This window comes from Rissa tridactyla, chromosome 8, assembly GCF_028500815.1.
Source record: "Rissa tridactyla isolate bRisTri1 chromosome 8, bRisTri1.patW.cur.20221130, whole genome shotgun sequence".
NCBI lineage: Eukaryota > Metazoa > Chordata > Aves > Charadriiformes > Laridae > Rissa > Rissa tridactyla.
Window position 1 is genome coordinate 37,124,881 of NC_071473.1, and position 281,189 is coordinate 37,406,069.

General features: G+C 39.9%; 3 protein-coding genes and 1 long non-coding RNA gene across 9 annotated transcripts; 3 read left to right on the forward strand and 1 right to left on the reverse strand.

Moving 5' to 3' along the window:
* The first annotated feature begins 16,049 nt into the window (after positions 1-16,049).
* Positions 16,050-140,609, forward strand: TGFBR3 (transforming growth factor beta receptor 3). 3 transcript variants are annotated; one of them, XM_054211370.1, is made up of 17 exons: positions 16,050-16,226; positions 30,993-31,168; positions 67,156-67,340; positions 88,459-88,596; positions 102,028-102,211; positions 107,899-108,067; positions 110,421-110,568; positions 115,221-115,410; positions 116,677-116,999; positions 117,879-118,028; positions 119,811-119,942; positions 120,195-120,362; positions 123,087-123,386; positions 124,230-124,350; positions 128,430-128,471; positions 130,553-130,660; positions 136,737-140,609. In XM_054211370.1, the coding sequence occupies exons 2-17, from the start codon at positions 31,108-31,110 to the stop codon at positions 136,853-136,855; spliced, it is 2,538 nt and encodes an 845-aa protein (XP_054067345.1). In that variant the 5' UTR covers positions 16,050-16,226; positions 30,993-31,107; the 3' UTR covers positions 136,856-140,609. The 3 variants fall into 3 exon arrangements, with proteins under 3 accessions (XP_054067345.1, XP_054067343.1, XP_054067344.1); XM_054211368.1 differs by having other exon boundaries at positions 16,051-16,226; positions 116,674-116,999; XM_054211369.1 differs by lacking the exon at positions 16,050-16,226 and adding an exon at positions 17,013-17,036 and having other exon boundaries at positions 116,674-116,999.
* A 50,748-nt stretch (positions 140,610-191,357) lies between these two features.
* Positions 191,358-211,261, reverse strand: CDC7 (cell division cycle 7). 4 transcript variants are annotated; one of them, XM_054212646.1, is made up of 12 exons: positions 211,205-211,261; positions 208,036-208,141; positions 204,326-204,409; positions 202,541-202,676; positions 201,800-201,893; positions 201,575-201,717; positions 199,614-199,863; positions 198,928-199,023; positions 197,933-198,111; positions 196,282-196,364; positions 193,574-193,723; positions 191,358-192,551 (listed from the first exon to the last, which is right to left on the reverse strand). In XM_054212646.1, exons 2-12 carry the CDS (start codon positions 208,130-208,132, stop codon positions 192,178-192,180), a joined length of 1,686 nt encoding a protein of 561 aa, XP_054068621.1. In that variant the 5' UTR covers positions 208,133-208,141; positions 211,205-211,261; the 3' UTR covers positions 191,358-192,177. The 4 variants fall into 4 exon arrangements, with proteins under 4 accessions (XP_054068621.1, XP_054068618.1, XP_054068620.1 ...); XM_054212643.1 differs by having other exon boundaries at positions 204,326-204,412; XM_054212645.1 differs by lacking the exon at positions 211,205-211,261 and adding an exon at positions 210,734-210,939 and having other exon boundaries at positions 204,326-204,412.
* Positions 198,962-209,826, forward strand: LOC128914088 (uncharacterized). The gene is made up of 4 exons (XR_008468179.1): positions 198,962-199,139; positions 200,170-200,321; positions 202,290-202,370; positions 207,932-209,826. It is a non-coding gene; the product is annotated as an uncharacterized LOC128914088 (long non-coding RNA).
* Positions 211,262-237,173: 25,912 nt separating the features above from the next.
* HFM1 (helicase for meiosis 1) lies at positions 237,174-278,110 on the forward strand. Its single transcript, XM_054212647.1, has 39 exons — positions 237,174-237,239; positions 239,591-239,689; positions 240,081-240,202; positions 241,662-241,983; positions 242,749-243,014; positions 244,377-244,424; positions 246,191-246,261; positions 248,399-248,531; positions 250,910-251,061; positions 251,406-251,483; positions 251,623-251,784; positions 252,226-252,426; positions 252,510-252,598; positions 253,499-253,542; positions 253,634-253,735; positions 255,862-256,007; positions 257,445-257,539; positions 258,338-258,471; positions 259,373-259,420; positions 262,142-262,222; positions 262,812-262,903; positions 263,716-263,822; positions 263,913-263,960; positions 264,178-264,275; positions 264,362-264,493; positions 267,375-267,460; positions 268,399-268,482; positions 269,535-269,692; positions 270,398-270,501; positions 271,999-272,154; positions 272,583-272,678; positions 273,055-273,173; positions 274,025-274,107; positions 274,284-274,393; positions 275,884-275,982; positions 276,448-276,508; positions 276,757-276,862; positions 277,259-277,416; positions 277,689-278,110. Exons 2-39 carry the CDS (start codon positions 239,619-239,621, stop codon positions 277,753-277,755), a joined length of 4,329 nt encoding a protein of 1,442 aa, XP_054068622.1. The 5' UTR covers positions 237,174-237,239; positions 239,591-239,618; the 3' UTR covers positions 277,756-278,110.
* Positions 278,111-281,189: the final 3,079 nt, after the last annotated feature.

The following is a 281,189-nucleotide window of genomic DNA, read 5'->3' on the forward strand; positions in this document are numbered from 1 at the left end:
GTAGAATGAGGTCCTCATAGTGCCTTGGTACCTACAAGTTTTAGGAGGAATTTGTGTATGTTCAAAGAGGGCAGTTTCCTAGGTTGTACCACGTAAGAGGAGTACAGCTCAGCCTCCTATGTTGCACTAGCTTGTAGAAGCACCAAGCATTAAAAACTACTACTGCAGTTTTGGAAACTTAAATGTAGCTCAGATACCTCAGGTTCATAGGCTGTGCTGGCTCCCATGTAGCTGGTGAGGAGCAGGAGCTTCAATTCTTGCTGCCAGAAGGTCTGTGCCACTCCAGATGAGGGCAGATACACCTTGGCATAGTCTGCTTAGGACTGGGGAAAGGAAGTATTGGGCCACCTTCTTCTAACCTACACCGCAGGGGTCTGTGAGACTCCAGGTGTGCCTTTTCTTTCCTTATCTGCTCCCGGTTCAGCAAATCTTGGTGACAGACACAGCTGATGGTTCCAGGCACACTCTAGCGTCTTTTGGCTGGAAAAATGCTGATTGGCATCCTAATGAAAATCTAATTGATGCAATCAAACTGTCTCTTGTTGATCCTGAAGTACATGTGGTGACAAATGTCTTCTGTGGTGACACACACTGTAAACAATTTATTTTCATGTGTAAAGGAAATATGTCACCTCCAATGTGCCCTTGCTTTACATCAAAGATACATTGTTAAGAGTTTGATAATAAGAACCAGTATGAAGATCAAATGTTGATTTTAATTTATACAAATAATTTCTGTTAAACAGCTTCCATGAATGAGACCATTGGAAATTTAAGCCTTGGAAGTGTTTTATTGTAAATGAAGCATTCAGCATTTACTGAAGTATTTACTGCTGAAATATGATTAATTATATATTATGCTATTTACTGTGAAAGCTGGGTGCACTTAAACATAGAATCATAGGGTTGGAAGGGACCTCTGGAGATCATCTAGTCCAACCCCCCTGCCAGAGCAGGGTCACCTAGAGCAGGTTGCACAGAAACGCGTCCAGGTAGGTTTTGAATGTCTCCAGACTGGAGACTCCACCACCTCTCTGGGCAGCCTGTTCCAGTGCTCTGCCACCCTCAAAGTAAAGAAGTTCCTCCTCATGTTTAGGTGGAACTTCCAATGCTCAAGTTTGGGCCCATTACCTCTTGTCCTGTCACTGGGCACCCCTGAAAAGAGCCTGGCCCCATCCTCCTGACACCCATCCTTTAAGTATTTATAAGTGTTGATAAGATCCCCCCTCAGCCGTCTTCTTTCCAGACTGAAGAGACCCAAATCCCTCAGCCTTTCTTCATAAGAGAGAAATTCCAGTCCCCTAATCATCTTGGTAGCTCTCTGCTGTACCCTCTCCAGCAGTTCCCTGTCCTTCTTGAACCGGGGAGCCCAGAACTGGACACAGTACTCCAGGTGCGGCCTCACCAAGGCAGAGGAGAGGGGGAGGATGACCTCCCTCGACCTGCTGGCCACACTCTTCTTGATGCACCCCAGGATGCCATTGGCCTTCTTGGCCACGAGGGCACATTGCTGCCTCATGGTCATCCTGTTGTCCACCAGGACTCCCAGGTCTCTTTCCACTGAGCTGCTCTCCAGCAGGTCAGCCCCAACCTGTACTGGTGCATGGGGTTATTCCTCCCCAGGTGCAGCACCCTACACTTGCCCTTGTTGAATTTCATAAGGTTCCTCTCTGCCCAACTCTCCAGCCTGTCCAGGTCTCTCTGTATGGCAGCAAAGCCTTCCGGTGTGTCAGCCACCCCCCCCAGCTTTGTGTCATTGGCAAACTTGCTGAGGGTGCACTCTATCCCCTCATCCAGGTCATTGATGAATATATTGAAGAGGACTGGACCCAGTACTGACCCCTGGGGAACACCACTCATCACTGACCTCCAACTAGACTCTGTGCCCCTAATCACTACCCTCTGGGCTCTGTCTTTCAACCAGTTATCTATCCATCCCACTGTCCATTCATCTAACCCACTCTTCCTAAGCTTCCCTATGAGGATGCTGTGGGAGACCGTGTCGAACGCCTTGCTTAAGTCAAGGTAGACCACATCTACTGCCCTCCCCTCATCTATCTATCCTGTCATACTATCACAGAAGGCTATCAGATTAGTCAGACATGATTTCCCCTTGATGAATCCATGTTGAGTACTTCTGATAGCTTTCTTTTCCTCCACATGCCTTGAGATGACGCCCTAGATAAACTCTCCTAGATATATATGAGCTGCCCAACTTGGATGCTTTTTGATTCTCTTTTTGGCAGTGGATTTCATATATTCTAAGTGAAAACTCCAATCTTTTCTCATTTCTCTTGCATGTCTAAATTCAAATATCTCTCTTATAATGCTGGGTGTGGTTTTACTTGCTTTATCATTGGCTTTTCCGATAGTTTTGTAGTAGTGATTTGGAACCTAAATAGTAGAGACATCCCATCTCTAAAGTAATGATAAAATCATAAGAAAAACTGAGTGTGATACTACAACATTAGGCCTCTTTTACGCCCTTCGCCCCTCCCTGCCCCCAGGGCTGACGTTGGCTGAGCCACAACTAGTTTAGTTGAGAAATTTGTTTACAGTCTTATGCAAGGGACTTTTATTCTGCATATGTTCTAAATAAGAGCTTTGGACTAAAAGGAAGATCCTAGAAGGTTACTCTCACATCTGTAAGTCGTTATTGGAAGTTACATTCCTGGTCTAAGGATCTCTCCAACCCTCCCCTCCTTCCCTTCTCCCAGATCTCTGCTGGAAAAAAAACCAGCCGCTGTATGCTTGAAGAAACTGGTTCTGATATCTCTTGTAGTAGCTATGCAGATAATCCTTATGGTAGAAATCCGACCTCTCTCCTATGTATCAACAATGGCTTAACTACATGACAATTACTGCGATAATAGAAAAAAAGCCCTAACTTTTGGGAGAGCAAATTGTCTGGTGTACATATGTCTAAATGCTAAAGTTCACTGGGTCTTTAATCTGAAGTGGCCTGATTCAGCCACTCTAACTTGTGTTAAATAAGGTGTGAATTTTCCCAATAAGCAGAGCTAACAGGACTGGGGCCTCAGCTGAGTAATGCAGTATTCTACAAGGAACAAAATCCACCATCCTACAAAATATTATGTACTTTTTTCTTTGCTTATTTTGGCCTGCGTTTCATCTTTGTTTGAGTCTTGGTCTTTGGCTAGTATTTGTTTGCTTGTACCACTAGGAGATTGAACTCACGTAATCTGAAATAGTGAGGGGTTCCAACTTGCATCTCTCCAGGCAGATGACCTCATTGCGGCTTCAGTCAACACAACTGAGACACTCAAGCAATTTAATTAACTCTGAGGGGACCAACTTATTGACTTATTGGTAAACACATCAGTAATTGGTTGAACTGGGGCTTGACGAAGATGTGTGTTACGGATAAAGTTTCATAAAAACTTCACTGGCAAAGGTGGGTAAGATGATACCCTAAATCAGAGTACCAGAATAATCCATGCACTGTTCTGGCATGCAGAACAAACATAAGTTAATAATAAAAGTAGTAACGTAAAACGTCTTTGTAAAAGTTGGTTTGGGGTTTTTTTGTTGGTTTTTTTTTTTTGACATGTAGTATGCAGAAAAGGGAGAGAACAATGTAATTAGATATTATAATGAAAATGTTTTGTGAAATTCCACAAATTAGCTGACAGTTTTTGTAAGCTCTTTTGTCAGATCCATAAATCAGATTAAATTGTTTTTTGCTATTTTTTTAAATTCAAAGGAAAAGTATTTAAGTTTAATCTGACCAGTTTTAGTGTATGCAGAAAACGTGTGGTAGGTAAGTGTGAAAGACGTGCAGACAATTTGTATGTGCGATTGATTGCTTATCTCTTCATACGTGCTAACTTTAAAATCAAAGCGCTAGCATGTTTCTACAGTATATAGTTGATCAAAATATAATTAAAAAATTACAAATAATTCTGAAAGTTTTCAAAATAATGCTTGTTCTTTTGAGCACGTTACAAGGACTGTAAGAAAGCAGAAAAAGGGGTGAACTAAAAAAAAGATTGCTCACATTTACACAGCTAAATTAACAGTGGGCTTGTATAACCCTTTCCTTTCTAGTGTGTGTTAAGCCCCATGTGCAATATTTGTATTTGTTGGCAGATGGAAGATGGGAGCAGAGGGAGGTGTTTCTCATTTAAATGGATCTGCTTTCTTTTTTTTTAATAATAACCAAGAAATAATGTATCCTTTTACTGTGCTTGGCTATATGTACTTTGTTACTTAAAATTGTCCTGAGCGTATTAATAGTATAGCACAGCATTCAAATAATATCATTTGTGGTGGGTGTGGGAGTGAAGACCTCGTAGTTGGGTTTGGGAATATCCACCATGGGAAATCTCTTATGAAATAACTGTTACTACGCGCAGTGTGGTCCATTCCAAATGCTAACCATTTACTCGTCAGATATTTTTCATGAGCCTTGCAGATAAGACATCTCTGTGGGGATTGATTTAGCTGTGTTCAGAAAACTAAGCTTTCACCAGAGATGGGGAAATCACCCCACCTTTCTTTCAGTTTGGTGGTAGAATATTAACGAGGGGAGCATTAGTCTCTGGAGCTTCCCCCCACCCTTTAACACATCAGATTCATATTAGCAATATTTATTATCTAGAAGGATGACTCAGTGTCAGCTGTTTTCAATTTTTACTTATAGCACCCTGGAGAAAAATGTATATCTAAGCAACAATTTACATTTTCATTTCTATATTTTATTGCAGTGGGGCTGGTCACAATACCATAGTAACAGTTGCTTTGCAGATTTGCTTTTGACAGCATTTGATTCTTTGCCATAGTGGATGGAGGTGGTTAATAGGTTTGCTTGTGGTAAGAACTGGTAAACCTGCAATTCTGAATAATTAAGGGCTATTATTTTGTTGAAAGAATTTAAGCAGGAAACATTTGTCTTTATTTAAAGAAAGCCAAATATTTACAAAATTCAGCGCATTATTTTGCTTCAAGACTTGCTTCATACATAATGTGTTTGCATATTATGTTCAACAGCATCTGCAATGTGTAAAGACAATTTTACAACTTCTACAGCTGTTCACCACATGTGTGACCGCATGGGGAAAACAAGTATGAGCTAAGAATGCTTCCCAACTTATGCCCCTATGAGAGATGTATATGGTTACAGTAAAAAATGTACATATAGGTGGTGTTAATAAAATGCTAATAGTTACCAAGGATTAAGTTTTGAGTAGTACAACAAACCTGTATTTCAAAAACTACATGTAGAACAAGAAAATTCAACTAAACTGCTGAATATGTTGGTTTGAACTTTTTTTTTACCCACAGAAATTCAACAAATACGCAAAACCCAACATGGGCTTTATTTTTACTACTTAGGATAGGAATTACTCTCTAACATTAACTGTATTTCTTGTAATTAGGAAAGAGAGCAGCCCAGTCAGGTGTTTTGTCTGTCTTTTGCTACCTTGACCTAACAGATGCTAATTTAGCCTTTCTGCTGGATGGATGGTTTCATTTGTTGCCATCACACTTTTTTGCATAAAAGGTGAAAGAAAGTATGTTGCATCAGAGAAACTACTCTTGGTTTTCCTTAAGGAAAAAAACAAAAAAAAGTAAGTGTTCTCATACCTATGCTAAATAACTCTCTTTTATCATGAATGTCTGTGGGATTTATTCTGCAGCTGTTAAGAAATTACCTTTGTAATCTCTTCTGCATTAAAGACAATTTGCTACCTTTTATATTTCTAAAACTGAAACTTTGGACCCAGAGAATTCAGCTGCTTTCTCTTCAGGGATCTGCATTCCATCCCATACAATGAAATAGGACTGTGGTTCAATATTTTTACCTTGAAGAAGTAAAAGCATTTAAGAAATAAAGCACAAGACAGTATCTCCTCTGGTATACCTGCCTCGCACATACATGTATGGATATGTGAGGTTCAATACCTGCCTCACACATACATGTATGGATGTGTGAGGTTCAAAGTGTGATGTAAGAGTCATTTGTGTTTTGTTTGAGAGGAGAAAGAGGACTGGGGAGAAGGATTCTACAATCCCTTCATGGACAGTCAGTGAAGTTCTCCCTAGCAGAGGGACAGTACAAAGCCTGGACACCACATGGAGTCAAAATAGGAATAAAGAAGGGCAGAGCAGTACATAAAAGCTGTTTCTCTACATTGCCATAGATTTCAACCGTTAGAAGCAGAGATCTAAAAATGTTTTGTGAATTTGAATTCACTTTGAGTGTGAACATCTCAGAATAGCGCCAGATGCATCTATTTGGCAGGCAGCAAGTGTTAGTGCTGTCAGTGCCCTGTAGTATCTTGTCTGTAAGTTTCTCTGGCCCATGTGGATCCCCATACAGCAGTCAGACTAAAATCGTGTCCTTTGAGGTATTTGGGATATGCCTGCTTCAGCATTTTATGTTGGAACAGGAGCAGGCTTTGGAAATGAACCTCCTGGTCATTCCCACATCGGGGTTTGGTTCGTAAGATGGTTTGCAGTCTCAGAGTACACAAATAGAATTCCTCCTCGGTGAAATTAAACTGTGACCCAGGACCTAACTTGCACCAACAACTAATGGACGTGCAGTCCACACTGGAATTGGTTGGAAATAACTCCCATAAACTGTGTGTAGTGTAGACATCAGAACCTCAACACATTCTGTTTTGTTCTGTTGACCCCTTCCTATTGTACTCTGCTAGTTGTTAATGGAGAGATATCCACAGTCTGATCATTAACATGTCTTGCTCTTTTTTTTAAAAAAAAAAGATTATGCGAATCTGTTCCTGTACCTTCTATTCCTTCTGGAATTAATTACTGTTCATTAACAAAGTGGTTGGTCTATTTCATGGGAGAAACAGGATGAGACAGATGGAGGCCAGCCAATGTTCTTTAGCATGAGGCCTTTCTCACCCTCATAGTGATAGTTTTGTGGCTCATGCATTAGGAACAATTTTCAATGTAATTAACTATTCTTCTTCTGTGGCCTCTTGATATCAAAATATCTTGACGTCTAAATATATAGATATCTGAGTAACATGAAAAAATGTGTTCTCCTTATCTGTGAGATAACACAGAGCTCTCTGGTTTATAGATTTTTCCGGTCTGTCTGTGTGTGCTTGGATGTATTGGTATATTTTCTAGAGTAGGTAAATGTTATTCTTCCATGTTTTAAAAAGAGTATGCTGTGTAGAAATGGTTTGTAGGTTTTTTTTCTTTCCCTGCCCCCCCCAAGAGCAATTGAATGAAACAAATGAAGTATCAAAAAGAATATGCAAGCCCATAATGCTTCTTTCGTAGTAATTTTGGTTTCTTACACCCTATGCAAGTTGACTTTTTTTAGGTACATTTTGGCTAGTTCAGAAAAGCATCAAATTTTCAGTATGAGTTTTGAAACCTCCTGCAGATCTATATTGCTATGGTGGATGCCTACCATACCAGCCTATAAATACTTCAGAAAAAAGATTTTCGTGCAGATGGAACTCCCAGTCCTTGAGATAAAATTAATCCTTAAGGCAACAGCAAAACTGAAAAGACCTGAATAGCAAATTTACTGGATACATAAAATTATGATCTCTCTCTGCTAAAAGTATAACTTGCTTTTGATTTTTTCTTTTTCTCCATGGTTTTTGACACCACTGAGTGTGGAATTTTGTTGTCTGCCTGATATACTTCAGATGGTTCAACAGATGCACAGCTCACACATGGTGAGTGTAAGCAACCTGCTTTGTACAAAACGTTCTTGGCCCTGTGATATAGCAGGGCCTGGGTTACCCCTGCTTTTAAGCAATTTCCCCTTGATAACATTGGGGGCACTGGCTCTGACGTACTTAGTTTGCTGATGTCCTTCAGCTCATTATCGCTTTCATATTTGTTCTGTGGAACAAATAATTCAGAAATACATAAAATTCTTGTTAAATTGTGCAAGGCAGAGAATGTTGGTGGGTTACAAGAAGCAGCTGTGAGAATTACCAAGACTTGTTCTTGGGCCCTTAGTGAGGAATATTAATGAAAATACAGCTAGTTGAATATACTCTGGACTGCTTGTGAACTGGTATTTCATATTTTTTGTCTTTGGATCTGTGCTATGATTGGTGTTGTTGGTCAGTTTGTTTCAAGGTGCTTTCAGCTGCTTTCAACTTATCTGTGTGGACTTCTATGTTGAAAGATTGTCTTTCTCCACAAGCCCTGTTCTCACTACTGCAATCAAGAGGCCCAAGAATTGGAAAGACCAATCTTTTCTCTCAAGGTTTGGTAAAGGAACAGATAGGAGGTTGGGTTGGTTTTCCTCCTCTCTCTCTTTTCTCAAGACCTCTCTTGATCTTTTGTGTATATGTGAAGGAAAAAGAAACTTGCATTTGGCTTTTTTAATGTGTGAATGGCAAGAAAGAATGGATTTTGATAGCAATTCACACACGTCTACACTAAATAATTGGCATTTTATGAATCTATGTGTGACATGAAAGTCATCTTGCAGCAAATTATGTGTCAAATTTAAGTGTAAACTATTTAAACATTATATGTATGCACTTGTCTTACATCTCCACTCAGACTCAATGAAGGACAGTTAGGACTGATAGGTCACATTCCCTGGCACGTGTTACTGCAACTCCAAGGACGATTAACTAACGTGGGAAAAACAAACAAATATCCAACATAAGGCATTAATCAGTAGCAGTCTAAAGCAAAATAAGGAATGTAACATATTACAGATCACTTGGAGGGATGAAGTTGAGATCTAACGCTTGTAAAAAGACTCTAATTCTTACACATATACACGAAGACAAAAGAGTATGTCCTCTGAAATATTTAACGCTGCACAGTATATGTGAAGGAAAAACTTTTACATTAATTTATGATGCTAGGTAGATCTAAATGGAAAGTCACATAGTGAAGTACAAAATTAAGCATTTTTGCACATTTCTTTTGTAGTAGTATTGCTAATTTATGTTACAAAACAAAAATAGAAGTGTGTTTTCCAGGAGCAGTTCTGAACCTGGCACAGAGCAGCAGCGCAGAATTCCTTCCTCGAACTTTTGGAGTTCAAACAAGAAATAAATTGCAACCTGGGCAATACATTTACTCCGGTGATTCCCAAATCCAGAAATTTTGCCACAGGTTGGTATTTAAGTTCATAGGGCTAGTAGGATTAAATGGGTGACTTCTCCTTGCAGGGGAGCAATTTTGGAAACAAACTGTATACTAAAGATAAACTCATTTTATGGTTCCTTTATCACTTTAAAATGTGATTGCCTAAATCAGACTCCAAAAATATCATACTGTTTCACCTAATAAACATCTCATGACCTCCTCATCCTCAAGCCCCTTTGCAAACAGACTGATAACAAACCGATAACTTTATTTAATAAAATAAGGACTTAAAACTTCTGGGTTTTGGTTGGCTGGGTTGGGTTTTTTTTATGGGTTTGTTTTTGTTTTTTGTGTTTTTGTTACTTGACATGAAATTTTCTAATTTCTCTGGGATTTATAGCTAGATTCTAAACATCTAGCCAATTTATTTTGGGGCAGAAATAAAGCTTAAGCAGTCTTGTTTCAGGCATTTTTACTGTTCTGGATGAAATTTACTTTATGAAAGATAATGACTATGTATCTAGCTGCTTGATTTCTGGCTCTGCCTAATCTGTGAGGCAGGCTGTACTTGAATCTCCTTCCATTTCTGTGTCATGACCCAGTGGATCGTGTCCTTGCAATCAAATCAGATTGGGAAAGGATGAAAAAGAGAAAAACAAATCAACAGAAGATCAAAAGGACTAAAAGAAAACATCCAAGCCACATAACTGATACAGTGTGTTAAACTTCAATGCTCAGTTACTTTGTCTTGCATTCCTTTGTTTCACTTACCTTAGCTAATTGAAGTTGTTAACTCTCTATGCGGCAGCTTTGTCTTAATGTTTTTCAGTAAAACGTTTGGCACCCTGTGGATATTATATAAATAATAAAGTAATTAGGCCATTGTATACATGAGAAGATTTTAGCCTGTGATATTTACATCTTGGCTGCAAAGAATTCCACCCATAATATGGTCTTGAAACCACAAGCATATGCAGTATAAAGTTCAAAACAGAATACAGCAGTTTGGGACCCGATCCTGCAAACCACATGTGCAATTGTAGTCATATGTATAATTCCATATTTTAAGTATTAACAAGGGTGAATATGAGTTGTTTAAGATGTGGGCTTGAATCTGAAAGCACGTGTATATGTTATTTATTAAATAATTTTTTATATGACTAAGCTCTGTGTGTATTATGATCAAACGCAAAAAGAATTGTCCAGAACTGAAGAGTTTAAAGTCACCTATTGACTTCTGCCTATTTGATTAGATTTTGGATTGGGCTTTAAACAGACAACATGCAATATGAGAAATGGGATCCAGCCAGAAAGAAGTGATTGAGCAGTGAAGGTATGCTAGTTTCACATTTTTCTTGTTTGATCTTTTGTTGATTTTTCCCGTCTCTCATACAATCTCTCTTTCTTTCCTCCCTCTTGTGGTCTGTTGTGTTTGCACTTGTTAGGTTGAGGGCCTATAAACATCTTATCAGAAAAATGTTGGAAGGAGGGTAAGGGGCATATCAGAGTCAGTAAAAGAGGAGTGCTGGGTATAGGGGAGCCTGTGCAAGGCATGCAGGTAAGAATGGGAGGCACAAGGGGATGGTTAGACATGCTGGACGGGTTTTAGTCTTTTTCCTTCCCTTTTTTAACCTGAAATCTTTAAGAAGGTGTTATTTGAGTTGGATATGTAGCATCAGTTTTGAGTTCAAAACCTATGATAGTTTTTAGGATTGGGTTGTATGTGACTTGTCTGTGTTTGGAATTATTCCAGATTTGCTGCTGCACTTGAAATTCATTCTCTGCCTTAATCCAAAGTAACTTTCAAGTGTAGACAGGCCTAACAGTTCAACGCTAACACGTACTTACCTTTGGCAAAAGTTTTAGGTGTTCAAGGAATGCAGGATCATTCAGTAAGGAATGTAGAATTTTACCTCATTAGTTTGTATTAATGAGTTATTTCCTAAGAAGCCTTTAATGGCTTAATTTTATTGACATATTAAAGGTTGTAGGGGTAGAGTCACATAACTAGCGATGGAGTTACTGCAGCATAACAACCCATACCTAGCCAGCAACCTATGGTTAAGGCTTTTAGACCTTTCCTTTCCCTGCCTCCAGCTGCACAGTGAAACATTTCAGCTTAAATCACAAAGTTAATTTTAAGTAATGGCATTTTACCTCAGAGGGGGGCAGAACGGGTGACCAGGGCAATAACTGCACTCATCTGAACACACTCCTTGTGCTTGGCCCCAATTCCAAACCAGTCTTATGCACAAGATACTCCTGCAGGATGCCTATTCATCCATTTCTTTTTGAAATTTCGTGAATTAGGGTATTTATTATTTTCTGGACTTTCAAAACTGCCAACGCTTACCATTTCAAAAGCATGGCTGCTGGTCTGTTTTCTGGATCCAGGGTTACAGAACCTGTGTTTACTTAATGTAGAACATGATCTATAAATTTAAAAGCAAACAGTCAAATAGTTCTTAGAACAGTGTGATCCTTCCTATCTTTGATTTTTTTTTTTTTTTTAATGCTATAGTGGCTGGGACAATCTTTTAGCCTTGAAAAGATTCTAGATACTGTGTGAAGTAAGAGAGAGTTTTGTGAGAATTAGCCCTTATTAATGTCTGAGAATAATTTCTGTGATTTGAAATACTTTATGACAAGAAAACATTTTCGTACTGAGTTGCTCATTTGTGGAAGTCTGTGCTTTCAGGATTAGAATCTCCAAGTCAATTTGAGAATAAACATTTTGTACAGCTATTGTACCCTCCATTTCTTTTGGTGGGTGAAGTACTTTTAGATAGTGCTATAAATAGGCAAGTGATCATCAGATGCCTACATCCTGCAGCAACTATTTAAAGCCCACTTGTACTTGTGGCAGTGGATTCATCATAAGACTATGTTCATTAGCAGGAACTATATTCAATGCCATACCAACTACAGCACGTAGTCCCTAGTTCCATGTTTGGTCCCAAGGCCCCAGTCTAGTGTCATTACAGAAGGCAGAGAGGATTTTGTGTTTCTTGAAACTGCGGAAATTACGCAGGCAAAAATGTTTTTAGTATGGTAAGGTTTGGATAACAAGTGAACTCTAATTCTGTTGTTAAACTCCAATGTATTAAAAAATGTCAGTTTATGTGAAATTTGATTTCACAAGAAGCTGAATGCTGTGGCTTTGGTTCAATAAATCAGCATTGGTTAACTATAAATAACACTCCATGATTTTCAGTAGTGTCTGCTTAAAATTACGTACTTGGAGTTACTTGTTGAATGAGTGGTAAATGTGTTAAGCTGAGCTCCTTGATGGATACTCAGTGTGTCGGGCACTCAAGAACCTAGCTGATGCCAAGGCTGTTTGGCTCTTGTAAACCCAGAGTAACATGGGATCTGTCTGTTCCTTATGACAGAGTGTGATGTGAAGACCTTTGGCTTAGGGCTGATGAAGGCTGGTACATGTATGCCACTTATTATTGTAAAGACCTAAAATAATATGAAGAAAGGCTTAGAGAGTTGGGATTGTTCAGCCTGGAGAAGAGAAGGCTCTGGGGAGCCTCTGTGGCCTTTCAATACTTAAGGGGGCCTACGGGAAAGATGGGGGCAAACTTTTTATCAGGGCCTGCTGCGATAGGACAAGGGGTAATGGCTTTAAACTCAAAGAGGGAAGATTTAGACTAGATATAAGGAAGAAAATATTTACCATGAGGGTGGTGAAACACTGGAGCAGGTTGCCCAGAGAGGTGGTAGATGCCCCATCCCTGGAACCATTCAAGGTCAGGTTGGATGGGGCTCTGAGCAACCTGATCTGGTTCAGGATTTCCCTGCTCATTGCAGGGAGGTTGGTCCAGATGACCTTTAAAGCTCTCTTCCAACCCAGACTGTTCTGTGATTCTATGAATATAAAATTGTATCCAAATTAATAAGCCCTGTCCCTGGGAAGGATTAGTTAGTTCAGGTTGGATGCCATTTTAACGGATTGATACTGCTTCTGGCTTGGGTGATGTGAACTCAGGTGTCTCTTCAGTGCAGGTTACAGCTTTATGACCATCGTGTGAAGTTAGTGCCCGAAGCTGGCCCTTAATTTTGTGTGAGTAGTCAATGAGTAGCTGTTAACACAGAAGTTTCCCTGCTGAATTTCATGGGCCTGTGCAAATAAAAGCGTTGGTGCAAATGACTCAGAATTGATGCTAAAAAAAAATTTTAAAAAAGGAAAGGAGGAAAAAAAAGAAATTAAAACTGCCGAGTGATGTTAAGAGTTTTAACTTGGTGCATAGTTTTTAAGGTAAGAATTGACATTCACTTAGGCTTAATTATGTAGCACTGTGAAAACCTCTAAACCTCTTGCAAAAGTGAACTGTCACAGCTTTCATACAGCTTAGTGAGGATAATACAGTACATTGCTGGATTGGGCCAATGCCTGCTAAGTGAAATAATCCTGCCCTGGACAAGAAGTTAATCAGTAGATTAGCAAATACTTAAAAAGTAAGTAAAAATGTAAATTATGTATATAATTGTTTTCCACAGCTGCAAAGATTGAACACTACAGCTAAGATTACAGGAATTTTCTTTGGTTTTAATAAGAAATTAGGTGTTTTCTGTTTATTCTGCCATTAAATGTAAAAAAAACCAACAAACCAAACCTAAAAAAAAAATGCCAGAGACAACTGTATGTTAATATGTTCCTGGGCGAGCCAACCCATGCACCTAATTGTACCTTCATGAAGCAATTTTTCACATCTTCAGTCCTTGAACTTCATATACATTAGCTTTCATCTGATTTACATATTAGTTCATAACTAAAAATCAACGTTGAGCGTGTCTTGGAAAGTCTTGAACTTTTTCAGACACCAGAGGAAGCAGTGTAAATTCTGTACTATGATTGAGGATGCTCAGTCCCTAACAGAGTTGTCTCCAAGGTCAAGAATTAGTTCTTAACCAACATCAGTGAAAAGGGTGAGAATAATTTAGCTGGAGTCAGACCTGTGTACAAAGAATTTGATTCTACCAAGACTTGTGCACACATCTGACTTCACACACTTGAAACAGCTCTCATGGCTGCCTATTTGAGTGAACCTAATCTGTTTAATTTAATCTTTGTGGGATTGGGACCTAAATGAGTATTAAAAATAAAAATAATTGGTTTGCTTAAGTTTCGATCCCATTTTTAATCAGCGGTCTGGAATTTCAGCTAGCGGAAATATAGTAGACACACAATATGCATTGAAATACATACGTTGCATTTAGTGCTGTAGAATATTAATTTTCTTCTTTGTTGAAGGGACTTCCCCCACCTCCACATCTCTCTTGCAAAGATTCTGCATCCTACATATAGACTGAGAGTGATAGGAGAGGAGTATGTCATGCTCCAACATGCACAACTTTTCAAACACTAAAAATAAATCAAAAGTTGTGTAAGTGGGTTTAGGCTGCCAATGAGCAGCCTGAACTTGTATCTTTCTTGTTTCTGCAGGTTTTATAAGCCTGTTCACTGAAATATTTAATGTAGAATAAATGCTTATTATAGCAATCTTTGATTCACTTGCTAGAGGTCTCATATACAGATAATGTAGAAGTTTTGAGGCCTAGTCTTTGGGGGGGCTCAGCACTTCCTGAGACCCCACCGTTTCCTGATGTATGGTACATGCAGCAGAACGGTGTGAGTCAGACTCCTCCAAATCGGCAGAGATCAAAATTAAGTCTAAGTTAAGTTAAGTGACTTGTTCTAGGATGCAAACCGGCATTTGAAGAGTGGCTGAATTGTGTCTGAACTCTCCTAAAGTGCCTTTTGGGTAGATGTACGAACCCAGCACTGATGAATCAGGGACAAACGGCCGGATTGTTAACAAAGTCAAAGAGAACTATAAAAAAATTCACACACACACATGCCCCCAGTAAGAAAGCCGATTAAACTAGTATAATCTTGTTGAAACAATCTGAAACTCCAGTGCATTTCTCTGTATCTCTGCATGGTGTCCATGCCTATACAGGAATATTTGCTTATTTGGATAATAACAGGATTAGGGCTCAGTTTTGTGAGAGGGGTTTTACTGTATTCATGTTTGCAAAGTGCAAGCAGTGCCGAGTTCCCATGACTTTTAAAGTAGATAATAGGTAATGAGAAGTAGAGCGGCACAAACCGGACCTCGTAGTCTTAAGAAACCAGTTCTCCGCTCTTCCCTGCTGGAGGAGGAAATCACTGGGGAGCCGGGCTGCGGGTGGACCCCACGATGCGGGTCCCTAAGAACGGCTCAGCCCGCACGGTCCTTCGCTCCGCGTGGCGCCCCGCGGGGCTCATTGTGACGTCGGCTGGTGGCCGATTCTGGCGTGCCCCCGACGGCAGGGCGCCGGGCTGGCTGCGCGGGGGCGACCCCCGGCCTCGCCCCCTCCCCGCTCTCCGGTAGGAGCGGACACGGGCTCCGCGGGGAGGGGGGGGCTGCACCCCGGCATCGCATGGGGGCTGCGGGCGTACCTCATACCGTATCTCTTGTCCCCGATGGGGACCCACGCTCGGCACCCGATGGGACGCACAAGCCCAAACTAAACTAATTGACGCGGGCTGCCAGCTGCTCAACGTCTTTTTTGTTTTAACGCGGGTAACGTAAACCTGTGGCTGACGAAGGCCGTGGGGCAAGTGCCGCTGGCCGGGGCTGCCCTGCGCGGGGTCCATCGCCGTTGTGCCCCGGGTCACAGATGGGGTTTGACCCCCGCCATGCCCCCCGGCTGCCGCGGGGAGCCGCCGCTCCGTGTTTGTTACCGGGACGACATTCCCGCTTCCCCCCGCCTCGCCGGCCGGGCCGGAGCTCAGGTGTGGGCCGGGGGCGCGCTCGGCGGCGGCGGGCACGGGGGGCGGAGGCGTCCGTCCGTCCGTCCGTCAGTCACGGCGGCGTCCCCGCCCCGCGCCCAATGGCGGCGCGGCCCCGCCCGCTCCGCTCCGCCCCGCCGTGTGCGCCGCGCCATGGGGTTACTGGCGGGCTGGGGGCCGGGCGGCGGCGCGCCTCCTCCTCCCGCGCACAGCCGGCCGGGCAGCAGTGGCCGGCACTGGGCGGCCTCGGTGAGGGCTGTCCTCCCGTCCCGTCCCCTCCCGGCCGGCCGGCGCCGCGGTGCCCATGGCGTAGCCGCCCCGCTGCGCGCCTGCCCCTCCCGGGACGCGGCGTGAAGGGACCCGTTGCCAGGTAGGTGCGGCGGCCGCGACCCCCCGCCCCGTCGGGCTGGGCTGAGGCGGTGGGTGCCCCGCGGGGATGCGCCGGCCGTCGGGGCGGTCGTCCCGCGACATGTCACCCTGCGCGGGGCAGAGCAGGGACGGCAGCGGGCGGCGGGAGGGTCCCGGGGGGGTCGCCGGCCTCCGCGGAGCTGCCGGGCTGAGAGGTGCGGGACGTGCGAGGGGCTGGGACGGGCAGCGTCCACGCGTGGGCGGTGAGGGGCTTGAAGCTGCCGCCGGTGCGGACCATGCGGGCTCCGTGGGAGAGTTAAGCGGAGAGCCGTGGGGTGGGCTCCTGGCGAGGGAAAGCTACAGGTGTCCCAGCGAAAATCATTTGGGTCAGGCTGGCTGGGACGTGCTGGGCAAGTTACTGGCACCGAGCGAATCCTTCACAGATACGAACCCCACCGTGCGTATCGGGGTCATGGTACCCTTAATGAGGCCAGCTGGGAACCTAGTAATGTACCAGCAGAGTGTAAATTTCAGTGTATGTCGGAATAATATAAAGGCCAGTATCGTGTCACTTTGGTACAATTTCATTGAGGAGTTGTTGACCGGTGGGATTTACCGTTGCATATTTTGCAGGGGATGTATTGTAGTCAATTCACTGCAGCCTTCTGAGCACATCACTCCTAGCAATAACAATAAGAGGCCGTTAAACTTAGATGTAAATGAAGTAACTTTTTCAACTTTCCCTGGTTTCAGATGCACTTGTAATTTAAAAGTTATCGTCAATGGTATGGGAAATGATACTTCTTGTCTTTTTCAAAAGAAAAGACTTCAGGTATTGCTGCATGTGTGGTTATGCCTGTTACGCTTGCTGTGGATGTAACCAGATGTAAATCTACTTATCGCAGTTCTACTAAGCTGTAGCTGTTATAACTGAATTGCTATTATTTATTATTTTCTTCTCAAATGCATGATCATCATCACAGTTCAATTTTGACAGAACCCTCTTCATAGGGTTTGTAACCTATTAGAGAGAGACTTGGATGAATGAGTGCCATGATTTTGTTCTAAGAAAGAAATTTACCTGGTTGTGTCTGTGTTTATACCAAGCTAAGTATTTATTTACTTTTTTTTTTTGGATGAGGCCCCCTTCTGGGAAGAAGGCACAAAGTGAGAGAGCCACCTGCTTTTTGGTGGTTTGTTGGACCAATTAGGTTTGGGTTACAGTGAGCCCTGTTGCTATTGTAGTTGCATACGCAGAAGACTTTAAAACTACACGTGTAAATACTACTTCTTCCAAAGACAAAATCTATTCATGTATCACTTCTTGCCGGGAATACTTTATTTCCCTTACAGTCTGCGTTTTTAACATGAATGCCAGGGACAATGTGAGTTGGTAGCTGGGTTTTAATTAGGACTGCACAGGTGTCCTGTCAAAGTATGTCCAATGAGAGTGTTAGCAAAATGTGAATGGAAGATACTTATTCATTTGAAGAGCTCCAGTTTAACCCCTGAAGGCTCACAGGGCTTGAATTCTAGCTGGGATGGAGCAGCTCTCGCTAGGACGGAGACCTCGGCTGACACCAGCTGCTGCAGCTGCTGCTCAGCGTTCCTGGCTGGCTGGGGGAGGAAGGGAGGGACGGGCGTTGGAGGGGGGGCAGGTTGTTGGCTTCCTTCAGTGAAGAGTCCTTTACTCTGAAACTTGCTTCCCCCAATTGTTTGCTATAGTCCAACCTTGTGAAGTTTAAAGTGACACTTCAAATTTTTCTCCTCTAGCATGCTTTCCCTCCCTGGGGAGGTCTTGTTTGGTCATTGATTTTGATGCATGTTTTGTGCGTCCAGAGCCTTATCTAGTCAGAGTATGTAACTGATACCTTCCACGGGTGTGATTCCTTTTAAAAATCAATCTTCAACTTTTATTCTCTGGTATGCAAACCATCTTTTATATACCCCAGCATCTTGATGCCTACCTCTAGGAACAGCGTTTTGAAGTTAATTGCTAAACCAGCAGGGGGAACACAAAACTTTCTATCTCTGAATTCTCTCTTCCTACTGCAGTTGCAATTTGCTAAAACCTCGGGCCTATACATTTGATAGTATTTCTTTAGAAGATGAATGTCAATTTACTTGCTCTAGGAGGCACGTCTCTCACTCTTCTGAATGGAATTTCTGTCGTAGCCAGAAGTGAACTTGAAAAAACATTAGAGGTTTATTTAAGTGAAGTATCTCTTTGAAGACGTTTGGGATGAATTAATTAAACCCAAGAAATGATATTTTGAGTAATCCCCTAAAGTTCTAGATAATGAGGTAGACAAAATATTTTCACAGTAAAAATATTACTGTATCACGTTTATGATTGTCTATAGAAATCTTGAGAACTAAAGTTGAGTTGCAAAAAAGTTGTATTCTCACAAGAAACTATTCCTAGTATTTAGGGTTTCCATAAGAGAGAATATTTTTAGATATTCTCTTAGGTTTTAAGAAGTCATTACTAGCTTATTTTTGTAAAGGTCAACTGACGCTCCCAGCATGGATCAATTATGATTTTTCTTTTTGATTTGTATTGGCGTAACAATTGATTACGTCTTTTGTGCTGGGAATGCTGAATGCAAAGGCTGCTGCCCAAGAAGGTTATCTGGATTACTTACGTTGATCCATATTGCTTTCTAGCCTGTGAAGTCTGATGCAGCCAAATGGCAAATACTTAAGGTATGGGTATACAAACAGATTGCTGAACGCTAAGTGAAGATGGGAATTTGCAGCATGTCAGCTATTCCCTGGTAAGAGCCAGGGAACGGGCTCTTACCCTGCAGTAAATATGAGAGATCTTTCACTGATGGTGGGTAAAAACATGCCTGGGAACGTTTGCCGTGGACTAGCCAGTCTGCGACTTATGAGTGATAACAATTGTGTATTCTCTCAGCCTTAGGTCTTGGAACGAGTGGAGACAAAATATAGTTCAATTGAAATTAACAGTTCTAGATCAGGTTTAAAGGAAGCGATGTAAGCTCTTCTGGTTCTGCAATGGCACTGACCACGTACCGAGGTGTTAAATGAATATGAATTTTCTTCCCCCATTGTTTCAGTGACCTGGTATGCACATATTCCAGTGGCCACGCATTCTTCTGTAAGAGCGTTACCTGGTGTTGCCTGATGCTGAAGGTACAAAAAGATGCATGGGAAATTCCATTGACGATCACCCTCGTCCATTATTTTTGTGGAATCACAAAACTTTCTCCCTTGTATGGTTCTCTGAGATGCTGAAGTACATAGTTTGTAAAGTCAAAGTGAGATTTCTGTTATAATGTTATTTGAAAATACTGCTAAAATTTTGCCTAATTTGTCTTAAAATTCTTTTATTTGATATCTCCAATAATATCCTGTTAACATTTAAGATATGAATTACCATGTCTTGGGCAATTTATTTAGATCTCGGAAAATACCGTGTGGGATACAGATTGCAATATCTCTGCAATCAAATTACTTTTGATCTAGTTCTACAAAATATTTGTGTATTATAAATAGGCACTGCTTCTATAGCAGTAACATTTGTGGTGATTAACAGCGGTGTGCTAGTTTCTAGCTGCTTCATGAATAGAAGCATGTTTTGCCATAAAAAACGTACTAGTGAAGAAGTAGTGCAATTGGAATTGCTTTATCCATAACTGTGGATTCGCATTTTTATGTGCTGGCAGTCATCCAATAGAGCAGCATTTCTTGCTCTCTTGCAGCAACAATTAACTCTATGGTAGCCAAAATGAAACAGATTTACACATCTCTGGAAATCACTGAAAGAGGGACTTTTATTTCCAGTCTGGCAAAATAGATTTTTTTTTAAAAAGAACATCCTTTATGACCTTGAGTATCTAAATAGTCAGATTTGTCAAGTTCAGCAGAGAACATTTTATATATTGCATTGAAAGTGTTATATTGTTGAATTGTACTCCTTACAAATAATTATGACTGGCAAAATATGCTAGTTTATGATGTATTTATAATGAAGTAAAAGAATTTATTGAGGAAAATGTGAAAATCATTATTTCATATTCATTCTGTGAATAGTACTTTAAAATGAGCTATATCTGTTTATCATTATCAAATTTAATTCCATTGTATTTAGCACTTCTCTTCAATAGTTTGTCTAATTTCAATACATTAGTTGGCCAAGTTCAGCTTTTTTTTATAATTTTTTCTTCCTGTTGCAACATGTTCTAAGACTTTAGGAGTCAGCTGGAAAAGGCCCCTCTTTTAAATAAGTTTAGTTGTGACCTTGCAGGAGACCTATTTAGATTGCAGGAGAAGAGCTTATCTAGAGGTCGTGGGTCTGAAACAGGTTAATTATAGAGCTAATGTGTATAGGTTGTTTTTCTGCAGAGAAGGCAATAGGGGTTGTGGTACATAAGGGAATGTTAACGATTCTGAAAAAGAATGGCAATTCACTTATACCCTGACTTCCTCTGTAAGCATAGGCATTTTCTGTTGGAAATCAGTGTAGGTTCATTGTGCGAGTCAGGGACAATAAAAAAATCCCCAAGCATCCAGTGAGCTTACTGTGTAGTATAGATCTGCTGAATACGTGTATTTCTTTGCCAAGAAGCTGGAGGTGGATTGAAGACTGCTATGTCCTCTTTTGTCTTATATTTATAGAAGTAATTTATTAGACTATTGCAGGATTTGACACAGTGTGACTGAGAGCTATGGTAGTATTTTATCACCAAACCAACACTTTGACAATTATTTGGGTGAAGCAAAATTGTGGTTTGATTTACAAAACAGCTGTTGTGGTATTTGAAAAGATGGGCTTTTTCTTCATTAAGGCTATTATGTTAATGGACGAGGTCACTCCTCCAATATGTACAGCTCGTGTTATGTGAAGGATTAGTTCCTCCCTCCAGTGTTTAAAATGACCAGTGTTTCTGAATACTTGTAGATCGGTTATTTGGTTCACTCCAGTGATGAGGTGCGGTGATTTCATTCTGGCATACAAATTATTTATATGAATATAGGGATTTATTGTGGCCTTCCATCTTCCTAAACTTACCCTCAAACTTACCTTTTTACAGTCTTCATGTATACGTTTAATACAAAATAATGAAAGAGAGGAAATTATATACGGTAAAAATTATACGTGAGAATATCCACATTCTGAGTGGAACATGCCAGTGATGTGTATCTTGATTGAAACAAATCCTCATCGCAGTGCTTATAAATGATAACTTTTTCATGAAAGAAGTTTTGCCTCGACCTGAACTGTTTCTCTGCCCAACAAATTAAATTACACTGGTTATTTGGCAGACGATTAGGGAGAGGGTAGATTACTCCTACACAAAGGGAAGCTCCTTTTGACTCATTCTTTTAACTGTGTAGCACTTTTAAGGTCTTCCCTATTTGTGTGGGAGAAGTTTCCTGTCTTACAGATGTGCATCTGAAAATTTAGTGGCTAGCAGCTAACTTTTGATAAACGTGTTTATCTTGTGTTCTTGTTTAGCAACCTGAAGAAATGATCTATTAGTCTACGTGCTTTCTAGAGTATGCCTTAATTTAGAGAGTAAAATTCAATACAACTCTATTTTCTCCAAAACGTGGTTTTTATAATGCATGCGCTTATCTTTATAGTACCTTGTAGTTAATATTTTAACCTGTTAATTTACATCTTGTAGTATCTTACGGCCAGTGGTAGTGGGGAGGGCTGACTTGTATCCCCTCATCCAAATCCCCTGTAGTGGGAAACGCTGGTTTTCAATCCAGTTCAATTTGCGGACCACCTCCCCCGACTCCTGCCCTCGCCAAAGAGGACTGCATCCTTATATAGTGAATTTATGCTTAGTGCCGTAGTCTTGCTTTTCATTATTACTCCTTGTGGGTTTCTCACCATTAACCCAGAGAATTTTGTGTATTTGTAGGCCATGGTTTCAAAAACACTTTTCTAAATGTATAGAGGTCATTTCAAGATTTTTAAATCCAACAGAGATTGATTTAGTTTTTTTCCTGGTAGGAAGGTTTCGGGTAGAATATTTCTAGATACAATTCTAAGGTTTTGCAGTTTAGTCTTGAAAAAATAACAGTGTCAAGCATTCATTGACAGAATAATTTGCTGAAATCTTTTACCCTGAGTGGAAGAGGCCTTGCCGAGTTGTTGGTAACTTTCCACCCTGCTGTGTCTCCCGCTCCACAAGGAGATGCCTTCCCTAGGGTTATATCTGTCTTGATAGGTACATTAGAGCTGTTATCTGTTTAGTTTAGGTGTGCAATTAGAAACTGAGCCAAGTAAAACTTAAGATAAATGACATTTGTGTGAGGTTGTTGGCTGCTACTGTGTTTGTGAAGAGTAAGATAGTCCAGTGCCAGGAAACCTATTCTGTTTCCAATTAGAAACCATAAAAAAAATAATTAGGCCAAAGAAGTTTAACTATGAGGAGGAAAGGCTGTAGAGATTTGTTTCATGAATTTATGATCATCTTCAGCCTGAAGATTCCTATGCACTAGAAATCTTTTTGTTTCAGGGCAAAGTTTTCAGAAGCAGCAAGTCCTATTTAAGAAATATGAGCCTGGTTCCTGTTAGTTGTGTTGAGATATTACTGGTTGAGTTTGTTTGGAATCTGAGTTTTATTTAAGTGTAGATTTGACACTCACAGATTTCTTGGGCTGCTGTGAAAAAGTTAACCCAATCTTTATGTTTGTACATTTGTAGAACTCTCCGCCTTTTTCCTTCTTCTGCTACCTGAATGTTCATCTGGAAGATGGCATATAATTGTGCCACTGGTATTCCCTGGTAAGAACAGTGAGATTTTTTTCATCCATCTTCCAACTAGAAGACGGAAGCAGAACTGCTGAAAGTAGTGTTGTCCTTCTAGGTAGATCTTATGGGGGGGCTGCTGTGGCCGTGTTGAGGTGCTGTTATGACTCTCTTGCTTGTGAAAGAATAGAGTAACTGCGAGTTGCACAGAAAATATGTGGCTGAAGCTGGTACTGGACTGCAGATTGCTTGAGCCATTATAGCATAAGAACTGTACAGCATCCCAACACCGTGTTTCCTCCACTGCCTTTAGAGATGCTCTCATGTAGGGTGTCCCCGAGGGTTCTATGTTAAAGTAGAAAAGTTCTGATTCGGTACTGAAGTTACAGGCAGGGTGTTGGTCCTGTTAAACTCTGTCTTCAGTGCCACGTGCACTCCTTTTTGTAGAGATTTGGTAACCTCTAGGAATTTCTGCTGTTGTCAAAAAGGAATCTGTTCCAGTCCCCTTCTTGTGGAAGAGTCTTGTGTACTCTTTCCACTAAAAGACTCCTGAATGCACTTCCTTCCCGTCCACCTATTGAAACCCTCCTACATCCTGATCCTGTACAAGGCTATTCTCTTGTTTACGCTTGGTAAGCAAAACCTTGCCCCGTAGCCCGTAAAGATTCAGCTGCATACCTCCTTGTGTTTGGGGGAAGGGAAGTCCTGGGAACATACAACAGAATGAATTTTATCGTGTTTTTGTAAACTGTCTCTTGCTTTTGTGCTATATTGCGCAATGATTATTCAGCTGAAACTTCCACAGTGTCTGGTGTCTTGACTTTATTTTTCTGATCTAAACTCACAGCAGTTCAAGTCAGGTGATTTAAAAAAGTGTTGGGAAGCTTAAGGGAATGTTGGTTATGAAATGATACTGGGAATAGATACCCTCATCCAAACCGGAGCTTCATGCCAGCTGTTGGCAAAATAGGTACCAGGTAACAAAACCAACCGCAGTAAACCGTTATTAAAAAGGTGGAATGGTTTCACATCTCTTATGGACTCACTTGTGTATATTTTGTGGCTTCCTGTAATTTGGCAGGCTACATTGTAATACGTTAATAAGAAAATAAATAAACAAAATGTAAAACAAAAGTCGCATGGAATAGAGGGGCACAATTGCTAAATGGCATGAAACATCTTCCCTTGGCACTTGTCCAGTTCCCATAGCCTTTAACTGTGACTTGTTGAAATGTCCCATTACAAGCACAGCAGCATGTGAACTGCAGGACATCAGAGTTACTTTTTCCCTGGGCTTTTGATATGTCAAGATTTTTAGTTTTATTACTATTCATATATTCCCTGAAAACGAAACCACTTTGTTGTTTCTAAAACAGAGTCTGTCCCCTTAATAGTTTATGAATAAGTTACTGTTTCGAGTTCTGAATGGTGGAACTTCATGTATATGCCTTAGACACAGGCATTAAAAAAAATCCATACAAATTTTCAACCCCACATTAATATTTGCTAACCCTATTAGTCAGCTTTCTGACCTGTATGTGTGCAAATCACGCAGAATTGACAGAGGATAAATGTCATCTAATAAAAAAGAAATCTGCAAAATACATATTTAATAGGGCTAGGGTTATAAACAAACTCTCTCGAAAACTGTTCTATTCCTAAGTTTATAGAACTGCTCATGTAGTTAACCATTTGTGATTTTTTTTCTTACTGAGCTTGGATATACTGGATGACAAATGAGTGCCTTTTTTTCTTATGCATGGGATGCATGTATTCATTGCATTCGCATAGGGAACCAACGAATAGGAGGAAAACTGGTTAAATAAGTTAAATGGTTGCCATGCGTAAAACAAACAAACAAAAAGTGAAAAAGCTTTGGCTGTGAAGGCCTTCTTGGATGGCCTAGAAACTTGAGTTCACGTTGCTATGGCAAAACAACACAAAGGGACAGATCCTGCTGGCTTCGCTCAAGTGTCCCCATTCACTTTGGTGGGACTTGTAATGTGACTTAGAGGAAGATGATTTCTGGCTCGCTTTGGTAGAGAAGTGTTTGTTAGTGTTGTAGAGAGCTGCGCAACCTCTGGCACCATGCATGGAAAGAGGAGGGAATTACCAGCATCCATGTCGATAAGGAGGAGAGGAAGTGGAAGTTATTCTTCAGGCAGTAAAGGAAAAGGTTAGACAACGAGGAGGATAGAGTTAAGGCAAGGGAAGAACTTGTATGGGAAAGGTAGGTGGTGATTAAAGAAACAGATGGTGAGTATTGGGGAAAAGGCTTAAGGAAACAGAAATAAAAGAGGAAAATAAAGCAATAAGAACTCAATTCAGCAGTAAATGTGGCAAAGTCCTGTGCTGTAGAAGCCTTTAATGGGAAACAGAGACACCCCCGTGGCTGTGGCCACCTGCAGGCATGTATATTGCTAGGTTGGACTGTGTAGAGCAGCTTTGAAAAAGTAGGCAAAAATAAATTTGCCAGGAGAAGAAAAGTGGGTAAAAATTCAAGCTTAGGAGACCACTGATCTCAAGAAGAGTAATATATAATAGGTATTTTGCTAGAGGTACAGTGAGTAGAAAGGTACTCAAAGGTGTTCTGAAGACAGAGCTCAATGCTAGGGCTTATATTCAGTCATTTTCATTTTACTTCAAGGACTTTAAAGCAGAGTCCTGTCCCCTTTTGGGAGAGCAGTAAGCAGGCGTGGGGATGGATGCCTTTCTGCTGGTGACAGAACAGCGCAGAATGCTGATGTCTCAGGAACAAGTCATCCATAGACCACAGAGACTTCTGTCATGGGAGCTCCTGTCAGCGAGGGCTGGGAAATCCTTAGGGTAAAGGTGGTTTTTTTTAAAAGTAAGCAGCATGCTTCTAACTTCTGAATTCTGTGGTCATGTTGTAGTATTAAAGGTGATACTTAATTCAAAGGATAGCTTTAAAAAAATCCACAAAAGACTGGGATTCTGAGGAAGACAAGTAGCAGATTTTTACAAAGAAGAAACATTTCAGTTAATGAAAGCTTCAGTAGTGTACTGAAGTGATCTGTGTTTTGTGCTTACTGCTGCTGCCTCTAACAAAGTCAGATTTTTTTAAATACCATCGAGTTGAGCGTTTGTTGTCATCTAGCTTGGAGTAGCAATGAGATCTGTCCTTCTGTGGCTGGCCATGCTCACAGGCTGGTCGGCGCGTCCCAGTGTCCTCCAAAAGCCTCCTATTTTTCACTGGTTTCTAGCTAAGCTTTATGCATTAAAATTCTCATGGACATTAGAGGCTCCTACTTTAAACCAAATTAAAACCTTGTACCTTCCTCCTCTTCTTATCCTTGTGTACTTCAAAATGTGTTTTCCCCCCTTCCGCTCCCCAAGTCTTCTTTCAAACCTAATAAAATCGAGTAGTAGTAAGATCCTTCCTGATGTTCCCAGTAGTGCTCCTTCCTGATTGCATCTGCAGAATTATACTTCTCAACAAAACAGGCTCTTTTGTGCTTTTTAGACCTTCACTTTTATCAGGACTAGTGGCCTTTATGACAACAAACGTCAGTGAAAATGACCCCAGCAGGCCGTGCCTCTTAGTGTGCAATGGCTCTGGCTGCAGACACTCTCTTTTGCCAGCCTTTCTTGCAGCCTGTAGTAGTATAAAGCACTGGCCTGAAAACAGTATGTTTAGTAAACCCAAAGCTCTCATGTCATCTTCTCTTCCTCATTAGGATTTGATGGTTATACTTTTAATATGCCCTTTTGTGACCTCAGTTACAAAAATAGCTACCCAGATATACCCCAAAGGAAAAGATGATTCTCTTGGAAATTTCTTTTGAATCTCAAATTGACTAGCAGTTTTGTTTACTTCTTGGATAAATAGTTTAGGTTCCAATCCCTTTGCACAGCTTTTTTCTTATTTCAAAGGAAGTGTCTCTGTATTCTGTGGGCTGCCTCAACTTTTCCTAGTTTTCAGGTTTCACATGTTCTTCTAGTGACAGCAGGTTTCACACTGAAGCAAAATCTGGCATGTTTTGCACCACAGATGAACTTTTCTCACCTACTTTCTTATTCGTTTCTCTTTGGTACTGTCAGATAATAGCAGCTTCATAGCTGACTTCCATCACAGTTGAGGATGAACAGGTTTTCCAGAATACTGACAAACTGCCTGCTTAATGGGTTTATTCTTAAATGAATTGTTAGTAGCATTTTTGCCTGTGATTTCTGACTTGAATTGCTGCTGTATAGCCGGCAGTCTGGATATCATCCATCCCAACTTCCCAAAAGTCACTGTCAGTTTGTCACCTTTTCACATTATCTTTCATTTGCCCTCCTTTTTAAATTTGTGAACGCTTATCTTCAATCAAGTGAGCCCTTTCTTTAGAAGGATCTTCCTAATTTTCATTTAAGTCTCTGTTATTCACCCTTCACAAGCTGGCAGAGTTGGAGTAGAAGCCTAGGGCTTTTGGATCGCATACTGCATGCTCCGGGTTATATGAGTTATACCTTGTAAATGTTATCGGTCAGTGGGTTGTGCTAGGAATCAAATCATTTTAGTTTTTACATACAGATGCAAATGTATATGTATTCTCTCTCCCTTTTAAACCATCTCTCCCAAATCGAAGTCGAATTAAAACTTGGCCTTTTAACGTACCTAGGGGGGCGGCATGGAATGGGATTCTCAGCCGCTCTCAGCAGCATCACTGTACCTCCAGTTCTTTCCATGTGCTCCCTATTTTGCATGACTGTGTGCCTTATAAAAATGTCACGGAAGAATGAGAGGTTTGTGCTGATGGACGAGTGATCTAAGTAATGTATTTTCCTACTTAGTGTATTACTGAGTGTTTGTGCTGTAGCTGCTCTTTTTCTGGTTTCTCTTTTGTTCATTGCCCATTTCCACATACGGTATCTTGCAGGACATTACGATGGTCTGTTACAGCTAACACTGGCTAGAAACCTCATGATTTTGCTGTATTTGATCACTTTTCTTTATGGCAGCATTTAAAAATTGAGTTAGCAACCAAATACTCTCCCTGAGTAGATTTAGATTTCTTTTCATCTAGAGAAATAGCAACAAATGATTCCAGCTAATGTTTGACTTCCCAAATGATGTTCAATATCTGTCATAAATTCCTTATGGCTTGCTGTTTTGGCATTAAACCTGTTTGATTTGGATTTCCATGTTCAAAAACTTCTGTGTTAAAGGATTGTCCAACGCTCTTGTCAGCAATTTATTATTTCTGCTTAATAAAGGTTGGCCATAATTTACCACAAAGCTCAGTATCCCTCATGGATTTGAGGGTTTAGCTATATAACCTTACACTCTTGGGGGACATGAGAGATATCTAGGAACTCATTGAATGCTTCCAGTAGGTTCAGGATGAATAATTTTTACAAGCCTTGTAAATTGCCCAAGGAACCCATCATTTTCTGAGGTTTTTCTGTTTTGAGCTGTCTGTAGCATTGGTTTTGTGTGTGTCTTAATGCTTTTCCAGAACTTTTATTTCTTGAAGATGAACTCATCTTCTACAAAATGTCACGGAATAAAACTTGAGGTAAATCATGCTTGTTTGGGATTTTAGGGTGGACCGTTGCAGCTTTATGAGTCTGTGTTGCTTGTCTTGCTATTAACGATAGAACTTCACTGCAGTGTCTTGTTTCCTCAGTGGTGTTGTGTGGCAGTGTTGCAGTCTCACCTCATGTTTTTTTAAATGTATTGATCCCAGCAAGCAGTGGAAAGAATAGTTGGTGCCAGAGGACCTGTAAGTAATAAAACATTCAACTTCAGTAACAGTGATACATTTTTAAGATGGAATAAGCAAAATAATACAGAACTGATGATGTTGAATGATGCATAAGTAGGTATTTATTTCTCGAAACATTTTTTTCCTCTTAGATTAATTAATATTTATTCCTAAATTCAGGACCAGTTTTAAAAAGGACAATGTGTGGAAGAGAACAAAAATGCTGTTTGGGTTTGGTGGGTTTTTTTTGTTTTTTTTTTTTTTTTTGCGGCTAAGGCTATTTTGAACGTCCCAGGATATTAATTTTTGAGGTCAAGGTTTTAGGTTAGTAGGACTAAGTATTTTCACAGATACTGCCAGTCTCATATAATTTAATTCTGATGCAAAAGAATTTCCAGTTTGGGATATCTAATCATACATTAATCATACATAACTTTGTGAATAGCAGATGCCCAGATCTTGTTTGCACTGTACAAAGTGATAAGCGTACCTCTTCCAAGGCAAGAGTTACCTCCTTTTCCCCAGATTGAGTGCTAGTAGGTAGAAGATAAAGATTACTAGGTAGCATTACTGGAGTCACTACTCCCTAGGGGTTTCCTTCATTGACTACTGGTGTCTGACAATGTTTCTAAGGCACTGGAAGGGAGGCCATGAGGAGTTACAGGGGGAAGAACCAGTTACAGAGTTTTACAGAGTTTCAACCTAAAATATCCTGTGTCAAAAGCAAACGGGAAACAAAAGCAAACGTGCTTCTTACATGGGAAGCTGAGCTTGAAAGTCACCTGCATGAAACCCCAGGTTGTGATTGATCTCCAGCGCATTCCTCGCCCCTGCCGCGTTTCTGTCCCGCAGGAGTGGGGTGTCTGGGTGCTCCTGGCCACCACAGGGGTGGGACCTGGTGGCACCTGGGGCACCGCCGGGACCGCTCAGAGGAGCTGGGCGCTGAGGGAAGGATCTGCTGGAGGCCGTAGTTCTGGCCTTGGCCACCAACAGCCCTTTCTTGGTGGGTGGCTGCAGCTCCCCCCCGCACAGGGCGGTGCTGTCACTGCCTGACAACCCGCGGAGAAATTCTGCAAAGGAGTTTCTGGTGTTTTCCTCGTAGCCGTAGGAGTGCTGTCAGCAGGTATTTTGGAGTGCTGGTGTACGTGCAGGTTTCCCTTGTGCAGACTTTTGGCCGTGCACAGCATGGCACAGGCTGCACAACAGAAACAGAACCTTTTGTGTAACCACCTTTTGTCTGACTTTGTACTTCATTCCGTTTTAGTGTCAGCAAGAACCTTTTAAATGGTATTCATGTTGTCCTGGTGTAGATTTTGGTCCTGACTCAGCATTTGCTATCACTTAGCCCTGTGATGGTTGTTTGCAATTGCTGGCATTGCTTTGTGATGAACGTTAGTGGTTCACCTTCTGCTCCTGAAGGCTGGTAGTGAAGTAAAGTAGATAAGATTTTTATTTGATTGAATACGATACCGGCTTTCTGGTTCCTTACCTGCTTGGTCTGTAGTCTCATTCTAGACATCTGGATGATTGAGAGTAGATTTAAAAAACAAAACAAAACAAAACAAAAAAAACCTCAACAAAACACCAGTCCCCACCCCAAAAAAAAAAAAAAAGTGGAAAAGGATATTGTGCATCTAGTGTTTCCCCTCAGAAATCTGCAGCATGCATTCTGGGGGCAGAATTTTTAATGTTTTTAATGCCTGCAGGCGTCAGTTGTATCGTCATTTATTTGTATAGTACGTTTAAGTTGTTTTACTGACCTGGTATATTGTGTCTTGAAATCTCTTAAAATAAAGATTCTGAACAGCTTTATATTTATATTTAGTGTCAAGTGGCCTTAAAATGTTTTCAAAATTTGTGATACTGAGAAATGATGACTTAAATTTATTGTTCTACCCGTAAACCAGCTAAAGCACATGTGAAACACTTTCTCCATGGGATAGTAAAGGTAGCAGCAGATAAATAAACAAACAAATGTTTATATATCCCAGAGAAAGTCTGAATACTTAAAGTAAACATGTCTGAGGCTACGAGTACCATTGGCAGGCTTCAGCAGGACTTCAGTATGAGTTGATAGAAAGGACTCTGGGATTTCACTTCCAAGCAGATCACAACTTGCACAATGTGTAATAGGAAAGAGCAACAGCTGCAAAGAAGTGCTGAAATACAGGGGGGAAGGGGACTAAGCGGTCAGTACCTTGTGTATCTGGCAATATAAAATCCACTCCTCTAGTAGTCCTTTAAGAAAGAATTCTGTTTCTCTTGCTACAAGAGAGATAATTTTAAATGTCCAGTAACATTTCTGTAAGTTGTATTAAAACTGTACTTTTACTTCTTTCTGTAGGCAATTAAAAGTCTGGAAGATTTGATTTCAAAACATACCACAAATTTCAAAGGAAGCAAATCTACATGAAGAGCTACAAAGGGAGTTGATTTGAGAAGATACAGCGCTTGCAAAAATGTCTTCAAGTTGTGTGACTTCAGTGTTTGCTTTGATGATTTCGTGCTTTGCAGCTGCAGGTAGGTGGCATTATGTAAATCATACACTCAGTGTAACTTATTGTATATATTCAGAATTATTGATCAAAAATACTTTTTCATGCTGGAAAAATGTAGGTCAGCTAAACTTTATATTTACGACTAGGTTTTATATAAAGCTATTGTGATCATAACTGCTCATATGGTGATCTGAGAAACAATGCTGTTCCTATAGGAGTGTTTTCTTGCACCTATATTCCCCCTTAAAAGTCATTAAAGAACTGCAGTGGTAATGTAAATTATTTTGGTAATTTCTTTATTTTAAAGAAAGGCAATTGCATGGTGCATATATATTATAAAAGGGAAGGTTGCTATGGAAGCCTTTGGGAATGGAAGCAGGGTAGCTCTGCCGGCGTGATGCTGAGGCCAAACTATTAGCTCTGTCAAGAGGCTGGATTTATTACCCCGGGTGCAGGGTTGTGCTGGGGAAGCTGAGGTAGGGTCTCTCTACAGGTGGGCTGAAAGGGTGTACCACCTCGGCTCAGTGCTGCCTTCGAGGTCTATAATCTGAAATTAAGGCCTGATTATTTTTAGTTCATACAAAGAAATTTCTGACAGAATCCTATAAAGCTTCCTAACAGGTCACCGATTCCATCCATCCTTCCTGCCCTGTTGGGATAAATCTCACCTCGGTCATTCCTGACAGCTGTCTAATCTGTTTTAAAGTTGTCAGTGGTGATGGTCAGTGTTACTGGAGATCTCACAGGTTAGGAAGATGCATTGCCATTTATGGGGATTGTTCCTACCCCATGTGTTGTCCTAGATAGGGATTTTTAAAACAGCGTGTTGCAATAACTTGTGACTGGGAAAGGAAAGATCTGTAGAGTTCAAGTACCTAGCTTATATTGTAGTTTCTTCAAGTGCTGAAGTGATTCTTCTCGGTATGTTTGTTTGTCAAAGTTCTTCCTGTGGTTGCAAGGGGAAGCCTCTTATGTGTCCAGCCTGCATACAGCGCGGGTCGTTGGAGGAGAGGCCAAGTGGATATACAGTCAGTCAAAATGAGGTAGTGGGAAAAGTGGACAGATGGCCTGCTTAAATCTGAGATGTCCTCACCGTGGAAAAGATGACCAGCTTTGGAAGAGACAGGGCTGAGCAATTAAATGTGTTACAATTTGGCTTCTTTTCATCGTCAGCACGGAAAATTGTGTTGTTTCAAGCCCTCAAGCCTTGTGGGACTATCTCTTGGGTTGACCTTCTGAAGGCATCTATCCAGCATTAGTAACTTTGATTATTTAATAGTACATGATGCTAACATTTTGCAATAGCTTCATTACAGATGAACTTTCAGCAATACAGGGTGTGTCTGAGTGTGTCTGTGGCTTGAGCTGAGGATATGAAATGCTGGTCTTGGCTGAGAAGAGCGATTACTTGGAGCGAATCCAAATCACTATACATGTGTAAAAATCTACTTTAAAAGCAAGTGCCAGTGCAGAAAATAAAAACTGTTTTAATTGATCACAACCACAATTCCATTTTGCTGCTGAGGAGACTGCTTGCCTAAGAAGTCAGTTTACCTCTTAACGCTGGCTTTTATTAAAACCCACTCATTTAAAAGTGTTATCAAACATAGTACTACTATTAGAAAGTTATTCAGCGTTCAGAAACCTTAGCATGTCTGTCCTGAAGTTTATTGTGGTTTTTTGGTTTTACTCCCCAATTCTGTGTTTTCCTCTGGCAGCTATTCTTGTAACAAACTCTTAGAGAGCGCTCTGGCCTTGGATTTGATCAGATGCTTTATTCATAAGTAGAGTCATAGAATTATTTTGGCTGGAAGGGACCTCTGGAAGTCTAGTCCAGCCCCCTGCTCAGAGCAGGGCTAACTTCAAAGTTATTTCTTTCTTGGAGACCGATTCTTCCCACTATGTGCATGGGAAGAAGATAGCTGAAGGGAGTAGAAAGGGTCACAGTTCATTAGGGGAGGTGAGGAAGCACTATCGTTGTGGTTTCTACCTGTGCCTATCCTGTGGGGTTTGATTTTCTTCCACGCTTTTTATTTTTGCAATAAGTTCTTAATGAGAACAACTAGTTAATGTCCTTTACAGAGTATCATGAGTACAGTAAGATAAGAGCAATAAAGAACTGATGGACTCTGATGAAGGAGAGAGAGATTGAGAGATCTCCAGCAGATATAATTACAACTGAGAAAGGACGGCTCTCTGAAGGTTATTTAGATAGAGCTTTTGCAACGTTTTTCTGTTAGTAGTCACCGAGTCCTGTTAACCCAAACAATTATGCTTTAAATGCAGGGAGTTTGTGGCTCTAGGTGGAATACAGGTGGGAGCAAGCAATGTGTTCTAGTCGTGTGCAGAAGAAGCTGTGGCAGATGCCCATGAGCTATTGTCAACGTGATGGCCAGGGTACCGCAGGCTTGGCTCTTAATTGCCAGTGTACAGAACCCGCGCTTTTTCAGGCATGAACCATTAACATACTAATATAAATAAAACTGAGGAGTATAAATAAAACTAAGATGTATAAATAAAATCCCGGCGTGCCTGTGGTGAGGCCTGGGGGAGGCAGGGGGCAGCATGCCACCTCCCTAGGGTGTTGATTTTTATATAGAGAGCCTTTTTCCAGCTTACTCTTTGTTTCTGAAGTAGTGAGGCTGCTGCAGGAGAGCACACCTTTCTTTTGTTTGCCAGTCCCACACTGACACTCCTATTATTGTCTAAGTTTTGTTGCTAACTTTCCAATATCTTCATCATTGTTATCCCTTCAGATACAGGTGATGTTCTAGACAGAATCTGTGGGTTTTGTTTGTTGGTTTTTTTTTTCTTTCCATTTTTGCTTTTTAGGGAACTAATGTGTTAAATATATCTCAAAAAAAAAAAAAAATCTGAGTTAGATGACATGATGCAGAGATGCATATTCAAACCTGAGCCACAAAACTGCATGTTTTTCATCCTAATAGCTTAAAGAATATATCTCACTAACTTTGCATTGAAAATAGTCTGTATAAATATTCAAAGAATACTTGTCTTTTTCTCTGCCTCCTCTTACAGCTTGGATGTTTGTAGCTAGATGCTTATGTGAATCTGTTTTACTTTTAGCCTTGTACGTGGATTTCTTGTAAGCTCATATTTACACAGCTTCAATTGTGCAGAAAAATACTGCAAGGAAAACCTTGATTACTGTGAGATTTTTCTTTCCCATGGAAAGTCCAAGGCGGGATGGAGAGGAGAACTGCTGGCAAGCTACCTGCCTGTCTGAAGGAAATATGTTTTTGAAGTGGGCTTAAACTAAGGTCTGGCAACCTGCAGTAGGAACTCCGCACAAACACTCAGAACTGCACATGTTACAGCCTTGGATAACCTCATAAGCAAGTCTGGCTTTGTAGTCTTGGGAGCAAAAATATTTTGTCCTAATGTGGCTTAAATCAAAGGCTGAAACATATTTAGTTTACTTGCTTGCAAATTTGTGCAGTTGGGTGCATGATGTATCTCTTGATAAAATGTCTTAGAGGGCAGCTGAAACACATACCTGGCCTAGACCCTGGAGCCAAACCTTCAACAAGATAGGTTCTTCCATGAAGGAATGGCAAATTTTTTTAAACTTCTTTTTTTTCCCTTTTTCTTTCCTGCCTTATTGTTCAGCTGGATAGGAGGGTGATATAGCCTGCAGATCTGCACTGGTCAGGGCTCTCATTCCAGCCTTCTGGGGTAGATCCTCCAGTGGTGCAAATCGTTCCTGCTGCTGACAAAGCAGTGCAGCCGTGGCATCTGACACCAACCAGAATTTGCCCATGCAACTATGTTCTGTCTTGCTCAACCCCCCTGGTATTTGGTGTTGCCTCTGCTTGCTTTGTAGACACCTTTCATCTTGTGACAGTGTTTCATAGGTGTCCTCAGGCTGATGGAGAGACTCTAAGAATTGGACACCTTGAAGATTTTACCCATTTTCTGTAATACTGAGCTTAATGGTTTATCTGCTGACATTAGGTCTGTCTTTATGGTTTTCTTTCAACAGCTCTTTATTCCCTGATTCTCTACTGTATTGTTATCCTAGTTTGTTTGTTTTTTATTTTCTTGCTACATACTTGTTCTTATAAGTAATCTTAGGTTGTTCAGAGCACGTGTGCTTCATTTTCAATAAGGCTGTTTGCTTGTAAGCTAATGTATCTTTTGGATCTGTGCCCCCAGATATGCTGGTGATGGGTGCCATGTTAATAAGCGTAACAACAGGAAGAAACAGGCCTTGTCATGACAGCTTTTTTTTTTTTTTAAAAAGAGGAACTTCCCCTGACCTTGAACACTGTGTTTCCAAAAGCAATATAGGATCCTTCAAAGTATAATAGAAAGTCCTTCCACTGGAAAGTGAAGGATGTGATCTTAAAAAAAAAAAATAATGCTGGGAGTCACTCACACAAATTTCCTTCCGTTTTAAACAGTGTTCTCTGGGTATTTCCCAGGTGTAATTAAATTGTAAGTTTTATTTTTCCTCAAAATATTTGTTCCCAGAGGTGTGGGGGTTTTTGTTTGTTTGCATTGTGGTTAGAAGATGAGAACAAAGGGACAGAGGTTCGTTGGCTCTTGAATTATTAGGACTGAAGTAAAGCACAGACTGCTTGCAACTTTTGAATGGATAGAGGTTTCGCTCTCCACCTCCCTTTTCCTTCAGTTGTTTCTCATCATCAGCCAACTTCTGCCTCCCTTGAAAAACCACCTGGTCCTATCCCTTCATGGTCTGGATAGTCAGTCTTCTGGAGGATGATTAACTAGTACTGGGAGCATCTAAAGACTCGAGAGCTCAGAGAAGAGTTAGAGGAGCATAGGGCTGGTCTGTGTACTGTGCTTTGCTTGTCTTGTATCTGTGCCGCTGCCATGCTTTGGGTCGGAAAGGCTGGGAGCCCTGCAGTAGTGGCTGTGAGGGAATGGCTGTGCTCTTTTTGTGAGAGCCTATCATGCTCTCAGTTCTGAGAACTACTAATTAGGAACCAATGACTAGCTTTTAAAGGTGTAAATTGTTCTAAATATTTTTTTCCATCCCTTCAGCACCCTGGTGGTGAAGCATCTTAATGTCAGATGTTCATCTGATAGGGAATCAAATGATGAATTCCTAACTTCATGTCAGTAAGTTTGGTGAGATTAGCTTTGGGAAGCCAAAATATACATAAAAAATTGGTAGCTAATCTTAATTTCGCACAAAAAGAAGTAATACCTTTCAAGCAGTAAATGATGCTTTTAAGCGAGCAATTTAAATACAAAGATGGAAGCTAGACTAAATCTAAACTAATGTTTCTTCAGCACTGCTGTTTGGTGATCTGTTCCTATGTAAATTAGGTTTTTAACCTGGTCTTCTGTCTGTTTTTCAACCAGCTCAATTGAGTCAGATTCTGTGCCATTTCTGTGTGGTTTATGCATGAACATTATTCTTGTATTCCAAAACCACACAAAAAATCTGAAGAATTTTGAGTGCCAGGATACAGAGAAAGGTTATGTATTTTAGAAGAGGTAATTGTATTAGAGACTTGGAATGGCTTGAACTCAGCAGACTGCGTTCCTCCTGTATCAGCAAGGCTCTGAAGCTAAAACCAGTTGAATTTGGGCAGAGTTTTGCACCCATGTGGAGTAGTAGGATTGTGGGTTGTGGGTCCTGATTCAGCAAAACAACTGATCCTATATCTAAGTGCTTTGCTCAACCAGAGCTTTTATCCGTAAACATGAAAGTCTGGTTCTTTGATTAAAACTGACTCTGGATGACACCAAAGGAATTCCCAGAAATCTCAAGCCCATAATGCAGTGCTTGAATTGTATGGATGCAGGCAAATGGCAGCATTACCGAGTGTCTCTGGAGGGGAGTACTCACCTGATGAAAAGTAGTTTTGTGGAAAATTTTATGGCATGGAATGGTGAATGGCATTAATCCTTGTCTTTCTAAGGAAATTTATTGAAGTTTTTTTTAAAGAGAACTTTGTCTTTAACAAGTTCTAAGCACCACGTAATTTTTTTATAAATACTGTGCTAAAAATAATTCCTTTGTTTTCTGAAGGGAATTGGGATTTGGGATTTTGCTTGTAGATCTTTTAATATCCTTTCTGTACTGTAGGCCCTTATTAACTCTTTCTTACCGTCTCCGTTTGTCATTTATTATAAAAATAACAAATCCTTGATCTCTTTAATTAATAAACAAGTCAAAAGGGCTTATTTAGTTAACTGAAGATGGTATTTTTGTCTTGCCTAATGTCAAGAAGACAAGAAGTTTTCTGAACTCAAGGGTCTATGAGAGTAAAGTGGTAGGTACTGTGGGACATACCTAAAAATTTGTCTTCTAGCTAATATGTACTTGCCCTTTAATTTTTTTCTGTTTTAAAATTATTCTGCCATCAAAACGGCCTCAGCTGTTGATATGCTGAACCTGCTTACCTTGCCTCTACAGAGTGATAACTTTGTTTCGTGCTTGCTTGTTTCCTTTGCTGCAAGATAATATAAATTCTGTCATTTGGACTAAGCAGGGCCCGTGCGAGCATCAAACAGCACAGTTTGATCTGTCACCACTGGAAGAATTAGGCTCCAAGGCTCTAGCACCCTGAGCTCGGCATTCCCGAATGAGATTCTGGGATGTCTCAACAAGAAACGGAGCATCTGCTGTTACAAAAACAGTTGTTACTTTCACATGAAAAACGTATTGAGTTTCTGCAAGTCTTCTTTTATAAGCTTTTTCTGCTGAAATACATCTGCACGAATCAACCCTATTGTTTTACTACTGGTTTTGTTATAGTGTACAGAGAATATAGGGACCAGATATATTTCTTTTCAAAGAAGTGAAATAATTTCATCCTCTGTAGCTAATGACAATAAAAGGAGCTGAATTCCCTCAGGCTGTAAGTCACAGGAGAGATGAATTTGGAGTGAAAAAAATACATATTTAGCACAAAGATTCTGTGCCATCTTTCATTACCTGAAGGCATTGAGTTGGATTCCTCTTTGGTGTAAACTTGTTTTAAGTCAATGGAATTTCACAAAGGATAAATTTTGACCCCAGGTGACAAAAGGAAAGGTCTTTAATAATTCCATAAAGTGCAGCTGCTTCAAGCATGGTATGCTTTTCTTCATATTTGTAAGTGTACTTTATGAAAAGATGGAGCTATTGTTCCCTTATTTGGCAGCTACGACACTGTGAGACTTACTAATAGGCAGTTAATAAAAAAGGGATTTTACCTGTCAGAGATGGAAAGAACTAAATTGAAAATGTCATTACTGTCATTATTGGAAGCAGTGCATAGAAGATGTAACAAATAAAGGAATTCAGGATTAGGTGATGGAAACATTTGTAAGGTTTGTTGCTGTTTTACCTCTTCTGGAACAGGTTGGGTGTTTTGGTCTTGCTTTTTTTTTGTTCTTGTTTTGTTTTTAATTTTTTAATGAATTTAGTTTACTTAACGCTTGCAGCCAAGAGTGGCTGAAGAATTGATTTCTGTGGTTATCTTCACTTCTTGTCCTCTTTTCTTTTTCTTCACTTCCTAAATCACCAAACTTGCTTTGTGTCTGGAAAGGACAGTTGATGCAATTTATTTGGGAATAAATAAAATTTTCCTTTACATTAGTAATTTCCATTTAAATGGAGCAGTAAAACATATGTCCTACTAGAGATTCTCCTCAAGCTATTTTGATTCAAGCTACTAAGTCAAGCTGACGTCTTTTGCTTCACAAGACTGTGGGCCTTTCATTAATGTGTAGAAATTGGAGGGGGGTAAATGGCCACTTAGCAGCACAATGTCACGGTGGTTCCTTAGGCTCTGGTAATGGTAGGAAGGTGAGTAAAGGCAAAAAGGTTATTTAAAAATGTAGGTATAGCTGAAGTAGCTTAACATAGTTCAGTTTGTATACTGGGGGTTGCTTTAAGGAAATCTGTAGAAGACGAGAAACTTCCAGTGATGGCCACTCATGGTGTGTGTGTATTTAGTCCAAATGGGCGATTCCTGGTTACTCTTGGAAAACATCTGCTCTGAAGCCTAAAACCTCTGTGTGGCTCTGCTGGGCGGGTGCGCTGCTTGCTCTGCTGTGTCTGAGGACCGCGGTGGGATCTTCTCCTGCCCCCTGACTGACATGCACTTCTCATACAGCCAACACACAGCTGCCCTGTGTGACTCGATGTGTGTATGTTCATCCTGGGTGGTGACTAAATGTAAGTAACTGTCTCTGAAGGGCCCTTGGGAGAGGGTGAAGTGAGTTACGGGCCATCAGAATGATTCTTCCCAGCTGTGGCCTGTCCTCGACCATGAGCAGGGTCTCCTGGAGAAAAGCGCAGTGATGGCTCGGCTGCCGGCTGGATCAATTATTTTTGTGGAGTCCCTGTGGCCTGATGACCACAGGTGTATTAAATGCATAGGACTAACCTATGAGTCTCAGTTTTTGCCTGAAAGATGAAAGACGCATATCTGGATTAGTGACTTTCTCTGTGATCTCGAAACAAGTTATTTCATCTCTCAGTCTTGGTCTCTTGATGTGTAAAACAGTTGCATTCTGCCCCATCATCTTCCATGCAGGATTGTTTGAAGGGCTAACATAATAGCTTTAAAGTACTTGGATCACATCGGTGCTAACTGCTGTTATCTCGTTAATTCTTCAAAAGCCCCTCCCTGCCCTTTTTTGGAGGCATGAAAACGGCAAAGGTTTTATTTAAAGGTCTGACAGACTTTTTGCCTGTCTTGCTTGTGTTTAGACTAATGGATGCTGAACTGCAGAAGTTCTTTGTGATCTCAGGTAAGGAACAAGCTGGTTGAAGTTTTAGTAAGTCATAAATTAGTTATGATGTCCTTAGGAGTGTCTTAACTGATGGAGCTGCTTCTCTTTTCTCTTTTTTTCTCCTGTCATGCCAACCCTTAATTTTAAAAAAATAAAAATAAAATGGCTATTTTTACAGGAAGTAGAACCAGTCATACTTGGAGCAAGGGGGTGGGAAATATGAGACTTACTCTTACTTTGCTGTAGGCAAAAGGATTTTCAGGTGAAATGTAACTCTTGCATCATTAGAAGAAAACCTTCAACAGCAGGTAGGACTATGTTACATCCCATGCATAGTTTGGTCAACATGTTGGAAGTTTAATATGTGGCTTCAATTTCTCCCACTAGGGCAGACTTCATCTTCGGAGATGATTTGTTCAACTATGTAATTCGTAGAAGTTGCCAGTTTTCTGTATTTTCTGCTTTGAAATGTTAGATCAGTCTGGCCAAATTTCCTTTTATAGCACTAATGAATTCAAAGCAGTAATTAATTGTTCTATGGGATATTTTCACCTCCAAGCTGAAAAAGTAATGGGTATTTGAGAAAACTGGCAAGAAAACTGTTCAGAGATTACCCTGGATATTACTTGCCTCAGTTGCTTTTTGGAGCCGGGCCAGTTGTAGTTGTTTTTCTTGCTGCAATAGTGCTCGTGGCCATATTGTTCACTGTATTCACTTTCACTCTCCCAGCGCTAATGTTTGATCTCGGTGATAACATATATCGTCACAGATGGAAGGAAGAGAGCTAAAATATGTATCTTAGGAAGGACTCCTTGAGGTTTTTTAAAAGATTACAATTGTCCAAACTGTAACATCTAGGCAAATGCTTCTCTGACTTTAGTCATAGTTTCTGTAACAGGAAAAAAAAAAAATCATGTACCTAAAAAGCTCAGACTAATGATTGCTTCGTGCCAGTAACAGAAAAATAAAAGCAATCATGAAAAAGACCCTGTTCTGTTGCTTATGAATTCCCTTGAAATCTCTGTTCTCTTTTAATTTTTGAAATTAGCAAAGCTATTTTTTTTAAGCAATTTGCACAAAGCTAAACAATATTTAAGACTCTCTGTGATGGCTGATTTTGAATAAAAGAATTTTAAAAACTAAAGTTACTTAATTCTAGGTCTCTGTTATGTTTACTGGATCTCAAAAGTACATTTGCAGCAAGAAGTCTGTAAGTCAGCTCTTACGAATACCAGACTGAACTTCAACTTCATTGATATGATTCAGGAGAAAAGAATTCTAATGAAACAGTTCTGAGTATTGAGCTGCTTAATGGCGGTGTTAAAATCTTCCTGTATGTGGACAAAACCTACCCAGCTAACTCTTCTGTTTGTTTGAACATCACACAAGCACTACACAAAAGTATTCAGCAAGAAAATAATTGTCTAAGACATTTCAAGTAAAGGTTGCTAACAAAGAACTCTTTTTTTTTTTTTTTTTTTTCCCCTCCCTTTTTTTTCCCCCTACCTCGAGGAGTCCCAGAATGTAGCTTCCCTCTTTCTCCAGAGAAATAATAATGCGCTTAAGATGGTTTTATAGGTCAAGTATTCATGTAATCTGTCTGTGATTTGACAAGATTGCTCAAGGAAAAAGTAGAGTGAAATTGGGATTTATTAGGGAGAATTTCTGAGCAACGAATCAATGCTTTTTTGGCCTACTGGACTGGATTAATTTAATTGGAGCAATAAACATTCTTGGTTGTTAGTTGACTGAACTAATTAAGTTGATTCAGTTCTGATACCTGTGTTGTCTCCTTGTTCCAACTGCGTTCAATAAATTTTTGAGAGGAGCAATACTCTGTTCCAGTAGAAGAAATACGATTTTTCTCTAGTGCTCCTTGGTGTCAGTCTGTGCATGCTTCTGTCCCAGTGCTCCCTGGAGGGGTCCCTTGCTGGAATCCTTCTCTAGGGATTCAGTTTGCTGTGTCGCAGGCTACAAGCCCCTGCAACTGGAAAGGTTTCATGTTTGGCCCGCAACTTTCTGCACAGAGTTCACTACATCTTCTGTCCTTTAATCCCATTCTAAGCCAGTCAGTAGGTGTCTGATCCTGATATGGCCTTATAACATTTCGTCTCTAGGACAATTTTATGGCAGAAGTTTTAGGGCACTGCAGCACAGCTTCTTCTTCCTTAGTGAAATTAGTCCTAGGGTTCATGTTCTGAAGTGGTAACAATACAGTTCATAGAATCACAGAATGGTTAGAGTTGGAAGGGACCTTAAAGGCCATCTAGTTCCAACCCCCCTGCCATGGGCAGGGACACCTCCCACTAGACCAGGTTACTCAAAGCCCCATCCAGCCTGGCCTTGAACACTTCCAGGGATGGGGCATCCATAGCTTTTCTGGGCAACCTGTTCCAGTGCCTCACCACCCCCACCGTAAAGAATTTCTTCCTAAAATCTAATTGAAACTTTCCCTCTTTCATTTTAAAACTGTTACCCCTCATCGTATTGCTCTACTCCCTGATAAAGAGTCCCTCCACATCTTTCTTGTAGGTACCGGAAGGCTGCTATAAGGTCTCCCTGGAGCCTTCTCTTCTCCAGGCTGAACAATCCCCAACTCCCGCAGCCTGTCTTCGTAGGAGAGGTGCTCCAGCCCTCTCATCTTCATGGCCCTCCTCTGGACTCTTTCCAACAGGTCCATGTCCTCCTTATGTTGGGTGCCCCAGAGCTGGACACAGTACTTCAGGTGGGGTCTCACGAGAGTGGAGCAGCGGGGCAGAATCACTTCTCTCAACAAGTTGTCCTGGTCTGAAGTCTTTTGATATTCCTTCTCCGTTTGTGGTACATGGGTTTGTTTCTTTTTTCTTCCTATCTGCTTCTTGTAAGGTCCTCCACGCTATTTTGTTAAATAGGCCATCACTGGTATGGTTAGAGAGAGATTTGGTGGGAACCTGCTGTGCAAGGGCTGCAGTGCCAATGAAGGGACTTGCGCTATTACTCACTTCCAGTGGGACCCTGCACTGAGTGTGCTGCTCTCTGTTCCCCTCTTTCCTTGGGGGTACGTTCTTCTTCCTGTGTCTAATGCCTCACTGTAACTGTCTGTATCCAAGATGTGTATTGGTATGTTTTCTTAGTTAGGGTGATCTCATCGCTAATGAGTATTTGATGCCTTTGCAATGCTCCTAATATACACAGAGAACAGCTGGCACAGAGTTCTTATACAACCATCCTTGTAATCTCCTGGATAGTCTGAAAGAACACTTAAATACAACAGTGCAGTTACACTGAAAGCTTTTAGTATAAGTGTATTTTTTTCATGCAATGGCTTAACAATGTATTGTGGGTTATATGTGGGGTCTCTCTGTGCATTTACGGTGAATGAAAACTGCAGTCAACTGTCCTAGGTGGTTAACTAAACTGTTAATGTTTGTGTTAAAAGCCGTTAAAGAACTGGTGAATGAGAGTACACCTCTGTGCTTTATTTCTGAATATATTTGATCTGTTACTGTAGCCTTGTTATCCAGAGGAAAGGGGGTTTGTGCTCAACAAGAACTTTGTTCTTCTTTTCCAGCCAAGCTTGTGGCACTGGAAGTAGGGCTGAGAGTAGTGGGACTGTTGAACTGCTCTGCCTTGTTCTCTTTTACTATGAGTCAGGTCTGTGTTGACCTTGAGGAAGGGTGCCTATTTATTCAGTTGTTTATATCCCATCAGAAAATGTTGGTACCACTCTTCAGTTGATGAGTAGGGGGGGCTTTTTTAAAGAAGGGATACAGTCAGGTTTAGGCTTAACCAAATAACTTCCCTTGCAGTGTAATGTTAAGACTGCCTCTGCGTTGTACGGCCAGTAAATTATCACAAATCTCATGAGATGTTAGTAAAATAATGGGTGTTAACTTCATTGAGGGGAACGGAAGTTTAACTGCTGGTCCACTGATAGGAAGAACAAGTTTCACCCTGGCTCCTGCGTGCCTACGTGAGAGCTTCTGAAGTCCTAGAAGAGCGGTTAGTTTTCCCTGTACCTTCGTGATGGCTAGAGCAAACACAGGGACTCTTGAAGGTGGGTGGCAGCAGTAGCGGAGCCTCCCTTTTTTGCAGCAGCTCACGTTTGTACTAGATCAAAAATGAATTTCCTCTTACAGAAGTAGTGTATCGAAGTATTGTTCAAGTATTTTGAGTAACTTGATCTGTCGTTCACCTGGTGGCAGTTAGACATCAACCACGAAGTAAAACATGTCCTGTCAGAATTGGAGCATATGGTAAAAGAACGATTTGATTTACTGGCATAGCTACACCTCCTTACCCAGAAATACGCAAAAAGCTGACAAAAACACTTTTTTGTTCATGTAACTGATGTAACTGTACCCATGAGATGGGTTCGCCAACTCAGCAGAGTTTCCAACAGTGATATGCAATACATCGTGGAAAGGAAATGCACCATTGTACAATGCAATGTTGAAACTTGCGTGCTTTTCCTATTAAAATTGTTAAATAAATGAGAGGCAGCAGCCCTTGTCAGGACACTGAGCTGGAACCCTTCACACTCAGTGCGTTATGCTACAGTGCTAGCAAGTGAAAGCCTGAACCATCTGGGCTTATCTAAACCCTACCAAACAATATGAAAAAAACCTTAGTGACTTAACCAGGCCCTGTATTGGGTTCTTTGTCTGCTTGGCTTTTTTGTTTGTATTAAAATGCCATTTATTCAATACTCAACACTTGGGAGCCGGGAAAGACAGTCCCTAGCTCTTGTTTTTTCCTCAAAATCAAAACCTGATGTTACCCCCTAATTATGGATACATTGAAATTGGTCATTTGAATGTTATTTTCTCCTACAACAGTAACAGTAATAATAAAAAAAAAATCAATCTAGGTATGTGAAATGCATAGCAGCGGCCACCTTCAGACTGTTATAAATTCCAGCAAAACATTTTACTGTATGAACTGCCACCACCAAGTGCTGACTCAATGATAGCTTTTACGTGTACCTCTAATGTTTAGCAGGAAGAGATATTACTCATTTTATTTTAATGCCCTTTCTGGGGGACTGTTTCAAAGCTTGCAGAGCGTGTACAAGGCCCCACAGACTGTTGACTCCACTGCAAAGTTATTTTACATCTAGTAAGTTCCAGGATATTGTGACTGTTTTCTAAATAACACTATCCTTTACTGATTGTACTTGAAAACAAAGTTATGCTGTTCTAAGTGTTGCCAAGTCACTTTGAAAGTCTCTCACTGTAAGGTTTCTCACTGTTCACCCTGAATGTAGGGCTGGGCCATTGGTTTGTCTTTTTGTTGGAAGGGAAAAGCTCGCTGAGGTATCTGTTTCCAGTTAAGTCATGTGGCAAGAAAGCTGCTCTGATCTTGCAGCATGAACATCCTCACATCCTCAGGGTTTTACATTTAGTTAATATTTTGTGGTCAGTTTTTACAGAATCTACCTGCTTGCTTCTCTCTCTCTTTTTTATTTTTCTTTTTTTTTTTCTTCCTCCCTTAAGTGCTGTTTGTTTGACTGTTCAAGAAGGAGCATCTAGAGTTTTTGTGTACTGGAAAAGACACTGAGTTTTACTCCATCGCTGTAATTTGGGTTCCCTGTGTGAGTCCCTGCCATCCGTAGTGTCAAGGGGGCTCTTGCCTTGTTCAGGCAAGCCCTTAAACAGGAGTTGAACCCTTGCCATACAGGGAGATGGATTTCAGCAGCCGTGGGGTCTCTGCAAGGGAAGTACTTCAGATGTGCGTGTGAACACTTTATATTTTTGTGAAACCTGAATCGGCTCTGAGGTTCCCTGAGACTTTTTTCCGGGCAGCAGTGATACTAAGACACATGCCTTATAAAGGCTATGTTAGCATTGGGCACAAATGACTTATTTCCTGAGTTAAAACTCCTTTCCCCAACTTCCCTTTAAAAAAAAAAAGACAAAAGTCAATAAAAGATTATTTGAGGAGAAGAGCCATTGTGATTTCATATGGAGGCCATCTCAGTTCTGCTTTTATATCTGATGCTCGCCTGGGAGTATACGCTGTACTCGTGTCCTGGGCTTGAATTGTTTTCAGCTTATTAATAGTTTTGAAAATGCGTTTAACAGTTAACTGCCAATGTGCATGCTCTTTTTGGTTACAGCTAACGAGCAGCTGGTCAGTACATTAACAAAACGTGGACTTGGTTAACTCTTGTAGAACCACAAACTGCATTTCTTCACATGCCCTTGTCAGAACTATATAGGGAGAAATCCAGTAGGATAAAAAAAAAAGGCACATGCTTAATAAGGGAAGACATGAGCAGAAGGAAGTCAAGGAGGAGAAAATATTTTTGTATTTTGGAAGGGAAGAAGGGGTGCAATGAGTAGGGAGTGAGTTTTCTCCTCTATAGAAAGAAGATGGATGAGCATTTAGTAACAAACTCCTTAAGCAAAACTTTACCTCAAGGGAAATGGAAGGAGAGACGTTAGTTACTAGTTCATTTAAGAGCTCTGTCTGATAATGCAGATAACCTTTTGAGAGATATTTCATAAGTGAGCAATTTTACTTGTTCGTTGAGAATGATTTTGTTTTGATGTGGGGTTTGTTTTAATTTCTGGTGGAGGTCTGGAGGGCAGAGAAAGAACCTCAAGGGCTGCTAGTTAGTAAGTGTTTTATTTTACAGTTGAATTTATATTCTTTTATGGTTACTTTAACAGTTTTGAAAATCTCATTACTGGGCTCGTTCTGTCAAAATTTACATTGTAGGTAATGGAAATCACGCCTGTCCAGTGATGAGCCTTTCTCTTTTCAATGAAGAAGAGGCGCAAGTATAGGGTATATACGGCCAAATCTTTTTACATGTGGCTGCCATCTGCGTGAGCTAAATTACTCCCTATGAATCAGGCATACAATATGCATGCTCTCTGTTCTGTATAAAGATCTGCTCCCAAGTTGTTTAGAGTCATCCTTTCTCACTCTCCATTTAGTCCTTTCTCTGGCAGATCTCCCATGGACCTCATCTGGATTCTTGCCTGATTAAGGACTAAGAGCTTGACCCCGTGAGATAATAAAAAACCAGCACCCCCACAAGAATCTACAGATTTCAATGGGAGTTGAAGGCGGTATGTGCTGCTAAAGTGTTCAGCATGTATGCTGGGTTTAAGGTAATGATTTCAGGACTTGGCTGTGTTACAGTATACATACTTGCTGGCCCTAACTTGATTAAGCTGCAAGTATATTACCGTGATTTGAATCCTCTATGGAAAGGAAAACACATGGTCTCTCTGCGGATTTTGTGGCTTATTTAGAATGAATTTTCATTTTCTAAATGTGTATTTTGAGATGTTCCTCAGCAGAAAATTCCAGTTTATTGGTACTCATATTCTTTTGGAGCTGTTTTCCTTTGGGAAGTGGAGGCCGTGAAATTGTAAGATCTAGGAAGGGTTGTAACTTTGACTCTCATTGCACACAGCCTTCCAAAATGATTCACCGTTTCCTTAAAAGAGTCCAGTATCTCCAAGTTTTTGTTAAAAACAAAGAAACACAAAGCTAATTATCACATCCCGGAAGAAAACACATTACTGAATTAGGCCATATAATGAGATAATGAGCACAGTTGGGTAGTGACCTTCACACAATCCCCAGATTAGCTTTTAATTAAAAAAAAAAGGTAAGCGTATAACGCAGTTTAACTTGCAAGTAATTTCTGACACGAAAAAATTTGTTCATTAAAGTTGTAATACAGTTTATAGGTTTCTCTCTGAATGCTACTGTGCCTAGGCATAAGGAGGAGCCTGAAACTCAATGTGAAGGCATAAACCTTCAAAGACAAAAGTTTCTTGAGTTGAAGGCTACAGTATGGCTACAGGATGTCTAGCAAGAAAATCACTTTGTATTGAAAAGCAAACCACAAACATAGGTAGTATTTGTTGAAAATGTAGATATATTTTTCACCTAAAGAACTAGGCAGCTTTTTGGAGGTAAAGGTCTTTTGGTCTTTTCAAGACTGGCATTTCTTTTTTTATAGAAACATTTTTTGGTGCATATCATGCCCCCCCTCTCTCCCCCTCGTAATTGGCTTCATACAAGACTCATGGGGCTGGGTTGCAGTGTGATTGCACGCGTGGTAGTATCTGGTCAAACAAGATAACACTTGTGTATTAAAACACGTCAGGCTTGTTATCTTCCTGCAACATGGACTTCTGTTGTGATGACCTAGTGACGTGTGGTGTTTATGCAGAGAGGAACAGCCGAGCTTGGATGCTTTTAAGTCAAGCAGAATGGATATCCTTTTGCAAAGGCCCAAGAGATGCCTGCCCCAAAGAGATGATCATGGGGAAAAAAGTCTGAAACAACGACTGACAAAGTGTTCTTGAACATGCAGCAGGGTGTGCAAGATGATGATATCAAACAATAAATTTGTTTATTTGTTTATTTGTTTATTTGTTTTACATTTAACTTTTATTGTAGAGGCTTAAGGAAGTAAATATGGGGTCTGTCTGCAAAGAGAAGTGAGATGCTGTGAAAAGAAAGAGTAGAAGGCAAAGACCGTGAAGGAAAGAATTGAAGGAAAGAAAGCATAATTTCTATTACCAAATCTGTTTCGTACAGTTCATGGATATTGCTGATACATGGGGGAGAGCAGGAAGGAGGAGGCATCAGGGCTTCCCCCTCACTTGTAAATGCCTTTATCTGGCTTCAGCTGGGACGTCCTCTGTGTTCCCCAGACCCTGTGGAAAGGAGCTGGCAGGGTGCAGTGCCTGGAAGGGGAGGGAGCCGGAGCCTCTGTGCCCTGCTTCTCTTGGAAATTGACACAAAATGATTTTCCTGGTCCCAGTTTTCCTTAAATAATTCCAAGATTTTAATTTCAGTAGATTTTGTGAGTCTTTGTCCTTTCCCATTTATGGCTGACATTGTGCTTCGTGGCTGGGCTAGTATGTTCAGGGGAAGGGAAGATGAGGCAGGGCATGGGACGTACACTGTACAGTGGCATTCTGGCCAGGTGTTGTATGGTTACATACTTACGCTGTCAGTGTCTCTTCCATTAAGTGTGTTTAACAATATGCCTTTTTTTTTTTTTTTACAGAAGATGTGAATGACAGTTAAGTGGTGTTTTTTCATGTAAAGTATTCAAGGAGAACATGCTGTCTTAGGTAAATAGGGTTAATTTGAAGTCTCTTTTAAAAGCCACCAAGTTATTTGCCTAAGGACAAGCTCCCTTTTTCAACTGCTGAATTTCTTTTGCCCTATAAATTAGTGGTAGTAATGTTAACAGGTTATAAAAGGGGAAAATATAGCCATGGAGTCACGTTAGTGCAATCTTAAGTGCTAAACTGCCCTTTAAATGATAGTTACATATTTAGGAAACCTGCATCGGTTTTGCTGAATGCAAGCATTTCAAAGTCTCAGATCCTCGACTCCTTGCAAATATTCTGAAAAATATTTGTCTAGGCTTATAGATGGACCTGGCATTTCTGGTTTAGGTCATCTTGCTTGGAGATAACTCCACTGTGATGATGGCAACACTGGGCTGAGGTGGAATGGCCTGTGGACTAGGGGGGGGTTGGTGGGTTGTTTTTCACGCTTCAGTATCAGCTTAACAGCTGAGTTTAATATGTAACATCCCACTTTAAACAGAGCCTGTTTTCAGAGTGTGGTGTAAGCGCTGAGCTTGTTAATGTTCACGTATTGTTTCTGTTGCTTCTGGTCAGCCTTTTTGCATGGAGGTTCAAAACAGGGATTTCTTAGGCCACTTGATCTCTGCACTTGTATTCCACTCATCCTGTTGAGTCAGCCTTATTAAGAGGACAAAGTTCACTGTCTTCCAGTTTTGGGAGGAAAAAAACAGAGACGGTTTCTGCTTTTCATAGCTATAATCCAAAAGCAGCTGTCTTGAAGAGCAGATCTATTTATTTAATTGTCTGAATATTGACAGTTTCATAGAAGCAGCAGATGAGGAAAAAACATGCACTTGGTCTGGACAGATATTGTGCCCAAACAAATCTCTGCATTGATGAGAAGATGTTTTGGTTTTTAGTTTGGTGTTTTGTTTTGGTTTTTTAAAAAAGCTTTTTTTATGGTTAAAGACCATGGATACATCTGTTTAGATGGTTTCAGAGCTGGTCTGAATCAGAGATGCTTTGCCTCCGCTAGAAAGCTTTCTTCTCCTTTGAGGCAACAAACTGTGTATTAAGTCATCCTGCATAATAAAAACCAACAGTGGAAAGGGTTTTGAATTTTGTCCGATTCTGTGTTGATCTGACAAATGGTTGCTCCTCTTTATTCTGGAAAAAGTTCAGTGAAAAAGTTATTCAGAACTTTTATACAGATATAAACAGGGTCTTTAGATTTTTTTGGGGGATACACTTCCATCTTCCTTCTCTTTCTGTCTTCAGAATGCTTATATTTGGATTTTAACAAAACGTCTTCACAAAGCTATTAGATACCAAAGTGGATAATGTTTGAGCATATTCACATTATCATCTTTCAAATACCCGTATCTCATGCTGGTCCTACTGAAGTTGGTGGCAAAATCTAGGTTCTAAGAAGGTTCTGATATTTTAGCAAATCACCCCCATTCATTAGTTATGTAGGGGAAGCTGTGTGTGGTGTGATAGTTATTTTAGGCCTTCAGATAGTACGGTGGTCTTCCGAGGTGAATGTGTAGAGAAACTGACTGCAAGATAAGAGATGTACAATAGTTTTCGAGTCTGTAGCATCTCGTAAGCTTATATTCTGTACCATAAAAAGATGCTGTAACAGTAACCTGGGATAATATAAGAATCTGTAAACCAGAGTTTACTCAGGATCTGTTTACTCAGTAAGTAAAACTTTCTGGTTCTCATTTGCAGCTTTGTTTTTTTAATAGCATTTCTCCCCCTTTCCACCTCCCCTGAAAGCTAGAGGTAGGTCTAACTTGGACTGAGAGCTGATCTGGTGAAAGCATTTCACAGCTCCTTCAGTCTCCTTGTAAAATGATTCTGTCTGGGTAAAAAGCATTAGGTTAATTCAACAAGAGTCAGTAGCTCTGCAGTATCTGAAGGACTGTGCCATGGGATCCTAAATATGTAAATGAATCGAGACTACAGTGTATCCATTTAATAAATTCTTAAAACGATTCAAACTTCAGACTTCTCCCATATGAGCTCTCATACTGCTACTTCTAAGATGATCTTTGCAGTGTAGCTGTAAATGCGGTTTCCAGGAGCTTAACACAGAAGGTGAAGATGATGAGGAGGAATGTGCTGAAATGTGATTTGGCTCCCACTTAGAAAGGAGGCAGCCCCAGCCTTGCCTTCCATCTGAAGTATTAATAGTGGGCTTACAGGAATGCTGGTTAGGGAAGCAATTTTAAGAGACCTTGTGTCTCTTAATGTCTGTCATTGTAAATGGTGACTTTAGTAATGCTGAGGAAAGTAAATGAAATCGCTTCAGGAAATATGCTTTTATGTTCAAAAAAAGTCTCCTGCGTGCTCTTGCAAAGTGGAACAAATACCTTTATATGACTAGTGTGATTGATTGTTCTCATTTCCACCGATGATTTTTTTTTTTTTTTTTTTTTTTGTCAACATATAGGTCAAATAGCTTTGGAGAATATGTGTGCTTGTGTGTGTATATATATTTATTTACACACACACACATCTATACATAGAACTTGGAGAAGTATTGCATGAAGCCTTTTTGGTAATCAGAGCGGTTGCTAAGCTGTGATTATTTGTGTTCTCCACCACGGAAAGATTTAGTCAAAGTGAAAAATGCATGAGGGGCTTTTGAAAGTGCTAGTTTGTGTCACTGTTGTGCCGGTCATGGACTAGAAGGAAAATGTATTTGCACAGTCCGCTCGTTTTCTAGAATCATCAGTATCTCTTTCTAGGAAGGTCTTTTTGCATTCAGTCTGTGGTTTCTTGAGCGCAGTCAAGTCTGATGGCTGCCTGCTGCCCACGGTGGGGACAGGGGGGCAGGTTACCCTGCTGCCCTTGGTGGGAGCCAGCCTAGGTGCTCCTCAAGCCTTCCTCCCTGCCATTCCGTGCACCAAAGACCAACAGAAACCTGCTTAGTCTCTTTATTGGTAGGTGAGTTTCCTGTCATGTTAGTGAGTTGAATCAGCTCCTGAGGAAAGCAGGTTTGATGAGCATCAAAATAGGCATAAGGTAGCTGGGAAGTGTTGGTGGGAAGGAGAATAGAGGTGGAGGGAATGAGACACCCTGGTTTTGGCTGCGGTAAGATGTTGGATGACTCACCCTGTCTCGTAAACCTGCAGCATTGGGTTTCAGTGGTTTTTCATTCCTCTACCTGTAGAATTCGCTGTGTATGTGTAGGTCTGTCAAAGCTGCCCACCCATGAGAGACTTTCTTGTTCGAGTCCATCCCCGTGGCACCATGCGGATGGCACAGCGCCCCATGGGCATGAAGCAGAGCCATGCCCTAGATGCCAAGCATTTGGCACCCCTCCGGTGCCTGGGGCCTGTCCTGCACCTGGGCTGGTGCTGCCTGCCAGGCTTCAAAGAATCTCCTGGCACCAAGTCACAGGGCCCAGCTGCTACTGTGGCTTGGGGCTTCACCCTAGCGCACGGCCAAACTGCTGCATGTCCCTACTCCTCTGCTCGTGCCGTCCTCTGGTGTAAGGACTCCCATCTCCGGGGTGTGAAGCGGTGTCGCAATTTCTGCAGACAGGGTTTAACTTATTCTAGTGGCTGTCCTCTGATTTTTTCACCTCAGAGGATGGTCTACTCTAATAGACTAAGTTTTTTTGAATCTCAAGTACAAATTGAGAGTAGATATAAAGGAGGTAGATTGTAATTGTACAGTATGTGCAAAATTTTCACTATTAAAATTGTGTGGGGGGCATCCTTTGAGAAGTTTTCTTATGTTTGGGGGTTTTTGTGTGCTTTTGAATACACGGAGCCAAGTCCTTTCTGGTTGCTGGCTTTAGGAATGGTCGGTTTTGCTGAACTACATGAGCCATCATGGCTACAGTCAGTCAGCCAACACTGACGGTGCTTAGATGGCTTAAAAACAATGACTGTGGGGATTCGCTTGCAATGGTAAACTGCATGGGTAATGCCTCTTCCCGTGATAACTTAAAGACAGTTTGTATCTCTGCTGTAACGATCCGTCTGTTTTAAACAGAAAATGCATCTGAAAGCTTCAGTAGCCCTTGCTTTTTTATTTTGGCAATTATTTGCCTGCCTTGAGGGGTAAAGTCATTTTGTAGTTGAATTTGTCACATGGCAGGGATTTGAATATTTGGTAATAAGTATTTTAAATAATGTTTTAAAGGTCCTAGCACGTGGACTTTAGAAGACTCTTTTTTTTTGTCTTGTTATACAATATGTCATTTGACACTGTTTATAAAACATAGGCAGATGCCTGTGGATCTGTATTAACATATTATATAAGCTTATTATTTAGCTTGAGGTACTCAGGTCTATATGGGATTTATAATATAATGTATATGTTTACCAAGAAGCTTGAAAACTAACATCATAAATGATTTCTTATTATTTTAAACAAAAATGTTATAATGGGAGAGATTTTTGAGAAATAATTGGCATATATGGAAATAGTGAATATAAACACTTCTAAAAGCCTAAATTAGGTCAGCTGCTCACGTTACTCTAGAGTGTGTCTGCATGTATTTTCTTTGCTCCCCAAGTTTTTCCTGTGTGTTTGGATTTTTGGTATACTATTACTTTAAATGAAATAGAGGGGAAATTTTGAGACAGAATAAAGATTGACTTTGGGTGATTGTTTTGTGTTTAAGTAAAAAGCAGGGGGAAAGGTACTCAAGTAAAATTTTTTCAAGCTACGTTATTGAAAAACCTGATGGCAGGTGGGATGCGCTGTATTTGGGCTGTCCGTGGCCTGCTAGACATTGCGCTAATTTCTGTCCCTTTGCTTAACACCAAGTGCTCTCCAAATATTTTTATCTGCTTAATCGGTGAAACTTTTTTTTATTTTTGGTGCTGACTGAAGGCTGTTGTGATTGATTTCTGTTCATAGTGACTCAGAAGTGTGGGGATTTTTTGTCTTCTGCAGTAATACTTAGGTGCGTAGTCAACCCTCAGATTTTTGCAAGGACTGCCATGCATCTTATCCATCAACTTTTTAACTTAATCTGGTTTACAGAAAACGTGGTTACACAGAGCACTTAGCCATCAGTGACCTGTGGACCACAGTTCTAGGACCAGCGATCTGCTGTTTATGGCCCTTGTTGGAGATTCAGCTGTGGCTTGAGCTATCTCCAGCATCAGCCCAGTCCAGCCAACTTGTCTGATGTACCTTGATGAACTTGGACAAACATTTGCCAGTATTTAGCTTTATGGCTTTCAACTGGGGGAGTGTGGACACTATTCCCCTGTGCAAGGGGATGCCGTCCCTGAGTTCAGGAGAGATCACGGACTTCATAAGCATTCCTCAGCACTGGGGCCAACCTGGTGTTTCCTCCTCTCCTTTAGGCACAGAACTTTGAACGATTTTGGGCACAGGGTCTTTCCTAGTTAAAAGCGAATGGGATAATAAATTTCACAAGTCTGAAGAGAAAACCCATAGCAAGGCGTATTCCAGAATTGACTTCCTTGCAGATCCTACAACAGAGGCTGAACAGAGTTGGTTAACTGAGTGGGGGCTGCACAGTACAGTGCAGTATTTTTTGGCTTTTTTTACTTTCTTATTTTGTATAATTTTTTTTACATTTTTCAAGACAAAACCGAAACTTTAAATGTTTTGGGGAGGGAAGATTTATTTTGCTTAAGCACTTGACACGGATCAGTTCTCAAGGTTTGTACAGTGAGACGTTTAGTGGTAGTGAACTCATCCTTAAAGGGTCAGTTACAGGAATTCAGCCTTCAATTGAACTTGTAATCTTGTTATTTTTAATTAGGAAAGGGCTGGTACTCTTTTGCTTATGGAGCTATCTTCCCCCAAGACTGTTTCCTTCCCTTTGGCTTTTGCTGCTTCTGTGGTCCGCTGCGTTTGATGGGACTGAGCCGAGCAGTTGCCAACTGCTGCAACTGGAAGCCCGAGTAACAGAGCCTCATTTCTTCATTTTATGAAGAAGCCTGTCCACTGATGAGCACTTTCAGTCTCTTTGCAGCTGAGGAGGTGGGAAAGGCAGCCCCAGCGTGTCCCGGGCTGGCTGGCAGCATGCGAATCATGCGTTTCAAAGCCGCCACCCTTGTTCCAACTCCGCGGCCAGCGGTGTGTTTATCAGATCGTCCTGACATTCAGCACTGAGCAAATGTTCCCTTTTTTAGTATAAAGTGATGTTCCTGACCTGCTAGCTGAGATTAGGGAGGGGAAGGCTTATTAAATTTCATGCTTGAGTGAAGCACCTATACATCAGCACAGAAGGGCTTCTGACAGGCAAAACCAAAGCAGGGGGTAAAGAACCCAAACCAAAAAGCCCTCTCCATCTGCTTTTCACTGACTGCCTGGTGTTGCAAGCAGGGTCCATGTGGTTCAGGACTGGCCAGGGATTAGAGGTGGTGGCTGCTAGCCTGCTCTTCAGACATGCGTGGTGAGTCTCCCATGTGCCCCCGGCATAGTAGTGAAGTTAAAGCAGAAGAAGATTGCGTGCAAGTTGCTGTTGAGCTGAAAGCTGCACCGTCTGGTACTCTGCATCTCTGTGTCTGTCAAAACCAAGATATTTTTGAAAGGAAATCACCTCTCTTTCCAGATGTGCATGCATCCATATGTACCAACATCCAAAATTAATTATTTCCTCTCTGAAGACTGAAGAGTGACCTGCCAATAATCCAATTGACAGATAAAAGCAAGACATCTTACTGAAAAGAAGAGCTCTTTGTTTGTAGGTGCAGTGAATGACAAGTGCTGGTGAAGCTGAGCGGACTACATAGGAACAGTTTAATGGAATAATAAGGGTTGGACAGAAAACAAATTACAAGGAAACTTAGGAGAGTTGTGGAAAGGAAGCGCATAGAGGAAAAAAAAGGCAGAGACAGAGCCCCTGTAAGTTCAACGTTTCTATCTATATGAAGAAAAGGAACCAATTTGGGACTGAATAAAATAAATAAAAAAGAAAACTTTGACTACACTTCTGTTTTGGAGCTTGGATGACCTATCAAAAATGATGCTAATGTTATGAATTAAAGGAAAATCTGTTAATGGTTTGTAGGAGCCTGTAATACTGTAATTGTTTAGAAATGTTTGTGGAGTATCTAATGGTTTCACTGACAGCGATTATAAAATTTTCTAAATTGCAAGAGTAGCTATCAAATCTGTGGTTGGTACGCACCCTGAATCAGTTAACATGAGGCACCTTTAATATCTCCTGATCTCCTTGAGGTTGCTCTCATTGGCTGTGAGATGAGACTGTGGATATCAACTCTTTCCACTGCATGGTAGTGCCCCTGGGACAACCAATATGGCACCATGTGGTTTTGGGCAAAAGATGGCTGTGTATGTAGGTCCAGTTGGAAGTCAGTGGGGATCAGGCATGTGACAGCTACTTGTGTTTCTGAAAAACTGCCATAGGATTTTCTTATTTTTAAATGAGGAGGATATGAGGAGCGATTGAAGGAGCTGGGACTGTTTAGTTTGAGGAAGAGGAGGCTGAGGGGAGACCTCATCGCTCTCTACAACTACTTGAAAGGCCATTGTAGAGAGGTTGGTGCTGGTCTCTTCTCACAGGTAGTTAGCGATAGAACAAGAGGGAATGGCTTCAAGCTGCAGCAGGGTAGGTTTAGGCTGGACATTAGGAAAAAATTCTTCACAGAAAGAGTGGTCAGGCACTGGAATAGGCTGCCCAGGGAGGTGGTGGAGTCACCATCCCTGGATGTGTTTAAGAGTCCTTTAGATGTGGCGTTAAGGGATATGGTGTAAGGGAGAACTTTGTAGAGTGGAGTTGACGGTTGGACTCGATGATCCCAAGGGTCTTTTCCAACCTAAATGATTCTATGATTCTAAATAATTCTGAACTGAATTTTAAGAAAGAAAGAAAAAAAAAACCAACAACAAAATCCACCTAAACCAAAATTCCTATCCCTGCTCCCAATCTAGTGACTATGTTCTATAATCTTACTATTACTGTGCATTGTGGTACCTTTATCTCTACCTATTGAGGCTGCCTGAGATGGGATACCAATGCTTTCTGTGTTGGTTCGAAAATCATTAGAACTTGTAGCAGCACTTTCAAGAGCACCCATGAGTATGCAAAGAACTGAAGTGTACGTTTGCAATTTAAATAGGTAACATTTTGTTGAGAGAGAGAGAGACTCAGAAGACTTGTTTTCTTAGATATGCACAGGCTGCTGAGGTCTGATCTGTGTTTACACGTGTGTTTTTGTGCACGCTCTTTGATGATGCATGAATTCCTGTGCGGCTGATCGTGAAAGTAAGTATGGTTCTCTCTCTTCGCCTCCTGAAACTGATTTTATGAAGTCTGGAATTTCCTTCTCTGTCATCTCTAATTTACTCATTTTCAGGAGTACAGTAACAGCAGTAGTGTGGGTAGGATGGTCTGAGGAGTTTCAATACTGATTTGTTAAAAATACAATGGTTTTGAAACCCGTTTTAGTTATTTTTGCTCTAAGCAGGCATTTAATTTTTTAGGCTTTTTTTTTCCCTTTTGGCCCCAATACGGAGCTCTCATGAAACCAAGCAGAATGCTTCCTGTGTTGTCTGATAAAAAGTGCACTTCCATTCATTGTTTCCATGCAACTTCCTATCCTTTCTACCGTAAAGAGGGATAAATCAGAGACAATTTATGGGCTATCTCTGGGGAAAAGAGACTTTCACAACAAAAAGCTTGAATATTGTTTGGAATAATGAACAAGGAATGTTAGGAACAGTTTGTGTTTGTTCATTTCTTCCTCTTTGTGCAAGGCTACTTTATCCATTAACGGTGGTGAAAACTGAATGCTACCTTTGGTTCTTCCATTATGGCTGTTAAGGCACGACAATTACTTGCGTTTTAGGTACTGCTAATTATCGGAAATAATTCTTTTACAGTCTTCATACAAGTTTGTGGTGGAAGTCAGGCATTTCTGAAATACAGCCATGTCCTGGGGGGAAGCCCTCAGTCTGAGTAATGTTGGCCACTGTTTAAAAAAGGATAGGTGCTCCATGGGACCTGAGATTTAGGCAAGAGGATCACCTACATTTGAATTTTAGACCAATGGTTGGAAACTTCTGTTTTCTACTATTTGGGATAACAACAGGAAAAACTCAGCAACCCTTTCTGAAACGTTGGTGGACGACTTTGTTTTCTTTGGCATGGAAAACAAAAGTTGTGCTTTCTGGGTTTATTTAAATGAAAGTCAACACGTTAATGCTGTTCTGTTTATACAGATTAAAAAGATGCTCTTATGCTTGTAGAGTGTTTTCCAAATACCCACTTGGGAGAAGGGATGGGGAGGGTGGGGGAGAGGGCGAGTGCACATGTATGGATGAGTGTGCACGTTTAGCCATGGAAAAATACTGGAGAAGAGTTCCTGTAAGCAGCATTTTGCTGCAGACCTCAAGGGCAGGTAGGGCTCTGACAGTACTTTTGGTCAGAAAGAAGTGCAGCAGAGGTTACATAAAATGTAGCTCTGTGGAACAGTACATCTGCTTTGAAAGACTTCTTTGTTTTCCAGGTACAGATGTTTGTTTTCTAAGATTATGCCTCATGCATAACGATGTCTTAAAATTGTGCTGAGCGGATGTTAAACCAAACAGGTTTTTCATTCATTGCCTTTTCTGTTTTATTAGCTTAATAGGTGTATAAACAAGACAGCTGGAGCTTCTTTTGTTAAACAAGATACTAACTGACTGACACTGCCTAGCTTTGCCTTGCTTGCTTAGGTATCGAAATGAGTTTTGCTGTATAATGAAAGAATGTGACTTTCTTATTTACATTTTTTCATAAAATGGATGGTGCAGGTATAATTAATAATTTCCAAGTAACAGTACATTGCTACAGAAGTTGAGTTTTATTTGATGGTTAATTTTTTCCAATTGAATTTGCATCAATTTTGCATCCTGATAAGGACAGAACATCAGTAGAAACTTATTCTTTAAGAAAGCAGAAGAAAGCATTTGTGCTTTCAAAATGTAATTTGAATTTTATCCCACATGGAAAAAAAAATGAGATGTGTGCAGGCAACACTTGAGGTTAGATCATCTCTGCTAAACAGATGAGATAAACCTCGTGCTTGTACCAATAGCTAGGAGCAGTGGGAATGGGTATTTTGCAACACATCCTCTACAGAGGCATAAACGGTTATTTTGTTTAGAAGGAGAAACCGGCAGCGGGAGTTTGTACCAAACATAACAGCAATCCAAAAAAGGTCTGGGGCATGTCATCCATAGGTCTGAATGATTCCCAGTGGGCAGGCAGGAGATGCTAGGTAGACTTTAGTATGCATAACAAATGTCTAAAAAGACTGCAGAAAATAAATGATCAAAAAACATTGCAGATTAAATGTAATCTAACATATTGAAACATCTGAATAGTTTGGCGCAGGCGTGGAATAGGTTCTGGGCAGAGTTGATGATAATGGAATGGGAATTCATGGGGGTTGATAGCTGGGGATCGAGAGCACATAGAGCAAGGGTCTGATTCCACGTAGCATTAATAGTAGAAACCAGCGTAAAGGAGAAGTATGTAGGTTAATGCGTAGTTCCAGAGGACAGGGGTGGGGTTTTTTTCCTTGGAGAAAGGGGGAAGGAGCAGGGATGGTGTCATGGAGTTGCTGAAGATTAGTGGGCTTTGAGCACTGGAATGGGGAACCTCTGCTGTGTTTTTGCATAAGCACATGTTTTTAGTTAGGACAGCTTGTGTGTTTTAACTCCTTCTACAACCAAGTCTTGCCATCTGTACTGAATATTGCTTGAGGATGTATATTTTCCTTCTTCTTAGTTTAAGTTTTATAGCTCGCTCATTTCTAATAGATATATGTGGAGTCTGAGATTTTGGGTGTTTTGTTTGTTTGGCTTGATCTGTTTTTTTAAAATAGCCAAAATCAGTCCACATCCAAGAATCCTTTCCCCTGTAATTTTAAACCTCTCTTCCTTGCCCCTGTGGTAATTCAGCCAAAAGTAGTTCCACCATGAAGAATACTCTTTTCTTGCTGACAAGAAGCCTGTGCTAGATGTGGCGGTAAAGGAACTCCCTGAAAACTAAGGGTATGAAGGGAAACGTACCCAGCTCCATGTACAACAGCTATGCTGTGTTTATGTTTTCAGTACAATGCTTCTGTCTCCTTTTTGTCATGTGCTCCCACTTGCTTTTCTTTACATATTGTTTTCTCATGGACTGTTTTGCTCCTTCTGTCCATTTCTGCCAAAGCCCTAAAATGCGTTCAAGGGCTTCCATGAACATTTACTCAATTTCAGTCCTGCTCTGATTGGAGTTGACAAGGGCTCTGCTGTCTGCTCTTCCTTCTGCTAAAGTAGAATCTGCTCTAAATTCATTGATGCCGGCCAGTGATTGTGGCGCAGTGATTGAACAATCTCTTAATCAGAGTTATTCAACAAATGTGGAAAATGTCTGCTTTTAAAAAGTTTTAAAACACTTTTCCTGGGGGAACTCCTAGTTTATGTAAATAGTCTTATTGAAGGGAGATATCTGCTGCATTTCAACGCAGTCCATAGTTGCATGAGGAAAAGCTTGTAAGACCTAATATGTAGTAGCAATAGTAAAATAAGGACATAATTTAGTGTTGGGACATATTATAAAAATGCCTAACTTTGGGGCTTTTTCCTGGTATCAGGAAAGCACATAAAAATGATAGAGAGGAGAGAATATCCAAATTAGAACAAAATTTATTTAATACTGTAAGGTTATTTCTTTTTTCTTATTCCCCAGCCCTTTTCTTCTTCCCCTTAAACCTTTTATTACAATATTGAGCATATCCTATGTAAATGCTAGTTTTTGAAACTTAGGGTGAAATTACTAGGTGCACCAGTGTAAATAAAAACTAACTAAAAAAAAAACAACCCCCATGCTTTAAAATTTATTTCTTTAACATTAAAGTATCCGGGAATTTTTTGTCAGAGCAAATCTACCACTGTTGTTACTCCCATGCATTTCTGAGTAAGTACTAAAGCAGAAAAGTGATACTGAAACACACCAAGGTTTTGTTTGTCACTTAATTTCTCCCTCCTCCTTACCAAAATCACAGCAGCTGAGCAGTAGTATCATCCAGCATTGTGTCCTGTGTTTCATCAGAGTTGGAACTGCTGCCATGAGCTGTATAGAACAAGAGAACCGTAACGCTCCCCTCCCCAGCCCAACAGCGTGGAAGACACAAAAATGAACCAGCAGTAGATATATACAAATATAAAATGCTTTGGACAATAATCTTCTACTTTAGTCTTCCTACTGGCCAGTATTAAGATCCAATGTACAAATCTTCCTTTCAGTATCTTGCTTCTCTCCCCTGCATCTTCCTTATGGTGGTCACACTTATTCAGAGAGGAAAATTGCGTAATCTGGGAAGAGTCTTGGGCAGTCCGGCTCCTTGTTGTTGGTGTTCGTGGTGGAAATGCTTCTCCTTTTCTATGAGGTGAAATGCTGCAGTTTCCTCTATGCCACAGCCTCTCATCACAAGGCAGCTGTGATATTTCCTACCATCTCGTCTTTTCCATCTCTCAGAACTTAAGGCTGCTTGCCAGAATTGACTGATCCTGAGCACTCAAGTGCTTGCTTAGGAGTGTGAAGCTGTTTTTTTCATGATCATCTGTAGCAAAAGCTGCTCTTTGAATTAATGGTGAAGGTTGTCCATTATCTTCTACACCATTTGAATCACCAGGAATTTGTCTTCCCAGGTGGCCATCTGTGAAGGGGTGTGCAGGAGGGAATTTAGTAATCGTTGTTACAGAGCCACCCATACTAATTAGTAACGACTTACAGTTTCTCTTTGAGTGGCAGGCATCACTTCTCTCTGTAGATTCTTCTTTGCTTCAATTCTTGAGTATAGGGTTTTTTTTTGGTATAAATTCTTTGGTGAGAAACCCTTTATAAGAAGTTTGTGTAGATGGTAACAATTTCTCCATGTGGAGCAGTGGCCCTTCACCCATGTGCTTGTATCTTTAGAAGTGAGTGGTGAATGTTGTAGGAAGAGGTTATTACTAAGTCTGCTCAAGTGCTCCACAGTGGATCTTAAGCTTTTCAGTTTAAGAGAAAATGGCTTCCCCTCCTGTTGTTTTACAGAACCCTACTGTCATTCAAAAGTAGGTTTCAGGATCCTGTCTCTTTTCTTCCTTCTTGTTCCAGTCATCATTGTCACTAGCTGATGAAACAAATGCCCTTAAATTAACCTTCTCCAAAAGAACTTCCGTGAAAGTCTGCCATTTGGGCATAATGAAGTTTCTGCTTGGATAGTCAGCCTCCTCTAAGACTTGCTTTTGAGTGTATAAAGTGATGAATTCTAGCAGGATCTGAAGTAATTTATATTACTTTGTACCTGACAGCACAGAGATCCCTGGTGTTCCTCAAGTCTGGGTTTTGAATTTTTGTCTTTATGTATAATGACTAGATTTGTGTCATTTCCTTATTCAAAAATCAATTAGAATAAATCTGCCCTCCTTCCTAGGAGTGTTATATCCCATTGGTGTGGCTTGTATCCTCTGGCGTAGCGTATGGGAACCATGCTAATGTGCCGTGGAGCCCCCAGCACAGATTCACGCAATTTGCAGGAGCTGGTCACAATTTTCAGCTGACAACACTGTAGAAATCTCCATGGAAATACAACAGAAAGTATATTAGCCTTTACTATTTGAATAAAATCCATCACAGTTATGAGTTGGTCTTGGGTTGTTGTATTAACCCCCTTAGTGTCGTACTTCCATTTACAGCTGAACACATGTTACTCATTAGTAGCATGGATGATATGGGAAACAAGAATGTTGAAATGTGTTGAATATGTTCCAGATGTTAGTATTAAACAAGGCTGGGTCTGCATTAAGATTTCCTTTAAAATATTCTTATTAATTGGAAGTGGAAAATAATGCAATACTAAACGATTCTCTAGAATTCTAAATTCACTAAACATTTGCCGTCGTAAAACACATATGTAATAACCTGCGTTCCATCTTCAAAAGGCTTTGCAGGCATTAAGCAACTAAAATTTGATTGTGGTAAGAGCCAGGATTTACTAACAAGGTTAAATGGATTCATGGTCCACAGTTAGACAAAAGCCCAAGGATGGCTGTGCGTGCGCAGCGACCTGCTCAGCAGAGAAGGGACTAAAGGCTCGTAGCTGCACTAGGATGTATAAACTGGAAGATACTTTTGACTCTTTAAGTGCCAGTTTCATGGGGATGAGATCCAAGAGAGTATCTGTATGTGCTGGAAGCTGATGAGGCAATCTTGATGCGTTAATTGGATGAACTGGCCCTTAAGCAGTGATGACAGTGAATTTTGGCAGGGTGTCGGTGTTGCTGATGCAGGGGAGGTTGGCAGGAACGGGGTGTGGGGCTTGGGGGGGGAAGCTGGTGAGCCTGGTCCTGGCGTTTGTGCAGGGCAGAGCTCCGGAACAGTACAGCCCAGGCAGGATGAGGCTGTGGTGTCATGTTGGCTTTCAAACTCAAACAGGTGGCGCAGAGGTGATAAACTATCAGATTAGTAGTGTCACAGAAAGGACTTTCTGTTTAGTTTTTTTTGAGTGGTAAATATGCACTTTGTGGGATTTAGGGAAGTAACTAGCTTTCCAGTCAGAGGAAGGTGGCAGGAGGGATGGAAGATAAGCGGGAGGGGTCTGTGAGGGAGCCAAGAAAGGCGAGCACAGAGGATCTGGAAAGAGGAGAGACCTCTCACTGCTCCCATCGGAGCGACAGTGCCTCGGAGTGGCACCTTCCTCTCTCCGACTGGGACAGATCTGCAGGTGTGGTAGGAAGTGCTGGAAAGAAATGTTAATGAATGTTTAGCGAATAGCTCAGGCGGTGCTGGGGTGCATGCAGGGTAAGAGTAGACTAAAATACAGCATAAATGGAGAGAAGGTGGCAGAAAGAACTGTCTTGTGCCACGTACAGGCTGAGCATCAGTGGACTTTGTGACCTAGAAGTAAGTTTTCCTTTCACTTGGCAGTAGCTCCAGACATGCAGGCATACGCTGGGCATGGCACTACGCCCACTTCAGTGGTCAGGCAAATATGCGGATTTCAGTGCATGAAAATGCACGGGTATTGGTACTGCCAGCGCAATTAAGAGAAGTAATGTTCAGGAGAGTCTTGAGTTCCTAGGAAGGGTAGTATGGGCCTGGGACACAGCTATACAGCACCTATGTGAAACTCTGGCAAAAATGCCACATCTGGAATAATCCATCTGTTATTTACCCCACCACCGTGTGTGGGCAGTCTTACAGCATATGTGGTCTGACTTGCAGCAGAGCCACCCTCCAGTAGATACCCTGATCTTCCGTTCAAATTTCAAGGGCTATATCTCAGTCAGTCATGGATGTTGGTCTGAAAGCATCTCTACCGGATGCAGTAACTCCCCCAAAACCTTGGTTTCTTACACTGAGCAGCTCAGAACAACTCTGTGCACCCCTTCCTTCAAAACAGAGCTGATAGAGTGGTGTGCCCCAGGCTCGTGGGGCACAAACCAGCGCGTGTCTGGATGCCACGCAGCTGTACTGGTGTAAGAGCAGACCTACACCAGTAAGCCCTGCTTAAGAAGCCCTGCTTGAGACTGGTGCAGGCAAGCAGGCTTGCTGCCAGCAGTGTGATGGGGTTTTGGCAGGAGATGCGGCCCATGTTAGCTGGGATGGCGGGCAGGCAGGGCAGGCATGCCTCCGTCTGCCCTTCACTGTACAGATAACCTCAGCTGCCCGTGGTTATCCAGGATGGGAACTTCGGCTCCCTCTGGGCGTATTTCCATCTTGTATGTTGGGCAGAACAGAGGGCCCTGAGAGAAGGGCTTTCTTCATGTGCGCTCGAGGTGCCAGTGAGGGAGGCAGTTACAGACAGCCTGAACATACCAGTCACTGTTGTCTTTGTGTGGATGAGTCCTTGTAGGAAGTGAAGGGAAAATCCAGGTGTCTTCTCCTCTAATGTGGCAAATATGTACAGTATAAAGACCAGAAGAAGGCTGGAAAGGGGGACTGGTAGATGTACTGCATGGAAACGGGTGTTCACAAGGGAATCCATCCATCTGCTGGGAGGAAGGTATTAGCTCTTTCTCCTGAACCTTTACTAAGGAAAGCACATGTTTTTGTCAGCAACTCTATTTCTGTCTTGTTTGGAGTCTTGCACCTTGAGGCACTGGAACAGGTTGCCCAGGGAAGTTGTGGATGGCCCATCCCTGGAAGTTTTCAAGGCCAGGCTGGATGGGGCTTTGAGCAACCTGCTCTAGTGGGAGGTGTCCCTGCCCATGGCAGGGGGGCTGGAACTAGATAATCTTTAAGGTCCCTTCCAACACAAACCATTCTATGAGTCTGAGTCAGCTCCATTCAGGTCTGCAAGAAACAATTCAACGAAGGTGCTTCTTGGCTCTCAGTTTGTTCCCCAGCCCAAGAATTGCTTGTGGAGTTTAGAAATGCTTTTTGTGCAGGTTGTATAAGGCGGTCTGCTGCAGGACTTGCACATCAGTGGCTGGGCTAATTGATTAGTTAAGTTCTCTGATCTGCACTTGTACATCAGGAAAATGAGGCCTCTGTGCTCGTTGTGTTATTGTTACAAATTCTAAATATTTCTTCAACCGTTACAGAGGGCAACTTTTTCATAGATAATTTTTTTTTTAAACTGTCATTGCTTGGAGTGGTCCCATTTTCCATGTGAATTCTTAAAAAGGAATTGATAAAAAAAGACCGCCAAATAAACCTCAAATCCTCCAAGCTGGTGGTCAGTGCTTCTACCAAGCTCCTCAATTAGAGAGCAGAAAGTTTGTTTATCCTCTGTACCACAGGCACAGGCATGCGTTAATTTATGCCTTGAGCATTGCCTTTAACAAATACTGCTGTTCTGTGGGAGCTGGCGGGGTATGTGCTATGCACCGGTGGGTTTCAGGAGTGGTCCCTTTGGCAGGACAAGGCACGCACGGCCCCAGGCACTGCGGAAATCTCCCTGTGCTCGGGGGCTTTGCTTTTTCCAGATAAAGCCTGTTTTAAGATGGGCTCTCTGACTTCTACATGGCCAGCTGCTAACTGTATCTTGGGTGAACTGTTTTTAACCAGCAAAGTGTAGGTCATTGCTTATATAATTAAACATATGTGTACACCAAAGTCAAATGAACTCTAGTGCTACAAGAGTAGACTTCACAAGACCAGACAGAGCTCTGCCATTTGATCAGTTGAGGATTTTCTTTCATTTTGAACTCTTTTCGAAAAAAGCATTTTACTTCAGTTGCAGATGGACGCTATCTGGGAAAAAAAAAAAATCATACTCCTAGCTTATATTTTTCTCTTATGCCTTGCAGCCTCTGAACCGACTGGTTCGTGTGAGTCTGATTCTTATCTGAGTGACTTTGGTGCAAATTAGGGGTTAAGTCAATTGACATTCTCCTGTGACCTTCTGAATCAAAACCATACTGTATCTGTTATGGTCGGGGATGGGTTTGAGCCATTTTGGAAAAGCAGGGCTGCTTTTCATAAATATTTGTCTTGCTTTAGTTTCCTGAGATATAGTTTAAATGTAAACTGCTCTGTATGTTTCGGCTTTTGTGCTATCTTGCTACATCACATCACGCTGTCTCACGTACTATATAAGAGTATGGCACTACATCATGCTGTGGTGATTATTTGAAAGGGCGTACACTCTGTTTTGGACTAGATAGCTGTTATCAGTGTAGATAATTGCTGTCAGACACAAAATAGACTCAGTAAACAAACATTTCATTTTATCATGTGACAGCTGCCTGCTGTTTTGTACAATGTATTTGAACGACGTTCACTATAAATCAGCGCTGCTTCAAAAGCAACAAATCCAACTCACCCAAATCCTTCCTGATGTAATTACTTTATACTAGAGATTAACTTTCCATTGTTGTATATACATGGTTGCATTTTTCAATGCTAGGAGATAACAATGTTTGACATAAACAAATAATTCATATCTAAGATGAACCAGTTCCTCCTACCACTACTTTGTTTTTTTTCCTTTGGGTTTTTTTTGGGGGGCTTTTTTTCTCTTTTATCCTTCATTTCCTCCCTGGTAAAGACAAGACTACCTTCAGTTTTGGAATTCATACTTTAAATTTAGACTTTCAGAGAGAAATGAACGAACGAGTTAGCATATTTAGGAGAACTTAAAAGAGCAACAGAAATAAATGTCTTTGTGGATAATGAACATGAAGCCTGTGTTTGTGTTCCTGTGGGTTTTGTGACCAAAAGGATGATCATTATTTGACAGGTGTAATCTATGTATTGCTTTTTTTTCTCCAAATGATGTGCATCTCTTGTCTTCCTCTGCAGGTCCTGTGCCTAGGAGTGAATGTGTCTTATTGCCTGTTAACAGTTCGCACCCAGTCCATGCCTTACTGGAGAGTTTTACAGTCTTATCTGGCTGTGCAAGCCGAGGCACCACAGGCCTGCCGCAGGAGGTGCACGTCCTCAATCTCAGAAATCCCGAGGAGGGTCTTGGCCATCATGAAAGAGAGGTAAAGGTGAAATTGCTTTTCGTCCAGATGCCTGGCTACAAGTGTGTCTGAAAATGGGATTGTTCTACATTAATGTCCTGAATAAAGTTATTTCTGAATTGTGACCAGAAAGACTACAAAGAAGCAAGTGCAATTGGTGTGGATACTGTCCACCAATGCTTTGCGTGTCACATGAGTAAACTGCTTCCATAGCCAGCCACTCTCCATCGCCTTTCACAACCATGAAGTATACTTTAAAAAGGTGGCGGGGTGGGCAAAGGAAATAAGAAACAGATTTAGATCTACAAGAGGCCTTTACAGAATTGGCTGTCTTCAAAAGCAGATCATTTACCTAAATGTGTTGTAAATTAACATGAATACCTTTGGATCCCTGCCATGACCGCTATAAACAAATATTTAAGTTCAGATTCTTTTACCCCTGTAATACATCCTGAACGCTTCACTGAGGGGGGACTGCTGTACGGAAAGCAAGTGTTGCTGACTATGGTAGTACTTAGGTACAGTCCAATTACTTATTTATGTGCGTTGCACTCGGAGGGCCTGGCAAGAACTTGAGCTGCTCTGAAAGCAACAGCACAAGAAGAAAATTTTTGATGTTAAGTTGTGCAGTACTGTTGTTTACTCTCAAACACATCAAAACACAGTGCCGAAGTGAAAAGAAAACATTGAATGCCATGACAGCTGAGCTTCTTAGTTCATGTTCTTACAGTATTAAACACACAAATCCTTAGTACTGTGTCCTGTGAGAGCAACATGCATGTACACAATTAGCAGCATTTGTAATGAGAGAACAAAGATGATGATCTAGTAGGCGGAAGCTTAGAAAAAGAGGGTCTAAATCTGTGGTGAAAGAACTTTTAAGTGGAGTCTTTTATAGTGATTTAAATTAAGGCAGATAGTCTTGGCCATAATCAAAGCCTTTCCACTGACTTCAATAGCAGCCTTGTTGGGTTTGTGGTGTGTTCATCTCAATGTGTATTGTATGCATCCATGAAACTTCGGCTGTTGTGTTCATTTTCAGTATATACACTGTCTGAAATGACTAGTGTATGATGAAAAGGTTATTCACTGTTTTTTCAGTAGGCATCTTATTGGCTGCCCTTAATCAAAAAAGTGAAGTCTTCTTCAGTTCAGCTGTCACAAAATGAGCAGAAAAATTACACTTTTTTTTTTCTGTGGGGCTGGGAATGAGGAATAGAGTTTTTTTGTTTGTTTGTTTTGTTGGTGTGTTTTTTTTTTTTTTAAAGCCTTCTATAGTTTGTCAGGCACAAGGTTATCAGGCTGATGAGTACACTGTGTATGCCTGAAAAAAGTGTAGGTACAATCAGTTCTCTGGGCATGAAAACCAAATTGTAGTTGAAATCTCTTTTTCTTCTTTTTTTTTTCTTTTCTTTTGGTGTAATATAGTTTTCTTATGAAAACTAAGCCTTATGTGATTCTGCTGTGATTCTCATCACCCAGCAACCTTTAAATCCATTGACAAGACACAGACGAATTTGTTATGACGGGTAGATCTCAAGAGGTAATCACAACTTTTGATGGAAGTGGACAGAAGAGTGCCCTCGTTGTGGGGACGTGGTATAGCGGGAACTTGTAACTTCTTAGTTACTAAAGTGTTCCAGGGGGTGGGATGAAGCAGGCTACAGCTGGATCTTGTACCTTCTGAGAGACCCGAATGAATCAACTGCAAAGCGCACATTTGCATAAAACCAAATTTCCCTCTGGTTCGATGCTTCTACCACTAATTGTGTAACAGTGCAGCTTCTGCACTGTTGTGTGTGCACACACAACATGAGCTACAGTCACGCATGCACAAGGTTGCAGGCTGTGCCACTACTGTCTAATCGTCTTGACAGAATGATTGAAGATTTAAATATTGGGCTTTGAATAAAAATAGTTGCTGTCTAGCAGAAAGAGTCTGGTTGTGCCTCCTCTAACGTGCTTACGGTAAGAAAGCAGTTTGCCCCAAGCTGTCTTTTCTGTGTACTTCTGCGGTATACAAAAGGGTAGGGCACAGAACGTATTTCACAATTTGTAGCCCTTCTCCCATCTCCCAGTCAGTTTCCAGTCTCAGCCATGGAGATGGCTGCGCTAAAAAAGCACAGGAAGCTGGAGCAAGGCTTGCTGGCGACTGTGTCGAGCAAAAGAGTGTAAACAACTTGGAAAGATAGGATTTCACTTATAGGATCAGACTCGGAAAACAAAGCAGAGCAAATGTTATCTTTTCCATTATCGTGAAAACCAAGTGGCCTTTTGTCTTAAAAGTAGAATGTACCCATCACCTCAAGTTACTTCAGTTTGATTTACCAGCTGAGGTATTTCCTGTTGCCTGCAAATGCTGATAGCAAAGGTAGAGATTTGTTTGTCATACAGTATTTCCAGTATACTCCAGAATAAAACCAGTATTTTTGTTTGACAGTACGTTAGCTAGATTCAGCAGCCTTGAAAGCATGTTTAAAATAAATCACGCATTCATTCAGAGGTTGGCTGAAGCTCTCATGACATGGAATGCAAGATCTGAAAATCTTTGAGTGAAGACTTGCTTTGGGGGAGGAGGTCGGGTTTTGTTTTGTTTTTAACCTGCCCTGTGCTGGATGCCGCTAAATTACACATTCCTTACTTGCTGGGAGGAGTGTAAACTTCCCCTAGCAAATTCCTTGGAGAGCTCATGCATTAAACATACTTGTGCAGTTATCCTGGTTCTCATAAATATGCAACATACATGTATGCATTAATTTAACTTATTTTGACACTTGTGTAGAATATACAGACAGCAAGCATTTGCAAATTTAAACATAGGAGGGGTGGCTGATGTGGGGGGAGGGCACGGCAGGCGCATGTGTTCATCCTGTAACACACACAGGCTTTTCTGTAAAGATTAGTATGGTTTGGGTGCTTTTTGTTCCTTGTAAACAGGGAAAAAAATAGGTGGACTGGAAATGTATGGGATTATGTATTCTGAACAAACTTTGCAAAACTAAATCAGTAATTTAGCACTTTCAGGTTAAGTCTGAAATCTCGTAAATGTAAGGTCATATCGTAAAATGCTGTAATCGCATCTGTGATCTTCAAGGAATTTGTTTGTATTTTACTTCGTTAATCCCTGTTGGGGTGACATCTCCTTTGTTGAGACTGTGAAGACGCTTTCTTCAAGTAAGAACCCCAAAAGTTTCAATCTTTTTCAGGTATTTCTTAGAAATTTCTTCTATTACAATTCATATTGGCCATGCTTTATCATAGGAAATAGAATACGGGTGCATGTAATAGCCACAAGTGTTTATATTGAACTTGGCATGAAAAATGCAAGCCTTTTTTGTTTGTTTTATTTGATCAAATATTCCTGGGGAAGTGAGTGGATGTGTGCATTTCTGTACTGATCTGGGTCTCAGCTGAAAGCCAGGAACTACCGAACACTTACAATAAGTTTCTCTTCAGTTTTGGGTATCTTCACTGCTTCACTTTACCAGATTTTAGAAAGGAGGTACTTGCTTTCTCATGAAGCTGCTTCTTCTGTTATGAGAAAGAATTGTTGTTTGTGGTGGCACTTGGGAACTCTAGAGATTTGCACCAGAAAAATGTGTATAAAAAAAAATGTAAAAATTGTTTTTAGATGAAAGTCACTCCTTAGGTATATTAGCAAGTCCTAAATTAATGGAGGATTCTTTTATTATACCTGTCAGTTGAATTTCCCTGAGCTGCTTCAGGCACTCAGCCACCATTGAAATAGCTGAAGGGGGAGCAAGGGCATATGAAATTAATCTCATGTGAGTACTTAAGATTGAATACATGTGAATACATGTAATCAGAGTTCCTGGCAATGGATTCACTATTGTTTTCGTTGACATCCTCATCCTCAATAGCTTTAAGATGTTATGCCTGATACAGATGTTTGACATGTGTTATGTGAAATGAAAGCAGGAAAATCAAGGACTCATCTTTATTTTTACAATTTTGAGTAATGCCACTGAGGCCGTAATAGTTCGTCAGGCTTTTTCCCCGCTGTTTAATCAGTGTTACTTGGCAACAATTTCACAATAAAAAATATTTTCCTTTGAGAGCAAACCTGTTACTAACATGCCTGCTAGTTCCCGTGGAGCAGCCTAATTATAATTGCTAGTGATGTATCTTGGGTTCCTGAGCCAACCTACCTAAAAGTCATAAAATAATGGGAAAAATTACTTAAATCCAATATTTAAGTACTTTGTGAAGAGATCCTCTACGTTGTAAAAATGGGACCAGGAAAGAATCTAAAACAGTCACTTGATAATGTACTTCTACATCCTGATCTTTGCAGTACATCCTGAATTTGGGATGATTCTTCCGTGTCACAATGGTTTTGTACTTTAGGACTATGAAGATCTGGACAATGAAGGTGATGAAAACCTGATTCACTGTTATTTCCCAGTGTGTTCATTTTAACCGTTCTCAAACGTTTACCACCACAACAGCCTTCCCCAAGGCTATGCCAGGGAAAAATGTTTTGTTTCATGCTCAGGCATCCAGGGGTCTGGGAACAGCCTTGAGATACAGCTGTGATAAAGGGGCCACTTTCTGAGCGTGGTTTAAACATGCTGATCTGCTGCACCAGAGCCATGGTCAGAGGGGACCTGCAGGTCCTGTGCCGACAGCAGGCAGGAAGGGGATTCAAGGTTTGTTATTTGGCGGCTGGAGTTAGTGAGGGTTTTGTTACCTAGTTGTTTGTTTGATTACATTTTGTTTATTTCTTCCTCTAAAAGTGCATTTATTAAAACAAGTTTCCATTTAGTACCAATCAAATGTCCACTAAGGCTGTTTTCTGAGACTTTAGGATTTCACGTATAGTGGAAATAAGGTCAGCTTCTTTTTCTGTTGTGGCCTTTTAGTGCTGAGCTCAGTGTCAGCTTGACCAAGTGCTCTAAAACTGGTAAGACAGACTAGTTTGATTTCAATTTTTGAAGCACCCTGCATCTTGGGCTTAATAATCCAAATTAAAATAATTGGATCATTATCCTATGCAGTCCTAAACTCTTACAAAAATAAGAGGCTCAAGAATAAAGAGTTCGTTACTTCTGTGAGATTAAACTTCTGAGTAAGACCACAGACTTCGCTAACGTTAATATTGGATCTGTGCACTGCCAAATCACTTGGCTGTACAAATTTGATGTTTCTGGTGAGCTGACCAGAATACGTGGCACAGGGTCAGGCTGGGAAATAAAAGACATGTTGCTTGGTTTGCCAGGCTGCATTGCATCTGCCCTCTGCTTGTTTGCTGCGGTACGGTGGGAAGCCTAGGCTGCTGCACTCGGGCATGTTTGGTACTGCTGGTAGGCCAAAGGCCTTTGTTTTGCAGAAAAATGGTAGCTGCTTTAGAATAAGCCTTCAAAGATAAAACAAAGCACCATGCCTGTGCCTCTGCCAAGGTAGAGACCAGATCTGAACGTTGCGAAGATATCTTGCTGTTCTGCCTCTCCACTTTCTGACCACCTCTGCTTGGCAGCAGTAATGGATGTCTAACTACAACAGCAGACTCACAAGTGGCACTTTTTTGAACCAGGAGTGGCACGAACTACGTATAGTGAGACGGCTTGAGAGCGGAATGGTGCAGGCTGCTGTGTTGCTGTCCAGTCTGTCTGGGGATGGAGAGGAGATGGAAGCAGTGGAGATGCTTAGTCTTTCTGGGGATGGAGAAGTCTGAGGTGAGACTTCAGATGAGAGGACCAGTAACTTGGTGGCCAAGGATCTCATTTCAAATGTGAGAAGGTAAACCTTAAAAAGAAGACTACAATGTGGGAAAGGTCTGGTGAAAGTCTGGGCTGATCTCATCCAGTTTCATGGGTCAACCAACAAGAAAGTGTCTTTCGGGAGATTGTCACTTGGAGCTTGACACTCTGAATTGTGTAGCCAGCCAGTTCAGTATTGGGAGTTGACAGACACCAGAGTAGTTTGGGGAGTGCCTTCTGCCACTTGGGAGGTTCTTGCCCCATGTTCCTGTGCTTGACTTTAGAGTTTTGCTGCGGCCATGGATGCCATGCTTTCCTCACACCAGCTTCCCCAGCTTCAGTGGGGCTGTAGATCTTTCCTGGTCTGACATTACCAAGAAGAGGTATTTACTTTTGTAGTGCATATTTTTGTGGGCCACTGTGGACATTTTAAAATACTGTCACTGGGTCTGGATGGGTATGTAATATTCAGATTTTCCACAACGCTTGGTTGGCTTCAACCTCATACATGCAGGCCAGCTCTCCTGTTACGCTGAGCCCATCAAGATGAACCTGATGCCATCTCTTTAAAAAACCAAACAAACTAACGGCCACACCAGCCTCCATTTCTTGAAGAGCTTGATCGCTTTCACCCTGTTACTGCTTGTTCCTTGATGGTCTGTGTCTCTAAGTCATTCAGAGACAGCGTTATAAGTCCAACCAGAACAGGACCTACAGAGTAGCAGCAGAAAATGAGTCTGGCCACCTGCAAACGTCTCTGTCAGGCTTAAGGTTGACTGCTACTTTTTATCATAATCTTTTTTCACAGTGTTTTGCACACCACTTGTAAGAGCAAGGGAAAGGGCCCACATCAGAAAACCAAGAATGGGAAGCCCAGATGAATTACTACTTCCAGCGGTGCTCCGTGCCAGTGAGGTCTCAGAGTCAAGTTGTGAGCGACGCCGTGGCAGATGTACTCCAGGAACACCCTGTATTTGTTGCTTGGAAAGCAGTAGTTCCTCATCACATGGATCTTTTGACCCTGGGTATTTTCCAAAGCCTGCCCGCAGCCTGTGGTAGCTCCACTGGCTCACCAGGGTGGTTTCACAGACTGCTGTCATTCCTGTCCCCACAGCCCCGTCCAAGAGCCCTGTCCAGGCTGCTGGACCATTGAACTGAGCGCGAAGTGAAGCATACAACAGACCTTATAAAACCTTAAAGATACTGACAGCGTGCTCCGCAGAAATTGTAATCGTTCAATGTCTTTCTCGGCTCATGCCATGTCTACTGAAAGCTGCAACTCCCATGCAGCTAGTCCACTAAAATGACACTGATGTCCTAATTGCCTTGACTGATGGACACTGCATTGCCATGTCTTTAAAACACAAAGAAACCAACAGCCACCCCAACCTCCATTGCTTAAAGGGCCCTCACAACTCTTTTCCCCCTCTTTTCTTTGTTAGCACTTTGAAGCATCAGCACTTGCATAAAATCCAGTCTTTTTTAATGTGGCTTTTTCATCTTGTTTGCTCTGGACTGCAGTCTTTGTGGGTTGTTTTCAGCCAGCTCAGGATTTGCTGGTCATTGGATTTGGCAATCGTTCCAAGTTCTGCCCACCAGAACTGCCAGAGGAAGTCATGTGTCTGCCAGAAGAGCCTGTTTGTGCAGAGCCTGCTGTCCTGCAGGAGCAGGGCTTGATATGCATCTACCCTTAAAGAGGCAGCAGTGACTTCTCATGACTTGGAAAGTGATGTGCAAACCCCCGGTATTTTCCGTTTTTAGAAATGGGACTGTTGGCTGTGTGCAGAAAGCGAGACCTGCTCTCGGTGTCTGAAGCCATGCCAAGGCCCACCACAGAAGGCTAAAGGGTTCAAAAGGAAAAAAATGTCAGAATGACTTTCCTGATTGCTTAAATTTTTCAGTTTTGCTGACTGCTATTTAAAATTACCTGTTGGAAGCTGAAAATTGGACTCTCTTGTTTTCCTCTGCCGCGAGTGCCTGCAAGTGCTGATGTGCTGTTGCAGGATAATAGAGAGAATGGGGCAGCTGTTGCCATGGTCTTTACTAGATGGACTCTTCTTCCTCCCTCTCTGTCGCTCTTGTGTGTGTAAGCACACTGCGTACATGCTCTCACACGTTCTTTCAGGCAGATGCATGTGTTTTGAGTTTGATCATAAACTGTGATTCACATTCTTGGTCTCCAGTTCCCTCCTCAAAGCTTCTATCTGACATGTCTTGGAGTATTTATAAATTACTGCTTTGTCTATAGTTACTTTCCCCAAGAAAAGATAATTAAGGAAGTGATTACATTTCCAGGAGTCCGTTTATATCGCAAACTCAATGGGCAGGTTCCAGTCTAGCTTCGGGCTCGTGTGTGTGTGTGTGAAATGCTGGAGCAACACTTGTCATGAGTAGTTGTGTTTATGTTGTTCTCTGGAGTGTCTGTTTGAACCCAAAACTGGAATTAATGAAGTCGTTCTCCTGCAACCTCCTAGCATCAGGAAAAATTTCCAGTATAAATTGTGTGGAGCTTGCTGTGCTTGACAGCTGTGCTCCTGTATCAGCTGAAAACATAAAACCTTGCAGTGGCAAGATATGAGAAGATAAAGAAATGCTTTAATTGTGTTTTTTTTTTTATGTAGATCATGCTTTTGATAACACTTGTATACTCAAGTTTGTGTTTCCCTAGAAGAGTCTCTTACTTTCCCTGTGAAACATAAACAGAGTACTTCTACAGTAGCAAAACTTGTTATTTAGAGGAGAAGATGCAAAAATAGCACCACCATGAGGTGCAAGCATCTGAAACTTAAATTGCTTGAAAAAGTTTGAAGGAATTATAGTTAATTTATAGCTGATAGTGTCTCTCTAACAATTGCTATGGCAATTTATAATGGAGAAATATTTTTATTATGATTTAAGCTCATGCCAGATGTGATAAACATGATGGTGGCAGTAAGTAGTGTCTCCAGGTGAGAGGTAACAGTTTGTGATGACCCAATTCTCATCAGAAGGAAAAGTATTAATATCTGTCACCTTTCCGGAGATAACTGGCATTCTCTAACCCTGAAGAATGGTTGAAGTCTGGCTCGCATTTCTGTCATCACCCAAGGAGGCAGAGTTTTCATTTCTTCTGCACAGACACAATCTGCTAGTGCATGCCAATACGTAAGTGAAGTTTTAAGGCCTGTTGAGAAATGTGACTCCGTATGACCTTAGTTTTGCAGAAAAGCACAGTGTCACTTGCTTTGTAGATATCTTTTTCAGAATGGACCATTTGAACATGCCTTCTTTCCTCCATTAATTTAGTTTCAAGTGATACTTGCAATGAGGTAAACTAGACACTGAAAATGCACCTGAAGCTACATGGAAAAATATTGCACGCCAGGGGCAGCAGTCCGTTCTTACACTGTTAGCTGGAAGGCAAGACAGTATTTTCTTCAGTAAATCTGTTTTCAAACAAGAATCAGCAGGACAGTACTGATAAGTGCATGGAATGGCATCATTGTGCAAGAAAATACTTGCATGACAGCCTCAGTCGTGCCTACGGTCAAGCCTACAGCCTTCTGTAGGATTTTGTCAGTTCTCATGGCGTTGATTCTGCAAGCGTATACGGATATAAGTAGTCTTATTCACGTGGGTAGGCCTAATTAAATAGAAAATTTGGTTCCTTAGGGGTTTGGTGTTTTTTTTTTTTCCCATGTAGTCAGTATCATAAATTCATTCTTTGAAATATTCCCAAAATACTGTTCTGATTGTACAGCGAGTAAAAGTTCTGATTTTTATTTTTTTTTTTGAAGTTTGAAAATAGAAAAAAATTGGGAAGAATGAAGACCTGCCCGAGGGGAGCAGAGAGACAATGTATTGGTTACAGTTACTTTTAATCTTCTGAAAGCAGCTTCCTTTGTATTTAATTTCTAATACCATTTGTGAGCATATGTATAACAGACACACACTTGCACCAGCTCTTACCCAGGCTGGTGGGTTGCTGACAATAAAGTAAACAAAACTGTTTCCTAAATCTGGTGTTGCTGCTTAGGTTTTCATTTTTTTTATGACTCATGCACACACGCTGTTCTTTATCCTGGCTCAGAAAGCAAGAATTTAGTTTTACATGTCCAATAAAAATGTGAACTCCACATTTTACACTTCCCAATGTGACTGTGCCTCTCTAAAAGACACCTGTAGAATGATGTTTCTTTTTTCCAGTCATCTGGATCTATGTGTGGTCTGGCTGCAAAACCTTTGAGGAGCAAATTCCAAATGGCGTTACCCTTTGTCCTGCAGCCTTTCCATCATCTATTTCATGTTTGTTTGTATTGTTTCTTGCTATGTGAAGGCCCATTGTCTCAGCCTCTTCCCCTTCCACACCTGCAGCTTTTGAAACAGTGGAAAGTAGGGTGTTCATCTGTTCAGGATTTGCCCTGAGATTTGGAAGTTCTGTATTGAGATTCCAGTTTTGCCATGATGTTCGTATGACCCCGTGGGCTGCGTTACATCTGTGTGGTGTTCTGCAGTTGAGATGAGCTATGAACTTGCTGCGTCTGCTGTCAGAGCCTGGTCGAGACAAGATAGTGCTAACGCTGATCTCTGAGCCCACAGATAGCATTGTACTGAGCTCTGACTAACGAGACCTGTTGAGAGGCAAGATGTATCAGTCCTGTAGCAGTACATTAATGCCGCTATGTAATTTCTGGTTGGGTGGCAAGCACCTAACTTGTTGAAAATATAGGCAGCGGAAACTTGTATACCTGGAAAAGCCTGGGTAGATTTGCTCAGAACGTCCCAAATGGACTTCAGGAAAATGGTCCTGGGAGAACTTTGTCGTGTGTCTTTTATCTGTCAGTTTAAGAAGCATTTTCTTTGGGACCGGAGCTGCTTCTTAGGATGTACTCGTATGTCCTCCAACATAGTAGTGATCCCCACCCCCACCCCGCCTTTGTTTCTTCAGGGCTTTGGGCACTATGTTAGTGCAAAACCACAACTAGTTAAGGGATGGGAGAAGGGAAGAGGATTATAAAATTAAACTTAATTTGCAGCCCAGATGATTCCCCAAAGGAAAGCTTAGTTCTGCAGTATATGTACAAGTGCAGAATAGAATATTGTCTGGGAAGATGTTTCCTTTTCACGTGGGTATTCTACCTTAATTGTTAAAGTAAAACTTAAAGTCTGATGTGGTACCGTTTTGTGAATAGGCCGCTTGATGACAGTAGGGGAGATGCCGTACTTACGGCTTACAGGAATGGATCCTGTGCCCTTAAACAGATCTAAAGCCAACAAGAAATTTTCCCACAAAATGTATAAAAGGAGGACTTTCCCCTTAGGATTCATTCTACGGCATGTGAACAGTATTGATATCTACTGATTTATGTAAAGCTGAGCGAAACATCGTGGTTTTAGGTCTCAAGTGCTGGGAAGCCCGACTGCTCTGTGGAAGGGCAGATGGCACAAATGGTTTCACTTAATCTCTGGGAGCCTGGGTGTCTAGCTCGGGTCACAGGAGGAATGGGTGACGTGGTCCCAGCCCTGCACTGGTGGGCAGGGGGTTTCCATTGAAGGAAGCCTGGGGCTGGTCGCTGTGGGCAGCCCTCGCTCTGCCGGTGCCCAGGGACGGGGTAACATGTGAAGATTAGATTTGGTTGGCAGAGCTGAGCAGAGATGCTTGCGCAGAGACTGCTTTCTTTGATGCAGCTGGAAGTTTTTGAAAAATCTCATTTTTCAGGCAAACTCTGGTTCTCTAAACTATATAAAGCATGAGATAACACTGAAGACATAAAAACCAAATTGAAATATATAGGGAAAGGGAAAGCTGTATCTTGTATTATTCAATTCAGGTAAACAAAGACGAAGTAGGCAGTTTACACGGGTGTATGTTCTCTACATAAAATTTCTCAGTAAACTCTTTGGGTTATACTTTTAAGATCATTGTCGCAGAAGTAGCTCTATCAGTGTAATTACACTTATGCTAATACAGTTATTACCCTTTGTGCTCTAAAATAGCTCTCCTAAGTTTTTTTCACTTTTCTCATTCTTGCACTGTGAAAGTAATACTGCTTTCTAGTGCAAATAGGACTTCAATAACTGTCCTGTCCCTTTGCCAAATTATTTGTATCAGGAATAGCTTTGGTCCTAATTTTTTTATTACCTAGGTATTTGCATAAATGATTAGCTTCTAACATAACGTGATCACATTTGGCAGCTCCAGCTTAAAATAGCAACTTTGGAACATTAGAAATTAACTGGCTACATTTTTGTCTGAAGATAAATTATGTGACTGAGCTGTGGGCAGAAATAGTCCAACATTTTCATGACGTTCGAAGCACTCTTTTGTAACGTCGTCTTGTGTCAGAACTTTCTGACGCTGTGCAAGCTGTGGTGGTTTCTCAACGGGCACTTCAGTCACTGCATTCCCCATAAAAACTTACCAGCACGGTCGCCTGCTCTTGCAGTTTTGAGGAGAAAGTATGTGCAGTAAAACATCAGTTATGAACCAGATACAAACGACAGTGCTGCCAGGTACTGAGCAGTATGTTTAGTGCCGTACAGCATGCCGCTGTACGATACTGTACTCGTCTTACAAGTGATGTATTTGATAATGTTACAGTGCTAAATTTTACTCATAATTTGCCTTTTTTAATTTGTTGTCTGGTGCAGCTGAACTAAGAATCCACATGAGGAGATCTAAACGTGCTGTCATTCCATCCTGTTACATATGGATCCTCAGCTTGGTCATTTAATATTTAGGGCTAGAAAGGTACCAGAACTTAGACTGGAGGCAGAACTACAGATAATATTTGAATATGCTGCAAGCTCTTAGGCTTTTGTTCTAATGGGCTCTCTTTGATCAGTCTGTCAGATACAGCTACCTTGTCAGTGGATGGACAGGTCACTCTTCAGCTGGTTCTGAAGGTTAAACTTAGATCTTTGTTAAAGTCAGTATGTCCATTTGAGTGCATGGCTTTGCTCTGAGCGTAACATGTGCCAAGTGCAGGGGCCACGTCCATCCCCACTGAGGGCAAAGGGAGCTTTACTTAGTTCTCCCCTTGAACACACACCTTGGGGCTGCCATTTCTCCTCTGAATTATTAATAATGCATCTTCATGTTAAAGCGTCCTTCTGGGAACGTCATGCATACTTCAGAATAGTTTGTTAGTGGATGTTGGAACACGCATGTGGTACAGGAATTGAATGTCTTGATTTGTAAACTCTTTGGGGCAGGAACTGTCTGTGTCTAACACAGCACACCCTGACCTTTAGCCCCTGTTGCAGGACAAACAGAAAAAAGAAAAAAAAAAAAAAAAAGGCCGGGAGATTCCAAACACCTTTTGGTCAGAGGTTTCTGACAGTACTTCTTAATGAAGAGAGGGCAATGGGCTGTAGATCGTAGTTGGGTAGTCCTTATCAACCTTTCTGTTCTCTTGCCTTCTTTTTGATGGAGCCTAGTTTTCCAGTCTGGGTGGTAGATCATAAGGGTCAGCAGATTGTGCAATAGTATTCTTTTTTTATAAGGTAATGTATGGGACCACAACAGTCTCTGGCTTAATGCCAGTAGCTTCAGTGGAATTATGCCAGTGGTGAATCTTTCCCATGATTTTCGCAGTTGAGCTATAACTGCTGTTTAGTCAATCTGATTCTCTCTGTGGAGCGTGGGTGAGAAGGTCCAGGCAACGCCAATCCACTTGCGACCGTACATTTAGGATAAAATACACAAAAGGTTGATTTTTAGAATTAGAGTGTTACCTGAGCCTTGGAAATAAACTCCTCCAAGCACCTAGTAAATGCTACCACACAGCCACCAGGCGCTCAGACCTGTTCCCTGAGGACTGAGGGAAAGAAGGGAAAGGGTTTTCCCTCCCCCCGTGTGGCTCCTGCATCGCAGCCCCCCTGCCCCCTCCTGCCAGAGCAGGGCCCTGCTCCAGCAGCGTCCTTTAGCGCTGCCTGGCAGAGAGAAGAAAGCATGGTCCGTCTCTGGCAAGGGCTGCGAGGATGGCATAGCTTCGAGTTCTGCAGGAGAAAAAGTAACTGTGTGTGGGTATGAGTGCTTGTTTTTAATGGCTTTGCAGCTTTCCTGGAGATATTTATTTCTCTGATGCTGTTCTGAAGATCTTCTGTCTCATTGCTGGGGTGAGTTTTCAAAAAAAAAAAAAAAATAGGTGTTTGCCCTGAATGAGTAAGAGAGTCTGCCTTGGAGAACCTTCCCAGAAGGGAAGTGGTGGGGTCTCACGTGCTGATAGGAGCTTGCTTATAAAATCGTTTGATTTAAGAGTGCGAATATTACCTTCAAGCAGTAACACCATGTGAACATATTTTGAATTTCTTGGAAAAATCAGCAAACTCTCTCTCAAAAACTCTTGGCTCCTGAAAGCTGGACATTGCGATCTACTCTAGCTGGCTTGGTATCAAATCTGTAACACAATATTCAATGAGCATAGCAAAAATACAAGGGGGGACGGGGAGGAGAAGTGTTCCATTTTGAATTCACAGTCCTTGCCTAAAGAATATACTTTTTCTTTACTGTCATCTTTAAAAAAAAAAAAAAAAAAAAGGACAAAACCCCCAAAAAACCTGGAGATCCTTCCCAAACCAATTGATAAACGCATTTGAAAAGCAGTGCAGTACTAGGTCCCACAACTTGAGGTGGATTCATGGATTAATCCTTGACTGAATTCTTTTGTAGCTAATGTATTGACATTATATTTTTCAAGTGAATTTCAGTTGAAATTCTAAACCTCTTATATTGGATAATATACACTAATGAACTGTAAAGATAAGTTTGTTCATATTAGTTTCTTTGACTGTTGCAATATCAGAATAATTCATGTCCTATAAATATTATATTAACAAAGAGAGTGAAAATACTTGTAGAGGGCAGCGATAGGTATACATTTTCAAATTTCTGTTCTAAATTTTGCTTGCTTTGTACTAATTAAATTAATCTTTGCAGCTGAGTAATGAGTTAAGGTGTCATAAATCCATCTTTAGTGCATCACTTGGAAGTCAGAAAATCTGTTTATATGATCTGAGAGTTAAAGTTCATTTTTTCTGTTCTCTTTTGGAGAACAGCTGTCCTAGCCTGGGCAGTGTAATTCAATACAACACAGCGTATTCTGTCCTGGTTTGTTAGCACAAATTCGTAATGGCTGTTTTGGAAAATGTGCTATGAATTTATCTAAAGGCCTTCACACTGGAATAGCTAATTCAACCTTACAAATCCTTGGCACTTGACTTTCATCTTTTTAGAACAAAACACAGAGTCTGTGATTTGGTGCCTTGAAGTCAGCAAAACAAAATGGTACTTTAACAGCAGTGTTTACTTTGATCAGTTTTCAGCATTTGTGCCCTTGCCTTTCACGTTGTACAAATTGCTTTACCAGAGTAACGGGGCAGGAGCCCGTAGACTGTTTTTGTAGTTGGTTTCTGTGGTGATACTCAGCCTTCCATGAAACTCTGATCTCTGGGGACAGAGAAGCCTCTGCAGCCGCCTTAACCTTGCTGCTGCTAGAGACCTTAAAGGAACTCTTTGCAGACTCTGCAGACAGCAGTGGCCAGCAGGAATACATGCAAATATAGTTGGCTAAGTAATGCCAGCCTAAGTTTGATAGGCATGGCACCTATGAAATGTAGTATCTTTATTTTATTTTTTTACTGTCGTTGTAACATGTATTGAAAAATCCATTCGAGCGAATGATGCCGTGAAATGCCAAAGTTAAGACTCGGAACTTCTCTGTGGTTGCAGTTATATGCCTTGTTGCTGGTGTGCTTTTAAACAATTAATTTGTAGGGTTTGTTGTAAGATTTTTAGAATAGCTTTAATCTTAGATTTTCACCTATGACCAAGTTGTCGTATTCCTCACAAGTTAGTCATGTATTATTTGGAGGAAGCGTGTGCCAAAGGAGGCCGTGAAGGGCAGACGTGAGTCAGGAAGAGGAGCTTGCTCTGACAAACAGCTGCTGAAGCTGAGAGGGCCATTGCTGAGACACGTGTCCAGAAGGTCTGGCCTAACCATTGATTGCACAATGTGGCTGCGCAGCAGCTCAGTGATCAAACGAGCCCTTCACTGGGAGCGAGGGATGTGTTGGACCACATCGACTTATTTTCCTCTATTGCCGTTATGCTGCTGTCTGCTTGGTTAATGTGCTGTCTGTTAATATGGTTTTAAAATAACATGGGCAGAGCAATAGCAGCCGCTTTTTAAATGGACTAGGTGACCTAAAAGTGCTTTAGTCCATTTAATGATTTCTGGTTTAATTTTCTTTTGGTCTTGTTTGACCAAACTGCTCATAGAGCTGTCTGAGACGCAGAAGACTTTGACTGAGATAGTACGGTGCTGAGAAGTACAAAATGTGCATATTTTTATAAGCTGCTTTGAGCCTGTAAGAAGGGATGGGGACTTTCTCTTTTTAGATACCTTATGTGAGTTGTTTTGGTTTTTTTTTAAAAAAAGTTTATATGGGAGTTTCAGAAAAATAATGAATTTTACCACAGAGTTCAGTGAGTTCAGAATTTCACACCATGTCATCATATCTAGCTGTACTGTGCTGAACATGTGTAGCACTGGTTTCTGTTGGGGTTTCTGGGAAATGCTTCACCTAAATATTTAAGAATATGGATTCTGCCAGTGAAAATACAAAAATGAAGGGAGATTTTCTAGTTAGCGCTTCTGCTGTTAATTAGAAACATTCTGTTTGGTGGTTTGAAGTCGTCCAGTACCTTTCTGTTAATTTGTGGAGTGTTTAGAAGGTGCTGTGAGCTGTCTAGACATTTGAGAAAGGATATGCCTTGAAGAGCTCACGGGCTAAGATGAGACAGAAAGGTGACTTGGGGAAGGGGAACACCATTTAAGAATCAGCCAATATATGATTTAACTAGAGCCACAGTTGGAGGCACTGTAGCAGAAATTACTTTTTGGTGAGAGATATTACTGTAGAGAGCAGGGATGAGGATCTTCCACTGCAGTGCTGCGGTTGGAGATAGGCATGCCAGAAGTTAGCAGAGGGGCAAGAAGGTGGGAGTGTGGGTATGACAGCAGAAAGCTTAACAGCGCAGAGCTAAAGAGTGTGGCGGTTCCATGCTGGAGGTGCTGGTACAGCTGAAGCTTGGGACTTGTGCTTGTGTCAACGTCATAAGCTTGCAACACCTTAGAGTCCTGTTAAGCCTTTCAGTCTCTAGAGCGGGAGTGGAAGAGGCATTTGGGTACCTCTGTTGCATGGTTAAGTCCAGGATGCCACAGTTCAAACCGCTGCCTTCCACACAGAAACACCTCTGACCTCGCTGGTGGGGTGTTTCGACCATGCTTACCTTACTTGGGCCAAAAATACTGTGTGATAGCCCACCAGCTGCTGTCGCGCAAGGTGAAATCCATATGCTTGGCAGATAGGTTGTTGGCAAAAAGCTCTTGAATGCTACTAACTCCCCAGCAGTTTGCTTGAAATTTTTTCTAAGGACCAGGAAAAAATCTCTCATAATAGATACCACTGTTGTGTATCACCAAGCACAGACGATGCTGGGGGCAATCATAAATACTAGGGGAGGATGTAGTTACACCAGGAGGAGACTGTTAATTTTGTACGACTTCTCAGTGGGAACGGTCACGCTCAGGCTAGGCTACCCAGCTGCTCCTCAGCAGGGCTAGCTCTGAAGCAAAAATGAATTATGAAAAACACAGTGACCAGGCTGGTCCTGAGCAGGTGCTGAGCAGCTCAGGGGTTGTTTTTTTTTTTTTTTAATCTGGAAAAACAAGCTGGTGCTGAGGACTCCATTATGCCAAGGAATATATATGCCAAGAGGCTGCTGCAGAAGCATGCTCACGTTAACTATATTCTTTCTCAAGTTTAGGACTAGGAATATGAATCCCACATTATGTGTTTTTTTGCTGTCTTACTTATGAGCAAACGGAGGAGTGCAATAATGCAAAATTACATTTATTATGAAAATTTTCATGGGAACACTTAACTTACGAAAAATTAATTGATTTTGTGTTGAAGTCCTGGAGTTTTGCTTAAGGATCAGTCTGCACTTTTCAGGCACAAATGTAGGAAAATTCCATTATGTGATATAATTTATCCTCCAATTCCAGCCAAAGGCAAGGATAGATATATCACCACTTCTGAATACAGCTCAAACTTTGTTGATTATTTCCATACGTGTATGGAAATAATCGTATGTGTGTATATTATATACATACTTAATTTCCAAAGCCTAAAGGAATAGCAACTATGAAATCTGATAGTAGGTCCAGTTGCAAAGAGTCTCTGATTTTCTCACTAAGGTAGTGTGATTGCTCTGTGTGCTCTTTCATGTGACCAAACCAAGAGGCAGAAATCTTCATGAAGTCTAAAACATCTGTCTGGTCTGATAGATGTTGGCTTTGAATAAACTTGCCTGAGATCAGTTGAAACAGAGATACTTCTCCATTTCCTTATTACCCAAAGGACTTGGCCTAGCTATTTCTGAGATGAAGTTTTCAGTGTGTTGTATTTCTTGTATCATTTCTGGTTTTAATAAATACCAGAGGTTTTAAATAGCAAAAATTTAAAAAATTTCTAATAGGAGCCTCTCCTTTGCATTGATTTGATATTCTAATAAAAACACCACCAGGGTGCAAGTCCAAGCTGAGTGCCCTGCTTGGCCAGTGTGAGAGGGTTGTTTTTCTATTCTTGGTTATTTAAGTACATAAACCTATATTATAGCTTGTTTTATCAATATTTACATTAGTCTTTACTTTCTTTGGGATCAGAAGAAATCAGTTATCATTGGGTGTGAAAATGTGGCTATGGATGCATATAAGGGTGGATGTGTTTAGTATTTCCTCAGTTTAGTGGAGTAAATTTTCTCTTTGACACTTTGATGGTTAGAGAGTTTAAAATTGAATGTACTTTATGCCATCTGGAGCTGAAAAAATATCAGAATAAAATTTGCACTCATATTTGCCAGATCAGGACTGTGAAAGATATACCTGGGCTACTTTGGTAAACTTAGATTACAGCATTTTTATTGCTTTGTAAGAAAACGTAACCCCAGAACAAGGTGATTATATTTAATAGTTTAAACAGCTTATTACTAATTAGCTGTGATTACAGCTGAAAACCCACAAGAATTAATGAAAGCTTTTTAATAGCCGTGAATTTAATAGCAGTTCTAAACACCTTTTTCTTTCCACTTTTGCCTCTCAATTTCTAGACAGAACAACAAAGAGGGAGCCTTGTAAAACAAGTAACTCTATCTTCTCTCTTATTTTCACCTAACAATTATTTTGGCTTTATAGCCTGATACCCTAAAGCAGTTTTTATAGCTAAGATCGTGACTGTTTGGCATTGGAAGTCTCTGTCATCCTGTTAGCATTCAAAGTGCTAACACCCTGCAGTTTCTTAAAAGGAGGTATTTTATTCTACTGAGGCAGAAAATGGAGAGAAATTCAGTCCCTGGGAGACATGGTAATCTATGGTACTTAATGTTTTCTTTTGGAAATGCATAAATACAAGCAGACCTCCTGGTGGGAGAGGCCAAGCAGTGGTAAAGGTGAAGGTGGCGGCCTTTGGGTGGGAGATGTCGGTGCCCAGCCTTCCTGCGGGCAGAGCGAGCGCTGCCCCTGCTGCTGAAGAGAAGACCTGCTCCTTCTTTTAAAGCAGTTCCGTCTTTAGTACAAATACGGAATTATTCTTTTAATACCAGTTTTCCAACAAGTTTTAATCAAGCATAAGAAAGATGAAGATATGGATGTTCTCGGTGCCCCCAGAGGTGTGCCTGTGGGGTTTGACATCTCTTTCTCTGTGGGGGCTGGAGGTGTGTTCATTCAGTGGATTTTAAGAATCTAGTAAATTCTGCTTACTGATTGGCCTGGTAAGTAACACAGCTAGTTGTTTGCCAGCTTTTCCTAAATTCTTAAGTAGACAAAAAAGGTGTCTCTGCTGTCTTCCAGGTGTCTCTCAGCCCTGAGACCTAGGTTTGACTTTCACTTTGCAGCGATGGTGAACTTTTCACTTTGGGTGGGGAGGAAAAAATAAAGAAAATAACTAAAAAAAAAAAGCTAACTTTTTCTTTTGGAAAGATTTTCAACAGTAATGGGTACCTAATATTCAGTTTGATCTCTAGCTTTCATATAGTTAGTTTGCCAGATGAGTCTGCATTTACTTTAATGGTAAACTAACTGATGCTTACTCCTATATAAGAATAATGCAATAAACTATACTTAGAAGATTTCATGTCTCAGATTTCCTTTCAAATTCTCTAGGAGGAGACAAAATTCATTCTGAATTACCTGTATGCGCATTTCTGTGTGCCACCACTCAAATGAGTGGTTGTGTTCATGTTTGCTCTCTCTATACGTTTTCTAGAAAGAGCTGTGATTCTGTGTCAGGGAACCCACCTGCCGCCCACTGTTGAGAGACATAGGCTTGCCTTGCTTAGTCACAGAAGCACAGAATGTCTCGAGTGGGAAGGGACCCATCAGGATCATAAAGTCCCGACTCCCTGCTCCTCACAGGACCACCGAAAACTAAACCACGTCACTAAGAGCACTGTCCAGATGCTCCTTGAACTTCCATGCTAAAACTTTTTCCTTATAGAGCAGGATGAACTATCAAGACAAATGATGACTGCTTAAAAAGCTTATAAGATACTGTAAAAACACTGTGATTTCAGTTACAAGTTGTCTATGTGCTAAAAACTGACAGGCTATTCTCTGTTGTGCATTTGGTTAGAGTTTTGCCCCTCATCAGGCCCTTTCTAGAAGGGCAGCACTGGGATGTGAGGAGCTGGGCAGGAGGGTCTTCCAGCGACCAGACTTCTTAAAAATCACCTGTAACGGGTTGCGTCAATTCTGTGATGTCCACTTTCTTGGGATCATTTTCCCCATGTATCCTTTTAGTGCCTGAAGACAGACATTTTCTTTCCCTAGTGTATGTTAAAATTTCTGAAGGAATTCCTTCCATAAACTAGTGTAGTGCTTGCTTGTGTTTCTGGATTCGTTCCTCCTGTTTTTTGTTTGTTCAGTTTTATTTGTTTTGTAGGTTAGATTTATGCCCTAATAGCATCAGCAGATGAAGTTTGTACTCTAAGCCAGCTTTGTAGGTTACATCTAGAAACCAGAAATCAGGGTTTGCTTTGCAATTCTTTTTATCTCCTTGTTCTCCAACTCTCAGCTTAGTGGTTTGACCTTTTGCATAAGCTATTTTTCATCAGCGTTTGCCAAAGTTTTCTTAAACACTTTAGCAGTGCTTTGCAAGCATAGAGCGCAAACATTAACTGTTTCATTCTTTATATTATCTGTGCTCTGTTGACTGATTTTTTTGGAAGTAGATTAGTCTATAATCTTGGGTCAAGAGGTCTGAGTGCTAGAAGCCATAATATATGTAAAAATGACCTTCGATTCATTGTTTCAAATTCTGCTTTGGTTTTGAAACTTATAAGAGGGGTATTCATGTATTTCTGTGTTTCTCTGCAGGTCACGTTACACTTGAATCCGATTTCATCAGTGCATATTCACCAGAAGCCTCTGGTGTTTGTGCTCAACTCTCCTTTGCCTCTGGTCTGGAAGCTAAAAACAGAAAGACTGGCACCTGGAATCCAAAGAGTTTTCTTTGTAAGTATACACAGTCGTCTGGCCTGCTCTGTATCATAGCTTCTTGTCGCACAAGACAGAGTTAATGACATTCATTTGGAAAGTTTTTAAACATACATTAAAAAAACCAACAAGTTAACAGGAGGTCAAGTTTCAGCGTGTGGCTCTGGGGAATGGTTAGGTGGCAGGGCAAAGCAGTTTGGAAAAAGTACCCAATTACTTTTTATGTGAATTCAAGGAAAAGAAACCCAAACTGCTTTTTCAGAATCTGCATATCACGTAGTTATTAACACTAGCAACCATTCCAGTTCAAAAAGCTGGGACGTTGTAAGAGATTGCCAGTCCTGAATAGAAGTTTAATAGTACCCTAATGCAAAAAGCCTCAAAGCAATGGGAAATGTTATGGGTGGATGCTAGTTGTGTGGTCTCTGACCAAAACAAAAATCTGTATGTGTTGAGCTCAATATGTACAATTACGGTTTATGTCTCTAATGAAGCTTGGTCTATTGAAATGACCGAGCTAAGCCCAGAATGAAGTCATTTTTATTTCTCAGAAAGACTGGAGCACTGCTTATAATGTAGGATCCAAATATTACCTAGTATTTGTAAATCATGTCCTTGGAGTTTGCCAGGACATTCAAGTTTGCTATTTGTAGTGAAACGGACAAGTTGTTTGGATTAAATTTTTAATGCGTGACATCATGTCTAATCATGAGTCGTCTTTATTAAAGTTGCAGCTTTTACTATATTCAACTCTAATTGCAGAACTAAACTTGATTATTTTTAGCTGTATCCTTATAGGGTTTAATTTTACTCCTCCAGCACAGCTGACAGTGGTAGGCAAGACTGCTGCTGCAGCACCAGGTGGGTACTTAATGGTGTCACCGTGCATCAGCAGGAGGAGGGGATGGACAATGTTGCTGCACTGATGCACAGTGAAGGGATGCTGCGCTCTCAGTTGAGCTGATATGGTGGTGACACCGTTACGCGCACCAAGAGTCCTATCATTTGTTGGACACCAAAAGTTTTCTAGGATTGTTTTTCTTTTTCCTGTCATCAGTTTACAAGAGTAGGAGTACCCTTGATATTTTGAACTTTGAAGGACTCCATCCTGTTTCCAGTGCAATGTGTTACTGACTGGTGCAAATAACATGGGCTTGTTTGTATTCTAAGGTATTCACAATCTTGGGTTTTCTCATTGCTGTGTTGGAGACTCTTAACTGTTACCTTCTGTTGACCATTCTTGGTCTTTACTGCAACCAGTACAATTCAGGTCTGCTCAGAAAATGACGGAGGAAGAAAATGATGAGCAACAACAGTATGATAAGATTCCTCACTCCTCCCGGGGCCAAAAGAAACAGCATCTTCCATCAGTTAGTTTAATCTTGGACATACTTTCAGTTTAGTTTTGATCTTCTCCTACAATTATTACATCATCACTCGCATTCCATATCAGCTAGTTTGTGTTCAGCTATCTCTTCGCTTCTTTTCCTCCTCCTCCAGGCTTTTCCCTCTCCCCTCACCTTGCCTCTGGGAGCGAAGAGGCGCTCTGCCGAGAGCCATCCATTTCCACTCAGCAGGCTGCGCCGGTGTTCAGACTGTGATCATGCTGGGCTTGCTTGGCTTGGCTCAGCAGGGCTTCAGCAGGCTGCACTAAGGCATAGGAACAACAGGAATGTGCCTAAGGCCTCAGCTGCCAAAACTGTATGATTAGCTAAGTGTTTGCTTCAGAAAACTGTTTCAAGCTCTCCTGGTTACAAAAACAGGCTTGAAAATGTGAGCAGCAGCAGTCATGATTCATGCCAAACAAGAAGTTGTCTGACCTCAGGAGCTGCCTCAGCACAGGTGCTGCAGGAAGGGGTGGTCTGTCTCTCAGGTGGGGCAGGATTGCCTGGCAGATGCTACAGGTTCAGTTCTCCATTGGTGGGACTCAAATACCTCCTGTCAGTACTCCAGCCTCTCTTAGGCTCTGCTGGTCACAGTACGGGCTGACAGTGGTGGTGCCTCATGCCATCCCCACGCACACGCCTGTGGCGCTGGGGTAACACTGCTCCCCATAAGCTCTGCAGATACAAGAACTTGCCTTTCCATTGTGAGCAGTGAACTAGCTCTCAGTGTTGACCCATCCCTAATCATGTTTAAACATCTGAACAGCTCTCCATAATAATTGGGGATCTCTTCAAGTGCCGTATAATTTATGTATTCTTCCTTCCATTGCGTTAAGCTTTCTATTTTTCTTTTCTGTAAAGCACTTTAAGAATGAGATTGCAGAACAGAGCACACCAGGGACGTGCACGATCCACTGTTGCCTCTCCCAGTTTAGTCCCTGAAGTCCCTCTCACTCCAGAATCTCATTCTGTGTGTTCTGTAAGGCAATATTTTTGCTGCAAACACAAGCTAACCTCTGTCTCTTATCAGGGGCTCATCAGCCTTCCCACTTTCCATGTACCATTTTCTCGGTAGCTAGTGTAGCTTGGGATGATAGGCCTCGAGGTTATAGGCTAAACAGTTTAAACTGTAGTGATCATCCATTGCTTTTCCACAGTTCACTCTGCTCACAAGGAGAAATGCATTGTTTTTCCAAAAGCTTTCTGAAAAAAGAGCACAGAATCATGCAGCACAGAAAACATAGGAAATACTGAGTAAGTCCTACCAGCACCTGTAGGCAAATGCAATACGACAAAAAGAAATTGAGGGGCTGTAGTTTTGCAGCAGAGCTGTTCGCCTGCTTTGGGCCATGCCAGTTTGCAATCCCCGGGACTGCCTCTGGAGCCTGTCCCTTTGCAGAATCCATTCTTGTTTCAGGTGAGTTGTGGGGCAGAGGGACATACTGCTTCTACTCTAGCAGGGGAGAGGCTCCCTGCCTCTTTGCTAGAGCCGTCAGTAAGTTTTAGAGAATTGAGCCTAGGAGTGTAAATCACAGCTCCAAGGGATGCGTAGTGCAGAGCGTGCTTCCTTGGCCCTGGTTTGAAAATACTTGGCTTATCCATGTACTTCTGCTGCTCTGTCTTGTCCATTCTCCTTAAATGCATAGCCAAGCCAGAAAACAGAGTATTTTGAATCATAAAAGATTTCAAATTTAAAAAAAAACTTTTTAATGCCCATCATTTCTATGCTTAAAACAGAAATCTGTGTCATGCATACCATAGGAGTGTCATAACTATTGTGTCTGTCTCTGTGGAAGCATCAAGCAGGATAATTGTTGACTTTCCAGCTTCTCCTTCAGACTTTTCAAACAAAATGTCATTCACACTTTTGTTAATATACTGTATGTAAAGTGTGAATTGCGCAATTTCATTGATTGATCCCTAGTTAGAAAGATAAGTAGTATAAAGAAGTTTAAACGGCAACTTCTGGGACTTACTGCTGATAAAGACAACACCCCTAAAGCCAAGTCGAAGTTTGTAGTTAAAGGATCATGTAACCATTAGTGAAGTCCTAGCTGTTTATTTCTTTTTATTACTAGCTATTATTTTTTTCCTGTAAAGCATCATAATAAAGTTATTAAACTGTTACAGGGAAGTGTGTTTGAATAAGTAAATAAAAAGAAAGAACCTTCGATCTTCTAATTTGTAATTTTTAACAAAGATGACGACTCCAGGATGTGAGCAGACAATGAATCAGAGCACTCTGTAAAGTGCTGTTAGTACCATTGTACAGGTCGAGAAACTAAGGCACACTGAGCTTAAGTGATGCTTATATTGGAGCAGAGGGTAGAGTCAGAGCTGTATGTTCTCACTGTCCTTATTAGGAAGATGGTCTGCTACCTTTGCTCTGTGAATTAATTAATTGAATTTCCACTAAAGCTAAGCCACCCCAGATTGCTTTATTTAAAGGAAAGGATGAAAAGATTTAATGCTTGTGTCAGCACATATCCAGAAGACCAGGAAACTACTGTGCTACTGAATTGGGCTGGAGTTTAAGTTCTTATTGTATAATTCAAGCTTTTGGATTTTTGCCTTGGACCTGGTCCTCCATTAGGCAGAAGTTTAAGATGAATGGGGGAGACAATCCAGCCTTTGGGTGTATGGTTATAGTATAGAGAGAAGTACAAAATACCTTCTTGATAAACATTTTTCAGTATAAAATTGTAAATTTGATGTATGCATGTGGTTTTGCACTTATTTTTATCATGTGATGCATATAGCTTCAGTCAGCACAGTGACTTGTCACACGCTTTATCTTCATGGAGGCAGCTCACAGTTTCACAAAATGGTTACTGGTGGCTAAACCTCGCAGTGGAATAAATTATCATTAAAAATTAAATAGCATGACCCAACAAAACCAAAGGTTGTGTTCTGTTAATATCAGGATTTTTTTAATGTCATGTTTTGAAGACTTTTTTCCAAACCCATGGCAGTGAATGGAAGCACAGTGATGCTTATGGAGTGACAGTACTTTGGAGGAAGCCATCTGAGATGGGGCAGGGATGCTAAAGGGAGTTGCTGTTTACTGGTCTGTTGCCTTACTGTATTGTCATTTTGCTTCTCAGGGCATCCTTCCCCATCTGTGAACCTGAGAGAACACTAGTGAATAGTCTTAAGAAAAAATTTTAGCAACTTGATAAAAACCTGACATAAATTTCTACGTGTGTTAGAGAAAAGTGAATATATGGTGACTGCATAGTGTGGTGTTAACAACACATTTGGCATAGACAGGATTATTTTCATACTCTACATGAGTTTATGTAGATATAGATATATCTTGATGGGTTAAGTAGGTGGTGCTGGGAAAATTATTGTGATTTTAGAAAAGTAAGTCTTGAGTTTATTCTCATCGTGTTAAAAATAAATACACCTAAGTATCATGACCTTTCAATCTGAAAATACATGGGATGGGTTAGTACATGAACTCTGCCTGACCTAAGTAAATGAAAATCACCACTTTGATTACTGATGTGTCTAGTCATATTAATCTGATTGGATATTTTCACATGTCACAAAAATACAACAGTTTGGGAATGGACATTTTTGGTTCAAATGTTCCTGGGCTGGACCATCGGCCCCCTTCATCCCCAGATCAGAAGGCCCTCTTCATCCCCACCCCTCGGAAGAGCAGTGCATGGGTGGGACGGTCTGCTCAGTTCAGCAAGGGGAGTACTTAGCATCTGTGCTAAATATTTCTTTTTCCTCAGGAGGAAATAAATGCCAAAATTACATCAGAAAGGGGGAGTGGGAGAGGAAGTTGAAGGCCATCTTCACCAGTGATTGAACTGGTTAGATTATGGTATCGCAATTTTACATAACCTAGGCAACACCTGTAGAAAATGCTTTCACCTGGAATCCCGTTACAGGTCAGTCTTGCAGAAAAGCCTTGCCAGACCTCTCCCACCATCCCACTTCAAATTTTCATATAACAAAATAATTTCCTCCCTTTCCATCAAGTCATTATTTCTCTCCTTCCCTAAAAGCAGCTTATTGCAATCTTGTCTTGGCAGAAACCCAGAAGTTTTATGAAACTGCCCAGAAAGAGGGTTTTATAGGTGCTACTCAGCAAGTGAATTTTTTCTTTAGATTTGGTGGCTTTCTCAATTGCTTTTATAGCCTAGGAGTGTCTTTACTGGGCAAGTGAAAGTAGTGAGAATTAAATCAATGAAAGAATGGACCCAATCCTTTGTGATTTCCTGGCAGAAATCACTGTTAGAATAGATCAAAAAAACCTGAAATATCTAAATAAGTGATTTTAATATAGTATTTAATTTTAGATGTGATGCCTCAGCTCTTTCTCTGAGTTAGTTATTCAGGCAATTGAATACCTAAGAGTTACAGATGAGAAAGCACTTATGCAAGCAAATAACCTTACTCACAAGAAGCCCTTTAATAGGACTGAATGTGTGTTTTAAGTTAGTAAAATGGAGGAAGCAACAGCAGTAATGATAAATACAAAACTAGATCACATGATTGTGGCCTCAGATTTGAAAAGAAAAGCTTTAAAGAACTGATCGAATGAAGAGTTTAATTATTAGTCATTTATGTATTTCTAAGAAGAAAAAAAGCCATGTTCTTATTACTTCAGCCAATAGCTGGTTTATTCCTTTCAGTTCATGAAAATATGGTTCACATATTTTGGGTCTCTGCCACCAAACCACAGGCTGTTCTATGGTTTGCACTAGATTTTGGATGACTGACAAGACTCACTGAAAAACAAGTGCTATTTGTTTTCCTGTGCCTAGTATTTGACGGGAAATCAGGAGGCTAAATTTCCAATCACTGGTTAAACAGACCCAGATGTGAATAGAGTGCTCTGCTAGGAGAAGAGTGAGGAAGGATAGGAAATGCATGACTAGTGATAAATTTGGTATAAATAGTGACCTTTCACTATTCAAAGTAAAAGCTGTAGATTTTCAGTGTTGTGTAACAGTGTGAAGAGGAATTTAAAAGGACGTTTACGTTTCTGTAGAATCCTGGGTTTGTTTTTTTTGTAAATCTTTATCGTTCTTCTACTCAGGAGCTGGAAATAATCCTGTAGTTGCCCTTTTACACTTGGCAGAGTTCATATTCCCCCTTCCCCTCCCCACACCATTTCCTTGCCTTTTGAAAGAATGTGAAAATAACTTTAAGTATCTAATTAAAAGCAGTGTTTAGTAAACAGTGACTCTTATTATGCTTTTCACAATAGTAAATTTCCCTGAAGATTTTGTCTTGTGGCCTGATTCAACCCCCTGCAAAATCCTGCTTTTCTAAAGGCTATACAACTGGTTTGCTCCCAGAAATATCAGGGGGGTTTCAGGTTACGTATGGTGGTTCTTCATGCATCCTTGGCAATAGAGTGAAAGGATTTTGTCAGAAGTACAAATGGCAGAAAATGACAGGGTGGTAAATACATGTTTGAAAGTGATGCCTTGTCTGCATTCAGTAAAAGGAGTTTGAGTACAGTAACCCTAGTAAGGCATCTTTAAATATCCAGGTAGGGGTTTTTTTTCATTCAAAGCTTGCTTCATGAAGGCGTTACAGAAGAGAAGTGATATTTTTGGGTTAGGAAGCAAGATATAGTACATGAAGCAAATGTGCAGTGTATAGTAAGAAACGTCTATATGTGGTAGTGTGATGTCCCAAAACAGGGAAATTTTATGTATGTAGATGTCCTCTGCTTTTACTGTAAGCACTTTGGTTTGGGCAGAAATATTTCAAAAACACCAACTTGCCAGTAAATTTCAGAGGAAGCAAGGCGGATCAATATGCCTTGGTTTCTCCTTTTGCGGGATGTTCAAATCCTGCATTTTTTTGGAGATTGATTTGCTAAGAGTATCACATAGTTCAGACCACATCTCCTCCTGTCCAGGTGATTTAAGCCATCTTTCAAAACTCAGGCTTTATTGCTTGGTGTTTCTTTCAGATTCAAGAGCCAGGCTGTCTTCACGGGTCACAGCTCCAACCAAAACTTTGTGTTGAGAGTGCGGATGGGCCACGCCTGGAGGCAGTTGCCTCTTGGATCTGATGCTGGTCTTTCTTGTTGCTGCCACTGACTGATCCTGAGTGCTCCTCCTTCTCACAGCCCCTCTAGGGGCCCAGACCCATCACTTTCAGAGCAAAGGAGACTGATAGTTAGGAAGACCCAGGCTTTAAGTTAAACCAGGCTGCGAGAGAAAGGAAGGAAATAACATCCTGGCATTTAGAGGCCGAGGTGTGCTGCCAGACCCATCTTGCAGGAGCCTGAAGGGCCTGGAACAGGTGTCTGTGATAGTCTTTTCTCTTTTGTGTGGTCACGGCTCCTTCCCTTCTCTGCTTGCTTCAGTAAACAGGGGGTTTAGCTACTAGTGGAAGTTTACAAAAGCAGGCAACGGATTTTGGCAGACTACTGGTGTTAGTGATATGGAGATAATAAATCACAACAGGTTGTGTTACTGAGTCATCGATTCCAGTGGAAACTATAGCTGCAGTTGCGTAGATCTGCTTTAATTCTCCCCTTCTTTTCTTCCACTAAATTGAATCTAACTTGAAACAGAATCCCTGGAAAGGCTTCTGCTACCTTATTTTCTTCAGATCAAACGATTGTTATGTTGAGTCTATTAAGATGTTGTTAGATTAATGTGAGATGAGTAGACAATTACCTGTGTGCAATTAATAAACCCCTGCTGAGCCCTAAACTTTGGGAGCAGATCTCCCCTTTACATGGATTTTTTTTTTTCCTTTTTATCATTCTAGTAACTGTTCCACAGGGGTTCTGAAAGTTACACTTGCTTTGACTCAGTTTCAGCTTTGATGGAAAATCCCAGGATCTTCTTTTTAGATACATAAAGATGTGCAAAAGTCTGATCCCACAAGATTCTGCTTTCATCCCAAGAAAGTGTTGAGCAGCCCTAATTCGTATCGAGATCTTTGGTAGTTGGCAAACTGAGCATTTCCTGGGAAGTAGAATTAAAATCTAAAACGTAATTAAGATAATGTGGCTTCTTTCGTACGCTTGTTTTCAAAAATGTGAAAATTGAAAGTGGAAATTTGTGATGACTCTAAGTGGTCTTGAGAACACTAAACTGAAAATGAAAAATTTTACTACTGCCTGAAAGCAGAGCACCTCTGTGGCTGGAGCCACAAGGACTGTACAGAGCTGATAGATGATTCACACCTGTTGCGTGTCATTTCAAAAGCAGCATGTTTCCTAGTCACTTGCCAAAGAGAATTGTTCTCTTGGCGATTACAGTGTGTTTTATGTGGATTTATGAACAACAAAGGATATATTTTTGAGTTTCCAAATACCTGCTATTTCTCCATCCATGGCTTTACTTTTCCTCTGCTAAGGCCACAAAAGCACATCAAAGTACATTATCAAAAAGCACCAGCTGAGTCTGAGCCCCATGTGGGCTGCTCTGAAAGGCGGTTCAAGTTTTTGAATTTTATTCTGAGCAGATTTACTCCTCTCCTACACGTTCAGCCACAGGTCTGATACCGTGTAGCTCGGATAAAAATATGAAGGATGCTGCTTTTCTTCTGCTAGTATATTTGCCTCGGTCTTGGCTTTTTGGGTGGCTTTGTTGGTCACTTGTGCTGGAGTAGTGATGAGTAGCTGTTGCTGTCAGGAGAGGGACTGGTTCATGCTGTGTAGCTGTGGACGCTTAACTTTGTATTCTGGGTCATCTCCCAAAGGTGCCTACCTCTCTCTCAAGGCCAAATTATGAACTTGCTTCCTACTTGTGAGTTCTGAATTATAACTACGCTAAATACTTAAAATGTCATAAAGCAAACAAAATAAATATCCCTATTGGATCAGGTTCAAAGAGGGAAAAAAAAAAGGCAATAAACATTTAAAAGGAGAGAAGGAAATAGGTAAAATAAGAAACAGAAGACGCTATTTTGAGTGTGTGCAGTGTTCATGCTCACCAGTGTATATATTTGGGCTGGTTCTGAGAGTTGTTCTTTCTGGGGAATAGTAACTTACGCCATTTGGCACTTCTGCCAGGTATCTGATGTCCTCAACTACCATGGCAGCCTTGCAAGGGCAGTTTTTGTAAGACTGGAAAGTTTTCTTAAGGGACATATAAAGGCGGTTTTTTTTCTTTCAACATGAGGGGTATATGTTTCCTTGCCTCTGTAGAGTGCAAAGAAAATTACAATCCCTATTTCCCACAACAGTCAGCAGGGTAATAGTGTGTGTAATCAAAATATATTCCTAAACAGGTTTTGTTCGTTGGCAGAATACTCAGCTTTTGGTAGCGAATTTTCAAAATACTGTACTTGATCCTCATTTCCTCCAACTGCAGAAGAGCCCTTTGAACCGCGGTCCTGGCTGTGGTTAGTGGCCGTGGCCAGTATCTCTTGGTCTTGCAAACTGATTTTCCATGTCAGGCTTGGAAGTGTCCTCATTTAGCCTCAGAAACGTGACAGGGCATGTAGGTGAACTCAGCAGCGGGGGATGTTTCTGTTACAGTCACTTTTAATGTCCTCACAACAACAGGAAGAAATAGAGCTGGGGCACTTTTTCCACCCTGCAACCTCTGAAAGTAACCACTGAAGGAGATGAAGTGAGGAGATAAAAATGTAAGTGGCAGCAGTTTCTTAATCACCCAGCCGGCTGCGTAATGAGTGCTCAGATAAAAATCGTTGATATATTCCCAAATATTTAAAATATTCTTTAGTTTTAATGCCCTGGCTTATCCTAAGTATGTTAGAGAGAGCTTCTTTTGGTTTGTTCTGAAGAGTAAGTAGTTAATGTTCAAGGCAGGTGTTGAAACAGTGACGGTTGCCTTTTTTGGAAGAGTCTGTTGAATTCTTTCCAGAAAAAATAACGTGCTTGGCTCACTTAACCTTGCCTTAGGTCCATGTAGTAAAAATCCCAACATTGGCAGGCACAACAGAACTCTGCACTCCTTTCTAAAACCTGGTAGTGGAACCAGCATTTCAAATAGACTTTAGTATGTCATTAAAAAAATAAGTTATGATAAGCTTCATGTTTATTTAAAGCTGTTTACTGTATGATCGTTTAGCGAGGATGTTTGTGCCAGACTTTTTAGTTGTTCTGCTCTCTGTCTGTCTGTTCCTCCCTAGTAGGACTTAGTAACTTCGGGGTTCATTGATAGGATCTGTCTCGCAGGAAGACATTTGTCATGCCGCAGGATGATGCAGAAGGTTTTCAAGTTTTAATTAGTAATAAGTGGAAAACCAAGTGTATTCTGAGGAAGAAAGTTGCTGTGTTAGCAGACATTTAAATATTTCAAATATCAAGTCAAAAATACAGTGAAAATGCATTATGGCAAGCTGATGCACTTCTTTGGTCGGTATTTAGAAGGAATAATATTTTTCTCTCATGCTTTCCTCAAATGTCTTAAAAGATTACATTGACGTTTCTTTACTCTAATACTGACCGTAAAAAAAATAGGAGAAACGTTGTGTAAATGAAAAGCAATTTCTGTACTTGTTGGATAAACCGTAGTATTTTAGAGGTAGTTAAGGACGTTTGTTCCTGAGAGCGGAATGCCAGCATCTATTCAATATCCCTGCAAAATAGTAACTGGTAAAGTCCTTAAATCTTGCCATTTTTATGCACAGGAGATTTTTCTAGTTAGGACAGGGCACTACAAAGATGTCCCACATGTCTTGGATAGAAAGGACAGCGTGGTGAAGAGGCACTCTGTACGCGATCCCTGCAAGGCCTGTCTTGTGCTATGTCAGTGTCATCCTACAAGACTGTGCACACGATAAAATTCAGTGTGTTAGGAGCATTATAGAGGTGCCCCATAAAACCAGTCCATGGTGTAGCTCCTTCTAAGCAGCGGAAATACAAAGTGAATGCTATTTGCTAAATATGTTTTAAAGATAACCGTGGGGCTCTCCTTTCCTAGTTTTGTAGAATTGGGGGCAGTGGATTTCCTCTAACGGCAGAGTTTGCTTTCTTATTTGAGAAGTATGAGAGAATTGGGAGAATATAGAGTATTCTGTGTTACACTGAATAGAGACGTTCTTCATTTAAAGGAAATGTTTTATGGTAGTCATATTAAAAACAACAAATAAGGAAGATCGTTCGGAATTGAAACAGATGTTAGTTTAAACTTTGAAAACTACTCTGGCAAAAGGATTCCTGAGCTGGTTTTTGTGACGGGTCTGGTCAAATCGAAGTCTGAATTACACGGGCCTTCTTGTACAGGAGAGTAAGTGATGTATGCATAATAACGCAATAGCTGGAGGCACAGGGAAGAACTCTGAAATTCTTTCAGTGTGCCACAGGGTGTAATTTATGTGTCTACTTGAACAAATATTTGTAGGTGCTAAACAAACTGATATATAATGTCATGAAATAGTGTTGGCAACAATAGCTCCAGGGAAGGTAATAGTTGGTTGCCATTAGTTAATTTCTGTAATTGGAACCTGACTTCAGATAATCTCTGTTAAATAATTGCTATTCATGTATTTTGTTGTTTAAAAGGTTAGAGAGATACTTACAACCATTATTCTGTTATAACATGTAAATAATACTCAGGACAGGTTAGAAATTGTTGTGATGTGTTTTTCACTCTTCCAATCATCATCATTAGTAGTTTTGGATTTTCAGTTGGAGAAAAAAAAAAAATACTTTTGTTCCACCAAAGAAATCTGGGTTAGTAGAAGGACAGGGAAAAGAAAGGGGGAGGAGAACAGCAGAGTAAGTCACACTTCTTCATGGGCTGCTCTGGAGACAGCACAAGAAAATGGCACTTCTTTCCTGAAGCCTTGTCTACTGCAGCAGCCTGGAAGCAGGGGCTGTGTGTTTTATCTGGGCAAGCACTGCTTACGTACTACTGCAGGGAATATGTCCGAAGAAATCTTCACTGATGCGTTCAAACCTGAAGGCTTTTCATCTTGCTGTGTTTTCTCACCCAAGCACGTGTTATTATTGACTTGATGTTTTAGGTATTAGTGGAAGTGTGCATGGAAGGACTAGCCCAGGTAGGGCATGCAGGCCCCGGTCCTCAAGCAGCTTGAAGGGAGAGACAGTGAAGGGTTATGGCTCCTGAGGTTGGGCAGATGAAGGAATGCTCTTCTTTCACCACTCGCTATAGGGACCTCTTGAGAGCTGGTAAATGTTCTGGAAGTGCTGGCCACATCCTTCTGCAGGGACAAGAGAGCCAAAAAGTTGCGGTTGGGGTGATCTTGCTTTGCAGTAAATCTGGAATGACTTGTTTATCTGTCAAGACCAACGCAAGTTGAAGCAGGTCCCAATCTGAAAGAGAGTCTGATCCTGTGCCCTCTTCTTTTCTTGAATGATGCTATTGCCACTCTGCTGAAGTTGTATTTGGAAATCTTAGGCTTTTCCACAGAACCTGTTACACTTCTACTTACTTGTTTTTACATTTTGACTATTTTAAACAACATTTTAGTTTTTGCAGTCTACCTGAGTTCACATAACCTATTTATAAGGATTTTTCTGAAGATGCATAATTCATCTCTTTCATGTGTTTGACTAAAGAATTTGCCCACTTCATGTAAATAAAGCAACAGTAAATATCTGCCCTTTCTCTTAGCCTTTCTCTTTTGTTTCTCTGTTGGCCTTTATCTGTCACTGAGCTTGGACTCATGTTCTTTCTGTTTTGGGAGTTACTTCAGCAGTTCACAGTTTTATGGAGCTTTAGATCCTTCTCTCTCTTCAGTTCCTCAGATCATCTGATTCTTTCTCTCTCCTTTCTTAGTTTTCCTCTTGTCTTACAGCCCTCCCCTCGCCCCCACCGTTCAGCTGCCCTTGCAGCACTGTCAGACCACTTCTGCAGCAGTAAGAACAACTTCGTAGAGTGGCTCAGAACCCTTCGTTAGTCAGTTGCCATGTGGACCCCAGCTGGGCTGATGGTTACTTCATTTTCTAAAAACACCTCTGAAAAAGGAATCATTATGCAGACATTAAAACACGTGAAGTTCAGGCATTGTTGGAAATAAGTCTCACTCGCCTTCAGTAAATGCATTTGGGTGTGACAGATTACATTGCTTAAACATGCTGCCTGTCTGTGTGAATAAATGTACCACAATAAAAATATGTTTTTATTCCCATCAGGTGTCTTTAGGTTCCGTTGTTCAGTTTGAGAAAGGAAATTTCTCGTTGTCAGCAGAAACAGAAGAAAAGCTTTTTCCTGAGAAGAACGAACATCTGCTACAGTGGGCCCAGAAGGAATATGGAGCAGTAACATCTTTCACTGAACTCAAAATATCAAGAAACATCTATATTAAAGTAGGAGAAGGTAAAACAAAACAAACCCAACAAAATTGATAGGCACTTCTAGATGGTGAGAAGTCTTGCTGTAGTATTTTTTATTTTACTTTAAACTTTAAACATACCTCTCATTTTCCAAGAGGTGTGATATAAAAGGAGGAGGCAGAGAAATAAGACCAGGTCTAAAGACCAGACCTTGGATTTAGGCAACTCTTAATGGATTCTGGTGCCTTAATTTTATGCTCATAAATGTGGATGCAATTGGCCAGAATCTTACAGGAGTCAAAGCTTCACCTTTTAAAAGGAATAAACTACTCATGGTAATTGTTTGGTTGTCTTCATCTAAAGGACTGAAGTAGAGAACCTGAGGTAGGGGGTAATTTCTAGAAAGACCTGAGTTATATTTTTTCAGTATTTGCTTGTATAAGGATCCAGACTACTTTGGGCAAAGAATTAGTGCTTTCTTCACCAACGTAAGTTGCCTCAGTCTGATGTCCTTGTGCATTTTCATCTCAAGGAGCAAGATTTCGTGTCCCCGTGAGCCGCATGCCAAATTCATCAGGTGGCCTAGGAGGTGGGAGAGGACTCCAGCTCCTCAGGGATTTCACAGGCCCGCATTAGGGTGGCGTTTGGGCTTTTAGCTCTGTAGCTGAGCAATGTTGGAGCAGACTAACAATATGAGCTTCTGCAGCACCTTCTGGCTTGTGCTTTCCCTCAGCTGGCTGCTGGTCACATAGCATGTCTTCTGCAGCGGAGTTCCACCTGAGCTGGTCATGAACCATGGATAACACAAGAGCTAAGGCTCTTCTCTTCACTATATTCTTGGAGCAAGGCAGTTGGTTCAGGAGTCTTTATGCCCTAATTATCTCTGTTCAAGTTAATTTTCTGGAAAATAGAATGTATAGTTAGTAAAAGGAACTTTGCAGGGAGAGCAGACTTTCCTCAATTGTGCAGGAAGGTTGGGGGTGAAATTTTTCTTTTTCGCAGGTATGGGATGTTTTAAGCTGTCAGTGTTCTTTACCTGATGGCCTGCAATTCACTGGTTTTTTTTGTTTTTTGAAGATGTCATCCAAGTTCAGGCTAAAGCAAACATCCAGATTTAGGCTAAACCAAAAGCGAGAATAAAGGCTGGTAAAAGTCAACTGGAACTGATTTGCATTGCAGGTAGTAGTCCAGGTATTTTGAAACTAATTGTTGTCTCTCAAGAAGTTCAGTGATGGGAAAAGTAGAAATTAATAGAATATTTTATCAATATCCAAGGAGTACTGGTGGGCTCAGCATTTAGTAGCACTAGCAGCCTAATTTAGTAGTACTTCAGCAATGTTTCTAGAGAAACTCCTGCATAGCTGAACTAGTTGGCTACAAAAAAACCCACCCAAAACCTTCTGTGGAGAAAACGTTCTTTCCTAACCACCTGTATCTGATCATTTGATTTCCTAAAGCATGAGGCTTGCCCCCCAAAATCGGAACATGCCTGTGTTGGTTTTATCCAAAGCCTGCCAAATTTGTACAGGATTCCCCTGCGTGATTTTTGTTCTACTTGGCATCAGTCTTGGGTTTTAATGCCAGAAAATCATTCAGAAATATATTTATTAGCTTATTAAAGTGCTCTTGGAACGTATACATGGGAGTAGTGGTCTCCGCGTTGCAGAGATGAACATTTAATTAGATATGTCAAAAAACAGATAAAATTCTGTTTGGTGATTTGCACGTCTCCAGTCAAACGAAGCAGCTAAATAGGAGAGCTTTGCATCATCTTTAGAATGTGTTAAAACACAATTTAATTAGGAGTGAGTACACAAAATGGAGCTTGGCAGGCGACCAAAATAGACAGTTTCTGAGAAGGCTCCTACAAACCAGCTCAGCTGTAACTGAGTTTGATTTAAATTCTTGGCAGAAGAGTGAGTATGTGTGGGGGTTATGCATGTGTTCAGGGGTGGGGAGAGGGTCAGTTCTTGAACTGCAGCAGTCGTGCGAGGAGTTCTATGGAAACCACGTGGGACGTGGACCTGGTCTGCTTCTCTGCAGAGTGAATGATGGAATCCCTGGATTCCACAAACCACAGTGTATGCCGATGGACATTTCAGGCTTTTCATACAAATCTCACACTCCTCAAGTGCTTTAGTCGGATGCCCTCAGTTGCCAGTCTGTGAATCAGAGCTAGTATTGCTGATAATGCATTGGTGGTCATGTGAAGTAGTTCCTTTCTATGTGACCAATACAGAATTTAATGGCAGTATTCATGTAATTGTCTATGTTAAAGCTTCATGCAAGTTAGAAAAATATGAAACTGGAAGATGTAACATTTTAGAAGTCGAGGCTGTAGCTGAATACAGCATGCAGAAAATGCAAGCCAGAGAAAAGATCTGAAAAGGGGTGATCTTTCATAGAATAAAACTGTTTCTGACGCCATGGGTCTCTGAAATCACTTTTGAAGCTGCAAATGAAAGGCAGCTGAGCGAGCTAGCAAACTGGGTCAGGGCCAAGTGCATCCCAGTCCTCTCGATTCGGAAGAGCGGCCGATCAGATAGAGCAGGGATGGTGAGCACAGTGAGAACTTACAGGGGCCAGAATGAGGGTTTGGAGGAAGGGGGCACAAGAAGTGGGGTTCTCGTTCTTGCTCTGATTTGTGTAGTGAAGGAGACGGCAAAGTGATTGCCGTGATAATCACTGTCAGATTCTAGAAAGCTGGCCTGCTCATGGTGAAAGTGATCTTAGTACACGTTTTTCAGCAGAAGTCAGTTTAATTCCTTCATGCTTCAATAAGATAGGATTGTACAAGTCAGGAAGATTTAGCAGTTAGCTAAATGTTACCTAATGCATCCAGTGCCACCAGTGTAAATCCAGGGCAGATGTGCTAGCCTGGAGGGAGCCTAATTTCAACACATTTCTTAGCTAAATAAGAAAAAAAAATAAAACAGTAGTCAACCATAACAATAACTCGGCTGGAAAATGTACAGTCTGTTTACAGACAGTAACACTGTGCTCCTGTCCTGACAGAAGCTGGAGCTTCAGTCCTGACTGAATTTGTGGCCCGTACACACTGGTGCACGTACCCTGCACACTGGGCTTGCTTGGTTTTATTCCTTGTGCGTGCTTCTGTTGTGTTAGGCTTTAGCTATGCGTCCTGCTGGGGGTGAGTACCGCTGAGAGCTTCCACCCTCCCTCCAGAGACCGCTGCAGCCCTTTTCCTGCTCGCGTTTCTACCCTGCCATTAAATGTCAGTCAAGGTTCTGATCTCCATTGTGCTATGGGCTAGTATACTGCAAAATACACATGAAAAAGCCCCGCCATCAGAGTGGCTGAGGAAAATCCCAAGCGCCTCGCTTATCCCCCGGCTCAGTCTTTGAAAAGCAAAGCTCTGCTTGGATGGCATTTTTATTGCTGAAGCGAACTGCTGCTGCCCAGGGCGCCTGTCCTGGAGAGCGACACCTGGTTAACGGCGCTCATCTTCACAAAAAAACCTCGTGATTTTAAGCTGGGATACTCAACTTTTATCCAGTTTAGCCAAGAGCCTGTGAGTGACGCCTAATTTGTGCAGAATAGAGCAGACGGTGTCTGTCCTCGTCTGTAAAATGGAGGTGCTGCCCACAGAAACTACAGATCCCAGTGTGCAATCCTCCTCCATGCGAGCAGCCTGGCACCAGCCGGAGGGGAAGGCGGCTGCCAGATGCTTCGCACAGCACAACCTCGTGTCTGATTCCATATTGGGAGTCTGTGGAGATTGGAGAGGCACAGGGTCCATAAGATGACTGTTTGCTGGCTGGTTTAGCAAGGTTTTTAATTGATTGCAGGCACCTGCAGTCCCTTTCCAAAGTAAGTAGACAGCCCTGAAACTAAAAAAGAAAAGAAAAAAAGAAGGAAAGAAAGATTAAATGGATCCCCTTTTCTCTTCCAGCCCAGATCTTGGTAACTGGCGCGGGTGAGAGTAAATACATTTTGTTGAAGGAGGGAGGTAAATCTGTACATCAGGTAGCCAGTGACAGAGTTAAAGTTTGGTGCACAGGAAAAGCGTGCTATCGAGCGGAGGCCCAGGCTGGGGAGCCTCTGTGCTGGTGGCAGCCGGAGCAGCCGTTCTTGAGAGCTCCAGAGACGTTTAATGGAAGTGCCAGGAGCAGGAACCAAGTTCTTTGCGATGGCAAACGATAGCATGTGTGGTAATTATCCACACACTACTCACAGGCTGTTATTTTACGGCTTGAATTGTGTTGTACGGCAGCAGAGAAGCAAATACCTAGTATCTCTGTCTGTGTGTGTATGTGTATATATATAAATTCAAGCTCAGCGTAGACCATTTGGGATCATTTTCCATTCTCTGCTGTTGTGGGAGGAGCTGGCAGAGCTGCAGCTGCGTTCAAGGCTGATCTGGCAGAGCACATACCAGATGTTAGAGGAGCACTTTGCTTGGGCAGTATGAATACTTATAGCCTCATACAGCTTTCATAGATTCTGTAGGGAAGATGTCAAGGTTAACATTCAAAGGCTACTTTGTGTAGGATCAGGAGAAGAAACTCCCCTAATTGTTTCTGCAGCGGCTGGGGTCACAGGAGTCTGGTCTCCCTGCGGAGTTGTGTACCACACGCAGATGCACTTCAGGGGTGACATTTCAGCTCTCGTTTAGGGAGCAAATGCTAACAGTGGTCTCAGCTCAGCTTTTAAGAGTTCGTCCACAGTTTTGCATTCATAATCCATTATATTTGATTTTTTTTTCTTTTTTCTGTCTTGCTACTGACCTTAATAGGAAAGCCGCCTTTGTAAAGCAAAGGTCAAAGAGCCAGCCATTTGGAATTATATTCTTACAGGACTTTGTGTCTTTGAACATGATACTTAGTCCTTCTGTGTATTATGACAATTCATATATAAAGCTATCTCAGAAATACAATCTATTCCTATTTTTCAGTGGAAATATTGCTTCTTGGCATACAGCAATGTAGGCTGTGCATAAGAACGTCATACCAAGTGACTAGTTTTTATGTTTTGCATTGTATGCTAGTTAATGCTTGTGATCAGCTAGGCAGTTAAAACCAAACAAAGAGATTGAATATCTACTCTAGAATTTCTTCATTTCAGTTATGGATATTGTGGTCAGGCTTCCTTAACATCAACAACTGATTTCATCCTTTTCTTGCTATATTCAGTTTTCTGTGCTCAAGAGAACTGCAGTATTTCTGGACAACACTGACTAAAAAATATATAGAAGAATATATTGAGTAAGGAAATGGAAAATACTTTCTGTAGTCTCTTAAGTATGCTAGGTTTATAATAAAAGGAATAAAACATTTCTAAAGGGAGAAAGAATTGATCACAGAAGTTTTCTATCAGTTAATTTCAAAAGAAAGAAATCTTTTTTTTAAAGATGCAAGGAACAAGTTAAATGTATTTTATTCCTTTTGAAAAATGCTCACATATTTTGCTTCAGTATTGTTTTCAGATTTCTTTGTAGGGATTTTTCTTTTATTAAATATTTAAATCTGTGAACGGTTTCTGTTTTACATCAGAGATGTGGTGTGTTGTTGCAACAGTGATCTCCCTTTAAATATTATGTTGATTTGTCATAAGTGCTTATGATAGGTAATAGATATACCTTTTAGCCTAAAGACCTATATCATAAAACATAGTGCCACACTGAAGTAGACAGTACATACATGCATGTAAGCTGATAACTATGTGTAAGGGTGTATGTATTCTTTTTTTTTTTTTTTTTTCCTCTTCCAGATCAAGTTTTTCCTCCCTCGTGCAACATAAAAAAGAACTTTCTATCTTTAAATTACCTTGCGGGATATCTACAACCAAAAACAGCAGAGGGGTGCCTTATGTCTAACTTAGTCCAAGAAAGAGAAGTTCATATCATTGAACTAATCACTCCAAATTCCAATCCATACAGGTAAAGTATTGTCTAAATAGACTAAATCTGCTTGAAATCACAGCTAAAGATTTCACCTGTCTATTGAAAATGAACTGAAAGTAGCCATTTCATCCTTATGAGAAGAGCTTGGACCTTAGTACTTTGCCTTAAATAGAAATCAATTCTTCAGTGTGTAAAGATCTTGGATTCTGCTTCACGATCCCAGGATTTTTCTGGACAAGACTGCAAAAAACGTTTTTTGCGGACTGTATCCTGCCCCTCTTCTTGCTCAATCAATCGCATTTTTCCAAGAATAAGGTGAATAACAGAATATGAATAAGGGCAGCATCTGACGGACAGGGTTTAAGATGGGTACACTGTAGGAGGATGTGAGAGAGAGGTTAAAAGTAATCTTGACCTGTCACAGGTAGGGATGACTGGCAGCAAGGCCTAGGGCAGTGGCTCCCAAACAGTGCTCCAGAGGTTGCAAGTGATCTCCAGTCCACGGTAATTGTTCCACAGTTGGTCTGCAGAATCATAACAGTATTTTCTGTCAAGTTTCCAGTTGAGTTTAAGGGATAGTCTGACAATTGCGAGAAACGTTAAGGGTTGACAGTGGTCCCCTGACCAAAAAAGTTTCTAACTAGTGGTTAGGGAAAACTACTTAACTCTCTGTAGATGTTACGAGGATTATCTAAATTGTCAAAGGTACCTTGGAAGATAAGACGTTTAAAACATTGATCCTTTGCTGGTTTCTCCTAGGTCTTAGTGGGAGCACGTGGATGGCATTTGCTTTAGATAGTCATACCTGGAAAAGCTCTTCATAAGTGCCGAGTATGGTTGCTAGAACAAAAATTTGCTATGAAACTTAGATGGTTTTCCCTTTTGCAAGAAGTACAATTTCATGAGAGATAAGGTAGACTTAAAATCCAGTCTGCATACTGCAGACACTGGATATCCAGCATTGTCCAGTCGTGCTCCTCCTGCAGTTACATTTGAGCACATCCCATCCCTAATGAGGAAATCACACAGGGAGACAGAGGTGGGAGGGGAGGGGTCTTTGCAAGAAGAGTAATGATCTCATTGCAAGATGGTGAATCCAGAGCCTGAGACTATTCTTGCCTACCAACCTTGGGAGAGTAAGGAAGCTCTGAGATGTAGTGGAAGCGCAGTAGGTAAGTGCAAATGATCTGCCTCTGTGTGGAGAGAGTTGCAGCCCCATCCTGAACAGAGCTGTTCTTTAGCATCAGCATCGTCCCAAGTCCCTTGCAGAGTTACGCAATGACAGCCCCATCTCCAAGCCCTCTGGACTTTTGGCTTTGGCTGGTAGTAGATAGGAATTTGTTTTTCAGATGATAACACTGCAAAATGTTTAAATGTTTTGTTATTAAAAGTAAAAAAGTAATAAGTTAAATTCCTCTTGCTTCGTTCTTAGTGTTATGTATTATCCACAGCTATCTTTACAAAGTTTATATCCACAAAGAAACATAGAGAAGCTGAGCTGGGCATGTGTAAAACTGCAGGAGGGGAAACGGAAGTCCCAAGATACACTAAGTCTCAGTGCAGAATATTAGTTGAAACCTGTTACTTGGGGATGGGCACGTTCTTGTGACATGTGGCCCCATAAGATGATCTGGAAGTAAAGGGTTTTCTGTTGAAACCACTTTTTTTGCACGATGAGATGTTATTGATGGGTACAAAGCCATTTGCTCTACTTATTTTACTGAGATCTTGAAAATCTGGATAGTGTTCATCTATTTTCCAGCAAGGAGTAGGCTGAACATCTGTTTTCTTTTCTTTTCTTTTTAAAGTAAGTATTTATCCAGAAGTATTGGAAACTGAATACATGGCTTAATTCCTCAACACACGCAAGATCCTATGCAAAGTAATTTCCACAATTTAACTACCGAGGCAGAGACACTCCCCAATATAGTATTTATGCATTTTTTTGGTATTAACCTGCTTAATTTGTCTGTTTGCCTTTTTAAAGGTATTATTTTGAGCTTTAATACAGTTATAGCCAGAGGAAACTGAAACAGCAATATTTAGACGCTGTCGCACTGAAATAAGAAAACAATATTTACTTTATAAAGCAAATTGCTAGTCATATAACTAACCTGCTCTAAGTAATAGTTGAAATGAACATCATGCTACTTGTAAACAAGAGACAAAAGTATTATTTGTCTAAAAAGTATTTGTTTCTATTGTTATGCAAAATCATTTAAGCGTATGAGGAATAACAATCTGTTTTGCACATGTTGTGTTGCCTGGGATAATCTCCAGCATTTTAATCAGCTGGCCAGACAGTGGAAACATGATGGATTGGAAGAAGGTTGATAGCTGAAAATTTCTGGCATTCTGGTCTAACTTTCTCTCTATTTTCCACATGCAGTGCTTTCCAGGTGGATATAATTGTTGACATTAAACCATCTCAACCAGGCGCCAAACTTGTCAGAGACGTCGTACTTATCCTCAAGTGTAAAAAGTCTGTCAATTGGGTTATCAAGTCGCATGATGTCCAGGGAAAGCTGGAAGTGATTGTAAGTTAAGGCACCTTTGTTTTTTTGCTGCAACAGTATGGAATCCATTTAAATGTGATACAGTGCTAGATCATATTGATTTCTGAATGTTTTCTCTCTTAGCTGCTTTTTTAATTATTACTGCCTTCCAAGGAGTAAATACAGAAACTATATATTTTTTTCTCATTAACTTTTAATATATGGGCTATTAAACTGACCAGCACATCACAGAAGCCAAGCCAGGTGGTTAGTGCAAGGATTTAGGGTCTATGTCTTTTCGACTTCTGTTGAAGAACCCTAAACACCCGGTTGGATGTTCATCTCCCTTTTTGCTCTTACTTTGGTGAGTGGATCTACAGGTTCATCTCAGAAGTTGGAAAGATGCCTATGAGTGCAGAATGGATAATCCTCGATATGCGACACACACCCATGTCCCTTTACAAGTGAAAAATTTCTTACTCCTTCCACTTGTGGTTGTAGTACTCTGTAGCCCTCTTCCCTGCCAGTACTTCTGTCCCCAGCAAGTGTTTGGTCACCTCTCCTCGGACTGCAAATAATAAGTTTTTAAAAAATTAAACCCAGGATCTCTAAAGCTGAACTTCTGAAACTATACTTACACATAATTGAAGGTTCTGATTCAGAATGATTTTTTTTTTTTGTACAGGCTTTCTTGCTCAGCGGCATTTCTACTAAGAAAATGTGTTTTCCCTTGCTCTGAAATAAAGAAATAAATAAAATTGGACTGATCTTGCAGCCGATAAATGTGTGGCCTATTTCTGTCTTAAGCGATCAGTTAGGAGCATGTTGTACAGTTGAACCAAATGTTTGCTCAGGACCACCCAGTGGCCTCCTGATTAACAATTTTGCAGTAACTCAGATATATTTTCAAACTCCAGCTATCTGTCTTTATAAGAATCTTACTCTGCTTAGTAGCTTTCTCCTTTTAATGTGTGCAAGGGCAATTCTGATAGGATCCAAAGGATGCTTGATCTAAATCTTCTAAGAGGACAGATTGGTAGGCAGGATTTCATGCTAGATTTTGAGAGTAAGGGAAATAAAAGGAAACAAATTATGTTACCTTTTGATCCCTGATACATCTTTATCTTACGGATAGGAAAGGATGTTCTGGTCATTCTATGGGTCCTAAATAATCAACCCTTAAAGAGGAAGGTCAAGGTTAGTTGCCCAGGATTACTGCACTTGTGAGCAGAAGGGCAAAAACCAATGCTTGACTTGAAAGTTTCATTCTGGGTTATTACATAAAATTCACCACTCTATATTTAGGCCTATATGGGTCTGCTTGCAGAGGGCAGAGAATTGTGGATTAGTTCACTTCATGCTTTGAGATAGTTAAAGTACCATATTTCATATCCATGAAGCTACCTCTTTATGGATGATGAATTTTCAAGGAGAGGAATTCTAGAGGATTTTAAAGTGTCTCAAGTACTGCACTTGAGTATAGAAAAGCAAGGCTGCTATTCTTTTTAAAGTTCTTTATTAATTATTGAAAGTTATAAGTAAAAAGTGTAAGTGAAAATTCTTTCTGTAACGAGGGGTGGAAGGTAACATTTTATTTAGACTAACAAAAAGAGAAAGTAATACTATATATGGAAACTTCAGTATATAAAAGACTTTGTATATTTATGTTAGGATTTGTGAGTAACTGTTTGCTATATTGCTTCATTTATATAGATGCTTAATTTTCTGAATGTGTGTTTGTTCCCCTTTATTTAGAGGGGAGTGTGGGAGGGAACTAAACACCTCCGTGTCATTAAAAAGCCTGTACATCCAGTATTTAGGATCTGTTCATATCTCTATTAAGCTGAAGGCCGTCTTTCCAAGCCCAAATTTAGACAATGCATAAAAACATTACTAAACAATTAGGTAATGTTTCACAATGTTCTTTTTATTAGTTGAATCAGTTCCATGCACTTCAATTTTCCTAACTTCTTGCCCTCAGTACGAATCAGAATTGTCTTGAGGGGATTGGCAAACCGAGAGGGAAAGGTTAGCGCTAAGCTGCCTCAAACCCAGGACTGTGAGTTATTAAGGTCTAAGTTCATAGACAAAAAATGAAAAAGGCTTTTTAGGTCATCTAGCTCATCTCCCAGCTTGCTGTGTTTCTTGAAACTCTGAAATAGAATGGACACAAAACCAAGTTAAAATGGGAATAGTTTAGGTAAAGTAATTGCACATAATTCACACGCACCACTTTCCTCCCAGGCTGTGTTTAACCCCTGTGTGCAGTCTGTCCTTACATCAGCTCCCGTGCGGTGCTCGTGTGTTTCTGTGCTTGTGGACTATCTGGTCCTTTGGGTTCGGTGTCCTTTTACAAAGCTGTGGGTTCCCCAGTGGAAGAAGAAGCCAAACTGCAGAAAGAAAATAAATGTGTTGAGGGGCAAAGAGCGAGAGAGGTGAAATGCACAGAACAACCCTGCGAGTGTTTCAAAAGCTTGGAGGGGCTGTTCTTCACATGAGAACAACTGCCCACCGGTTTCTGAAATGGTCTCTCTCTGTTCGGAGTAGGTTAGTGGGTGGCTCTGATTGCCTGGTTTCATACACTGCGAGTGACGGTGTTGGCAGGGCAGGCAAATGAAGGAAGGTCTGTCTATTCCTGCAAGCCTTTATGCTCGGTTTTGTTTCATTGAGGCGATGCAGGACTGAACATTTAGAGGCTCAGCGTGGAGTGGAGAGGCATAAACAAGCCCTGGAAATGGTCAGGTGCCAGCTAGGACAGTAAAATTCTGAGATAATATTTGTTCAGCTGCCTCCTCATGACAAAAAAGAAAAGGAAAGCAGAGAGGGAGATCCAGCAAAGTTGGGATAGAATAATAGTTCCAACCAGTCAAAGCTGTGTGGTAATACGAAAATGTGTGATAAATCATGACCAGATTTGTATCTGTTGAAGAATAAAAGATTATTTGATCCAAAACAGTAATTAGGCACTAAAATTTAGGATACCTATTGCTTCCTTTTTGTTTCTTATCTTCAGTGGCCTTTGCTAGTTGTTGGTAATTGTACTGGTAACAGTATCCTCAAACCAAGACACTCTGCAACTAAAATTCCCTCTAACTTCGGTTTTGAAGCTGTGAGTGTTTAAAGGATGCAGGACTGGGTCATTAGGAAGAAATGAGGGAGGGAGCTAAAAGTAAACCGTGCCATTCCGGTGGGACTGACGGACGTCCTGAGCTGTATTCACTGGTTCGTTCAAAAGCTCCGTTTCTGAGGTCAGGTACAGAGGTGCAACCGAGCTCTGTGATGTTGGGCAGCAGGTCCCTATGACCACTGCCTAAAAGCAATCTGGGCAAAAGATATCAGTACAGTCAGTCTTTTGACATTCTAGAGTGAAAGACAATTAAGATTTGTTCACGTTGAGGGAAACCAATGGGGTCTTAAAATAAATAAATGCAGCCTATATGATGAAAGTAATCAGGCGTGGAAATAAACGTGTTTGCTGTAGAGCATTCAATAGTATCATCTGCATATAGAAAATGCATTTAATCACACTGCGGGAATCATTGAGAAGTGGGTGGTCGTGCCTTTCCTGCCGTGTGTATGTTCAGCTTGTTCTGTAGTCATTGACGTGATTGTTGTAGTGATAATGGTAATGTTGTGCATGTAAAAATAAATATGTGTCTATTTAGCTTTGTGTGAATACATGTTTAAGTTTAAGATGCCAAGCACTTAAAAGCAAGTTAAAGTGTAATACCAGTGAATATTTTCTAACTGCCCCTCTAACAGCTAGACATGTTTGTTATATTCTTTTGACTTGCCCATTTGGACAACAAAATTTGAAATTTTGCAAAACGTTTACAGTAAAGCGAAAGCTAACTGACTGTGTGACTCATCTGTATTCCATGGCCAACTTTGACGAACCGTTATTTGTAAATTATTTAATAATAAGACGAAGAGGTCGGCAAGTGCATTTATGAGTTTGCTGTATTGATGTGTTTGTGTAAAACTGCTTTTGTAAATTGAATTTTAAATTCTATTTGTGTGCAGAAAATAAATGTTATCTTTTAAGTAGTTTGGCCTTGCATAAATGTACACGCTCTCACTTATCGCTTTATTAAACATTTAATTGAGTCCTGTTTAACATACTCAGCGTTTTGCAGGAGGCACACAATGTTTCTAGTATGACGCGCATTCAGAGAGGCACAGATTGTCCTCGGTGCTAGCTGACTTTAAAGCATAAAGGTGTCAGCTCTACTTCATGAGCATGCTGTGTTTTGCCTTTTTCAGTAATGCTCATTTGAACCAAGGTTTCCCCATATGTAGCTTAAGAAGTGCTCTAATCAAAGAAATTAAGGGGACATTTGGAAAATCAGTTGTCATCTTGAGTTCACCTCACCTCAGAAGTCATTTAAACTCAGTTTTGAAGCAAATATGGCATTATACAAATGGCTGTAAATATGTCCGTGTCTCGCTTAGGGATTAACAGTTTCTGACTACTTTGATTTATTGTACTCCAGGCAGAGGCCAGGGGGAAGGGGGGGCTTTTCTCCATGTGTGCAGCAGTTCTGTGGCTAAGGTGGCAGAGTTTGGTTTATTTCCCAGGTGTTCTCAGTTTGCTGTTATTTAATAGAGTAAAAAACATGTTCAGTCACTGTCACTATTCCATTTTAAGTATCCTTAAATGGTAAATCATGAACCAAGTTCTTCTTTGTTTGCAGACATCAAATAGTATTGGTTTTGGAAAGGAAACGGAACGATCCATGACTATGAGTAAATCAGTAATACCTGACATTCCCTCATCGCATGAGAGTTTGATCAAGTGGGCTTATGAGCATAACTATAGTCCAGTTACTTCCTACACAAAAGCTCCTGTTGCTAACAGATTTCATCTGCAGCTTGAAGATACAGGTAAGCTTGAAAGATGGACTTTTAGCATATAGAAAAAAATATATCTTGTATTTCCAGGAATATGATGGCTTGAAAGGTGCTTTCTCAGTTCTGAAGCTTTTTTGTGGGGGCTTGCACTACTTTCACTGCTCATCATCAAGAATTCTAGTAATATCTATGAATGCTGGTTAAAAAAAATAATCTGTGGCTTTTTGATGAGAAAAGTCCAGGCAAATTGTGTTATTTCCTGCAATGTTGGTGGAATTAAATGGTTATAGTTTATCCAACTCACAGGCCGTTATAGCTGACCATGCTCAGCGTTCACTGGAAGAGACTTCAGCAACTGAATAGCTCGTTAGTTAATAAATCCAGCATGGATTAATTTATTTTTTTCTTTCCCCAAAGTATCGGCATAATGTTTCCTTGAGAAAATTAAATAAACTTTTAAATTGTTTACAGACGAAACTGGCTTACCAAAAAATCTGAGCAAATGGAATAAATACAACTGTTAAAAAAAAAAAAAATCTAATTATTTGGCTGAAGTCTAAATGTACTCTGCTGATGTAAAGATATCTGGGTCCATTGAAGCTAGTGGTGTTGCATCTGCTTTTTCACTAATTCTGAATTTCAATCAATGAAAATATTGTTTAGCTGTTTTGATAAAGCTTATGTTCACATTAATTTTATCAATTGCACTCTCATGGGTTACAGATAATTATCTGCTTGGGCCAGATGTTGAGATTTCTGTCCTGAGCAGTCGTGTGTACGAGCCAGGAGATAGTGTTCTCATTTACTCCCAACAAAGTTAACTCTTGTTTAACTTCACTCTGGTTATGTCAGTAGCTCCACAACAGCGGAGTGACTGAGTTCATGATAGGGCAGGTAATGGCAGAATTTCACCCAATGATTTGTACTTAGGCTATTTCAGCAGCATTAAAATAGTGTATTTGCTGAATGGGATGTTTTTTTACCTCTGTGGTTGCCTTTTGCATTTAATAGGCCCACTCCTCAAGGCTCATTTTCAACTCTTAGTGAGGCAGATATATAGCAGGGACTAAATATACCAAGATTAGATACCTCGGTAACAACTAAAGCCTTAGTGGAGGAGCTGTGGCTAGTTACCTGAAAAGTACAAAGATGCTGGTCTGGATGTCCTTCAAGAGCTTCCTTTCTGGATAATACTCTTTTTTTGTATGAAAATGATTAGTTCTGAAGACTTTTATGAAAATTATTGAATAACCTAATGTTCTTTCTCCCCCCCCGCCTTGCTTTTTTTTTTTTTAGAAGAGATGAATGATGAAGAAGACCATTCCCTTCCTCCAGAGCTGACAGAATTGCTCGGTGCAAACCCACTGCCTGCCCCAAAGAATCCTGCGTTAAGTGATGGCCTGACTTTTCCTTTTCACATTAACAGAGGAAGGCATGACACAGTGGGAGAAGGAATCTTCCCATCTAGGGATTCAGTGGATACATTAATAAATCATGACTTTGAGCATTCCCTCTCGAAACACAAAGAACCGGAAGAGGTTCAGGGCAGTGCTGGTGTAGCCCTGTCAATAAAGTGCGATGAGAAAGTCATGACAGTAGCTGTAGAAAAAGACTCTCTGCAGGTTGGTGTGATCTCTTATTCTCAAATTTGGGCAGTCCATTTTGTTTCATAGAATCATAGAATTATTTGGGTTGGAAAACACCTTTAAGATCATTGAGTCCAACTGTAAACCTAACGCTGCCAAGTCCACCAATAACCATGTTCGGAAGTGCGACATCTATGTGTCTTCTAAATACCTCCAGGAATGGTGACTCAGCCACTTCCCTGGGTAGCTTGTTCCAATGCTTGATAACCTCTTCAGTGAAAAAATTTTTCCTATTTGTATTTCAATCAAAAAAAAAACATTTTAAGATCTACAGGCATCACCACCCAGCTCCCCAAAAAAATAGTTTGGTGAGGAAACTTTACTGTAGATATTCCTTGCTATAACTTAGGGTCATGTTTCCTCCTCCCAACAATATGATAGTTTGTAGAGGGATTCCTGATGAAAGTTTTGCAGGGTTGGTTCTGTCAAAAAATTACTGTGCTCGACCATCAGTCTGAGTTTTTAATCTCCAAAGTACAAAGAAGCTGCTTTTGATAGCTGTGTGAGACTTGAATAGATCTCTTTACCATCTACCAGCTGACAGGTTGCTTGTGTCCATTTGCATTGTGGAAAGGAGCCTGATACAGACAGCATTTTTAGCTCATTTCAGACTAAACAGAGTCAGCATTATTAATCAGCAGATTAATAATGAACCTGTTGTTTTCTTTGTTCCATGTTACATTTATTCCCTGTCTGTCATGTATAACAGCATTTTGAGAGTGACCTTCCCTGGATGTCCGTACAATGAACTTCACTTCCTCCTCTCAGCAGTCATGAGCAGTATTCTGAGCTGCACTTTAAGCAAGAGCCTGACACAATTGTGTTTCAGCCACTCACAAAACGCCTTTGTTTCAGGCTAGCGGCTACACAAGGACAGAACTCTCGCTGCTGGATCACTCTTGCAAAGCCAGGATGAATGGTACCCATTTCATTTTGGAGTCTTTGCTGAACAAATGTGGGACTCGGACAGCATATATCTTCAACAAGATTGTTTATTTTAACTCTGTGAGTATTTTACAAAGAGGAGCCTTTGCGCTGCACATCATAGGGGTACAAGGAAGCCATTGTAGTTAGCTTTAGTCTTAGCAAAAAGGGGGCATCCTGATCTTTTCCTGTCTAGCTCAAACCTCGTTGCAGCTACAGGCCCTGTATTCAAGCAGGTATGAAGGCTGCACATTCAGTGTGCTTCTGTGGAGAGATAGTATCCCAAAGGAAAAAGGAGGAGTTGGAGTTAAATACTTTTATAAAACTGCATGGCTGCACTTTGGGGACCATCTGTACCAATCTCGGAGAAGTTGTACCAGCTTTCGCTATGCAGCTTTGATGTACTGGTACATAAGCAGTGCTACGTAGCTGTAAGGAGGAATAGGAATGAAGGTTTGTGATTGCACAAAGCAATACCATTTAATTCATATGCTGAATTATTTTAAGTGAACTTTCTTTTTTCCAAAATTGTGTGTGAAAAAGGCTTTCAAAATGTGAGGAAAAGACATTATCTGTTCATGCTTCTCTCTTATAATTTGGATTCATATTTGCTATCAGTTGATATATGTGATGAAGGGACTCCAAGTATTTGTATATGAGTGATGATGCTAAGGAGCCCACTTAGGTTCTAAGCGACTGTTTCCAGACTGGCTCAGCTTATGAGCTTGAGTACAGTGCAGCTAATCTGGGTTGGAAGGTAATGACACGTTTCTCTTGCTGGAGCTTTCCAGTACAGAGAAGTAACCCTGGCAAATGATGGAAAGCCTGTGGTCCAACCCAAACACAGCTAAAGCAATCTGATCTGACCTTGCCTGGGTAAAACCGTTCTATACTGGCAAGTCTGTAGCACCTAACTTTAGAAACAGTCCCAAACCAAGGCTGTGGATAGAAACATCTCCAAACTACAGAACTGCACGTGTGTGGAGCTAAATACTGTCATTGTCCCTATATTCTATTATGGCTCGAACTAAAATGGATATTTGCCTCCTCTCCATCGTATCTTTTAATAGTCTTGGCTACTCACTTAAATTCCAAATCATGTATGGTATATCTCAGAATGTGGGAATGTTTCTCCTAAAAAATAAACCCCATGCAGTGGAGTCTCAAAGAGTGTATATGTCACTTCTTAGCAGTTGCTCTATGTCCAAGAAAACAAAGATGAAGTCCTGGAAGGGAGGGAGCTAGCTGAGGAGCTGCAGGGCATACAGAAGCAGAGCGTAGAATATTGGAAACCAAAACCAGGAATTTTCAGTTGAAGAAATGGAGAAGTGTGCAGAGGAGGGAAAAAAAAAAAGCAGTAGAAATTCAGAGCAAAACAACAGAAAAATGAAGAAAGGGACATCGTGGTTTTGGGTGTACATTTCTGAAAAAAATATGCAAATGACAGAAGAGAAAATCCATTAATGACCCTAATACTTTCAGTGATTTTCTGTGAGCGCATTAAGGAAAACTGCAAGTTGCAAAAAAATCACTTTAGAAACTGGTTTCTTTTTCCAGTGTTGGTTATAGAAATACTACAAATAGAATGGAAATGCTAGGGTTCTCATTCAGACACCAGCACCCAGACTGGTGTCTTTACTGGCTCTGAATTCTGGAAAAAAACTAAGGGGCATTCTCTAAATATAACCTACATGTCTTACATGCACAGCACAAAGCTGTTTAAGACGTGTTTTCACCGTCTGCTTAGCTGGTGCGCTTCTTCTGGCCTTTGCATTGTTCTGGAGAGAGGAGAAAATAATAACCATGACGAGAGAATGCTCAGTTATCACCTAATTTTATGCGTTTGCGATACCTTTTGTGCAGATTGTCATTCAGCTGTCATCGCCAGCTGAAAGCAGCGGCTTTGATGATGATGACATGGAATCAGGTGATAATGGATTTCCAGGGGATGCTGATGAGGGAGAAGTTGCTTTCTCGAGCTGGCCTGAAATAGCGGTATGTTACTCTCGGGTTTGCACCTGACAATAGAGAAATGCCTATTGTAATAGGAACTCTTCATAAATTACACTAATTCTATAGCAATTAATTTGTCTTTTAACACATTTCTCTCACTTCTATTTCTTGTGGCCCTGTGGAGGATTTGCACTAAGTTGATGGGATGTGGGTGGGCACTCCAAATTCGTCCTTAACCAGCCGCCACTCCCAACTCAGAATGTATTTGTATTGTTTGAGTTTTTTTCATTTCAGTTTAATTGCACGCTGCACCAGCCAGAGGATGACAGAGGCATGTTCTGGCCTCCTGAGCCACACATCACCAATGTGACCTTCAACATGGAGCTGTACAAAACAGACCTGTTCCTCGCTCCCTCCCAGGGACTCTTCTCTGTTGCTGAGAATGGGCCAATATATGTAGAGGTAACAAACTGAAAAAAGCTTTCAAACTAACGGAAATATTTTGCAAGGCCGTGCAGCAGAGCCAGATCTGTTCTCATCAGTTGAAAGGTCTCATTGTGCAGTTGCTTTAGCCAGACAGGTAGGTGCTTTGGTGGCTGCAGAGAACAGAAACCATGGGGTAAGAATCAGGACAATGTTTTGGGTCAAAACGAAAGGATTCCTGCAAAATAAATGAATTTAACTACAAGGTAAATTGGTCATTCTTGCCAAATCTGCTTTTCTCTGCAGAACTTAAAGGTGGTCTCTGAGCTCTTGCTCTGAACTGGCATTTCCTGATGAAGACTTCAGGGCCTATTTTATTGAGTAATGTGGCTGAACCTCATCTGAAAGATGCAGACATGCAAAAAATTATTACAAGTGTCTGTTTTCCATATGCTAGTGTTCTCGGGTTACACAGTTAATATAGATTCTGATCTCTCTGTGATCCACTTAGACCAGTTACATTCCTTTTGAATGCTATCACACAAGATCCAACAACTTTAGATAAATAAGACCAGCAAAGACAACAGCCAGGTACCCTTGTCTTCAGATGCATTTTGGACCTGGTAATATTTCCAGGTGTTGCGAAGTTGCTTGTGAAATCTGGGGAATTTCAAACCAATTCAGTCAGTGTTTCTAAAGGTAGTCACGTGACCAGATTTTTGCGTTTTTTAAATAAAGGTATGGATTAATAAATACAACATTGGCAATGAAGTAGTATCACTAGTTTATAGATGAGCGAATCACGAGTGGTGAGCTAGGGGCTTGTAAGACCAGGAAAATGAATATATTGACCGAAGCAGTGCTGTTCCATGTTTCTCCGGCCCAAATTAGTTCCTCTTTGTTGAGCCCATGCCGCACATGGTAAGTGTAGTGGCCCATTTGAGATTGGTGCAGTTTTCTTCATTGTTTCAGTGTGCTGTGTCTCTTCCTCATTCTCTACCCGGTGAAAAGTACTTGAGACAATTGAAGCAAAAAGAAAGCGTGTCACCCTCAGTTAAGAATACGTTTATAAAGGACACGTTATTTTTTTCATTTGGATAAAACTGTCTGCTTCCTTCAGCGATCTGGGATGAATCCCCCGGCTGTGAGCTCTTTGAATTTGTCTGGTTCTGGAGCTGGAACTGTTTATTCAGACAGATGTTCTGATTTCTTCATCACCTGTCCTGGCAGAAGCCTTTTTTTTCTGTTTCTCCTTCTTGCACAGTGGAAAATCTGTATCTGTTTTGAACTTCTATGACTCCCTTTTTAGCTGACACAGATTTTTTTCAGATTTTTTTCATTTTTGTTTCTGTTTTGCTTTTGTTATTAATAAGTATATTTTTGTTTTTTGGTCCATAAATTGCTTAGGTCATAATCTGTAAGAACTCGATACCTCCCTTTTCCTTCTCTGCTAAAAATGTTTTTTGTGTTTGAATCTTTTGGCTTTTTTCCTTTGTTTCTCTACTGTCGTTTTCTTATCATATTTTGGTCTCCTTTTCCTCTTAGTTCTCTTCTTTCCTTGAGATATCATTCATCCTTTTATTTTCCTGATGGTATTTCATGATACTGTAGTATGCCTGTCCTCCGTGCCATAATCTCTTTTTTAACTAGTTTACACCATCAGCTTGTTTATCTGTCAGTATCTGTGGCTTGACTTTCATTCATCCGTCCTTATTTCTGTTCTTTTTAGAAGATGGTCGTTCTTGCTTAGATGCTACAGCACATCCCTTCATCTCTAATTTGATTGCTGCTCACATAAGGGAGAGAAAAAATGAGAAGTGCCTTTATTCACTGCACAACTTACAGCATCCAAAAATTTCTGTATAGAGCACAGGAAAATTTGGCAGGGTCTTCCTTAAATATACATGCAGCACGTAAGGATTAAATACACATTTAAGGCACATTTCTTCTAAGAACGAAATTATTTCTTGTGGAACTGTTTTCATCAGGCAGTGTTAATGGTTAGGCACATCACTTCTGTTGTTTATTAAGAGCAACATGCTTCATTTGTTACAAATTCCATTTACATTTTTTTTCCTAATTATTCTGTAGAATTTGTTGTCTGCATTCCAGTCCAGCTGAACAACATCAGGGCCCAGGAAGTTTGCAGTCTTCATTATTTTTCATAAAAGAATATGAATTTCAGACTTACAGTAAACTAAATGGATCATTTCACAAGAAATTAGGGCTTTTTAGGAGCCTCCCCCACCCCCCCAGTTCAGGAATGCCACCCACACGTCAGACCATGACCTCTTTTCTGCCTCTGCATTCCTCTCCTGGCTGGGGGTGTTTCTCTGTTGTGTCTGTTGCTTTTTTTTTTCCTTTTTCATTAAAGTTTCAAAGAGATACAATGAGGTGGAATTAATAATTGACTTCCATACAGCTTTATTATAGTCTGTGTGTCTAAGGAAAGCAGTGCCATCTGAGGTGGCATTCGCAGTCATTAACTACGTGTCTGATCTGGACTGGGTTTTTCTGCTGCTTTCGGAAAGATAAGGGATTGCTGTATTTATGCACGGTTTTGCTATTAAACAGCTGCTGGTCTTGAAACCAAAGATTTTCTGTCTCTCACTTTGACAGTCTACCCGTAACATTTAGCCTTCAAAATAGTTCAGATTGGAAGTGGCACTGGAAAACTGCTTAAAAAACTGTTGATAATGTTAATGAAATGTGAACTAAAAATGTCATTTCTGAGATCTCACCATCTCTCTCTTTTTACTGCAGGTGTCCGTGACTAAAGCTGACAGATCCTTGGGCTTTGCCATTCAAACATGCTTTGTTTCCCCGTTTTCAAATCCAGATAGAATGTCTGACTACACCATTATAGAAAACATTTGTCCTAAAGATGAATCTGTTAAATTCTACAGCATTGAGAAGGTGAACTTTCCAATACCACATGCACAGAAGGACAAAAAAAGATTTAGCTTTGTGTTTAAACCAATGTTCAACATCTCACTGCTATTTCTTCACTGCGAGTTGACTTTGTGTACAAATAAAGACAAAGATACTCAAGGACTGCCAAAGGTCAGTAATTTATTAAAGTCTAAACTTCTGATTTAGGTGAAAATAAGATATTTTTTTCATCTGAACTTTGAAGTGAATAAACTGTTTTCTATGGAATTGATGTGATGAACACGATATTTCTAGGCTCAAGATTTTAATAGATAAGAGTTATGATGCTATGCATTTTGACTGCATAATGTTACAGTTACTGTTTACATTTCATTAGGTGGTTACGTGGCATAAATAGAAATTGCTTTTTATTACGCAAGTGGTTCAGATTTATCTTTGCTATCAATATCCAAACCACAAACAACATTAGCTTTCGTTTCCAAAGACATGCGTAATATCAGATAACTGATTGTTACAAAAGAGAATTACCAGATTTTGCTTTATAACTAATGGAAATGGCTGTAAATTAGTTTTTAAAGAATGTGTTCTAAGAATTTGGAATTTATTTTTACTTTGGGGTTTATGCACATCCCCCTTAAAATGTGGGGTTTTTTAAAGATGATTTGTTATTGTTGATCAGCATATGTGTTGGTGGCCACAGTTTTGGCTGTCAGATTTTTAGAAAACATTTATCCTAAGATCAAATAGTTACTATTACTGAATTTCAATAGTAACACCTCTTAAAGGTTAGGGGATCCTTAATGAAGGCAAATGTTGTGTCCTGAAGCACAGCTAAGAATTATCTTTGCCAGTACATTACACAGGGGTTGTTTGGAGGTATTCTTCTCTTTTTTCAGTAGATAATATTTACCAAAATATTTACCAAAAACTGATAATGAGGAAACTGTGCAGCTGGCACAGCTGTCCTGGCAGGCAAGTGACTCTGGCCTCACACACTGTTTTTTCCACCTGCAGTGCATCCCTCCTGATGAAGCTTGCACCTCTCTCAATGTGGATATGATCTTGGCCATGATGCACAACAAGAAAACCTTCACCAAGCCCCTTGTGGTAATAACACATGAAGGAAAAACAGAAGGTATGAAAATGAGCTTGAACTGTTTAATAAAGCCATATATATTATATTGTGTAACATACAACTGCTTGAAATCAGGGAGTACTCCAAGCTTGTGGCATTGTATAATCTTGTGGCGATACTGTGTTTGTAAGGTATTATTTGTTTAAACATTTCCCTGGCAGCAATCATCACGGCAGTTCATTGCCATTTTTTAACTGTCTTTATTCGTCTCTGGACATGTGGTTTTGCCAGGAATACTGTACTACACAACAATATGGGTTTCAGAAGTATGAATATAGCAGTAGCTCTTCCAGCAACTTCTTGTTGCCCAGAGATCAAAGGCAGTGCTCTGCTCTCTGCTGTATCATTTCTTTCTTGTGCTTGTATATATATATTTAGGAATTTCTTGTAGATATATATATTTAGGAATTGCTTGTAGATGTATATTTAGGAATAACAACAATGGAATTACAAAGTCTTGAAGACGCTAAAGCCTGATAAGTTTGTAAAGAAATGGGGTGGCCACCGGAGAGATGCTCATTAGGCTGTAAAACTATTAAGAGCAAAAGATGAGCTGCACAAACGTATTTTAGCTCCGCGCTGGTGGGGCTTGTTTGATTATGTAATCTTTATGGAAAAAAGCCATGAGTGTGGCTAGTAACTGGTTGAAGGAGTTCGAAAGACTGAAGAGCGTTACGAGATAATGCCGAACGGCATGATGAGACTGTACTCTAGCCGAAGAACATGCCCCGTGAGTGATGGGAAATAAGAACTGTTTTCACAGTTTCACTTAATTTGAAAGTTCTCAGTGAATCCCTCTGACAACAGCATCAGTCATGTTTTGATGCATTCATAGAAGAAAATATATATGTGCACTATTTTTTCTTTTTGTATTAGCACGGGAGTTTAATCAGAAGCTTTGGTGGCTTCACGTGCACATCAAAATCTTCCAGTTGTGTCCAAAGGCTGTTTGACCTTTGGAATGCTTTTGAGGGAGCGTCAAAAGGATGGGGATCAGAAGTCCATTAACCTTTGTTGTACAGTGAGTGCTTTTTAGTCTTCAAACAATTTAAAGTACAATACAGCATTTCTAGGGAACATAAGCAACAACTGTTTCTGTTGAATTATGCAAGTCAGGTCATGGTTGGGTTTTTTTTACAAATTTATTAATACAGATCAAATCCACTATGATCTAAAGGCAAGTATTTGATGTGTCAAAGTGGTACATTTAAAGCTGTGCTTTGGACATAATTCTGGGCTTTTTCTTTTTGCAAAGCTCTTATTTTACTTTTTTTTTCCAGTGGTTATTCTATTGTGAATGAGTAAATCCTGGAACTGAAGTTCAGTTTTCAATAGACAGACTCGTACTCTGAGCTCTCTTGCCCTTCCGATGTGTGGAGCATTGTGCGCAGCTCCCATCTTGGGCTCCACTCAGAATGTTGTCTTTGTCAGAGGCACAAGGTCTTAGTGTGCAAAGATGAGCTAAATTTATAAAGATTAGTTACAAGACAACAGTGTGATAGAGTATTTTGTTGCATTGTGAGTGATTTAGTCTAATTGTGGGATGTTTGGTGGAAATCTCCCCAGTGTATCACAGCTTTCAGGCATAATACAAAGTGGTGCATGAACAACGTAGCTTTGTTGGTATGCAGTTGTTCTGCAAGGAATCTAGCAACCCCTTTTTAAAAGCCAGATGCCATTGTTGGCCAATACGTGAACCTAAGATACGAGGAGAAATTATATTGCATTACTGAAAAGGAGAATTTGCATCTCAGAGGTGGCGTTCTTCATTTTCTTTCATGTGAGCAGGCCAGCTTTCATTGTTGTAAAGCATATTGCATGAGTTACTGCCATTGGATCTGCTCCCCAAGCTAAACGTAGAAGTCACGCCCTTGACACTTCAAAAGTCAGAACACACTGGTCATTGCAAAAGTGTCACTTTTTTTTCTTCAGGTGTAAGCTTATGACTGTCATTGACTGTAACAGAAATCACAACTGTGTATCTAAATGAGAATAACTCTTCCTCCCCTCCTAATTTTATTAGTTATTTACAAGCTCAGTTGCTTACATTATTGCAGTAGATGCCAGTGGAAATGTCTGAAACCTAACTTCAAGCCACATTCTTTACCTTTGCATTCCTGCATTTCACACACGTGCTCTCCCCCACTTCAGTGAAAGGCATATGGATGGCCATTTAAATGCTAGAAAATACTTTTTCTTCTGTCTCATTGCTTAGATTTTTGCTAAGTGTGGAAACTTTATATTATTACTTCTACAGCAAAAGGAAATAAGGTCATAGAATGGAGGTCAAGTGAGCAGCTAACGAGTGCTGCTATCATGATAATTTCTAAAGGCTGGCTGCTGATGTTTTTAAATTAGATGCTTTTCCTGGACCTCAAGGATTCGCACTGCTTCTGTGTTGCTTTGAGCAAACCACATTAAAATACATGTAAGAACTGGAGGAGTGGGGAGAATTGATAATGGACTACACAGCCTATCATTAATTAGCAGACTTTATATTCTCTGTAGAGAAGCCAATGACAGAATAAGCATGGAAAATTCATTCTCCTCTCAGCTCAGAAGGCATTTTATTGGCAGTTGGGATATGCTAGTGGAGTGTTTGGACAATCTGATAGTGCCCTTACCCATGTTTGTACTGTTCAGTGCTCCTTGGTTTCAGTCCAGCCCTCCTCACAAATCTTGCATTCAGTTATGCTTTTGCTGTTAAGTGCGCCTGACGACTTTCCAGCTTATTTGTGCATGCACACACCCCCCCCACCTCTCTCTGCTCTCACCTGTTTCCTACTACTGTTCCACCTGTTTCCTGCCATCCTGCCAAGAGTGACCTGGAAGAGATACTGATGTGTTAGAACAAGTAACAATAATGCATTTTTAAGAAGAAAATGCTTTTTTGGATATTGTAGGCACGTGTGTCTCAGAGCATAATGATCTTGTAGGATATTGCTGGCAGTTTAGTTCTGCCATTTGGGTTTTAAGAAGTTAGAGGCTGTAGTCTTGGTTTAAGAATACTTTAAATAAAGATATTTATTTTCCATGTTTTTGAGTCACTATGTTTACATAGCAATTAAACTTTGTTTTTCAGTTGCTAAAGATGCAAAAACAAGTATTGGGGCACCGTCTTGTCAAATCCTTTTATAGCTGTTGCACTGAACATACTCAGATAGGCCAGAATTGAAATGAGATCCCCAGGTTACTGGGCAATCCAGAAGCAAACTGCAGCTAACCAAACAGGTCCTCAGCTCTGAAGCCAGAATCTCTGGCTCTTCTGCTTGAGGTGACATTTTTGGAGAAAGATAAGAGAAGCCAGTGAAGCAAAAGAAGGGAAAATTCTTTGGTTTTTAACATGTGTTTACTTGTGTCTTTCTGTTACATGCTGATAATGATGATGATATTTGATATACTTGCCAAGAATAATAGCTTTGATAGAATAGCTGTGATCTTTTATTTCCTATATATAATTAAAAAAACAAAACAAAAAAACCACACAACTTCCAAGACAGAATACCAAGGAGGACTTAGGAAAATGTTTGAATCAACACATATTCATGCAATTTGGACAAAGCAGGGTGTATCATGCCATAACACTGACTTATCTTTAGAGGTGATGGTCAGTGCTTGGTGGGTTTTTTGGGTTTGGGGGGTTTTTTTTGTGATTTAGCACGCTGGTATCTCATGTTTGTGATTAACGAGTAGTCAGATGAATGTAATAACCTTAAACCAGCCTTTGCAATCTGTGCTCTTGAAGAGCACCACATAGGGATAACCAGAATCACCACAGGTCAGACCTGGTGGCATCTTGGGTGGGAAAGGTTGCAGTGCACTTGCCAGCAAAATGTACGTTGCATGAGCTATACTGCAGGTATGTTCCTCCGAGGAATGATTAATATATGAATAGAATTTTTCTGAGCTGAGCAAGATTACTGAATTTGGAATGGTTTTCCTGAAGTTCCTGGGTTGTAAGAATTACAATTAACATCTTTCTGTCAGGTCAGATCCTCAAGTTTGCGTGCATAGTTTGTAGGCTGTGTGTGGAACTCTGCCTGATTAATGTTTTGTGGTTTTGGTTTTGTTTTTTTTAGATTTAGATCCTTCCCTTCCAAAACCAAATGTGAGACAGCCACGTAAGTAACTCTTGAACCAATCTCTGTTAAGCCTTAAAATGTTTGTCTAGAAATTATTAGATCAATGAAGAAAATTATCCTCAAGTTTTCTGTGTGTGTGTGTGAAATTCTGGGACAGAACAGAATTCTGGCTGTATTGCTTATTGAGAGATTCCCATCAGCATTTAGAGAGAAGGGCTGTGACCTTTTGCACATGTGAAAATCAAATTTGGGAAAACACCATTGAGAGTCTCAGCCTTAGCAAGTTCAGTTGCGGGGGGAGGTGTGTGTTTGTATTATTTCCCCCTCCTTGGCTGAGGCCACTGCTTCTCCGTACCAGGGTCTCAGCAGCAATGCCATCTTAGGGAGCTGCTGTGTCCTACTCCATGCCTCACTCCTACCCTGCACTGCAGCTGGCCACATCCAGCCATCTGGCACCAGCACTTACAGGTCGTGCAGTAGATGAGATCACTGACTTGAGACGGAGTAACTTCTTTTGTTTTTTCTGTTGTCTTGGTGTAGTGAATTAACCAGGGTCACTTACTGACCCACGAAGGGAAGACAAAGAGAGAAGCGGCACTAGAAGACAATAATAAACAGGAAGATGAAGATGATTTGTAGCCAAAACCAAGTATGAATGGAGAAAAGGGAAGATTAGAAGAGGAAGTGCAAAGAAGCGTTTTTTCCTCTGCTCCTGTCCCTATGTCTTTGGGACTAAATTTGCTCAGAATAGCAAGGGGAATAAGAAGTTATCCTTCTGCCACTTCAGCTTCCATATGACTTTCTCCTTTCCCCTGAGTTTCCTCCTAAGAGGAGAGGACATTGCCTGGTGCCTTGTGGAAAAAATAGTTGAGTTTAGGAGAGTCTTTTCTGTTTGCATTTAAAATGACCAGAGGCGACCAAAGGAATCAGAAATAGTCTCGTAGAAGAAAGAAGAGAAAAACCTTCTAAGCCACTGTCTGTCAGGTGTTGCATATACAAACTTGATCGCTGGCACCCCGAAATGGGTCCTGAAGACCCTTGCCAACAGGGGCTGCTGGAGAAGACATTTGTCAAAAGGGGAATGGCCCTGAGGATCTCAGGAGCTGTTGGGCTGGGGGATGTCCATAGGGACATCTGCTGGTTGCAGGAACGTGTAAAGTGAGGGTGTTGGTTGCATTCTGAGAACTGAAAATCCACTGAAGGATGCTACTGAGAAGATCCAGTCAGTTCATTTCCTGGCCAGCTTAGTCAGTAAAATGTTATTCACTGGCCTAAGCCATTTTGTGCACTGGGAGACATTAAAAATACTGAAACTAGAAATCAATTTTGTAAGAAACAGCTTCCCGAAATGATTGCTTATTATTTTATAGTCAGTCCAAAAGGACTGATTATTATTTTCTGAAGTATTTCTAATCACCAAAAATCACAAAAGCTGAAAGTTTCTCTGTTTGCATGGTTTAACACTGGGGGGCAACACATATGGAACCAGATGCTGTGGTTCCTGCAAAAGGGCCTCTCCCCTCAAAAGTGATTTGCGTGTGTGTGTGGTTCTATTTTTGTGTTCTGGAATTAATTTCAGTTATTGAAAGCATTGCCAAATGTGAAAAACAATTGTTTCTATTTATGTTTTCGCTGACTTTTTGCTGGCATTTCTTCCCTCTTTACAGCAGTTCCGTTCTCCACCTAGATTTCAGACTGAACTTGCAGGAGATGTAGGGGAAAGTTTGCTTGAATGTTAGGGTATTTAAATGAAAAGCACTTTTTGCCAAAAATCTCAGCCTTTTTAAAACACATTTTTAAGCTAAATGGATATTTAATTGCAAGCGAGTTATTAACAGCCAACCGAAAGTGCTTAATTTTTGCAACGTTTTCCAGATTTGGGTGTGCTGAGCTGGGGTTTTGCTTTGTGATGTGGAACAGTTGGTTGGACTGAAGCCAGTCTCTGAAAGCATCACTTTTATTTCCTTGATGCAAATCTGCTAGTCCGTTCCTTAAAATGGTGGTTAATTAACTATGAATTTTTAAAAAAACTCTTCCATGAAAGTGTAAGGGTGAATTTTTGCAAAACACTGTTTGCTACTGAAAATAAAAAGTCCTTGTTATGTGTGTTTAACTTGTAGCTGTGTTCTACGGTCTGGACACGCTGACTGTGGTGGGCATTGCCTTTGCAGCGTTTGTGATTGGAGCCCTGCTAACAGGAGCACTCTGGTTTATCTACTCTCACACGGGTAAGTATGAGGGCTCTTACAGACCTCAGTGCAGATCATGCTGCAGGAAACGTGGTGAACTCTTGCAAGGTGGGAGGAAAGGGGAGGGGGGCCGGCAATGGCTATCCGGGACTTTCTTTCCTGCTCTCTGTTCTTATTAGGGTGTTTTCCAGCAACTCCTCCCTTGAGCCTGTTGGTGCGTATCAGCAGATTGATACCCACCCTTCCCTGAAGGGAGGTGTTACGTGTTATGAACATGATTTAAAATTTACTAAAATAATTTTAAACGCGAATCTTGAAAACTCACCTGGGACATGAGTAAAACTGACTATTCCTGGCTTGTGCATTATCATTAGTAGCATCTCTGTATTTCAAATTTAGTTAATATTTCAGTTAATGGATCCCTTTTGCTTCCCATACTCCTTTTTTTCAGAATTTTTTGCAGTTACTAAATTAGGCTGATGTGACTGGGAATGTGATGTGATCAGCACAAGGAGTGGTCCAAATAGCTAAGAGAATGCTGTATTTACATAGACATACTCGGAATATAACTAGACTTGGAAATGTTTCTTGGGCCTTGATTGCATAGAATTTTTGCCCTAATTATTTATTCCTCCGTTCTTCAACTGTTACATTAAATTGGAAGAATCCGTGTGTAATCTCAATAGCGTCCAACCAAATTACCAGGAATGTGCTTAAATTGGTGCAACTTTTATGCATAGATAGGTTTTTAGTATTTCCTCAGAATTTTTTTCCATACTAAACTAACTTAGCAGAAATATAATACTGTATTGGAAGAGGAGGGAGTTTTGGGAGCTTTTTGTTGCACATAATCTGCAAGGTGGTACAAAGACTGGACACTGATCGGGCCTTGATTTTCAGCCTCTGACCTTATCTGCTATGGATTACGGAGTATCTCAGGATCGCTACAGCGTTTCTGGACTCCAGCTACTTCCACTTTTGACCTCGCCAGACCCTGCTAGGATCTCTGGGAGGTGGGGAGAATGTGAGGTCAATTACTCCAAACCTGTGCAGCTCTGGAGCACTGGGATTCTCCCGTAACCCGCTGCAGGGTTCTTTCAGTGTCTAAAACCTCATGGAAGCTGTTTAGGAGTGAGAATCCGGCCCTGTCAGGTCAGAGCTTCTGTAAATATGACCCAGGAGCTTATGTTAATTTGGAAAAAAAAACTGTGGGTTTTTTTCCAGTTGGCAGTACAAATTTGTGTAAGCAGTTTAATACTTCTCAATGCATCAGCTGTATATGAAGCTTGTTTGGAATTGAGGCAAATGTGGAAAATTTAAAGGTTGTGCTAATATGTATAAATAGTATAATTCTGCCGCATATACTACTGAAACATTGTGAAAGAAAAGTAAGTGCAATTTCAATGAGTAAATGTGTAAGTTGAGAAGATAATTTCCAAATAGGTAGCCTTTATTCACAAAAAATTGAAACAATTGATAAATTAATATCGTTGGTCCTGCATTTGTGGATGTTCAATCTCTGTTCATACACAGAACCATCTAGAGATGCATGTTGTGTGTCAGCAGTCAAGGAACACTGGGAAGCCAACATGATAAATCCTTCAGCAACAATAGGACTTGGACCAATCCCATTAAAAGAATTATATTAACAAAGTGCATCAGTCATAGTGACCGTGTACAAGTAGTGGAGGGGGCAGCTGCTCTGGCTCTGTAGTTGAGAGATGAAAATAACTGGAAGAAAAGGCCAGACAAGAAGTAAAAAAGGAGAAGAAAACGAAGGGGACATTGTATCTCATCAGATCAGAGAATCACAGAAACGAAAAACAATATCTGTGAAGTAATCTGGTTCAGATTTTCAAAGGATTGTGAAAGTGAACCTGTGTTCCTGTGCACATGACTTTTCTGTGCATAACGTCTTGTATCTACAAAGCACAATTTGCGGCACAGTGCAGTGAAGGCTCTGGCAGGGACAGCCTCTTAGAAGATGACTGCTGTGGCAGACAAGATAATCCAGCTGCAGTGGAAACATTTTAGAGCTGGCTGCAGACTTTTATTTAAAAAAAGGAGGGGGGAAAAAAAGATAATCTAAATTTCATCTACAGAGTGACTGTCTTTTGCCATTAGAGAATTCATGCACTGCTGAATTGTGTTCTGAAATCGCACCATTTGTTGCAAGTAGCCCTGGGTTTCTAACACATGATTTAGACCAAAGGTTGGAAAATATGAGTTCATTCTAAAACTGTGTTTTGGTGATATTCCGAGCACGGACAAAAGCTACTGCTGGTGAAGAATGTGCTTTAAAATGCTCTAGATTGTCTGCAACAGTTCAGCATGGAGTACAGATGTCCTAAGATACACAGGCAGTAGAGGAAGAGAGGAAGGGGGAAGCTAGGATTATGGCAATGGAGGAGCAGTTCTAGCTGACTTTTCTGCAAAGGACTCCATACTTTTGATCCTTTCTCCAGTTGGTTAAAGGACGTGAAAGGTGGCTGAAAGCTTTCCATAGCGGTGTTGGTTCTGCCCAGAGAGGACCCAATAACAAAGGGAAGGTAGCAGAGATTTGCCACAATTTGCCCAATTTACCTGGGAGGCTCATGAAGAAGCAAAAATCTTGTGGTATAGACGGATGCAGAAACCCTTCAAAATTTAACGATGTAAATACCTGCCAGTGAAACATCTGCCTTAATAGGGATAATTGACTGTGTTTAGGAAGGGACATGCACAAGTCTCATTAGTTAATGAGGCTGCTAAACCAAGTAAAATGAATGCTGTGTTACAGAGAATATCAGTTGCTTCATTCACTTAGAAAGCGTGCTTTCCTTCTTCTCCAGGCAGTGTTGGAAGTTAACAGGATAAAATGTTCCAAAATCTGAGAAGTTAAAAGCGTCCCTCCTCCCCCACTTCTCCCTTTTTTATGGGATCTGATTTAAAATAAACTGACATAGCAACCAATTATATTTGGCAAATGGAGATAGAAAAGCAAACATTCAGACTTCCTGGACAGGGAGTACAACTGGCAGCTTTCCTAAGTGTGAATAATAAAGAGCATGCTGTTGCATTCAGATGGGTAAAAGCTTGTTTACTGTCAATAGATGAGACATGTCCAATTCGAGCAGTTCTGGTTCGGTAACATGAGATGCATGAAGCTGTTTACATGAGAGAGACAGATGGGGAATGCCTCTTCAGTGATAATTTACATTTCTCTACATCCTTTTCATGAATATTCTTAAAAATAATTTGCTACAGATTAGCTAGGTGTTGAGGAAATAAAACGTAGGAAAAATCAGCCAGTCCAAATGTAGCTGCTAGTCTGTGTTCATAATGTCACTGTGATTTGGATTTTTTTTCGTTCAGGACATAGAGACTTTGTTATAGTCCCACAGGAGATTGTGGTGTATCAGAGTTGGTCGTGCTCTAGAAATGAGGTGCTGCAGAGGCAACTGAATTACAGCAGGGGGAAGGGGGGTCCCATCCCAAACCGAAGGGAAGGTGCCTCCGAAGATGCTTTCCAGAGGAGCCGGGAGGAGTGGAGCAAGCTGTTGGGCTCGCACGGGGACTCCGGCACTGCGCCTGCCACTTCGCCATAAAATAAAAACAGCATGTGTTTAGCTTATAAGTGAATTTATGGTTAAACGCGTACAGATTGTATTGCCGTGCTGAGGCTGACGCAGAGCTGTGTGCAGTCATGTGGTTTGTGAGACGGGTGACAGCCGAGCTGGAAGGAGGGCGGCCGGGGGCCCGGCCAGGGGAGCGGGGCGGCCACCGTGGCTTCTCCGGGCCCTGTCGCGGGCCGGGCGCCACCGGCTTGCTGTTTGCTGATGTTTGTGTTCCTGTGTTTTGCTTTAATGAAAGGGAGTTTGCTTATCACTGCCTTTATAAATATCTCCTGTAGTAGAAAAGGAAGGAAGACTTGTACACAAACAACTGGAGGAGAAGGGAGCAAGTCGGGAGGGGAAAACATCCAAACAAGGCTTATGAAAGCTTTTACAGCACCATGACACAGACATTGATTTTTATACAGTTTATTCTGATGGGCTGCAAAGCTGTTTCCAGTGCAAGTTAGAGCTGAAGCACATTTTGTTTGCAGATGGCTGGGGGTAGATTCTGACCTGCTGCGTGTGAGCAGAAATCTGCCGCTCGTGGATGAGTTGTGCAGTAGATGAGTTGCACAGTGATTTCTTACGCTGGGAAAAAGAGAGTCAAAATCTGCTCACAAGAGTAAATGCTGGACTTAGTGCTGAATTCAAGAGTGAGATCCTGACCCTCTTTTTAAACGTTTCATTGGCCTCCTGGGTGATGTGGTTTAGTGGTTTAGTTTGTTGTTTTTCTGTCCTGTCCCATCCTTTCGTTCCTCCCCATTCCTAAAGCAGTGGGGTGTAAGGCAAGATCTGTGCGTTGTGGGGCCTTATGTGCACTTAGAGCTGCAGCGTGAGCTAGCAGCAAACCCGCTGGTTTCTATTACAAAGAGCACTTGCAGCCTCTGCTGTGAGAAATCCTCAGACCTCCCTTGTTTGCAGCAGACCTCTGAATACTGAGCAGCCTGCAGAAGGACATTTTCTGGCCCGAGACAGAAAGTGTTAAAGGCACACTTCCTCTCCGGCCGCATTCCGGAGGAGCTCCGGGCTCTGGCAGCTGGGCAGCAGCACACGGGGCATGGGGATGTGCCAGAGCAGCTCCTGTGGGAGGAAGCTGGCTCGTCCCAGCTCTGTAACCCTCTGGATGCAGGCTGTGCCTCTGGCTTTCAACCTGTCACCGAAGCAATCACTGGGGAGCAGGAGCACTACCAAATCCTGAGCAGGGAAGAAAAATTGGACTCTGCAGACCTGGTTCGTGGTGTCAGGTTTCGGATAACTTAGGGCAATGTGAAGCAGGAGATCTGCATTGCTATAAACTCATGAGGCAGGAGATGTTACCAGCCTTTGATTTTTCCCAGTTGTTCCTGCCCATGATCCGGCAAAACATTTCCGTCTTGCTGCTTTGCTGGGAAAGCAGCCGTGCCGGTGCTGGCTGCCACCGTTGGTCTGCTGCTCAAGCAGCAGCACTCTGTCCGTGTCTCTGTCCTGAGACCACGGTTTCACATCCTGAGAGATGTGCTCAAGGGAGGGGACAGCTACAGTGCACGATATATAAACTTAGTCTTGCCATCTGTTTTGAAGAGGCTATTTTTTAATATTACTAAGGTTGCAGATTGGAGCACAGTAACTTAAAAAATGCATCAGTTACGGTTTCCTACATGGCCTCATTATGATCTTTTGGGCATTCACATAACGGTGCGATTTTTACTTCCGTGCTAGTTGAGAGCTGGATTTTTTCCATAGCATCCCAGCCACAGGTGCAGAAGGCGTGTGAGGAGAGCAGGCAAATCTAAATTCTATGAGGAGCCATAAATCTGGCTTTAACTCCTAGTGCTTGATTTGGCAATCCAAAAAACAAAGGGCTTTTAATTTATCATCAGTAAACAATTAACAAGAAACGGTGAGACTTGTTCCCACTACAGGTGCTGTACATACATAGGTACAGTGCTGTACATACTGTGGTAGCTATAGGGGAGCTTCCTGCATGTTATATTCGGAGTAAATCAAGTAAAGCTTGCAAGGTAGCCTGTTGTTTTTCTACACAAAGAAAACTGGCCATATCTCAGGATATGTGGTATCCAGCTGACTGAGGAACATTGTCTTCAGCTCTGCTTTTAGTAAATATGCTGCTCTATAAACTGGCATTAAAACGAAAGCCTACATTTCATTGGCCTTTTTCCATGAAACAGCAAAGCTGTAAAGTGGTCCGAGTCATCTAATGGGGACCCATTTGAGTGACAGCTGACAACAGATGGACAGTGTCTGTCTTGGCAGTTTCCATCAGCTGCTTTTAAAACGCTTAAGAAAACAGCAGTGTTATTTTCCCCATGTGCATAGCAATGCCAAGGTGCCAAAGTGCAGTCACATTTTCAACAGTACTGTTTGAGGTCTGTCACCCAAGATATTCATTGCATGGAAATACAAACCAGCAGAAGAGGAAGATTGGGAAGGAACGGATGATTAATTTTTTTTTTCTATGACAACTAACACTTTCAATTTCCCTTCTCCCAACCCCCCTTTTTCTCTCCCCTTTCCCCCAGGGGAAACAGCGGGAAGGCAGCAGGTCCCTACATCCCCACCAGCCTCGGAGAACAGCAGTGCAGCGCACAGCATTGGCAGCACGCAGAGCACCCCCTGTTCCAGCAGCAGTGCCACCTAACCGTGGGGGGAACGCGCCTGGGGAGCAGCATGGCAGTGCAGAGAGGTTCAAAGGACTGTGTGTGGACACCAGCTTTTGAAAGTTAGAAGGACTGGTTTGGTTGCTTTTGTAAAAAAAAAAAAAAAAAAAAAATGAGGAGAGATTTTTCTACAGGAAAAAACAAAACTAAAAAAAGACTGATTTTCTTTTGGGGAAGCCACTGTGTGTGTGAGTGTGTATATGTGCACACAATGCATGGGTAAACACAGCCTGTTGGATCTTCTATAGCATGTTTTGCTACATGTGACAAAGCTACTAATGTTACAGTACTGCAACCTGTTCTAGGGGTCCGTGGACCCTCAATGTGAAATCTATGCCAGTTTGGAAAAATGCTGCTTTGTCTATACGACTTTTTTCTTTCCCTAAACCTTCTCATTGACACAAGGTATTCATTAAGGGAATTCAACAAGATAAGCAGAGCAAAGATGATCTTAGGTCAAAGGATTTCTGTTTGTCTAAGCAAGAAAGCCTCAAGGTCAGATCCCTTTGGTTAATAACATTTTATTACTTCAGCTATGTTTAGCCACTTTTGAGTAAACTTTTTTTTGTTGTTGTTGTTAAGCTTATAGCTACAGCATCTCATTTGCTTTCCTGCTGTGTTTGCAGCTTCAGGTTTATTCCAGGTATTTTTGTTTTAATATGCATTGATTTGCTAATTGGAGAAGAGCACACTCTAACATTCCCTTTCTTGTTCTCTGGGCCAAAGCTCTTAATAAGAGATTTTTTTAAAATCTACTATACCAAATAAAGGCACACACAAACCTTAAGACAAATAATGTTCTTGTGCACTAACATAGATGTGTGTGTACCTTTTAATGGCAATGCCTTTATGCAAATAGACGTATACTGAAGTATACAGAGCCTAACTTGCCACTTTAACAATTGGGAAATTAGATCAGTGTTCCTTCCATACAAAAAATAAATAATGCATTTTTACATATATATGTATATATATATAAAAAAATAGCAAACAACTGTCTCTTCAGTTTACAATAGGTAGCTCAAGGAGATAAAAAAGGTGGTTTGGTTCTAATCTTTCAGCTAGGCCAAATTCCCTTTGAAATAAGAGATGGTTTTGAGGGCACAAAGAGTGTACAGTAGAGCCTATTGTTTGTGCAGAATACTGCCTGTCAAAATGAAGCTCTTTGCTTAAGACAGTTGCAGAGTTGTTTGTGTCAAACTGTTCCATGGACACTGCAGTTTGATAGTCCCAAAGAAGTGTCAGAATATGGAAATGGTAGAAAGGTACTAATTTTCACAGTATTTTTTTAGTGTTATTGCCATATCTTGACCTTCAAATCAATGCCAAATGAAAAGAAAAAAGACACTTTTGATGTGTAATTGTTTGACTGTTATGTTGCCACTTTGTAATTGTAATGTGTTCTACTGATCCTTCTCCTTTGAGGAAGAATCAACATTGTTTTCCTCTAAAAACGAGATGAGTAACTTTCATTAATTTTAGTGAAGGTTTCGTATGTTCTGCAAGAGGAGAAGGGAATTCATTACACTAGAGTGATAGTCTGCTCTGAAGTCTGAGCTGCAGATTTCTTGTGCTGATTCTACACTTGTGCCTTGCTGATGCCAGGATGGTCAAAGTGCAAGATATGCAATAGATTTAAGTGCCCAGGATCAGGTGGAATATTACTCACTTTAAATCCAATCTGTTACTAATCCTGCAAACATCTATGCGTGTGAGTAACTGCACGCCTCATCCTTGCTAGTACAAGCACATGTTCAACTCTACACGTTATGGCTATTCTCAGAGTCCATGGAGATAGTCGGTGTATAGAGTTACACCTGTGAAAAGTGTTTTCTGTTATCAGGCCAATGAGTAGCCCTGATAACGTTGACAGGATTGTCACGTAAGCGTAGTTATCCCCATGCGTAAGGGTATGCAGGATTGGCTCTGTTACGAGGTGTCGGGAGGATGAATGTGCTACCTGTGTGGTTGAAAAGAAAGCGCTTTGCCTAACCTTCAGCAGAATGTATTGTATAAGCATATTCTATGTGTAAAGTCTTTAAGGATGTCTTCAAAGAAGACTAGAGTCTTTAAGTTCAATCATAGCTATATTTTACTACATTAAATTTCTGTATAAAGATATATTTAAATGTTTTAGATAAATGTAAGTTACTCTATATGAAATGTTTAATTTCAATTACTGTGAAATTGACATATTTTGTAAATTCTTTTCCCGGTTTTAACCCTTTCCTTCCTCAAATTTTTTATTAAGTAGTTTCTCATAGGAAGTATTAGATTTGGTTGTTGGGGTGGACAGGTTGAAAACTTTTATGTAAAATAGATAATTGTATATTTTTGAGAGAAACATGCTGCATTATCAATGTTTTTTATCAAAAATTTACTCTAATTTTAAAATAATTTACAGATTTATATTTACTGTTGGATAAACCAAAAATATATAAAGATCAAAGATTCGATTTGTTGGCTTGTATTTGAAATACAGTTTAAATTAACTGAACTTGGTGGACTCAGCTATTTAATTCAGAAATTTTAATCAATCTGAATGAATTCTCTGTTGGAGTTTACCAAAATTACTTAGCAGATGGAGCAGCCATTTCTGCTTCAACAGAGAGAGAGAGAGAGAGAGAGAGCTAAACCCGGGCATTGCCAGTTAATAGCGTTATTACAAAAATTTATAGTACTTTCCAGTGGCCGTTAAGCTGCCTGCAGTTCAGAGTACTGATACGCCTATAAGCTCTACTTTTATAGCAGCCATTTGTCTTTACTGCAAGTTTCTGTGCGTGGTGTGGCAAGCTCCTCAACGCGTAACTGCAAAGCCACTGGCTCCCACCTCTGTCAAACCTGGTCTCACCACGCTGGACTTCACGTGGCAGATGCCCGCAGGGTGTGGAAGGCCAGCGAGACGCTCCTGTCCCAACGGAGGGCTTTAAAGCAGGGCTTCGGGAGGGACGGACTCAGTGGTAAATTTCAGCGTGATGGAATCGACTGCGAAGGAACTTCTTATCGAAGAATGGGAGGATTGGGCTTAAAAGGGACACCTTCTGTCTGTAAAAGCTATTAGTAATGTACTTAAACTCCAAAGTAGACTGTTCGTTGTGTCCTGCATTGTCTAATCACTAACTCTAACCTTTTACAGCATTTGGCTTTGGACATTACTATATTCATGTTTCAAGAAGTCAGATCTTTCTGTGTTAGGCTATTTTTGTAGCATTTTCCACATGGAAACGGATTTTGCAAAATGTCTGTAGATGTTGATGATTGTAACCTTCCCTCTGCCCTTTTCTAACCATTTCTCTCCTATATGTACCATTCTTTCTGTTACGTATATCTACCTCATGCTTCACAAGGAGACTGTACTGTTGGTTGTGCTGGCAGCCCTTCACGTGAGGTGACTGTTGTACCCTGTTGTTGTTTGTCATTCATGGGGATGTTCATAGTGTTATCGGATCTTCGCTGCCATATTCCTACCAGTTCCAAACACAATATTCTCACCTTCAAATAAATAAGTACATTTCTTTAAGATCCAAATGCCAGAATTTTTTTTTATATATCAAAGAATGGGAGAAATGTACATGCTAATACCTGTGGCCAGTCTGAACACCCCATTTGTATTTCATATTGCATTCAGTATTTCAGAGACTTGTGGAAATGCATAGTTGTACAGTTTTTATAACCACAGTGTCATGTCATCGTAGTCTCTTGTGCATAATAAAGTATATATCGATTTATTAATAACTGATGCCGTGATTCATTTATTTGAAGTTGTACAGAGCCAACGGCAGTAGATCAGGTTCTGTCTTACTGCCGTGTCCCCATCTGTAAGCTTCAGTGGGAATCATGTGTGTTAAGGCAGGACTTGACTTTGTGTGGCCAACTTGATTTTCTCCTTTTCTGTGTGCTTTTATGCATTGGCGTGGGTTGGTTTCTCGGTATCGTGACATCTTGCAGAAACCAGTAGATCTATTTAGTTCAGTGCTGCTGTTCTTCACTCTAATTTGAAGTCCAAAGCTCTGATCCTGCAGGCGTTTAGTTGTTGTATGTCAAGAGACAGCCTCAGTCCCATCCTGCACAAGGCCTGGCTTGAGCACAGTCAAGCCTAAGGGTGTGCTGTTGGTCCTCCAGCTGAAGCAGCAGAGCTCCCTCTTTGATTGCTCCCTGCAGAGCAAGTACACCGGAGACACGTGAGCAAGGCCGAGATGTGTTTTCATTACTTGAAGGGTCTTCCTGTGCTAGAGCAGATAGCTTGGCCATGGATCAGCAGGGCAAGGATTTGGGTGTTTACTATCCTGCTTATTGCTTTGTTTCCTGTGTTTCCTGTGCAAAATATTCTTTATGGGCACTCTGGGGGAGCCAGCGTCAGTGGTATTTCCCTGGCTTGTTCAAAGGTTGTGGTTATTGACTCAGAAAGTAGAGTTCCCTAAGAAAGGCATCTAAAATGTTTAATGATCATTTCTAAACATCAGGATTCCTTCAGTAGAGAAAAGGCTAGTAATTAGAAGCAATTGTAAGCTTACAGGTTGCCTGTGACTTACAACTCACAGAGGTGCAATAGATTTATTGCTTCATAACAACCATACTTCAGTTCTGCATTAAGATAATTTTTTCCTTTAGAAATGATCTCCGTAGAGCTGACTCTCAGCATAAAGATACTGGAGCTGTTCTTCACCTTCACCTTAAAGATTTGTATTTTGACTGGAACGCGGTGCAAAAGTATGATCAGTGTCACATATGAGGATTTAATTTTAAAATGCAATTATTAACCAATAAATTGTGATATATTTCATGAGTATTTGTAAACACCAAAAGTAAGAGTCTTACCGTATTACAGCGTAAGCATCGATGTTGTGCATGTTTGTTTCTGCCAGGCATTCATGAGTAAAGCAAACATTTTGGAAAGTCAAAAAAATACCAAGTGCCAGTTTCAGGAAAAACACAGTCCAGAGCTCTTCTATTTTAAACAGAATTAAATTTATCACAGCGTATCCAAGACAATATAAAAGGAAAAGGAGCCAATATTTTGATACATTTTCACAGCTGTCACATTGTAATTGTAAAGCAGATATTTATGAGGCTGGAAGTCTGTTTGCAGCTTGGTTTTTGTACTGTATTCCCAGATCTCCGGCCCTAGACCTGGCCTTGTGAACCTGTGTGCATTTACACGGTTTGAATTCTTTGCATAAGAAAGATCAAATTACCTCACTTCACCTACCCAAAGAAGGTTACGGCTTAAATTACATTTTTATAGAGTCTCATTTGCTAGAAGCCTTCAGGGACTTGCTGCGGCGCGTCCAGAAGATGATGTGCGCTGCGGTGGCTCCAGACCTGCTGCGCAGCCTGGCATTTAGTTCTGTGCTGCGATGCAGTTTTACTGTGTTTAGGAAAAGTATAAAGAGGAGTTGCTTTACAGATAGTTGAAGAAGAAAAGCAGCACAAAAGTGTTACTCTTGCACTTTTTTTTTAAAATGACAGATTTTTTTCCATCCCATTATTTTGGCACGTATATCTGAAGAATTGGTTAAAAAATATTTGGGTGGAGTCTCTTTTTCGCTCTGCTGTTACTGCTGCTTGTAAACTGCCAGCTCTAGTAAAGAACACACTGTACTGACAAAAAATTAAATCGGTATTTAAAAAATCAGAATATTGAGTGTTAAGCAGAGAAAGCTGATGGTATTTAAAGAGGCTTTAAGTGGTTCAGCAAACTCATTCTCTGTTTTGTCAGCCATGTAAATTTTTTATGGCATGCCTGCTAAAATCAAAGTGCGATCCCTGCGAGCAAGTGTGGTGTTCCCAGTTCTCTAAGCATTTAACTCCCAGACTTGCTTTGTAAATAGGGTGAAAGGATCAAAAAGTTCTCAGTCTGTCCTTTCGTGCAAGCAGGCGTATCCCATGGGGTTGTAAGAGCTTGGGATGTAGGGAAAGTCTATGCGCAGTATTTTTATTAGTCTGTGATCCTAAAAGTGATTAGTAACATTAGCTGTTAAGAATGGAAAATAAAATAAACAGGAAGATTTAAGAGGACCATACATGCAGGGTATTTGCAGCAGGAATATTTAGGTTTTCCACAAAATTTTGGAGTGCAAAAACATGACATAGAAAATTTAAATCACTAAAACGAAACTGTAAAATAACATGAAGGAAGCACTTAGAAAGTGTCTGGAAATGGGAGGCTGAAGACTCGTGCCACGCTTCAGCCTGAAAGGAGCCGGAGCTGGCGGCCTTCCAGGGCCACCTCACACTGACTGTGGTGGCCACCTACCCCCGGCGTGTGGAGGGACTTGGGGGTGGGACATGGTCACCAAGGACTCATGCTTACAGAGTTTTAGGTATCAGCAACCCAAGCAGGATTATCATCGAAAAGACTTGCGATATTAACTTTGGGGCCTAATAAAGGGCCTATCCTTGTGATAGGCCCTTTATTAACAGGCTTTTTCAGACAAATGAGGTTTTTGTGTAAGCTAAGCAGTTCTCTCTGGGTTTTACTTCAGGAAGAAGGGCCATGGAACACAAAAGGCCCCAGTGAGGAGTCACTAAATGCAATGACAAACTGCAGTGGTGACATTTGGGAGGGTTAGTTGGCGCCTGTTCACGTTGTGAGGAGGAGAACAGGTAACGCGCTAGTCCTGCCCTCTGGGGAACTCCTCCGCTGCTAAAAAACCATGCTCAGGGGTTAGAAATAAAAATCTCCATTGTGAATGAGAGCAAATGTCTGACTTTCACCATTGGGGAGGAGCTGGGGGGCAGAGGGATGGCCCCACCATGGGTCAGGCTGAGGCCCGTGGCTCACGCAGGCTCAAAATGGCAGCGTGGGGCTCGGCACTGTCCCAGGAGGGTTTTGGGGGGAGATTGGTCAAAGGGAGATGGGGGACAGCTGGGAGGTGCATGGCAGCGTTCAGCAATGGCTCCTCATGGCATTCAGGCGTAGATATGAAAGGGGACAGCCATGACAGTCTGTATGCCCAGTGGGAGCATGCAAGTTGAAAGGTGGAGCTGTTGTGAACCTTTCTTGACAAAATAAAATATCGCTGTTGCAGAAAGATGCATGTGGATTTTGATGGGGAGGGAGAGTGGCTCATGTTTTTGGCCTGATAGTTAAATTGCCACCTAACAGAAGCACCATGGGGGGAGCGATGAGGGCCCCTGCGCCCTCAGGGACAACGGACGGCTCTGTACCATGTCTCTGCGTGCAGGTGGCATCTGCGCCCTGTGGGGCTCTGGTCACCCAACAGACCTGCCCTCAGTCTTCTGTTTTAAGTCGAAAGAGACCCAAAGGTGGGGTTTGTATCCCAGTCCTCCAACAAAACGTTTCAAACCCTCTCTTTGAGCCACAAAACATGCTCGTCAGGCAGCTCCCGTATGCCCGGCAGCACAGAAAAAGCAGATTATTGCAAGTGCAAGATGATGGTGTTGAAGATGTGGAAGATGGTCAGCAGAGAGAGACAGGAGCAGGTACAGGATGACAAACACCTATATAAATAAGAAGGTGAGGCTGTATTTTTATATTACATAGACTTAAGCTGGCAGTGCCCTCAGTCTGATGATGTGGGGAGACGATGTTACTAATTAAGGATGGAAAAAGGAAGGAATGAAAGTTAGATCAAGGCTGTGATTGTGAGCATTGTAGCATGAGAAACAGTGTGTGCTGGTTTTGTCTGAGGAGGGTTGAGGGATGATTACACTGGAAAATGTGTACCCCGCTGACACGCTTTGTACCATTACAAAGCCAGAGTAAGTACACCCATGTTTTTACTGGCAGTGCTTAGTTAATTTTTCTGTGACTTCCTTCAAATGTGTGTCCCTGAAATGAGTCATGTTTTACTAAGATGTTAGACAACAAGGGTCTGTCATAAACGAAGAGGCTTTTGCTGGGATGGCTGCCTAGCCCTTCTCCTGTCCCTGTGGGCCATCGAATGCAGAGGATGGTCTGCTCTGCAGACAAGGAGCAATTTCTTCTGCTCGAACTGTACCTGTCGCCTGCATCATGGGATAACCTACTGAGGAGGCCATAATTATGTTAGGAACTTCAGAAATCTGTCTCTGGCAAGGCGTTGTGTACAGTTAATTGTAACTGCTCTTGTAAGCTTTCATTTATGGCATTGCTTTTTCATTCAAAGGTGAAAAACAAAAAGCTTAAATAAAAATTTACATCATAGGCTAAGAATACAAGATGTTGAAAGTCAGACCTCATACTTCTAGAGTGCATACTTCTTAGACAATATCTGGTAAACAACTGTGAACCAAGAACAAATTTTCTGTTCTCTCTTTTAGAAGCTGTAAGAGATCTTAATTACTGTGTTTATTTGAGTAATGACAAATAGTATGGTTACATGGACCCCAGCTACATTTTTATGGCTTTCCTGTGCTTTTATTGAGCAAAGACAAAACTGTGATACCAAAAAGCTAGGTAGTCATGCATTCATGTTTTTAAATATAAATGCGCACGTATAAACAAACACACATCATTCTGTTTAGTAGTGGAAGAACACGAGAAGGGAAAGTGCCAATGCATGTCTTAGAGGATAAATGCACGTGCACGTGAATAGTGCAGAAAGCATCTAGAGCATGCAAGCCAGTGCTCCTGCGAACAAGCTTTTTACATCTGGAAGATACGACTCAATTGTGCTCTCTTTCAAACTCTTAAAGGTCTGTGTTCCCTTTGCTTAGTTCAGGCAATTAGGGGAGCCATGTGCTTCCTGTATTGTCACTGGAGGCAGGCAGTCCCTGAGGCTAACTCAGCACACCCTGCCTGTGTCCTGTATGGGCACTGGGGAGCAATTCCGTTCCTAACTGAACACCTGCAGTTGGCCGGGATGAATCTGGGTGTCCGTCTTCTCTAGACGGCGTTGTTCAGGCTGGGGAGCAGTTCTTACAGAAATCATGTAATTGAATGGAAACCAACTTATAAATTCTCAGAGCTTATGTGTGCTGGTGGTGCCAGTGTAGAAATACGATGATGTAAATTTATTTTGACACAATCAATGAAGGTAACAGCTACATGGAAGGAGGCTAGAGGAGATCAGGGTCACTGCCATGCAGGTATGTAGCTTCTGTTTCTAGGTGGGGTAACTCAAGTGTTGCCTCCTGCTTACAAACCTTTAAGAAGATTTTTCACAGTATTGAAAGAAACCAATGTGTGTGTAAAACTGGAGGCACCTGCCAGCATCGAGGCTCAGTGCCACATCTGAAGGAAAAAAGAGTTTATTGTTATTTGGAGTCCATATTTCATTTCTAGAACAAACTAAAGGCCAGGTTCTCAGCTGGTATAAATCTGCTCCTTTGACTTCACTCAAATTCTATCTGTTTACACCAGCAGAGCATCTCTCAAGTGTATAAGCTGTTCTTTAGCACTGAATAACAGAAATATAATCTGGCAAGCAGCCAGTTTGAACAGCTGCCAGTGCACTTCAGATCCAAAGATGATTAGTTGAACCCCAGCTTTTCCCTCCTTCTTTAGACTTTTATTGAAAACAGGACCTATTCCCTAGTCTCTCAAGTCATACTTGCAACTTCAGTTCAGCACACTACCCACTTTCTCCAAACATCTGAATTCCGCTCTGCAGCTGTAAAGCCTTTTTCCTCAACTCTAATCAGCATTAAAAGCTCTTATTTCCAAACGAAGTTCTGACAACCGCGGTGCTGGTCCTTCTGTTTGCATTTAAGTCAAGAAGGCTCACATTTCAAATCAGTCAGTGCAAAATGCCATACGTATTTTTTAAAAAAGTATGTGTTCCAAAGAGGGTGTGCAAGGTAGCAATGCACTAGAGCTATTCTGCTTTCAATGAATTTGTGTAAGTTTTACTATAAAAACCCCTCAAAGAAGGTTGAAGCAGGTGTTCTGGGCAGCGCACATTCAAACATATGGATAATGTGTTCATTAGTCACAGAGATACTCTACCGCAAAGCCCACAGGCTCTATCTGACACTGCAAAGCCCTTGGTGGTTCTGTACCTGATCACAGCACACAGGTAGGACAACACCTGAGATCTCTTCAGTCTCGGAGTGGTTGTGGGCTTGCCCAGACAAGTACACCATGATATACTTGACATGTTGTCTTTCAGGGGCAACGTCAGTCTCATAAATGGAGAGAAACGCTGCTGATGAGCAGAGGACTGGGCCGTGTTTCCCAGGTGCTGGCACTTCTGAACTTGTGAAGCCAAACAGCTTCCAGCCTGCCGATGGGCTTGCTGCTGACAAGGGTGAAGGCCATCAGTGGGCCACTGCTGCACTTGTGTCTCTTTTCTAAGCAACACTTGGTTAGGCTTCCAGGAAAATGCTAGCATTAGTCATACGTGAATCAGCTGTAACTATCCCACCCATTATAAGCCCTGTTTCCAGATGTTTTTAACTGGCAACTACTTTAAAGCTTGTCCATGTTCTGGCCAGGACTGGGCTAGTTAGCACTGCATGTGTTGAAGCCCACTTACTAGTGAGGCTTGAAAAACGTTTAATTGATCTGAATTTTCAGGAGGGTTTATTTCTCCTTTTCCCTTGAGCTCGTTGCCATTCCTGCATTGAGTGCTGCCCCTTCACACCTCTGAGCATACTTTTTGGACAAAACAAGCACATCCCTACCTTGACATTTTTGGCCTTGTCTTCTGGAAGTGAGTTTGTAAGTTAGGTGACCTCACTGGAGACAAAGAAGTAGCATGTGGCATTTGAGCTCTTCAGCATTAAAGAAATATTTCCAGAAAACAGACTGCAAATAACACATAAACTGCAGCTTGCATTCAGGGCTCATCAAATGCCTTGAAATAGCAACCAAAATAGTAAAATCACACACTGCTCTTAGACAAGTAGTAGGTAGTGAAAAAAAAGCTATATGGGATAAATATGTTGATTGTGTCAAACTCTTTGGGCAAGATTTTAAGTTTGTGGAAAAAAGTTACTGTCCAGCCCTATAAATACAGACAAGTGAAGCTGTTGCACAGTGCTAAAATAAATTTTTAAGGAATTAGAGTAGTTCTTTTATCAGTCATCAAATTTGAGGAAACCACTCTTCATGTACCGCGGGCCATGCTTTCAACATACCCTGTGATTCATCATCCAGGACTAAGATATTTCAGGGATACTCTGTGAACTTCTCATCTTTCCTAGGACAGACTTCCATAGAAGTGCACACTACATGACCCCTGACAAAAGGCTTATACAACGTGTGATTCAAACTGAGACTTGATCAAGTCTTTCATGGGAAGTCTTGCATTTTTCCTGAAACTTTGCTTTATTATCCCAAAGACTTCTAGTGCTAAAATTAAGCCTATTTTAAACTGCTTTACTGAATTACCTCACACAACTTTATGCCTCTGGCTGTGAACTCAGACACGTACTGGCAGCCAGCTGAGGAAATGTCACACCTTTGTTTTATTCTTCTAACGTCCTTGATAACTTCATGTGGATGTCACCGGGATAGTAAAAACATGCTCATGGAAGGGTTGCCCATTTCTTTTTTCTTGAGGAAGGTTAGTTGATCAAAGCTAGCATATAAATCTTGCAAAAACATCATGTTTCACTCTCCATAACACAGTAACAAGAATCTTTCATTGGTGATGCTAATTAAGAAAAACATTTCTCCATGGCAGTGGTTTTCCTTTGATGTTCCTATCAGGCCAATGCAAACAGGCAAATGCCAGAGAGCTGAAGATGTATTGCTGACTAGTATGTCAGTAGTATCTAATACTGCGGGGCTGTTTTCTAATCAAGGCACGTGGGGGTTTGTGTATAAATTTTTGGAGTTCTAGTGCAAATTTCTCACGTAAATCTCTCTCCTGTAGACCTGTTGAACAATTGGCTTTTTACTGTTGGTGTCTGTTTATGTATCTTCCTCCTCTCATAATTTGAGTTTGGTTTGCAATAAAAGCAGCTTGTGCTTATTTCCTTTCTTTTTAAATCCTGATAGGGACAAATAGGTCTTATCAGCCTTTTTTTTGTTAGTTTTTGTTATTTCTGCATATTCTGGGTACTGCAATACTGTGGAATTAGCTTTAGAATGAAAGGTTAACATTGTAAATTAGACACAAAAAATAGCTATTTAGGTCACTTTGCCTGCATGTCTGAGACATATGGAGGTTTGATGTAGATTTTGTAGCAGAGAATTAGTTCTGATTTCTGTGACACAACTCCTGATTTCTACCTGAGTAAGTCAGGTTCTGGTACCCAGACACAGGAAACTCAGAGCAGATCTCGATAGGTCTAAATCCAGGGGATTGGGAACATATTATTATATTGCTTGAGATTTATACAATCTACTTTAAGCCCTTTGGGGACAGCTCTTATCTGCTCTGTTTCATTTAGGCATCAGTTCTGAAGAATGACGTTCCCCAGCCAAAATGCCACTCAAGGCAGATAACCCTGTACTTCCTATGGAGCGACGTAAACCACTCTGCAGGGCACAGAGCAGTGCAGAACCCAGCTCTGACAGTAACCCTGCCAAGCCATTTAACTTTCTCTGCCTCACTTTTCTTTCACATGAGGCTTTCACATCCACTTTAGCACATTAAAGATGACGCATGTCTGAGAGCTGACATTCGAGGGGGGAGGTCTCTGTTCTACTTTAACTATTTCAGCAATCTGCAGTAAAACGTGAAAGGTTAAAACACTTTGCTGTGTTTTCTAACTTTTCTTGCTGAAAGGCATATTTTGCCAGGTGCAAAAAGATATAGTCCTTCACTATATTTTTAAGGCATTACATCAAGAAAATTCCTCTAATTTTTTTTAAGTGCGGATTTCTTGTTCCTATTGTTAATTTGTTTTCCCTATGCTATCTGCAAAGGTAAAACAGTGAAATACTGTTTCCTACTGCAGATAACGCCATGAATTAGAAATAAATGAGGCAATTCTATCACTAACAACAGATATGTCCATGAAGAAGTGGAACTCGAGAGCTCATATTTTATAGGCACAATCCCTTTATTGACAAAGTTGACTTTTTTATTAAATACTGTTCACTTGTAAATGCATAAGCTACATTAAAGGATAGTACGTAGGATTTAAGAGGCTGTTCTTCCTCTTTTCTGCTCCCAGTTATCATCCGGTGTGTTTACAGCATGGCGCATCTGTCACAATATGTATAATTTGTGGAAGAGTGAATCTGCATGAGTGTTAAATGCCAGGCTGTGAACTAAACACTCCAGGAATGGGAGGCATCATGAAGGGAATCATGTGGTGGGGAAACATAGTTGTCCAGGGTAAACTTGAAACAACCGTGTTTTGTTGACTCAATGTTTCAAAACTGATTTCATGTTCTGAGATTACTTTGGCTCTGGGAGATGAATACCATGCCCTGTGTTATTTAATAAGCTTTTCACTCTTGTAGAAGAATGTTCTGTAGATGATGGACGTAGAAAATATCCCAGCTTAATATTTATTAAGTTGATTTGTAGGTCAAGAGAACTAGTCTAATAATCATCATAGATGATTAAAGGATGTTGAAATACACTGGATCCCGCACTTCCACCGAAGCTAGTTTATTTTAAAATCCCTCATACTGAAAGGATGAATGTTGTATCACGGCCGGGTGAATCACACCATCCAGTGAGGCATTCGGTACAAAGCACCCTCCTATTTAGAGACCTGTGTGACCGCAGCCGGCGCCTCTGGTGTGGCCAAGGGTCAGAACCGCTCTTCCCAGCTCCCAGGCTGAGGCTGACCACCAGGTTCGGAGCTGGGATACCTCGCTCTGATCCTAACCTCTCTCTGCTCTGTAATTTGGATAAACAGTTTTCTTTTTTTGTCCCCCTGTTTTCTTTGCCCAGGCTTTGTCTGCAGGAAGTCTGAGCGTTTGGCAGTAAAATCTGCCTTTCCCTTTGCGGAGCTTTGCTAGGAACAGGGGGTACTCTGACCCCTTGGGATTTGTTGGACTCCTGCCCACCATCCCCTGCTGCTGTGACAGGCTGGACTGTCCGGCAGCAACCTTATTGCTCCTGCTCTGGGACATCTTCCTCCGTCTCTAGCCAGACATATCCAACCCATGGAAAGGGCTCCCTCCATAGGCTCTCTTCTCCATTTTGAATTCTTCTCACTGTGCACTCCACTCAGACTGGAGAGCAAGCGTACCCAAATAAACAAGCGTACTTAACAGTGAAAAAGCCACTGAAATTAGTGTGAGAACTTGGAAGAAGTGGCAACGGGCAGCTCAAACTGTTACGGAGATTTCTCGGAAATGCAGATTGCTTTTTGAGACATTAATTTTGTGTGAAATGATTAGTGTACGCTGGGTGCGTTATGGAGGCGACTCACTCGTTGCATGGGTGCGCCGGGGGGGAGTCAAAGAGGAACAAGAGAATTTGGCTGCATCCCTGCAAAAAGCTTTGAGTTTTCTTTACTAAACTCTCTGAGGGATTCCTCTCTCAACTTTTCAGAGAAATCCTCTCATGCTATTATCAGTCTAAGGATGATTTTACTTGCAGAGGAAGACATTTTCCCATCTGCGCAGCCAGCTTGGAATAAGGGTTACAAGGGACATGAGTAAACAGCAAAGGAAGGAGAGGTGGAAAACAAAAGAAAGATTAATTAAAATCAGAACTTCCAATATATTGCAATTTATGGTTGTTTGGGGTTGTATAAATACTCTGCTACAATGTAGTCATCCAGATAGTATCCTAACAGAAATCCATTTAGTCAGTTAAATCAATAGACACAAGAGTATGGTTCATGTTTTTTTTACTTAACTCTCCCATGCTGAGAATGCACTAACGTTCATGTTTCTACTAAAGTATCTATTTACATGGAATATTATATTAATAAATCTTACTTTACTTTTTGATCATGGCAATAAAAACCTATTGCCCCCCAAAATTTGCTGTGCACAGCAACCTTTACTCAGAGATAGGACTGTCTCCAGGGAGGAGAGCACTTTACCTCATTTGAATTGTGACTTAGGTGGAATAGGATTACATAAAAGCATTCTAATGCTTCTCCTTCCTCATCAGGTGGGCTCGTTGAATTGACTTGAGGTTTTGGTGCCAAAAGTAACGTTTTGTTTTTGATTGACTTAAATTAGATTTCTCCTATGTGCCTTCTGTTGCTGTTACAGCCAGCACAACTGAGCACAGCTTATTTCCCCAGCTCTGCAGGAGGGTTTGTTAAGTGAACATCAGGGGGTCAACTGCCTACACCTGCCACCACCCAGGGGCGTGGGCTGTGGGTGTCCCAGGTGGGGCTGTTGCCTGGGGACTATTGCCTGGTCTGGAGTGCGGGGGGAAGGAATTGATTGCATTTGGTGTTGGAGCCTGCTCTGAGCTTGCTAGACAAAGGTAAGATAGCTTGAAAAAAATAGCGTGTTGGCTTTTTATTTTTGAAACAAGGTCTTTGAACCTAAAATAGAGGTACAGTGAATATGAATCTTACAGTGATTTTGCATGTGAATGTAAAGTTATCCAATGGTAGGGAGGGGAAATGAGCCCTTGAAATGCATTTATTCAACTTTTGTCAGAAATAATGTATTAAAGTTGATTTGAAAGACTGTGGATGGATTTTGCAAATGCTGAAATGGAGGGATTGCTTTAGCTAACATATGGAAAATATTTGTCGACCTTACACAATGGTGATATATAAGAGTAAACAGAATGTCAGATAAGCATTGCATTCCTTTATTTTCACTTAAGACTCAGGAAAAAATATATGCCTCTGCTAGCAGGGAGAGAGGAATGGCTCAGTGTTTGAGAGCAAACTGATCTGGGGAAAAATGTGCATGTTAAGCAAAGTGAAACATCAGTTTTAAAATCCTTAATAAGTTCAAATGTCAGGATATCTCCTCTGAGGTCTGTGCAAAAACTGGTTTTTGTGGAGTAGGAGCTTGGCCTATGATTCAATTTTCCATCCGCTTCCATTTAACTTGTAACTGAAAAGGAAAACATCACAATGACTTCCATTCTGCTCACTGTGGCATGGGAGGGTGGGGGGATGTCTGTGCAGGCTGGGGGGCGGGGGGCAAGACCAGCCTTAACTCTGCCAGCTGTTAGTTAAGGCTGCCAGCCAGTGAGTTAAGGCTGCTCTTCCTTTCCTCAGCCACCCAAGTAATACCAAAGGATTTCGCATGGAAGCAAGCTTCTGGGAGACTTGAAAGCAGTAGGGTCTCGCTGTGTGGCAGCTCAGCCAGAGGGAGCAGACCATGGTATGCATCACTAGCAGTGCCTCTGGCTCCTGCCCCTCATAGCTGTGAGCTGAAGGCAAGGCTTGGGTACTGAACTCGTCTTCCCAGAGCTGAGACCAGCTGCTTGGGCTTAGGTGTGGTTCCATTTTCCTGTGGTTTTATACTATTTCAGTGTTTGTATTAATGCACAAATCTCTATTTTCCCGCTCCCGAAGCTCCTAGGGATTCCCTGGGAGCATTGCAGTGGAACAGCGCTGTGCTCTAGCGTCTGAGCAGTGACCGGGGCCCAAGCATCCTGGGGTCATTGCCCAGGAGGAGAAAGGCAGGAGCACGCTGACAGCCCGAATGGGATACAGCACAGCTGGTGCTGACCATGCTCTGCCTTCCAGCAGCCAAAGCGATTCCAACAGGCTTACAAATGTGCACTCGAGTTACCAGAGTTTTGCTGTAGATTTATTAGTATGGAGCAGGGTTCTATACACATGGTTTCTCATCCACCTCAAGTGGCAGGAGGCTGAACTGGTGATTATTATTTTTTAATTTTTTTTATTTGAAGGCATAAAAGATAGTTGGCTTTCTAACAGAGGCGATGTTGCTAATATGTAGGAAATTCAATACATTGCTAACTCAGTGAGGAAAAAATGCAACTTTGAACAAGTGTGTTACTAAACTAAGAAATGTTGGCTTGTGTAAAATACTGGTGGTTTGAAACAATGAGACTTAAAAATGTTGCTGACCTAAGGATTTTCTTTTACTGTTGTTTCTTTTGGATATGCTTAATTGTTTATCTAAGCAACCCTGGTCATTGAATGAGGTTTCAAGAGAAAAGGTAAATAGAGGAAAGAAATTAATACAGGCAAATACAAATAGCTTCTGCTGTAACAACTACACTTCCTTCATTTTTGCAACTCTCAAACTATACTAAAATGTATTTATTCAGTCAACTTTTCCATGTTTCTAAAAAGGGCAAGATCGAGACTACTGATCCATACAGAAATGCTTAGGAAGTACCTAAGATTTGTTAGTTTTGGCACAGGCCTGCAAAGGCAGTCTAATGTCATCATGTTTGAAAAAGGAGGACAGTGGCAAAGGGTGATTCAAGTGCAGCATAAACTTGGTTAATTTACAACATGATCTTGGTTTTAATAAAGGCCAGGGGAATTGGTACAGAGTGCTGGCAGAAAGTCTGAGGCAAAATCAGATTTAGCTGTAGATACCAATATGGAAGCGTAGCCAATAATTGCCATTGCTACATTTATTTATTGCTGCTTAAGCTTTTTAAGATGACTAAATCTGTATGTTGGGGTTTTCTTGTTTTTTCTTGTTTTGTGGGGGTTTTTGGTGTTGGTTGGATTTTTGTTTTGTTTTGTTTTTTAAAGGCCAGTCTGTAACTGTGTCTGAAGTACTTTTTATATGACTGTGGTGTCTTGATCTGCTTTAGGTTCCACTAACAAACATGCACCAGATCACTTGCTGCTCAGTGCTCACTCACGTCAGTGCTGGGTCCAAAAAGAACCAGCTGTGAATGCATCTGAGCTGTCTGATACAGCTCCAAGTCTGGAAAAACTAATTCCTCCCTCTCTATGCAGACAGTGTTGTGCAATGGCCTGAGCTCACTAAATACTTCTGTTGAACAATGGAAAGTGACTTAGGTATGGCATCTGCTTTAATGGCAAGTGACTTGTTGAGGCAATACATGTTTGGGTTTGTTTTGTTTTGGGGTTTCTTTCCTTTTTTTTTTTTTTTTTTTGCAACCTATGCTCTTTTCTTACCAACTACTGTTTTTATGTTGATGGAGTTACAAGACCTTGGTACAACCATGCCATCTTGGCCACTATTTCTGTACTATTTTGCCTGTTAACCAGACATTGCTTTATGGCGGACCTCCAGGAATCAGGTTAATTCTATCCCTGCTGTACACGCAAAACCAGTGTTACGGAGTTTCTGGTTTCTGCTTACAAACTGCTTTGAGGAAATGTTTTATAAGACAGATTTCCTAAAGATGTTAAATGGTACCATGAACTAAGGTGCCTAATTATTAAACCATATGGAAAATCAAATGATAAAGCAAGAAAAACAACCTGGGCACGTTGGTATGTGGTATTGTAATGTTTCCTGCAAGTGGTGAGCTTGGCTAGCAAGATTTCTATCGTCATCCCTTTCCTGTTCTAGCCCCTATATCCCTTGGCTCTGTAGTGTTCTTGCAGGTGTTGTTTGTTGCAAAACACATCTAACCCCCAAGGAATCTTCACGACTACTTCTCAACATACAATGTGCTGTTTGTTCCAACTGATCTCTATTTCTGCTATTGGAGTTAGAAGTTTAACATAGTTTTTCTTCAAGAGGTTTTTGCCAGCTGCCTTAGTTATTTTCGTGTTTACAGGTCTGCAGTTGTCGCAAGCATTAACAGTATTGTTTGTTCCCTTTCCTTCTGCAAGTAGTCTGATGTTACACAGAAACACCATCTCACCCACTTTCCTATTTTAGGACTCCAGCAAGCATTGTAGCATTCCTAGGCTGTTTCTTCTCTGGAGCCCTACTCCAGCATCAAAGACAAGGGTCCAAAATGAGGGCTGGTGGATAGAAGCAGTTAATGCGTTCAAGTAGTACAGCATTAATATTTGTGCTTTAACTCCATAAAATATTAATGCTAAGACAAGAAAACAGCCACAAATACAGTTTACAACAGCACTGTGCTTACAGCTTGCAATGCTAGCAGGCTGCAAGCTGGTCTATCTTTGTAAGCAAATGGATATTATAGTTTCTCATCTCCTTTCCAGGTAGTCAAGATGGGGAAATACAGCCTATACTCAGGGCCAGGATAATGTGCTCCAGAGTTGGTGGAACTGCCCTGAGATTAGCAAGGACCACAGGCTCACAGCTGGGGACTAGCTTGCGTTTGACAAAACTAATTAATAAAGTGAAAAAGATCAGTAAGAATCAGGTCTTGAAAAAACTCCAGTGATCTTGGGCATTGTGGCTAAGACGAAGCCCAGAGTTACGGGCAGGGTAAGAACTGAAAAAAGTCAGGGGCTCCAGGTAGTGTAGAGTCAAAACGTGGCTACCAACAAAGGAAGGGTCGGCTGCATGACGACTTTGTTCTTGACAATATAGGGAATGACTGGTGGATGTGGAAAAAGGTTCGGTCTATTTCTAGTATTATACTTGAGTTTAGGGTTATCAGAGAGACAAAACCCAGGCAAACACTAACCCAAACCTGAACCTTAATCCCGGTTGTGAGATGAGTCCTAACCCATGACCCCCAGTTACGGCCCAGAGGAATAAGATGCCAGGGATCAAATGTTTGCACAGCACACCCTTCCCTTTGGCAGATGTTAGGTGCCCCACTCCACCTGGTGCTCCTAACCCTAGGAGTTCTTACTTACCCTAATACTAATCCCAGATGTTGGGTGATCAGTATATGATCAGTTATGGCCTAGACAAATAGGCCAGGAGTTAATTTTTTGTGTGGCTGACTTATTCTTTTGGCTGTCCCTTTGCATTCTGGCCCTACCTGGAGCTCTGAGCTGTGTCTCTCTTCTAGCCCTATGTATGGGCTGAACGTTAACCCATGACCACCAGGCATAGCCCAGAGGTCATGGCTGAAATCCTTGTGCAACCCAACACTTGCTTTGGCAGCCCTTTTTAATCCCACAGCAGATGGAGCTATTCTTTCAAGCTAAGGAGCAGATTAGGTGGTAATTATCCAGCCCTGATTACATCATGTATCTAAGAACAAGTACATTACAAAGGAAACATAAGACAAGAAGTGCCTCTTCACCAGGCCCATCATCCTTGGCAGGCAGATAGCTTCTATATTGGTCTGTACCGAGGCTTGTTGTAGCCAACCTACTCGATGGAGCCTCTACCAAAACCTCCCTCTTGTGGTCACACTTCATATTTTTCTCAGGCACAGGGCAAAGGGCCTCTCTGGTAGGGCAGTTTGGTATGTCCTTTCTTCAAGGCCGCAGTTTCAGAAGGTTGGATAACTGTAATATTTCAAGACTCTGATTCTGTGCTCAACGGCTCCGTTTTACATGTAGCCTTTCACAAATGATTGCTACCCAAGCCATTCATCTAGGGAGAGAATTACTGTCAAGCCCATGGAAATACACTAACGAATGTAATGCTGACCAAATGTCTAGTACATCATATCACATTTTTGAGAACAACCACAAGGTAAAATACTCATTCTTTGGCAAGGGGAGATCTCAATTAGGAGGTGCCAAAGGAATTCACAAAGCTTTGGAAAGCTCTACGTATCCCTTCCTCTAGGGAAAGGGGGAACTCGAACATTATTTCCTTGGCTGTTCACAGCTGAAAATGAAGGCTGGAAACCCATCAGGGACACAAGAATTTCAGCACAGTTTTGTTGCCACAATTATCGTTCTGTAGAATATTGATTCTGAAGCCATTGAGCTTGTTCTCAAGAGTCTGTTCTGTAATTTATATTGGAGTGTTTGCATTTTATAATCTAATTGGAGTTTGCAAGATTCTCATGCATGCTGATTTATAAAAATCAAGGCTACATACTAAGATTTTTAGATCTCTACTGTGCTAACACAGATAAGAGAAGGGTGTATTCAACAGTCCAGTCACTGTTAACTCAAGGACTAGCAGACCATGCTACCTGGCCTTGGATGAGGCAGCTAAGATCAATTAAGATATAGAAAGTCATTAACAGCAGCTTCTCCTTGTAGTGTCCCTGAGAAAACAACTGCTAGAAACAAATGCTGATGTGAAAAAGTACATTTTATTCAGCAATTTCCCCTAGTACTGGACTTACTGTACTATTAGTATTATTGTTTGATAGTTTAGGAATCTTCTCCTGCCTCGGGTGGTATTTGGTGTAAGCACAGGTGCGTTGCAGAACGATAGTGTCTAAACCAGCAGTGTCTGAATCCTCATACCATCCCTGTTGGTGACGAAATTTACTCTACCTTGGCAAATAAAGTGGATCACAGGTCTGAGGATCCTTAAGTATGTTGTACAGGACTCTACTTATCTCCTTTGGTGTGGGCACTTGTGTATGTGAGGTGTCGCCATAGCCTGTGCACCTCCCAACATCCATCTCCGCCTCTGTCTGTGTTTGGGTAGAAGGCTGAAAGGATTTTATTTTACCAAGAAAGGAAATTCTGGTGGTTTGGGGAGATTCAAAATGTACTCTCCGCTGCAGCTCCATGGAAGAGTTGTCATTTTCTGTGTTGGTGAATTAGCCAAAACTAGCACCAAGAACTGGTGGAAATGAATTATCCCAGCTAACTGGGGAAGGCAAGTTCTTTTGTTTGATTAGCTGTGAGCATTTGTCACATCATTCCCTCTCACTTTTTTGTCCCTAGCTGCGTCCCTCAGGTATTCCTGCTCTTAATTAGACTTATTTCCCTGTACTTCCAGCTATATTTTCTGCTGACCTGTCTGTCTTTTTTCTTTTTTTTTTTTTCTTTCTTCCCACAACACCCCCTTGCTTTCTACCCTAATGACCCATTAGATATAACATGCAGATAACACTACATTTTTAGGCTTTCCAATCGCATCTATTAAAAATCTTGTGATTAAGTTGGAGATCATGCACTCAAGGTTGCTGAAACTTTGTGGTGCAGGGTTTGCAGCACAAAGCTCAGAGAGAGCAAGGTACTCTGGGTACTTCTAGTAGGTTCTCTAGTAGGTTTTGAAGCCCATGCCAAAGTGTGTGCTAGGAAAGAGAAGTTACTGTTATCCTGGTTAGCTGGCTTAAACTTGGCATGGATTTCTGGTCTCTTATCTACATAGCAGTTACTATAGAATTAACCAAGGCTTCTCTGCAAGGACAGCTACAAACTTAAGTTATTCTTTTTAATGAAATCCAAGGTTTTTATTAAACAGGTTCCCCAGGAAACAATTGAAGACTCGTGATAAAATCACAATAGTTGCCAACATGGACTTAAAACAAACTCTTAATCAGCATGTGTTGTGTCCCGTCCCCCCATCCCACCCAGCTCCATCCGTCCATGTCCCCCCCCCGTCACTTTATACAGCAGAAAGTAAAGCTGGATGCCATTTCTGCTCTGGGGGGGTGTGTGTTATGTCTATCCGAAAGCTTTACAAAGAGGAGGTTTTCCGTGCTTTCTCTTTCAAAGCAATTTTGGATGTGAACAGTCCATGATACTCAATTTCCAAAGTCAAATCTCCAGGATAGCGCACAATATGTAACCTCTGTTTATGACAGTCACTAATTTGCTTCTTTGCTGATTTATATCCTACTTGAGTGAATAATGTCTTGTAAAAAAAAAATTGATTGGCGGACTGTTGGTTGTACTTAACCTCTTGTGTTTCTGAGGATGTTGAACTGTTAGCAATGCTGGGAAGCAGTACAAGTTAGGCAGGAACTGGTATTTCATCATGTTGCTATGGTGGTATGAGCTTGCTGACACGGTCTGCGATGATGGATCTAGACAGTTGGCCTTGGAGAAAGTCTTGCCTGTTTAAGGGCTAACATAACGAGAGGAAAGATAGCTGTCATGCCTCCAGACCGTTTCTGTATAAGAGAAACAGACCACTGGACTGTTTTGCTAGTTAGGGTGGAAAGTGTGTTTGGTTTATGTCTCATATAAATAATAAAAGTAATAAAAAGACACAAATACCTCACTGCAAACGAAGTGGTCCGGAACAAATTGAAGAGAAAAACAAATAGCTGACCAAAGCACATTAACCACTCAGACTGAAATCTGACTTCAGCCTGCAATAAAAAGGCTTTATTAGCCTCTACGCTTGAAGTACTCAGTTGATTTAAGCACCTAGGCTTTTTTCCTGCTTCTGGCAAAACAAGAACCGATGAGGATAATAGTGTTCACGAGTGTCACTAGCTGGGGAGGAGGAGGAGGAGAAGGGTGCCACTTGTTCGCTCTTGTCTCTGCCCAGGAGACCAGCCAGTGCCTGCTCTGTTAGAAGACACTGGCAGGAGCACGTGTTTCCTTGGCAGAAATGCAACTTGCTCTATCCACGCAAAAAAAAGTACACAATGTCCTTTTTCCTCAAATGCTGGAATTGAGCATAATGCCATTTCCTTGCTCAGACATCCAAGCCTGCCTTCCAGTGAGTGCCATGCCTGGGTCCTGGCCACTGGCTGGGCTGGGGCTCTGCCTCCCTCTGCGGCGCAGGCTCCCACAGCTGCAACCCGCCAGTGCCCCGGCCTCCTGTTTGTGCTCCGTCTCCAAGGGAACTGCTGAAGCCAAATAGTTCAGATTCAAAAAGTCCAAGCCTTGCCATCTATCAGCCTATATCCTGGGCAGCAGCTTCTGGTTTCTGTTTCTCCAAAATGCAGAGCTATTGAATTGCTGGTTTATTTAGCCCAAAGGCCATTTTCTGATGTCTTATAGGTACCTGAAGTCTGTTGTCATCTCCTCACATAGTCTTTTATGGAAGATTTTTCTTGGCAATGGTCAACTGTGTTTATGAGGATCAATTCATATTTAGGTGATGCTTTTTTCTAAAAGAGACTTGATCTTTAAATGTGGTTTGTTTTGGGTTTTTTTTTTCTCTGTGCATCATTCACAAAGGCCTGCCTTGTTCACTGCTCAGGAAAACACTGTAGACACCTTCTGCTGATATAAGGTGCCATTAGCAGAAGCCTATCAAGTATACCAGCCAACAACAGGGGTTCTTAAGTCCTTAGAAAAGATTATAATGGTTATTGTACATATTTTAGTGATTACTACATTTCTGACCTTTATTAGGTGATTACTTCACTTGCAGACCAGCCATGCTGCGCCGATGTGGCATGTAGGGACTATTTGAACACAGTTTAGAGGGACAGGAAGGCAGAGGGGAGTACAGTGGAGCTGTCTGTTTGCTCTAGGATAAAATTTATTAAAACTAAAATCCCATCAATTATAAGCACTTGATTTTGAAAGAAGCAACCTGGGTTATTCTGGGGAAGGAGTGAATTTTTTGGTCCAAAAAAAGAAGCAGACAGTTTTCAAATCCCTTGGCTTGATGCATCTTGTGACAGTTGGGTGACACTGAAGGGTGCCCTGCTGGCTGTGGGTGCTGATGGAGAGAAAGCTGAGACTGAGCAGACTACCAGGATTTGTCTGAAGACATTTTTTCCAGATACCAGGAACTATAATCTTTCCTGGCTTCCTTGAAATGCTGAGTGCTAAAATAAGTGCAGTAGATGGAAAAACTGAAGGAGAACATACAAACAACAGATCAAATGGAGTGAAGGCACAAACTTTCACATTTAAGGATTCCTTCAGAAATGCAGAATTAGATTAAGATAGATGTGGATGATGATACAGTAGGAAAAACAAGATATGAAATTCTGTGTAATATGTATTACCTCCAAAGGAAACACACATTTCTTTTGACTTTCAAGAGCAAAATCAGGTTTTCTGAATAAGGTAAATCAGGTTTTTGTGATAGACAGAAAAATTTTCAAAGTCTTAGAGAAGTAACAGTTCTGTAAGTTGGAAGACTTTTATTCACAACTGTGCCATGTGACCTTCCAGGTAACCTAGAACAGGTTATTTAACCCTTCTGATTTTTACTAAAAAAACAATAACCCAGAAACCCCTTATGGATGATATGAGACAGGAGTCCTGGTTCTTAAATGGTATGAGGTGTGCATACACACAGGGTAAGTATCACTGCCAAAAACCTTTTTGTATAAAGAAATAATAGAGACTTATCCTGCAAAAGGACGGGGCAGGCGGGGAGAGGGAGAACAAGCTAACTAACTTTGTGAGTTTAGATAGCTCTGGTTTTGAGTAACTTCCAACAAGCATGCGTCCTTTTCCTGGAATCAAAAGACCTTGAAAACTCTGAGAGGCAGAAGCTGGTTATAGAATCATAAAATATCTCAAGTTGGAGGGTTCCATAAGGATCCATTAATGTACGGACGCCGCTGAGATGAACAAATAAAATATTTATAGCTGTCAACATTACTTATTTTTTCTAGTCAAGCTGCATGGGACTTGCCTGCTACCACCAGCCTGGCTGTGCTGTTGGCTGGGGTTGGTGTGGTGTGTGTTGGGGAAGCAGGGCTGTCATACAGACTCAGCTCACAAACCAGTACTGTCAGCCTGGCATGGCTGTACGCACCAGTAGCGTTGCAGTAAATTGTTAAAGGTCTCTTTTCTTTTTTTTTTTTTTTTGGCTTTCAGTAATAGGCGGTCATCACTATTGCTTGGTGCTGAAGGACAATTAACGTTTATAAAAACAGTTGAGGTCTTCTGGGAAGAGGTCCTGGGGATGCCGAATGGAGCAGGTGGGCAGGATAAAAAGGGAAAGGCTCAGCCAAGTTAGCTGGTGCCTGTCAGCTGCTTGCTCTGCTGCACCCTGACCCCTCAAAAAAGAGGTGATAGTGCAAATAAGAAGTGTCTTTTTTTCTCTGGTGTGAACTTAAGTGCTACAGTCCGGGTCTCTGCCATGCTGAGGTTGGGTTGCTGAAAGCTGTTTAACCCGGCGCAGCTCTTGTCACTCTGTCTGGGGATGAGCACGGGAGCGCGCAGCTTGCGCTCTGGCACAGAGCTTCCTGGGACATGTGTCTTAAGCTATTCCTCAACTAGATCTTGCAGTCTTCCCAGGAATTTCTACATGGATAATATATATTTTTAGCTGTTTATACTATAGTTGAATAGGCAAGTATAATAACTTATTATATAGCTATATTCAGGGTTATGATATAAAACTTTAAATGGCTTGGGACACTGTTTGCAGAGGAGGTGCTGCCTTCCTAGAGGTCAGCAGAGGTGTTTCAGCTGGAGTTCCCCCTCATAAGGAGGGAGCAGCTGGTGGGGCCTTCTCCTGCTCCATGTGAGGCACCCTCTTTAGGAATGCGCTGCTCCAAGAGCCTGCTGGATGCCGGACGCGTTAGTTCCCTGGGCACCCTGCAAAGGCCATCTTCTCCCTTCTTCGCATAGCCTGTTGGAGGGCATGGGCCAAGGTGGATATGTTCATGCTGTAAATCTTAGTTCTGTGGCATATGTGCCCAGAGCACTGCACAGGCACGTCCAGCTGTATCCTAGAATTTTGAAAAACTACTAAAATAAAAAAAAAAAGTTAAAAACTTAAACTCACAATATCTCAAAGGAGCCTGTTAAAGCAAAAATGCTCTAACTGAAGTGAGGCCTGGGAATACACGAGCTGTTGAGTCACCTTCCACCCTGACATTCCTTCTCTTTCGCTCTTACCACAGCATGTTTCCCTTATATGTGGAGGCACTCTGTCAGTGCTTCGCTGTAATTAGCTTGCTTGCACTGGAAAAGGCTCTTAACGAGCCAGCTTGATGCTGCCTGGGTCTCAGGAGAGCTGCTGACAGTGAGGGGTTGTGCATAATAGACACAAAGTTGTGGAGTTTGCAGGAAAGTGTGAACTTCGTGTAAATAATCATGTGGATCCGATGCATATGTTCTGGATAATGATTCATGCTGGAAGTTTAATTTGAAATGAACAGGAAAAGAGAGACTTATCAATGGCTTGAAACTGATAGTTGCTGAATGCTCTCAGTTCCCTATGGATGTTGCATAGAGCTTGAAAACGTGGTTCCTGTAGCATGTTACTGTTCCCTTCTTTATTCAGTATTCTCCTGTGTAGTTTTATTGTATCTTTATTTATAGGCCTGTTTTTCGTCTGGGATGCTAATTGAAACCTTATTTATAAACAAGACATGCATGCATCTTAAGTACAAAGGCTGTGCACTCAGAAGGGCTACAATGAGGTTTAAACAGAGCAGACAGAGTGCCACCGCACCGCTGCCCCCTGACTAAAACTCCATGGGGCAGGGATGGACTTCTGTGTGCGCAAGGCGGCTCTCTCGGGGAATCTGGTATTTGCTTAAATTGATTTTGAATGTTTTGTGGGAAAGAGAGTGTTTGACAGTATGAGACCAGTGGACTGCATTGCAGAAAAATTAAAAAATTAGGGACACTTTCTTCCTTCGTTTTAAGGGGAAGAAAATTTATCTTCAAAAGCAGACTCGAGCTCTGAGTGCAGGGGTATGCTACATGGGACTGCATCTTCTCTGCGCCCCTCAGCTCTACCGAGATGTCCAAAGTGTTAACGGGTCCATAGTTTAATGTTGCTAATGCTAATGAGAAGTGACAGAGTGCAACATTTCTCTCATTGAAAGCCTCCTTTAAAAGCCTTGTGCAAAGCTCTCGAAAGTCAGTGGAAATGTTCCAGCTGACCTCAGTGGGCACTGAATCAGGTAATACATCACTTCTGTCCTAGTCGCCTGTGGATGTACATAAATAACATGCTGTAGAACGTGCTAAAACTGTGCAGCGCAGTTAATGAGTTTTGTAGAATCTGTAAAATCTTACTTGTAAGTACCATAATACTGGTACTTTTACTTTTTCAAAAGTAAAAATAAAATAAAAATCAAAGCCACCACCACCCCCCAAAAAAATCAAACCAAATCACCAAAAACATCCTAAAACCAAACACCAAAATACCCCACCCCAAGCCAGAAAAAAAAACCACAAAAAAGCCCACCTGGAGGATTGAACTATTGCAGGCAAATCCTGAAGGTCTGCTTTGAATAAACACTCTCTCTTACTGTGTGTAAACTGGAGCCCAAAAGCAGTCCAAAGGAGTTCTGTGACGTTAAAAGAAAACAGAATTTCCTGTTGTAGTAAAGCATACTCAAGGACCCTGTGGTCCGCTGTATTTGGAAAGAACAGAAATATTAGCAAATGGATTACAATTGCTTTATAGACTTGCTCTCTTCAGTGTTCTGCAGCTGAAGTCATCTCTCTGGGTAATAAAACCTCCTGTCAGTACAGATACGTAACTCCTGTTGATGTTAGAGAGTAGATGTTAATACCTATTGACGTAGGATTTAGCGTTATCTATTCCTAACTAGCACTATAAGCATTTTGTCAGTAAACTTAAAATCCTTCATAAACTTGTGCTTCTCTGGAAGTGGTGCAAAGTACCACAAAATGCAGCAGCAGTACTTCAGTGTTTTCATGTGTTGGTTTAATAGTGTGTATGTGTATACATATACACACACATGTATATATGCAAAAATATAATTAATTTTGAAATTTGGGTCAAGTGCCAGGAAAACTTTTGTCCAGGTTTTCTATAGGTAGCTTAAGATTAATTTAAAGAATCATAAACTTTCTAAAATGGTTACTACTTTTAGTGCAGTGCAAAGTAGGTGTTTTTATTTCATTTTGTGGCCAAAAAAGCTAAAAAATGACTGGCCTGGTGCTTTACTTCTCCTTCACCATTCACTCTTTAAAGCATGGTGCCTCGTACTCCAATTTTTTTTTTTTTCCCTGTATCAGTAACGTTATTTCAGACCTATGGTGCAGAGATCCCATTTCGTAAGATGCCTGTGACTAGCAGCTCATGAAAACCTTGTTAAAATGATGCCATCAGTCGTCATTAGAGATATCTATCTTTTGAACCTCTGGACGTTATTCTGGTGATTCTGGCAGCTAAGGGGGCAGAGGAGCAGCGGCAGCCCTGTTCTTCCAGCAGGAACCGAGCTCCTTCCCTTCTTATTAGCTGTGACATCCACTTGCTTCAGACTCTTGTTTTCCTTCCATATGCTGCTGATCTTATAAGACCTTTCTCCCCCGTGCTGGAGATATTCACTGACAACTTAGTTGCTTTGCGTGCTTTTTCTGTGCTGGAGTGGAAAACTTCACTAAATTAACGACAAACTCATTTTCAGAAACAAGCGCATTTTCCTTTCAAGCCTCTGCTGGGGGAGGGTGACTGTTCATATTTTCTTCAGCTGTTATGGTTGACTTTTGAGTCTTTTTACTTAAATGGCTTGATTTATTTTGGTTGTCGGAAATTTACACATTCAGAGCTCTAGTAATATGTACAAATATTTAGAGATGGCAACAATAGTTTGGAGTAAGGTCCTGATGAATAGTTCTCTTCACGGCAATTAGCAGGGTATCCAGAAAGACCTAAACTACAGAAGGGGTTGCTAGACACAAACAACAAGGGACAAATAGCCTATTCAGCGGAGATGGCTAATCTTCATTATGAGTTTGAATTTGCTTTCTCCCTCTTGTTAGTCTACCTTACTGGAGAGAAGTGTTAGATAAACCAACTTACTTTACTTCTGACGAAGCCTTTTGCAGAGCAATTGCTTATACTTTCTGGATTACACCAGCTCAGGGTTTGAGGAGAATTTCACGTTTCGTGTCTCACCTCCCATTTCGTGAGCTTTCAATATGATAAAATGGACACTTGTATGTACCTGGTGAAGCTGCTTCTCTCCACAGCTAAACAAGTATGTTCTTCTGCACATTGCGTCTTCTCCACAAGAAAGAAACAGGATTACTCTAAAGAGACTACCTCTGTTTCTGTCAGGAAAAATAATGGCATTGGCAAGATTTCATAGTCTAAAGCAGATCCTTTTTCCTCACCTCTTGGAAGTCATCGGTTGCAGAAAACAGCACAGTCTCTGGATCAGTCCCTGTGGAGCTTGGGTCATGGTGACACCGATGCTTTCATCAGATTAAAAACTTGGCTGCTGCGACAGGAGCAATCCTGCCCTTGTACGAGTTCTTGCCCTTGCGCCAGGGCTGGTGTTCGTGTACATGACTGTCCGGCAAACCAGACCGAGGCACATGCACAAATGAAACCTAAACTTTTGGGGCAGAAGGAAGGGGAGAAGAAAGTTAATTTTCAGCCAGGTCATCTCCCCAATTTGTCTCATGGTTGCACTGTCATTGCTACTGGTAAAAGAAGAGGAAAATGTAAAGTCAGCTCTTCTGACAGCAGCCCGCACTTGGGTCAGTGTAAGACAAGTGGAAAGCCACTGCCCAGACCCCAGTCCATACAGCTCTCGCATTTGGTACGAGAATCAGAAGCACAGTTTTCCACAGCTTTTGGTTTGCCATTTTAAGCATCTGGCTTAGTCAAAAACAGTGAATGAAAAGTTGTCGTGTCATTAGTTGTAACTATGAAGAGCATATGGTATGGAATTCATGTAAGATATTGATATTCAAAACAGCTTCAGATCTCCTAAGGACCTAACATGCTCTGAGGCTGTAACTGTATTCTGATCTGACTAGAATATGTCCACAAAAAACATGAAATGCCACAAATAAGATGTCACAAATGCTACTTGATTACTGAGCGCAGCTTTTAAGGCATTGTCCTTTTACCTCCCTGGAGATGAAATTATGAACAGATACTAACAAGAGCCTGATTGCTGCAACCTGAACGAGTCCTGAAAATATAATACCTTTTTCCAGAAGTTGTAATGAGCTTTCTAAAATCAGATAGTTCAATTTGTCAGGAGGAGGAAAGTGCTTGGGATGTGGAGATGAGTGGTTGTGGAAGTCTACATACATTGTTATTTATCTGAAGGCTTCTAAGTCTATCGTAGCATGGTAGACCTAACTTCCATAGACATCCCAACAGAGTCACATATCAGTCCACTCCTTCTCCTTCTTTCCAAATGCTCCTTTGTTTGTTTCTTCCTTTTGAGAAAGTCCATTTCAAGTTACTCTAATCTCTTTGACCTCCAATATGCATGGACTGTCAGCTGTAATTGTTTCTTATTGTCACTCAAGTTTTTGCAGAGAAGACCATACCCTGCCCTCCCCTCCTCTATTTATAAAATAAACATCCCAGTTGCTGTGTAAACATATTCATAAATGATTGCAGAGCAGCTCCAATCCATCACAACTGGATCTTGATAAGGCTAAAGCTTGTCTATGTGAACTGTGTTGTAGCAGAGTTTCTCGACTACGCTGTATTTGTAATGTGAATCAACTGTTACCCTAGCACGGATTTATGAAATTATTTTGTAATATGGTTGTCACTGTACACCCTGAAAAAGAAGCCACATTTGTACCTTGCTAGCCTGAAATACAGTGAAACACATTTCATCTGATGGATGGGCTTAGGCACTTCTTGGAGTTTAATACTCTGACCAAGTTCTTCTAGATGTGCCACATGTGGAGGCTTTAATGTTTATTACCAGTTTTACTTATTTGAAGTTATTTGGCGGTAAAAGTCATCCAAAAATCAATTGTAAAGCTAATCCTGCATTTCTTGTGCATCCAGTGTTCTCACCGAAACAAGTATTTTCGTGTGTGCAAAGAATGAGTAATTGAGTTTCCATTTTTTACGAAGAGAAGTGGTCTATAAAAATTGATTTAAAATTCCTTCAGAAAAGTCAAGTTAAAAATGTTAATGGCAAAGGTGGTGCATGATCTATGCCTAATATCAGAGAGCAAAATGGTGCTGCGTGGTGGAAGCTGGAGTTGATCTGTAAACTCTGCACACAGCTGCTGCTGCCTGAGGAGTACAGTGTGCCCAGGTACTTCCGACTGGTAAATCCCAGAAGACAGCATGCAGACGACTGCAGGATGCACGATGGTGCTTCATTGCTTGCACCTCGGCAGCACTAGTGCCAAGCTCTCCTTTGATTTTGATACATACAAGTCGCTTTGAAACCTACATTAGGTAGCATGCCATGGGAACGAGGTGGTCCTCAATGTCCAAGCAGAGAACAGAAATCACACCTTCTAAAAAGCTTTCAGAGATCAAAAAGTAGCCCCTAAAGCAAGCCTAGGTATGGCAATCAAAGATGCATCTAGTGATCAAACAAGAAGTGACTGTGCTGTTCTCCGTGTGGCACTTAGCGCTAAGTTGCTGACAGTGATTTCAGTTTTAAGATGTCTATATAAATTTTGTTTCAAAGATCCCTGGTCACTTATCTCAGCAAATACAGTCTGAACCAAGCTATGAAAAAGTATTACTTAACCTAAAGATACAAAAAAATTATTTGTGTAGTTAAACTCAAATGAAGGAAGATTAAGTTATGGCAAATAACCATGTTAAATGAGGGTCAGGTTGCTCTCTTAATCAAATAACTTTGCCAAATATTTACTAAAATAGGACACACTCTTGTAAAAGTATAAATAGTTTGTTACTTATTTAAATAAAAGATCCTTACAAACCTTATTTGGTATGATTCTTTGATAGTGTTTATGAGGGTTTTTTTTAATAGCAGGATTCCCATTGTGATCTTTCACTAGTAAAAAAGAAGTAACTTTTTTTTTTTTCTGGCAAAGTAGATTTTCCCTATAAAATTTGATAGAAAGCATACTACTTAGTAAATTATGAGATATGTTATAAACACTCCATACATGAACTTTACCTCAAAAAAAATATTTAATGCCATTTGTTGCCATTTGTGGGATTTGACTAGATATTTTGTTTTTGTACAGCAACTTGTAATCAGCAAGTTCTGAATCCCTGATAAGAAAGTACTTAGAAACGCAGGGAGGAGAGGGAATGTTCTGGAAGAGAAAGCTTGCAGTCTTTCGCCCAAAAATATTCTCTGTGCATGCTTGTATTTTGCATAACAGAGTATGTCCAGAACTGAAAAAATATAATTTTAAAAGGTAATATTAGAGAATATATGTAAGTTAATGCAATATCAATATTGAAAGTAAATTGTCAAAGCGAATGTGCACATTTTCAGTCTCCCTGATCTTGCAGAGGGGGGAGTACCTGTAAGCGTGGCTTGCTCAGTCATGTTGTGTACAATTCACAACACTCCTTTAAAAAAGAAAAAAAGGCTGAAAAGGAGTTAGACAGTACAGATTACTCTCTTACAATGTAGAAGTCCTGCGTAAGGAAATTTAAGCACTTATGAAGCCGAAGTAAAGTGTAATTATAGCTTGGACATTTCTTAATATGTGGGAAAGCAGAATTATTTGATTAGGTCTCAGTGCTGTAGGTGTTAACACCCCATATCCAGGGTAATTACAAATGGGATGGGAAAGTGGTAAATGTTAGTGAGTATGAATGGATGGGGTTCAGAAAGCACCCCTGATGAACAGATTATGCAATGATTATTCAACAGAGGGTTAACCTGCATCTTCTTCTTGGTTGTCTTCTGTCTAGTATATCTCAAGATTTAGTAACTGTAAGGCCGTGGTGCACCTTAGCAGAATGGAGGGTTACTTTACGGCAGAAAATGTCACATGAAAAAGGTTGAGTTGTGTTGGGAGAGAGATTAAAACAGAGAGTCAGCAATATTTTCAGATGGTCTGTGTATGAAAAGCAATTTGGCCTGAAATCTTGAAGGCTGAACTGTCTGGCTGCAGACTTGAAAATAGTACTATGTCTGTGTAAGTTTTGCTGCTATTTTTAGGGTTCTGATTGTGTAATCTGTAGTTCTGATGGTGAGCATTTATGTGGGTCATTTCTTTGGCCCTGGTGGGAGTGGTCATGGGAATAAGATTTACTAACACTATCAACATCTACTTTCTTGTTTTCCTATTTTTGTCCAACCTTGCCCAAAGCACCTATAGAAAGTAGGTGCATATTGTACTGAGACATTCCTCACAAGTATAGAGACGTTAATTTCTTTCTTGATGTGAAAATGGCCTGTTCCAAAGGGATTTGGACACCAGACTCCATAGTAAGCATTGAAACTAGAAGTGACTTAGTCCGAGAAAGGATCTAGACTTGTGTTCTCCAGGCTAGGTCAGAAAACCAACCAGAGTCCAAGCTACAAGCCACCTGAAGCTAGAACTGTGAAATAAAATGCTGGCTGCTCATTTTATTTTACAAAGGCTCCATCCTGAAGTTCTGCCTGTCTGCACATGACAAGGAGTAATAGGTTATAAACTTATTTTCAGTTGAAGACCAAATGATCATTGATACGGCCATAGAAAATGTGGTGTGTGCTACACTCCTAAAAAGTCTTGCAGTCAGCCAACAGGAAAATGAAGCTAGCTAAGAGCTAGACTGCCATCTAACTCTAAGCATAACCTCCTGTAATATTCTTCTAAAAGTCTGGAAGTATTCCAGATATGTGATCAGACGACTTGAGTCCAAATGATACCTAAGCAAGTGAGGCAATAAAGAGATTAACCATAGATGAAGCAACTAAAAACATGTCAAATAACTGAAAAAGGACCAGTACAAATGGAAACAAACATAAGGGGTACAAAAACATAGCAACAGTCAGTGTTTCTGGCTACAATAAGCTTGTATTAACTGGAAACAGAACTAAGTAATGCAAGGAGTTGGAGAATAAAAGATAAAGGCAGTTTCAGTATTTTCTGTTGTAAACCATGCCATTTATGGAGGAATACAGCAGAAAGCAGTGCAGTTCAAATGAGCAATGAAAAAGGATGTAAATAGATAATTCTGTGAATGAAATGCATTCTACATTTAAAACTCTTCAATGAAAGAAAATTCAGAGCGTTAGCAATTTGTGCTTAATACAGAAAACACTGCTGATGCAGGCAGATTGCACAGGATCTTTCCTGTGCAGACATCTGTGGAACAATCAGTCATGATTAAATGGCAATCTTTAACCAGTGACACTGTTTATATGAAAGGCAAATCCAAGGCTAAAGTTGTGTGAAATATAATAGCAAAGCAGGTAGGAGAAAGGAGACACAAGCAATAGTAGCAAACATACAATATTTGAAAAATTAGGAGAAAAAAATGAAAATAGACAACAGGAAAGAAAGTGAACAGCAAGATTGTGCAATTCCGCTAATGTGTTTCAAGGGCGTGGGAGTTTGCCAGTACTCTGTACTATGTGGCTCAACTTCAGCAGATTTTAAAGCGTGAATGTGCCTTATACCTGTAAGTATTCTCAAAGAGTTGAGGTTGTGCGTGTGGAAATCCAGCTGGGCGCTGATGTAATGCTTCAGGCTTTCCGCTCGCAGGTTTCCTAGCGTGCTCGTGGGAGGATTTCTTGCTGTCTTATACTGTACTTGCATACATGCTACAGATGGTCCCCTTGTGGGCAACAAATTTGGGTCTCTCGTCTATCTGTGGGCTAGCTATTAACAAATCTTAGAGATTTCTACCCTTTAGCACATTTGGTAGACAAGGTCAGAAGTGGTTTTGTGGGGGGGTAAACAAGTGATAGTTGTACAAACAGTACAATCGCTAAAACCTCCTTACTGTAGGAGACCAGACTAAAAAGCAAGGCCTATTAATTAATGCAAGGAGAAACGTATCGGTTGTTTAACGGAAGGGTGTGTTGAGTTGAGTGAAAGAACATGTTGGATGGGGATATGAACGGCTGGGACTCATTTGATTGTAACACTCAAAGTGCCAGACAATAGCGTCAGAATTTCTGCAAAGAAGAGAAATTCTCAAGAGAGCATCCTCATCTGCTGACTTGAATGAAATAGTGGGAAGAATAGCATCAGCCAAATGACTTCAATCTAGATTTGCTCCAGCAAACGCTATTTGATGAGGCAAAATCTAGAATATTTGCTATAAATAAACTATTTGTACAGCGTAGATTCCTGTGTTCTATTAGTGCTCAGCACCCAGTGTTCCACTGGACACGAACGTAAATATTTGATGGGCACACAATATGTCTTGACAAAAAATTGCAGAAATGCACCATAGCAGCATGCTAAAACCTATGTTCTCCGTTTTGAAATGAGACAGCATGTGCTTTTTTTAAATTAAATTGATAGAAATCACAGCTACTGGGGAAGTGCAGAGATGGTAAAGCCCAAAAAAAAAAGGAAAAGTGCATGCTAGTGCCCTACAATGGAGGAAAACCTTCTTGTGTGTTTACTTTTATGTGGAAATCCTTACTTTTTAGTCTAGGTAGAACTGCTTTGCTATATTTTTCAAAGGTGAGGATGGGTGGGAAAGTGAGCTGCTTTTAAACCATCTTGGCAATGTTGTTATGTTATCCAAAAGTTGAACTGTTAATCTGCTATTTCTGGTCTGAACTTCAGCACCAACACAGTTGCAGTCATAGTACCAGCAAAACAAAAATTTCCATAGAAACATGATGACTTCAAAAGCATTGAGCAGAGCAGAAGAGATAATCTGTATTTAAAAAGGAAATTACAAACAGGACTGTAGGACTGTGGTGGATATATATGCTCTGTATATGTATGGGCTGGGGGTTTGATGTGCCCTTTTGATGTATGGGCTGTGTGTTATCCATCATTTTGGATTAAATGAACTTGAAAGTATAGCTTGATACTTTTGCTCTTCTAGCAAAGCCAATTAGAAAAAAAATCCTGGTTCTCCCATGCCCTAGTCCCTTCATCCCCCCGTGCTCTTCTTATAGTTCGCTACCCCTTTGGTTGTGCTCTTGCGATTGTCGGTGCAGTTGTGTGCTGATCTGCCTCTCTGAAGTAATACACCAAAGTTTCTAAAACAGTGGGGAGGTCCTTTGTTTCATTGGTTCACTTTGCAGCAAGGTCAAAAAGGAAACTGTGCCCGTGTGAGAGAAAGGGGAAGGAGGGGATGGTAGGGGCTGCTCCTCGGCAGGAGGTGTCCTCTTAAACCAAGTGTGTTTCTAGGAGAAAGGTATTATTGCAGACTTTCAACACTTAAAGGGGGCTTATAAGAAAGATGGGGGCAAACTTTTTAGTGGAGCCTGTTGTGATAGGATGTGAGGGGTAATGGTTTTAACTAAAAGAGGGAACATTTAGACTAGCTATAAGGAAGAAATTTTTTTGCAATGAGGGTGGTGAAACACTGGAACAGATTCCCAGAGAGGTGGTACATATAGAGAGGTTCCCCATACACAGAGAGGTTCCCCATCCCTGGAAACATTCAAGGACAGCTTGGATGGGGCTCTGAGCAACCTGATCTAGTTGAAGATGTCCCTGCTCGTTGCAGGGGGTTGGACTAGATGACCTTTAACGGTCCCTTCCAACCCAACCCCTTCTGTGATTCTATTATTGCTGCATCCTTCAGGCATTGCATCTCAAGTGTTTGAAGTATGTAGATTACTATGATAATCCAGAAGGTGGAACCTACACTTAGTGGAACCTACAATTGCTCATACCATATAGTAATTTTTTTTTTAAAGTCATCCTAAGAGTTATTTGAGGAAACTCACTAAAAGCTGTGTGCTGTGTTATGGCCATAAGGGTATATGACATTTCTCCCTAGGACGTAGAGATTATCCTTCAAGTCCTACTTTATTTTTCAACTTGAAACTGAACTGTTGTTGGGGACCACAAATAACTCAGTCAAGTCTATTCTGCAAAGACTCTCAGAGCAAAGAAATTAAGAGATTAGTCACACCAGCTTGGCCAGGAGGCTGTTGCCTTGTATGTAATACAGAAATTGCAAAGGGGAACTTCCGAATTATGGAACTGTGCACAGTTATAGAAATACATTAATAGCGGCAACAGCAGAAGCACAAGTGAATCAATGTTGGAGTCAACATTGCCCCACAAAGCCAGAAACTGAGAGCTGAAAGACTGTGTTGTTGCTTTGTACTTTGGATCGAAAATGTACTGTCAGGCAATACTGCTTTGTGATGCCTTGATTGCTAAGTGCTTGGACATGTCCAAACCATGAACACCTTGTTCAAAGGAAGATTTTTATTCAGAAAATCTTTGTTTATGACTCCTCTTTATCATCTAAGAGGAGGTGGCTTGCATATGGGAGTCTGTACCTATCCCAGGAAACATGGACTGAACTGCAGGTTCAGTGGTCCCAACCTGGAGATGAGAGAGTGTGGTGTAGAGTTTGGACAATGGTCCTGACTTTTTGCATCTCTGAAGTCTTATGGTTGTATGTGACACCTTGGCTTCTGTGACAAATGTGTGTGTGTGTTATATGCGTCCCACAGGTGGGGTGAAGTAGCCTAGTCACTGTGAGGGGAACAGAGAAATGGAGACTGTTCCTCCCACGGTAGCTGCCAGCATGTAGGAGTGGGCAAAATGGATTCCCTGATGTATGCTGGTATGTTATTTAAATGTAGAGCAAAATAGTTGTAATTACACTACTGAAGGAACTGGCTAATCTGTGGAGCTCCCACTGTGGTCTGAATATCTCTGCATGTCTCTTCTGTGGCCTGGACCTTTTTATTTTTTTTGGTTAATAAAAGCATGGGCAGATATACTGTGCTTTTAAAACTAACTTTAAATGATTTGTAAAGTTAAATTAGGAATAAAGGCTTGTTCAGTGACTGCCTCAGTTCCCAATGAAGTAAAGATTTTCAAAAGCTTACAAGGCCACATCCTAGTTTTTAATATCTAAATTTTTATTGTCGTTGTTATTATTTGTTTTAGATTTAGAAACACCAAGTACTGAAAAAATATTAGATTTCTGTGGGATTTTTCCTACGCAAAAACACCCGCGATTCTTTCTATAGTATAACATCACTTTCCATCAGGGCAACTGTTGTCAGGAACAAAAAATCTGTATGGCCAAGTATTTCCCACTGCCTCCACCCAGTCAGGAGGTTCTTGGATAAATTTGATTTAGCCTGCACGCGGATGGAAGCAGGATACCGAGAGAGTTTGTTTTTTCCTCCTTTTCACTGCACTGGTATCTCAAAGAGATAAATAGACTTGGTAAACTCAGAAAACCTATTTTATTCCAGCTTCAGAAGTGCAAGAAAATATCTAGAGAAGTAAAAATCTCCCTCTTTGTTTTTTCGTCGATCTGTGAGACAATAGACAAAAGTCTTTTATTTTTCTAATAATCAGCATTCAAATAAATGAAATCCTAAATGAAAGAAATTCAGTCAATGAAAGTGGATATTTTGACCTTTTAAATATGTTAGCTAAAATTTTGAAGTCGATATAATGTTGGACCCAAACTGTACTTTCTGACTTAGACATACCCAATTTTCACATGTGAAAGTTGGCTTTGAATTTGGAGTTGTTTGTTTTTAGTTTGTTTCTTTTTGAGTGTTTGGTTGGGGTTTTTTTTAGCTGGACATTTTTCAGAAATAGTTCTTCCCTATGAGTAATTTTTGATAAATCAGAATTATTATTTTTTTCTTCCTGAATTGAAAACTTCCTACTGAGACATTGGCCAAAACTTCTTGCTTCCAGGTTTTGGATAGGGACTTGAACTATCCCTAGTCTTATCAAATGTCTATTTGACAAATCCATCCTCAAAGGAATGCTATAAAATGAAATTAAGGAAATTTAACTGAAGTAGCCCATTAAAAATATTCCTTGCTTAAGGGATAAATTGTCAATGCTAAGGAAAATCAGCCTTGAGGTTTTGCAGCTCTTCGCTGAGAATCTTAGTATGGTACAAACAGATTTGGGTTTAAAGCCGGACATGTAACAGCTGTGTTGCTGGAAAATTGGGAGATCTTATTCTAAATATTTTAAGCCAAAAGTAACGTTTAAAAAAATCCGCTATGCTTCAAAATGTTCTCATGTGAGCAATCCCATTATCTTCAGGGGAATGAGGACTATTTAACTGTTGCTACATTGTATCCCTAACTGATGATGCATTTATATTCCTAATTCAGGAAGAAAACAATTGAGAAAATCCTGCATTCTGGAGAATACAGTTGAAGTTACTTGGGTCCTTTACAAAAACAACTTTTTAACATACAAAGAAAAACAGATCTATGAAAAATCTGAGAGGACTTGATTTCTAACTTTAGCCTAACCAACAAGTCTAGTTATTTTTTAGTTGCTTTTTTTTTTAAATTAATAAAACATGCAGAGAGTGGCAGGCAGAGGAGCTTGTATTTCTCTTTCCACCACCTTAGCGCTGGGAGGAGCTCGGTCAGTAGGAGCCCTAAGGTGGTGGCTCCTGCACCAAGTTGGAGGGAAGCAGCAGAGGAGGGGATGGGAGCTACGAGGGTCAGTGTGCTATGTTTTGCTTGCAGAAAATGGGTAACTCCTTTAAGAAACGGAGGAATATAAGAATGTTAATTGTTAAGCACCAACTCAATTGTCAGTGCTGAGGTAGAGATTCTGCATTTACCAGTAACCTGGGTGCCACAAAGAGGTGAAACCTTCAGACCATGAAGGATCATACCTTGATCCTGCTATGAACATTTCAGTTACGAAGAGCTGGTTAGGATTCTGGCTGTAAGGGAAAGCTGTCTCTGCTTGGAGAGGCAGAAATGCACTGGCTCACTAATGCATACTTACTAAAGAACAGTTTGTGACAAGTGACACTGGTGGTAACTCGATCACTTGCTTGGGTATGAGATGGGATGAAACTTGAAGGGCAGTGGGATTCAGGAGGTTTGGTCTCCTGGGAACAGCAGGTGTGCAGATTCTGCCCCCAGCAGTGCAGGAACTCCCTTTGTAGGGAGGTTTGTATGGGTTGGACACTTCTATTCTTATAAGAATTTATTGTTCTTTCAACTTGGCTTGTAAAAATTGTACAAAATTATGCAAATTGCCTCTCCTTTCCAGAGTTCCCCAGGGTGGAGTTAACACTACCTGAAGTGACCAGTATGAAAGTTATCTCTGTTATACTCAAACTTTCATGCAAAAACTGAACCACATGGCTTGGAGAGGATGTGTGTTTCTACATTTCCACTGAGAAACGTAGCATTTCATGTTTTGGTGCAGTGGTTCAGCCCAAGTCCTTCAGGGGCAGGGGATTTGCAAATACTTGACATATCTGAATTTAGCATGTTGAATCCTTCATAGAGTCTCTCTTTGCTTAATATGCTCCGTTTCCACAGTGCTCCTGGGTGTTGGGAGAGAGCGAGTATCATGCCCAGGCCAGTGGGCCCATCCTAGCTCAGGAGTAGGGCTGAGCAGCCTGTCTGGCAGTAACATCTCCTGGTGATGGTTGGACTTGGAAGAGACCTTTAAGATCATAAAACAAAATGATTCTGTGATTCTATGACTGGAAACCTTTGGGGTGCTTGGCACCAGAGCCTGAGAACAAGACAAGATCTGTAGATCCCGCACTCCCAGAAGCAAACCCGCTATCCTTTCATTGCTCAGAGCAGTCACCAGGACAGAAATGAAATGGCTTAAAAATATTTGGGGCATGCAGAAGCTGGGACAGGAGTTAGAAGAAGAGCAGGAAAAGGGCAGATTGACTCTTCTGAGTCACGTTCGGTTGGATCCCTGCTCTTGTACACTCTGCTGCAGTGACCCGCAGGCGATTTGAGCACGGTGACCGCTTACTCATACTTGCAATATGGTGCGCTGACCTACTTTAAAATACTTGATTTCAGCTGAGTCCCGCTCTGCAGACCTGGCAGCAGGTTTGCTTCAACGCCTGCCTTATTTTCCTTTCCCAGACTAACTCTTTAGTGGAATAATTACTGTACAAACTCCAAAGCCCAGTGAGCTGCTCCGCATTCCAGTTTTGCAGGAAGTAAAATCCGAGTTTGCCAAGTCTGCTGGCTCAGCTGTGGCCGCTCGCATCCCAGATTCCTGCGCCCGTTAGTTGGGGGGGGGGGGGGGGAGGGGGGCAGTTACGTAACAGGCACATGCTGCATCTGTGACTTTTTTTTTTTTTTTTTTATAATAAAGAAAACCAGAAATGAATGAGTGTGATGTGGCAGGAAGCAGCTTGTATGAAAGGCAGAAATGGAGATTGAAAGATGACAGTAATGTGTTTTCAATGCTAAGTTAAAGCAATGAAATACTCGCTTGAGCAGCAGCTCTGAGGTCTTTGAGGCTGGCTTTAAAAGGTATAAATGAAGTAAGCCTCAAAAATTGCATGGTCAATTTATTTGACAGCATGAGCTTAAATTACCCTAACAGCTGTTTTAAAAACTGTTCTCTTGAAAGAGAGACAGAAGTATTGAGGCAGCTGTCTTTCTTTTTGGAAACATGATGATAAAAGCAATAGGGTTACAATAGTAACCTCCTCCTGCGAGAAGACAGGGCAGTTAAGGTTTGAACCACTATGTTGGGGACCAGAGCGCACCACCAGCCCCCACCAGCCTCCCCTGGAGCTTCTGCCCAAAGCCTGGGGCTGTGCTTCAGCTCAGGCTTCCTAAGTGTGCTTGTCCCTGGCCCTGTCCCTGCCTCCTGGATTGGTCTTGGATATGTGTTGTGGCCTCTGCATAGACCCTGGACTTGGGGTTTATCCCTTTGCTTTATCTGTGACTGCTGATGTGCCAGTACCCCGCTCTGCCTGTCCTGTTCACATGCTGCGAGATTGTGTCTTGTTGACAAGGGGGCTGTTGGCACTGTGGTCACCTCAGATCCTGACTCATGTCCTCTGGTGGAGCAGCCCCGCTCCTCCTGCTGCTCTTTTACCGGCCTTCAGTGGGCACGTCCTTGCTACTGACTGCTGAATTACACACGATGCTCCAGCTGGGAGGTACCAGACAGCTGGCACACAGCAATACGCACCACCTCTGCTGTGGTGTGTCTCTTGAACTCTCCTGTGCTTCATCAAAGTGCTACAAAAGCTAATGGAAATCAACTTAATCCTGAGCAGGATTGTGCCATTCGTGCATCTCAAGGGGCAACAAAACTTCCCAAGGTGTCTGGCTCCGCATGACTAAGCTGATTGCCAGCATGTTTCCTGACCTCTCTTTCTGGGTCATATCTTCTCCCGCATACGGGGGGCATTGATTGCTTCTTGAGATGTGCTCAGACTTTTGTTTAGCAAATTTCCTGTTGTTGTGAGGACCAGAGCAGGGGTGACGCTCAGTTTCTTCAGCGTTCTTCCTGTGGTGTGTTACCAGGCTTTGGGGCTCCTGCTGCAAATCTGAACCTTGCTGATATTTGTTGAGAAGTATTTTATAGCCTGTGGTGGTATTTGGAGCCCTTCAGGGCTCAGTAGCTGTAGTGCAGATATCTTAAAACTTGAGCAAACACAACTTGTAAGCAAGATGCCTCAGTCTTAGTTTCCACCCAGAAAAAGAGGAAAAAACACAAGAGGAAACTTCTTTTTACCTCTCTACTAGGTGTGAAAGTTGGAAGATGCTTATCTCTGATATGTAGGCTTGGGACAGCTGTGATCCTCTCTGCTAGAAATCAAATAGACAGTTTCTGCCCGCTTGATTCTGACATGAGCAACCTAAAAAAAAAAGCCTGGCGAGCAAGCAGGAGGGACTAGGGTCCTGCCTTCACCCCTGCTGCAAGCGGAGGGTGAGGATGGTGGTGTGGGCACTAAGGAGCCGGCTGTGCTGTACTAAAACCTGGTGTTGTGTGCATGTTCCCTTCCTTCATTCCCTAATGCTGGCTGGCCCTGAACGGCTCTGCCCCAGAAGGCACGACCTCCCCTGGCACAGTCCGTCTGAGCCTTGGTGACTCCATGCTTACCTGCCAAGGTTGCGCTCATGATCATAGACGGGCTAGCCCTACCTAAACCAGGACCTGCAGCAGCACAGCAATGGCTGGGCTTCACCTGGTTGGAAAAGCATAAATACTACCTAAAAGCAAAACTGTGTTTTGAAGGGAATATATAGTAAAATCTCGCTAGAAGCCAGCAAATTCTGAACTGAGGTGTGAGATGGTCATTTCTAAAGATTAACTAGAAATAGGAGGGGGGGGAACAGCCTGCCTGTCCTGCGGCATTAGAATCAAAATACAAAAAAGATGGAGGGGAAGTGTGCCATAATTAATTTACCAGGATGCTACAGCTCTCATTTCACTTCACTACAGTAATAACTAAATGAAAATCCAGATTGTGTCGGAGCACATGAAGAAATAAACAGTTCCTGTGTATTTCAGGGAAGAATGAATTTCACATTGCTTGGCTCCCAGTGGTCCCTCAGTTTACTTGGAGATGGTCGTTATCAGAATAGTACATTCTCTAAAGATGAAATAAACTTGTTTTTGTTTTGAAATTACATACTTCTACATCATTTACACCCTAGGCAAGACACTTTGTAAATTTTCTCATAGTACAGTTTTATAATGACAAAAACAGGCTAAAATATATGTATGAAATTTAGGAGGTCATGAGGTACTGCCCGTATCTTTTGGGGTAAATTCCCTTGTCCCTCTGACAGGATTGTTAACCTGATGCTGGAGAATTCTGTTGCCTGAAGTACTGCCCCATCTGAGAGATCACTTAAAAACTATGGCTCTCTTGGGATGAGGAGAAGAAGTATCTTACACACTTCTAGCACTGTTTATTATTACGAAAGCTAATGTAAAAATCAGATTTGGAAAAGTTATTATATAGTTTCTGTGCTACTAGAAATCCAGCAATTTCAGAAAGAATTTTAATCCTTTCTGCTACAGATCTCCCGTCCCTTTCCTTGTGCTCTGCTATGGGCTCTTCATATGAAAGTGGTGGAATTTGTGCGAAAATCTGAGCTCCCCTTTGGTCCTTTGCGTGGGCCTAACCGGGCTGTGGATCATTTTTAGATCTGATTTTAAAATCTTGTGTAGTTTATTTAATAGAAGGAATTTTATAAACAGATTAATTGTTATTAATTTTTTTAAGTTGAGATTTTCTGAAACTATCAATGAAACCATTCCCTATTATGCTTAAGTACTCCATATTGCATTTGTTTCTGTTGTTCTGATTGCCTGTCTGCACGTATCGGCTTCAGCAAACTTGACCAGATAGCAAAGGAAGAATCTACACGTATCACTGCAACTCTCACACGTGAAGGGAGTAAATCCATTTAACCTTTTAAGAAATAGGCTTAGGCTTTCTCCCATAGGTTCCTCTTAAATGGATCATTTAACTTGCTATACTGTATGCTCCAGAAACTAGGAAGAACTAGAATTTTTTTTTTTATTATTTTTAAGTATGGCAAGATTTGAGCATCTTGTGACCCTCTTACCACTTCTTCCCAAGTGACATGTGCATCTGCAGCTTTTTGGAAAAGAAACTGTAAGAAAGAGGTGTTTTCAGTGTAACTTGATTAGCAAGTCAGTCGCCGTGTGTCTGGAGCACGAGCGAAGGATCTCTGTGCCAGTTTGTCTTTGTAGTCAATAACCTTTTGCAGGAATACGCTCATTTACTCACAGCCTGCTTATGTACCTCTGGCATAGACTTTTTACTTTAACCAGCAGATCTTGCAATCTATTTCACAACCACCCTTGTCTCCTATATCTGTTGCTTGCCAACTATAATTAATGGACTGAGTTTTATAGACAATGCACGAGCATGTTCTCTATATATGTACTAATTCTGGCAAAATCTGCATTACTCAGGCCTTACTATAAGCTATATTTCTGCATAAAATCCTAGTGTGCATGTGTGTATTGAGCAGGCTGTTGGAAACTTATCTTTAAAGCTTCAGTGCAAGCCAGAATATTTTGAAACTTGGCATACTGCTTTTGGAGTGGGTGCAGATCATTTCGTTAAATTTGGGTCTGTCTCCTGCTCTCTTTTTATAGCCCAGGTTCCCTAGGGTAGAGGGAAGTACCTAATTGCAAATCTGTCTTGCCAAGTACTTGGCAACTAGAGCTTCCCCCCACCATGGAGTTTGTCTCTAAAGCAGATAACGTCCATTTGGATTAACCTGATGGTTTAGGCTAGCAAAGGGCAAAGAGTTTTGAAGACTAGTTTAGAGATTAAACTCGAGTATTTGTAATGTATTCATTTCTAGACATTGTGGATACAATACTTTTTTTTAGCATGTCATTAGTTGAAAAGAGTGTCTTGTAGCAATCTTAACTCTGTATTTTTCAGCTCCTCTTGCATTTTTGTCCTTGCCCACTATTGGTTTAATGCAGTGTTTCAGGATCACTGGGTCAATAATCAAGGTATGAAAACATTTTGTACCTATGTAGCACACAAATATATATATATATTTGCATGCTTTATTGGAATCAACTGGATTGCTAGAGTTTGAGAAGTACTTTTATGGCTTTGTGTACATTATAGAAATCTGGCATCTGAGTCAGTGTTTGCAGCATGTGCATGCCAAGGAGCACGTATCAGTAGAGCAGAGGTACCAGCAGAATTAAGGGCCTGCAGTCCTGTAAATCTGCAATACTGCAGAGTCAGCACAGGCCCCACTTGAGCAGAAACCTAAACATCTGTTTAACTTTAGGCATGTGCTTAAGCTTCTTTGACGTGAGCTGCTAAGTAAGGGGAGTGGGTTTGTTTTTCATAGCTATTCTGAGTGCTTTACTTCACAAGGTTATGCTCAGGAAGCACTTTTCAAGCAGGATGGAGTTTGTTCTCTAGCTTCAGCCTGCCTTCATGTAGTGGGGCGAGATGTAAGCCTGCAGTCCCAAACTTTCTCTCTTCCTTTTCTTTCTCTCCATGTCCCAGGTTTGCAGAGGGGGGGACCTTGGGTGCCCCAGCCTGGAAGGGAGCTGTAGCTTGTTCATGTAAGTCTCCAATCTGGACAATCAAGGGATGGGGGCTGCAGGGTGCACACCCGCCCAAGCATACACATGGCCTACGAAATGCTTAGTGCTGCCTTTTCACTTTCAGACAGTGTAGCGTGTTCAGTAATACTTCAGTGCACAGGCTGACCAGTATTCATGCAATTATCTGAGGGACTCTGGCTGTGAAAACTTGCAGTGCGCTTGTTCCTTCTTACTCCTCCAAGCTATGAAAACAAATGTCTCTTCCTTTTGGACAGAATTCCATTGCCATTTCATTTTGTTGTTGCACCTCCCGTGTGTTTCCATCTCATCTATTTTCTTCTGGTTTTTGCCTGTCCAGATCCTTTCTGTACTCACACTTGTTATTAGCTGCAATAGTCTGTATACGTATATTCTAACATTATGCTATAAAAAAGTTCTGAATTAAAATCATCTTGCCCTGACACTGATGTGATACCTGAAAGGCCACTGGCAAGATAGCAGTAGTCAGAAGTTTTTCGGTTGAGCTCTGTTCTCCCAAACAGTGGAAACTGTTGCTTTTTTCCACCCAAATGAAGGAACTCAACTTGGAGGACTCTTCAGACTCTTTGGTCACCAGCAAGTTTTGGAAGAGTTGTGAAAGATCCCTCCTGTGCTTAGGTCTGGTATACTTAATTACATGTTATAAATTTGATAATCTCATTTCTGGGAAGGAGAATGTGGAAGTCAAAGGAGGGAGAGGGGGGAAACACCGTCTGCTTATTGCTATCAGAAAGACTTATTTCTGAACCAGGGGATATAAAGCTTAACAACAAATTACATATTTCTGTTAACTATGTGGAGCAGTTCAAGAAAAAAGTCAACCCAGTGTAGGAGCACAGACCAACAGGAAGATCTCCCTCCATTGGAGTGGGGGGATGTTAATGACTCGTTACAGTTTGTTTGATGGGAATTGGAATTTATTGTGGTATCTGGTAGCATCCATCTTTCAGTTCTTCATCTGTTTTGATAAGGAAAGAATCCCGTGCTGCTGTATCCAGCTCCGTTCCTCCTGATAAATAAGCTGCATATCTTCAAAAGCCATCTATTATCCTCTGTTTGTCAGTTTTATAAACTGGAAAAGATTAGTGGGGAGAGAAAGGGAGGATTGCTGCTCACGTTGTGTGCAGGGCCTGACGGTATGGGGGAGGTGGCAGCCCTCTCCAGCTGAGCGGGGAGCTGGGGAGGATGGGTGGGGAGACACTCCACCGGGGCACTTTCCTGCCTTTGCAGCTACTGCCCCAAAACGCTGCGTGGCACCAGGTGTGAGGAAACACCCCTTTGTGGTGCTGTGATGTTCTCCGGGTCTGGGTAGCTGCTGGAGCTGATTATTTGGATCAGTGTTAACTGCTGAAGAATCATTTCTTCTGCTGGGCCATAAGCTCTTCTCCCTGGAAGAGCTGCCTTCCTGGTAACAGCCACCCTGAGATCCTGCGGCTGGCGGCACGGCTTCTCTGCATCCGCAGCTCCCTTGCCCAGACATATGGACACTTTAAGCTGTGCCAGCTGCCGTGCTTTTGGGACCATGAATTGCCCCTGTCCCGAACACTGAAACTAGCAGAGGCAGTTTAGCACTACATCCGCACTTTCCTCCATCCCTTCCTTAGCAGGCTTCCAGAAAGTGATGGGCATGGGATGCCTGCCGTCCAGGCGCATAAAGCTAAGAGAATGAACGCAGCCATCTAGAGCTGACGCACCCCAGCCCCGGCACCTAACGGCGCTTTTTGAAACACACGCATGAGGCCATGCAGCCATCTCGGGGCACTGCTGGTCAGAGTTGTCCTGTTCTCCAGCAGATGAGCCCCTCTCCTACCGTCTGTAATCACTGCAGGTGTGTTTCTTGTGCTACCTGAATTTTTCTTTTGACTTTGATTGTTTAATGTAGTCCTAGTTTTTACAGAAGCCTTTCTCATACTGTCCAGTGAAATCATGAAAAGGAATTATTTTCCAAACTCCAGTTTTTTTGCACTGAAGATACAAAATAGACCTGCTGGGATTAACCCAAACATGCACGTGGCTGAATCACAGCACTGAATTTCTCCCCTGCCTATTCTGAGACTTCTTTGAACGTTGTAAATTAGCATTTCACTTAGGCTGATACTGGCAATAGAGGATGAGTGATGTTAATATTTGAAAGTTGCATGGTGAATCTAATTTTCAGGTTTGCATGCCAAAGCTTAGCATGTACTGGGGCACTTACAACTGACATACAGATGTTGTAGCTACAATTTAAATGTGTGGTTTGTCTCAGCATTTCATGGCCCTGATATACAAGTATTACAGAGTTAAAACCAGTGAGTTGTAAGCACGACAGTATGGCTACCTCTTTTGAGCAATTAGTACGTGATAGAACAAAATCATACCATCTCACAAATTGTGATTATGGTCAGTCAACACTTGAAAAATAATTGGTTTGGTAATTTTAATTTTTTATCTCAAATTTTACTGGGAGGCGGTAGGCGGAGTGCAGCATGTCCAGATCGTACTCTCATCTCCACGGATCAGCATGGAGCCCTAAAAGTGGTGTGAGAGCGGGGGCTGGGTGGTTCAGCAGCAATCAGCTGAAGTGGCAAATTGCCCAACAAAAATGTCCTACCAAATTCATTAGTACCCAAAATGGCTAGAAACAGTAGTTCTTGTTAATCAGTTTTATGTGCTCTATGAAATTTGTAGGTGATGGATCTTCACGGGACTGTTTCAAGGAAAAGCCCTAGATTAAGTCTCCTTTTATAAACTCTGAAAGAAGGCCAAGGAATGCAGTTCTGGAGCACTGTTGGTCCAGTTATTTGCATCCATGTCCAAAATAATTTACCGGGCATCCTGCAGTCCTCGTTTTGTTGGCTGTTAGGAGATTTACCATATCAAAGCCATAATGCATCAAATTAATCAAATAATTGATTTTTAGCAAACAAAAAGCATAGCAATCGGGAGGTAACGCAACCCTCTCTCCCTTCCCAGAAGGCGGCTGCCTGTAAGTGAATATTCCAGAATACTGTGATTGTTACAAAGACAACTGGGGTAAATACCTAAAAATTCAAACTACATACTGGTTTTTTTCATGAAGCAACTGTAATGAATGTGGCTCGAGTTACAGAGCTGGTTGCAAGCAGGCCCACAATGGAAAACATATGCCAGATTGTTCACGTGAAGGATCCCAGTAGGCGATAACTGCTTGGCTACAAGCTGCGAGCAGGACAATTCTGTGCTGTGGTGAGTTGTCGTGGTCCATTAAACCAAAAAGTACTAAAGGAACAAAAAGATCCCTGATCTGAGTCTTGTACCCTCCTGCACTACATCAGCCTTTGTGGTCCCCTCACTTCTGGGGTGTGGAAGGAGCCCCACGAGGAGCTAAGGCAGCCCGCCAGAGTGGGCTGGCGATCGGAATGTGGAATAACTTTTTGCAGAGTTTTGAAAGCAACTTTGAAACAAATTTTATAGCTGAATATGAATCTGGTGAAGGAAAAAGATGTTGATTTGCTTACAGAAGCAAGAAAAAGGCCAGCTGTAGCATTTTGTGTCCTCTGAGTTCAGTGTTACTGTCTCATTTCAGTACTTTCCTCCAGTCTAAGACAGACGGGTGTGTAGACATGCAATAGAAATTTCAGCAGAAGTTAGAGTTCCTCTTTCATTCGGAATGAGTATTCTCAGATCAAATAAGACAAGACTACAAAGAAGAAAAATGAAACTCTACAGAGAATCTAGAATTTCTTACCTATGCTGCCAAGTCCAAGTGAGAGGTACTGATAAGGAAATGGAGATCTTCCATAGAATCACAGAATGGTTAGAGTTGGAAGGGACCTTAAAGATCACCTAGGTCCCACCCCCCTGCCCTGGGCAGGGACACCTCCCACTAGACCAGGCTGCTCAAAGCCCCATCCAGCCTGGCCTGGAACACCTCCAGGGATGGGGCATCCACAGCTTCTCTGGGCAACCTGTTCCAGTGTCTCACCACCCTCACAGTAAAGAATTTCTTCCTAATATCTGATGTAAATCTCCCCTCTTTCAGTTTAAAACCGTCACTCCTCGTCGGATCGCTCCACTCCCTGATAAAGAGTCCCTCCCCTTATTCCCTGTAGGCCCCCTTTAGGTACTGGGAGGCTGCTGTAAGGTCTCCCTGGAGCCTTCTCTTCTCCAGGCTGAACAACCCCAACTCTCTCAGCCTGTCCCCATAGGAGAGGTGCTCCAGCCCTCGCATCATCTTCATGTCCCTCCGCTGGACTTGCTCCAACAGGTCCATGTCCTTCTTATGTTGGGGCCCTAGAGCTGGAGGCAGGACTCCAGGTGGGGTCTCACAAGGGTGGAGAAACAAGCAAACAGACAGTAGAAGAGAAGCAGGACTCCAGAGGACTTATAGGGCAATTGGAAATGGAAATAACTGGTGGTCTGCACAGTAACATTCAAAGTAGCAAAAGAATCATTAAAGACAAATACCTTACAGCAACAGAGAGTGCAGGAATCTGATCCTCTGGTAGGATTTTTGGGGAGAGGTGGTGAGAGGAAAAGGGAATGAAAGTATGAGAGGGATTTTTATCAACATGTTGCCTCCTGCTAGACATGACCTGTGGCACTCATTAAACCAAATTATATTAACTTTTATTTTATTATACTTTTTTTACTATATATTATTTATGCTTTTATTTTTAAGTTAATTTTCTTCAAATATGCCAGTTGTTAGGCCACATCCCTGTCTTTTCACATTAAAAAGTAAAACTAATTATGCATTATTTGTTACAAGTAGTCTGTTTATGCCATATAAAAGAAATGGACTGAATGGATACCTTAGGTAAAACACTTCTCAGCACTAGTACTTTTTGAAACAAAGGTATAATTAAGGTTTAGATTAAAATCTGACTCTTCTGAAAACCGTGGAAGAACTTTATGCAAGAAAGCAAATAACATGTAACAAAACCACCCTCTTCCCTGCCATAATCCCCACAGGAAGATTTAAGTCTTTCCAGAAATGGAATAAACAATACTCTGGGGATACTCAGGAATGCTCATGGTGGTTAGTTTTTTAACATGATACAATAAAACATTGTATAGGGATAATGTTCTTGCAGAGTCAAAGGACGTGACGGTAAAAAGGGGCTGAGTCATAGAGTAGAGAATTAAGTATACAACAGGCACGTGTAAAACCCCTTGCTTATCTGGGTTATTCTGTACCTTCCTGATGCAAAATACCCAATTTACTCTGAGGACTCTCACCTCAGTGGTACCAGAAATTTTTTGTTACCAGAGTAACAAAACTCTATATGCTGGCCTTCGTGAGCATATGATCAAAGGGACTATCCGATTTCCACCCACCGTGTGCAGGCTGCCAATTTAAATATTTACTACCCCTTGGGCTGGCCAGCCAGCAACGCAGCAGCAGAAAGGGGCATGAACCACACGTGTGCTGCCACTGACCTGGTACGCTTTCTGTTTTCTGGAAAAGGTACAAGAGGAATTTGAAGTGAACGTGCTGTGGCTGTGTTAGTAGAAAAATTCACTATGTTCTTTAAAAAATAATACCAAAAAAAACCCTCAAAAAACCCATTTACAACTATGCTACAGTAAGAATGTTGCTTGAGTAATATCTCAGAGAATTGCCCTTGCTTTAAGCCTAGCACTCGAGATACACCGTTTCGTTATCGAATAGCAATTCATGAAGCCATTAAGGATTAGTTTCCTTTAAAATGCTATTGTTGTTTTAAGTGCCTTTAGTGGTTGGTCATTTTCTCCCCACAGATCAAGTGTCTTTGAAATGTGGTGATAAACTGAAAGAATGTGAGGAAACTGTTGGTTTGTTTTTTTTTTTTTAACTTCTGTTGTCTTGTGTGCACTGCCTTTGGGAGGTAGGAAAACTTCACGTGTGCCCTGCTAAATGCAAACACTTCCTTTTACATACGTAATCTAGTTCAGAAGAGGAACATACCTCTCCATCACCAACAAATATTTGAGGCGAGCTCTAAAGATTTTTTCTTTTTCTTTTAGACTAGTAGAATGTAACAGTCAGAAAGATGCTAGGAAAATAAATCATCTTTGTAAAGGAAATATTTGGTTTTTTGCTTGGCAGCCATATACAAAATAAGATGTATCGCTGTAGCCAGAACTGATTACAAAGCCCGCCGTGAGTTTGATGTGTTTTATTCCTGCAAAACCACAACGCACCGATTGCTAGATTACCCATGTTAGAGGCGCCCTGGAATGAAAACCTCCTTCGTGTTCTACCTTAAAGCCCAACATAGCTCCTGGCCAGAGGAACTTGGCTGGATATTGGGCAATTATGGAAACACTTCAGGATCCCATCACACCTGGTGGCCTCAAGAGGCCACTCAAGGATTTGGGGGAGCCTTTTGCACCTGCACAGGAAGTCTCGGCTGTATATTCATTCCACATTGCTTTTACTTTCTGGAGAGCAGAGAATATGTAAACTCTAGATATGGCAAATACATAAAATAAGGAGGATACTCAAACAGAATATTGATGTCCCATTTATTTTCTTATCCCCATAGTATTTTGCTTTAAATAAACACCTCATTGAGTCCAATCTCAAAAGTGATAGGACTACAAACTCAATAGAAAGTAGAATTTCATTTATCCCTTATTATCAGTATTATCCAGAAAAACTTTGTTGCTGTTTTGCAGTACTCTTCGTAAGATGCCCTCCCGTTTCCTAATTATCATTTACAACTAGGAAGAATATCATGGACTTAACACATGCCACAATTTCCTCACCTAGCCTGGCTTAGTACTGAGAACAAGCTAGTCTTCCCTATGCAGATACACAGATGTATTTAGATTTGTTCCTAGCATTCTCTTCTTTGGATTCTAGGTATCAATTTCTCTTCATCTTTCCAAGTCCATGCTGCTTTTTGCTGCTGTTTTGGTTTCTTTCCAGTTTATTAATATCCTTGTCATAGCATAATGTCCAGAACTTAACAGTAATCCAGCTGCGGCCTCACAACCACTGAACATGTGTTGCAGCAATGTCATTTCTGTGCAGAGCTTCTTCCAATTGGAGCTCTCATAGTAGGAGATTCGCATTCAGTTTATAAACATCTCAAATCGTGTAATTAAACTTTAAAGAAATCTTGGTATTTGGCTTTGAGAGATTCTTAGAACCACAGGAGAAAAAGAAAACTCAGTGGCAACCACTGCTCACCTCTAGTGTTTTCTTGCCATTTTCCTTAACTTTCTCTCTTTCTCTTTTTTTTCCTTCCTTTGAGACCCTACTGCATTTAACATTTTACTTCTGGCTTTCATTCTTTTGTAGAGTGCTAGAAAAAGTACTTTGTAAGCATATGCTTGTTCAAACACATTTTTCTTTTCACTTTATCCTTCACCAAAAAAGAAACCTCTTCAGGTTTTAAATAAATAGCGCTCTGGAAGAAGGAACAACAATGTGTTCTTCTATCTTGTTATGGAATATGCTAAGCTTAGAATTGTTCCTTACACAACTTTATTTACCCTTAATATTTTGGTAAAAACACTCAGCAGTGATTTCCCCTTTTTGGCTATTAAACTTACGCAGTGGTTAATTGTTGGAGTGCCCGCTGCAATGCTGCGGTTAGCAGGAAAGCTGAAAAAGCTGAAGTCGTTTAGAAAGTTCACAATAGATAGCTGACATATTTTTGCTTGTTGTCAGCTAGTGCTCTCATAAGACCATAGACAGCATGAGCGAACGTAGGAGGAAACAATACATCTGCAGACACTGGCAGACAGCATTGCTTGCCAAATTTGGCCACAGTTCCTTTAGATAAATAATTTCTCAGTGACGTGCCGTGTTGAAATTATATAAACAGCAAAAATTACTAAGACCTGGGCCCCAGGGTTTTGTGGGTTTCAAGATTTTCTGCAATCAATATTCTGACATCTGCAAATATTTTTCTCTAACAGCTGATGCCAGGAACACAGCAACATTACCATCACTTTCTATGTATTCAAGATTTTGAATACATTGAAATAATGTCTTTTCAGCCCCAGCCCTGGTCAGGACCTTTGCACTATCATAACCACCAGCTCATATGAGAAGGCTTATACAAAAGTTATCAAAGCAGCAATCTTTTCTCAGAATGGCTCGTAACCTCTTACACCAACAACTCCGTTAGCATTTCAAGAAATGTACATGGAAAAACACGGTATTAAGTTTCAGTCTCCAGAATTATCAAGGGTTTTAGAGTAACTTCTGCTGAACATAAAGTAACTTACTTTGCACGTCGAATGTACAGGGTTAGAGGTTATTAAGGTTGTTTTTCCTACTTAGGACCAAACAATAGCTGGCTTCTAGCTCTGTGGTAAGACTTCCTTGATAATTAAGATACTTCCACTATGACAGTCATATACACTAGCGCTATCTGAAAAGTGTTTTCTATCACTGAGGAATTCATTCAGGAAACAAATGTGCATAATTCTTCCTGAACAGAAACATCCCATGGGAAAACCTTACCTGATTAATTTTATAGAAGCACCTCTAGACAATCTTCAGAAGTTATAAAAACAAATCGTTTATTTAACAGATATTCCTTAAAAAAATCAGTTTCTGTAACAGAAATCAAAGCTATGCGTGTCACGTGAAACATTCTGAAGGCAGCAGCTGTTGAATATTGACAGTTACCCATGGCACTGAGGAAACACGGACGATGCAAAATGAGTAATTGCGTTTAATACTATTGCCTAACTAGGAAAGACCAGACAGGAATAAAAATGTCCTTTTAAAACAGTTACACTTTTCTTTTGATGATATAACCTCCAGCACCTGGCCTCTCCTCTAGCAACACTCCCAAAGTAATACTGTTCTCTGAAAATAGTCTGAACAAAATTAACACACTCCGTTCCATTTTCAGTCCCCCATGTACTAATCAGGAACAAAGCAGAGATATGCAAGTATGGAAAAAAGTCTCTCAAGCACTTTCTTATTTCAGTCATGCCTTAAGGCAAATTTGTAAATTTTAAGGGAATATCTCAAGAATTAAGCATAGAGCTTGTGAAACCCTTTTTTTTTTTTTGGTAGTTTTTGATCAAAGTTAACTTTCTCAGAGAACAGGTATGCACAGCAATAACCCCTCAGAAGTGTCTTAGGATAAGACCATGTTAGTGATGTTTATGTAACTCTTACATCTGCAAGTATTTCTTAAAGTAAATTTACATTTGCAGTGCAACTGTACAGGACAAGGTTTCAGTAGTTTTGTGCACAGTGTGATGGTATTTCAATGAGCATAAACGTTATAGGCAGCAAGGTAAAACTACCTCAGTGCTTCATTTCCACATAAAACGTATGAAAGCAATAATAGAATATGGCATCTTCTCAGAGTCTCACGTCTTTAAAAAAAGGATGCAGCAAAGCCTCTTTTGCAGTTATTCTTGTTGCAGGGTTTAAGTCTAGTAGCTTATCAAGTAGGTCATATGCTTCATCAGGAACCTGATCCCATCCTTTCATGTCTGTTGCCTTCATTTCCAAAGCACTGTCACCTTCCTGAAAGTTCTCTAAGTGGTGAATTTGTTTTCCAAGTGTCTCGGGAGCACATTTGTCTACTGCAACTGGCACAGCTGAGTCATTGACAGACTTGCTGGGCACTTCACCCTGGGATCTCTTACAGCTGCTATTTGTTCCTCTCAACTTCTCACAGAGGGTTCTTAAGTTTTGTGCTGGGACGACTTGGGTACACAGAACTGATTTACCTAGGAAAAAAGATATTTTACACTAAGTGGAATGTTATTATACTTTCCATGCAACTGTAACTTCTAAGTTTGTTGCAGAGAAACTTCATGTCTTGAAGTGTAACCACCATTAAAAAAAAAAGTCAACCTATCAAAAACCCAAATCTAAGCTTCCCACTCCTCCCAAACCAGCCATGTTTGTTATACAGCAATAGCCTCAGCAAGTCAGAAGGATAATAATCTCAGTTCTGCTCAGAACAAAGCTGTTTGGCTTTGTTTGTGAAGTTACATAGTGACAGGTTGTCACCCACCCTGCACACCATCTTTTTGCATTTCACTGTCACTTTAACAGAACTGAAGAAAATTAGATACCCTGATTTTCACACCTCTGTCTGGAGAATGAAAATAGATGCTGTCAGTTACACTTCCAGGTAGCAGTGCTGCAACATTTGGCTTGTAAACAATTAGGAGAATGGTTATTTTAGGTTTTTGTGTGTTTTCTGTTGGTGGTGGCTTTGTTTTTTTTTTTTTAAACAGCCCACCTGTTGGTTTTTGCCTTTTTTTTTTTTTTTTTTTTTTTAAACTAGCTCTTCCTGGGGGTGGGGGGGAAGCAAGGTTTACTATAAATATTAAGTCATATTGACTTAAGTCTTCAGGGCAAATTTTACAGGAATAGAAACTCTGCCTCAAGAATTCTAGTCAAATACCAGTGGAAAACATTTAGTTGACGTATTTCACCTCAAATGGCCCTGACTTGGTGAAAGGCAGTAGACAGGTTGGGAAACCTATGGCATGAAGTACCCCATATGCAAATTATAAAAGACAGAAAAATACAAAACTTTCTTAAAACTCTGTATATATAGATTAGTAGTTTTAGTGTTTTACATGCAAATGGTGTGATTTACCTCCAAAATTACTCCCAAACCTAAAAATAAATTTATACATATGAAGAAAAAAAAAATATCACAGATTGTAAGTCACTGCATCAGATGGCAGACCAAGCATACATTTTCCTCTTTCCCCCATAATTAAGGTTTGCATACCAAAAGTTTTAGCAGCCTGAATGGTTTCTCTGGATCCACGAACTGTCATGATTTGTGCCAAAGCGGTTAAATCATCACTTGCTTTGTAAAATGGATACCGTCCACTGAGCAGAGAAAGGAATACGATTCCCGCAGACCACATGTCAATTGCTGCAATTGAAAGCAAACTCAGTAATAACTAAACTCACAATTTCATAACAAACAAAATCACAACTGTCTTTAAAAAGAAATTATGACCTGAAAAGTCTCTATCAGATTATGTTCTGAATTACTTACTGACTTTGGCCACACAGATAACACTTCAGCATACAGTGGAAATTACTATGATTAGATTGAAGAATAATTTCCTGCTTTGATGCAGAGGGAGCGTTTAAGCTTTTCCATAGAATTTTTCATATGAGTAATTCCATTAACTTGCTAAACTTAAAAGGTACCAAAACAATGTTTGAAGTTGTTTTACACAGGGAGATGAGAGGGGGTGAAAAACTGGTGAGTTTTGATACTTATTTAAGTTTGCTTCATATGAAGAAAACCTTATATAAAGATCATAAATAAAAAATAATTCACAAATGAATGTGAATCCAAATTTTTCTGGGACTGAGGCTGCCACAGTTAGGCAGTAATAAAAAATTTATCTTACGATGAACTTTGTTCCTCTCTAATATGAAATCACTTGACAAGATAGCCAGTTTAAGAACTGTAATACTTAGAAGTTATTCCTCACTTTCATTGTGTTATGAAGAGTACAGAGAGTACTCTGGGGATGGATGCCAAAGCATGATGGAAACTTTAATACTGAAAGTTATGAGAATACCTGTCTGCCATAATTTTTTGGCTCACTAAGGTGCACATTTTGAGAGATGGCAAGGAAAGTGAAGGAGAGTTTGAAGGATTCTCAAACTCCAAAGAGAAAAATTAACAGTTGTGAAACAAAGCCATAGTTATTCTACTTATCTGCAAAAAAGTAAGTAGTAAAGAAGGCAGTAATTAATTTGAACATTTTAGTTAGAAAAACTATTAGCACGGGACTTCAGAGAGGGAAAAAAAAAAACTATTAAGTTGACTTCACTTGCAAAACCAGATTTTAAGTATTTTATTAAAATAAAAATTTAAGTTAATAATTTGGCACAATTTACAGTGGAAAAATTTTGTATCTTCTTCATAGTTTCTGTAAAAAGAGTTTTAGTATTACTGTATCACTGTTGAAAAGATGATACTACCTATTTGAGGTGTTGCATCACCCTGAGTATGTGGTTGGGAGAGTCATCAAGAGCCACCAAGGTCAAGACCTTTAAAGAATTTTAATTACTTAACTCTCGCTGAAATTAATAGACATTATATATCTGAATGGATAGTAAATCCTGGTCCTACAATTCTGGTAGAGCTGGGATCATCAACAGACTGCAAGATCCTGTGCAATGACATCAAAATCATGATTCCTCTCTATGCCTTTGGGAGCAGAGGGATAAACCAAGTTGAAGTGTAACTGGACCTGCGTAACGTCAACTTGGGAGTTTAGGTTGTATTCCCTGCACTGAGAACCCGGGTCAGGTGCACTGAGGTGGCTTTGGCTACAGTCAGCTGGATCCAGCTGGTAACTTGGTCTCAGCGCAGAGACCAGAACTAGCAGTAAGATTGGCAGGAATACAAGGAGATGACTACAGCAGTCCCAGATGGAAGCAGACAAGACGATTTGTTAGTTCAAATACAACACAATCTCATAAATATTAGTATTAAGTCTACCCAGTTCTAATTAAGGCCTTTGTTGACAATGCTACAAGAGCTCGGCACCACTGACTCAGTACTTTTAGGGCTGTCTGTGCCACACCCAAGGGTTTCTATATTTTCTGTAATCCTGCTCTCCATTACCCTAGAGAACAGAAAAGCGTCTGAAAGCATATTTAACATTAGCGTGTGTCCAAGATTTCCTAGGTATGTCTTCTTTCTGCCTAAATTCTGTCTAGACAGATTCAGAGATTGTCTAAATTTGTCCTGGATTTCTGGATGTCTTCTAGCCTGTAAAGCTGGCTGTTCTAGCATAGGCACAGTAACTCCGAACAGGCTGCCATACCTCTTGAAATCCCAGTCATACCCACAGCACAGATGTTGTTTCAAATAACGCTAAGCTATCTAGGCATAAACTGATCAAACATATCATTCAGTCTATTATGAGTGTGTATACATGCTTTAAGTACTGAAAATTGACAATTTTCTCAAAAAGTATTCAGGAAAAAGGTGGCTTAAAAACTGTTATTTCAAATCAAGTTTTCGAGGGCATTTGTATTTATTCCCCTTTTTGATAAGTCAAAACTCCTGGTCATACACCAAATGTTTAACAGGTAACTTTGCTTTTATTGGTCCTCCAATCTCCAGGTAGGCACAATCTCTCCCATCCTACTTGCATCAGCATTAACCATCCCTCTTGCATTAACCATCCCTCTGCTCTGGTATTTACTCAGGCTACTGAAACTTATTAACTTGATAGTTTTTAACCCTGACAAATTAAAAATTCAGTAAGAAAAATTATGACATTTACAGACCAGCTATTTAAAGCACTAGCAAAAAGGGAAAAGAAATCTGATTAAAAGTACTAACTTTCTAAAACACGTTTGCAACTGTACCATTAACTATGCCTGCTATGACAGCAAACTATATGTGACAATCTGTCTAAAAAAGTCTAAAGTATGTTTTAGTTTGTTGTGCAGTACCTGTGGTCTGAGTGGGGCACTTCGTTAATACTTCTGGTGCTCTGAATCCAGGTGTTCCTGCCCTGGGAGCAACTTGCTGACACCTTGTAATAAGAGACAAACATGCTTAGAATATAAAAGTTTGATAAGTAAGTTCTCATTATAATAATGCTTAATATTATTTTTTAAAATATACTTGTGTAAGGTGTGTCAACAGCCTAACCCTGCCTTATTCAAGTTTTACAGAAGTTTGAAGCATCTAAATACTTAAAGGATGGGTGTCAGGAGGATGGGGCCAGGATATTTTCAGTGGTGCCCGGGGACAGGACAAGAGGTAATGGGCACCAACTTGAGCACAGGAAGTTCCATGACAACATGAGGAGGAACTTCTTTCTTTGAGGGTGGCAGAGCACTGGAACAGGCTGCCCAGAGAGGTGGTGGAGTCTCCAACTCTGGAGACATTCAAAACCCACCTGGACGCGTTCCTGTGCAACCTGCTCTAGGTGACCCTGCTCTGGCAGGGGCATTGGACTACATGATCTCCAGAGGTCCCTTCCAACCCTATGATTCTAATTATCTAGCACGAAATCATTATGTTGCATAAGATAATGGCTTTATTATATTATCTCTTATATTTTTATTATATTATCTAGCATAATGTAATATTACAGAAATACTTATTGCATACTTCACTCACAATGACCTTTTTTAGTTTCATTCAACAGCTGCATCATTTTTTCTAAAGGCTTGTTTTCATAGGAAACTAAAGTTGAGACTAATGAACCAAAGACAAAAAAATGCACTAGATTCTTGAACATGGATGCTCTGGCTTTGTATTAGTCCACAGCAAACCAAGGTTCCCTATTTCTGAGTGTTGACAAGAATTTACCTTTTGTTAGATTAACTAAAAGGTGTGAGATTATTTAAAATAAAACCAAACAAAAAACAACTTCCCAGAGCTTTCCTGTATGGCTTAAAGTCCCTTCCTTCTATGGGCTACTTCTCTTTTGAGTCTGGCAAATTCCTCATGTTTCATACTTCTGAAATGAAGTTGGTATCACCATATTTTGAGTCCGCGAAGAGAGGGACCCTACAGTTTCATGACTATGCCTAGTAAGCAGACTTCTCTGCATTAATCTGTTCCTCAATGTGTGGATAAAAGGCAATAGTAGGTCGTAACCAAAACTGCAGAGGGATGGAGCTGAACCGAGTTATTAAGATTCTCTAACCTATTATTAAAACTTAAACATTATTTTTTAAATCAACAAATACAAAACAGTCATGTTTCCTTTTTATTCTACACTTTGTGACTTCCAGAATCCAAACCATTGGCATGATTTAGGTCTATTAGATAACTACTAATAACAGATTAATGTGTTGTCTTCTCTAAGTGTTGTAATTAACTTAAACCATTTTCTACAACACAGGTAGGTAGATAACTAAATATAACAACAAAAAAATAATTAACAGTGAATCTCTCTTGCCGCAGATAGCAGTGAACTGATTATTCCATGAATTATTCTTGTTTAAAAAGAACACAGTCAGTGTTTCAAGGGTTGCACAGATCAAATGCTATCTTTCAACTACTAAATCAGCTGCCTAGTAAATCAGAGTTTCTGACCTTGCTTGACAGCATAGCAGACAATTTTACGACATTATCAAAGCAAATTACCTTGAAAGGCAAACACTGCAAACTCTATCTGTTGCATAACAGTCACAGGTCAGGTTTGAGGGACAACCACTGGCAGCTTTCCTGGCTGCCCCATTGCTTGCTGTTTTGGTAGAAGTGATCTTCTTCTTTGTTACTAACTTCCTAGATGAAACATCTATCATCTTTGCCTGTTTTATGAGCTGCAATGTAGATATTTTACAGAAGATATATTTAAGAAGCTTCCCTTTGCATAGGTAGGCCATTTCCTAAAATACGGGTACTCATCAGCAAGAAGCTGCAATTTTAGAACAGAAGACAGCAAACCTTTCTAACAATATCACAACATCTATAAAACAGACACTGGAACTTTCTAAAAATCCTGATTTCCTCCCCTTCCCCTTCAGAGAACATTTTTCAGTGTTTTCTAAAAAACGATATACATTAGATATTCTGAAGCTACAAGACAAGTATTTTTCAAGTTAATAAAATGTTTCAACAATTATTTTGGCTCAATATGAGAATAAAAACAACGTATATGAAATGCCACAGCAACAAGCAGGCACTAACTTCAGATGACCACTGTTGGCCAAACCCACTAATTTAGTTGGGGTTTCCAAGTTGTCATATTAAATACTAATTACAAAAAGTACAGAAAAATATTTATTACAAGTTTTCTGTCCAACTTCAACTGCAAAATAAATTAAAAAAATTAAGTTTCACAAGCTAAGTATATCTTAGTTGCACAGATACATGTATAGGAAAAAAGATTAACTTAGCATACAAATGAGATCAGCTAGGGACACAGCTAAATAACTAGTTCTTTAAGAGTTTCAAAAGGGACTGGAACAGAAATTAAAAATTCTTCGAGCCTTTAAGCAAAGACACACTTAATAATCTGCTCAAAAACTTTTAGTTCCACAGCATCCTGGAGTAGTGTCCAGTCTTACAGAACAACCAGTTCTATAATTTTTCAAATATGTAACAGATTGCTCTTACTGATGAGTCATAGTTCTTACTTTTGTGTTCGTGTTCTCCTGGTATGTGGAACTATAGACATTGAAATTCCTTTCTCCAAAGACAGAGCGCTGGACAGAATGGTGCGCAGAATCCTCCTACAATACCAACAAAAAGGACAATAAGGATCCTATCTAACACACAGTCAGCTGGATACTGACAGTTCAAAAAAAAAAAAAAGTGTGAAGTGACATAAAACAAGAACAGCTGCATGGTAAGTCATTTTCAGGCATCAGTTTATGGTGGATGAAGAAAACATGGTCTAGACAGAACAGCAAACATGCTTACAAAACTAATCACACCTCAGAAGTGCCCCAAGACAATCTGAACATCACCTGTACTGCATTTGTTATGCAACTAAGTAACTAAGTGTAGATGAATAATTATTGGCTTGGGGGGGAGTTCCACAGTACATGTCACTTCAGAAAAGATTTAAGGCTGTCTAAATCGTAACCCGCGCTAGGGCTTTGTACAACCTTCGGCATCGTATTATATCTAACAGATAATGAACGATGCCAATAGGGTTACGTAAATCTAGCCACTTTGATATGAAAACTGTGATTCTGTGCATCACATTAGGACCCTGCCAGATATGCATGCACAACTTCTGTTCAGGTATTACATCTCCCCCTGTTGGATGAAGTAATACATTAAACATACAACAATATTAATGAAAAAGACTGAGAACCTTTCCTCCTCTTCCTTGTTTAATCTGTATTTTTGAAATTGAGCTGGACCTTTTATCAGCTGCTTTTGAGGCTGACTGTTGAGCTATCTGTTTAGGTGCTGTGACACCGACAGAAACCCCGTTTCCCAAGGCTACGGTGGGCTTAGTTTGCGAACAACTTCCCTGCTGGTCTTCAGAGTGGGTTGTTTTGAGAAGTTCAATTTTCGTATCAGGGGTTCCTTGTGCCAAGCCAAAATCTACCAAGGCGTACCTGAAAGACACAAATTTAAAATCAGGAATCACAAAGTATCCATCAATCAGTGCAATTTACTATTCATTACTTATTTACCTTCTTTCACATTTTACTCAATATGTTGCTTATCTGTACTGCTGCCAGCACCACAGTCCTATTTTCCTCCTTCTCCTCCTCTTGTCCTATCTTACCTATCCCCTCAATGTTTTTACCCTGTGCCCATCTTACTTCATTGTTTCTTGTCCCAAAATCTTCTCAAGTGCATACTTGCTCCAATGGTGTTAAAAAAATATTCCCAGCAACTCCTTTCTGGGGTCGTTCTAGTCCTACAGCTCCAAACCTTCAGTGAACAAGTACAAGAGACTCCCATGGGCAGCGGCACAAATGTAGCAGTGAAGACAGACAACGTTAACAATGCTGAGAGTTTTGCCAGGCTTCAAGCAACACCACTGGAATTTACTTCAGTCTTCAAATAGGTAAGACTACATTAGTTCACATTTTAGACCTGTCTTTAAAAGAATTATTTTTTTGTTACAAACAGTACAGAGGCAATCTGGCTGTCTCTGGGTTTCAGACAAACTCAACTCCACAGCTGCCACACCCAAAGTAGAGATTAAGGTTCAAACCAACACTAGAAGAGCAAAACAACAGTATGAATTCATTTGGACAGATTAAAAAATAAACAAATAAATCAATCAATCAGTATTTCTCAAATTCTGGCAAAATACAATCAAATCTCCCCTACAAACTTTCACTACATGGAATCATAGAATCATTTAGGTTGGAAAAGACCTTTAAGATCATCGAGTCCAACTGTAAACCGAACACTGCTAAGTCCCACTAAACCATGTCCCTAAGTGCTACGTCTGCACATCTTTTAAATACCGCCAGGACCAGTGACTCAACCACTTTCCTGGGCAACCTGTTCCAAAGTTTGCTAATCCTTTTGGTGAAGGAATTTTTACTAATATTCAGCCTAAATCTCCCCGACACAACTTGAGGCCACTTCTTCTCATCCTATCACCTGTTACTTGGGAGAAGAGACTGATCCTCACCCCACTACTGCCTCCTTTCAGGTAGTTGTAGAGAGCGATAAGGTCTCCCCTCAGGCTCCTTTTCTCCAGGCTAAACAACCCCAGTTCCCCCAGCCGCCCCTCATAAGACTTATGCTCTACACCCTTCACCCATTTCACCCACTTGCTTCACAAAAAAGCACTACCTCACTTTTTACAGTCTTTAAACATTGTAACTTGCAGGCAAAAAACCCACCCCTACTAGTTATAAACATTAATTCAATGTAAGGCGAAAACAGCCCAAATCTAGCTATATTTTCTGTATTGGTTTTACTCTGTGCATGAGTAAAAATTTATAAATATCAGCCTATGCACAAGTCACTACTAGTTTTCTTATTAAAAAAAATACTGATTTTATTCTTCTCATTCAAAAGTGTAGTACTTTTACTCAGTAGTAAAATCTTCATTTTTTCAGGTACGTGTCACTCTATGAGGCAGATATTACATTAAATATGAAAATTCCTTCCCTCCTCAAATCCCCAAACACAGAAAGAAAAGTTTTACAACTGAAAAAAAAAAATATATATCTTTATTAGCTTTATTACTTAAGCACATGCTATACAGATGAAGGAAAAAAACCCAAAAAGCCCAACTGACTCTGTTCTGCCAAGACACACATCCCCAAATGAGATCACAATGTGGTCATCTGGACTTACTCTTTCAGCCGCCTGTTGTAGAGGAAGTTACTGGGCTTGACGTCACGGTGAACAATACCGAAGTGATGAATGCGCCTCAACGCTTTAAACAGATTAAACATGTATTCCCTCACTTCTTCAAAGGAAAGAGAATTCAAAATGTCCTGAAAGATTATTTGGATACTGTAATTATGCAACTGCTTTTAATTATCAACTTTTGCTACACATAAAAAGTCTGAGACTCACCAAGAAGGATTCATGTTCCAGATATGGCATAACAATAACCACATGATCATTCTTCCTAAAGCAATATTTAACTCCCATAACGTTATCTTGTCCCCTAGAAGAAAAGTAACGTCACTGAATAAAGACCGGAAGATAGATGTTTATTTTCCTTTATTTCTTAAAAACTTGAGGTCAGGCTTTCTTTTATAATCTAATTCATATTTTGACAGCAATCTTATCAGCAGTCAGCAGTTACGCTGTTGCCTCTCATTGTTAGGTTCCGTTTGGGTTCTGCAATTTGCAACGAGGGCTCCACAGATTATTTGTGGGGCCATGGTTTGTAGTCACAGCTGTAATTAAATGTAGGACCCTAACCTTCACGATACCAACTACTTTAAGAAGGTGCTATTCAGCACACTCTGGCAACAAGTATTCATTCTTAAAACCACACTTCCTGATGAAGAGATTCTTTTTTCCATGCGTTTCACAACTGGAATTTTTTTTATCTCAGAGATACATCATAGAACTTCTCAGATGGAAAATACAGCACCATCCGCAAACCGAGACAAGCAGAAAAGGGCATCCCTTACAGGTAAGACACTCCATTTCTTACTTGCTCTTGATAAAAAGAATACACGTTTCTGCGGTTAAAAAAAAGGCAAGTGAAGTGCCAAAACTTAAAATAAATAAATACAGAACAGTGAGACAATGTTGAGCAGTTCAGTCATGACAGTCATCTTTTTTTTGATGTTGATTATGTACCCTGCTACTGTGAGGCACTGAAGTTCAGCAGCAATTCGCAGAGGGTGGCTGGTTGGAATCAAGTGTTTCAGAGCCATTTTTTCCTCGCGTCCTGTTTGTAGTTGTGCTGTGGCCAAGTAAACAGTACTAAAGGTACCTGTAAAGAAGGGAGAAAACCAGTCTTCAACATTTTTAATTAGGTCAATTCAGATTTTTAGAAAAGTGATCTAACTGTTCACAATCCTGCAGTATACTTGAGACTACATCAAAAGCAGATTCCATAAGAGAAAAACGCAGTTCCTTTTTTCTACTACTGAATTCAGTGATCTTGTATACAAGTTTTTTATGTCAGTAAAAATGCAAATGTAACACTGTCTAACTTGCCTGGGACACAGAGTTCTTTGAATGTAAATTTCCTATCTTTGATTTTCTTTCTTGTTTAGGTAGCTTACTTTCATCTGACATCTAACTCTTCTCTCTCTACAATATAAGTGGGCTATATAATGCTAATCTGGAAAGCACTGCCTTTACTATTCAAAGCACTTCTGAAACTGCTACATTTTTCCTAATTCTGTTACCTTATCTCTAAAGTAAGACTTCTCTCATGATGTGTAACTTCACTATTTGTTTGCCTAGAGCATCACTGCATAGACAAAACACAATAGACTCATTTGCGAAAGGGAGTATTCAGACTACAATAAACTTACCCACCCATTTAATTTTAAGGATATCCTAATATACCTCTTAGAAGTTATTTTTTCCTAATGATCTGAGATATCTGAACATACTTCCATATGAATAAACAGTACAAATTACTTTTGATTACATTTTAAGTATTGTTCGCATCATGCTAGTTCAACAGCAGTCTGTAAGTGCATACATACATCAAAGTGCCAACAAAAACTCTAAATACTTCTTGCAGTCATAAACAAATAAATCTAAAATCCCATACATTCAGTAGAACTGATCATAGCAACAAGGCTAAGACCTTATTTTTGGTTTCAAGAACTGCTAAAATGTAAATGACTCCAGAGTGGAATCCTAAGTCAAAGCTTGTTTTCTCATAATGTTGCAGAACTGCAAGTGGTATATTTTTTAAAAGCATTGTTTGCTCCCAAGAAGTAAAATCAGAGCACTATTCATAATAAAAGATTTTGTTTAATTATACTATCTTTTTTATAGGCAGAGCTCCTTTTTTTGTTGTTGTTTTTGAAATTTTATATTGATGTGGTGAATGGAGCTGGGTTTTTTGAAGGGGGGAGGTTGAAACAGGGGAGAGGTTGTGAGGTGTACACAAGCATTCTAAAATTTGATACTGTATGTCTTTAAAAAAGTATTATAGTATTTATTTTTTTTTAATAAAGCAGCTATAATCTTTCATTTTCCTCCTCCAGTTCTGCCCACAGAGTTTCAGTGGAAACAAAGCCAACTTAAGGAACAGCAGTTAAATATGTCAAAACACAGCTGCATATAAATAGGTTTCTCATGCAAAAGAGAAAAAGAATGGAGTGTTAAAAGACTGACTTACTCGAATCTACCTCAAAAATTTTTAGTTGTCGATACTGGAATGCTGAGGTTTTTTTAAAGGCTTTAATATACCAGATTTTCAAGTAAAATATCCTGAAAATGTCCCTAATTAACACACCTATATACTCAGCAACATGTTAGAACTCCTACAGAGACCAAGCAGTAAATCAAGGAGGCATTTGGCTTAAATTGCATGTATTGGGATCTTAGATTTATACCCTTTAAATTAGAAATACCAAAAGAAATCTGACTCTAAGCAACCTAAAATAAAACATTTACCTTCTCCAATTTTTTCCTTAATTTTGAACACATTTACAAGCTGTGGCACTGCTTCATAAAGGTTTTCAATATCTCTTTTTATTCCTGCTGTGGAAAAAATGGGGGAAATAAGTTATGAATTTTATTGCTTGATTCAATATCTGATCTATATTTGAGATCACAAATCGCACTTCAGTTCATAGGACAGTGAATTCACATAAACAGAGGAAAAAACAGCAGACAGGTATCTATCACTGCTGACATTACCATCTGCATACTTGATAGTATTGTTGTTCTTCATCACACTCCCTTATAAGCTGCAGCATTTTAAAAAAAATATATTTTTTTTACTTATCTGCCACCTGGCAATTCTCGAGAGGACAAAAGCCTTCTGGTTAGTAAGACATCTGATAAATATTGTTAAGTATTTTCATGAGACTTGCAACACAAATTTAATAAAAGACAAAACTATATAGTTGTTTCTGTAGCACAGGAGAGCACATCCGTGGGAGGCAAATCAAAAATGTAGGAAAAGAATTTAAGTTGTTTGGTTTGGGTTTTTTTTAGATCAATAATGCAGTCTTTCACACTGTTATTTAAACTAGTAAACACCAAAAAATATGCTTCCTCTGCAGTTAAGTCGCTGCACTTTGTGCTGCAATCACTAGATGGCATAACAAGGATGTTGTACTGTATTATTTCAAAAAATTATGCAGTTTTCCATTCAGTTTACAAATCCTTGCAGTTTAGTGTTCTCTATACCCTGCACAAGAATTCACTTCTTTTGAAGCTATGAAGTATGTAGAGGCTGTCACTAATTTCCATCACCCTCTGTAAAGCAGGGGTGAAGAATGTTTTATTATACAGAAGTAAGCACAAACTGGTATTTGGAAAGTCAATCAAATGGAAAAAAAGTGTATGCATTTTTCATCCTAAAAATTAATAATAATTTTAATTTAACATAAATATATAAATTGTATTGTGTACATAAAAATGTACTGTGTTTTATCAAGACAATAAGTCATAAGCAATAAGAATTATTTTCAAAATAGCACTGATATGCTAGAAACAAAGTCCAGATTAGCATGTATCCCCAACCTTCTATATTAGGTCACTTCATACAGCAACAAAATCTGCCTAAAGAACACTTTATTCCTGGTAAAAGACTAATAAATAAGTTGGTAATTCAAGATGTAGTTAACTTTCGATTGTAATTATTTTGTTTTATTTCAAAAATTTATAAAAAACAACATACTTTTGAGTACTGAAGCCTGCTACCTCTCTTACTATCCGTTTACTTTTTTTTTTTCCTTTAAGTGGGTCGCTCTGCTTCTCCAAGTTATTTTAAGTCATTTCAGGGGGCATATTTCAGGAATGAAAAAAACCCTCTACACTACACACCAAAACTGCTAACATTCATTTAAGATACTGTTTTGATCAACAAATACAAGTAAAAGGTTAATCAGTTCTGCTAGGAATCATATCTAAAAACTTTAAAAATATCCTCAGATAAAAATGATAATACTTGTACTAACAGTCAAGATGTACAGGACCCTGTGTCTAATAATCCCCAAAAAAGGCTAAAGAAAACCGGTCAACTCTACAGTTATTCTGTTTATTCCCCAATATTAGAGAGCCAGATAAAGCTAAACACCTTGAAAAGTAGGAAATTGAAAGTCTGAGGAATCACTTCATTTTCCTATCAATAGAGCAAAAATTTCTATTGAAAATAACACTAAAAATTCAGGAAGTTACTACATAATGTTTTTTGAATTGATAGCATTCATATTGCCCATGTGCTCAGAACTTTATTAAGAAATTTAACTATTATTGTTGTAATTCTTGTTGTTTTGTCACTAAAAGAGAGCCGTTGATAAAAAGCTTTATCATTTAAAAAGTGGCATTCCCAGTTACTTCGCACAGTAATTTCAATGTTTTACACAAATGTTCATTTATTACGTAACAAATGCAAGACATTCAAGAAATCTTTCTGAAATCTTCAGAAAACACAGGAAGGGTAAAAGCTGATATTCGTACCATGTTCCATTTTCCCCAGGAATACTCAAAGACGTTAAGAGATGAAACCATGTAACAGAACTATAAAGAATTAACACCAAAATGTTATTGCATCACTCAAAGACACAGGCCTTTCCCCTCAGGAAGATAATCCTGTTATTGGGTTCTGAAACATCCTACACAAACTTCATCCCAAGAGGTCCGTAGCCACAGGACACAGCTAGAAAGTGGTTTGCAACAGTGGTATGGTTCTAACAGGCTCTGTTAGAACAACATTGTTTAGAACTAGTTTGATATCTAACCTGCTCCAAATACAGCAACTTACAGTTTTGTTCAAAGGCTTGCGTTTTATTCTGACCTCATGACAGTTGCTCAAGCTTCAGTTTTTACTAAAAAAAATACACTGATAGTAACTTACAGTGTAAAATTTGCACTGGAATTTCTCAAGTAAAGTTGCTTGGTTAGGAAAAAAGGACTTAACTCTGGCAAAACCCAAGACTCCTAAGAAGGACTCAAAAGGCACATTTTTTAAGTCTTTAGAAACCAGCAGATTTCTACTTTCCTTACCATAGCAGGTTTTTGGGCTGTTTTGTGCCACCAGTCTAACAGTCCTAAAGTAAATACTAACAATCACGAAAAGCTGTCTCGATAACTGTTACAAAAATCTGCCAAATACTCCATTTTGTCTGACACTGAATTCGGGTTCCTGCCTGGACAAAGTTCAATGCTGTCGGAGCACTAACAGCTGGGTGACACAGGCTGCAGGTCCTAGGCTAGAGCAGCGCCTACCCAAAGCACTGAGAGCTTTTAAGAACTCAACACTGCTTCTTGTGTGAAAGATCCCAAAAAGTGCTAGAAACATCCAGTGACTGCCCTTGTTGATATACAGCAGTATAAACATCATCTGTTCTCTTCTGGGTGCCTGAATCCCCAGTTGGGTATAGAGAACATACAGGCATTGTGCTATCAGTGTGTAGTAATAATAATATCTAACATTTTCTGTGAGCAGATTTTAAAGTAATTACTCCCTAGAATGAAAAGCATTTGCAAAGTGAGACAATTAAATGTTATTCAGCATCACTCTACGTAATTCTGGACGTGGATGTGCAGGAGACTGACAGAGGATGATCTATTTCTAGGAAAATCAGTACCATTCTATATAAGCTGGCTGACCACCCACAATTACTTGAGCAAGCATTGCACAGAAAGTCTAGATTGAAGTATATTCACAGAGAGACCCAAAAATGAGCAACAAAAAAACACTATCAGAGCCCACATTCGCAGTTCAGCTTCTCTGGTAAGAGCAAGAATGGTGTTTTTATGCACATAGACACATCTAAAGAAATCTAATGATAAAGCTGGTGATTATAGGTTAAAAGGAAAAAAATTTTTTTTTGGACTTGTCTGGTCAGAAAATTTTATTCTCAAGGACTTCCTTTTTGAAATTCTGGTATGCTCTTATAGTAATGTTCTGTAATAAATAAATAGTAGGGTTAGTGAATTGTAACAAACTACTGATGATGAAGTTTTGTAACACATGGAATGCAAGAATAAGCTTAAAATCAAAAGCAACCTCAAATATTTTCATTTCTTTAATTCTTTATACAATAGGACCATAAACAGACAGGCTTATAATTGATGCTGAAACTTCCTGAAGCGATGAAGAATCATGTCAGCAACAAAACAACGTTAGCAATCCCTATTTTAGCACATACCTGAAAGCTTGCTGTTCTGCTCATGCTTCCCATGGAAGTCTTCAGCCTGATGAGGGTGCTGTTCCTCACAGTGAGACTTCATCACTGTTTCCATCATGAAACAAACCTGAAGAAAAAAAAATCCAAGACTTTGAAGACCACTTCTGGACACCTGGGGGAGCAAGCATATCTGGTAAGACGCTTCCTGGCCCTGCACTCAGTTCCTGAGATGAGATTTAGCGAGTCTGAGGAGTTCCTCTGTGCTACCTAAAACAAGGCTTCACCCATCACCCTAGCAAAAAACTAAACCAGTAAACCCACTCCAATAACAGGAAAAAAGGGGGAAGGGAAGGAAGACTGCAGGACAAGCTTAGACACAAGTGATTTTCTTTCATCTCTTGTGTTTCCTGATTCACATTAAAGCATTATCTCTTCCCTGAAGTTTGCTTTGAAAGGCAAGGAACTGATGTGCACAGGAATATCTGCAATGCATACTGCAACACCCAGATAAAGGCAGAAAACCTGAAAGAAATTATAAGAGAAAAAAATATCTTCTCAATATAAGAGATTTCTCTCTCTTCTACAGCAGATCAACAAAAGCCATAATTATTGATTCTGTGATTTGTTGCCCTCCCTCCATAACAATAATAGCACGTGCTTATTTTGAAACACTTCTTTCCAAATCTTGGAAACTCTGTAAATAAAAGTGTAACTTAGTATGGTGTACTAATATGGTATAATGAAAAAAAAAACTGATAATCCCATTTCATATAATCATAGAATAGCTTGGGTTGGTAGGGACTTTTAAAGATCATCTAGTCCAACCCCTCTGCGATGAGCAGGGACATCTTCAACTAGATCAGGTTACTCAGAGTCCCATCCAAGCTGGTCTTGAATGTTTCCAGGGATGGGGCATCTACCACCTCTCTGGGCAACCTGTTCCAGTGTTTCACCAACCTCATTGTAAAAAATTTCTTCCTCATATCCTAGCCTAAACCTTTCCTCTTTCAGTTTAAAGCCATTACCTCTTGTCCTAGTGCAACAGGTCCTGCTAAAATGGGACCCAGGATGTGGCTGGCTTTCTGGGCTGCAAGCGTGCATTATCAGCTCACATGCAACTTTTCATCCAGCAGTACCCCCAAGTTCTTCTCTGTAGGGCTGGTCTTAATCCCTTCATGCCTTCATGCCCCAGCCTGTATTGATACCAGGGGTTGCTCCAACCCGGGGCAGGACCCTGCACTTGGCCTTGTTGAACCTCAAGAGCTTCACACAGGCGCACTTCTCGAGCTTGTCCAGGTCCCTCTGGTGTGTCAACCTCAGCACTCAGCTTGGTGTTGTCCACAAGCTTGCTGAGGGCACACTCCATCCCACTGTCTGTGTCAATGATGAATATATTGAACAGTACTCGTCCCAATACAGACCCCTAAGGGACACCACTCGTCACCAGTCTCCATCCGGACATTGAGCTGTCACTCCAGTACCCTCTGGATGCAACCATCCAACCAGTTCATGAGGAAAACCATATTTCATGAGGGGAAAAAAAGGCAGATAGCCCCTGGACAGGATAAGCAGTAATAAGTGAGCCTGGAAGCACCAGATCTTACAGCTGCCCAACACTGGTTCCATTCAAAAATCTTCCTTGCTTGTAACTGCCAAACCTTCAAAGTTCTGGCTGAACTTTTCCACCAGGGGGAAACCTATTCTGAAAAACTTCAAATGAAAGGATTCATCTGTTTCAGTTGTGGAACTAGAAATATATTTTGTCCCCAGAGAATTCAGGCTACCTTTAGTCTGTCATCCTCGTGCACCAGAACAGGGACAGGCAACGGCCTCTTTTTTTGAGGGAGCTTTGCTGGAGAGTGCGACTTGGAAACTAATGGAATGAGATTAGAGATACTTCTAGTCTCTCACAGGTAGACACTCCCTCCGCTAGTGCTGAGTAGGCAGATAAGCCTGTTCCAGACCTGAAATGGCACAGCCTCATTAGCAGAATACGGAGTGCAAACTAATACAGGCATCCGTGCCGCTCACTATGGCCTGCTTGCTCTAATCCAGCCCCACACCAGCCTCTGCTCTGGGCTCTTCCAGTTCAAGGCTAGCCACAACACCTTGCTTAGCAAAAGAAAATGAATGCTTCTGTCTGCCTGCGGACCGCAACGGGAACACGTGAGAAGGGTGAAAGGGGCTCAGAAACTCCAGGCGTCATTTCCATTCGTGTTAAATGCACGAGCTACCATCTGCAGAACTGAATACTTGAGTATATTAAAAAATGGTTTACTAATTTGGAAGTGGGCTTAATAGTTATAAAATGGAACATCAAACAAAGTTTGATTCAGTCAGATATTTAGTTTTTACATTAAAAAACACCCAAAAGACACCATTAGAGAGAAAAAACTAAGAGGAAGAATGAAATGATCCAAAGTTGCAGCTCAAAGAACTTTCCTGCAGTGAAATCACATGTCCAATTAAAAAAAAATATTCCCCATAATAACAAAACAAGTTAAAAAAACCCCAGACAGTGACAGATTGAAAGAGCCCGCGTAGCTTCAAGGTTTCCCGAGTCACGTATCTGAGCCTCGCACACCAAAATCGGTGCTGCTGCCCAATGCCCGGCCGCAACCAGCCTGCCGCCGCCAGGGCGCCTTCAAGCGGGAACTTATACACCCTGGAAAAAGCTGCTCGGCATGCTCAAAGCAAAAGTTGACATTAATATCTCTACTTTGTCAGTTAAGAGAAGCAAATTGTGTGCCTGGCTTGGGTCCCGCAGTAAGATGACATTTGGCAGACGGTCGGTCCGCCCGTTACAAGCCCCACAGCGGGTGTCACGCCCCGCAGTCCCGGGTGGGCTGGCGGTGCCGGGCAGAGGGGGCGCACCCGGAGCTGTCACAGCGGCCCGGCCTCACCGGGCAGCTCCCGGTAGCGCGGCTCCGGGTCGATCGCGTGGGGAAGGGCAGAGCCGGAGGCCCGCCGCGAGGCGCGGCGCTAGGAGGGCCGACCGGAGCCTCCCCAGGGTCGATCAGGCCGCGCCGAGTGGGGATCCCCCGTCCCCGCGGAGGGGCCGGGCGGTACCGGCGGTACGGGCGCCGCCATGGCCACAGCGCGTCCGCCGGGCGGGGGCTGAGGGGAAAAGGGCTGGGGGGGGGGAAGGAGGGCGCGCGCAGGGCCGGGGGGGTCTCGCGCGGGGACTCACGCGCGCTGCCGCCGTGCGCCGGGGATTTGCCCGCTGCCGCCTTTCGCCGCTCGCCCCTCCGCCACCAATCCCGGCCCTCGGCGGAAGCCGCCGCAACGGCCAATGGGACGACCGGGCCGAGGAAGACGCGCTGCTATTGGCCGGCCGGCGGGGGGAGGCCCGCCCAGAGCGCGCGCGCGGGGCGTTAGGCAGCGGGGCGGGGCTGTGGCTGGTGAGGGCCGGGTTGGGCCACCGACACGGCCCCGGGGCCCGGCCCGCCCCTGGCGGCCGGCAGCGGCTGGCGGGGACAGTCCCCCCAGTCGCGTGGCGGACCGGCGCCGGAGCTGCGTTGTTTAGGCGTGGAGCGGGTTCCTGGTGTGGGCGGCGGGACGGTGGTGCCTCGGTGTGAGGGGGGCGCCGGGGCCGCCCCGCCATCGGCGCCCTGTCAGGAGGCCGCTGGGGGTGCGCAGCCGGTAACCCCGGGTGGCGTGGGCGTGGCCGCAGGGGCCTGGGACTGCCAAAGATAACCGTGCTCTGAACAATGATACTCAGCCCTTACAAATTTTTATTTTCTACCTGTGATTATTGCGAAATAATTACAGCCCCTGGATAATATCTTGCTGTCATTAGCTCTGCTATAAATCAAGTTAAATAGTCGAGAGTCCATGAAACTGCCTTCCGTTTACACCAGTAGTAACGGAGAACATAACTTGGCTTGTTGCTTTGCCTTAGCACCTAATTGTGTAACAAAAGGGATTGCACAGAATACAAAACTAAATATAAATAAACATCTTGATTCTGGTCTGCGCTGTAGCCACTGACCAACAATGTGCAGGCCTAGGAAAAGAGGCTACTTATTGGAATTATGTTTTGCTGTTGTTTAAAAGTGGTGGGATTTTACTGAAGCCAATGCAGTTGCATGTTTGTAAATAAAAGAATTTATCACTTTCTGTCTTTTATCCATTTTGGTCATTATTTTAAGATTTTAAAAATTGCTCTTATTAAAGACTAGCTCTCCTGCATTTGATAATGCATAGATCTCTTCACTAGAATATGAAGTATAATACTCTTGTTTATTGCGTACTTCATGTAGAGATATCTGCCTGCGACCCTTGGTAAATAACAACTAAGCCTGGGGTTGCCAGAGTTCCCAAGGCAACGTTGTCACTTGGCTGTTACCTTACAGTAAGCTCTGCTTAGGTTAACAAAAACGTTAAAAGCAGAAAGAGGTTCCACCACTTCAGCTAACTTGTGTTGTCTCCTATCACACAGTTCAGGAGGGTGCAGAAGTGAGCTGCTGAGCTGCCTTGGTACTTTGGGGGTGGTTTGTTTTGAGGTGCGTGGCGTTCTTTCCAACAGTTGTTCTAATTTGCGCTTTCTGTCAAGAGCTCTAATAGGCCAGTGTAGCAGCTTGAGATTTTGCTAAGTATGCTAACTCTCAATAATTTCAGTTAAAGGTGACAGTATTTAAAAGCAGATTATAGCAAACATGAATTAAATGAGGGATAATGACAAAATAATGCAGGCCAAAGTCTATTCTTTCTTTTATCCCCGTAACCTTGCAGAAGTTGGAAGAGCGGCATAAACATTCATGAGCGCAGGCTTCTAGTGCTAATGACAGACACCATCATTCTAAATTAACCTCTTGGGACAATCTTACCTGCAGTCATTTCTGAACACTGTAACGAACCATGAATTACTTTTTCAAATCAATACTTGCAAAATAGCTGATGTTGGCTTACAGGTTGCATATTTAGCTCTGCTGCCTCCTGGCCGAGGTCAGGGTTTCAGCCGACCTCCGTGGCCTCCCTGCCTTAGAGCTGTCATCCTGTGGAACACCCCATCATCACCGCTGCTACACAGCTCCCATTACTGGCGTCTCCCTGTCGGTCATATCCATACTCCCCCTCTCCTCATCACTTCGGTTGCATTCATACACAGTGAGAAATACATTTCATTCTATCTTCTGATCCAGACCCTCTCCAGCTGTGGTTTCTTTCCTTGCAATATCTCAACTGATCTTGGTTCCAACACCTAAAATCATTTTCACCTAGACCCGGGTCATTTACCTACCTTGATCACTCGTTCCTCTCCATTCCCTCCTTTCCTATTGATCCAAACGTGTTGTGCTCTCTCGTGCTGTCTTTCCAGTGATTCTGGTTCTCCATCATGTCAAATTCACATTTATTTGTTCTCACGAGCATAACTGCGCTTGTAATATAATCTAATATTGTCTTTTATTTTATTGTCCTACTCTTTTTAGTCTGCCAGAAATGCCAGCCTTGCTGCTCGCCTTCATTGCTCGCCTTCATTTATCTCTCTAAAAAAGGCTTTTTACCTTCTTGCTTCTCCTCTGTTTAAGAAGGAAGTTCAGTCAAATTGCCTGTGACTCTCCTCTCACGAATATCATCTCAAAAGTCACCTCTTCATCAATGTCCTTCTTCACGTGCATCTTCACAGGACAGTGACAAATTATGTGTGCTGTTTCCACTATATTTCCTCAGTACTTGCTAAAGTGTCTCTAACTTATTTTTGCTTTATTCAGAATGAGTGTGGAATAGGTAAAGGACAGCTTCTGCACAGCTTCTGTGCCTTTGCTACAGCATGAGACTCTCCTTCTTTTTTTTGGCTTGGGTAAGCAGAGATCCCTTCTTCACTGTTGGGGCAGAGGAGGCTCCACCTGCTCCTTCAACGCTGGGCTTCCAGTTCTAACAATGCCCCAAGGTAGGAACGTCTCAGAAGGAAGGAGAAGAAATTCCATCAACTGAATATGACAGACAAAGCAGCAGGTCTAATGCTTTGCAAACCAAAGCACTGCACTGCCTTCCCTTGTGGCTTTATCTCCAGGTTGGATCTGAAGGATGAGAAGCCACATGACAAGCCAGGCCTGTGCAGAATGTTCCTTAGGCCAAAGCCCACCTCGGGGAGCTCGCCCAGAAAGGGTCCAGACACTGCTGTGCGATCGCGTCCACTGCTGCCAGAATCTGCAGCTGAATCCAACTTTTTGTATCCACTGACAGATCTGAAGGGATCCGTGCTGACACTAGAGCACATCTATTCACCTCTTCCTAGGTCAATTAAACTAGCGGAAGTCTCCCTGTGTTTGTACTGTCCTCCAGCCTTGGAAAAAAGATAAGCAAGATCTAGGATGAACATTTTGATGAACATATCCAGCACAGAGGTAGGAGATCCTTACATCCCCCTGCTGCCAAGAATATCTGCTCATAAATTAGAAACTTAGAATCAGAAATCAGAAACTACTTAGAAATGAGCAAATAAAGGCACCACCTTTGCCCTGGTGGTATTAAAAATATATATATATACACACACACCCCTTTACACATATATACAAAATTCAATTTTAATGATAGCGTAGACTGTTAAATGTATTATTTAGTCTTCATTAGCCTAAATGCCACATGCTTTCCAACTTTTAATTCCTCCTTTTGTTGGGCAATATGATTCTATGGCAAAATTTTCTCTCTTTAGCACCAGGTTGAGACAAATCTCTTCATGCTATTGTGCCCTTGAGGAATACTGTCAAATTCAATCATTCAGGATTCATGAGTCTTGCACTAACATGAAGAGATTGATTTGAAAACCATGGGACTAAAGTCCTTTTTTTCTGTTTCTCATTTTCCATTTCCATACCTTAACCGTTTTGCAGGAAAGCTGAGATTGCCAGCTTTGCTCTCACATGGAAATGAGCATGTCCCGATGCTACGCAGCCCCAGAATAATGCACTCGGATGAGGCAGTGACCGTCTCTGCCAGTATTTTCTGATTGGTTATATCTGAAATGTCAAGAATTATTGTGGTGTCAGAAAATATACCGGAATAAAGCAGCCTCTACAGCCTATTTAAAGGGAGTTAAAAATAGGTATAAAAATGACCTCAGGCAAAGATGCAGAGGAAGTACTGACCTTTTCTAAACGGTGTCTCATTCAAACAAAGTATATTTTAATAAAATCAATAGAAGACATATAGCTAAGAATAAGGAACGTAAGCTCTCCTGCACAACGGAGAAGTTTGGAAAGGACCGATGAGTCAGCTGATGAGATCGCTGTAGCAAAAAGGCAAACCTTCATGCGGACCTTGGCTTACAGACAGAGTGTGGATGTTAACGGCAGCAACTTCTACCCATGCATGCAAGTTGCCGAGTGTGATTAAGGCATGGCGTGCACAGTTCTGATGCTCACGTCGCAAGATGGATACCGAAAAAATGAAGAGAGTATAGAGAGGAGCTATAGAATGACCTGGAGTCAGAGAAAATGCCATGTAATCGAAGAACTAAAAATCTTAACCTATCCAATGGATCAAAAAGATTGAAAAGTGAGTTGGTAACAGTGTATACATATATGCACAGGAAAAAATACTGAATATATGGGCCACTTGAACCTACCAAAAAGTGAAATAAGAAGAAAATGATGCCAAGTAGCTGCAATCAAGCATATTAAAATAGCGTGGTCTTCAGTATCTAATTCAGAACCGCTGACAGTAAATAATCCTGGGAACAAACAGTGAAGGGCTGTGGTTGATTCCTTGGCTCTTGATGTCTGCAGATTGAGACTCGATGCCTTCCTGGAGAAGGCAGGGCAGCCACACACAGGCTATGCTGTGTTTGAGTACAGCAGGCTCGGTTCAGGGTTAAATACAGTTGCCTGTAATGTACAGGAGATCAGACTATATCCTCCCAGAGTCCCTCTTTTCTAGAATTCATAAATAAATTTCTATACTTTACAAACCATCCAAAACCTCTATAACTAATTCTTTTCCTCCTGCCACCCAGGTTTAGCTTTCCTTTCCATGCGTGCCCTTTCTGTATGTGACTATCCTGTCCCATTTTCACAGCACAGCGTCCAGAAAAATCTCACTGTCAGGGAACCGGGAGATGATGGCACCCATGTCTTCTCCCAGCTGCTGAGACTGCTCAGTGTCTCTCAGAGGAGTTTCTTAACCAGTGTCCCTGGTCCATGCCGTTATTTGCCCCTGGGGAGAGAGCCCTTCACCCAGCCCAGCGCTCACTACCCACATCCAGACCTTCCCCGCTCCACGGCTGCGCTGAGGGCTCAGCTTCTCAAAGGTGGCTCAGCAAATGGTTGAGGCTCCAGCCAAAGGCCAAAAGCGAGACAGCCGGTCCGAGGCTGTGCTTCAGAGACACCTTCACCCTTTAGACAAAATTAAAACAGACAAAATCAAAGCTTTCCTCAGCAGCAACAATCTATTTAAAGTCATTGACGTGTTCTTATATTTTGGGCTTGCTTACAGCCCAACAGTAATACTGGGCCAAACTGGTACCCACGTAACTAAGGGGAAAACCAGCATCTTACGGGTATTAGCTGAGTGCTTTCCCTTTCCCTGTGTTGTATGTTGTCCTTACCTGGAGCGTCTGTTCAAATGTAGCGTTACAATTGCCTTTGTCGTTCTCTATATTTTACCAACACACAAGGTTTTTTCTCATAGTTAAATAAGAGATTCTGTTCTCCTAATAGATATGTAGATAACACTGTGCTTCTTCTCCCCTATCTGACATAAGGCTGAATCTGGTAACCTCACTTACTGAATAATTGTGTTGTCTTTGGGAATACTCACACATGTAAAATGAGCAGGACTTGGCCCTTTGGTCATATTTTTGTAATAATAGACAAAATGAGATTTTTAGGAAACTGCAACTTATGACCATAATATTTATGAGGCTGTCAGGACTGCACTGTAAAAATTCATATTATTTAATTCTTCACTCTGACACTAAAGCATCATTTCATTTATATGCAAATAAGAATATACTCTACTGCTGTTTCTTCACTGAAGAAGCTGTTTGAATTATTCACATTTTATTAATAAAGCTTCATAAATAAGTATTTTTTCTACCCAATTGGTAGTGGCCAGGGGAGAGAATGTGTTTATCAGACTTTGTTATTATGAGCTTCATAACAAAATATGAAAATTTATGGAGTACATAATTAGACGTTATGTGATTGTAATGGAAACTCTGGGTTATCCAGATGAAATACTCTTTTCTTTATGCATTTCTCCGTGGTAGAGGCACGTTCTGGAAAATGGACCAAACCCATCCCCATCGCTAAGTTCCCAGAACCGCCTGTGAAAGAACAGAGCCATTTAATACCCTTTTTCTGATCATACACACTGAAATCATTTTGAATAATGAAAAGAGGCCCCAGGAAGACTACAAGGAATGCCAGGGGGAAGCACACGGGGAAAACGCTGAGCCTCCTGTGGGCAGAGGAGCAGGTCTGCAGACCTGGGGATGACTGTGCGTACGGCCTGAGACTGCCAGGGCTGCAACCGCCCGGTCGGTTTAGGCAGAGCAGGAATGCCCTGATGCTCTGCTTGGCCAAAACATCAGCTTCTTCATGTGTGCAGCAGGGGGACTTTAGGGACCCAAATATTTTCTGCGGCAAAATTAGAGCAAGACAAAGACACTAAAGTGGCTTAAAGAAGTTTCTGTAAATTGCTTTGCCCGGGTTAGGTCCATATATTGCAGTTAAAAGAGGTGCTTTTTGAAATACTGGCACTCAATTCTCCCTGTGGAGTGGAAGTATGAGACATCTATACATCTCACACAGTCATGAGAAGTCCAGCGCTACTGCACAATGGCACCTGGGTGCCTATAGATAACCTAAAACAATGAAAATTGAAGGGGAAAAGGCTGGATGTGAAATGCCTGCTACTGTATGCTGTAATCCAAGCGAGTTTTAAACTTACCCACAGTACCTCTGAAATTCCCCGCAGCGAAACTACTGTAAATTCGAAGTAGTCGAGTACATCTGGGCCGCCTGGGCTTGTGCAGAGACCTGAGGATGTTTTGTGGGGAAAGTTGCTGGCTGGTGTTTTGACATTGCCCATTGGATATGGACTGATTTCAGTGTTTCTCTGGAAGCAAGACCGTGGAGCACGTCTTGTGGAAGTTCTCAACATCTCAACATAATCAAGGCTAAGAAGTCAGCCTGTAATTGTGTACATGTCTGTTCTTGGACCAATTTTTTTTGCATGTGAAGTAAGGACCTGCGAGCCTCCGTATTGGACTCCATCCAACCAAGCACTTAAGTGTGTATGTAACTTTAAACACACGTGTAACCTTCTTGAAGGCACCAGAGTGGGCTGCGTGCTGCTGAGAGCAGCATGTGCTCCACAGACAGGCCTGAGGGTGTTCCGAAGAGCAGCGGGGAGCAGCCCGCAGCAACAGCTGGCAGCTACTTTGAAGGATCCCGCTTTGGTTGACAGAATTAGGGAATCAAAGGGTGTTCCAAAAATTTTCAACTTTGCATAGTCATTATGGACAAAGACACATACCTAATGCCGGTCAGAGCAAAATTTAATCATGTGCATTAATTCTGTCATAATTTACGCATGATCAGGTGTTTAGAATTACAAAATTCCTCAAAAAAACCCCCACTTTTTATGCTAGCTTCTACAACCACAGTTTTTATTTTCATTTACTTTGGTAACATTACATCCTGAAAGCATGACATCTAAAGTACTCACCACATTAATTTTTGAAGAAGAATCAATATTGTAGTATTGTAACTTTCATTTCTGGAGTTTAAGTTATAAAAAAGAAGTCATTACAGTAAACTTTTTCCTGGAGACTCTTTAATCTTCTGCACGTTGAATACAAGCTAAAACTTTTAGACAACGCTGGAATGCTGTTATTCCTTTAACAGTGTGTATTTGCTGCCTGTTCACAATATTATTCACAATTATTCCCAATCAGCAGAGTCAAAACAGAAAGTAAAACAAGTATAAACTTCTGTTTTGCTGGGACGGCTGTGACAGCATTGTAGCCAAGAATAACACATTTTTAAGTCTACAGACATTTGATATGCCAAAAAATTTCTCTTTGAAAGTAGACTCAAATTCTAACCCCTAGGACATTCTATGAAGCTTTATTTACAGAGAAAGAGTAGTAAAAGGAGTAGAAAAAAATTCTTGAAGAACTTGCTTATTTTGGTATGTTTGATACCCTGTGGCTGAAAATTGAAAACGAAATCAGCTTGTATATCATGTAGGAAGTAAAGTTCTAGACTATTTGGAATATTGTAGTAAGGCTAGAATTAAAGTACAGCTGAGTCCAGAAAAGGTGCATACAGTATTCTTCAATTACATAGTTTCACCTGCTGCATTCAGTAAATGTGGAATCTGACGGCATGAGTTGTCACCGGCACATCACATCATTTGTGGGCTTGAGTGGAAGGGACAAGTTACTGATTCAAAAATTCGTAAACTGTTCCTTCCTCTCCACTCCTGATAGAGGACAGATGCTAATTCTCACGAGTGAAATGAATGTGAATTGTACTCCAAGCTCTGCAAAGGGAGGAAAACCAGGGATATTAATACGATGATTTTTTCTCCCCTTTTATTTTGGAAGCAGTTACACACATTGAGACTTGCCAGGGCTCTGGAGGCACTGATGGGCCTGATCAGCCCTAACTGGCCTCACCTGGGGCCTCTCTCCACCCTGCCCAGGGCCCTGTTTCAGCCCAGACCAGGGCTACGCCTCTATGCTCTGGTGATGCTGGTCTCTAGTGCCCCATAGCCCTGCCTGGTTGTGGCCTCAACCTGTGGGCTGATGTCCCAGCCCGGCTTTGGGCTGTCCCCATGCCCAGGGAGGTGCCAGGTGGGTGCTGGGGGCTGCCCTTGGCTCCCTCCTGCCCTGGCTGGGGTGGTGGGATGAGCCCTAGCTGGTGAGGTCCTGCCCACCTGGGGATGCCTTCCCAACTCCCAGCGCTAAGGGAGCTGCCAGCCTTCGGTGTCTCCTCACAAGATTATTATTAGAGCTGGATTTTTACTGAGGAGGAAAGCCAGCACTCATCACCTAGGTTCTCCATTACTCCTCTCCTCCATTATTACAGAGATGCTCTCTATGAACGCCTTCCGGATGGGTAGGTCTTCACCGTGTGTTCCCAGCGTGGCAGCTCTCTGTGTGTGACTGTATGTGCTCCTGGTTCAAACTCCCAGGTTCTTTGGCCAAAGGCAACAAATGTAGAAATTTAAATCAGGAACCATATATCCTAGTCTAGGCAACTAAGTAACCTGATTTTTAGGCTCTCCCAGCCCAGCAGTAAATCAGAACAATTACTCAGTCTGGGCTGTGATGATATACTTGTAGCTTGCTTCTGTTGCTACTTCAGGTTTTTCCTTGGGGCAACAATACTAAAATCTGAGAAAAGCAATTAAGTTCTTACAATCTGCTCATACTGCAAGTAGTCATACCTCCAAGTCAGCTGTCTCCAACAATACTACTGCAGTGCCTCCCAGCTACTATAGGGATAATAGTTATTGAACTTGGATATATAACCTTTTGTTTCTTTTTCTTTTTTTTTTTTTTTTGTCTTTCACTAAGAGGAGAGGATAACACGCCTTGGAAAGGCATTATTTAATGTATGTACTGCTGCACTGCAGAGCTTGTTCTGTATTAAGTTCCAAGGATGAATTCTCTCGTGAGTAGTTTGCTGCGACTTGACTGATTCATTTATTTTTAAAGAAAATTTTTTCTTTACTCTCAGCTACAGGTAATGAAATGAAAACTAGCTTCATTGTTATGATACAAAAAACTACAATGCGCTGACTTTCCTAATTGCATGAAAATGTGGTAACTTCAGTGGGCTGGTAGAGGAAGATGTTGATGTTTACCATGGCTTCTGCCTCTTGCAAAAGGCGTAGCTCGGTGTCAGGGTACGGCAGAAGGTCCTTCTTGGCCCTAGCACGGGAGGACAGTGATGTGATGGTGTGGGAGGGTTGTTCTGTTTCTCCCCCCTGCGTGGGAAAGCACACTGTGTTTCTAGTCTACTCCGACTTCTGGCAAATAAGTGGGAGCCGTGCTTGCCTTGTTACTGACTTACGTGTTTGGGTGTATGAGACAAGCCCTTTCCAGACGGATGAGGAACAGCACCAAGTGGCACGTACGGCTGCATCTGGAATAGGCAGGACAGTCATCTAAAAATGAAAAATGAACTTTTTTGAGCCCTCAAATGCCATAATCCTCTAACGTTCCTCTAAGCATAGAAACTCATCTAGAAAACTTTATTATGTCACATTGCCTCGTCTCTGTCTGGTTGCCTGTTTTCTGCCGTAGTATGTTTTTGCAGGGTGGCATGTAGTACATTAGCTTTTCCAAAAGCCCTCCCACACAACACCATTTTTTGGAGTTTGTGGATGTCTTTCATATCCTCTGTGAGGAAATATTTTAGTGCTGTAATTTGGTGTGGGCATGCTCCAAGTAGAGAGTTTGGCTGTGCATGAGCTTTCCAGGGCAGAATTTTGATGACTACATTCTGATTTTTATTTTTGCTCTTCACTCTGTGGTATGCAAACCACAGGACCATATGGCACAGCTAGAGAAGTGTGCGAGCTGATTATGCAACTGCTTCCTATTATAGCTACAAAATATGGAAATGATGAGTTAAATGGATCAAAAATGAGGTTACTGTTCAAGAAAGCAGCAAGCCCTAAACACTTATCCATGAAAACTGAAACATTGTTGTCCAACAGGCATTTCTAAAATATCTAATATTAATAAGACACCTGAAAATGAATTTAATTCATAAGTAACACAGGAAGGTACTCCAGTTCTTTTGGCTAACTGGAAATGGACTTGCTACAAGCATCCCTGAAAAAGGGGAATGAGGGAGGCAATGGTGGCTGTTCATACTTTGTCCGTAGTTGTCGTCAGCTACCTAGTGGCCAGCACATGTATTCCACAAGCAGGAGGTGCTGATACTGGTTTTGGTACAAATGTGGTAGTAAACTGACATTCGTATAAGTCCATGGCACTCTTCAGATATTGCTCACTGTTACAGCTATCTCTTTTATTCTCTTTATTTGTCCCTCTGTTAACTGGAATTTGTAGCAAAATAAAAGGTGTCACTCAGAAACGGGTATTATCATAACAAGTTAGAAAACAAATGGAAGAGCAGTAGGATTGGATGGAAGAATTGAGAAAAGTGAGGTTTTTTCAGATAGCGGAAGCAGTTTAAGAGCAGTTTTATAAACCATGTTGGCAAAGGACAGTGGAGAATGGTGCTAATCAGGGGGGAAAGCCTCACAGGAACATTCCAGCTTTAATTTGGAGTTGCTGGGGAAAGCTGAGAAGTCTTCATGTTTGTCCTAGTTACAAGGATCTTTAAGCTGTTGTGGAAGCATAAAACTTAGCAGGGTGTCTTCCTTCAGCGACTTATGAGTCAGGGAAAAGAAAGAAGGCAACTGTAATGCCCCTCTCCCCTATGAACAATGCCTTTCATGCCAGAAGAAAGGCTGAGAGGTTGCTCCATCACGATCCCCATTATATTCAATATTCTTGTAGCCACAGGCTTTGTGTCCTAACCATTCCTTCTCAGCTCTGAAAATCCAATTTCCTCTTGTTTTTATCCAAAATACACTCTTTGGACACAGTTAGGGGTATTCTGTGGTGTAGATGGCCTGCTTATCCCAGGGCACTCTTGCATAGCATTGACCAATGGGACCTTATTCTCCACTGACTTCAGCTGCATTTGCATATATACAATGCAAACAAAGCTGTGTGTAACACAGTCTTACTTGATAGCATTTGGTACCCACGCAGCTCTGATGAAAGTTACTTCCTAAGGAGAGGTGGAATGGAAAGTCAAGCCTTTAGATGAAAAGGCAATCTGGAGAGAATCCATGGAGGAAAACAAGGAGAGACATTTTGAACAGATCCTGAAATCAATGAAGAGCTGGTAGGGATAGCTGAAGATGAAAATGGTCATATTTTTACATTAAAATTTGCCTTAAGTGGATAAATTTTAATGTTTCTGCTGGGTGTTTATATTGAGAACAATTAAGGTCAAAATACAAGCATTTCAAATTAGGAAAGCAAATAGCTTCAATGATAGTTTTAAATAATCAGATTTTTTTAATGGGAGATTTCAGCGAGGATGAAATTATGGCAGAAAAATAGATGGCCAAAGCAATGAGAGCAGTAACACGCAGCCACAGGAGATACAGGGAGAGGAAGAAATCCGGGGTCAAGGATGAAGTCGGCATCACAGACCACAGAGACAATCATTAGGTCAGAACGGAGCAAAACAAAAGACGAGAATGAGCAGTGCATGTATAATATATGTGATAGGCAGGGCCAAATTCTGCCCGAGCCTACATCAGTACAGCTTCATTGGCTGAACCCTCTTAACACAATGTCACTTTCAATATGCTCTAACAACATACATGCAGGCTTTTATTTAAATCAGTGCACAGGGCTAAATTTTCTACTCTCTTATGCTGTTTCTAGGCAATTGTAACTTCGCTGTTCCACTGTTGTTACTATTACAGTCCTTTAGATGCTGCTGAATTTTTTCTCCTGTGTATCTTTTATGAGTAAACATGTACCTGTTTCACATCTGTGTTCTGCTTTATCAAGATTAAATTCTTCAAATTGAAAGATCGTTTTAGGAAAGCTTGGTACTATACGCTATTGCTTGAACAGTACACTATTTTATGCGCATTTTAAAACTATGAATTCTGTGTACTTTCTACCCACCAACGCTCATTTTAAAATACTTAGGGTTTTGTACAGTGTTAATATTTACATTTCCCATATTTAGGCATCAGTGGTGTAAGGCATCAGATTGACAAAGAGGAGAATCAGCTCCCGGAATCAATAAGCAGGAAACTGACTTTGCTTGAAACGTTTTTCTTATTGTATCTTTTAAACTTTTATTTTTGAAGTTGTCACTGATGTGAGAACAGCTGTGGGTTTTTTAATCTAACACGTGATTTTGCTTACAAGTAAAACTGTGACCACTTAACTGCTATTATAGTTTATGCATGTGTGTGCGTACACACAAGGCTTTACTACTCTAAACCCAGAAGAAACTACAGGTATTTATGTTTTTAAACTCTAGCTCTTTCATTCTTGTTGTTTGGCAGAAAACCCCTACAGCTGATTTTGCAAACATCCAAACAAAACCAGCAAGCCTTTCTAAGCCCACCCCTCCCACAATGAAGGGACCCGTGAGGGTTTCAGTCTCTGCCCCGGCTCATGACCCACAGGAAACTTTGCCTCTCACTTCTACAGTTTAAAATAAACATTAAAAAATTGCAAATCTCTAAACGCTGCCAACTCCCCCACCCCAAGCCTCTAGGCCTTAGCTACTCTTATTTATGTATATTTTATCTTAGTTTAGCATTATAGACAATTATGAGTATTTACCCCCTGTTTACACCAGCATAACAGAAGTAGAATTAACCCCTCAGTTCACTGACTAACGAAGAGCAGCAGCGGTACCGTCTGGTGTTTTCCATGTGCCTTCCACCCTGGCCGCTCTGAAGAGCTACCAACACAAGAAGAAAGAACCGCAGTTCATAAAAAAACTGTTCCATGCCTCCATATGGAAGAAGAAAGCAATACATACAAAGAAAACTGTGCTGTAGCCTGTGCAGCAGCATCCCCGGCGGAGAGGTGCCGGGCTCCCGGGGGGCTGAGGGAAGCGGTTGGGAGCCCCCAGCAGACAGCAGCGCTGGGGCCCCGGACCAAAGCAGTCCATCAAAAGAGAGAAAATCTTATACTGAAAGGAAAATAATACATATATCACTTAAGGCATCTAGCTTGAAATATTAAAAAGGAGGACAGAACTACGGAAGGAGGGGGGTTCTTTTAGAAAATTGCCCGTGGACTGTATTTTAATGTTCCGAAGCTGCTCCCTCCAGCTATTTTATACAATACCCAGTTTTCTCAAGTTTCAGAAGTACTAATGATTCAATGGATGCAGAATCACAGAAAGCTCCTGAACTCAGCTTATGCTCCCCTCTGCTGCCTTGAAGTCCTATTTCCAGCGAGTGTTTTAGAACTGTAGAGCATTGCAAAGGGACAAAAATCCCTCTGCAGTGTTAACTGTTGCCTTCTTTGAAAGGAATTAATTTTAAAGTGGAGAAATTGGATGTATATGATTGAAAAATTTTGTCCCTTTTTCCTGAGAAATGGTAGATTATTAACCTAGCAGCTTGGTTTAATGCAACAATTACAGCAATGAAATACAGCGTCTTTTGTATTTAGTATCAGTTTTTTCATCTCTCTTCCAAAATATCTGTAGCTACTTCTTGTGGGTTTTGATGTTAAAAACAGCAGTTACCTGAAATGTCAAGAATATCCAATAGAAATTTGATAAGTAGCAAGCCCCTCTCCCCAATTTAATATGAAGATAGTGCTTTTTTAATCCTTTCCAAACACATGGCCAACAGTCCTTGGTATAATTAGTTAAAATATAATATAAAAAATACCATTTCATGAAAGTCTCAACTATATGTGACTTCAGATACATGTTGCATACTGTCTAGCTACACAAATCATTGTAATAAAGATGGCTTGTTTTTATGATAGCAGGAAATAACATTGCCAAGATTTCCACTATTAAAATAAAACTAGCAAAAATGTAGTTAATACAAAAATATAGCAAAAATGGAAAAAAAAAAAAAGAGATTCTGCATCTGCAAACTCTCATTTTAATGCCTTTTTCTACAAGACTGTTCTGAATTAATTAGAAATTACTGAAATACTGTTGAAGCAAAGCTATGTTCTGCTGATGTTTCACCATAATCAGAATATTCTGCTTGGAGATACCACCTTTGCCTAAGCTTTTGATGGAATGTCTCAAAACACTTGGATATTTTAAAAGAGAAGCAGTCTGAGGTATTAGAATTTTAGCAGGATGAAAACTGTTCTTCAACCAACTCTAGGTGGAAGTGCACCTCTTACTCCTCATTCCACTGTTTCAATTCCTGTGTCACGTTGATGGCGATCATGGTATTTCTCTAGCTTTTACTTATCTGTCCTCTGTCAGCGATGACAGCTGTCCTCTTGGTCTGGAGAATAGACCTGATTCTGTCCTGCTCCACCACATCATCTGAAATGGTCTTCAACAGAAAGATGGCAGTTTTAACAAATTAAAGTTATTTAGGTAAATTTCTCAAGCATCATCTTTAAGCTGTAAAGACAAAGCCAACCAAACTGCCTAGCTCTAGTATCACAATCTTAAAATCTTATGCTTCTCCTACTGTGATGGTAATGCCTGTGGGCTTCCCAGAAATCAACAAATGAATCATCAGTTATAACAGTTAAAAATAAAGCTATGCTTTACTACCAGAGAAGTGAGGCAGCAATTACTGGGAAATTGGTCTGAGTCCTTGAAATTCCTTGTATTTCAGTGGCACGTTGTACAACTTTAATTGGCAGGAAAGAAATAACGGTTAAGACACTTATTTTGTGCTGGACATGCAGCAGTGGTGGTCACAAAAGGGGAGATTTGCTGCTCTCTGGTTCCCTAAGATAATTGCTGTAGGTTAGTTTTTGGTCTTAGAGGCTATATGTACTAGTACGTGCGTGTGCTTATATTTCTAGGTTTCCGATGCATGTTGGTCTGTATTTAGTGCTGGCGGTGTGTTTAATGCTCTCAGTGTCAGACAGGAAGGAGTGGGTGACACCCAAGCTCTAGTTTCAACCCTTGAAACACGCACAGTGCGCACCCCGTGAGCTAAGGCCAAAGCAGAAAGTCTCTGTGAAGGACCACTGCGAATCCCCTTAGTCTTTGTGAAACAGATGACAAGAAGCAGTAGTAATGACTGTATCTTAAAAGCTTGGAATATATTTGGGGAAATAAGAATTTACTTTTGAAACAGGAAACATTTGTGAGTAAATGGGACCAGATCTTCCTTTGGGAACTGACGGATGCGGGTGTGTCATGGGTTGAGCGACACAGGACTAATTTATCTTCTAATGCTGGGGAAAACTCTGCTTTTGGAAGACTCTCGTGTCTGAATTCATGAAAATATTTACTTTATAGCCAGCTAGGCTATGTGGGACTCAAGGTCTCAATGTTTTCAAGCCTTGCCAGGTGCAGGGATGAGGAGGAATGAGGCCTGGGCATTTGACCCAAGCTGGCCCACAGGATTATTTCATACCATGAACGTCACATTCAATATAAATTAGAAAGCTTGCTGCGTAGTTTCTCTCTCCTTTGATGGAGGCAGTCCAGAGAACTCCTTGCCCCGGTGCCGGACTCCTGAGCCCTTCCCTTCCTCCCCAAGCCACAGCACTCGCAGTGTCTGACACATGCTGTCCACTGCCGGGAGCGCTCTCAGCTGCAGCCTCCTGACTGGCCACACCATAAATATGTGCTCTACAATTGCATCAACACTGGGCTTATGTCTTAATGCTGTAGTGCGTTTCTCCTGCTCACTCTCCATTATTTTTTTTAATTACTATCATTTCTACTGAATACTATGGGTTCATCTAAGTTGATTCTAAAGTTCTGTAGATCTATATTCTGTACCTTGTGCGCTGGTGATTAAGATTCTCCCCCATATGTATGTAGTAGCTGGGAGGAATCACTTGGCACTGTGATTTTTTTTTTTTCGGTGTGGTTTTTTTTTTAGAGGAGATTTATCCTAACGCTTTGTTTTCCTTGGTACTCCTGCTGTTGCCACTTCTATTGCCCAAGGATATGTTTCTGCCTTAAATCCCTCCGCTTCCAAAGTCTATGCACAGACCGTGAATATAGGCCAAAGGTCACTCTTTGGAGAAAACAAAAAACGGTGGAGAGAAAAGGAAAAGTTACAGGTCTCAAAAAGGGGGTGACTTGGTGAAATTTAATGGCTTTTTACATGCAGGAGCTCATGTTGGAGATTCTTACGGACTCCCAGTCTTACAACTGTGGCTCGGTAGAGGCTAAAGCCAAGAGAAAAACAAGAGCTAAAACAAGGTGACAAGAGATCAATAACATTCTCTGATATTCACATAGTGTTTTAATTAGCTAAAAATATAAGCAAAAAGAAATCTATCAGCAACGTCTCAAGAAACAAAACAATGCTTCCTTGTCACAAAGAAATGATTTTTTTTTTCGCACTGGGTATTTTGTAGTCAGCTTATGAAGACCAAATGTTAAAGTCGTTTGCCTAGATGTTGCAATTCTAGGGTTTTTACAGGAAAACACGGTGCTTAAATGAGTTTGAAGAAGTAATGAATGCTAATAAACACTTGAAACCCAAGCTTTCTAACACTTAGCAATGCTGCAGTAACAGCTTAGGCTAAGCTGATTTTATTAATTTTCTGTAAGTTAGTATGATTTGCAAGAGCATTCTGTTAAAGTACAAATTTTTAATCTTTAGTTTCTTTCATATTAAATTAAACAGTTTTAAAAGTTACATAAAATACACTCCTGCAATTCAGCTTTATTAGAATGTGAACAAATTTAATTTTCCACTTTTAAATATTCATTTGACCTTTTGGTTCTCCTTGCAAATGTGACCCAAACATCACTGATGTGACTAGAAATACTTTGCTTGCTTATAGCGGGTATTTGGTTAGGTTCCTTTACATGAATAAAATATTTGGACAAGAGTGCACATGACTGTATTCTCTTGTAGGCTAGGGGAATGCTGTGATTTGGTTGCTGGGAGGGGGAAAGTGGTCTCCTAACTCTCAGGTGATTTTCCTGACCCATACAGTTGTGTTGGCACATATGCATTCTTTCTACATAAGGTTTAATTATTACATACCATTTCAAATTTATTTTTTTTTTTACCATGAAAGAGCTGAGACAGGCCTGGCCTACAAAACCCAGTAATTGACTAATTGGAGTTTTCACTCAGAAGGTAGGAGATGTGGATTGAAATCACTTCATAAAAAGGGAAGGGATCTTGAGTGAGTGCTGTAACTATAATGCTGTTTGGAAAAATGAGAAGGGAGAACCCTACCATCCTTTGTAGTGACTTGCTAGATTCTGTACGTTCCCAAGTCTTCCCCAGAATTACATAGGAAGCCAAGGCTTTCAATTTTCCACAGGACATTCCAGTAGAAAACACATACACCACATTCCAGCAGAAGACACGCAAAATGGTCAGAGCATTATGGCACCCTGAGTTCTTCTGCAGATATCGCCTCAGCACACTGACCATTACATCTTTTCTTTACGTATGTAAATATATATATATGTCCTCTTCTGAATATCTTACAAAAAATTAACTAATAATTCTATATGGCCTGAATTTATACATGAAAGGGCTGATCAGTGAATAGCTGGACTAAATATGCAAATTACAAAGTTTTCTTCGTTGCTTTATATGAGAAGATGTTTTGAAAACTTTATCAACGTCAATGTGTCAGCCTGCATTTCTCTGTGAAATCCTGAAACTGCTCTTTCATCTATGTTGTAAACACATCAACAAGTATGTAGAATGTCTTGACTTTGAAACGCTGTCACCTACTTTCTGTATCGTTGTCAGTAGTCAGCTTGTTATAAAAGTGTTTCATATCTAACTCTGTTTCTTTTGGTAGCGTGTCAACATACTGCATTTTTCAGCTGTGTTCCTTGCTGCCTCTTCCATTTTTATCAAAAATTCCATGTGACAGAAGTTTTTCTCCTTCTTTGCAACATGTTGATATCTCAGGTTCTCCACTGTCACCAAAGCAGTTGTGCTACTTTGACGATAAGTTGAATCTGTGTAAACCATCTTCAGCGTTTTGTGCCAAAGTGCAGTGGGATTTTGAACTCAAATGTCTTCGTGATGGTAAGAAGTCCCCAAGCTTCAGTCATTTCCTTTACTTCTTAGTTTGGAAGTTTCCCAGAACATGTTCAGTCTAATACAGTGCCTACTCCTGACATGCTCTGCAATGTGGAGTCCACAGTTTGCTTGGAACAAACCCATCTGGTGATGGACAATTTCTTAAATGTGAGGCATTCTATTCTGCTCCTTCTCATGTATCTTTCTGTTTTGTGTTGGGTTTTGTTTTCAGAAGGTAACATGTCAGGAACTGGTACAATTGCCTTAAGTGTCCTAATTGAAAGCTCAACATATGTACAAGTTACTGTACTGCAGAATGTAAGACACTAGCGATTTGTGAGTTTTGAATTATACTTGTTTCACGAGGATTTTCAACTATTCCGAATTTCAGTTATTCAGTATTCCAAAAATACAACACTGATGAAGTTTACAGAGGTACAAATTTGGTTAAATTGGAAAAATATTCTGTTCAAATGCCTTCAAGACTTGTGCAACAGAATTGCATGGATCTGTACATGAAGGTCAGTGAACCCAAGAACTATGATTAAGTACTCAACATAATAGATACTTTAACCATAGAATCATTTAGGATGGAAAAGATCTTTAAGATCATCAAGTCCAACTGTAAACCTAACACTGCCAAGTCTACCACTAAACCATGTCCCCAGGCGCAATGTCTACACATCTTTTAAATACCTGCAGGGATGATGACTTCAGCCACTTCCTGCGCAGCCTGTTCCAATGCTTGACAACCCTTTCAGTGAAGAATTTTTTCCTAATATCCAATCTAAACCTCCCCTGGCACAACTTGAGGCCATTTCCTTTCATCCTGTTATTAGATGCTTGTATCATTTCTATGTGTACTATAATGTCAACATCTTGTTGCATCTACAACAGTAGAGCTTCCTCACACCTTTCAGAGGCCCTCATCATGTTAAGTTCCTAAATCAATATGGTCTGAGTGCTGTAAAACACACACATTCTCCTGGTATCCGATATGGAGTCAGGAGGGTTGGCTTATGTCCCTTCCATCATCTGCAAGGATATGTAATACTTCTGCACTTGTTCTTCCTATTATTACTTGCACTGCAGTAATATCCTAAAGCTGTCCTCACAACTAGACCGCACTTTGCTAGCTGTGTGTGAGAGACAGGGTTTTGCCTTTAAGCTTTTTATGATGAAATCAGTAAATATTATTATATTATCAAGCACCAAATTATTAAATTTAAAATCATAGGGCTCAAGGCAATGTTTTTAAGATTATAAAGAATCTTAAAATAGTTAAGTATAAGAGAAAATACAGACTTTGAGGAATGTATGCTTTCTACCTTAATGCAAGGAGAATAAACTTCATTCCTGAAGAAAGATCACTGCATGAACAACCCTCTATCAGTAGAGATCACATTCCTGATAACTAACATATCATAAAGAAATATTTTCTAGTTACGCTATGTTTCAAAACCAGGTTGACAAGAACCAGAGATCAAACAAAATCTGTATACACGGACCTACTTTGAAAAAGCTAAGGATCTGTAGGGTGTTCAGATCATATAGTCTGCAGAGATTTAATTGGCATATTGTTGCTGTTTAACTTAAAATGCACAGCATAGCTACAGTACGGAAGATTATTAGAAATAAGTGAGTAAGTAGGCTGTCATCCTTGGAAAGACAGTTTAAAATTATCAGAATTACCTCTAGAATACACAGAATCATAGAATCATTTAGGTTGGAAAAGACCCTTGGGATCATCGATTCCAACCATCAACGCCACTCCACAAAGTTCTCCCCTACACCATATCCCCTAACACCACATCTAAACAACTCTTAAACACATTCAGGGATGTATGTGTCTTAGCCCTAACTACATCAAGCCATTAATCGTATCGGCTGGACTCCATTCACTTCACACGTGGATCACACTGCTTTAAACATGGCTTATGTGGCTGAGTTGCTTTATCAACTTATAAGTTTAGTAATTACGATGGGACCAGGGAAGGAAGAAAGGAAGTGAGGAAGATGAGTGTCCTGGCTTGAAGTAAAACAGAACCAATTTTCTGATTTGTAATTTTACTTTTTAGCTGGGCCTCTTCTAACTGACTAAAGTCTGAAATTAACAGCATATTGTTCAGACACTGTTCCCTCTCAGAGCGATAAGACCTGATTATACCAAGGAATGGTATGCACAGAGGCTCTTGCTTATACTTATTGCTATAACAACCAAGGTCAGCTAACTTCGCTGTTTGCCCTGTTAGAGGGTCAGAAGCGGAGAAGCATAGAGGGGTCCCACCTGCAGGGAGGAGCAGACAGGACAGGGGACCCAAAACTGACCAACAGGGTATTCCATCCCATATGCATCATGCTCAGTATAAAAGCTGAGGGATCAAAGGGGCAAGGCGGCTCTGGCTCACTTTTTCTTCAATGGCGGACGTCTGAGGAGGACCCTGCTGTTCGTCTGCCTTTGATACCGATCCGAGCATTCCTGACTTTAGTTCTGGAATTCAGCTCCTGTCCATCGCTGACTCCAGCCCGGGACTTTCCCTGTGTCTGCTGGTGACGCGATCGTCATTCTGGGAGCTGGATACGGTTTTGTATATATCGTATACTTTTTTTCTTTAATTTTTATTATTCTATTATTATTTACTATTTTCGTATTTATTATTATTTTCATTAAAGTAGTTTAATTCTTTTTCTAAACTTGTAAATCTCCTTATCTCTTCCTCTCCTCTCTGAGGAGAGGGGGGGGCAGGGCCATCTGTCGTTCTGATCCGCCAATCCGGCCAAAACCACGACAATGAGCTTTCCTAGAAATCTCTGGATGAACATTTCAAAGAGGACTGTAGCTAAAATATTTGTTTCTTGTTTTTGCTAAAGAAAACGGAGTGGACACAAAGCCAAGAACATAAGTTCCCTTGAGGAAGAATCAGACATATAGATGTTAAATGGCCATAGTGTCATGCAAAGAATCAAGGTCTCTTACCTCTCATCTGCTCCTCAAACCATTGTCTGCCAAAATAAAAAACATTTCAACAGATATAAACTCGCTTGGTGAATAAAAAGGCTATGTGTAAAACAAAATATATTCTAAAAATTCATCAGGTGCCTTTTCAAAACTCACAAATTTTCTTCTGTCCCTTGAATGTGGACAAACACCTCAGTCATATTACATTTCCATAGAAGCAGCTTTTCCAAGATGAGAACCATCTCTTTTCCTGAGAATCACATTTCCAGAATTATTCCATGGATCTTTTCTTTCCATAGTGTATTTTCTTGTTGGTTTAATGAGCAGCAGCAAGTTATCAGGCTTTCACTTACAATCCTAACTCAAAGTCAACTGGCCTGCAAGTATTACTGAGAAATATTTGTAGAAGTGAGGATTTGGAAGACGAGCACTTTGGGCATATATTTATTCAGTGGTTCAGACTGATACATGAAGACTACTATGAGTAAATTTTTTAAAAACGGCCAAAACAGTACACAAAATGAAGATCACAAACAGTGTATATTACTTAAAACGTGGACAGAAACAGACTTTGTTTTCTCCCGGGAACTAGTTTGATAAAATGATAAACAGGCTCACATTGCAACAAGAAAACATTATCACTGAAGTTCCCTGTTCCTGCACAAAGCTCACCAAGGAACTGGGACTATTAATAATATTAATTTTTCTTAGAACTGTTTCTATTTTTTATGAATGAGAAAATTATTCTAGGAAAAACCTAGATTTTATAATACACTTATCTTAGAAAAAGAAGAAATCTACAAAGGAACTACTTTTCAGGGGCTTCTGAATAATTTTTCTCAATTATAGCATTATAGTTTCCAATCCAAAGCAAAAAGTTATGCTGACAGAAAATCTTGTCCAAGTGTGTGAACCATCACAGGATCTGGAATCCAGATGTTAGCTATTGTATAGTAGTAAATATCACTGAGTCAGAATAATTTAGAGCAGAAAGCCAATAAGAGTGTTTTGTTGTACTTTATGCTTCTGTTGAGATCCAACTTCAAGAAAATAGCTCTAGCTTAAAAAATATCTATTCCCTTCCCACCTTTAAAAAAGTACATTGTTGGAACTGACGAGATGAGGATAGCCGAGTCGTTTTCCAAAGCAGTGGTTGCAGATATAACTTTCAGGAATATTTGTCATTTATGCAAAAGCAGACTCCACAGGTGCTGCATCAATGAGACATTCTTTATGTTTTACTTTTAAGGGAAGCAGCAACGACCTGCCTCCTAGGAGGTACGCTCCAAAGGCGCAAATATCACTGCAGCACTAATCTCATTTTCTTTCCTTCTGCGTATGTCTCATTTTATCAACTGAGCCTATGATTTAAATATATAAAACCTAAAGAGAATCAGCTATGTGAACTGTAAAATCTATACTCAGTATTATATTATCTCCTTTGTCTACGTGCAAAATTGCTAATGTCTCTAAATAGTATATGACATAAAATAATGCGTTTGTACATGATGAGATTTGTTCAGGGTGGAGTTGTGAATGTGGAAAATCTGCCGGTTTTGTTAATTTGAAGTAAGATGCTAACACTATACATAATGAAAATAGTCCTTGGCAGTTAGTCTATGCTTGAGGTGTTCAGTGGGAGGAGTTCATCTCTTAAAAGAAAAAAATGTACAGGTAAGAAATTGAAAAAGGAAACAAAGGTTAAAAAGTACAGAAAAGAATATTTTCCCCACCTCACCATGAAAAAAAAAATTAAAAATATTTTACTTTAGCCACAGAAAAATCAAAGTTCAGGAGCTAAACTTCCTGGGGAAGCATATGTTAGGGGCAGAGCACGAGCAGGCTGCGCGCTGCAGCCCCGGGGAGCGGGTCTGGGAGATCCCCTCCGGCCGACATGCAGAGCGGCACTGCCAGGGCCCCGTGGGAGTCCCGTTTAGCTCTCCTAAGACCCAATCTTGCAAACGCTTATGCACATGAGTAACTTCAGCTGCCACCAATCAAGTTATTCACCTTGGTTTAAGTCTTTGCAAAGGTGGTGCAGCGTCAGGCCCGCATTTGTAAATGCTAGCCAACAGCATAAAATGGAAGAAACTCCCATTTTCCTCATCTAAGCAACTTAGGTTTTGCTGTATTTTTATTTCCCAATTTTGACTGGAAAAGGTTATAGCTGCAAATGTGGTTTCTTTTAATTCTTGAATCTTACCGTTTCTTTAATAAATGAATTATTGCAACCATCTCAAGCATATGGTAAAAATCATACAGTTTCAGGGGTCGCCTGCGATTTTAAGACCTCCTAATACTTCATAGTGATTTCTGTTACAAGGTAGGGCACTTTTTAAACACCAAAGGTTTTGTCACGTCTCTGAAATTGTGGATAAAGCCAAACAAAGGAAACCACAAGAAGACACAGACAATTGTCAGCCCACTTATGTCTTGATACTTTTCTGCATTTAATTTTTTTGTAGCTGATTTGTTCAGTTTGTAAGTTCTGGAGAAAACTGAATCTTCTAACAGCTTTGCATTTAGTTAAGTATGAGTATTCCTTTGTTATCATATGGATCACTGACCAATGTCTGGTGTTCATGATTTTCTAGTTGCATTGCTCCGGAACATGCAGGTTTATGACTTAGTATGTGATCTCCATGAGCTGGAAAGACTCAAAACATATGGCAGATCAGATGTTAGGCTTGGGGAAAATCAAAAATTAAACTGTCTCAGAGCAGTTGAGAGACTGCTTTGCTATATATTTTATGTGATTTGTGTGTGTGTTGAGGGAGATGTCACCTAGGGAAGGGAATTGAAGAAAAAATAGCTTTAAAAAATGAACTGTTTGTATTATGGCTTTAAACTTTAAAGTCCGGTCAGCTAAAAGCAGATGTTGTGAACTAAGATGGAAACTTGCCTGAGGCCAGAATCAAAGAAGGTTTTCTCTAATAGTAAGAAGTAAAAATGCTTTCTGGTTTCAGAATTTATTATAAGCACAAAATGAATGCTTATTGTATACTTAAAAGCACAAACATTTCCCCACTTTTATTCAAATTACTGAATAATACTGGTGGCTTCAGAATTTAATTTCAGACAATGGGTTCATTAGCAATCCTGCTTGTATTCTAAACTCTTTATCATGAAATCTTTTGTTATTCTGTGCTGGCCAAGATCCTGTCATGTTGGAAGTAGGAATGAAGTGCTTCTTAGCCTTGGCTGTCTGCCCAGTAATTAGGTGGGGAAGTGGATTAAAGCATCTAAACATGTGGTGTAAATCTTGGAATACTGTAATATGACACAGTTCTATTAGGAGTCTTTTTAAGGTACGAATAATAAAGGAAAGACCTCACGTACACAGAACTGTAAAAATGAGCATAACCTTTACTACATGCTTTTAATTGACCTGGGCTTGCACAGTCTGAAAGAATACACTTACGTTATGTAAACATACAATGTCTGAGAATTTGAAATGGAAAGTTAAAAATTAATCAATATTTTCAAGAAAGAAAAAACAATAAAGTTGATTAAATAAAAATTATTTATGTTAAAATCAATCAATATTTGAGAAAATCTTCTGTCTCCTTTTCATCTATTTATGTATGAGGAAATACATATTTACAGTAGCTGCCTCTATAGTATTTGTTGAATGGCATGAAGCTTTGAACCAGCTTAAAATTTAGTCTTTCTGAGACAGTTCTGCAATTTATTTTAAATTTACTAGTTCAAAAGCTATGCTCTAGTGGCAAGTCCAGAATTATAAGTTGCAATATTTCTGTGGAAAAAAAAGTAGCAGCCTACTTTCCTCACAAATACTTTACGCGATATTGTTTCAATTCATATTAATTGTTTGAGGCAGCTTTGTTGCTCTAGTTCAGCAGCAGCAAGAAAAAACACTATATGAATGATTTGGAGAAATCCACTAGAAAATATTTTAGGGATCAGTGTTTTCAGTATATTTATTTCCTCCTGTAGGAATCTCTTTGATAACAGAGTCATATGGCGCAAGAATCAGACCCCTTCTCTAATTTATACCAGGGTAAAAGTGAGTAAGGACTTTTCAACAGATAAAATAATTCCCCATAAACCCATGTTTGGACAAGCTCTAAATCTGGTACCAATGGAGTCCCTCCACATTCCTTTTTTACTGTTTTAAGGAGAATTTAGCCCCCTCCTTTCCCACTGGTTTCGGGATTTGTGAGTGCAGACGGTTTGTCAGGCGTTATGGCCGGGCCGCCCCTCAGAGAACAGGCGCCCGTCGCGGAGCGGGCCCGCCGCCCTCCATTTCCTGTCAGCGGGACCCCGCGGACCCCGCCGCGGTGACAGAAATCCGGAGCCGGCCGGCTCCTGCGAACTCCGGAAGGCTGGCCTGCCTTGGGGCGGTGCTCGGAGCGGACCCGGTGTCAATCGCTGCTGGACCAGCCGGGCTGAAGGGCGGTGGCCGCCTTGGCCGCTGCGCTGCCGCCATTTTGCGCGGTGGTGGCGGGCGGCGTTGGCGGCGAGGTGGGGGCGACTCTGTCAGGAGCCTGGCTGTGAGGGCGGGCTTTGGGGGCTCGCAGGAACGGGGAAGGAGGGCTGTGAGGTGGGCATGCGCCATGTCCCTTCTCCACTGCCGAGAGCGAGCAGTTGAAGTTGGTTTGGTTCGGCACCCCTGAACGTTGTGGGCTTCACTTTGGGCCCCCTGGAGAGAGCACGGAGGTGAAATACAGAGGTCTGAGGAAAGGAATGGGTTTTAGGAGGGAGGTGAAAAGCAGAGGGGCTTAAAACCAGAGCAAAACTCCTTGAGGCATGCAGCGTTTGTAATAAGTCTGTAGTAAACTGTTTCTTAAAAGATATGAGAGGTCTTTATTTACAGGGATTGGCAAACACCTCTTTGTAAGCGTGAATCAATGATCTGTGCTGCTTCTGCGAAGACTTACTCATTTCTCTCATGCTGCTGTCTTGAATATGCGTTTTCCCTGTGCTGTGAAACAGGACTGAGAGTATTGAAAGGACCCTTTTGTTCCTGTCCATCTTGGAGACATGTTTTGCCTTTTTTTTCCCCCTTTTTTTTTTTCTTCTTGGCTGGGAATTTTGAGGGCCAGCAAGCAGGTGGAAGAATGCAGAACTGCATAAAGGAGTGTTGTGCTGTGACATCTCTCATCATTTTTATGTACATCATTAAGCAATTGGAATTAATGGAGCCAGTCAAAGAATAAATGATGTGCAAAGAGTGGGGGCCTGAAGGGCCGGGGAGATTATAAATATTGTGAGTAACAAAGACTGCTCAAGGGTAGGAATCACAGATCCAAATTATTTAAATGGCAGTTACTTAATCATAGATCAAAGATTCCTCAGCTGAAGTATGAAAACCATTTCATACTGGTGTGCAGTGTTTGCAGCTCCTTGGAGCTGGTGGAGTGGTGGTTATTATTCAGTCGGGTAAGCGCTTAACCCAGATAATTACTACTTGAATAACTTCAACTTGATAGTACTCCAGACAGATGCTTTCTGCGGCCACTACTGATATCCAAGCCTGAGAACTCCTGCTTTAGATTGCTGACATTAAAAGCATGTGAAAGCATGGTGTGAAAATTAACCAGCTTTGTTAGATTTACTAGTGTGATTTATAAATTCTACATTTATTAGTGTGAACAAAAAAGTGGCAAAACCTGGCGGTGGGGGAGTGGCAGAAATTGGCAGAGGTGGTTTTGCAGACTTACTGTGTGTAAAGGAGTGTAAAAGGGACATTGACAGATTTCGTGTTTGAAGTTCTAAAACCTATCTTCTTCGCTGTGTTCACAGACAGTTTTGATTACATGCTCTGTATTCTGCGCTGGTACTGTGAAATGTTTTCTGTTTTAAATTTGAAACACTTCTCTATAATACTTGAAGTTTTACATCTTCTGTGGAAGAAAAATATTTTTAAAATTTTTGATTCACAGCCGACAGTATACAGTAATCAAGTAAACTTGAATCCTATTTGCAAAGCACTCTAAAAGATTTTTTTCATATGTTACTAATGAGATGCTGGAGTACAAAAGAAGCGTAGCCTTTGGTTTATCTCTGTAGGTAAAGAAGATAGCTTTGCTTTGTTATTTTTTCACCAGATTTGGCCTTTGTTGAGTTTAATAAACTCTGCTGAAATTCATTTGGTATTTTACCATTTGTTTCAGTGAATCTAAGACTTTTGACTCATAAAATCCTTTCTGTGGTATGCTCTTAGTGAGATCTTTGCTTTTTAAAGTTGTCCTTAAGCAAAATTAAGAGCTGTGAAAGTGCTCAAACACAAAAAGAGAGCGTGTCTAATGCCTGGAGTAGGTGCTAATTGAAAAATATTTAAATTAACTGGAGTATTCTTAAAACTGGTGTATATGATAAATAATTTAGAAAGGAGTTGGTCCCATACTCCAGTTATCTAGGTAAGCAATTTGCATGTAGGTTAAAAATAAAATCTGTTTTACTTGTAAATTAAAATAGCTGTTGGGCTGTGTTAGATAGTAGAATAATTTTATTTTGTAAAAATTGACAGAATCTGATCATAAGGCAGATCATATTGTTCCATCAGAACAAAAACAATCTGACCAAAAAAATACAGTCTGCAGTTGTATAAAAGAATCTTAGTGTTATTCTTAGAAATCAAATATTTTAACATAAACTTTATGTGGATCTTCACTCTTACCCGTGTTTTCTCTCCTGATATGTCATGGTAATGTAAAGGTTGTTTAAAGTGCTGTCCTACAAGATTTTTTGATCATAAGTAATAGGAACCATATTTTATCAGGAGAGAGATTTTCTCTTTTTGAAGAAGAACTAAAGGTGCAGGCAAGAGCTCTAAAAGAAAAAAAATCTCGGAATTACGTATTGGCACTTAGAACTAATAAGCTTTCTATTGCTTATGCAGGTTCAGTTGTAGTAATTTCGGTGTCACTGTTTTTATGCTGTGTTTTGCAGATTGAGGGACTTCACATTTGATTTAAAAATGTTCAGCTCTGCAGACGTGGTCTTTTCATTGGATAATTTATTTTATGAAAGACCAGATACAAGACAAAGGTAAATCTTTATTGTTAAATATATACATGTTTTCCAAGTTTTTCCACACACTGAATCATTTTACAGCAGAAATTTTTTTTCGTAACTCCCTTTTCTGTCTATCAATAGAAATGTGAGGCTAGAAGTTTCCAGGTTCATAACCCATACTTGGAACTGTTTTTCCAAGCACGCTGAAGTTTGAATGATGCAGGTGTATCTTAGGGCTGTAAAAAATACATGTTATAAAGTTTGCCTCTTAAATTTTCTGTGATTAAAAATCAAAAGAGTTACAGAATAAGAACATTTTTTATCAGGAGAAACAGTAGGTTATTTATAATTGCTGATTTTGAGCTAGAAGTTGTGGAGGATGCTTAAAGAACGCTTTTCCCTTACATTTGTGTGTTAAAAATAGGTATCTAGAAAATGAAGAGCCTAAATTTTGGTGTATTGCACCTGCTCCAGCTATTGCTGAAATTCCAGCGGCAGAGGAGTTACAGAGAGAACTGGAAAAAAACACAGCCAAGACTCATATGGGTAAAATATCATAGAATGGAATCGTAGAATCATTTAGATTGGAAAACACCTTTAAAATCATCAAGTCCAACTATAAACCTAAGGCTGCCAAGTCCCGCTAAAGCATAATACTGGACGTTCATGGCTTAACAAATAATTAGCTTGACAGATAATTTCTCGTCTCTTTTAATGCTGTGAAACATGAAATAGTCTAGGTGTGCAAATATAGACAAAGAATGTATTTTAATTGAGAGTGATGGTCTTACATATGCTTGCAGTATTATCAGTCCTCTTTGGGCATATACAGGCTACAAGTTTACTGTGCAGAGTGGGCAAGGTAAGAAGCATAATCAAAATTTAAGCTTTTCCACATTGTTCCATGAAGCATTATAACACAGTGGGTAGCAGGTGTAAACGCATAATGCAACACATGGATCTGATGACCTGTCTGCCACCCAAGGAACAGAGAGTTTATATGAACCTAACTTTGTCTTCCCTTTTGGGGCTTTTTTCAAATTGCTGTTCAGGAGGCCAAATTTGAATCTGGCCATTGATTGCTACTAAGTGAAGTATTCCTTCTGTTTAGACATTGAGGATCACCTTTAGGACATTTATTTTAAAGAACTTGGTTGCTTTATCTCTGTCAACTAGATTTCTGCATTTCTTAGCTGCTGTGCTGGTTTATGATATTCTCTATTTAGGAATTACGTTGTTAAGGGAGAAGGGTTTTTTTTTCCTACTTTATGCAAGAGCAATTCCATTAAGAACTACTCATTGGAATAAGCTTTCTGGTGTTTGTAGAACTGGAACTGTTGGGGTTATGTCACAAACAGGCCATTGTAATTTTAAGCTTCTAGATGGATAACACTGAAATTGATGGGCTGCGCAGTAGAGCTCTAATGTAATCTCATTGCATTCAGTTGCTTATTTCTGCTCTTGCCTTTGTTTTGCTGACAGCAATGCTTATATGGTCAGCCAGATCAGGACACCGATCCTACTGAGAACTAACGCCGCAAAATGTGCTAATTAACGAAGATGACTATGAAACTAGCTTGTCACCAACATCATTACGAATTTTGGCTAGTGAGATTGTGGGGTTTCTCTCACAGCTGTTTGTAGTAGAAACTTCAAGCTTGGTCATTGTGTAATTTTTTTAAAATATGGTCTTTATTCTGGGACAGGGTGAAGAGTTTCTATCTTACAAATTACTTTGTAGTTCTGAGGAATAGTTTTGCTCCGTTGGTTTGTATAGAAAGCATAGAAAGTGACCCTATTTTTATAACTTTCTAATTGACAAGAGATGCATTGCATTCATAAGCATGAGTCATAAAATATATCCTAAAGTTCTTTCAATAAGGTAGAAATATCAGTTTGGATAATATATGTGAATTTGGCTTATTCTGTGTGGAAGATATTTCATTAAGTTACTATGAATAGGAATATGAACATTAATAGAAATAATCATTTATTGGTTTTGGAGGAGGGAGAAAGCACCAGAAGTTTATACAACAATGTAAGAGTAACACTGAGGCGGTAAATGATAGATCACCAGCACCTGTTCATTTTGGCATAGCCTCTGAAAAAGAAGTGCTCCAATCAAGTGTAGGAGAAAGAGATAAAATTAGGTTTTCGGGTGAAAATCTGAAAATGGTTTCCTTGTTTCTCTCTTCTGACCAAGATAAATCTAAAACAGGAACAGGGGTTTCTCAGCAACCTGGTGCAAGTTTTTCACAAAATAAACTATTACATAATTTTCCAGAAAATGGTGACGATGAGAGTGTCCATTCAACATTAAGAAAAAGGTATGTATCCAGTAAATTCTGATAATTTACCAACTGTCAGAATCATATTGCTATTTTAGATTGATTTTTTTTTAAATGTGGAGTTTTGGATCCTTCAATTGAAGATACTTTATCAGGGCTCCAGACACTAATTCTTTTGAGTAAAAGGAAAAAAGATGTTTCCTTTTGGCAATATTTTAGTATTGTAATTACATGTGTCCTGAGCTCAGCCTCTTTTATGAGAAAAGTAAGGATGCGGTTTGTTGCTTTAATTTTAAAGAAATTGTTAGATAATAAAGGTTTTTCAAAATACTATTTTGTGTTCTTTATCCACACGGTAACGAGCAAGAGGGCTAAGATCACTGGCTTTTCAGAGCAGAGGTCAGCCAGCCAGGAATACCTTGAGTAGTTCTCAACATAGTTTTGCTGCTGCCTGGGAGGAGGGGTTTTAGAGAAAGAAACTTCTTTTCTGTGCCCAGCTGTTATCATTCCTCAGAACCTGTATGTCTTTATTGTTTTTAATTATACAAAGATTGAAGTTAATCTGCTATTAGGATTCAGAGCCCATCAGTTTATTCTTTCTTGAATGGAAGTAAAGTTAAAATGTATCTTGAAAGGAGTCGTCTTCAGGTAAAAGACTGTAAGATCACATAAAGTTAGATACAAACTTTTCTTATGATTGTGTCTTACTAGTTCTGCTTCTAATACAAACTCACGTATTTTTCAAATATTAGAGAAACTCTGTAACATTACAACAAACTCATGAAAGTCCTGGATCTTTTGCAGCTTATTTAAAATGTCTGGTTATATGTATAAAAATACAGAGTTTAAAGATAGTTCTGTGGATGTGAACGAAATTGATACTTACTTAAATACAAGTGAAAACATGAAAGAAGTGAGAAAAGAACGCTTATGGACAAGTGATCGTCATGCTCCAGTAACTAAAGACTCAGATTTTACTCTGCATAGGGTCAATGATGGGGACATTGCATCTAAAACAGGGATTAAAATGAAACCATTTCCTAATGCTTCTGAGATCCTGGATATAACAGGTAATTATTATTACTCTATTTCAAAGAAAAATAGTTCACTGTCTGTCTTTGGTGTATAATAATAATAATGGATATGCACGATCTGAGGTAAAGTGAAAAACAGTTTCCCACTAGCTCAAGGTGAGATAATTGGCTAAATTTGATGTAAGATACTGCAGTTCTATGAAACTTAATTGCATTGTTGTTTAATATGAGCTGGGTAAACAGTTTATGAAGAAGATTCACATTTTCAAGAGTGCCAAGTCATGTAAACTTTTTTGAAAATACCCCTTCAAATCAATCGCCTAAACAATTTGAAAAAGAGCAGCCTCATCCCCTCATGTGGTAAATAGTCTCATCTTCATTTGAAACCAGACAGAAATTGAAAACGGAATGTTTATTTGTGATGCGGCTCATACTTTTGTCTTTGTAGAAAGAGATTTTAAATAGGAGAAATCTGGAAAATGGAGGAAAGTAGTGAAAATTTTGATGAAATGATAAAATACTTGGGTTAGAATTTATTTTTTAATGGTTTTTAAATACGTGTGGTTTATTTCTAGATTTTGAGCTTTTTGGGCCAGAGACTCATAGTATCTGTGGCATGTACCTTGTATACCTGGCTAACTGCTACAGAAATATGGAATAGAGAAATAGTTCTAGCAGAAAATTGTAGGGCAGAGCTGTGGCTTAAGATGGGATTTGGAGGCTGGTCAGGAATGGAAAACGTGATTCCTGTCTGATTGCCTTCTGAGCAAATAGTTGGATGGTTAGGCTCAGAGGGTGATAATGGGTCACAGTCTGCCCACGTGCCTACTGCAGGGGTCTGCCTTGGAGGAGGGGGCTGCCAGGAGTCTCATGAAATTCAGTAGGGATGAATGCAAAGTCCTGCCTCAGGGAAGGAGAAGAACCCCTGGGGTTCCCCTGGGATGGACTTGCTGAGGGCATCTCTCTGCGGAAGAGTGCCTGGGGTCTTGTGAAGAGCATGCTGAACGTGAGCGAGCAGCATGTCCCAGCGGTAACGAAGGCCAACAGAATCCCAGGCTTTGTTAACCACAACAAAGCCAGGAAGTTGACGGAAGCGATTATACACTTCTTTTGGGCAGTTCTGAGACCATGTCTAGATACTCCATCAAGTGTTGAGCCTCTGGTACAGGTAAGACATCCTTAAACTGGAGTGAGTTCGCCAAGGGCCACCAAGACAGTCCTTTCAAATGATGAACTTGTGACGTCCCTGTCCTGTCAGCTCCCTCTGTATCACCTGAACCTTGTTATAGCCTTGCAGCTCCTCAAAGAACACGTAGCTTGGGGTCAGGAAGATATTTTTCATGGTTGTTGGTTGAAAACAAATCTGGTTTTATAAATCTACTACTTTTCTCTCTTTAGGAACTACAGGAAGAAAATTGGAAATTTTGAGGGCTGTCACAGAAATACGTATCCTTGTATTTGCTGTATTTGATTTACTGATTTTATTACAATGCTTTTATATTTACAAAATTATAGTGTTTAATTTGTAGCCATAGGAACTCATGCATTACACTGTAATAGTTTTGATTTGTAATGTAATGCTGGGAATCAAATGATGAATAGATTTTTACCCTTTGGATTTCCAAAGCTAGAATGCAAATACAACAACTTACAGATCATTCATTGCTAAGCAAATTTATTTCAAACTTTCAAGTTTTATCCTCAAACGTGTTTATTTTTAAAATGTAAAAGGTAAAATTTTTAGTTTGCATAATATATATTTCAGGCCAGATTTTATATGCAAAAACATGTATACACATATATCCCCATACGCTTTAAATAAAGGAAAAGTGAATTAGTATTTAGGCTTATTAGGAAAACTGAATCTCACTTTTTGTCCCATTTTATCAGGAGAAAATAAACTTCACATATTCCTTATAGATCTGTATTTATGTTCCAGTGTGCATACAGTGTATTTCCATTCTTGAAGCTGATTTTACCATAATTTTCCTTCTTGCCCCTGCCTTGAACCCGTAACATAATTAGCCATCCCATCTATATCTGTCAAACTTTTTTTTTTTTTGCTTTTTTCCACACTTTTCATTATTTTGTTTGTAGTAACCTGTCAAATGGTAGGTTAAATATCTAAATTCAGGCAACTTAAGTTCATGTGGATAGTTCTAAGACGTGTCATAATTTCCAAAATGAGTAAAGACTCAGTTGTTCTGATGTTGCCAATTACATATAGTCAATGTTCTGCATTTTGAAAATAGATCACTTTTATCTAGAGGGGTTAAATTTTAGAGAAGGTTGTGTTTTTTTCAAATCCATATTTTCTTTAATATTACTTGCTTATCTTCACCCATTTTTAAATGCTTATATTTAACTGCTTTTATTTCTTATTTCACTCCTTCTTCGTTTCCTCTTTATTTAGCCTTTTAATGTAACATCAATTTGAGGCCTCAGCAATTCGTTGTTACTGTTGGTGTTACGTCTGACTGTGCATCTTCAGCCTGATCGGATGGTTACAGTTAGTCTGCTTGTGTGGCTTCAATGCAAGTCCAGGCAAGGATCTGCTCACTCGTTTGGATTTGTAATGTAACAATACTCTCTTTCCTTTTACTCATATTTTAGGTAAGAATGTTGTTGTTTGAAGAATACCCAGTATTAGCAACTGAAAATACCCTTAAAACCATTGTGAGCGCTAAGAGATCGTAGGTGAATTTTTTTGATAGTGTTATGATGGCACGTACAATATTATGCTAATTAATTTGTGTTATATTAAAAATTTAATGTGACCATTGACACTTTAGATGTACTAATAGCAGTGCTCTGCTTGCTCTTATATCAGGTTTGCAGTGTAGAATAAAGCTTTTATCCCTTGCAGTTTCACATTCCATAGTTGTATGCCATTCTATGAAACCTATGCCAGGGAGGAGATTCTTGATTATTGGTATAATCCTGAGACCTCTGAAATAGGTAGTGTTTTTTTCGTGAAGTGGAATATATGGCATACCAAGAATCTAAATAAAGCTACTAAATAATTTAGTAAGTTTTTGATAATTTTTTACAAGCCTGTATCAGTGAAAGATTGTTGCATATGTTTTAAGTTTGAATTACAAGAAAGAGATGCATTTAACATCTATGTTCTAAACTAACATGTAAACTAACATGTTCTAAAACAGATTTTATAATTTTCACTCAATGGTTTTCAGTTCCTTAACCATTTCAAGCGACCCAATTTAGAAGTATTTTTAAGGAGTTCCCATATTTTAACTATGCACAGTCTAAAGCTTTGGATGATGTAAGTACGAAACATTCGCTGCAGCTGCAAGTAGTACTTCATAGATAAATTTAAATGTTACTTTGATATTCAGAACTCAAAAGGGGTTAGAAAACTCTAGTATGTCTAGAACCTCTTCCTGGAATAGTTGAGCAGAGTTGTGCTTAACTGGGAGAACAGACCAGAAGAACTGTTAAAAATGTTGTTCACAAATACGTTTGTGTGAAGATGTGAATTAGATGTATATTTATGCATACAGATTAGTAATATTTTTAAATTACTTTCCTAGGAAGATTAAGAAAAGCAGAACTTTAGAGAAGGTTGTCCTTTTGGAGAAGTGATGTTTGTCCATGCCCTTTTTATCAGTTATGCTCTTTATTTAAAACCCGAAATTTATTTTGAAAGCAACCAATTTGAGAAAGATTGTATTATAGGTATTGCAGAGAGGAGATACAGGTTCTGTCAGAGTCTTAACAGAGCATTTGAAATTTTTATTCAGCTCTAGGAGAAATGCCAGTGTCATTCACAAACATTTTTAAGCATTTTTTTTAAGCTACGTTTGATGTTGCAAATGTTTTTGTTTGAATTTCTTACCCACTAAGTAATGTCTTATGAAGTGAAGATTTAAGAATGGTGTGTATATGAGCAGAATAATTATTTGGGGAGCTGTATTTTTTCTTTTTGCCCTTACATTTTTAGTTTTATGCATAGATTTGGGGTATTTTTCCTTATTTCCAAATTCGTTGTTTATTTTCTGATGAGAATTATGTATCATGTTGGCCTGTAAAATAATCGTGTGACTTTTTGTTCCTGGAATAATGGAAAACCACAGCTGTAAACAAGATATACTTTTGTGAAAGCTGCAAAAACAGAGTTCTCAGGGCAATAGCTTTTAAAAAAATTTTTTTTTTTTGAATGGCTCATGTATTGGTATTCCTAAATATGAACTGGTTTGTAAAGCACTGGGAAGGACAAGGTTTGCTTATTGCTCATGTGTAGAACGTGACGTGTTCTTAAAAAAATTAAGAGAAATAGGCGTATTAAAAAGATAATTGTCTTGTGTGGGGTTTTTTAATTGGTTAAGCTTGCAAAATTCAACTTGGTAGCAACTCCGTGGTTCCAAGAAATGAGTTATAAGCGTTCAACTTAGTAGAATTTCTCTGATTGACTCACAGTAAACATTGCAAAGGATTATTTAACAAAAATCAGGGAAAATTTTGTATTCATACAGCATTCATACTTCATTGATTTTTGTGAGCATTGGAAAACTGGGAATGGTAGATGAAAAGCACAGCTAATTCCTGCAACTGTTCAGCAGTACTGTCAAGTGTCAGTCATTGCTACAGTTATTTATAAATCAAGTACTAGGTGATTCCCATTCATCCTTGTGAACTCCTAACAGTCATAGAGTAGTTTTAGAGAATTAACAGACAGAAAGGAAGGAAAAAAGGAAGAGAGTAGTAGAATCCATGAGGAGTTGGGAGGGAAGGAAGGAAATGAAGCTGCACAGAGGTGCTGCTTGGAAGGAGGATGAGTGAGTGACACTGTGGAGGAAGAAGGAGGGTAGAGTCAGCCCAGTCAGAGGAAAATGAGGGAACCTGACATGGACATGCCTGGCTTCTAAGATGGTGGAGGATAGAATGTGAAGGAAGCATAGTCATACAAAACCTGCTTTCATCATTACTGAAAACTTAATATTCTGTTAAAATTATATATATTCAACAATGCTGGAATTTTGAATGCAGATTGAATTACAGAAGGAAAACAAATTGCACTTTGAATTTGAGCACAAAAATACCTCTTTCTGATGAGCCTATATTTGGTTGTCATTGGACATTGGCAGTGGTTCTGTATTAATGTCATCTAAGGCTAGATACTGGGTTTTTTTGTGTTTGTTGCAGAATGGTAGACTTCATTACATAATAACCTTTGATGAACAGTATCTCATTTACATTTCTGTAGCAGATGCATAGCAGAAGATGTTCTTTCTTTTGCTGTAACTTAAACTTCACATCTAACAAAATTTTTTAGAGGACTACGTATATCAATGTAATAATAATTTTCTTGTGTCATTTTTCCCTAGACAATGCTCTTGGAATGTATGAATAGGTACAATGGATAGCTGTGCTGTATTTACTACTTTGCAATTCTTTCCTAGCTTCTTTATACAGATAGGAATTTTGTGATTTGTGCTCCGACTGGCTCTGGAAAAACAGTAATGTTCGAGCTAGCTATTACCAGATTACTCATGAAAGCCCCACTGCCTTGGTTAAATATTAAAGTTGTTTACAGTAAGTATTATGCAGCTTTAAACATTTTGGTGACAGCAGTAGAAAATGTGTTCTGTAAAAAAAAAAAAAAAAAAAAAAAAAAAAAAAAAAAAAAAAAAAACCCAAAAAAACCCCACACACACACCAAAAAAAAAAACAAAAAAAACCAACAAACAAACAAAAAACAGCAGTTCTGTAAATGTGAAGATCTGGAGTGAGTGCTTTAATGACAATGAAATTAAATACGTTAGGAAATTGTGACCTACCTCTTTTTTTAAAAAGTTGTTTCTTTTAGGGTTTATTTGTGATGACATTGTAACTATTATTAGTATTTAACAGCAGTGTGTAATTATAGTGTTCAGGATTGCCTATACAAATAAAAAAAAATTCTTGTAAACAGTTTGTCTTCTAAGAAGGCAAAACGTACGCAAAAAGGGAAGAAGGAAGCAAAGGAAACTAAAACAAATACTTAGTGGCAGAGCCAGAAATGATGCAGTATCTTTTTTTATGCCTGTCTGTTGCTCTGAGATGAGGAACAAATTTTCCAATATTCACTTACTTGGCAATGTTTCATGCTAACTGTTGCTTTCTCTCTACTAGTTCAGAGGGAACAGAGCTGTGGTCTTTGGGAGTTTAATTGATCTATATAGGAACTAATGAAAATACTTGAAAATAGTCAAAACAATTACACTTTTTTTCTTTCCTTCCTGGAGAACTGAGCTCATATCCTGTAAATCAGATTAAATTGGTGGTCTTGTCCTACTTTTAAGTAATTCATACAGTGATATATTTGTCAGTTTTGCTATTAATGGTAAAACTTTATCTTTACAAAAGTTTCGACCTATTTTTTTTTTCAAATTCCAATGTGTTCAAATTCTTACAATAAAGCTAGTGTTGATTTCGAGTTAACTGTGTATTGTAAACGGATCTTATATAAACAGGTGTGTATTATAGTTTGTCTGCCAGCAGATCAAGGTGAAGCATTTCAGCGTACTATAATGGTTTTGATTGTCTTGGTAGAATTGATGCAAATTGGCTGGTTGGAACTTTGAGTAAGGAAGCAGTTACTTGCTGGTGGAATTAGTTCTGCTGACCTTTCCAGGTTCAACAGCGATGGAGAAGGAGATCTGTCAGTTTTCCAAATGCTTGAACAGAGGTGTTAATTAGATTACGTACTGCCGGAGTGTGCTCTGGTACCTGGTTCATCAGTGGCCCAATGTATGTGAGTTAGTTTGCAGTAGTTGTCTGAACTGGTGTTGTTTCCCAGTAGCTTTAACACATGCTAAGGATTAGCAAATGAAGTTCCGGGAGTAATCGTTGGCTTCTTGCATTCTTGCATAGTGAAAGATTATTACGTTAGTAATTTTGTGAGTTACTTGCTGGTAGCTTAATCAGTTTTCTGGAGCTAGTGATATCCCCTGCTTTATAGGCCACTGATACGCTTATGGGATTTTACACCTCTTTCTGAAGCAGAAACTGGTTCTTTTATATCTCTTAATTGTAGGAATCGGTTGTCAGCTGATATGCAGAAATGGTTCATGTTCCAGTGGCTCTAGCCTAGAATGTAATTGCTGCAAAGTTTGTTTTATTACTACTGGTTTCAGATCGTGTGTAGATCACTACTTCTTTCACTTAAATCACTGCATTTTACATATAGATTACCCATCCACTATAGACTTACATATGTTGCTAGTGTCAGTCCTTGTAGAGAATTACTTTTGATTTCTAGAAATCAGCTTCCATCTCCAAAAGTATAGCATGTATCCTCAGGAAAGAAAAAAAAAAATATGAAGAAATAGATTGGTTTAGGAGTCTGTTCATGAGGACCAGCATCAGAACTACTACCTGCTGTGTTAGCTGCTCAGTATGACCCTGACTACACTTAACTGTACATTTGGTTTAGATGATAGATTTTGATTTCTTCTGGTATTCTGTCTCTTGATCGTGCATAGTTTCTCATTTATAACGCCTTTTCTCTCTGAATACAGAGTGTTCAAATCATTCTGAACGGGGAAAAAGGCTGGTATTTGTTTGATCTTCCATTAGAAAAGATGTATTTCCTGTGGTTTTTTTTCTCCTGAATGATTGTTTCCATGTGGGGTTGAGGAAAAAAACAGATTAAAAGAGGGCATAAATAACCTTAATTAAAGGGTTCTGTTTCTGATTGCTGGTGGGGAAGGACTGGGGGCCAAAGCTCAACATTGATCTGTGCTCATGGAACAGAATAATAGGGATAATAATAGCAGTTACAGATTTTATGGTTCTGGGAGCAAAGCTGATAATTAGGGAAATTAAATTCAAGAAGACATCTTTAAAATGTATGTATTTAGCACCTTTATCAATACAGTTGAATATTTGGTTTTCCTGATATAACTCTGATTATTTTGTGTTATTTTTAGTGGCTCCAATAAAAGCTTTATGCAGTCAGCGTTTTGATGATTGGAAAGAAAAATTTGGACCTATAGGACTCAGCTGCAAGGAACTGACAGGAGATACGGTGATGGATGATTTATTTGAAATACATCACGCTGACATTATTGTCACTACTCCTGTAGGTTTTGATCCCAATTCTTACAAAAACCTCGAATAGGCAGACATTAGTAGTCTGCTAGTTGTACGTTACTAGGGCTGCTCCTTTTTTGTAGTAAGTAGTAATTTTATGATCCTTATGCTTGCCTGCACACTGCTGTGCATAGTATTAGTTCATATAAACAACAATTAGTAATAATGTGCCAGATGACACATACATGACATTAGCATGAATTAATTTAACTGATTTTACTTAAAGATTTATTAAAGTTTAGGCATGTCTGCCCGTACTCTGCTTTTGGCATATGTTGGCCTTTAAAACATCTTCCACCTTCTGTTCTTTTGTTGTGTTGTTTTTTTCCCTAGGAAAAATGGGATAGCATGACGAGAAGGTGGAGAGACAACTCTATAGTCCAGCTTGTACGACTGTTTCTCATTGATGAGGTAAGAAAATTAATGGTTTATATGCACTGGTTTTGTTCTTGAAGGTAAAAGGAAACTTAGAAAATATAAGACTTATTTAACACATGTATAGATTGTAACTGGAGAAATATTTAGCAGATCTTCCTAAAATTCCCAATAGGTGCATGTTATAAAGGATGAAAGCCGTGGTGCAACATTAGAAGTTGTAGTCAGTCGAATGAAGACTGTTCAGTCTTCTCTTTGGCGTCTTTCAGAGAATCATGAAGCTGTTCCTCCCTTGAGATTTGTAGCTGTTTCTGCAACAATCCCAAATGCTGAAGATGTAAGAGTTACATTTTAACTTGTATTTTAATTAATGTAGTTGTATTTTTATAAAATTTACCTGGAGTTATAAATTCAGATTGATAACAAAGTTGTCATTTTGAAGCTGTCAGCTGAAGACAGCTGTGAAGTTGATGTTAATGTAAAAAATGACCTACAATCATACGTAACTATCAGCCAAGTATGGACATACTTCATTTTTAGATTTCTGTTCATGATTTTTTTCTCTCTTAAGTAAAAATTAATACAGACTTGATATTTCAGTCTGAATTATATTGGTCCTGTAGAAAGCAGAACTTCACCTGTGATCTTAATGCGAAAAGCAATGTCAAATGTGTTAATAGTTTACATGTGACAAAAGATAAATTAATTATTATGTTAGAGCAGAGAGTGGTTAAAAGCAGGAATTTATAATTTCCATTCTATTTCTTCTTTTTTAAAGATTGCAGAATGGCTTTCAGATACTAAGATGCCTGCTGTATGTCTGAAAATAGATGACGATCAACGACCAGTGAAGCTACGCAAAATTGTTCTTGGTTTTCCTTGCAGTGACAATCAGACAGAATTCAAATTTGACTTAACTCTTAACTACAAGATAGCTGGTATTATACAGACATACTCGGAACAAAAACCAGCACTTGTGGTACAACAGCTTTTTTTTCATCACATTTGAAATTGTTTCTTTCTTAAAAGTGTTGATTCAAAAAAATCTTTTCTCATTTATAGTTTTGTGCCACAAGAAAAGGAGTACAGCAGGCTGCTTCTGTTCTTGCAAAAGATGCTAAATTTCTACTGAGTATTGAACAGAAACAAAGGTATTTTTATATTTGAGTTGTTAATATGTGTTTTTGTGTTTTGGTAAACCTGTGACATCTGTGAAGAAAGCTATTGAGCTAATAAAGTTGCTAGCAGAGGAATGTCTGCAATGAAGTCATCATCACAGCCGATGTTCTTTTTGGTAAATTGGCACTCCTCTTGGGAAGTTTTACTTGCTTCTCAGATTTTTAGGGTACTTTTCACATTAAGTTGTTTGTAAAAGCTGCTTTCTTAACATATAAATGTTAATTCCCGTGGACTTATACGGCCTCATAGTGCAAAGATCAAGCATATGAATAGTTGAATTTGGTGTTATCTTACTCGTGTTTTAAGTGAAGCTGTAAAAACTCTTTTCCGTTATCAGATTTCTTTATTAAATACAACCCTGACCCATATTAATTATTATTTACTTCAGGGTTGCCTTGTCGTGGCAGCTGCAGAAACTATTTCCTGATTTTGGACCTTAAACATGGTCTTCTTTGCCTTATGCGATCAACACATCTAGATTGTAGGTCGTGACTTGGAAAGGTGACTGGGCTGGAAAGCTGCTACAGCTGCCTTTGCGAAGATGGGAAAGGTGGTGGTTGAAGCTGTCCAAAGAATGTGTATTTATAAAGTTATTTTAAGACTATGTCCTTTTGATAGCCTAACATGTATTTGAAAACTAAGGACATCCGTAAAAAGCACAAATGCAGTAGAACTATGGGAAAGTATGTAAAAAATGTACAATTCAGGGAATACATCGTAAAGTCTTTGGGGTAATAGTGTATCTCATTTCACGTGAAGCTTTATTTTTGCCTTTTAAGAACATACTTTCATCTTTGTATACTCTACTTACACTAGTGAATCTGTTTTGTGATTTTGAAGTATTCATTTTTATCTTTTTGTGTGTTGCATAGATTACAGAGATCTGCAAATTCATTGAAAGATTCCAAATTGAGAGGTAAATGTAACCTGCTGCTTCTCTGCTCTGTGAATGAATACTTGCTTGAATAAACTTAGTCAAGTGATGGATATAATTATTTCATTATCAGATCTTTTAATGTATGGCGTGGCTTATCATCATGCCGGTATGGAGATATCTGACAGAAAAATAATTGAAGGAGCTTTTGCTGTAGGAGACTTACCGGTACTTTGTAAGTAAATTTAACTTTGGAAGTCAAAATGTTGTTAACGTGTCCTGAGAAGATTGCAGTTTGGAAGTGGTAATATTTTATGATTCTGTAGTTTGTTTAACCTTCGGAATTGCTTTGTGAAATCCAGATAAAGATGTGTTTGTGTTTCGCATGCACTTTTACCTTGTGGGTATACATACACGCTGTTACTAAAGACCACAGAACTTTTATTCTTAGCACACACGGAGGTCATCCTCCCTCATATGTCTGGCCATGTCCATTTCCTTTTCACGCCACTGAGCCATCCTGTTGAGGTGGAACTCTCTGCTAGCGTGTCTTTCCTTAAAGTTCACATGATGTTTTCTTTGTGTCCTTTGCAGCAGTGGCTTCCCTGAGGGTGATCTTTTACAGCAGTGCTTCTTAGATGGGCAGGATACTATTTTTAAACTCCCGCACAAGGTGTTTTGACTGATGGGGACATTCCTAAGAAATACTCCATCTGCTGTTACCTGAAATGAGATGGTATCTCCTTGAGAAGTGATGGTCTCACCTCATCCAGACGCTTTTTTTTTTTTTTTTTTTTTTTTTTTTTTTTTTTGTAAAAAAGATTCCGACTCTATGGGGAAATGCCTGTGTGGTTCATGTACAACACTGAAAGATTAATGGATTTTTTTTTCTTTCCTGTACAATGGTCATGACCCACTATGAAAATTCAAGGTAGATACCTTGACTGTGATCTGGCGACCTTGCTAGAGTTGCAATGTCCATGGTATTAAAAAGTCTCTGCATCTCTGCAGTCTACTGTACTGTGGCTGCCTGGTGCACTTCGTATGGCTTTGCCAACTGCAGTGCCATTTCTGAAATCTCAGGAGACTGTGGTTTTATAATTGCTCTTTGCAAAAATAACTTCGAAACCCTGTGCCACAGCTGAGCACAATGCAAACATGCATTTCAGTGGACTGTCACTGAAAGAATGCAAAGTTGGTTTGTATGAATATTTCAGAATTGTCTGAGATAGTAGAATTATGTTTCTATGACTGAGGGGAAACTGAAAGAGTATGGAGTGTATTCCACTTCATATGCCTGTGAGCATGATGTGGGGTAGGGTTTTAACACACCTTTCACAGATACTGCAAAGGGGAAAAATTCTTTGGTCTTGAAATAGAGTGTACATATACTCACAGCGTATGTGTATACGTGTGTGTATATATATACATTTGCACATACATGGACTGAAGCTCTGATTGCACTAGTAACCTTTCTTGGCAACTTTTTTATGGTTAGGTCATTTTGCTTTGACAAATTTCCTATTTTACATACCATAACAATATAAAAAATAATAATATTCTCACAAGATGGTGTGGTTATGCCAATAGTTTAGATCATATTCCTCTTTCCTGATGCACCTATAATTTCTAATTTTAGTTCTCATTTCATTTCAAAAAAGGATTGGAAAATTAATTAATACTTTGTTTTCCTAGTGGAATAATTATATCAGTTGGTGTGTGTAGCTGGCTTTCCATGTTCATTTCTGGCCACCCCATAAATTTGTTTGAGAAAGCATTAGAAAACATGAGTGTGAGATAATTTGCCACAAACTTGACTGGTGTTTTCCATGCGAGAGTGTGTATTGGTAAAGTATTGTGATAGTATTGGTGGGGATTCTGGTTTGGTACCGTGGATATAAACAATGCTAACGACTGATTACTTAAAAAAAAATAGATCTTAAAGATATTGATCACCACAAAGCAAGATGAAGTCATAGCTGTATTCAAACATCTATCCATGAAGAAATATGAATAATGTTTCTTCTATGTGTGTGTGTGTGTGTTATGTTGAAGACGGATTGGATTATGGATTATCTCCAAATGCTAAGGAATGTTTAAATAAAAATAACTGGGATGTAATTTCTTAAATAATACTTGATAATAAATGAATGCTGATGACCAGATACAGAGAAATTGTTATGCAAATACATGTCTGTAATCTACGTCTAATTCTTTGAGATGCAGAATGCTTACTGACTTCACTAGAAAATAAGAGCTCCTAGGAATCAAGAGTTAGTCACTTATTTGCTGCTTGTTTCATGTCTGCCAGACATTTCAATGGTGTTCATCTTGTAATCAATATATTTTAATCTGATGTAGTTACTACTAGCACGTTAGCTATGGGAGTCAATCTACCTGCACATCTAGTGGTTATAAAATCCACAATGCACTATGTTGGAGGAGTGTTCCAAGAGTACAGTGAAACTGATATTCTGCAAATGATTGGGAGAGCAGGAAGGCCTCAAGTAAGTTAATGCTGTATTATAATGATTTTATCTATAGGCAGATCAGTGGAAACTATTCTTGGCAAAGAAACTACAATGCCAACAACTTTACTGCAGCATTTGGTTTTGCAAGGGTTGTTATGAATAGTTAAATTACTCCTGGGTAACTTCTTAATTGAGAAAGAAATCTGTTTGGTTTTGTATTGCCCTCTAAAAAGTACTGCTTCACCTTGCTGTCAGAAAAGATCTAAAGATTACATTTGGGTTACGTATTGAATAGGGATTAGAGAAAAAGCAGGAAGCTGACACACAACTTATAAATTGCATGATAAAAATTCTGGAATATTGAATAGTATAGACAGCAATGTGCTTTTGTTCTCCTAACATCAGAACAAGAAAACATCTAATTAAGTTAGAAGTGGAGTAGAGGGGGAGGGTCAGAAACATTGCCTTCAAAAAGCTATAATTCATTTTGCTTCCACAAGAGGTTGCTGATGCCAAGTATGCTGTATTTTAGAAAGGTTTTAGACATTGCTTTGGTTGTAAAAAGGAAGTGTGGGGTGTTTAAAAATGGTTATTTTAATTATACCTCTTTAAAGTCTCAGAATCATTTATGTTAAATCTTACACTTTTAAGTCTTTTAATTTTTAGAAGTACAGATAAAGCCTAATACAGGAGGTAGCTTACCCCACATCTGTCTGCAGAGGCTGCTTATATTAGCCACTGTGGTATGTTGTGTACATGACAGTATTTTTATCTGGACCTAAGATCTAAACTTGTTTTGTAATTCAGTAAGATTTTTAAAGTTGTGACTCAGAATCCTAAGCCACAAGACCTGAAATATTTACCAACATCTGTCTTTCACTATTACGTACTCTAATCTGATCTAAATAATGCAAAAGTCAGGAAGCTTCTCATACAAAACCTAACAAATTATTAGTCTAACAGTATTTTTCCATTAAAAACCAAAACAATCTAAGTGAGGTGTCTTGTCTTGAGAGTAGATGATAAAGATTATAAAAAAATTACTATAAAAGACTTGACTGTTCATTTAAGACTTTCTAATGTTTGGGGATTACTAATGAGAATTCGTGTCAATAAGTTATTTCTGTGGTTGTGGTTAGGAGTCCTTTCCTCAACTGTGGATCTTGTAGGGATGTCAATAACAGTTCATGTCTGTGGCGTTTGTGACATGTCTCTTACACGTACATTAGCACGTACAGGCCGGTGTGCTGTCCTGCCTGCCAGCAATGGCTGGAATCCCAAGTCCTGCTTGCTACCCAAATGAGTTAGAACTTGCCTTTAAGTTAGAGAGGCCTTCGCATTCAACAGCCATTTCAACATGGATTTTAAGAAAAAAGTTTTAGTCATTTCAGCAGATATGTGATGCATATTCAACTGTATTTTTTTTTTGCTAAAAGCTAGAGAGCAGTTTTTGTTTGTGGTTTTATTTTTCAGTTTGACACTACAGCTACAGCAGTTATTATGACTCGTTGGAGTACAAGGGAGAAGTATATACAGATGTTAAATGGTGCTGATATAATAGAGAGCAGGTAACAATTATTTTTAATAAGACTATATAGATGGTAGCAATGTTTCATGGTTTCTACAGAATGCATTTTTTCAGGTGGATTTTGGGGTGTTACATTGGTCTGTTTAGAAGAAATTTAAGAACGTTTTAAGGACAATCAAATCAAGCTGTTGATTCAGAAGTTAACAGCCTCTGTTTTGTCAGATAAAAGCATCTTTAGAACATATTAAACTTAACAAAAAAAAAAAATAGTTGTAGATTCCTGCTGGAAAACTGAAGAAACTGAAACAGTACATGTTGCAAAGACAAAAAACAAGAAATGAACCCAGGTCGTGTAGAGACATGGTATTTCGTTGATAGAGTCTGGAAAATACCAGACTACAGAATTCACTTGATATGAACAGGTTATCAAGAGAAATATATAGGAAAGTTAAGATGCTGCAGTGTAAACCAGGAAATTTTGCTCATGTAATTTTGTTAGGGTTTAATTTTTCAAATATCAACACTGTGCTGTTGCTTTGTTTTCTAAATAATTGTGAAACTTCACAGCTGAGAGAGTTTTTTTATTTTTGCTTACATTAAGCCATAATAAACAAAGTACATTGTTGATTATTTACATGGTCTTTACTCTTTTCTATTAATTTCACTGATTAAAGTGAACAGTTGATAATTAAAAAAAAAAAAAAAAAAAACCAGAAAATTGTTGTGGTTTGGGGGGAGTGGTTTGTTTTGTTTCCCAAAAAAAATAGTTTTAGCTCTTTTTGTACTACTAATTGGTAAATGTACTTACCTTTTCCTTTTTTTTTTTTTTCTTTGCTAGCTTACACAGGCATCTTGTTGAGCACTTAAATGCAGAAATAGTGCTACATACTGTCACAGATGTCACTGTAGCTTTGGAATGGATACGATCAACATTCTTGTACATCAGAGCCTTAAAAAATCCAACTCATTATGGTTTGTTGGGGTTTTTTTAATTGATCTAAATTATGATACTAGGATGTCTTAGATCCATATTATTTGTTTCTTTCTTTTTCTTAAGGACTTATTTCATAAGGGGTTGAAAACGAGATATGTATTATGGCCTGTAACATTTTTAGGAACAACAGTTTCAGTTGCTTTAATATAAGTAATAGGAGTTTCAGCATGGTATGACACTTTAAAACTATGAAGAAGGCATGTATAGCTTCATAATGGTCTATTTCTTTTGATCTTAATACACTGGATCATGTATTAATGCAGTATCAAGCCATAATGTACTTTTCAGCACTGAATATGTAATCTGCTGCTAAGAAAAAAAAATTGCCTAATATTTCAAAGGTTTTTTTAAACCAAAATTTCAATAATCTTAATGCTGGTGTCTTCAATTTGTCTTGTCTGGAACAGCCTCTTGGTCTCCAGCCCTGACCATATTGTTTTTTCCTGGCCACTTGCTCTACACCTGATTTGGAAGTCATTGGGCGCTTTCTAGAGAGAATTTTTATTTAAGGACTTATAGATGGGACTGGAACATAGCACATCTAGTACTTGAATGGGTGTTACAAACTAGGTGGCTTCCTGTATTCTAAAATAGGAAAACTTTACATGTGAAGTTGCTCACTGGCACTTCTGCAACTTTTAGGACTCTGATATTTTACATATCTGCAGCTTTTACTTTTGCACATCTGTTCTAATAGACACGTATTAAACTATGTAGGGCTTTTCACTTGTTTCCAGTATAATAAATATTTACAAATTTTTCACTTTGGGGCATTTGTCTGGCTCCCAAAAATCAGCAAACCAGTTTTGATAGGTAGTGATAGCGAGGAGGAAGTATATCATTGTATTAGGTTAAAAAGCCTTATGTCTTTTCATGAAGGTTTTTCACCTGGATTGGATAAAATTGGAATTGAAGCAAAACTGCAAGGTAATTAGCTTTTAAGCTCTTTTCAGTAAAATGTTATGTCTTAGAGCAGGTTCAGCCATGTTTATTATACATGTCCATTAATTTCAATAGATCCATTCACAGAACAAATGTAATTTACTGTGTTATGCTGTTGATTTTATTTAATTATTAATACTTTTGAAACACTTATCAGTACATTTTGACTGGTAGAAAAGCTTTTATTGTATAGAGGAAAAAAATTAAATGCCTTTACCTACCTCATCTCCACATATGTACTCAGAAATATGGAGCAGAGCACTTTAATTTTGATTGCTTGTCATTCTTCATATTTTTCTTTTGATTGATCTCATTTGCTTTCATTAATTTCAGTTACTGTATGTTCAAAAAAGCCCTTTTCAGAAATTGTCATCTTCCCTTCATCATAAATTTAGCCTTGAAAACAAAGGATGTAAAATGTAAAGATCTTCACCTTGTTCAGAAACAGTTTTAAGATTGCATAATTATAGCACGTTAGGCAGCAATAATAAAGAGCAGGTGAAGAGAGAGAACGCATTTTTTTATGATGGATATTTTTGCACTGGTCATTCAAAAATGCATAAATAATGCAAAAAAGGAATTTTGGAGAACTCCAGAGTGTGGTAGATCTTGTCCAGTGGTGGACTCAGTGAATTGGAAGATAGGAGCAAATTTTAAATTCCATATTTTTGTACAGGTAAGTCACAGTACTTACATTGTGTAGGTTTGCTATTCAGAAATCTGGACTGGTATGATCTAAGAAGTCCACTCTCTGACCATGACATTTTGCTTTGAAGGTGTATGTTCTAGTGTACTATTTGCTTGATAACCTGAAGTTTGGCCCTTGTGCATTGAATTACTCATTTTGCTTAGGTGTGTCAAGGGAAGACTGTCAGTCTTTCAAAGATTTCTGTGCATTAAACATTCCATACAAAATCAGCCATATCTTAGATGTATGGATTCAGTAGGTCATCTTAAGAATTATTTCATTATCTTAATTCCAAATTTAGTTTTAAAATTTTCATATGAATAGCAAATACATAATAGCAAAAGACTAAGGGAATGCAGTTGCATAATTAAGAAATTGCACTTGCTCTTCAAGTGAGCAGTTACAGGAGAATGAGGCACCCAACTTTACAGATACCAAAAAAGAAAAAATAAGCAGCACTGTGTTTTCCCTGTAATACTGTAAAAATTACTGTAAGACTACTTTTAAGAGGCTTTTTTTGCCAGTGCCATTAGAAAACATAAAGCTGACTGAGTATTTTCGGAATCAGTGCCTCTCACCTTTAAATATGGAAATAGCATACAAATTATTTATTGATTTAAATCTAAGTTTTCTAGTAGATTCAAAATAAATATATTAATAAAAGACTACTTGCTAAGATTGTAAATGGAATTCTGCAAATCTACAAATGCAGTTTTCTCTCTTCAGTGAAAGTCCTCATGTCCGTCATAATTCTGTATATTTGTGTACTAGACCACTTGGAACTTAAATATCTGGAGGGGGCCTAGTACATGAAAACATAGACTGATATATGCCCTGAAATTTGTAGAGCCAATACTTGGACTCCACTTACACATTTATTAAATTTTACACAATTGCGTAGAAAAATTTGTGAGTGTTGTTGGGCTTGGTGGAACTATGCTGAGGCTGTTTATTGTAGGAGGGTTTCAAGGACACATCTCCAGGAATATACTTAGTATATACATCCAAATATGAGAGACGCTGACTGTGACTTGCAGAGAGGAGAAAAAAAGGAGCTGTTTTCTACCTTTTCCTGTCTTTTAGATCAGGACACTTCTGTTTTTGGAATGTAGGTTGAAAGGAATGGAGGGAATGAAGCATGTTACTACCTAAATAAGCTTTTATGGGAGAAGGCATGGTTTGAAATCACCTCTACAGATAGTGCTAGGGTAGAAGGCTTCATTTACAAATGCTTTTTAGGTGTGGATTATATTTCCTTGAAGTGCTCTGATCTTAAAAACAACCTTTTCTTAAAGTTCTTACAGAAACCAGCTCCTTTTCCCTGCACGCATGAAATATTTTGTATAATGTAATGTAGTAATGTATACAGCTGTTGATATTTTCATACATTTCATGTGCAATGTGAATGATTTCTGGTTGATGGGAACTATCACTTTGGGTGCTTTCCCAACTTATTTTTATATTCTGAATGTTGTATTTATATAATATTTGTCTTTTAATTACCTTGGTTTTGAAAGAGAGAAAAACAAAACACTTTGGTAATTCTCATGCAGATATCCAACTAAATAGGTTTAGTGAATTGAATACAAATGCACCAGATACAGTGTGGAAAGTTCTGATGAAGTATTCATAAATACCTGTGGATGTTTGACATTTCAACCATTTAAGTGTTAACACCGTAGCAGAAATCTTTTGTATAAATACTGTGGTCTGTCATTCAGAATTGAATATGGCAGCCTACATTCTATGCATCTAGTTTCTTTTACTTTGCTGTTCTTCCTTTACTGAAAAAGACTTGGGTTGTGCTGTATCAAACATCTTTGAGTGAGCTTTCCCCAGGCAGAAGTTAGCCACCAGCGTTAGTAGAAGCAGGATCATATTCTGAAACCTTTAATTGAGTTCAGTGGAATTGCTTTGGTATACATTCATTGCAATTTGATGAGGATGTTTCTGGTTTGTACATAGGTTAAGTTTTTCTGCATGTACTAAAAATACATATATTTTCAAATTGTCGACAGAACTGTGTTTGAAGAACTTAAACGATTTATCATCTTTTGATTTGATCAGGATGGATGAAGCAAAAAATTTCAAACCAACAGGTAACACTGTTTTAAAATGAACTAATTTTCAGAAATGATGTTGAGATAGGAGTGAACTACAAAAGGTGACAACTATTTTTGTGACCCATTAATAGGAGTATACAAATGTAGTAGAGAGTAGAAAGCAAGAGATTGTTTGCCTAGAGTATATGAGCAAATTTCTTTAATAAATCATGGAAGTTCATTCTCTTAATGTTGATCCATGAATAGATCTCTTTTGTTGCTGGTAATTTTGTTGCAGAGTAGGAGAAAATTATAAAATGTTATCACAGGATAATTGGATGTGACACAGTGCAATGTAGGACAGGTTTTGTCGATACCTGCTCTTCTCTACAGTCCTCTGCTAGAGGTGGCTGGCTTCTCAGCAACCACAGTTCACAGTCTGGTATATTAGTGTAAATTCACCTCCGTTGGACAAAACTGCAAGCGTCATGTTTCTTTCTGCAGCTCTATGATGGGGTCAGTAATATCCATCAGACAGCTGGGTGGTAAATTTTTGTAGAAAATTAATTCAATTTTGTGACTTAAAAAAACCACACTGAAAAATACTTGGCATATTTATTTTTTAAAGTATATTCTTCTTTTACAGAGACTGGAAGATTAATGGCATGGTATTATATTGCATTTGATACAGTGAAACAATTTTTCACAATTAAGGGAACAGAGACTATAAACGAATTGGTAATTATGTTCAATTGATTTTAAACAGAATAAAATATAAGAAGTGGAAGGTTTTATTTCTTTTAAAGAGCTCAGGCTTTGCTTATATAAAGTATAAATTTTAGAGAATACATCTAAATAAATCCATATGGAGTATTTTTGAGGCTTTGTACTCAGATGTTTCGATTTCCAACTCTCTCCCATCGTTAACCTTACTAATGAAGATACAAAGTTGCTGAAGCTGTTCTTTTTATGTATCAAACATTGTTTTGTTTTGTGGTTTAGTAGTTATTATTATTGCAAAAAACAGCTGAATGCAGAGCAGATTTTACTTTTAAAGGAATGTTATTGTCTTTCCGTTTTAAGTCATTTTCCTCTGTCAGGTAACAGGTGGTTATTGCTTCTGTTAAGTCTCAAAAAACATTTTGTTTTCAAGGAAATACTATAGTAGAACAGATTGGCTATGAAAAATTGGAATGCCTGTTCTCTTATGGCTATCTTTGTTACCAAAGTATGAGGAAAGTAAAGTGAAATACATAACAGATATGTATTGCCTTGTATGTCATAAAGCATTAGCAGTGTGGTTGATTTTTGGATAATTTCAAGTGAAGTAGTGATGTAAAAACTGAAAGAAAAATCTTCTGCTTTTGTTATATAATAACCTTTTTAGGAAGATGAAAGTTGGTCAGTATTAGAAAGAACTGATTGACCGTCTTTTCATGGTCATAGTGTTGATACAATAAAATTTTTTTAGAACTGTTTTTTTAAAAAAAAAAAAGTTGGAAGAAGTGGTAGAAAAAATAGCAAAAACAATACAAGTTAAATTGTTACAGATTACAGTGATTTCCAACTGTGCAGAATTTCTGGATGTGAAGTTAAGAACAAATGAAAAGAAAATACTGAACACTTTGAATAAAGACAAGGACAAAATAACTATCAGGTATAAAGAATAAATACACTGGAAAAGGACAGTATCTTTTTGGCAATAAATAAAATGAATAGCAGAAAATATATATTTTTTCATGTATAGGTTTCCAATGGAGGGGAAGATAAAAACAAGAGAAATGAAAATAAACTGGTAAATATTACGTTGTATTGTTACTTCTTATTGAAAAGCTGTCATTTTGTCTGTTGAAGTCCCTGCTTAAATTTTTATCATTTTATAGAGGACCAGATCTTGCATTTCATTGTTTCTATTCTGAATTTTCTTTTGTTTTCCAGTAGAAACTTTTATGTTGTTATACTTTGCTTACAATATGGCTTTGTCATATATACCATAAAATATTTTTTTCCAGTCTTATTCAGGCTCAGCTAGGATGCATTCCTATTCAAGACTTTACTTTGACACAAGATACTGGCAGAATATTTAGAAATGGCTTAAGAGTTACTAGATGTATGGTAAAATTTAATCCTTTTTTGGTACATACAATAATAAGCTAGATTTTATTTGATTAATACAACTCAGTCTTATTTTTACAGGGTTGTCTGACTTTCTGGCATCATGTAAGAACAACTTTTCTGCTTTATTAAACTCTTTGATTCTAGCAAAGTGTTTCAGATGCAAACTTTGGGAAAATTCACTCCATGTGTCTAAACAATTGGAAAAAATTGGTAGGTACTAGTCAGAAATTATAAAGGTGTAATCTGATACAGAATCAAAACTCATAGTTAACCTGCTAATTTCTGGAGTGTCTGCTTACATAATTAAATGGGTCTCCTAATTACTCATTTGCCACAATCGAGTACCACAGTTGTCAGAGTAGTCTGTCATGATAAAAATATTCCATTTAGTAATTTTCTTCAGGCTTTCAAAATATTTCAGAGCTGTTCTTTTTTCTTAGTGTTGATCTCGCTATCTTGTGCATATTCCATGTGTGTGTGATTGCGTATCTCTGACTAGGCTATGCCTTCCTTTCCAGACAGCTCTCACTGTGGGTTCTGTTACTCATATGAATGAAAGCCCTTTAATTTGCATTGATGTGGATAGGAATCATGAAATAGAAATAAATTTACTGTGCATGAGGATCTCATACACAGTAAGATCACAAGTTTCTAATAATCTGCATCCTATCACTGTGTCCTGGTACTGGATGAACTGGCTGGAAGTACAGACTTGTCATAATTACTTGAAAAGGAGTTCAGAAATTTTGGAGTCCTCTGTATTACAAAAATGTAGTTACACTTGTTTGAGGTAATAGTATAGCTTTCTGCTTTGATGTCTGGTCTTACCATACCTTCACACTTTCATAATTCACAGTAGCATTCTCTTTATTTCTTCTTTAAAGATAAATCTACACTGTACAGAACAGTCTAGTATAGACGTCTGCAAATTAGAGAATAGCTAAGCCAGAAGATCCCTGTGGTGTAGTACATTACAGCCTTGCCAGCTCAGGTGCAGAAGCTGTATTGCTTCCTTCACGTGGAATCAGAGCAAGGGACAGGGCTTGTTAGCTTGTGCGCAGCACAGTACACTCTGGTAGGAATCAATTTCCAATACTTCTGGTTCTGTGCCAATGTGCACGCAGTCATCTGAGGAGTCTGCCTCCTGTTCAGCGTTTTTAGGGATTAGGATAAGTGGAATAAACATGGCATTTGCAGTGTAGACAAATCCTCTCCTGTATACTATATTCAATAGAATAAAGTCAGTTTTAGTTTTTTCATAATAGAAGTGCTATATATACACGTCTTGTCCTGTTTTCCTTTTTTTTTTTTAATTTTTTCCTATGCTGTCATTGCTCTTGCAGCATATGTTACAAAGAATTGCTAACTTTCAAAGTTCCATTTGTTCCGCTCACAAGCTTCTTTTGAATCATCTGCTGACAGTTCACTTTCTTTTCCCGAATCAAATATTGAATTGATGCCTGTATTATGAAGTCTGATTCTTGACCTCTGTCATGCTATGGCAGCTAAGCCTATTCTGTGTCTTTGTGAAGTGAATTGTTTGAGCTCACACAAATTTACTGATACTGTGTATCATATTCAGAAATCCCTAATTTTTAAACTCTTATCTCAATGTTATTTTTTGAATCTTAAAAACGCCTTAGTAATCAGTATTTCCTTTATAAGAGTGACTGTTCTTTAACTGACATTTGGCCTTACTGAGACTGAAGATTTAGTTGAATTCTTAGTGCGTTTCTACAACTATCTCAATTTCTTACTATTGTCCAGTAATGATGCTTCCTCTTGTTGCTGTATGAGATGCTTGATTTCTGTTTGCCTGTTCTGACAGACAGATAATGATCAGTTGCCATCCAGGATTTTATCACCTTTACTACTTGTTCAGTTTGATTTCCACCTCCATTTTTTTTGCTTGCTCAGAAATAAAGACAAAGAGAAAAAGTCTTTTTTATATCTTGTATTTTTTCACTGGTGGAAACCCGTCTGCCACTTTAGGAATTACAACAAAAGAACTAATCTTCAGCTTCACTTATAAAGAAACAAGGCAACCGTTCTGACTGAAGTAGCCACAGAAATAATAAGTAAGAGTCTTCAGGCTGTTCTCAGAGCTGCTGCAAAGGAGAGGGGAGGTGGTAGATGCTTTCCCCCAAGTCAGACCCAGAAGGTGTTCAAATATATGTAAAAGGAGGAAAGGTCTTCTGTTTCTCTAACTCATTAAATTCTTGAGTTGAAATGAGTCTTTGCTTATAATATTGCTATAACATCTTCCAAGAAGCAACCTAAGAGAGAGTGGTTGAGAGGTTTCACAATTAATTTTCAGATTTTTTTCTGATTCTATGGAATTACATCTGAAGAATTCACATACTCATTCTAAATATTTGGTACTATCTTTTACCTAAAATTATTGCAGTTATTGTAGTAGGCTGTAGCCCCAAGTAAGGAAAACGCCTTTTCATGTGCTGTGGTCACACTAAATCTCACTGGAAGTTTGAAAGAACGGGGAATCATGAAGAAGAATAAGATTGTATGTGGAATTCTCTGCCAGTGTGCTTTTCTGGCACATAAAGCCATAGGAAAATGTTTTCCTAAATATGCAAAGATTGTGGTGCAAAATATTTATTATAATTTTATTTGAATGAATTTCATTTCATTACTAGCTCGCTGAAAAACATTGAGGTCCTTATGACTTTAATATAGGTAAATAATTCCTTGGATAGGGAAGAAAATTCTGAGGCAAAGAATGCTGTGTGACATGCTTTTTCAGAACACATTTCGTGACTCTTGTAGAAAGTGATTTAAAATCTGTTTTACTCTTAAAAATGTAACTAAAAATTGTCAGTATTGAAATACTGAATATTTTAATGTTTGATTTGTATTGCATTTTTTTTTCTCTTTACTAATGGATAAGTGAAATTAAATAATACTAAAATATTTATCAACTGGAAAGAAATCTAGTGATTGCTGGGCAAAAAGCTGGGACAAACATACTACGAAATGATTTCTGCTTTTGTTTTACCTGCTATACTGCAGTTTTTGAGAATAATTTGAGATTAGTGATTGTCATTTAACAGCATAAAATTTAAATTTTTCACAGGTGTATCACTGTCAAATGCTATGGTAAATGCTGGGCTGACGTCATTTAAAAAAATAGAGGACACAAATGCAAGGGAACTTGAATTGGTAATGTATTATTTTGTATGCAGGTAAATATGATATGGGAAATATTGAGTATTAATACTGTTAACAGCAAAAGTTGTATGGTTAATATGTATCTGCTATGTGATTGTCAGCAACATTGAGTGTTTTAAGTCGTTTATTCATTTGTACTATTTAATTTTTTTAAAAAAGTGGCTACTGCCGTTTTTCCCTTAAAATGTGTATGATGTTTCGTTCCAGCAAATTTCATGTGGATGATTTAACTGATTGGGCTGATTTTGGAAAGCAGTTGCTTAAATACGTAGAATTTCATCATTAACGTGGCTTGAAACAAAGGACAATGTGCATTTCCCTTTTAGAAGTGTTAGAAAAAAATATAAAAGGGAATGTCTATTTACAGTTTCTCTTAATGTATGTTAATGATGAGAATCCTGATTTTCCATTACAGCTAGTTTTAGTTAAAGGTAGTTATAGAATAAAATTCTAGGACAAGTTCTTTGGCTCTTGGCTTCTTTTCTTGAGGAAACTGTTTTTCCAGTATTCTGGAAGATAGAACGGATTTCTAAAGGAAATCTTACTGGGTTTTTTCTGGTTTGGCTTCAGGAATTTAATTTCTCTCTTCTGTCTCCTTTCACAGTTTTCCTGTTATTTCATTTGTTTTGACTAAATCTTGGGCAGCATAAAAGAATTATCTCATATAAAACCTGAGCAGTCAGGTTTTGAGGTCATCGGCTAATTCATTGGCTGTTACCTGGACTGAAGTGGTAGCAACATGAAAAAGTATTGGAATTTTCTTTTGGTTATGTTGCTGTTCTGGGCATCGCTGACAGCAGAGAACCAGGAGTAATAAGGGCTTTTGTTGATAGCGTAATTACTGTGGTGACTTTGATTCCTTGAGTTTACGTTTCTGTTGGCATCTCTGATCAACTGAATATATCAGCAGTTAAATTGAATCTTTGCAGATTTTAAACAGGCATCCTCCTTTTGGAAACCAGATAAAAGAATCTGTTTTGCATCTTCCAAAGTATGAACTTGATATTGAACAGGTAAATGCTTTTCTATTCATTTTAGGGTTTTATGCTGACATTATTAAATGAAAGAGCAAATACTGACTTAAAGAAATCTTGATCTTTCGCTGATAGATTACACAATATTGTGGCCTCCTTCCACCTTAGCATGTATAATCAAACTCTTAAACATCAAAGGAGAGCCTTGTAATAGACATTCCCTATAATACATTGCTGCAACACCCTCATTAATAGCATTTTATGTTACAGATGCAAACCGGTGTATTCCACTTTCTAGTCTGAGAGGTCTCTTCTATATTGAATATAAACAAACGCTAAAGACAGAAAAACATCCATATAAAACTTAGGGAAGAAGCATTAATTCATGTTTGTTTTCTATGTCAGACTTAGGAATGTAGAGAAACAGTAAATTATTACATTAACCTAGCTCGTGCCCTTTCAAAGGAAGGGTGCAATTCTACGTGCAGTCAAGAGCTTTGAGGTTCTGATACGCATTTGGTCTTTAAACAGGTCACATAGCCACTCTACCTTTCTGAAATGCAAAATTTGGAAAAAAAAAAAAAAAAGCTGTAAAGTGTGTTGTGAAGTTGGTACAAGTGAAGATACCTTTGAAGTTAAAAAAATCAATAAATGTGTGAAATGGTATTGTTACAACAATCAGCTATATTTTAGTTTTTCATTTGACATAATACCAGATGAGTATCTCTGAAATTATTCTCAGAAGAAAGATTTAACAATCATAAATATCTTATAGAGGGATGTTGGGATGGCAAAATATACGTAGTTTTCTTGTTGTATCTTTCTCTTTGCATTGAACAGAGGAAGATTTTTCAGAGACTTAATGTAGACTGTCTTTTATTCTCGATACTTAATTATTAGGATATTCAGATATAAGCAAGATAGTGCTGTATAATAGTGTCTCAGAACAACAAATAAAAATTGTACCACAAATTTAAATTGCTTGAATTGAACTTTCGTGCTTGTATCAACAGTTAAAAAAATCTAGAAGGACATATATTTTACTTTGTGGATTTTAACATTATGTCGTCTTCTATATCATTTTTTCCTAGCTTCCAAAATACAGTGATACATTGGCTGAAATCTTAATAACCATCAAATTAACAAACTATGAGCAGCTACAGACAAAGAGAACAGCGACAGACTTTCACTATGTTACATTGGTCATAGGAGATGCTGACAACCAAGTGATATTTAATCAGAAAATTATGTATGTATGATCAGGTTTTTCTGCCTCGCATCTTTTAAGGGTGTTGGCTTTTACTCCTTTCTGTGACTTGCAGTTTTTGCAATACTTTCTACTGATGCCAAATGATACAAAATTATTCTTTATCCTACAGCGTTTTCTAGTCACTGTTGTCATTTTAAATGATGCACAAGATTCAAAAACCCCCAAAACATGCCAGTGTGCTTGTCACTACAGAGTGTATGTGTAAATATCTGTGCAACGCTGATGTCATGTTATGGAAGTCATAATTTCCACGTAAAACAAGTAAAATACCTATTAAAAAGATACATTCTCAAGTTGCTACTTACTCTTATTAGCTATATTTCTTTAATTCTATCATATCGTCTAAATTGTTTTTCACTCAGAGATGTAATTAAATTCTCCAGTTGACAGGATATGCTTGGAGCAAATGAGAAAAGAGACACAAAATATTTTCCAACTGTGTGACCTTTATGTGAGTTCTGGCCAAAGTCTGGCGCTTTAGCAGCACTGAAACAGATCTGCAGGATCCTGGCTTTCTTATGGCTATAAATCATATATTATTCAAAGGCTATTCTTAGGCCACTTACCAAGAAAAATCCAAGAACTAAAACTAAATAAACACTCTTTCACTTTGTTACAGGTGCTACGGTATACAGTCTTGTTTTCATTGTACATGTGTAACAAAACTTTACTGATACATTGCAGGGATTCTGCGCTGCTGAAAACTGGAAATTGGATGAAGAAACTTGAAGTGAAGAGAGCTCTTAAATCAGAAGACATTAGTATAAATTTAATTAGTTCTGATTATGGTAGGTTGATTGGTATGCTTTTAATATAAAAAAAAAACCTGCATAAAAATTTTGCATAAATTTTTAAAATACTTTATACCAAGCCAAAAATATAATAAAATGAACTGATCTGGATACAAAATTCTATTACGTATTTTTTACTGGGTGAGTCTTAATGACATATCTGTTTGTCTCATTTACTAGAACATTAATGACCTGGGAAACATCAAAACTGTTACTAGGAGATAGTATTTTGCTCTGTTGATACAGATTAGGATTGTCTTTTGCCCTTTGCCTTCAAGTTGAATTAACTTTCAGTATGGATAACGTACCAGCTTGATAGGTTATTTATCCTGGGAAGAGCTGACTTTGTGAATGGTAGGTTTTGCATTATGAGAAAAAAAGTATTAGATAGAGATTCATTTCCACTTCAGTAGCAAGAAATTCCTACAGTGGAAAATCTTGGGCCTTGACATGTGTAGATTTAAACATTGGTCCCCTCAGTGTCAATTTCCATAGAATTGGAATTATAGCAGCAGATGAGGAGAGACAATGATGACCTTGAAACATAGAACTTTGAAATACAATTTAAAAATAGACTGGTTGTATTAAATTCTGACATCGTGCCCCATCTATAAAGATTGCTGTGTGCTAGATTAACTGAAGTATATTTGGTGCTTCCATGATAAACGCTGAATATCAACACTATTCTAATAATCAAGCCTGGAATAATCTGTATTCCTATGGCTAAACCTGTGGCTTAGGGGGGGTTTCTAACTAAACAGAGATGAAGAAAAAATTGAGGTTTTATTACTGCTTGGCTATCTACACATTGTACTGAGTTTGGTAAAACTCAACACCACAGTTAATTTCTCTGAAATGGGCAACAGTGAAGTTAGACTAAAAGCAGGTTTTCCTAGTCTCTATTTGTTTTAAAGTCTGCTTCTGTTTCAGACTTGAAGGAAATCTCTCATTTTTTTAAAAGCTTGTCTGGTTTTCCAGCAATATTTGCCTAATGAAAGACAAAAATAGTCTTTTTACAAATGATGTCTCATAGTCGTGTATGAATCTTAGTTTAATTAGAAACAGAACCATTATTAGCATTCAACTTCAAAAGTACTATCAACGTACTCATTTTACTCCTTTGCCAGTACAGAACTGTTGACACGACTGTAACAGGCTATAGTACAATTTTAAAGTTAAAATTTTATTGGTAGTGCAAAGCCATAGATAAATGTAGTTTTAAAACAATACAGAAAAATTCTGTTAAAGGGACTAATGTTGTTTCTTATCTAGTAACCATGTCTTTAATACTGAAAATGTTTGGGTTTTTTAATCTCAGTCATAAACAATCCATTCATATAATTGTATGCTTTCAATGGTATGTTGTCTTAACAAATTTTCATGATCTTTTAATAGCGCTTATACTTTCTTAAACTCTTTACAAAACTGAAGGTAATCAGTAGTTTAAAAACAGTTTGAAGCAATTTTAAATATTTCTGTCTCTTTTTTTCAAAGTTGGTCTTGATATACAGCAGACGTATGCTGCCTTTTACTTAGCACGGAAAACAGTGGGAAGTAAAGTGGTTACAAATCAAAAACTGAAAGCTGAGTCTTCAGTGGATACGTATCATGGCTGCCCACAAAGTCTGCCAGCAGCAAAAGTAGACGCAGGTAAACAGTCAGATCACAACATCTGGCTAATGCCAAAGTCAGCAGAAAATTGAATTTTGCTTTCAGTAGAGACCTAAATCTTTATTTATCCATACTGTTTCTTTCTAATAATAAAAATACAACACTGCTGCTACCACTTATCAAGTACTACAGTGCAGTTCTTTGATGAATTTGAAAGTAAGAAAAATCATGGATGTTTGGTATCGAATATTACTGCTTGAATTTGAGAATGTGGTAGTGCCTCTGTTTTTCAGTAGCATTGATTAATTTCTTTCCAATTACACTGTTTGAGCAGCCCAAAGCTTTGTTGAGGGCAACAAAATTCTAGTGACCCATGTTACTTCTAGCCCATCTTTTATTGCATGAAGTACTATCTAAAAAATACATATGAAATAAAAAATGAGCATTTCTGTATTATATTTATCTAGCAGGCAAATCTAAACAAGAGATTACCTACAAGAAATATGGAAACAGAGAATGCAGCCATCGCTGTAAAAATAAAGATATGTGTGGACATGACTGCTGTGAGTTTCATTAAATCTACTTTTTTGTTACTTTTAGACAGATATAATTTAGAATAGCTTCATTTATAGCAATAGCTAAGTTAACAGAAGCAATGTGAGTCAGGCCTGAGTTGTTGCTACAATGCAGTCATAAAAGCAATAATAAAAAGCTTTTTTGATGGCACTACAACGATTAATAATATTCTTCAGAACATCTAGCATATGATTTATATATAAATATTGGTATGTTAAATCTTTTAATTAGTGTGTTAAATTTTTTAGGATTTTTTTAATAACATATACTAAGCATAGTGGCAAAGCTTTCCATTGATCTGGAAAGAATTAAGATTTATCCTTTCTAAACTTATCTGAAGGTTATTTTAATTCCTTTTCTCAGGTAAAACTGGAGTCCCTCCAAAGTCTGAGATGAATGGAGATTCAAAGTTTTCTTTGTACCTAGCTGATTTAAGGAGCAGGAACTCAATTTTGTCTGTACCCCCAGTAAAACGGTTAAAGGTTCAGTTGAATGCAGTCAGCCATTGAACAGATGTATTTTAATCTGTAATGTATTTGTATATATTGTTTACAGAGAGAATTTTAGAACTAAATACGAACATTCAAGTTTGTCTTTTCTGTGTGGAATGCAAAAAGCAAAGAAATACAAAGGTACCAAAGGTCCAGGAATCTTTGAGAGATTCTGCTGCTCTTGGGAACATTTACAATGAGCCACTTCTGTGCATGTACTCTTTGTTTTTACTTTTATGGCATTTGATAGATTGTGGTGGGTGAGGTACAGAGGCATCGTTGGAAGGTACTGTGCTGTGAGCTGGTTTCAGCAAAAAGTGATCTGTGTGAAAACAAATAGTGGTGTTTATCAGAGTAATGCTACTAAACGATCTTTTTGCATTGACAGGTAGATCCACTTGTTTATAAGACAACCTAACCACATTAGTTTTTAATATCGGAAAGATTTCATGACTTACAGTTTATTCCTTTGAATGTAGTACTAAACTGGTTCTTTCTGAAGCAAAAATGGCATTTGAGATATTGAATATTTTGTGTTTTATTTCCTCCTCATGGTTTTGTTTGTTTGCAATAGAGAATGATTTAGCCTATAGCTAATAGAGATGAGAGTTGGCGATAACCAGTCTGACTTTGCCAGGGTACTTGGATAACTCCGCTAGAAGCATGTAGTTCAAACCTTTTTAACTGAATACGTTAGATTAGCAGACATCAGAAAGATTTTGCATATGACCTTTAAAAATTATTCTAATGATACAGTATTAATGATGTCATTAAGATTGTTAAAAAACAATGAGTTTCAATATGTTTATATCTTATCAGTTACAATAATCTGCTTTCTTTAGATGCAGATGTTAAATCAAGCTCAAAATGTGGATCTCAAACAATTTGTTTTTACACCTAAATCTTTGTTGCCAGCATTGCCAAGGTACTGATTAATAGAAGTAAAAGAAAAAAAAAATCTGGCTTATTTTAGATAGTACGTTAAGTTGTAAAAACTGAAAACTGTTTTCTGAATAAAGTGATTTTGTAACTTTCTGCAACCGTTTTACTGGCATGTCATGGCAGGGTTTTTTGTTTGTTTTTTGGGGTTTTTTTTAATAGGTCTAGCAATAAACAGTTGTCTTCATCACCTCCAGTGGACCAGGAAGATAATGTCAACAGCTTAGGAGTATCTCAGAAACAACTGCAATCCTGGAGTTGTGGAAAGAGTCGTGAGTTATTGCTATTGTTTGAAATTACGATTTTCACTGTTTTGATTTGAATATACTTGTAAACTTCAGCAACTTGCTGAAATCACTCCAGCAACCAGTATAGCAGTATAGAACACTGTATAAGGCCCTTAATTGTCTGTCTTGCTGGTGTCAGTAAGAATTTCTAGTGTAGATCTAAGCATCATCTAAGTGTACCTTTCCATAAAACAGTAATGACTAAATCCAAATACATGAGGGTCCAAATCTGTAAATACTTCCTGAAAGGTATGACTGTAATGTATTTCCATTGAAGCCACTTGCAATACAAGAGGTATTTTACCCCTGTATATACATTTTCTTGTTTTCCCTTTCTGCTGGAAGATGTTAGTGAAATATAAACTTTTGTTGGGTAGTTGAAAAAATGTGACCATTCCATAACTGAGTTCATAACTAGTAAAAATCTCTAGCTGGAAAAAAATTTCCTTTTTTTGTTTCTCTTCCACTGAAAGGCCACAAATGTTTTTACATTTGGTGTTAAATGCCCAGTCTTTATTGTCAGTATATAACGAAGATGTTCTCCTCACTGCATGCCTTTTGTCATTGTATTTAGTGACAGTGGATTGATGTGAATCAGATCTTGATTAATTTCGCTAATAAATAGCAGCTGCAATGTTTAGATCATACTCAGACAAATAAGAAGCACTGTGCTGAAATGAATTGAAAGTTTTTTAGTTCATATTGCCTTAAGTGTTGGCAGCTATAGTGCATAATTTCATTTTTACTTAATATTTTGATGATGGGATTGTAATCCTATTCCATTAATGCTTCGTATTTTCCTGACATACTAATTTACCTGCTATAGTTGTTATCTAGTCTTAAAATGGAAGAGTGTTGCATAGCCATATCATCAGTTGCTGGGGGGTGGCAGTGAGTGTATTATATGATGGTGTTAAAAGAATAAAGTAATGGAAAGACAGATAGATATTCCAGTATAGCTATAGTCTATGCTCAAGAACATCTTGAAGCGAATCATACAGGATCAAGGGGATGTAGTAGCTGTTGCTGACTAAAAACCATCTCTGCTGAACAGTAGCAGAAAAAGTAACCTTGGCCATATTGATTGGGCTGGCTCTATTTAAAAAAATGCACCAGAAATAGTTGTAATGCTTTAAGGCATCAGTTCATATGATTTTTATAGGGTTAACTGCATCTGTAATATGGTATCTTTCCATTCTGTACCAAAAAAAATGTAGGTAACTAAGAATATACTGTGAAATTTTAGTAACCTAAACCTATAACTTATTTAAAGTCTGCGTGTCTGTGCAATAGATTGAATAACTGGTTGTAAAACATAGAACAGGTTTTGTTGCACTTGTCCATTACAAATGTATTACAGCTTTTGGAAACATTCAGTGTTTGTGAGTGAGAAGAGTCAAAATACAATGGCATTAAAAAAATTTGTTTAGGAATCTTTAATTCATAACTTGAGTGATACAGGCCTTGTTTTTCAGATGCTTTGGATGTGAACTTTGAACTGAGAGATGATATTTGGGATGATATTGATGATGAGAAATTAGTACTTGCTAGCAACTTTGCCAGTAGAGAATTAGGTAAGGTTATTTCAACAAAATTCTTTGTTTCCTACGTACGAATTATTTTACAGGCTATTGTTTGAGACTAATTTATTATAGGATATAATGAATAGCACTACCTGAAATTTTTTTGTTGATTGACTTTACTGCCAGGTTTATTACTCCACCTTGAATGTCACCTATATTGAGACAAATCTAATATGGAAGGGAGAGTTGAGAAAGTTGTAATTAAAGTTTTTTTGGATGGCCTGCAACTGTATATTTGTTAATTTGTCTTACTGCTTATCTCTGCTTATCTTTACAGTAGCCCAAAACCCACAGAAGAAATATTTCAAGTGTTAAGAGATTTGATTCATTTTCAAACTATCACTTATCATATTATGTAAAGTACTTACAAGGGGTTTTGGCTGGTTTGTGACTCAGTTTTTAAAACTTCCATTCTTTTCATTCTGGAACATGGAAATATCTGCCTTCAAATTCCAGATGAGTGTGAGCCACTTTGCCAGTATACAAGAAGCAAAGCCACAAATGACGTTTCAAAAGAGTAAGCATTATGTAATGTATTACAATTTTATTCAGTTAAAAATATGGTCTGTATTTTAAATGTATAGAAGGTTATTCTCTAATAAAAGTGAGTGAAATTTCAACTTCTAAAAAAGGTATGAATTGTTGAATGAGTTGAAATTCTTTTGTGTGTGTGTGGACAGAAGTAAATAGAAAATCCTGAACTGAAAAGTAAATAATTTTGCACTTCTTTAAAAATACTTGAATTATTCACCTTGATATTTTCAGTTCATGCCCATTACAGGATGAGACCGATATTCAGTTCTCAGTTGTTTCTATGGTTAATAGCACATCAAAAGTGAATTTACCTGTACAGAGTGGGAATATAAATATGGTGAGTAATATATTTCAATAATAGAATTTCCTGTAATTATGAGTATTTCATATGTAAATATATTTACCATATCTGACTTATGAATCAGTTTGAACATACTGAATTTCTGAACCTGTCTGTATTGTCCAAACATGCATGCATCTTGTGTTCACTGTGATATTCATGATACAAAGAACTAGGACTTGAATTTACTTTATATAGCATGACTTCAAAACTATTTACTCAATTTGATTGTGATTCTGCAAGTCATCAGAGTAGATAATTATCATGTGCTTGGTCCTTGTCAAATACCATAATATCAATATAAATATCTGTACTACATACTGCAGCAGTCTGGCAGTTTCTCTTTTGGTTAGATATTTTGGCCATGTACACTTTTTAACATTTACATTGCAGTTCAGTTTCCAAGAAAAAAAGCATTCGAGTCCTTCACAAGAGCTGAAAAACATAGAGTGTTCTTCGATCTCAAAAATAACCTCAGACTCTTCTAAATTCACTAGGAAAGAGGATTTTTTTATTTTCACAAAAGAACAGGAAAAAGAAGTGGATCCCAGGTAATAAAAAGTTGTGCATGTTTTTCTGTTGCTTCAGTGTTCCAGTGCTTAGTTCTTCATGGAACGCAGACCTTAGGTGATGTGTTAATTTATAGCATTCATTTTAAGAAGGTGAATTTTCACAATAATAGTAGTAATTAGCTTTTCTTAGAAAGGAAAAGACTTGAAAATTATTTTGCTTATCTTGTATCTCTTGACTATAGTTTGTATAGTTCATAGGTTTTAATGTACTATACCTAATTTAATTTTTTGGTTTGCTTAATCTTCATTAGATACCTTCTTGATGATGAAATCAATGATGTCAAGCCCTTTCTTGGAATATTTGATGGCATTTTGTAAAACATAAAAAAAAAAAAGCATTGTAAGTGCTGGGAGAAAAAATTTACAGTCGTTTTTATCGAGTGAAGCCTTCAAATCCAGTTAAGAGAATTTTATTTCTGTTATATAGTTATTTACCAATAGCTGGATTGATGCATAGAGTAGATAATAACAAAATTGACGGCTAATTGATGGAATTCTAGGTATATCATCTTATTTTGAAACGTGCTTAAATATTTGTTTGTTGACCTTGCTGTTTTTCTGGATTACAAAGAAAAATATTGGAATGTGTTAAAGGAGAATGGTTCTGAAACTGAGGGTGCTTTTATGGACAAAGTAAAAATCACATAAGGGAAAGTACGCTGTTTATTACATGCCCTGCTCACAGGTACTCTTTAAATGAATTACAGACTCTTACTTCAGAAATTTCTTAATGCTTTTTGGTTTTGTCTTTCAGTTTCTCTAGTGCTGAATTTTTCATAGCACTGATTCTGTAAAATAATTAGATTTACAAGTAAAAGTAATAGAATGGTAAGTTATTCTAGACTCTACTCCTTTTGACAGTGCTATCAACTCATTAATAAAAAAGTGCAGCTTCCTTCAAGCAAATGTGTCTCAACAAACCAGTTGTAAATTGTCTATAAACAATATTCTAAAGTTGTGTTTGGCTGTTCACTTTGACAGCCGAGGTCATAAAATGGACATTAATGTGTCCCAGCACAGGTTTAGGCAACCAAGCATTGCATTTGGATGTCTTCTTGTAGCTCTAGTGTTTGAACAGTAGACCTTGAAAGTTCAATAGTTGTGAAAATACATGATACTGCCTAAAATCCAAGAGAACGTTAAATTTCACTGTTAATTATTCAAAATCTGTGGAATTAAAATGTTAAAATCACACATTAGCTTACCTTAGCGGTCTGTTCTTGCAATGTTGTTTGTGGCATAACCATATACAGCCATATACGTGTTTTGCTGCACTACCTGGTTTTATTTTTCTCAGCTAGTAACGTTTTACTAGACCCCAGTGGTTCCTTACAATTTTGACTTCCTGGTATAACTTTCTCCATATGAAAGAATGGCCGAGCACAAGCAGCCTCAACACTCACCACTCTGTTTCTGACTGTGCAAATTCCAGCAGGACCAAGCTTATAACTCACTTTGCTGTACCTCAAATATTTCATTCCATCTGGAAGTTAGTAGTATGTACGATCTCTTTTTGTCTGTCTCTCTCTTTTTTTTTTTTTTTTTTTTTTTTTTAAAATTTAATTTCAAAACTGAGGTAACTCAGAATTACAATGCTACTTCTATGTTTGGCCCAACAGTCCTAGTCCTGTACATTCTAGTCACCTCCCAGTTCCTTGTCAGGGTGAGATTTAAGAATGCAGAGTGCCAAATGTCATTTTAGGTGCCCCAGAGAATCTTCCCTTGGTTCTATCTACCATGCCAGAAGAGCAGGAGTCTCCCACATGGAGATGTTCCTGGTCCTCTAGGGCATCTAAGATGGTACTTGATGCCAATGTTTGTTTAAGCATCTGACTCTCTCCCTGCTGCTTGAAATACACGTTATTTTTTTTCCAATTTATAGTTCATATTTACAGAGGATTCTTTAATTGCCTTTGTATCCTGCTTTTCCCTGGGATTTTAGCTTTCAACAACTAATTGAGCTGTTCCTCAGTTTCTTCAAATTTGACAGAAACTTTTAAATGGCAACACAAAGCTGAGCTTCAAACATGGAAAAATAGAGGAAGGAAACAATTAATATAATATTGTGATTATATCATTTATATAATCTTGTGATTATACAACTTGCAACTTTCCAAAACCTCACTCATGTGCTGGTTGCTCGGGCCTCGCCTGCAAACCGGGCGTGCATCTGGTGGCAGGTGCTGTGCTTTTTCCTGCTAGTCTGCATGAAGCTGCTGCTAAAGGTTCTGACCTGTGAGGTAGAGACTGTGGAGAAAGTTGGTTGTGCTTAGGTCTTCATAAAAACGCATAAGGTAAGCTTCTATTTATTTCTTTGTACCAAGGAAGTATCTTTTTGAGATGTTTTTTGGCCCCATTTCTACCCTGAAGATGTATTTCCATTTTTCTGTGAAATATTTTGGTAGTTTATATAATGTCTAGAAAGTTATAGGCATTATTGCCGATTTTGCTTCATTTTTTTGTATAGTCTAAATATAACCACTTTTTTTTAGTTACTAGGAGTAAGTTTATATTTAGACTATCATTTCAGAGAAAACTGTCCTTGCAGGCAGGTGTTTTATTTTCCTCTTAGTTTTCCCCACTGCAGGAGTTCAGTAGTTATTATTGTGTTTCTTCAAGATTCAAGGCTGATTAATTTTCTGATATTGTATTCAATTTTTTTCGTTTTGATTTGTTAAAAGGCTTTTATTTCCAATTTGATGCATAGTCAGAACTCATGATAACAGATGCATTTCAGTACTTTCAAGACTATTCAGAGTACTTTGTGGGTGGTTTATAGGATTGTTTCCTGTCTCTGTTTTTCACAAGAGATCAGCATCCTGTATCATCCTTGTAAAATTACAAAATTATGCTATTGCTGCTGATGGCATTTCACAGATTTCAGAATAGAAATTTTTCAATACTGCAGTGTCTTTACAGTAATATTGAACCTCTGGTGCAAAACCATTTTTCTATAGATAAGTGCTTTATTTGGCATTGTGGTTTTGCTTCGTTATTCATATTAGCTCTATGACCCTTTAAAGTCTAAATCACTTTCAGAAGACCAATTTGGAAGTACTTATATGCTGAAGTATTCTCTATCTCAGGAGAAGGAATGACTTTTCATTTGTTAACAATTTTCGTTTGTTACTGTTCCACTTTTCAAATCATAATAATTGAAAGATCAAAAGTGATAACTATAGTAGGTCTCTATGGCAATATTTAATTGAAGATACACAGTGAGTATACTTTAAAACAAATAGAGGCAGAAAGAGCAAATTGACTGCAGAATTAGAAAAAACTAGTCAAATCTGAATTACTACTTTTTTAACTTAATTTTCCAAAGTGAGATAACTCAGAATTACTGTACTACTGCTATGTTTATCCCAGCAGTCCTAGTCATGTACATCCTAGTCACCTCCCAGTTCTGTGTCATGATAAGATTTAAGAATGCAGAGTTTACCTCCTGCCCATCACCATCTTCTGATTTCCGTGGAAATCAGATGGTTCCCAGGCAGAAACAGCGGTGTTTTTCCCCAGACGCTTTATATGAATGACTAGGGTACCAAAATCCCAGGTCATGCCCCAAAAACTTAAATATAGACGTAGCTATGAAGAGCTGTCTAATTTTAGTCATTTAACTGAATAACCCTAAGTGATAAACCTAGTTTACCTGGACTCCCTGTGTAATCACTAGGAAGAGGCAGACACTGTCAGAACGCGATTCAGATTCTGAATTGCTCTCTGGTGGAACTCACCAAATTGCCTATGAT

What these genes read in the sequence shown, in the direction of transcription:
- TGFBR3 (XM_054211368.1), top strand. Translation starts at nt 31,108, where the DNA reads ATGTCTTCAAGTTGTGTGACTTCAGTGTTTGCTTTGATGATTTCGTGC. An exon ending in CTATATTAAAGTAGGAGAAG is followed by an intron (nt 102,212 to 107,898) that starts GTAAAACAAAAC and finishes TTCCTCTTCCAG; the next exon opens with ATCAAGTTTTTCCTCCCTCG. An exon ending in TCTGCAGCTTGAAGATACAG is followed by an intron (nt 115,411 to 116,673) that starts GTAAGCTTGAAA and finishes TTTTTTTTTTAG; the next exon opens with AAGAGATGAATGATGAAGAA.
- CDC7 (XM_054212643.1), bottom strand. Translation starts at nt 208,132, where the DNA reads ATGATGGAAACAGTGATGAAGTCTCACTGTGAGGAACAGCACCCTCAT. An exon ending in CAGTGCCTCACAGTAGCAGG is followed by an intron (nt 201,894 to 202,540) that starts GTACATAATCAA and finishes CTTTTCTTCTAG; the next exon opens with GGGACAAGATAACGTTATGG. An exon ending in TGCAGTGTTTGCCTTTCAAG is followed by an intron (nt 196,365 to 197,932) that starts GTAATTTGCTTT and finishes TCTTATTACAAG; the next exon opens with GTGTCAGCAAGTTGCTCCCA.
- HFM1 (XM_054212647.1), top strand. Translation starts at nt 239,619, where the DNA reads ATGTTCAGCTCTGCAGACGTGGTCTTTTCATTGGATAATTTATTTTAT. An exon ending in CAGAGACTATAAACGAATTG is followed by an intron (nt 262,904 to 263,715) that starts GTAATTATGTTC and finishes AAATTGTTACAG; the next exon opens with ATTACAGTGATTTCCAACTG. An exon ending in GAAAAAGAAGTGGATCCCAG is followed by an intron (nt 277,417 to 277,688) that starts GTAATAAAAAGT and finishes AATCTTCATTAG; the next exon opens with ATACCTTCTTGATGATGAAA.